We start from the raw sequence: 228,376 nt of genomic DNA on the forward strand, positions 1-228,376 counted from the left end.
TTTGGGCACCGGGGCCTCTTGACCTTAAGTCACCGCTCACACCTATAGCAAGCCCCACACTGCCCACAGTTTATGAAGAAGCAGCACAAAGTGAGGGAGATTTAAACCTCACGGCTACAGTATGCTACCTTGGCTTTGTACTCCAGGGTGCTGTGAAGCTGATATGAAAAATACAACAAGAGGGGCAGTGCAGTGGGAAGACACTGACAGCTCCCTACACAGGGAGGACCCTTCTAGGGGTGGCACAAAGACTCCTTTGTGGCTGCAAAAAAAAAAGAAAAGAAAGGAACCAACGTGAGTGAGACATCACCGGCTGCATCTGCGAGCGCAAACCAAGCTTCCCTCTGCAGAATGCCCAGCCCCATCACACCTACCAGCTCTGACATTAAATAGGGACTTCTGCATTTTTTAAACATTTTCATTATACATAAGTGCATATTCAATAAGATGTTAAAAGTCACTTATCGGGAATGAGGTCACTGTAATCCACCCTGTGCTATTCCTGCTGAATAAGCCTCCCTGTTCTTCTAGAGGATACGATCTGGGAAAACGTTGTCCTCCTAGTGCTGTTATTCTTTTGAGCCAGTATGTGTAAGTCTCTATCTACCTATAAATCAAATCTTTTTTCTTTTTTTTTTTGTACAGTAATTTGCGGCCAGGTTGCAATTTTGCAGATATAGTTCTTGTCACACCACCGCCTTCACACCACGTTTTTTATTTCCGTTTCAGCCTTATTCCTCTTTTTCTGCTGTGACATTGTTTCATTTTGGAAAGGACATTAATAATTTGTCCTTTAAACAGGATGCGTTTGCTCAATGGGTGTAATTGGCCAGGCCCCCCTTGATAGATAACAATCGCAATGGGGCTCTCTCCTGGTTATTAAAGGATAAATAAATACAAATTGTGGGCGTGTATGTAAAATTATGGCTTGTGTATGGAAGAGGGTTTCCCAGAGTTGGGATTTATCAACAATCAATGTGTGCGCGTGTGTGTGTGTGCGTGCATGTGTGTTTGTATGCTTGTGTGTGTCTGTGTGTGTTTTTGTGTGTGTGCATGCACGTGTGACATGACAATCCTTCACAAGTGACAGTTTCCCTGCAAGCATTCCACAATCTGAGCGTGAGAAAATATTCTATGTGTAGTTGATAAATCAGGCTTATCCTTGCAAATTAGTTTAAGCACTTACATTGAATTAGATTGCCTTTTGGCAACAAAAATTAAAAAATTAAAAAGAGCATTTTCTTTCCAGTTACATACAAATACAGTTTTTTTCCCCAAAATTGGTATCTGTGGCTCAGCAGTAGTTTCTATTATAATCCACCTCCCCTACCATTTGAAAATGTGATTTATTTTTTTAAAGCAAGCAGTATGTGAAATAGAAAGGTAATGAAGCTTTCAGCATACCTTTGCTTCACAGAAAGATGAAAGGATGTTGTTTGAGGCATAGTACTTCAGTTCTTATTTCCAAATGTGATAGATCAGTAAAATATATTTAATTTAAATTTCAAAAAATGATGACAAAAAAAAACACAGTGCACTTGTAATTATATTCTGTGAGAATTTCCAGGTAATGCAGGTAAAAGCATTGACTTTAAAGCTTGGCCCTTTTCAGTGAAGCACAGAAAACAATAAGCCAGGGCAAAAGGACAGGGATTTACATGTATTCTTCGCATTTGTGTCAGAGTAAGAGGTGACACGCACATGCTCTGAGGGGATTTGTGGCCAGTAGGCTTGGCCCAAGTGATCCAGTTATGCATGTGGCTCAACTGTCAGCCTCATACCTGTGTCAGCTCAGATGACTAATGTTGAGCTAAGTATCAAGAAAAAAAAAGTTACAGATCAATCAGAATTTATGACAAAAGTCAAAATGCCCTTTCTCTTGTAAACAAATGCTGCGCCAAACTCTGAACTTCCGAAGACAAAAGCTTCAGAATCTTTCCCCCCATCATGTAATAGATAATCAGAGTGCCGGAGATATGAACAACCTAATTTCTCTCCAGGTTCAAAGCTGGATTTTTATCTGATGCCGCATGATGTGACGCGTTTGAGGCAGTGACACCGCTTCGCGCGGGCAGCTAGTATGGAATGGCAGACACAAAGTCAAAGCAGATAAAACCTGTGCATCGGAGGGGAGTGAAAGTGAACAACAAAAACGACTCAGCTCAGTCTGGAAAGTTACTGCCAAACTTAGGGGACAAAAAAGAAAGAGGCTTGGGATGTGGATGGACGATTTAAGGAGAATAGTGACAGGTCTGTCCACCTTAGCATTCCAATGCTTTATTTCAGTGGTGGTTGGGATGTACTGTGCAGAAGGGTGAAAGTTTTTTGTTTTGTTTTTTGCTTTCAACCATCCCTCCTACAGCATATACAAGGGAGTGTTTGCCCTTCATTTTGTTTGTTGGATCAAATTTAGACTGGTCAGAGTCAGGAAAGTAGAACTGGTAGGCCTAATAGTGTAAGCCCTATATATAGCTCTTTGTCCATTTGTTTGTTTGTTTGTTTGTTTGTTCCTTCAGTTCTGTCAGTTGTGTTTGTTAGAATTTAGTTGTTTATTTGTTTTGATACTCAACACGACCCCCCCCCCCCCCCCCACACACACACACACACACACACACACACACACACACACTGTATATAGCCATCACCTTTGCCTGCACGCCTGGGGAAATAATAAAGCACTTCATTCATTTGTCTGGCTCCATTTTTTGGAATTTTGCCTGGCTGCTATGGGAGTCCTGGCACAGAGACAGATTGCATTACAGGTCGTGCAAAACCATACATAAAAAGAGCCACTGTCCCTTACGTGATGCGTAGATGCAGTGACGATATCAACTTTCACGGGAGACGCATTTGAAATGCTGCTCGGCCCTGCCACTGCAAGGAAAAACCAGAGACCGCTGAAGTCCTTGGACAGCCCTGTTCCGTGGGTCTCACTGTGCTTTAGTTCTGACTTACTGAAGGGCTGCACGCATGCAGGGATGACTCACCTGTCCAGAGGGCACCGCCGCTTACAGTGGAAGAGCACAATGCTAAGAGGACCGAGCTTATAACTCAGAGGTAATGTTTGTATCTTCAATAAAATGCTCAATTTCTGAAATTTTTTTTTTTTGGCATATAGATAGTGGTCAAAAAGTTTGAAACAATCATATGGAATCACCACGTGCTGCCAGAACAGCTTGTATCTGCTACGGCGTAGAATCTGCCGGTGTCTGCAGGATGGACGAGACACCATCCATCTATCACCCTGTTGGCTTCTTTAGAACTACACTCCTCTATTTCTGAAAAGCATGGTGAAGCTGTGCATGCAAGGTGCTGTGATTCATATTGACCATATCACATATGACACATTCATGACACAAGCATACGTATGCGTGTATATCACACTCAGTGGCCGCTATATTAAGTGCACCTATCCACACCTATCTAGCACCCCTTTAGTCCCAGACCAGTCTAACCTCTTTGTAGCATGCAAATTGCAGTCATACAATATGAACAAATGATCATTATAAATGTTTTCTTTCAAAACAAAGAAACAGCCCATGTTTAACAATTAATAGCTATTTAAATTCATTAAAGAAAGTCACTCAGAAGCCTTACCAATATACTCAGAAGCCTTCTTCCAATAGACTGAGTAAGATATAAATTTCTCTTTGCCTTTCAAAATAGCCTTGATTTAAATGGTGACGAATAAAGACTTTGAAGGCATACAAAACATTTTTAATCCGGCAAAGCAGTGTATAAAAGGATCATCTGTTCAAAGACAGCCTGAATATTCCAGAAGCTCTAATGCCATTTTAATGAGCTGTTTGTGTTCATTCTTAACCTTTCGCATGTAAAGAGAAGGACACTGTGCTATTCAGCTGTTTCATTGTACAGCTTAGAAAGGAGATATCACTGTGTTTCATGTTTTAATGCATAATTAATTAATCTAGGGGGGAAATGCCTTTTGACAGTTTGGCAGAAGGTGACTTTTTTGTAAAAGCAGCTAGAAGGTTCATGTTGATATAAATGTATTGGTCTTAATAGTAGTAAAAATGCCTGATAATTGAACAATTTAAATCAACATCTTTGCTTTTGTATAATTAAGACTAGTGCTATGGAGCACCTAAAGTGTCATAGTGTTTTTTTCTTTGACTATATTTACAGTTATCCTGTGTCCAAAAGGTATCATTTTGATCTATCCCATATGCATGGAATATTATTTATGAGCTGCACAAGATAACATTACCAGTGACCTGGAGTACCCAGTATTGTTTCTTTTCAATGAAACTAAATGTTCATGATGTGAAGGTTTACAGGTATGAGTAAGGTACAGAGGAATGGAATGGCATTCCTTACTATGGAATGCTATACACCTGTCAATAAAAATATCATCATCCATATCAGCACTCAAATCAAACTTGATAAAAGCACACACTCCCCAAAAATGAATCATTGGATTTACTTAATAAAACTGTTGACACTGGTTGTACGCAGAATTATTACGTAAGTATATGTATATGCGTGAAAGTAGCTGCTAAGCTTCATATTTGTCACTAGAAGTCGCTATATGATGTTAATGTGAAATGCACTTTTGTAAGTCACTTTGACTAAACGTGTCTGGTAAATGACTCAATTGTCAATTGTAAATTGTAATTTGCATGTTTGCACAATGCCATTGTGCTGATTTGCATATACATAAACTTCTTATTAAATTTGCATTGCTCAGGAGATGGAACTGGATGGCATCCAGGCTTATTTAGGCAAACAATTTACAGACAAATGTAAGCAAGAAAGAAGCAATGTGTGCCACTGTGTAATATGTGTGCGCTAGCTAGCTGCCAATGATATTGTTTTTGCTCCTGAGATTTTTAATGAGAAGATGAGTGGATGAAAACTTTCAGCTGTTGCTGCTTTTCTCACTGAGAAAACATATTCTAGGCCCAGCTGTAGCCTATCCCCCCCCCCCCCCCCCACAATGTACAATATGTCTCTCATCAGGAGGAGGGATATGCTGGTAAATGCTGCTTGGGAATAGCTGATCCCTAGGAAGCTCATTCATTCATTTGCTTTGTTAATAATGGCTAAAACCATCTAAAATCGCAATGATTAAAATGCCTCTGACAGTCTGGATAAGTTCGTAAGTTTTCTGCATGTCACTTTTGAGAATCTGTGGGGGATCAGAAAATGCGTTAAACCTAGGAACTAATACCCTGGTTGGCAGCTCTGATCACATACTTTTCCTTGTTAATCGAACAAGTCGGCATGTCAAGGCAATGCTCTAGCCTTTATGCTGAAAGATATTGCACGCAGTCAAGTCCATGTTTCCCTTGCCTCCAGCTTCCATACTTCATTGCAGAGCCTTTGTCTACCATGTCGAAGAGATGTTGACGAGCCGATCATTTAATTATATATTTTTATATGTTGTGGGACCATTGAACAATAGGTTTTCTGCCAGCTTGTTAGACTGATTCTCCTGATGATGTATTGGATAAGCTAAGTATGATATTTCATCTCTGTCATGACACACTTATTGACTGCTCATTAATTTAGATTGCATGAGGGAAACTGAAAATTTCCAGGCTATTCACCTGTTGCCCTAGAGCAACCAGCTTAATACATTGCCATCCAAGTAATGGAATTGCAACAAAAAAGCTTATAAAAGTAATTCAGACCATATCAGGTTTATAGAAAAAGAGGGCATTACAAACAAGCACAAAACATTGCATTGACCTTATCCAATACATAAAAAGAGAAAAATAGCCTTGCTTGTTGAACTTGTTAAGAATATCTCAATGAGCATAAATTGCAATTTTTCAAATTGATCCAGATGAAAATGTGCATTCACACTAATGCTCAGCTTACAGTTTCAAGGATGAGGATTCAATCTTGTGCTTACAACTCACACAGTAAACTGATCTGTGTTAAATTAATAAGAATATTTCTTATTCTATCTGAATGCAATTTATTTCTTTGGGACTCATATAAAATGGCAATAAACAATAAACCTGTTTGAATCAGCATTGGTTGGCATTGCAATAGGAGGAGTGTCAACAAAAACATTTGGTGCATCAGAGTAGTGGCAACGTGTTTTGGTAGCTGCAGGTCTTCTCTGGGCAAACCCTCCATCCTCCTCACTGCAATATCCAGTTTCAGGAGAGCTGCAATGCAGAAAATGTCTTTCCTCTACTCGGTTTTATGTGTTTATACACAGCCAAGTAATTATTAATTTGTGTGTTTTTTTTAATTTTTTATGTTGCATGCATTTGAGCATGTATACTGTGTGTACTGCTAATAAACTTTGAACACATTTGTTGTCCTTTGATTATGTGGATTTCTCGGGTGGCTTTCTTGTATGTGTGCATGGCAACTCCCAGATAAGAATGTCAGACATGAAGAAAATGCCGGTTCACTATCGCCTTGATGGCATTAATGAAAAAGGAAGCTGCTAATGTGATTGGTCATAATGAGGCCAAACCTCCACTATACACACAGCTAATAACTCCTATCAAAACAGCATCCTTCGCAAATGTGCGGCGGGTATGTTACAGTATCTCGTCGCAAAATGACAGAAATGGATATGTCTTAATTCGCCACTGCTGACAATTATGACCAAAATTTGACAGTTGCACCTTGGCTCTGACGATAGGGCCCTGACATGTTCTCGGACAGATTTTGGGGGCATTAAAAATAGTCTGTCCTCAATGGTGCAAAATTTGCTAAATGTGAGATTCCACAAGTCAATCGCTCCTTGACGGCTCCCGCTAACCTATAGAAACCAAGGGCAAATGACAAACTGATAAAACAGCGATGACAAAGAGGGAGGTGAGCTATACCTGATGGCATATGGATCCATTTCATGGAGGAGGAAGTCACTGAGCCATTGCAGGGGCGTGAGTGACAGCGGTGCTGAGTCATGTCAAGAGCATACAATGAAAGCCCAGAACTGGAGAGAAAGTGCAGCTGCTCTTCTGATGCCTGGTAAGGGCACACTGTGATGGCACACAGTAACGACATATGTTTAATGAAAAATATGGTGATTTTTCAATTGTGCATTCGTATGAGGTATAGGTTTTTGGCTCAGCACTCAATGCACATTTCTATTCAAATTAGTTTTCGAAAGCTAACGGTATTTTTCAGTTAAACACGAACATATTCATGATCTTTGTACTGGTCAAAAAAAAACAAAAATGTGTGTGTGTGTGTGTGTGTGTGTGTGCATGTTTGTGTGTAAGAGAGCGTGCGATGTATTTTGAACACACGTCAGAAGCGCTTCAGACTAATCTGATATACCATTCAATGAAAGTAATGCCACTAATGCAATAATGCAAATACATTGCGCTTTTGTACCTTGTTGGAAATATTTTTTCCTGTGTGTGAAGATTTTTATCTGTACACAAGTTTTGCGATTAAAAGACCGTTGTATGTCTAATTAACACTATACGCAAAGTGAGGAGTCTTCGGTTGCTTTGTACGTTGCTGACACTAGATACCTATTTTATATGCATACAGAGTGAAAGCATATATAAAAAGTCAACTTATAATCTTTCTCTTCCATTGCCTTACTCTGGCTGCTGCAGTTAGGTGGTGTGAGAGGATTCACACAGCAGCTGCTGTCATACACAGAACATGAAACATTGTCATATTAACTGTTGTTCACACAATAAAGGGCTATCCAGTACCCTACCGTGGTGATAGCCCTTGGCTCGACTGAAACATGTGGTGGGTTCCACAAAGATTTTTCAAAAGGCAAAGAAATTGAAAACATCCTCTTTTAACCCGATACCTTGAAACCATCCTCTTTTAAAATTGTAATAAAATAACCCTGACTACCTCAGAACTGGATGATACGTACTGATCGCCGCACAAAGCTTTCCCAGTCCCACAGAATACGGTTGTTGTTTGTTTGCCATTGCAAAACTTTATATTTGTTAGAAAATAACTGAACGAGCTGTGGCAAAATGTGACAACGCCTCAGTTTGGTCATTCATTTTTGAAGAACACCTTATGCTCATATTGAATAGACCCTCATAAACACTTATTGAAAGTGAATTTCTGCTTTGGGTGATTCCAGGTCAGCCCACTGGCAGAGAACTCAGAGGAGAGCGTTCACTGAGAAGAATTTCCACTGTCAAAACAAGTCTCACAGTAGACAAGCTTCACACAGGCCAAACAAAGTTTCAAAAGCCTGTCAAGCGCATTGTTATAGAAGTGTCCTTCACTACTGGAAATACAGCTATATTTTACAACACAAAGGCATATAAATGTGTGCCTTAGTGTTTACCTTTAGCAGTGTGTTCTTAAAATGCCCAGATAAACTGTGCCACATAAACTCCTCTGACTACAAGTAGATTAAAGGCGAGAATCAATTCTAAGTCATAAAACCATGTTTTTTCCCCCATGGTTTATAGGTGCGTGTAGCTTGTCCAGCATGTTGCCATTCATGTAAGCACATGCCTGAAAGAACTGCACTTATTAATGTATGTGACCATTTTTTGGATCTATCTGTGCAATGTGTTTAAAATACATGCTATTGTAAGCCTTGCACCCAAAACATATATACTTGGACAGAGTAAACAGACTCCAGGCCAGTAAAGAGATAAAGGACCTAGTTAATTAATAGATTGGGGTCCATCCGCACACTATAACAGCATCTTAATGGATGGACCTCCCAAGAGCTCCCTAATTTACTCTTAACCAAAGGCACTGGTTGCCATGTGTTTTTTAAATTTATTGTATTGATGTTTTGATAAACCTGTTTTATGTTGAGAAATCTAATGAATGATTTATGGATTCAAGTAATAAGAATAAATTAAATTCAGTTTTATTCACTGAATTTGTGCCTGTGCTGTGTTCTTTAAACCACATAGGATGATCAAGTAACCACTCATACTGCATATATAATGGCAGTGTGGAAGACACTATTGCTTATGGTATGTTTATAATGACTCGTTTTTAAACCTCCTAGTGCTAGAGGTGTGTTGGGGACAAATTGGGGGTATTCAAGGCCCGGCTCAGGGGTATTCAAGACCCGGCTTGATACAGTCTTAGATACTATCTAGCTTTTAGGTAAGCTAAGCATTAAGAACAGTTTAGTGGTAGGAATAAACGAGCAGAGTTGGGATGAATGGCCTGTTCTCGTCTTACGTTATGTTATGTTATGTTATGTTATGTTATGTTATGTTATGTTATGTTAAATATAGCCACTGTCTGTCTGCTCTTTGACTAGTTTGACAGGTAGAATTGTTTTTGCGCTTGTGACAAACATGAAAAAGTTCAAAACAACCTTGAGCAGCATTAACAGCTTGCAAACACAGGCAGGTCAGTCAAATCATTTTCATTTTTGTATTTCGCCCTCATTTTTCAAACATTTATTCACAAAGTAAGTGGACGTTGTTACTTCATGTCTTGACTTCATAGAGGGCTGAAATTTTTAATGTATTTTTAAACAGCCAGCTGGTCGCTCGACATGTCCGACTTTATTTTTCAACCTTATACTTTGCCAAGCCTGCCCCCAGCTCTAATGTCATAGCCCCATATCCACACTATGACAGCAAAACCACTGAAAGCTTCTGATACTGAATGCTGACCTCATTTTTAGGAGGTTTTGATACCAGTGTGGTACGTGACTAGACTTGAACATTCCCCGACGCTAGTACTGCATTGAGGATACATTGAAAATACACATTGGTATTGTAATGACTCCAGGTTTAAGGTTTTAAAGTCGCTCACTCTATCATTTGTTGTCTCCTGTCCGTTTATCTCTGTGCAGTACATCTATCTCTAGTTTTTGTAGAGGGCACAGTGCCTTCTTTTATTTTGTTCTAAGGCCTTAGATGTAAATGAAAGCTGTGCTTTAATACATACTTATTGCACCATCAGGACAGGAAAGTGGTTGATTTACCTTCACATCCCAGCAGCCAAAAATGTCACTGAATCTGCAGCCAGTGGGAGAGGTGAACCCTGAAGGATCTCATTTTGCAGCAGTAAATCTCAAAGCCAACTTCAGGGATTTCTGGTGCTTAAATATTTAATCCTAGTATGTGTGATCCCCCCTGTATGTGGGAACCCAATCAGCATCTGTAAATTTTGAGATATACTTTAGCTATACATACAGCATCTGGGAATAACAATGAAAACAATGTCTCAAGTTAATGTGTTTTCAGCTGCTGCTTTTGTAACGTCATGTCTTTGATGACACAAGAATATGCGTGTGCTTCAGTATTGAGGTAATATTAATGTAATCAATAAAAGGGGACTAAAGAACATTTTATTGGGCTGTAGTCCAATCATTTATAAAGAGCATGCACATTCGGTAAGGCCATGGCAGAAGGAACTAAAAATATAGTAACTACAATAAATAAATAAATGTAACTGTCTTCAAAAAATGTGAACTTTCCGTAAGAAAAAAAAAACACATAATGATAATTACAGGCCATTCAGTGCATCTAGGCTTGTTATTTCTCTTCAGAGTATCCACCTCTAGGTGAAGCCTTGACTTAAACACCCCAGTGGTGTCTCACTACACTACGTTATCTGACAAGCTGTTCCATGCCGTATTCTTCTTTCAGAACTGAATTCGCCTGTGACCGTACACCAATCATAACTGCACTGTAGTCATGAAGAGAGGCAGGAGGGAAGGTGGGGAAATTGTTTCAGGAATTGCATCATCATTACCTCTCCCTCTGCTTTTTGGGAGCTGCTGAAATTTACGGCGACCTGATCCAATCCTCTGGAGGTTTTCCAGAAAACACGACTCAATCCGACTTCTTCTCCCCCTTGTGCTTGCTGTCCTTTTATGTGTCTTAGTACAGCTATGATAAAATGAAAAATAGAATTGTTCAGCCACATAAAGCCACGCACAGCAGATCTTACTTTGTCTACTCAATTATTTCTGTGTTTTTGGAGCCAACATTGTGGGCCCTGTGGCACACACACACACACACACACACACACACTCAAAACATTATAAACACAATTTTATCACCTCAGTATATCTATGTGATTGGAAGAACTTCTCGGGTAGAATGTGTAATAACTTAAAACTAGTTTTGGCCTTTTTTACTATCAGATGTCATTTATAAAATGGTCTGTATATTTTAAAAAAGGAGTCCAGCTGGCTCATTCACTGACTTTCTGTTTAATATTAAATGAAAGCACAAACCTGTGTAAATTTTGATAACAAATAATATTACTATCAATCTGAAGTGGGTTAGATCTTTAGTATAGATAGATAGATAGATAGATAGATAGATAGATGATAGATAGATAGATAGATAGATAGATAGATAGATAGATAGATAGATAGATAGATAGATAGATAGATAGATAGATAGATAGATAGATAGATAGATAGATAGATAGATAGATAGATAGATAGATAGATAGATCAAAAAAGGTTATGTGAGGACAAAACAATAGCATGGCTCATTGATCTGGAGTTAGAGGAGAAATCAGGGAAAGGTGTTACCTTTTATCTTCCCTTCCTGCTTACATACACTTCAAAGCCTACTGTCATCTTCTACTGGATCCAAAGACATTTTTCTCAAACAGAAAGGAACAGCAGAGAAGTGACAAGCAAAAGTTTTTTGGTCAACAGGGGATTCATGTTGTGGGCATCAAAGGTGTTCATCAATGAGCACCACTCATTACTTTTCCAAGACACTTGATCCAATATCAGAGATGCCTCCTACTGTCCTCAAAAAGTGACCATGAATTTAAAGGTCAGCACAAGGACAGTGTTTTATTTTTGTTTGTGAGTTTGGATTTTTTTTTTTTTTTCTCATGCAAGCCTGAATATTTTATACTGCATGCAAAAAAGGGATACTTGGAAAGTAAAGTAATTATACCTGTCACCATGAAACATGAATAAAAAAAGAATTTCCTTTGATATAAGACATAATTATTTCAACTACAGCACCGAAAGGCATCACAGACCAGAAAGAAGCTTCCCAACTACTTGAGGCATATGAAATGCAATGTTAATTACAGAGAGCCTTTTCTCTGGTGAGGTTCATTTTTATCTCAGTATTCACACGAGAGCCACGGTCCCTTAAGCACCGAAACCCGTTTCTGAAAAAAAGTCAACATCTGCATTTTCTGGCCAGTCATGCCAGTGGAAAAGAAATGAATATCCTAACAACAGAACGGGGGGGGGGGGGTTACATCAAACCTCATGGTTCTCTTAACCAACATGGGTGGCCCCATAAAACAAATGGCAGAGCTATGATTTATTTATATATTTAGTTAGTTAGTTTGTTCGTTAGTTAGTTAGCCATTTGAAAAAACCAAGGTGGACAGAGCCCTTGAATACATCTCCCACCAGTTCAATAAGTGCATTATTTCAGTGTGCTGTAGTGAGGCTACGCTGAACCATAATATTTAAACACACATTGTCATATATTTTTTGTAACAAAAATCATCTCACGGCTCCTACATTCTCAAAAAAGGCCGGACACAGCTTCATTTTGTAACAAGGAACTACACGTTATTTATGTGAATAGAAAAGGCGGTTTGGCCTCATAAAATGTGTTTAATGTCCCCATGAAAATGATTTACACAATTCTTAACAATTGCTGGTGCCCTGCTTTTGCTGCATCGTGAAATATAAAGTGATTGCAGCATCGTTTTGTGGTAAATGATTAAAGTAATTATTGGTGGATAAATTTTTATTTTCATGTGTGTATTTATACTGTTTCTCACCCACAATGGGGAAACAATACTGTTCTTGCCATGGCCTACTCAACAAATATGTAATGATATCGTGAGACCAAGGCATAAAATCTGGAAAATGAGTGAGCATATACTCATCCAGAGGAAACTGCAGAATAGATCTGGGACTGTTTTATATACAACCACAGTAGAAAAGTAGCGCTGACTGACAAATGAATATTCTGGAATATTCTAAGCTGTAGCTTGTTTTTACATTTTTCTGTTTGGTGAGTTCTGCAAGCACCAAAATGAACTCACTGTTCATTCTGAAGAAATAAATTACTACTTGCATATAAATCAAAGGACAAATTTTAAGAGAATTCAGGCCATTAATGCCAACAATACTCATATAAAATGCTATATTGTTATATTTTTGTGTAATACAGTACTAAGATGGGTATTTTCCACCATAAACAAAGTTGTTGTTTTTTTTTAAGAAAGATTAAGAAATTGTCCTTATGCATGCACATAGCAACAATAATGAATAATATCTTCCCAATTAATATTTACTGGTCCACATAACAATGTGAATTTGAATGATATGCTTTCTGAGTTCCACAAAACTTTATCATTATCACATTTTCAGGACACCGGGAACAGATTTAACACTATATGTAAAATTGGCCCATATCTATAATTTAGCCTACAGTTATTGAGATGTGGTATTAGAGAACTACAGTAAGGGAAATGTGAATCCAAATTGAAAAAGAAAAAAAACATTGGAAATACAATACACAGTGCAATGTAGATGGCAAATTAAAAACAATACACAGTCTGGGATTTTGGCAGTCTGAAATCTGTGCTGTGCTGCTGCCAGTAAATGCATACAGAAAGGGGGGCTAAATTACACAACTCAGATCTGACAAATAGACTTCTGGTCCTGTTTGCTTTCAGGAGACAGGTGGTCAATGCACACACACTGAACTTTTCAGTTGAGCTTGCCACCTGGGGCACTGATCACTCACAAACACAGCGCTGTAGTGGGAAAATAAAGAAAGCGCTGCCTATACGTATTTGACATTTGACAGCTTTCAACATGAAAAATAGCTATTTTGGGGAAACAAATCAATTAAAGCGGTGGAGTGATACATTGGAAATCATTATCATTAAATGATTTTTAATTTTTACTGCTAGATAAAACTAATATGGTATGGGTTTGACCGTGTAAAAGATAAGAGTAAAATTAAGCTCACTGTACTATGTGAAGACTTTGCTGATGGCAAGCGTGCTTTTTGGCTGACATTGGGCAATGTGAGTGAACATTTCCATGTGTTTTATTCGAAGGTAACCCAGGGTGACCTTTTACAGGTACACAGTCAGGTCATTTAAACCTCATTGAACAAAAGTTCAAAAGTCAATCTTTCCATTTTTGGTTGATTTGACGACATCTGTGGTGACTGGTGCTCACAAAAGTTTGTTTTCACACTTCAAATACCTGAGTTCCATTAGAAATGAAGCTGTTACTATTTGCTCATTATGCGCTTATTTTCCTTCAAAGAGAATTCAGTGGCAGCCTATTACTGCCTTGAGACATCCAATAATGTCGTCTGACACATTAATTTTTAGCAGCATATCAAACCTAATTTTGCGTCATCGCATTTGAATACCTGGCGGGATTGTCGCACCCGACATCACCAGTATAAAATAACATACACATTTTATACTGCAAACACTTTGAATCGATATTCCTACAAAAATGGCACCATGTGAAGGTAGGAACTGTCAAAAAGATGACATTACAATCATTTAGCAGGCACTGCAGACACACGCTGTATGTACATTCACCCTATTAAAGTATTTGTACCAGTCTGGACTAACAACATTTCCAGGCTAGCTAGTATAGATACAGCATCACTAAACTAGTAGTGCAGGTTAACTGCACTAACATCGTTCCCCCCTCCCCAAAACAGACGCCAGCTTGAAACAGCTCGGCTGCACAATCACTGTAGCAGAAGCTACTGATCTCTGGCGCTGGCAGACCACAGGCATCTAGCTGACTGATTAATCAAAAATGGTTTATTGATTCTGGTCTGTGAAAGTCGGGGACACATTTCTGAGGCCACATAAAAGATTGCTCTGTTTTCACAGTTCTCATTGATTAATCAGTACTGTTTTCTTTACAAAGAAGTTCAAATTCTTATACTTCCATTAATTGGCAAAGCCATGAGAATGCCCATTTTAAGAGCAATAATTAATATTTGGAACAGGATTGTAGACCATAGACGCTAACCAATTACTCTCAGTGTGTGTATAATATGACATAATAATGATGTTAGACAAAGCAGACCAGTGTTCAAACATAATTTTCCCTTCCAAAAATCTCCCTTTACCTGTACCAGTTTAATACAGGAATGTAAGCTATGCACCACCATAATTTTTAAAGTTGCAGCTTATTCCAGTTTTAAATATAGATAATGTTGAGTGCCAAGAAAAATATTTTGATTAAAATTAGGCCTGGCTGGAAAAAACATTACTCATCTTAAAGTTATTCCGCAGAAAAGTTAAAATAATTTTTTACATGAAAAGAATTTGAACTGTGTATTTGAAGAGACTCTGGTGGAGAAACCTAGGTCCCAATGTCCAAGGTACCTAGAACTTCCCTTAGTCTGTTAAAGGCTTTAATACTTGATGATCTTATGAAGAGTTATGTTTTGTAATACTCAGCAGGCCAAAACAGGTCATACAGTGTTGATTCTGTATCGCTCCGGCTCTCATCGAGAAGATTACAGTTGGAGGAAACGTTTGCTGCTTCTATTCCCGATGGCTGGGAACCCTCTTCCGCACAGGCCACTGCCTCTTAATGGTAGAGCTCAGATGTGAATTACACAGGGAATCAATGTGCTCAGTGTGGGGAACCCCATTTAGCCTGACCTCTGCACCGGTAGAAAATGAAACTCAAATATTTACTGTTGGTCATGCCTCCAGGCAACCAGGCTATGTGTGCTATCCCCTTGATTACGGAATGCCCTGTATAAAATGGGCCATGCAAGCACTTCGGTTCTGTGAACCTGATCTGAAAACTACTGGAGATATAAAATGGCTTCAGTCTTCTAGTTTTACAATGTTGCCATCATTCAAACATAGATTAAAAATATGTAATCAAACAACTGTCTTCATCTATTTATTGACAGCAATATAATCCAGTTAACATGGAATTACAAATTACTCACTGGTTTTTCGTTTTAAGGGGTTTTCCCATTTGCTTTGAAATGTTAAACTATGGAGTTCTCTGTAAATAGTGGTATGTTGGTCATTGTGGTGTGGGGATGGCTGGTTTAAGCAGCCACACCTGCCCTGGGTCAAGCTAATTAGACCTGGCCAATTGGATAATTGGTGAAGAATTAGATAATTGGCCAGGCTAATTGGACCCAGGAACAGGAGTGGCTGCACCTGTGCGTAGTGAGGTAATCACTGCGCACAGGTTAAATCTGCCATCCCCACCCACACCAGGCAGCTTCGGTCATGACTGTTTTAACATCTGCTCATTTGGCTATACCATCTTGCCAAACCCTCGTGGAATAAATGTGGACTGTTTGAACATCTTCTCCCTGTGTCTCTGTGCTGGAGGGCCCCAAAGAAAGCCACTTCGGTGGCCTGTGGCAGGCGTGTTTGCCACAGTCATCATCCGGAGTATTAATGAGTTTTCCAATTAGTCTGCACCTTCCCAATTTTACATCTACATTTCCATTAAAATGTATCAATATATTTATTTGTATACATATAACACAAGCATATACAAATATCACAATTGCATTTACCTGACGCTGATGTTAAAACAGATGGGATTCAAAAATGGAATTGCAGTTTAGTTATATACAACATATTTGACATGTCATTTATCTTGGATGGAGAAGCAAAGAAAAAGAAAAGTAGGCTGTGAAACCCTGACCTTCCATACAGTTTTAAAGGAGATTTTTTTATGTTTCCTTCAAATACTGTTTCAGTTCTCTTTGGAGCATTAATACCAATGAGAAAAAAGACTTTCTCAACTGCAGACGAGATACTGGGTCCAATTACACATCGAGAGAACCCCGCTGTGTCACTGCTTTCATGGTAATTTGAGTCTCTCTTCATCAACAAAGGCTGTCATTTTAATAATCTTTCAGCTCTGCTTGCACTTAAACTTGCCATATCGACCAGATTTCCATTAACACTTAACCTGCGGGCCGACGCGCTAAAAGCCTTTGAACAGCTTTGCAAAACAGAAGGTAATAGCAAGTCATAAAATCTGTTGCTATTTTTTAAAGTTAATTTTTTTAAAAAGGTGATAAACTTTGCCCATTAACGCTCCATAAATTTCAGCTACTTTGATTGCTTTGTTTGTTGTCTTTCAATCACTAGGGGAAAAACACTTCTGATAAAATTGAGCCAAGATAGGCCTTTAAAGCTATTTTTTCCTTTTTTCTTTTCACCATCTCCTGGACTGCTGGTCAGCATTTTGGTGAACAGGTGAGCAAAGGTCGTGAACAAATAGCTCAATTGCTTTATGGGCGAAGCAAATTGGACAAAAACTGTGGAAATGAAAATGAAACAAATGGCTGTAAAGCAGGCAGTCATGTTGTAAAGCTTTGAATATCCTGGAAGTTTCTGTGTAAGGTTTCCATCATTTAATACTGAAAATGCAACTAAAATTCTGAGCTTGGACAGCCACCACTAGTTGGCTAGCAGCATCAGAAATTTCATCTCTAAAATATTAATAAAAATATTAAATAAATAAATACACATTTAATGCACCATGTAAAATAAGAGGTAGGTCACAGAAGATGTTTTTTTTCTCATTGTGTGCTCCATGGGCTCGATTTGGAACAACTGAGCTATACCGTGCCATGACCATACCATGCCTGTGTGGTATACACAATTCAAAATGTATCATCTCCTCTCAGAAAACAATTAACCAGTGCAGCCAATGCAGAATATTACCACCAGTTGGACATTCTACAGCATCTTACTGTAATAAAGGGCTTGTAGAAAAAATATGTTATAAAAGAAAATACATCGCCTCCTGGAACAGTAATTCCCTCAGCTTGCATAATTTTCTACCCTCTCCTTTTTTCATTAGTGCTCTAAGTCTGCTGCAGAATAGCGTTCTTCCATCAGATTTATCGCTACTTAGGCAACCCAGCCCAAACGAAAACAAGTTAAATGCACTTGCTGAGTAGGGAAGAGATGGAAAAATATGGGCTGGGCACTACAGCTTTAGGTCTACTATTTCTCACCATCCTGTCTCTTAGCACTTAGGTGTAACAAACTGACGGGGAGGGTAGAGGGAGAGAGGAGGTGGGTGGGTTGGTGACAAATTGAAATTAAAGACCAGCTACAGGCGGCATGCGCATTTGCATTCCGTAATTATCAAAGTATTGACATGGGCTATCGAACACGTTATTTTATATCCTCAGATCAATCAACATACCTCTTTTATTCTGTTGAGATATTTTATCATGCATGCTGTGCCACCTCCAAATCCCAAGCACGCACATTGTAGAGTACAAATTTTTAGATGTTGTTATGACAGATATTGTATTTTTCATTTAAGGAGTGAAACCCACGTTTGAACAATAAATAAAATTTTAAAAAATCCCCAGCCCACTTAATTCTGGTCCTAAGCAGAGTTTAGAGAATCTATTTATATATCTGTCGTACTGCTGGAGAAGGGAGCTTGTGTAACTCTCGTGTTGGTAAGCAGGTGTCAAGGGAGAAAGCATGTGTTCCTTATTCAGCTAACCTCTGGGCAATGTAAACAATCTGTCGCTCTCCTTCTGCTGAAAGCAGATAGCATATAGAATTGGCTGTTGCTTCAAACAAAGCCTGCATGGGCTGACAAAATGGCATAATGAAGAATGATAAACACAGTTCAAAATAAAGCAATTAAAATATATGAGGATGATGATTATGATTATGAAGATTATTTGGGGGCCAACCACCAATGTGAAGGTACCCGACTGATAATGTAAAGATTTTCTTCCTGTCTACGTGACTACAAAATACATGTAAATTCACCAGTCTTTCCTAGTCTGGTGAGGGCAGTAATTTTGGGAAAAAACAACATGGCTTGGATTCATCCTTATAGTGCCACTGGAGCAGTTCAGTTGTTTTGCCTTTATTAACTTACTTATTTGCTTTTTGATGTATTTATTTATTAGTTCATTAGTTTTCTATTAACAGGCTTACAGCTTCTATAAATCATGCAACAAGCAAAATAATAATTTAGGTGTAAATAATGATGCAGATGACAGGCAACAAATTAAAGGGAAAACCAACATAAACTGTCTTAGTAAGGTGTCCGTAATTTCTGACCCTAGTTACTGGTGCCTTTCTCATAGATCTAAATGCATACATAACTTTAGTCACTTTTCTTATTGAAACACTAGCCAGTTGAGCTGTGACTGAAGCTTCTGCCACCCGTGCCCCAATGATGAATCCTCTTCCAAAGTCACTTAGATCTTTTTCTCTTGCCTTCTTGATCCAAAATTGAGGTCAACTGGGCAGAATTTTTATACATGCCACAGAGGATGTTAATTGCTTAATTGTATTATGCAGAACACCTGTATGGAAGCATCTGCATTCATTATGTCTTTTCCACTCATTTATTCATGTTTTTCCACCAATTTGTCACCTGTCTGTATTTATCTACTCAATTGCAAAAATAATGCTCAGTTACATACTTTTATCATTATGTATGGCACAATTTTTTTTTTTGCCTGCAATATGCTTTTTATAAGCTTAAAACCTGTCGAAAACAAACGAAAACTGCTGTAGAAAGTTAAGCTCGCAGACAAAAGCATCGGCCTTGAAGGACGGTACCACTCAGCCTACGACTGCAAAAGCCATCAGAGGAAATAAGCAGCAGCAAAAAGCTATTTCTAAAAAGGCAGTGAAGCTTTAAAAAAAAAAAAAAACAACTTACTGTTATCAAGGGAGGACAGTCCTCCCCTGCTCGCCACCATCATTTTGGTGCAAGTACGAGCTCCTGTCCTGCAACCGCTGATTAATTTTATGGTCCCCACGCAAAAGTGTTTGTAAGCAAAATACAACAAAACATTAATTATGCCCAAAACAAGCATGCCCACAAATATTTAAGACAGGGATGACATAAGTAATTTGCCAGGGAAAGGAATTAATCCAAATTAACTGCCTAATTCCCATTTTTGGAAATAATTTATGACACACGCGGGCGTCGTTGGGCACAAGATTAAAGCGGCAAAGTGAAAATGATGTGGTCTTGCTGGCACCATCATAACAGCAGAGGAGTTTGATTTACCCGTATTCAACAGAGGGTGATACAGCCAGACGCAGCAGGCTACTTGGATTCAGCGGTGGTGTATGACAATCCTGCACACTTGTCGTAAAGCTGATCATCATGCTCCACGGTGATCATCACAGCAGGAGCACAATCAGCGGCTTGTTTATCCTTAATAATGTGCGCATAAGTACCTGAAACATGGTTAAGCAGTCGGGTATGGGGCTGACTTCTGCTGTGAATTGCTGTCCATTAGCACATTTATGGATATGCTGTTTTTATTGGTTTTATTGGTTAGGTAAAACACTGCTCACATAATGCTTAGATGGTAGCACAATACCAGTACTACCCTGACACAAATAAATAAATAAATAAATAATAATATATATAAATATAATAATATATATATATATGTATATTTATATATATATATATATATATATATATATATAGATATATATATATAAATACAATAGAAATATAATCTAGCTAAAATATAAAATATATAAATGAACTATATTTAATACCTATATTTACCAATTAAACTATTTACATATGCATACTGTACTCTCATGTGGTTAAACTGCACATTCTTGGCTTTTATTTAAACGTATTCACACAATTCTGTTTCACCATGAAGAAAATACAGCACTTTCTAAACATAGCCACCATATTTCAGGGCACCATAACGTTTGGGACACATTAATGTAATGGAAAAGAATGTAGTCATGTTTAGTACAGCGTCGTATATCGTTTGCATGAAATGACTGCTTGAAGTCTATGACACATAGACACCAGGTGCTGAGTATCTTCTCTGGTGATGCTCTGCCATGCCTGTATCTTCAGCACCTGCTTGTTTCAGAGGCTAGTTGCCTTAAGTTTTCTCTTTAGCACTTGAAAGGCATGTTCAGTTGGAATCAGTGCAGGTGAATGACTTACCCAGTATCTTGTATCAGGACACTTCAACCAAAATTTTGTTCAACCAATACTGAGTTGGATCCATGTGAAAAATACACACTAGAGATAGGAAATTGAAATATGCCATGCTTTGTTTAAACATATTCGTACTCAGATCTCTATATGATGTAATCTATGGCAATATTTGAAAATATATTTGTGAATCTGTGCTTGTTGTTCCAAATGGTTCTAATAAATTTATGTTCTATCTTATTTACTTTTGTTCCATAAAACTATTTAAACTTTTCTTGAATACGAGACCCAAAGCTTTGTCCTTGTAGCTTACATACAGTATTCATTGTTGAGCAATGTCAATAATTTCCTCCTTTTCCTCCTCCTTCTTCCCCTATTCAACAAAAGAAACTGAGAACATTTTATGACTCAATGGAGTGTGTCATAGGACATCCTCTCCTCCTATACACCGGAGACATAAACTAGTGTGTGGCATCAGAGCTTCAAAGCTATCACTATAGCTTTGAACGTGGAATGAACTGTATTTTCCCTGTCGGCCTATCAGCACTGGTTGGCCAAACGGATATAGGAGTACAACCCACATGGCTTTGTCATGACAAATTTCAATATGCCCTTCCAGGGTTACGTTTCCGGTCACGTTCCTTGATGCGTAAGTTAGAGTCAACTTGACTACCTTGCTTGGGTTAGTTGGGTTAGGGTTAGGTTTTTTTCTGTAGATATAAGGGAGAATGAGCAGGGATTTTTGCATGTTAAATGTTAAATGTTATGTTAAAACATAAGAGCATGGCAAACTCTTTTTTACCCTGTTGCAATAAATTTCAAAAACCAGTATATTTTGGTTGTTTGTCATTGCCTTTGAAGGCAGATGTCAAAGCAACAGGGAACTCGGGGAATAACAAGCCTTGAAGTATCACTAAACAACGGTCCCTTTGTTTCTGTCATGTTTCGCATCACAATAAACCTTTATGTGTACACCCTCATAAATGGTATTCAACTGAGACTTATCAGAATTCAGAGGTGAAAACAACAAGATCACTTGTCATACACAAGCATTACAGGGCCATTCCACTGTCTTAGAAGAATTCCTACACAAAAAATCATTCATTTATTTCTTTCAGTGTGGCCTCACATTAAAAACTGCAAAAAAAAAATGTAGGTCAGCTACAGTAACAAATTAATCAGTCTATGGGTCCAGTTATATCAGACACTAAGAGCTCCATTTTCCAGCAGGCGCACGGTCCATCACACTGGCAAAGTAGCATTTTCATCATGAATTGAGATGCGCCTGAGCCGTTCGGTCATTTCGTGACTCGTTGTGCACCAACGTGGGAGAACAGCCACTTTTAAGGGTGTGTGAGATCAAGATCAAGATCAAAACACTGAAATGTTGGTGCAGCTCATTGCAATTTTGGTGTGCGATTCGCACCCACGCTGCCCACCTGCTCAGATCAGGTCTATGGTCCAAGTCACAGCCCAGCATATGGTGTATTGCTCATTTTGAGGCTTTCCCATGCAATGCGTGCATGATCATAGCCCATTCAAAAGTAATTCCTGTATTTATTGTTTTTAATTTTTTTTTTTGCTGTACTTACAACACGCTGTCATCCCAGTGAGAATAATGACAGTAAATGCAACCAGAACATGAGCAATATTTTCATTTTAATTATGTGACTGTAGTTAAAATGAATATGTTCGCCATGACATTTATTATGCTGTGCAGTGCTACAGGAGGTCTGCAGGATAATTACGCATGCACCCAGTTGCACAAGTAACAGCAGCCCTTGCCTTTCAGGTCTGGTCTAATGAATACACTGTTATTTCTTCATCTTCCAATCACCAGCTCAGATCTAAGAACAATTTTTAAGAAAATGTTAGAGTTTTGGGTGCCATTGATTTCACGCGTGTGTTGTTGTGTGCTCCTTCTATCCAACCACTCACCTATGTGAACTCTGGTCACAAAAGTACCAACATTCAGTAGCCACACACAGAATGCCCACGTGGCTGTGCCATTGACTGCGCCCATGAACCATATGACATTGATTTTGGAAAATAGACCCCAGACTATGAGTAGTATCTTTTCCTTTTTTTCAACACGAGAAAAAATTTAAATTGCCAGAAGCATCAGTTGAGTCTGTTTCAATACCTTATACACAATAAGTGGCATTGAATTCTACCTAACTTCTAAAAGTTCAAATGGTGCTCTATAAAATGCTTATTCGAAGCTCATTGCGATAGGAGTCAACTCATCTGTTCCATTTTATGAATTCCACAAGCAAAAACAAAAAGGATACTCACACTCCAAGCAAAGAAAAAAATACCAAAACCCAAAAAAAATCAAAGGAAAATGTTTAATAGCAGAAGTGAAAAAAGTGCCAAAAAGAAAAAAAAAAAGTGCAAACGTGTCAGTTATCAAAACATCTTCAGTGGTAAGATTTTTATTTTGCTTTATGAATTCTTCTGCCAGCCAGTGCTCAGAATTCAGAGCATGCCTGTATGCTGAAAATGGCTCTGGCACACGCATTAATTCTTACAAACAAACTCCTAGATTGGCTCCACTTGAAGTTGGCTTCTCAAGGGGCCTCCAGAGCTTCACAGTGAGGAAATCTGTTCCTGGATAGACCCTGCCATGCCACCCACCCACTCTGCTCAGAATGCATGCCTCCTGCCACCTGTGCCACCTGAGAGATCAAATCCCAGCGGAGACGGGCACTGTTCTCACACCAAACACCCCAGCTGAAGCATCAGGCTGGTAGTCTGCCGACAAGGGCTTTTTCCCCGAGCGACCTCATAACAGGCAAAAAGAGCATTTATCACAGAACGGTGACAGAAAAGATATTGAAAAGTTAAAGCCAATCTCATCGAGTAAGCCTTTTGAACAACCTCTCCCCCCACCATCCTCACCCATCCTATACAACCTCCAGCCCCTTTTGGAATAACATCAGACTTTGAGAGTCTGAGACTTCCTTTATGTCTGAGTTACCATCATATAGTAACAACAAAGTGTGTTCAAGATGCACACAGATAATTATTGCTTCCAAGATTTTTGTAAGAAAGAAAAGCATTCTCACAAACTGTTTGATTGTGAGCTTATTCACCCTTCACCCAGAATTGATCCCACAACCAAACATCAATGTGAATAAACTGAAAATATTGCAAAATATTAGTTCTGTCAGGACCACTGTCATCAAAGTAGAATTTTATTGACAATAAAGGCAATACAGTTATGTTTGGCAGTATGGCTCTGTTCTGGAGCTCTCCCGCCAACCACGCAGCCCGTGTGGATAAGGCCGGGAGGCCAGCAGCCAAACCCCCTAGAGGGGTACACACAGAACAGATCCAGCAGCAAAGCAAGTTCTTAACACATAGGGATGGAGCAATGCAATTTCTTAACAAATAGGGATGGAGCAATACAAATTCTTAACACATAGGAATGGAGAAATGCAAATTCTTGACGCATGGGGATGGAGCTGGGGTGGTGGAGGGAATTTACGAAGCAACGTGCAGCGCTTGCATGCAGGAGGAGCAGCCGAATGAGTAGAGGGAGGCTGTTTAAGTAGACCGCCCTGTTAGTGCATGTACTGTGATAGGTGAACATCACTCAGCTGAGCCATCAGCTGATTCAGCCAGAGCGCTTGACTCTCATGGCCTGCCAGAACTACGCGATGCTCCATTTTTTATTATTGCAAAATATTAATTTTTTTCTCCCATATGCATACTGCTTATCTAAGGTATTTTTAGGTGTGAAAAATTCATGGTCTAATATTTTTTCTGAACATGACATTGCTAACTAACAGCTAAGTTTCAATTGAACTGCAATATGTTTTTCCTGAAAGTGTGGTACATTTCTCACATTTATACATTTTTTATTTTACGGGTACTGCAGTTAGTAGGCACAAATACAATTGATTCTACACAATCTTATATGACAAAATACACAAATTGCCCATGTTCCACTTGCAAGAGTGATTACATTTGTTGATGGCATACTAATTGATGTAGCGCAATGATATATGTCAACTGAGTGTGCTATGTGTCAAAAGTTGACAGATTATAATGATGGAATCACTGGAAAAAACTGATCTTTTTCGGATGATCTCATTGCAGTAGACAGTAGTGATGTTAGAAGCCCCTGTGTTCCCCAGGGAAATATGAGGGGTTATGGTGGCATGCTATTCTCCAACCTCCCTCATTCAGCTCATCTCTTAAACTGAGCTGACAAAGGGGACAAACTGCTACCACGCAGCCCGAAAATATAGACCTATTAAGTGTCCTTCTGTAAGACTTTACTCATCTTAGACTGTCCTGAGGAGTAGTAGTTCTGGTAATTGCGAGCCTTCAGCGAGCCTAAGATAGGTGGACCTGTCCTGTGCTATCGGTGCCTCGCTGATTTGAAAGGGTGCCGGCAGGGCAAGCTCTAAACTATTGGAGGTCTCCTTTTGAGTTTGGTCTTACCCAGACACACACCTGGGGTCGGGGGGGCAGGGGTGATATATATGACTGGAGTGTGGGCAGGGGACTGGGGAGATGGGGTCTTCAATAGAGGTCGGGTCCTATGCAATTGCCTATTTTGCCTATACCTATAGCCGGCTCTGGGCACACTGTTATAGAAAGTTATAGAAGACTTTCGACTTCATGTAGTAGCACCTGGTACTAAAGAAATTACAATGAATGCAATTATACTGCAGCTGTCCTTATACAGAAGTTGTTTGTTTATGGTTAATGTAGTTTTTTTGCAATATAATCTAGTTCCCTGTTTTACATGGGAATGGTTGATTTTCTCATTAAATTCAAGCATCCGCTTGTTGTCGCCACTCCACTTTGTGTGCTGGGATACTTCTCCTTTGAGACGTGACCCTGTTTGAAGGAGATATGAAGGATCCTGTTGTGTGGGCTTCAGCCTTTTGGTCGCTTGGGAAGAGAATAAAATAAAATCCACTAAAAAAAATGCATGGAGTAAGACAAGGAATTAAGCCCGGAAAAATAAACAACAGGAAACAAGATGCAAGCAGTATAGCAGTATATTAGTAGAGTATTCAGTATGTGATCATTTATGTCACAAGGAACCTTCCTTTTGTCAGCATTCACATTATTGTCTGCACCTCAGGATTCATGTTTTTATTAAAGCTTGCACACAGAACCTAGCGATACACAGGTATCTAATGACATCTTTGTGAAGTACTGCTCCTCCAGTAACAACCAGATATTTGTTTATTGCAAATTGGTGTGAAATTTCATTGGTGTGCAATTATTTTCACTCAGCTGAAAGAAAGACACTGGGCATGGACAGGTCTGTTAGTAATAAAATACTGAGTTCAAAACTCATTGAAAAATAATTTGGTTTGTACGCCTTGGTTTGGATGGTATGACTAAATAAAAAAGTCATATATAACAGCAATGATTAATGGATCATTGAGAGTGAGTTAGAATTAGAGGATGTCACTATTGTTCTAACACTGAATCAATTATTAATAATAATGCATACAATTGTGTTTTTAATCATTCATAATTGAGAGTGTATATCCTTTGTGAGGGATTACTGCAAGATCAGTTCAGTCAATTGAAAAAAGTAGCAGATACTGCAGATACAGGAATTGTCATCCATTATGAAATCTTCTCTTCAAATCAGCTATGTGGAAAAGTTTTTCTTATTTTTTGTTTATTGTTTAGACTCTGACATTGACGACTCCCACTTTGTGAAAGACCCCCCCCCACCACCACCACCACCACTACCCTTTCAACCTTTAAACACACACACAAACACACCACACACAGTTAAAGATGAAAACATAAGAAGTACATTTGCTTTTAAAAGAATTTCATGCAGATGAATTTTTTGGCGACTGGGAAAAAAAGCTGTATTTTCCCCCCAAAAAAAGCTATTCGCCTCACTCTCCTTAAAGCCGGCACAGCTGCTTTCAAGAGGAATCAGAAGTGCGCACATCTCCGAAACGCATTTCGCACGATGTCACGCTGAACGTGAGGTTGTCTCTTCGGCTGCGAGTTCGAGTCGCCCAGGTGCCTCCGCTTCCCCTTCTCCCCCCCCGCTGCGGAGGCGGCAGCCTTATTTCTACGGTGCGCCGGCTTCTTTGCTCAAACATTCTTCGCTGCCCTTTTGCGATCTATCGCCGGGGGGTCACCGGGGAGGACTTGTCGCTTCGGTTCCAGCAAAGTTCTCACGGCCTTGGCTTCCGTTAGCGGCGCCGCTGCGGCCGGGCTTCTGCGCTCAGACGCGCTGACAGATGGCGCGCCAGGGCGGCGTACGCCCTGGTTTGGCCCGGAGTTGTGTGCTTATTTTTTGTGTGTCGCGCTTGCCAGAAATTAATTACATGAAATGTTAAGGGCTGCTGTTCATCAAGAAGAATTAAAAGCAGGGAAAACTGATGAGGAACAAACAAAGAACTCCAGCTGAGGCAAAGACCTGATTCTTGTTTAAGTGGTACCGTTCCAATGAATCTTCTATTCACAGATAAAATCTTGCAACACTACTACACTAGTAGTCACTCGCTTTGGTTGTGTGTATGAATGTGAGCTAGGCTAGACCCTTTAGTTCCAGTGAACGCAAATTTGAATGCTACTAAATGCTACTACAAATACATTCTAGATGATTCTGTGCTTCCCTAACAATTTGGGGAAGGCCCATTCCTGTTTTAGCATGACAATGCCCCCAGGCACACAGCGAGGTCTGTATATAAATGGTTTTGTCGAGAATGATGTGGAAGAACTTGACTGGCCAGCAAACAGCCCTGACCTAAACCCCATTCAACACCTTTGAGATGAATTGGAAAGCTAACTGCGAGCCAGGTCTAATTGTCCAATCAATGATCCCATGCCTGAATGGAAACAAATCCCAGCAGCAGTGCTCCAATATCTAGCATAAAGTAGAAGCTGTTATATTGGAAGCAAAGGGTGGACTAATAATTTAGTCCACCCTTTGGGTGTGATATTGGATGTCAGGTGCCCACATACTTTGGCCATGTAGTGTATATACATCCTGCCTTGTATCAGTAGTGCAGTTTGGTGTCTGGTAGTGGTGGTGCCATGGCGTATGTGTTCCCATGAATTTTTTCCTAACCACACATTAGGCCTCTTATTACCAGTTGAGCATCTTTTCAATGCCACAGCATACCTAAACATTGTTAGTGACCATGTGCATCCCTTTATGGCCATCGCCTACCCTTTTTGAAATGGGTACTTCCAGCAGAGTAATGTGTCATGTCACAGAGCATGCATCATCTCAAGCTAGTTCTAGCAACATGACAGTGGCTGTCATGTCAGTTTAGTCCAATGGACTGCACAGTCCCCAGATCTCAATGGAGCACCTTTGAGATGCGGTGGAGCAAGAGGTTTGCAACATGAATATGTAGTCATAAAATCCACCGGAAGAGCATGATGCGATTGAGCCAGCACTGACAAAAATGTCTAAAGAATATTGCCAGTAACTTCTTGAATCCATGCCACAAAGAGCTCTGACTGTTCTAAAGGGAAAAGGGGTGCTTACCCAGTAGGTGTACCTAATAAAGTGGTGTAAAGTCATGAATTTTCTGTGTAATCTGTGATATAAATAGCCTAATTTCACAATGTTTCAATAGCTTGCTACTAACAAATAGAGACAATGCAGACAGCCAGAAAGCCAATTAAATGTCTGATGCAGCATTGACCTACTGAATGCAAGAACTAAGTCTGCGTCAATGCTCATGGGCGTCGTTATATAAAACGCTATTTTACAATCCATTAATCATATCTCAGGCTTTTAATTGTGCCATCGATATCAAGCCCCCAACCAACTCAACACAGCTTCACATTGCCATTATTTTCCTGTTACTGTACAAAGCGTTCTTCCCTCCCTAATGAGTTCACAACAGCTTTTTGCGGCACAATTAGCCTAACGTTCATCCCATTCAACACGAACAAAAAGATGTTCAGCACGTGTAATTAAGAAGCCAAAGTTGACACTCTGCCGCTTCTATGGTATTAGTCCCACTTGCAGGCTGAACGTGGATGCAATGAATGCTCTGGCGATGGATCCAGACACATCCTTCACTTCATCATCCTTGACAGTTCCCGAGAAAGGCAGAGTCTTTCACAGAAGGCGCTAGCTCCGGTGCCGAGCGTACTACTCGCCTCCTTTTCGTCAGCGAAGCCAGTGCAGTGAGACTATCACAAAAGGGAACTAAAGGGAACCCGCTGTTCCTCCGCTCAAATGTGATACATGGCCTACAGCACCAGTAGGATTTATGTTACAGGATTAGAGCTGGGAATAAAGCTGCCTCCATGATGATAGCTTTCCAGTGGGGACTGCTGTGAAAAATAAATAAATAAAATAAAAAAATCTATGCCTCTGAAATATCTAGACATTGATTTTATTTGCATCAGGGAATGGTGGCAACTCCAAAAATGAGTTGAGCCTGCTCTTCGTTACTGCAACACTCAAAAAGTCAATACTGTTCACTAGCAGCACACGCACAAGGCATACCAGCTTCTAATGGTAACCAACAAGTTGATATTACTATTCATATTCTCCCATCCACTAAGTTCTTCACAGTGGTTTATCAAATCGAGTAAACAGGGGCACAAACAGATGTATAACTCCAGAGTACCCACATATTTCAAGAATGGTGAGCCTATCTGCCATGAAGGGACAAAAAAACCTTATGGCATACAATGCAACTGCACCTGCGTTTGTGTCAGAAGCATTTTCTAGAAAGGATGGTTTTCTCAACTTCCTGTCATTTGAATGTCCTGTCAAGTGAATGTTCTGTTCATTGTTTTTGTTTTTTTTTCTCATTTCAATGATATTCCATGAAGTACAGTACTTATTCTGTTTGCTCTGTACTACTAAAAAACAGTGTCCTTGGGCATCACTGTATCACTTATGTATGCATTAAAAAGCAAAACAATTTTTTTTTTTGTTTATTTGTATTGCTGTGGGCGCTGCTGTTGTTATTATTTGTTATTGTTATAATTTACCAGATGCCATAATCTAGGGTGACTTGTAAAGCATCGAGCAATTACAATATGATAGCAAACAACACACAGCTTTAAATTATACATTCGGATACATCCAAACTTTACATATCCCAAATACTTTCTGCTAAAAAAATAAAAAATAAAAAAAAAGCAGCAGAAGCACCAAGCCAGTGGAGTGAGCTCAGTTAGCTTGCCTCAGCCAAACATGCCGTTAGCAATTTCCACAGGCAGCGGGTGCAACATAGCCCTCCTATAAATAGGAAGTCAATTTGTGAGCTGCTCACTTACTGGCTGTATTCCAGAACAAAAAGGACAAACCTGTTTTTGTGCTTCTTTGACAGCACGGTTCTTCGGCAGTTCAAAAATTACAATAAAGGGCCAATCTGTGTCATGTTGCCATGTGATCGATAACAAATAAAACACAGAGATGGACCCCCTGCATTCAACCTTTTTTCTTTCTGACAGCATGATGATCACTACATGCCCTCCATGCCCCCACCCCAACCCCCCCCACACACACACAGGACTACCCCTGCAGGGGAACTTAGTGATTAAACTAAATGAGAACAGGGCATGGTGATGCCAGATCATAAATTTGGTCCAGTCGCTGTGCACCTCGCTTTTACCCACAATGGATAGACAAGGCAAACGTAAAATGTATCAAATAAATAAGTTAGATTAGGCAGGGAAAAATGTTATAGATTTGTCATTGAGATACGCTTATTTATTTATCTGTTTATTTGTTTGTTCGTTTCCCTCATCGGGAATTGAGACACGTTGTGCTTGAACCCTCAGCTACATCACAACTGACAAATGTTTCCCATGAGAAGACAGCGATCTGCTGAATATGTGGTAGTAGTTTTGATTATCACAGAGGGTCTGCCATAAATTTTTAATTAACAACTGAAGCTACATAAATCTTTGAAATGTTAGTGTTGTCTCGGAAAATAAATAATTCAGTAGCAGGGGAAAGAAATTGTGATGATCAAAGTAATTGACAGCTTTAAAAGTGTAGAGTTTGCAACAGCTGCAGTAAATAGTAAATCAGGAAGCAGTTCTTTTCATTTTTTGTTACTGTTTCTCCATAAAAATTGATGACTTATAAAACAAGCATTGAGTAGACAAATATGTCAAACATTTATTTGTCACATAATGAGTACTGCAGTGCATTGTTCAACCGTTTAAAGAGCACTGACGACTGAAAATCTTTTCAACCAGCCCATTTTTAACCCAGATTTCTGCCTCTTCCAAACGCATTTGCACGTCCACCTCATTGATACGACGTGCTGTCCCATTTCCCCCAATGAGCCAGCTATCACTTCTTATTCACTGCACGCCACCAGCTGAGGTGTACAATTACTGCATCAGGGAACTATACCGCATGCACAGTCGGTGTAGGCAGACTGAATGAGCTTGATGAGATCAGAAGAGAGTATGATGAAGCAGGGAGAACTTATAGATTGAAACCCTCCCTTTCCTGGGTGATACCACGGCAATTATGTGCCTTCCTTTGGAGCACTTAATAGTGCATAGAAGGGAAACAATTGCCTGCTACATCCAGCCAAACGTTTCCCCTGCGTTTTATTTTCTTATATGGCTATCGCAGGTACCCTTTAGAGACCAGTGGTGTTGAAAGGGACGTTTCGCTGTTTAAATAAGATGTTCAAACAAGACCTAGTGATTTGGGAATCCTGTGGTTTGATGGTGCACTGTCTGCTGTTCAGCAAAGCATTATTGCAGGCCAAGATGAACTCAGGTCAGCTTTGTAGAATTGGTATCAAGCCATCATTTTAAAGGGGCTCCATATACTAATTCTCTATATCGATATCAGTAAGGATAGCCTGATGACTGAAGAATATGGACATAAGGAGGAAATTAATCGTCCATACTTTTATAATAGTGCCATCCTCCTTGATGCCACTTCAGTTGATTGCTTCAGCAGGTGTTCAGAGTTAAACAAACCCAAATTAATACAAGCCTGTGCCCTCAGTTAGATTTCAGTGGATCAGATTCTCCGCTTTTCCAATGGGAGTCTTAGCAACTCATCAGGCCCTGGGCCCATGCGAACCGCAATCCCACGAAAAGAGGATTATTTCACGGGAGCTTACTCGCAGGTACTGTGTCTTCATCGCGGGGTGAAGAAAGGCGCCCCGAGGTTCTGATGAGTGATTCTGTTAGGTGTTAATCCATTCCGATTCCCTCGTTGTTTTCTGAGCAGCTTCCCAGGAATAACATTTAAAAAATGATACACTTCAGAACGCCTGCCCCAAGCCTTATACCTGATACGACCGAAGGCTGGAAAAAAAAAAGAGTAGCTCATAGTTCTTAAGCTCTTCGTGATGAATTAAATTCCTGGGGCAATGACGGGTATGTAATGTATGGGTGAACTTTAGAAGAAGGCATTTTTCATGGTAAGGATCCAAATCTAACCAAAGCCACTTAATTGGTCACTTGAGAAGCATCGGTATGAAGTGCATTGAGGGGGAGAAGACATAGCTTCAACGGACATAACTCATGTGAGGGGACTGAAACAATAACGCAAATGAATCTGCAGAGCTGTCGATGTTTGGCTTCCATTCACTTTTGTTTTTAAGTAAGATTCTTGCACGTTATTGTGTTAATGTATTTTCAGTTTCCCTAGTTCAACAGCAACTTTTCTTTTCTTTTCTTGTCTTTTACTATTTTGGAATGAAAACATCATCATATGACAGTGCATGCACCAAAATGTATTAGAATCCTTTATACTGAGTTCAGACATCAATTTTTCTTGATGCCTATAGCCGCTCTGTAAGAAATCAAGGTAATATAGATAAAGATTTATTAATGTCATTAAGCTGAAGAATTCAATGCATCATATATTAAGATGACTTTATAGCAGCATAATCAATAATTAATTTGAATTAATTATTGGAATAATACAACTTGGTATTCTTGTCATATCCTAAATTTCTCAGATGTTTTTGTAAGTGCTGTGGTTTTTCTATTCTGGCTAACTGAGAAACAAATATAAAAACATATCCCTTTTGATTTATACTTTAAAAGTACTTTGCATTAATTTATCCTTGCACTTGTAGGTACTTCTGAGCCTTGGTGAATTGTGTCATACATCGTTGTCTATGATTCTTATACATCTTAATTTCAAGGTTGTTAATCCTTGATTGTTTCTGGCAAGCCTACTTTGTTCAGGTAGTTTCTTTTTTAAACATTCACTTCTCCTCTGATGACTGCAAACTGCAACTGAATTGCATAAAACATAATAAAATTTGGGCTTCAGAGTCAGACATTAGATATAATTATTCAGAGCATAGAAAGCAGCACAGGAAAGCTAATTTGCGGCACAGAAAGACCAATTTGATACCACTGCTATGCCTTTTTACGGATTTTGTTTGTTTGGAATAGTAACGTAAGGAGGAACCTCTCTGACTTTTTTTGTGTTGCAGCACAATAGAATATTAATTATCCAACACTTCAGGCAGCAGCACCTACAACGGCCAACAGAAACATTAATTCGGCCGGAAAGCCCCTCTGTCAAAAAGCCTCACACTTGACAGAAGACGTTAATCGCTTAGCATAGGGTGGAAGAAATATCCCTAGGTCCACATCTGGCCTGGCTCGGCCGTGGTCAATGGAGCATGTCTCATCCAGTCTGCCCTGCTGGGGGGATTTCATATTAATTCCACCGCAAGTGTTATTTCAGCTCTTATGAAAAAAACAATCTTTTGAAACCATACTGTGAATTTGATTTATGTGGTTGGACATTATGTCAATGCTTATGTATCGGTTACTTGGGGGGTTGGGGGCATTAGTTAATGAAGAATTTGAATAAAAGGTTGAATAAAAAACTTAAGACACTTGAATATAATTTACTTAATCATCTCGCATTGACGGCTGGTATTCTTGGAGCGACTCGTATGAACAGTCTAAAAAATTATAATGAAAACCTTTGGGTTAAAATAACTTAATTAATTATTTTTTTAAGTATAGAAGAACAATTTACAACCCCTGCATTTATTTCCATAAGCATATGTATGCTATGTTAAAAGTTCTATTAAGTTGACCATCACAGTGTTTGATAAATAAAACAGGAAATACTGCAGACTCACACAGGTTCTTATGGGTCATGTACAAATGACTTTTGTATGCTGGCTAGACTTGCTTCTGTCAGGAAAACATGATCTTTTTCACTTTCGGTACAGCAGTGGAAACAAAGCTCCAGGAACAGAGGTGGCTAATCAGAAAAGATGGTAATAATTATGCAAGAAAAGATTGAAGAAAATGTGTAGTACTTGGTGCACAGGACTTATGCAGATTGGATGGATGTGAGTGTGGTTGAGTCTGAATGATGTCTCAGAGCTAATGCTAACACACAGCCTGAGGAATTTGTATTTTGTTGGTTCTGATGCTAAACCTGAATGTGACGTGTCCTTAACCAAACATTTGACAGAGAGTAATAAATAAAGAAAAATAAAGACTTATTGGAAATTTCTTTATACCAGAGTACCATATATACCAGAGACCTCAGGTTGCATACATCATGCATGAAACTCCCACATTAAGGGCTAATTTACACAAACCCAGCACACGCATAATAAGATCTCATGCATATCAGTCAAGCCAACCATGTTAGCTCTTCTGCTACTTTGACTGAAGAATTGGTTGGTTTTTCAGCATTTGTGCATTTTAATGGTGGCCATGGGTTGTAAACCTCCTCCTTGCCCTGCTCAAGATTACCATCACAGCCCACAGCATTATAGCAATGCTGCAACCTGCAGCTACAGGCCTATGTGATGGGTGAAACAGACTATTCGCCGATCTCGAATGAAGTTCACTCACATTTACTGGGGTTGGAGACATTAAGATCCAGTAAATCAGACATGAAATTCCACACAGAAGGGGGATTCGGTCAGGGACTTGGCAACTCCCTGGTTTGAGCCTTAGCTATGTCATTAAATGACTTACTGCCACAGATTCAGTGCACATTGGCCGTGTCCCACCAGGGGTAGGATAAGTTCACGTTGGCCAGGGTTAGCTCTTTGTTATTTCCTCTCAATGACTGGAAATTCTCCCACAGACTAACAGCTGTTGTCACTGTGAGATACACTTCTCTTCTGAACTGAGCTAGCTATCCTGAAATGTGGTGTGATCGGCAGTGTGTGAAATGGTCATTGGTGCATGGGGTTGTGCACCAAAGGAGGCGCACACACTTCAGCTGCAATGCTCCTAGCAAAGGGATGTTCTTTCTTGAACAACAGAATTTGTGAGAAAAAATGTTTAAAAGCAGAACCACATTGAGGTCAGTTGCCTACAAGGCCAGCTTCTGGTAATCTGTGGAAAATTCCTTTATCACTCGGAAAACATGCAAGATTGTTGTAGAATCCAAGGTCACCACAAATGCGCAGTATTGATATTCAGATTCATCCTTTCCTTTTGCTCCGAAAGCTGTTTCACTACTGCCTGTGCCATTGTCAAAGCACACCGTCTGCCCATAATCCTATAGCTGCTGTTTCCATGGGGAAATCATTCAGCAGTCTTCAAAGCCGAGTCAACTATTGAATCTCAGTGGATGCCCCACACACGCTGAAGTTAATAAGTTATAAGTGCTGCTTGTATGTTTTGACAGAACAGACTTGAAGGTTTGTCTTATTGACATTCAGGCATATTTAATTAAATCTGATATGTCTTTTTTTATATATAAAGTTGAAATTTACAAACTGACATCTCTTTTCTTTTGGTTTTCTATCGCAGGCATGGCGATATACATTCTCCGAAAGTGGGCGCTACATTCATTAAATACATGGTCAACAGCTTCTGAAAGGAGACACTGGCAATACATCAAAAAGCCCTCTCCCATTAAACAGCTACCACCACAGACTGAAAAAGCACCTGATAAAAATGCATCTTGACTCAACTAGCCCTGAACTCCGAACATTTACTGTGGGTTGAGTACTCCTAATTATTATACATTTACCACTGTGACCTCACATCAATTTGCTATTTAAAGTTTAATTTCCTGAAATCCCCACTTGCATTTAGTATGCCACTTAATGTTATGTTGAGGGGTTATGTAATGACTCCTACCTTTGGTTGTGGTGCTGATAACTTACTGTCTCTGCAGTTTTCTTAACCCTTGCATGTCGTTTTGAAAATCACTTTGAAGAAATGCAACCCAAAATACTTTTTTTTTCATTTATACCATTTTACTGTTCATTTAGTTCAAATAAATTGTACAAAGTACTCTTTTTAAAATGATATTTTGGCTGTAGAAAATAGCTGCCAGTTCTATACAATCAAGATTATACTGTAACCCTAGTGCCCACCTCATAGCAACTCTTATAAATAACAGTGTGGTGCTGTATGTCCTTATTTTTTTTGTAGTTCCACCACAAATCAATTTCTATTCCAATTCCAAGTTTTATACTACTGCTTTATATTAGTCTCCAACAATAAATTATTACTTCCTGCACATTCATAGCTCTGGAATATCTCATTAACCTCCGGATGCAGACTTCACAGCAAACAAAAGACTGTTTATTAGCTAATCTTTAAGCAGGCTGCTTCAAATGCCCTCACATTGATTGTTTTCACTTTGATAAAAAGAAATTACTGCACGAAGCATATTCTTTCTCTGTAATGAAGGTGACAGCGTGGTCATCGATCTAAATAACAGATGTATTCTATTATCTCCATCGGCATAGGATGCATGTTCCTTTTTTTTCTTCATAAAATAAATACACAGGTCTATATCAATAGTCTATTTGATCCCCCTCTTGATTGTAAAATTCCAGTTTATTTTGTTCCTGCAGTTTGAAGCACACCATGGCCACTGAACAATGACTCAAATGTATTTTTATTTTTATGTTATTTAACCTTCATTTAACCAGGCAAGTCACCTAAGAACAAACCAGTAACAAACAATAATAGCAATAAAGCAATGAGCAGGTAAAGGTAACAGAACAAACAACATAGCAGCAAAGTATATGACAATAGAGAAAAAAAATATTATCTGCAAAAACAAAGGAGAACTTCAGTCAGCCTTAAGAAATGTCATCATTCTCTAACGAATATGCATACTTTTCTCATTAAAAAGAGATCAATAGACCTGCACAGCTTAGCCATTTAATCTAAGGTTTGGCAACTCATCCATATTATTGTTGGTTTATCACACTGAGAACAAACATACATTAGAGCCAGACATTTATAGACATTCATGCATTTAAATGTGTTGACAGAGACATCTTAGGGCCCTTTGCACTTGAGGAAATATTAATTACTGAAATCTGAACGGTAAAAAAATGCTTGTGACCATGAGCCTTTTCAGGATCCGCAGTGTTTTTCTTCTTTACTAAATATTACGGCAAATTTGTTAAGTGTGCGAGGCAGAGTGGGCTACTGCAGGGCGTTTTTGTGGAGCAAATAATAGTGAATCTCTTTGCTGCGAGGAATACTGATAGGTTCTGTCAAACAGGTTTGCCTCACTATAAGATTCTGCCTCTTGAGAATGTAGCACTCTAAATGTGACAGGCTTCTCCTTCGCTGCACTGAGAAAGCATGATTAAATGTGACAATTATAATATGAATCAAAGTGTTTTTCAGATATTTACTTTCATCATTCATGGAGCGTTACTATCAGTAGGCGATAACAAGGATGGAAAACTAAAGGGTGCTGGGTGACAACTGAGCTTCACCTCAGTTTGCATTTGAGTTATATAGGCCTTGTTGCCTGTCTGAATGTTTGCACACACGTGCACACAGACACACACATAATGCATGCATGCAGATATACATGCAAACATGCATGAGCGTATGCAAGTACACACACACACACACACACAGATCCATACAGTACATACCTGTGTACATATATTCAGTACACTTCTTAAGGGTTATATTCTGATTACTTTGTTTCACAGAGAACTGCTGCATATTCTCATCATGTTATATCTCAGATTAATTATATCACATAATTATGCCCTGAAATCAGTTAGTTTAATAAACCAACTGGCCATAATTTGATTAAATTTGATTCCACTGGGGTCTATTGAGTGGATGTGCCCAGAAGGGTCAAATATTATAAGCTACTGTACTTATACACGGAACAAAACACAGATCTGTTATACTGCGTAACCTTTCATTCTGAACCATCAGAGGTTCCCATTGGTGACCTGGGGTCACAACCCTAGATCCAGAATGTTTCAATCTGAGCTCTTTCTCTCCGAAAAAGCACCAGCAAATTCAAAGGACAATTGGGCCAATTCAGGCAGCATTCGAAGTCAAGTAAATAGATTTAAGTGCTTGACTGCAAAAGAAACCCCCCTGTTCTAAAGAATTGAATGCTACAATCCAAGCACAGTTGTGCGAAACTGTACTGCTGTTCGGCTCAGAGAAACTGCATCCACTCATACTGATTCAAAGAAATTTTTTTTTTTTTTAATCTTTTTTTTTTTTCCCCCTGCTCTGTCCCTCGCTCCTGTCCTAAAGGCGGATGTATATGGAAGTATTCCTGCTCGTATGCGGGTACTAAAACACGGGCTGCCAGCCTGATCCAGCCAGCCTGCATTGTCTCTGATTTGGCGTTTGCCGTTCTATCCGCAGCAGGGAGCCGAAGTGTCATGACAACACGACAATGGAGATAATGCCGGGGTTCGAGAGTGTGGCTCTTATTTTTGGTACCGCGCGACAGCAGTGTTTGACTTTGTTGGCCCGGCTGTGACAACATTTGTGTTTCCAACACTCGCGCAGATCAGAAGACAGTGGGTGGGATCGCTGTCTTGGATGTGCGGGCGATGCTGGCGGGGGCAGAGGACTAAAGTTGGCGCTTGTCAGATGTGCAGTCGGAGCAAACTAGGTGTGCAAGCGTGGGGAACGGGTAGGTGGGTTTCGTTGGTAAAGCAGTTACACAAAAACACATAAAATTGCCTACGATCATTAATGAGAGAAATTGCACATTGTAAACCTTGTTTGGTTTATTTCTCCACCAACATCGTCACAGATTTTTTTTTAAACACAGTAATTAAAAAACACTGAATTTCTTTATCAGATCAAGTCTAAAATGTCTATCTAGGGTCCATTTTCATTCAGGAGTCTGCACACGTAGAGGATTGGTGATCCCCTATATCTCCTATATTGTAAAGTATACAACAGTACAGTACAAAATTTAATTATAGAGGCTGACAACTACCCAAGCAGATCAGTTAGCCCACTCCCTGCAGCTGAAGAGACATTAATTGGAATATACTGCATGATTATTTCACCTCTGGAACTTTCATTTACCTATCACCAAAATCAATTCAGCTAAACAGTAAATAATGTAAATCATTCATGCTGAAAAATAAAAGATGGGAGAACACGATAAGAAGGATTAACCAAATTTCCCCAAAACCTTGAGATTACTTTGTTTTGTCAATTATGTTTGATTCTCAATCCCTTCTTGACCACTTTTTATGTTGATAATGTAACATGACATCTACAATTCCACGCAAAATAATTGTCATTCTTTAACTTCTCCTGGAAGATCCAAATCTGAAGGTACTTCTTATTTTAATAACAAACCCATTAAAATCTGCATTTTTAATTCCTCCAATGTTATATTGTACTGCTTCTTTTTTCATGTTGTTAGATGAATAGAAAAAACAAGAATAGGTTGGCACATGATCTAGGCAAAAATGACAGTTAAATGCAATAGCATTGGGTCAGTGACAATTTTTTGTTGTTTTGGCTCTGTACTCCAGCACATTAGATTTGAAATAAAGCAGAGGTTAAAGTGCAGGCTGTCAGCTTTAATTTGAGAGTATATACAAATACATCCAAATTGGGTGATCCATGTAGAAATGACAGTCCTTTTACTGCACAGTCCCCACCATTTTAGGGGAATAAAATAATTGGGCAATTGGCTGCTTAGCTGTGTCTTGCTAACTGTGTGTCTCCGCATCATTAGCGCATGCACAAGAAAGCTAACAAAAGGTCTCGAGTTGATTCTAGGTGTGGAATTTGTATTTGGAGTCTATTGCTGTTATCGCTCATGGGGTGTGTCAAAATCAACTGTTTGATGAATTGTTAGGAAGCAAGAAAGCACTTTTTTTTTGGTCCAGAGCACATGTAACTGAACAGCTAAAATTCATCAAGGCATGGATTCACCAAGGTGCGATAAGCATTCCCATTTTTCTGGAGTCCATGCTGACTCTATAGCATCTTGCATTTTTTTTTATTTGGCCACACATTCACGTTGTGATACTCCTGAGATACCTCATTCCATAGGTTACTCTACTGGATTGAGGTCTGTTGACTGTAGAGGCCATCGGAGTAAACTGAAGTCACTGTCAGGTTCATGGAACCAGATTCATGATGTGTGCTTTGAGACATGGCCTAATGTGTGTCAAGAACACATTCCCCACACCATTACACCACCAACAGCAGCCTTTACTGTTCCCACAAGGCAGGATGGATCCAAGGATTTGTGCTGCTTATGCCTAATTCTGACCCTACCATCTGCATGTTGCAGTAGAAATCCCTCCCAGGTGACATTTTCCTACTCTTTAGTCATTCAGTTTTGGTGACCTACTGTAGCCTGGTCTACCTGTTCTTAGCTGACAGGAGTGGAACCCAGCGTGGTCTTCCACTATAGCCCATCCACTTCAAGGTTTGATGTGTTGGGCGTTCAGAGATTCCCTTGTGCACACCACAGTTGTGAACAGTTGCTATTTGAGCATTTGTGGCCTTTCCGTTAACTTGAATAAGTTTGCAGATTCTCCTCTGACCTCTCTCATAAACAAGATGTTTTTGCTCGCAGAACTGCCAGTCACTGAATGTTTTTTGTTTACTCCACAATTTTCTTTAAAATCTAGAGACTGCCGTGTGTGAAAATCCCATGAGAGTCGATGTTGCTGAAATGCTGGAACCATCACATCTAACACTAACAATCACACCAAGATGAAAGTCGCTTAAATGACATGTTTTGCTATTCAAATGCTTGATCAAACAGGTACTAAAAAATGTGTGTACCATTAACATACTAGAGCAAAAGGACTGTACTCCACTTCTCTCTGAATGTATCACCAAACTCCTAAGCAATTTAAAATATACATTTGTCTTGATATTAACAGCCCAGATTTGAGGTGGGTTACTGGAAATCTCTTGGCCAAAATGTATGATGAGATGATGGTCCATTCAGCTGAATGGGGAATAAATAAAAAACATGCATAAATAGTACAATTATTTATACATCTTTCCTCTTTAAGGCACTCACAAATGGGCTTTAAGGGAAGTTTTATAGGTGCATACAATTTGGGAAGATATTCATTTGCAAAATTATATATTTTGTTCATGTCCTGCAAGATTATTTTCATACACGCCTTACTCCATGCAGGGATAACGGATTTGGTTTTGCATTTTCATCTTCAAAATATGACGAAACAAATGCATGTTGACAGTGGAAGATTTGACAAGGTGCATTTGATGTGTCAAGAAGTGTTTCCAAAATGATTGAGCATTCTACTGGCATGTCAGTCAGCTGACATAAAGAATAAAATATATAAAGATTAAAAATAAGCTGCTTACTCTGTAGATCCTAGACTATGACCTTAGATGTAAGTCTGCATGTACAGCATAGTAAATGTTAAATTATTTTGTACATCCAGAATTTTTTTTACTGAATGACAGTATTTATTATGTGGTTCAGTCAAACAAAATGTGTGTACCCCAAACATTGCCCAGCTTCCCTGGATTGAATAAACAATTTAATATTTGTGATAAAACAGTTCACATATGGTTACAATTCACAGCAGCAGATAAATTCTGCTTGCGTCATCTATAGTCATCTAAATCACATTGTAGTAAACTGTAATATAATGTAATTCCTAATGGTTCTACTCAGATCAACTGTAGCAGTACTGAATATTTAAAAGGTTAAAAGGTTTTTTTTTTTTTTTGCATCAGTGGCCTATACTCAGCTGTATTTGATCAAATATTGGGTGGTACATTACCAACTCATTATTGCTCAATATAGCAGTTGTAACAAGCACCACTAGTCAGAATGTAGTGTTCCATCACAGAAAATCTATTTCTCAATGAGCCAGTGAAGATAGCTATCAATTAGCGGGCTCACAGCACTACTGAAGCCTGAATGGGACTCAGGTTGATGCTCAGATTGATCACTTGCTTGTCATATCCAGAGACAGCTTAGGGTGCCTTAGCCATTTGAGCATTTGAACATTAAGCTTGTTTGAATGTACAGTTCTGAATGAAAATGATTGTTGGAAGGTTTTTGTGCGGTATCATAAATGTGTATACACCTCTGGCTAAAAATAAATAAATAAATAGTTGGCCCTCTTTCAGCCATACATTTCTACATTCACCTGGGCTTCAATTCAGCATGAAAAGGCAAAAAGAGACAAGTTTGCCTTGAGCTGTGACATTCAGAATTGGGCATCTTTTGAACATCCTCTTATTCTATTCCTGTCTACTTCTTTTACTATCATAGCTGACAGCATCTGTCGGTGAAGTCTACCAGTTTTACCTCATTTTGATATTTTTTGGTTTTGTTTTCTTCGTTCTACACATTCTTGACCTGATCAATGAAGCGGGCTATTTTCTTCCAGGTGAAAGGTCTTGTGTATATTTGTCAGTGTGGTGTATGTCAGCATTAATTGCTCGGTCCAGTTTTTTTAAAGAGCATTCCATTTAAGCGATGGTAACTTTGTCATTTGAAAATGTTGTGGAAGAACTGAAAATATGTCAAACTCGCTTTAACTTGTCACATAAAGTTAAATGCAAGTCATATTGGTGCCTGCGTCAGAGCCATCAATGTGTTCTCAGCATGATGGAAAGATTTCGAGATTTCAAGCCTTGAGTATGCAGCGTAAAATGGTACAATACTCTGACAACCTTGACAAGCTGAAGACACGTCTACTTGCTTTGGTTTTAAAGCCTAAACAGCAATAATGGGGTTTTTCGTCTAGAAATGACTATCCCACGGTACCGCATCAATCAAAGCTGTATCTGAGTACAGAGGAGATGCAGCTTGTACACAGTAATGAGAACCTTGTGGTGATATTAATCTACCTTACAGTGTTTGTTTTCTCTTCGGAAATATCCGAGTTCTGGGCACCCCAGTTAACCAATTCATTCAGTAAATCCAATGCGGGTGAAACAAAAATAAATAAATAAAAATGCTGTGGTCTAAAAATGACCTGTGAAGCTGATCCACCAACGAAACATCCAATTATCACGTGCCAGGGGTAAAGTTGCCTGCTATTGATTCAGCAGTCACAGACACTGGTACAGTGTTTCATATTACACCACTGGCAAGTTATCTGGCAGTTGAGCAAATGCAGTGTTTTTCTTCTGTAATCTCACCAGTGTTGCAATGGAAATACAAAACAATGCTAAGACTGCCAAGAAACAACAGGTACAGACGGCAAAATGACTATACAAATAAACAATCGAGTGTCACCCAATTCATTATAAGTTGGCATGTATGGCCTGGGCTGTGGTTTGTGTGTATGGGATTGTTCTCAGAGTTGAATCAAAGCACCAGAAGCACAGTAGTAATTGAAATCAATAAGAAATTTAAAGCTGTACTAATCTACTTCTTTGAGACAATGGCACATCCTTTCTCATTTTGTTAAAGGGCTCATATTCAATTATCTGGGCATAAACGCGGTTCTTTATTTTCTCTGAAAGCAGCTAGAGCTGATGTGGTCCCAGCTGACCCAGGAGCTGCAGTGGGATTTCTTCGTTCATTTCAAGCGTGTCATTCGTCTCAACAGATGGCTTTTCAAATCTGTCAGAAAGAAAAGAGAAGCGCTGTAGACAAGTGTGACAAGCCGAAAGAAAAATGGGTTGGAAAATTACCCTAGCTGATTCCTGAAGTCCAGCATGCATCAGTGTAGCATTATTATTATTATTATCATTATTATAATCATTATTATTATTATTATTATTATTGCTGGCATTGTTTATTTATCTACACTCCATCATCAGGATTCATGTTGTACACTGTACTGTAGCTGTCTCACTCTAGAAATTGCCTTATGCTACGTCACTTCCAGGTCTTTCATCTCACAGCAATGCATGTGCTGCAATCTGCACTTTTTTCCATATTAAATATCTACAGTGAGTATTTCACAGACGGTGTCAGCAGTTATATTGTGGTAAAATTATCACGGTAGTAGGAGGTGGGACGCAATTGCGGACCGAGGGGATCTAAAAGTTAACCCTGAGGGGAAACCACAAAAATCGGCAAGCGATTGAAAGGGACAGGGGAAACACCAAATAATAAAGAGCTCTAAATAATTGCTCCCTCTACTCACTGAATCTTCGGTCAGTGGACTAAGAAAACTAAAAACTAAACACCGCCGTAGCGTAGCTATCTCGAGAGTAAAAACCCAATAGGAAAACAGAGTGGAGTAACCTACTAAAGAAAATGGCACTCGCAGGCCGGCGGGTCGGAAAAGGTAAACTAAAAAGACGAGGGCAAAATGTCCTCCACAGCGCTAAGAGTGAATCAGCTCAGAGAAGAAACTAAATGGTGGTCAAATCTCACAGATAGGATTGATGTGGTAACTTTTGCGGATTCTTACACCCCTACACACCTAGAGCATGACAAACAATGAGTCTGCGCTGAACCCCGGAAACCAGGGGCTAGATATAGGACTCCCACACCTGACCCTCATCAGGGACAATTAACTCAAGGAGCCAATGCGTGTGAGGTGCCACCCCCTCACAATAGGACTCACACACCTGCCCCTCATCAGGGACAATTAACCCACAGAAACCAATGAGTGAAAGGTGCCACTACCTCACAAAAATGCATAAATAGTCTGATAACCCCCCCTTGGACATTGTTTTGCTGACCCGCTATCTGGAAGTCGCTTACAGAACATGTGTCTTCCTCCTAGGTTCTTCACATTTTAGTAAAGGAACTGGATGGATAGAATCATTATCAGTGTAATTTATGCTCTGTTCAATTAGTCACATGGTGGAATTGCTTAATAAGCACTTCGGTAATGAACAGAAGGCAAGCCCAGAAACGATGTAGGAAATTTATTTTAATGCCCTAAGCATAGGAGAATTTAACACGTTTCAGAAAAAATGAGGGATTACACTATTTCATCCTACAATGCTAATGTGGGAGTTAGCATTTAATGCTTATCAATATTCAGAGCTGGATGATTGCAGAGTTATTTTCAGCAGACAGCATTATGGGCGTGTAGAAAAATTCTGAATCATTTTTGTTCCTGTGTTTAGCTGTCATTTTTACCTAGGATCTGAGAGAATTTAGTGTTTCGGATAAATACTTTGAATGAAAATGACGAGTTTCTAAAAGAGGCGGGGCGGTGTCGTTGTTTTCTCCCAAGTAACCTTGATGTCGAGAATGCAGCTTGCCTTCTGGAAACAATGTGCATACAAATAGGATTCTTGCCTGCAGCTCCAGATGACCTAAAAGAGCCTGTAAATCTGATCATTTTGTCACCTCATTTAGATGTCTCTCTGATTGCCATGGATCTCCTAATCTGCGGATATATCCTTTTTACAGTTTCCTTTCAAGTTGCACAATGTCACTGACAGGAACTCGTGCTGCAGACATGAAGCTAGTGAATAAGATGAAGCATTGCAACACCACCGTGAGTGCGGAATTCAGATGGGTCGTCTTACAAACAACATAAATTAATATTCTGCCTTGATTTGTGCTTTTACTAAAATGCCTTGAAGGCACAGTGGCTTATAACATTTGATCTGGCACAGATCACATCTGCTTCACACCAAGTGACTCACAGCTCATTCATATGCTGCCATTAGAAAGACACATGAGTAGAGATGGTGCCCTGCATAGCTGTGTGGTACTACAGCAAAAAAAACAGGACAATTACTAGGCTGGCTGCAGCAGCGTTGTCTTTTACGAGCAGGGGCGATTTGTCGAGCTGTCTGGGGTGTAATGCTCACGGAAAGCACGGAAACGGTCCGCGTTCTGATTGCACAGCTGGAATATGTTTCTCTCTCCGCCGAGCCAAGCTATTCGCGTCTCGGACAGCTGCGGAGAGTGAGCTGGCATCAGCCGCGGGACGGCGGGGGATTGCATTTTACTGCAAGGGCCCCCTGCTCGCCGCGAGACACAGAAGTGCTGAGCTCACATGTTCAGCGCATGGCGCCGTGGAACCCGGCATACTCCATTTGCAATGTTGCTTTTTTATCTTTCCATACATCATCCGCCTTTGATGTTATTGGTTTTTTTTTTTTTACTTCATTAGTTCGGGCCCATTACGTCCTTGCGAGCACGGACTCCGGAATTAATGCAAACGTTAAATCTGCTCTTCATAATTAAAACCTCACTGCCATGAAAGAAAACCTGATAAAAAAAGGTTTTAATCTTTGCTCTTTTTTGGAAAGCCACAATAAAGCGGAATAGCGGGGAAAGCAATTACAGGCATGTGCAAAAGAAGCAACGAGGAGGAGAGCATCCTCAGAGACTGCCGATCAGATTCTCTGGCGTGTTTGCTCGCTTATCTATTATTATTTTCCTGTGTGCTGTACTTATCTGCTAATTCATTGTACCTGAGGCAATCATCCATTTAATATTTATATAATTATTACATTTTGCTTGCACGGATTCTCAGTTATTTTTTTCAATTTGTACCTTTTCTCTCTGGGACAGCATCGCTGCATTTTCCTCTGACAGTTGTGATGCTGCACGTTTTCACAAAGCTTAGCGGCGTTTTCTCAAGCATTGCTTCCTGGTCTGAAATGTATTTCCAGTCCCTCACTGGAGCTGCCTTGTGCTTGGGTTATCTGCAGCTCTCAGCTGTCATGAATATTCAATCTGCCTGATGAACACAAGCCTACAGGTGAAGGCATGCCCCTCCTGAGCTTAGTCAGCATGTCTGGCTAAGTCCATGTCAGACTGGCCTCTCTCCAGAAAGCCCAAGGTACCCACCTGGAGAAATACTGGCGCAAAAAAAAAGAAGTATGTACTGATGAATCCATCATCCAATGCTGCCAATGAAGAGCGAGGTTATAGAATGGGTGTAGCCTACTCCAAGAAACTAGCAACTTTTCGGTTTTTTTTCCCCCTTGAAATGAAGAATAGCCTTGAGATGCCCAAGCAACCGACAACAAGGTGATTGCTGGACCTGCCGGAGCTGGAGCACAGCATGGACCCTGGCTACGGGTTGCCTACGCATCGTAAATGATTAATAGTCACACGGAGAAAAGTTTGCCTGCTAGGAGGGCCTTGACAGCCCAGACACTGTCATCAGCTCTGTTTTCTCCACCTGAATGAGCCTCTCCTGCAGGAGTTATTGATAGGCACTCAGCTCTGCCGTGAGGCCCTGGCAGAAAGGAGAGCCATCAGAGCGAGATTGTTCTATATGCAGAGAGAAGGAGGAATAGAAAGAGTAAGAGGGAGAGATGGGACAGGGTGTTTGCCAATTATTTGCCCTAAAATATATATAGGCCCGAAAGGGAACAGGAGCTCTGACAGTAAATTGACAGAGTAATAATGGGATTTCAGACCCTGCCATGCCCCCCACACACCTCCACCCCCCCCCAATAAACTCAAAGTGGAAAACCCAATACTTTTACACGCCCAACAAGCGACGCACACACAAACGTACGCTATATTTTAGTCCTTGTCAAAGATTTCACTCCTTGAACATGAAAAACGAATGGGAAAAGGTAGGACTGGGTTATATTGGGTCTTAGCTTCTTAGCTTCTTTGAATTATCGAGTTACATTGTCAAGACAATTTTATTTCTTATTTTTTATCATTCGCCGTAAAAGGGAATGATCAAAGTCCTGTGCCTTTTCCAGCCTGAGGAAAAGAGATCCCGTCAATAAGAACACAACTACTAATCCAATTATCCAAATGGAAATATCCACAAGATCTTTTTAAAAATTGCAACTTCAGAGTTTTATCATTTCATGAATGTATAACTGAAACACTAATGAAAAGCAGCAGGATAATTGTTAGCCTTTTCCCCTAAAGAAAGTTGAGCTGCAGCTGCTAATTAGAGTTATGTGTTAGTGTGGAAGAGTTTAAAATTTTCTTCTGCCATCTGTCTTTTTGGTGCTTGCAGATGCCAGCCAACATACAAATGATTTGTAAGCAGTCATTCCTCATTACAAGACACTGGCAAGAAATTGCTGTTGCAGAAAAAGGGCTCAGCCGAAATATACTGAAATGGAATTTTCTTAAGACAATAGGTCTGCATTAATAAAAGCCAGAGCACTGAGCATTCTAAGAACTCTGATAGATGTCTGTGGTTAGGGAAGCCATCAGTGTTTCCAGAACATTGGATTCAATCTCTTTTATGTAATTTTTGTCATTTTCTTTATTTCCTCTGAAAGAATCATGTTCTTGCAGACAAGCTCGGAGCCCTACCCGCCATTACCCTTTGGACGTACACAGCATAAGGAGCAACTGAAATTGCCTAAGATAAGAATGGTTTATTGATTTTTGATCATGCTCACAATGTCATCCCAGATTCAAAAGTGTCAGGGGAAATTCCAGCAGCTATTGATTTGAAAATATCAATTTCTTTTTCTACAAAAGGATAAAATATTCTTTCAGTCATAAAAAATTAATAAATATTTGACTTTTACCTGACAATGAATTATGAATTGCCCATTTTTACTAGGAATGATGGTATAACCAGTATCCTCTGTCATTTAGGACAGACGTTCCCAAACAGGGGCCTGGGAACCCCTAGGGGTCTGCAAAAGAGGCCAAGCAGAAAGAGGTCCTCTGCAGAATGGATAAAAATATGTACATTTTTGGTAATAAATATGGTTTCTTACAAAACGATTCACCCTTTGATTTATGGACATACATCTGATATAGATACTATGTGATGTTCCATTTGAGAGCAAACAAACAGCTACTGCAATGCAGCCTGTGATAGGGGTCAAATATAAACCATTTTTTCTTGAGTTGGATGGGTGGCCGGGGACCTTTAAATAAAAAGTTTGGGAACTGCTGATTTAAAGTCCAGCACCAGGTTGGGTACTCATGGATAACTGAGGGTAACCTGCACAAACACGTACTTGCGGGTAGGTTTAGATCTGTCTGGTTTGGTTCGTGAGCGGGTTGGTTCTGTTTTGATAACTCAATACGTTCCTTAAAATCCCACTGTTTTCCACAATAGTCAATAGCCAATAGTCTCCCCCCTCCCCCCACTTTAACATGACATTCCTTAAGCGAACATCTTTTGGCACAACCAAAATGACAGAAATTAAGAGCATATTGATGAGAAGGCAGTATAAAATCGCTGAAAACAGTTCACAAGTTAAGTCAAGTGCTTGGCAAGACTTCGAAATTATTATTAACAATGACGACAAACGGGTCAATGGATTTGTGGCTAGCAAAAAATGCAGGCAAGTATTTGACTGTGACAGCAGGAAGAAAGTCACGTCCACTTTGCTAAAGCTCACAGGGATTTGCAAAGGTGCAGCAGCTAGGCCACTACATATTTTTACTTCGAGGCAGGAACTCAAGCAGGGAGGATAAAAAAAGACATTACGAAACTGCATTAAGATGGCGAGTGTGGATATGTGGTCATTCCAGACTGCAAAAGGAGACGGATTTGTGGTCTCAGCACAGGGGCTAATAGACATGGGTGCACGGTCAGGTCGTGTCAATACATCAGGCCTCATGGCGGGTCCAGTGAACGTGCTCGGGAGAACAGCCAAACGCGGCAGAGAGATACGGAGCATCATCATCCTCGAGACGTGGGCAAGTACAACATAACGTAAGACATGTGGACCATCAATTTCAGGGAGATAGGCTACCTGGGTCTGACCATTAACTACATCAACAATGAATGGAAGAGTGGCACAGCTCACTGTGTAAAACACCAGATAATCTCAGGTCAGTGATTGTGCAGGGGCTAAGAAAGTTAGATCTGGATGAATACTCTAGTAAACCTGTCTATAGTCATACATACATCATAGGTGTGAGGGGTTACACTGAGCTATTCAGCACATATCTTGAATACTGTTGTTTACAATACAGCGCCATATGCAGGATAGCCGAGGAAGATGAGTTCGGGGTGGACATTGCAGATGTGATCAGTGCAGCCAAGGCACATTTCAAACACAGCAACCTGTAGTGTCATCTTCAGAAGAAAAAAACTGAAAAACGAGATGGAATTCTACTCGCACCATACTGGAGTCAATTAAGACTCAGTATGGAGGCATCCATGTACTGTTGGAAGAGAGAGGAGAAGATCCTTGTCTGCCCGAAACACTGGGGGATCTTGTGGATTTCTTGTACCGCTTCAAAGAGGCCGCACATGCCCTGGAGGCAACCCAGCAGCCGACCATCCACCTGGTTATTGTGCAGTTCCAAAGAATGAAGCCGCAGGTGACCTCTACACTCACAGACAACCCCACGGTCCACTCTATGAAACAGAAAGCCTCCCAGATACTCCAAGGCAAATACGAGATCCACATGCTGCACAAGACTGGCCAATTTTCTTAATTCAAAATTCAAGAGCCTGAAACTTCTCGACAAACAGGAGGTTACTGTTGTCCACTCCAAATTCCGCCATTTTGTCCAGGGGCGTGCTCAGACATGGCCAGCCAATGACACACGAGAGTGTGCACAGGAGACGGCGAGTCTCATTGTGCCTAAGGCAAACAAACACTGGAGTCATAGCTTGTCTGATGTTGAAGACCACATAACAGAGAATAATGAAGTTGGCAGGTACATTGAGTTCAAACTAAACGCGAAAGGCCAGGACTTTGACGGCGGGTCACGATTCTGGTCTCTGATTATTTCATACAGGTCGGAGAGCGGAACTGTTGCCTCACAGCAAGTCTTTGGTTCAAATTCCATGAGTTCAAAAGACCTACCTCAGTTCAAACCACAAATTTTAGGTCATATGCTGTCAGTTTACCATATATTGGCTTATTTATATGGTTTTTTTGGGATCATTGCCTTGCAGAGCATTGCAACTTTGGCCACACACACCTGCACTGGCTTTGTTGTCAGAAGATGAGCACATGTTGAACACAACATCATATCTGTGGTGAAATATGCTGGTGGGTGATATCTAGTGCTTTGATATTATGGAGTTTGCTATGGGGTTGTTTCACATCCACTGGTCCCAGGGCTTTTTTTAAGGTCAAAGGAATGATGAACACCAGCCAAGACCAAGACGTTTTTGCCAAAAACCTACTTTCACTCTCAGGAAGCTCATTGCCTGTGTGTTTATTTTAAACAGCCATTTTGGCTCATCTCCATCAAGAGTCCCAATATTTTTGGAGGTGACTGTAGGTGTGTACATACACACATGCACACACAGTTGATATTCCAGTAGAAACTGAGAGCTCTTTCTTCTTCAGCAACAGAGACCTTACTGTTCTCTAAGGACTGCAACTCAGGGGCAGATTTTGTCAACTTAATTAATGTTGTTCAGTTATCATTAATAAATATGATTTCATTTATAGTTCATATTGTTAAGCCCTTCACAGCATGATTGCCACAAAGCACTTACCAGTGCCTACCACAAGCAGTTATTACAAATAATGAAATGTTGTTAGAATGAATGTGGTTTAGTCATAGTTTAGAGCAGGATGATCAATTGAGAACAGAATGATAACAATGAACTGAACAGGAAGATACAATTTTAAAAAATTGAGTGACAGAATGAAAGCATGAAAAACAGAAAACAGACCGGAGAGAAAGCTAAAAATGAAATCTGAACTGTTTGAACAAACAGAATCAGGGAACAAAAACAACACAGTTTTCCCCATTGTAGCCATTCTAAAAGTAGGTTCAGCATGACTGACATTTTCAAAATGGTTGTTTTTTATTCAGATATAAAACACTTTCCGTGCATTGAAATGCCTTGCCCTTTACATGAATGAATTGCTATAATTTCCCAATTTTTCATGCTTGTCAGCTGTTAGGGGTTCAAGCAAATTAAAATTCTCCATCTTGGCCGTTATCATTGTCAAGAATATGACAACACAATAAACTTTATTGCCATTTCTAATGTCAACCTACAGCAAGGCTGTGTGCCCCTATCTCTCCTCACAGAGAGCCTATCCCTGTGCACTAGCCTACTGGTGGGAGAAGACTCCACTGAACCCAGGGAAAACCATACAATACTGGCGCCAGGTTCTCAATCATACTGCGGGCACACAATATAACAGTGAATATGTGAGCTTTACTCCCTTGATACTGAACTGTTTGTATACAGGCAGCGAGGCATATCCAGGAAGGCATATCCAGGAGAAATCCTTGCTCTTACCATGATGAAAGGGTAAACATTTGTGCACCTGTTCTTTTTTTAGTTTCAAAAACTAGTCTTTATGATGGGATTCACAAAATGGCTGCTTACAATGGGAAGATGTGCCTCACAGATGTGTTCACAGATCGCCTAAAGTTTCTTTTATGGATATAAAAAAAGGTTGCATTTTCAGAACACAGTCTGTTAAATAACACATGAGTGTTAAATACTAACACAGTGTGTGGTCTTTGTTGGGAAAAATGTTTTGCACACCAAAATATGGTTAAGAATACCTGAATATCTTACTATGTCATGTCATTAGTGAGAGTTAGGCTGTCCTTAAATGGCTTTGTCAATTCATATCATTCCCTTTTAATCACAGATAAGGATAACTGCTGCAGTGACCTTATGTTGACACTTTATTGAGTGTCAGTCTTGACTGAAAAAACATGAAACAAATGTGAATATGTGGAAGGAGAGGAATGGAGAAGCAATTTGAAGAAGTTCACTCATTAAACACGTTCTGGCATTTCACCACTTCAAGTCACCCCTTTTTTTCTGGAGAGAGCATTAAATATTGTGGACATGCTAAAACTCAAATTCTACCCTGTCATCCACTGAGTAGAATCAGATCTGCATCCATAATTCAGGAATCTAATTTTCACATTCACCTGACCTGACCTACAAGCTTGTCAGCGATTAAACAAGACATATGGGAGAGGGACTACAATTCTCCTACTTAGTTCTAAATACTAGTGGAAAAAATTACAGTTGATGCGTACATATAGCATTATTGTACCTTTAAGGCATATTTGAGAAATTTGTTCCTTTAAAGAACAAAATTGTATCTCCACTGTATTTTTATTTCTGAGAGTGTATTTTTCTCCAGATGATTGCCTAGAATGGGTGGTATTGTATGACCTACACAAGAGCAGTCTGGACTGGTTGCTGGACACAGGATGCAGTGGAGTTTGGCTGGAAGGAAACAAGCCACTGCAGAAAAAGTGGAAATATTCTGTACTCAGCAGTCTTGGTGAACCACAGCCAGACAACTGACAGATTGGATTTGCCACGCAGGAAAAATAATGACCCGTTTTCACCTAACGGGTAGGGAAATAAAACAGCAAAAAGGCGGACCTTTCATATGTCACCTTTGCCTTTCAATATGAACTAATTGAGGACCATAACACTGATGGATGAGACGGGTCAGGGAACGAAGGCAAGATCAATAAATATTGAAGTTGATGGCTTGTTTTTGTAAGCCCGAGAATGGCTTACTGTATGAAAGACCATCATTCCTCTGATTAAATTTGTTTTCTGCACCACATCAAGAGCACAAAGGCGGAGGTCAATGAATCATGGCTTGCCGAGAGTCCACAGTGGTACAGTGGCACAGAGTGGGAAGAGTGCTCATGCATGCAGTCACAACAGGACCTTCCATTCTCATGCACGGCTTCATTAATACAAACAGGCTATCGTCCCTGAGTCTCTAATCTGCGCACATATGCAGTGACTCAGAAAACCACCGTCCTTTCAGCTAACCGCTGAGTGGTGATTTGGTCATTGTGCAATTTCGGTTCCTTTTGTGGATCTATGTTTGACATTTAATGTTGCTGTGTATTATTAATGACGTACGGCTTGCAAACAATGACGCAGGCTTTTGTTTTGGGAAACTTTCGAAACGTGGGACGTTTCGGCATGAAATTCCAAGAGGTTTCCTGTGTGTCATCTGACTCATTTCGGTATAGGATAAAGAGCGATTACAACGGACTGTAATTACATTACAGTGGGCTGAAACTGTGCATACAAGGACAGCATAAACAAGAGGCTCGTCCTCTTGCATAATTACAGGAAGCACTTGCTGAGCTTCTTAGCCTAATGCATTACACTGTCGACTCCTGTGTTATTATAGACCTACATACTTGGGCACGTCATCAGCCAGCTTGGAAGGATTGCAACAATTCATTGGGAGTTATTTCACTACAAATAAATGATGGGGGGGGGGGGGGGTTCATCCATACAAACTAGAGGCTGACCAGCAATTCCATTGTGTAATGCTCAATGATACACAATAAAATGTAAAATTGTTGCGCTCAGTCAATAAGAGTTGTTGAAGGCGGATTTAAAAGAACCAATGATGGTGATCAGCACTGAAGAAAGCTTGTAGCTGAAACATTTGCTTTAGCTCTGTCTAGCACTCTGCACTTGCAATTCTTCTTTTTTGCATTAGGTAATCTTGTAGTAATAATAAATATATTTGCATTTCTAAATGTATCTGACTGACTGTATATGTATGTGTATACGGCATCTTTTTTCTCCCAATAATACATAAAAATCAATAATAAAAAAATCAAAAATTTTCTCTTCATCGTTTGTCTTGATGTTATATAAGGCTAATGTGTGACAAGGAAAAATATCATATGGCATACTGTAATGCCTCTATTTGTTCAGCCATGAGATTAAGCAAATCTGTATAATCATCCTGCTTCTCTTTTAATGTTTATTATGAATTTAATACATGTTTTATAAACATATTCTTTGCTCATAAGCCTCCCTTTTGTTTACTTGTTTTAGAAAGGGTCATCATGGAATGCTTATGAATCAAATGAAGTGTTCTAGTTCAGTCATGGAACAAAGCCTTTGTTGGTTTTTTAATAGAAAGTTGGTATCCGGGGAATAAAGTGCTAGTCACAAATCTATTTCCTGTGCTTTTATCATAATGCAGTCAGCAGAAAAGAACAGTTGATCATTTAAACTGCCTAGTTTTATTTTTATCAAAACTTTTTTTTTTAAACTCAGTTTGGTTCTGATGAAACGGGAAGTATAAATAAATTAAAGAATTTGTGGAACATTATTCTAAGTGCACACATCTTTCTTCCCTAGTTTAATAATAAATAAGTCTCTCTTTTTTTTCTTTAAAAAAAAAAAGAAAAAAAGGCCAGCAAGGAATGCACAGTTATTATACCACTGAGCATGTGCTGAGCACTGCAAGAGGGCTTTGCATCAGAAGTCCTCTTTTATGTACCTGCTGTAAAGCTGAATGTAAAAAAGGACTCCTACACACAGCATCATATTCTCTGCCACAAAGATTTATCATTATACCGGCCATTCTGCTTCACAATCAAACGCGGTCTCACGTACTCTTTTATGTGTGTGGAAGGGCCCTCGAGTGAAGTCCTGCACCCAGAGGTATTTTGTTCTCTGTTTTTGAGGATTGTGTTGCCTTAATAACAAAGATGTCCACTACGTCCACACGGGGCCTTGCGGTCCGCGGTAACACTCTTTGAATGTAACCACGGCGGCCCGGCGGCTTGTTTCTACGGGCAGGGTGTAGAGGCGCCTCAGATCTGCCACCGCGTGTGATTCTGCCGCCTGCGAGCACCGACCCATCGCAGGGGGCCCGTTGGCATGCCGGCAGAGGCCCGTCAGAGGGCCGCGGGGGTCGGCGTCTGCGTCTGTGTCTGCTTTCCTCCATTATGTCGCACACCTGTGCATCTGGTCCCCTGGGCCAGTGCTTAAGTCCAGCCAAGCGTTTGAATGTCACCCATGTGCTTCCCTAAGCTTTTCTAAGCAGCCTCTCATCTGTCCTTTCCCACTTGATTCCATGAGGGAGGACCGGCGTTGTGTCAAAGTTATATTTCTGTTGGGCCCTGCTTCATATGATGCCACGAAAATGTATGTGTGTGGTTATTGTTGTTTTTGTTGTCGTTCTTGTTTTTGGTAGAATATTGGAAGAGTTGTTATGAAAGGATCAGTGGTGCTCATGCTATATATATATATACATTTTAAAATGCTAAAAATACCAAGGAACATGTTAGATAAAGCTGATCAGTGGAGCATTGAGAGGTTTCACTGTGGCAGCACTTATCCTGAATCACGGCAGCCAGGTTACCGATTTGCTGATGTCGCTGGCCATCGCAGCTTGTGTGTCCAGTTTCGAAACGTTCCACAACCGCCCTGCTGCTTCCTCTCATAAGAGCCTTGTTACCCGAACCACTTGTAAATTAGCCTGGTTGTCACTGAGTAGGGTTGCTTGGTTGCTTAAGCACCATTTATTTTCATCAGCACTATAGGATGTAACCCATGATGCTGAAGTGATACAGGGCACAGATCTGGCCTGGCCGGTGCTATGAAGCTTGCATCACAGTTCTCTTTGTGCAATGGGCCTCCCCTCAGAAAGTCGCATACTTACAGTGGAAGGCCCTAACCCTGGTCCTGGATACTGAAGAATGCGTTGGCTTTCCTTGATGCTTAGTGCACAATCGATCGATTAATGCAGTTCTTTGTACAGTGAACTCACCTTACCTGGATTCCTGAGCCTGAACCCATTTTAAGGCAAAAACAGAAACCGGCACAAATAACAGGCCTCCAAGACCAAGGTTGGGAACCCCTGAATTGAGTATGCAAGGACAAGTGCATGTCTAAATGGGTAATTGTAATTACAGGAGTGGGTGGGTAATTTTCTGTGGTTGTTGCATTGTTTGCTGTTAATCTGTTTAAGTGGGTAAATAATAAAAGTGAAAAATGCAATGTTTATCTCAGCTAATGGATGCATTGTGATCAGCCTAAATATGTCCAGATTAGTTCAGTGAGCATTTTCATTGGAAAAAATTAATTAATTAAAAAGACTATTCCAGTCATGGCCATATCTCAGTGATTGATTGTTATAGCATTCCAGTACAGTAGTGTGTTCATTGACATTTTTAAACCGCAAATTATACATTAAATTGCCCCTCTTTGAAATTTTAATGCTTTAATATTATTTCTGCTCCCCCTTCTCCCCCCCAATTTCCTTGATTGTTAAAAATCCATTTGAGGTTGTTTTACAGCATTTAGACGTTTTAGCCCTAGACGTAATGAATTATATATGTGTGTTTGTTTAACTTCGGGCTTCGGCAATCAGCTGAATTATAATCACTAGCATTGTTATTCACTGAAGCCTCTTGTCTACAGTTGTTTATGAAAAATTGTGCAGCAGAATGTAAAATGCAGTCTGTGCAGTCTATCACTCAGGCAGCCAGTCAATCATATTTTTATGGTACAGTCATTCCTGTCATTACAGAATTTAAATGCACCGAAATATCCAAATAATTAATTTTCATCCTGATCAGAATAGAAAATGAAACAATTATCTGAGTCAAATCAGATAAAATGAATTTGAATATACATACAAAAATGTCCAGTGTGAAAAGTATGTATGAGTCCAATGGGAATCAAGACTTGATATAATAATAATAATAATAATAATAATAATAATAATAATAATAATAATAATAATAATAATAATAATAATTTATTTGTATAGCACCTTGTCATACATGGATTGCAGCACAAAGTGCAAATGGGCAATTGTCAAATAATTTATGATAAGAGCAAAAGGCTGAAAAGAAGAAAAAATGAGAAAATGAACACTTTACTGAACATTTTATGATGTGTATTTGTACGCAGGTCATTTCAGGTCATTCATCCATCTGTGAAAAGCAAGTTATTATGCTATGTCACATTACAATCTGGGTTTGATACTGGCTTTAGAAATATTAGACACCTGGATGGTTGTTTTACTATTATTTTTGGAGTAGATTATGTCTCATCATAAGTGTGCATTAATATTATGTTAGTTTCCTTTTTTTTCCTTTTATGTCTCATCATAAGTGTGCATTAATATTATGTTAGTTTCCTTTTTTTTCTTTTGTGATTTTCTTTTGCGTTGCTCAGAGTTGTGATTTCTGGAGTCACCCGAAGAATACTGTCAACTTGTCAACTTTGTGGATTCTTCAACTCATTCAAGTTGGCTGATGCAACTGACATTTGTGGAAGGTTACTCCAACTTTTCCTGTGTGACAATAGCAACTGCCATGTCGCCAAAGACAACTGACTTCAAAGACATAATTACCATAAACTGATTGATTACTTTCAAATATGATTTAAAAAGATTGCAAAACACATTTATTACCAGATTTATTTACCATTTATATTCCATGTTTCTTGGAAGCACCTTGTTCAAGGTTATGCAATAGTTATGCACCAGTCTGGGACAGAAACCTGCAATCTCCAGGGCTCAGGTTCTGAAACAGGCCACACTACTGACTTAATACATTACACTCCATTCCTCCATTATCTATTTCTTTCAGCTCCCTCCAGGAATTCCCAACAATATTATTATCATAACCCTCTGGGACACTTTCTGGCATGCAGTGGATTATTTTGTGACTGTTATGACAAAGGATAGCTCGACTATTAATAATTTGTCCTAACTGTCTTTCTGTGCCGCCTACAGCAATGTTCACATTGACACTCTTGATATGATTATGTATTTATGTTATCATAATGTGATTTATGGGCAGACCTTTCCCGGAGACATGATTTCTGTCTGTGGAAATGAGACTGTGACAGAGGTTAGTTTGAATCAGGTTCTGGAATTGATTTTCAGATAGAATCATGCTGTGAATACAATGTGAATACAATGTGAATACAATCGACTCAGCAGAATTCCTTAAAATGTATAGAACAGCCTTTGCAAACCTTGTTCAAGACAAATGTTGCACAGAAATTGTGAGAGCAAATTTTTTTTTCTGACTGTGTATCTGCTTATCATGTATTATATGACAATCCACAGCCTATCAGCTAATATAATTAGAAACTAATATGATGAAAGAAGGAATATAAACAGATCTGCAGTGACCAGAAGCTTTACAATCAGTAATTACTGATGGAGGTCCAGAGGGCAAAATGAGCACCTGGAGGAGCACATTCAAAACCGAAAACAGTTCAGTCAAGCAGTTTAAAGCTGCTACATAAATGATGTGCGGCCATGTAGAGTTATTACTTCTTCATATTATTCTTATGAGACCATATCATGTAATTATAATAAGATATGTTATTAAGACACAACTAATCTCATTATTAGGAGAATAGAGCACCTTATTATAAAATAATTTACTAACTTGTTATTATGAAATGACCAATTATTTTGAAATAATGAGGAAAGATACAAGTTAGCCTGAATGACATTGGCCCTGTGCGGGTTGACACAATGGCAAGTGTCCTCCAATTAATCCAGGTTTATTTTATGTTTCTGCTGGTGCTCTTGATTATGCTTTGTGGATAAAATCCATTTTAAATGTGTTGCATCCATGAAGCACCCCAAGTTGTCTGAGTTAATTAAGGTGAAATGAAGATGTCTCAAGGAAGTTTATTGTCTGTGCATTCTAAAACCCTAAAATTGATCAAAATTCTTCTCAATCATGATGTTGCTTAAGGAAACTAATATTTTCTAGTGCTTCAAAATAAGCATACAATAAAACATTGAATTAATTCATGAATAGCTACCATGATGACTGTGCATTGGCACAGTCATTTGGGTAACATGTACAGTATGTATGCGTCAGTTCATTTTAAATGTGAATGTTTCTGATTAATGTGAAACAACACTGTATGATTTTTAAATGACTGGTTTTAAATAACTGAGTTATGATCTTCCCAAAAATAATTACCTCCTGTCAACTTGGTTAATGCAACTGACCAAACACGTTTCTCATGTTGACAAACCTACAGAATGAGTCACAGTAATATAGTACCTCCAATACGTATCGCAGGAAATTACCTGGAGGATAAAAAATGCTATCGAGGTCTTTCTGTTTTCTCCTCCTAGGCCCAAATTAGATTGCCATCATACTGTAACAAGGCATATCGAAGTGTTTCATGCTTATCAGGGATTTTCTTGAGCAAAATGAAATTTCAATTTAGTCTCCACAGTGTCTTTCAAACAAGCCACTAGATCTACTGTGAAAAATCGCTGGCTTTTCACAACCCGAGAAGAAGCCATGGCCATAACTAATGTGAATATATCATTTTAAGGAACACAATACGCTTTGTTTCATTTGCATCTCTTGTGATTTCTCTATCTGTATTGTACACAGTAAAAGAAAAATATCCCAAAAAAGAACTGTGAAAAGACTGGCAGCAATGTTGCCATTAAATGAACGGAGAAATTGTATAAATTGTATAAATCTACATCAATCCTGATATTTAAAGGCCCATGAAACTGAAATCTGTGAATTCTTTGCTCTAGATTTTAACTTTTTTTTCAGGCACAGAAGTCCCTCGCGCAATCATTGAGATACCCAATTTTTCTCCCGAGAAACAAATAATACACCACCGAAACAAATTTTCCCTCTGAGACGCTACAAAGCTTCAAGTCCCAGGTGTTCTTTCGCTATGGGTGTCACCAATAAACAGGTGAGGCAATTCTGAAAAGTTCTGTCAGCCGGATATGAGACACTGTGAACCAACTGTGCCCCTGAACCATAAGACTCTTCAAGGGAAAATACAATTGCTCATTGTACACCAGGAGAGATTGTACAGCAGGTGAATCAAAATCTTTGTAATACCCGGTGGTTAAATAGGTCAACTTCACTAAATAAATGAAGTTGTACTTAAATTTGCCTGTAAGTTCCAGAAATGATAAGGAAAATACAATAATTTTTTTTCATATTCAGCCAGTGTTCACACAACCCATCTGAAAAAAAGTATATAAAACCCAAGTTAAAACTTAGAGCACAAGGAAATGACAATGGAGAAAGAGAGAGAGAGAGAGAGAGAGAGAGAGAGAGAGAAAGAGAGAGAGGCAATGTAATTATCTGTATTTAAGAAGCTAACCTACTTTTCACATGCTTTATTGTCTCACTTCTTAATTCAATTCACACTTTCATTGCATAGAGGCACATGCAATGAGAAGAAAATATGTACATACACACATGTATATCTACCTCCCACAAATTTCTTAGACTGATAGACTGGATCTTAGGGTTCCCCACATCCCAAATACCAGTTTATCTTCTGGGAATACTTGAATGCCATGGTAGATGCTTTGGTAACAATGTTCCTGTTTAATCTCAAATATTATACCCCATTAGAAAGATAAAATGTAATTGATTTTGAATGGGGAACTGATGATTCTAAGCATCTTTGCTGATTAATGACAACAGTCCAACTGCAGTGCTAAAACTGAAAATAATTGCTTCAATCGTATGCAATATAAAAAATTCCCTAAGAGACTAATAACTGCCCATTTGTAAACTCTGGAAATGATCCCCAGTGGGCATACCTGGATGAATATACTTATCAAGAGAAGCACTTTAAAGATGATGCATTTGATGCTGGGCTGATTCTGTAAAGTACATTAAATGAAAATGTAACGCTCAAGAAGTAGCTGAATCATAGTCAACGTCTATTGGTTATTAATATCAGCCCTGGCATTTCTTTATCAAGCACCCCTATATCGTTGTGCTGTCATTTGTAATATCTCACTGTATTTCCCTGAAACCAGTAAGTTGCTAGATCACAACATGAAACATTTAATTACTAACATTAGCTTGGTGCATAATATGTGATGTTCATCTTTTTGTGTGGTGCCCAATGCAAGATAGTGGCCAAATCACTGTCTATTAATGTGCTCTTATCACTATATGCAAGCATGCTCCTCCATATGAACTCTTCAGAAAGAATGAACAGCAAAAAATGTGAAATCCAATATTTGTCATGCAGCCTTTCTAAAATATATCACAACAAAGTTATAGCCTGGGAAGTGACTACTTTGTTGAGTAATTTCTCCTTGAGATTCCCTAACTGCTCTTTTTTTTGGGGTGTGGGGGAGGGGGCAGTTTTGGAGTACCCACTAGCTGTGCTAATGGTAGCCACAGGCTTATCATCACATTCCAGCCTTCCACTCATCTTGAATACACTGTACTGCCAACTGCAATGACAGTTTCTGAAATTGGCTGAATTCATTTTCCCTGGGAGGTCTTGCGGTCTCAAAAGAAAGACAAAGAGGGTAATGTGTACCGTATGTGTGAATAAGATTTCGGAACATTCCCTAAAATAGATTTCTGAGGAGTTCCAGATTGGAATCCGATCGACCAACACAACACTGCCCTTTCCTGTGGCCCCTCCCCTGTGGAACGCACTGGGGATACACACTGCCACATCACTGAGGCCACCCACAGCAGGAGTGGCCTCAATGAAGTTCACCTCCGCAATTCAATCAGAGAGAGTTATTACATATAACTTGACAGCTGAATGCAAGATACATTAATGTAATGTAATTTCTTTGTTCAGGGGCACAATGAGTAAATCATGAACTTCAATTATTAAGGGTAGAAGGAGCCATTCCCCTTTGAGGAATTCTCTCAAAATCATATTTACAGTACAGCACTAGCCAGAGGCAGCAGTGTTGTAATAGCCCTGTTGTACTGGTGTAGTTACTGTGGGGTGAGAAATCATGCTTTTAACATGAAATAAGATTTGAGATTATGTTGATGAAGGTTGCATGAAATTTAATTTCATTCAAGAAGAGAACAGTGGGTATTACCACGTTGTAGGGTACTGCCCCAAATTGTGAATTGTATTATCACTTTTGTCTTGGGCTCATGACACTGTGATGTGTAAGGTGTTTTGGCGCCATCAAGTGGTCACAGAGCATCTGTCCATTGCAACAGATGGTCCATCAGAAAAAAATCTGCATGCAAGTATAAACTTCATTGTGGATAAAAGAGGCAAAGTCATGACTACTTGAGGTGTTGAAATAGTACCCCCCCCCCCCCCCCAAGTCCCCATTAAAAAGTAGCAATGGCAATGGGCTCAGCTGATGACTTGAAGATAGAGAATTGAAGTGCCACTATCCATCTCTGGTCCAATTTGTGTCTTTCAAAATAGCCGCAGAACTGGAGTTTTAGCGTGAAATGCATTGTAATTAGCTCTGTCAGAGCTCTCAAGAAGACAGCTTCTCACAATAGGAGATGTTAGCTATTGAATGGCACCATAAATGCAGTAGTGCCACTCCAAAGCTTTCTTCTCTTTACTCTGAGTAGAAGTACTTTTTACAATGGTTCTGGCCTTGACGAGAAAAGAAAACACTTTGAGAGTGCACCTACTGAAAAGAAATTGAAAGCTGTGGATAGTTACTAAAACTTGCGCTGAACGAGATTTGTGAGTTGTGGTGGAAAATTCATACTAAGCATGAACCATAGGCAGGTATGTCTGTTACACGTATCTTATTGCTAAAAAAGTAGGACTGGACAGAACTCCATAAATCACAGCAAATATTTTATTAATGAGCTGAGTGTAGACCTCAGAGTGTTCATTCTGGAGATTGACTTCAAAATTTACTCCTCACATTACCTGAAAACCTAATCCGAAATAAATTCAGACTGAAAGCTCTCAAACGTAAGTGTGTTGGGTAGTGAAGGACTGACACAGCCTCGGGTTCTGCTGTAATGACACTGAACGCTAAGGGTGCCTCAAAGCAAATAGAAGCATTTTGAGAGCCAAAACAGAAATTCAGCCATGGCGTGCTGTAAACATGTGGCAGCATGTACCGCACTGATGTATTTAGCAAGTGTCGGCAGTAAAATTACGGCAGTTCTAGAAGAATGACTGCATTTGGCTCAATACCTGAAAAGCCTAATACCTTTACTTTCCAGCTATTTGGCATATTCCATGGATTGCATTTCTTTTCAGTTTAATACCAGTCTATACATTCCAAAAGGATTACTATACATTTTTCTGGGGCTTCCCTGCAGTATATACAGCACAGGTTTTCGGTAATTGAACCTGCTATGAAATGTAAAACTTTAGTTTTACCCCTGAAAATGAAAATAAACTGTTATTATTTTGAGAAATATGTTGTATAAGTGAATTCTACAATTTTTTTGCTAAATATTTTATTAATCCACGGACTCTACTATGTAGACAATATAATGTGTAGCGGGCAGTAAGGTCATCATATTCAATTCCATTTCCCTGCAAGTACATTTTGTATACCACAATTCAGGAGTTTTTCTGTGTGTGAGTGGAGTCAGGCAGTCATAAAATATACATTTTGCAAGAAGAATATATCTTTCTATCTTCGTGAGTCCTGTTTTTCAGAAAACAACTTAGCTGCTTTGGTTTTCAGACCATGTCAGTGAGCATGTTCACAGAATTATGATTTAGTTCCAAATATATTCAATAGAATAATTTAGGAATCTATGCGAACACAGTTTTTAATGTATTTTTATTCTCTAAATAAGCAAAAAGGAGTATAACTGTGTACAAACAGTTTGCATTTCTGGTAGACAGGCAAACAGTTTACCTTCAAAGTCACAACCAGCTGTTGGAATTATGTATTTGAATTTATCTTCAGTAAGAATAAAAAAGTCAGGAATAAACATAATACCAAAATGGGTTAGGTAGAGCCTGGACGATTAATACGATCTTACATATTATATCTCTTATTATATTATTATATCTCTTATTATATTACATCCAAAGTGGCACTGCAGTATTATAAAATATTCAGGTATACTTGATATAATCGAAATATAAATCACCTGTGTGTGCGGGTTCGTTTGCTGGCATGTGTGTGCGACTGGATGCGTGTACTGTACGGTTGCGTCAAGATTTGGTTAACCAATTTTTGGGAGTCTGGGGCATGTACATAGACTAGTTGTGAGAGGCTTTAAATCCCAGGCTACTAAAAACAGCACAAAGCAAATAGCTAGTAGCTAGGTTCTGCTGTTTCAGCCACTATGAACAGCCTCTCATCTGTATAAGATGCTGCTTTTCAAGACCTTGAATAACTGCAAGGAGTACCTGGGCAAACAGGCTCATGAATCACTTTAATGATTTGTGTGAAAACTATGACATGGATGGAAACTGAAATCGAATAGTTACAAGGCCTGCAAAATACCCATGCATTAAAATAATCTGGGGCCCCCAGTTGTTATGTTTAACAAAGATCTCAAACAAAAAATTACAATGTATAAATATGCTTAATTTGTGTAGGCGAGTACCTGACCGCAGTGGGAAAGAAGTGGGCGTAAATCAATGTCCGCTCAAAATTGTAAACAACTGTGTTCACCGGATCGTGATCTCAACATAATAAAATGAGCAGCCCCGTCAATCCACATGAAATGGCCTCGTCTGTCTCGCCCTGTTCCGTTTGAGTGTGCAGCTGGGGCTGAAAGCTGGAGCGAGTCGCTGATAGCACACAGCTGGGAGAGGGCTCACCCCTCTACAGAACGCCTTATGCCAGGAGCAGGCCTCCAGAGACTCAGCGCGTGTGCCGTACACTTCCCCTTTCCAGTCTCCTTTTTGCCCAGGGATAGGGTCCCATCTGAGGCTGTACTGTACACTTCCCCTTTCCAGTCTCCTTTTGCCCAGGGATAGGGTCCCATCTCAGGCTGTACTGTACACTTCCCCTTTCCAGTCTCCTTTTGCCCAGGGACAGGGTCCCATCTGAGGCTGTACTGTACACGTCCCCTTCCCAGGCAGATAGACCTCTATATTTTTGATATAATGTCTGAAGCGGTGTGCAAGAATGGGGTGTTTACTTTGAACCTTTCTAAGTTTACGCCGTTGCTGTCTTTTGGCTGAAATAACCACCAACCTCAGTCAGAACTGTTTTCATCTTAAAATCTTACGAACACTCACCTATTCAGCAAACCACATGATGCGTCCCATCTCACAGTGGAACTAAACACAAACACCATTCATAGTTCTGTCTGTAACTATGTTTTTACATTGTTTTCACGCTTCTTATACTGATTGCATTTTCTTATCTATTGCAACCTTTATGTTTATTTTTATTTATTAATTTATTTAGGTTTTTTTTACATTGCCTAACAACTTTTGGAGCTTGTAATGCATCTGTGGAAAAAATCCAGATATCCCCCAAGGGAATGGCTCGTGAGCAGTTTATAAATGAACAGAAAGCCTCTTGCCAGTCTGCATCCCAAATCTCCTTCAGGCCTCTGTCTGCTAAGTGTGTAGAAGGAAAGGATATCTCGCCTCCACTGCTTGAGCACAGTATCTCTGCATCCTCGGGGCAAGCATAAAAGATAGACATTTGTCCACAGATCTCTTTGACCAAATGAAGCAGACGGAAACGTGTGACTGGGAATACATTTTTATTAGTAATTAATATTTGCCAAATATACAGCCATTAATGTCTTTATCTAAATATTATATATAATTCATTTACAAAAGTAGGTAATTTGTCTCTTTGTAATGTTCGGTAATTTGTAATATGATCAAATCAGAGAACAAGAGTAAGAGAGAGAGAGAGAGAGAGAGAGAGAGAGAGAGAGAAAACATAAAACCACTTCCCCCTGTATACATAAGAAACCAAAGGCAGGACTCAGAGCAGAGCAAACAGAAAGGATGGTGAGGTCACACAGAAAGCGTTCAGATAGGGGCATATTCCAGTCTGCATATTCCAGGACAGGGGGACATCTCTGACCTAGCACCAGCCATGGAAGACTGACAACCTTGCAATGGGTGTCCATTAAAACTGACAAGCTGAGGTAAAACTAAACAAATGTTACATCACGCTGCTTAAAATTATGTGACACAAACGGCCCCTCAGGAGATAAACTATTTAATAATCACTCAAATAATTCACAAACTAAAAATCGTTTGTTACCTAGTCAATGCATTTGAACACTGGGAATTTGTGGTTAACTCAACCTAAAAGCCAATAATATCACTACCCAAAATCAGAAGTGACTGCTGAATAATTAAAATATCATTGGTCACTGAGTACAGACAAAATGAAAAAAGTTTGGAGCAGTGCACTACCCTGGTTTAACTTTGTGGGCCATGTCTTCCCCTTCAATGCTGTCGTCTTCACTAGTCACATGTCTAGGTTAGAGATGTCCATTTCTATGCTCTCCTTGCATATTCCAGAACATATTTCAAGCAGGCCCAAATAAATCATAGGCCTTTAAAAAAATAAAATAAAATCACCATTATTATACATGTAGCAGACACCCAGATCCAGTGTCTCACGTCAAATATCGTGCATTTATGCAGCTGGACACATTTGCTGAAACAATTCAGATTGAATGCCATTCTAATAGGTTTGACACCAGTGCCCTACTTTGAATTTAAACCTGCAATTTTCTGATTGCAAATTAAGTTCTCTGACAACTATGGCATGAAATGTCTGGAAAATATCACTGAGTAATAAATAAATGAGTCTCAGACAGAGTTAATATATTAGTTATTTTTGCTCAAGGAGTATGGTTAACTTTCCAGTATAGAGGGTGGGTGGGGGGAAGGGGTGGGTATTGAAGGGATTATTACTGAGCCCTGATTGGCTCAGTTCATTGGACATAATCCAGTCTAGTCCCATACCTCTAAAGTGCCTTAGTGCACTGCTTGCTGCGTTTGTCACTTTCAGTCCGGTTCAGTGAGAAAAAAGAAACAACTTTGTCAGCTGCTGCAACAAATAAAACTGGACCTCAAAGGGAAAAGCCACTGGCTAGTTCACAGCAAAAGGACAGAATTTTAAACTGAGTATTAACTTGCTTCAGTGCATTACACAACAAATAAAAAATTCATAGAGGAACACACGGCAACAATTAATTGCTTCATAAAGGTTATTTTCCTGCACGTGAGTATTCACTACATAAACATATTTTAAGCCAGCAAAATATATATATGGAATGTAAACGAGACTTTCAACTGGATCAACATTTCTACAGAAAGCTGCATTGTGTGAGAGCAGCTACGACAAATGACCTCCTACTTATGTACAGTATTGTTATAGTCTGAGCATGACTGAGCTTCAGCATAGTTTCAAGCATAGACTGAAGTTGTGCAGTACACTAGTAGTACCCTGGCTCTCTTTGCCCATTGATGATGCAACATCCTTTCTGCTAAATTTAACCTACTGATTCACTTTTTAGAAGAATATATATTCCAGTATTTAGAAGAATATATATTCTTACAGTCTGAGTAAGATACATTAACTGTGCTGGTTATGAATTATTATTAATTATTATTTTGGCCTGAACTCACAGCTATGCCTTGAGATACAACATAAAGCAAAATAATAAAACTAGTCTTTCATATTCAAATATTGGATGGGCAAGAAACATTACACACAAAATGAAATCAATGGGTGCACACTACTTGGACACCCACTGAATGAAATATTCTAAAAGAAATTAAATGTAATGAAAATATAAACTTTCTAACTGGGAGCTGCATGCAAAGTTTTTGACAAGCTATTAACATTCCATCCCTCATTTACTTAATGCATGTCATCCAGTTTTTACACTTTGCATGTTATTATTAGTATCATCATTCGTTGCTAGTCTTACATATAACAGATCTCTGAAAGGAAACAGGAAATGTATAAAAAAGTTAATGGAGTAAGCCCAGAAATGACATTAACCAAAAAAGGAAATAAGGCAGTGATTTAGGAGTATGACCACAATCATAGAAATTCTTCCAAATTCAATTTCCTGCATATCAATAACAAAGTCAACAGAAGAATGATAATAGGTCAAATTAAATAATTGAATCTGGATAATATTTGGATAAGCATTAAGCCCTGAATATATAGGTATTTCATTTAATGCCACTTTTTGATTAGACTTCCCCTGGTAATTTCACCAATCATCTAAGGAGCTGCATCATCAGAAATTCATAGCAACACATGTATACATAAAAAAAAATCTTATAGGACTTGTTAGTTCTTGATTATTCTAAGATGTATAATCAAGTGACATGGTAAAACAGGTTTAGATTTCCACATCTTAATTTGATTGCTAGGAGGACTAAAATAGGTGCATTAAGTGACATATAAAACCTTAATGGAAGTTTCTGGGGTCTTTGAATACATGCGCAATGCTGCTCTGCCTTACAGACAAGCTCACCTCACAATTCAGACGACGATGCAAATGTCAGCTCGTCTCACGCATTAAAATCTCTACAATGCCTGAATTTTGACTTGTCGTCGCAGACGACCACAAACGATGCCCAAGAACAAATTCAAAAAGTCACAGTTAAGTCATGCATTTCGACCCGTTCGCAGTGCGTGTCACGTCCGATCGATGTGGAGTACACCTGGGGGGGGGGGGCACTGGGCCGTCCAATGAGGCGTCAGCTCGCCCTCAAATGATGATTACAGGCTGATGGGAAGAGAACCGTAGATCTTAAAACGCCACATTATCTACAAGGCTTCAGTTTCCTTTGGTCACTGAGGCTAACAGAGGCCATTTCCTTCTTACACTATAAGTTATATGACAGAAGAAAGCCTCCGATACTGTAGTATAGTTTGTTTTAGGTTTTGTTCCTACTCTGTACTCAAGTAAAAGCAGCATATTGCATCAGGTGACACTAAAACCACAGCAACACCATATAAATAAGCTAAACTAATAACATCAATTAAAATTAAATAATTTGGATCCCGGTGTTAAAAAGATTGACCAAGGAACAGGCGAAGCAATTTGGCAGCAAATATACCTATATGAAATATTGATCGCTATAATTTTTTCCCTATGCTCGACGATTATTTGGTTGTTCCAAACAGAAATATACATCTAAAAAATATAAATTAGAAAAAAAAAATCAGTAGTTTCATTAGTTTGCCTGGGTTCATTTTCCAAAATGGAGACTGCGTACGGGAAGCACAGCGTCCAGTTGTACTCCAGCGCAGTTTACTGCGACTTGTGGCGCAGGCCTTCGACACGAACGAGGGTGTGAGAAGAACGACATTAGAAAACATCCAGATGTCCAGAATCGAACTGCACCAATTTTCGCTTTTGCAAAGATTAATATGTGAATGTTGATTAATTTACCTGAGTAAGACAGTTATAAACATTTCCTAACGGTACAAAACAAGCACATTTAATACACAAATACCTACAAAGAAGTTACTCGATTGATAGTGCAGATTTCCTTGCATGGGTGATGCTACACTTCCATTACCCTATTAGCCCGAGTTAATAAGAAGTGTGTAAAGAGAACTGACAATGAACCACAGCACGAGGGGACTTATTCACTAAGGATCTGCTGAAGCACCAACAGCAGGTTCTTAAGGCCGTAGATATAGCCTTCGTCCTGGGTGTGGCCGGGGAAGACATGGGCGAAGTCGATCATTCGGACCTCCACGTCGCCAGCCAGGTCCGGCCCCCGACGTCCCTCGCCCTCCTCTTCCTGTTGGGCTCGGATGGCGTTGCCATTGGGCTGCTCCAGGCCGTCCTGGGTAATCAGCTTCCACAGTTCGTCCCGCTGGGCATTGCGGACGTCGTCGGGGGCGTCGCCGTGGCGACCCTGGCCGCACCCTCGCCGGTGCAGGGCGTACATGTCGGACAGGCCGTGCCCCAGGGGCCCCAGCAGGAGCCTGTTGTCCCCGGGGCCTATCATGTGGATGTTGTTGTTGTACTCTACGACTCTGTCATTTGGCACCCGTGCTTTGGGGGGCGGGGTCTCCCCCGGCGGACTGCTGGCGGCCATCTTGGGGCCCCCCTCCTGGGGAGAGCCCTCATACACGAACAGCAGGGAGCTTGCATAAAAATGTAACTGGCTCTGACCTTCGAACCACTGAAGGATCTTCTCCACTTTTTTGATGCTGGCGCTGACTGCATCGTTTCTCAGGCTGTTCCCGTTATAGAAGAACTTGGACACGCCTGCAAGGGAACGAGGGAAAAATGTTCTAACATCAGTTTAGCACAGGAGATGTACATTGCCTGTGGTAAACATTTATTCAGCTTAGCATTAATATTCTATCAACTTTCAGAGCGATATAAAAATGATTTTGATTCTAACAGGACCAGACTTCTTTGCCAGTCTTTAAATATACATAAAGAGCGCCGTTTGACTGACAGCATGTATTACTAGAGGGGCTTGTACCGTACAGGAACTCCTCCACCTTACGCTAGCAGGCCTGAGTACAAAAGGGCTAGCAGAAGCTCACCGTCTTTGATGGTTTCCTTCACCAGGCCTCTTCCATAATGCTGGTCGTGAGTCTCATAGCTGTCCGAGTTCACTTTGTATATCTGGGGTGAGAGAGGTGTCTTAGTTCTCAGAACTTCTACTTTCCCTTCTTGAGACTGGATCATTAACCAAATTCTGCTCAATTGCTATAATAATGTTCTAGTTGCTTTAAAGAGAGGATAAATCAAATACATTGAAAAATGGCTAATTACAAATTTACTACAAAATAGGTTAACATAGCATAACTGTACAGGACAGCTGCAGAGACCATATTTGCTCTCTTGAGAACTGCGTCATCACAATCATCAGTGAATACGCGACATCTGCTTACATATTGAAATCAGACTACATCAAAGAGATGAAAGACGCATTCAGAGCGTTCTTGTTTAAGATTCACAAAGAGAGCCAGCTGAGATACTGAAACTAAGTCAGAGGTCGCCCCCTGGTGGTAGAAGGACACAATGAATCCGTGGAGAAACGCAGGCCAGCTGCTGGAATTGCGAGCCAGGCCATCCCCGTTCACAAAGCGCTCTTGTGCAGCCGTAACAGCTGAAGAGTGCCGCTCCTTTATTACCCAGTGATGGGGGTAACTATAAAACGAAGGCCAGATCACATGGAAGAAGTTAAATTGAGATGAGGGGGGGGGGGGTAAAAGGACATTAGAGCTGTTCCGCAGAAGGCTTCGCTAGCAGGGCCGGGCCTATGCTGCGCTGTCAGGGGAGCATTCCTGCAGTATCAGTGGGATCGGCAGCGTAATTAACTGTAATGGGTCACTTTGCTCAAAAGCCACACGGGGAGGCCGAAGGGGAGGCCAAGCGGAGGAGCGCGAGGCGCTTTTTCCACGCTCCCGGCCAGAGGGCCACAGCCCGCGGGCCCCCGGGGGACCGAAGGGAGGCTCATCCCGGAAACCGCCGATCCGTGCCGGGGCCCCTTGGAGGCCTCTGTTCTCACGCAGGTCGCCCCCGCCGTTCGCCAAAGACCCTCGCCACGGACAACCTCAGGGAATCCATCGGCGGGGGCCAGGAAGGGGGCTGCCATTCTGTCACACGCTCTTTCTAGGTGTCAGAGAGGAAGCTCCGACCCTTCGAGCATCACTCTGTTTCAAGAGGAATCCAGAAGGCTCCGATGTTAATGTAATACATGCATCTTAAACGTAGATGCTTAACGTGAGACTGACCATGTTATCTGATGATTCCTGCCTCACGCACCGTGTATAGAAGCTGTTCTGGGGACGGGCCGCCGCGATGGCTGTCGTGACGGGCGGGGCCCCGGATGAAGCAGATTTGGGAATTGTGGGATAACCGCTTCCTGCCAGAGTGATAACGAGACGTTTCCTCCTCATTTTCCCCGGGCCGCCCCGGGGAGAACGAGAAGAACGCTGCGCTCCGTCGAAATGATACCATCTCCGACGTTTCCAGGGTGTTTACGAGAGACATCGTAAAACTTGCACGGAAAACACCGCGTTCTCCGACAGTCGCTGACGTGACATCCCTGGCGTCTCTTTACGCCGCACGGCGCGTTAATTCGAGCATATCCAGAAGGCCTTGGCCCTACAGCCGCTGTGGAAGAAGCCCATAAACTGCCTGGCAAACCCCGCGCTTCGGAATGGAAAGACAGCTGTATTCAATTACTAAATTAAAAGATGTCACGAGTGCTAAAATCATATTCCGCACAGCAGAAGGGTTAGCGAGAGGAAGAGAGCGACCCTGCTCTTTTTATGTATGCTTAACTCCACAGGCACCAATCAATCAAAATTTTTACATATGTGTAAATAATATGTAAATAGTGAGTTAAATACACAGAGTAATTCAGTCAGGGGACTCTTGTGGATTGGTCTGTAAACTGTGCAGGTTTCTGTTTCAGTGCCTGTATATGTATTCATGGGCCTACAGAGTAGAACATATGCTGTAGCATGAACTCAGTAAAGTATTTAATGAAACATTAAAAAATGGTTATAGCATAACCAACACTGGTCAAATGTTTCCCCAGTTCTGCACAAACGTCACATTTTTAACACTAGCCACACCAGACACTCCAATGATGATGTCTCTAACAAATGTGATTTTATTATTTTTTTGCCATTTTTAAATCTTCAACAATGTAATCTTTCTTATTTGTTAATTGTATGCAGTTAGACAAGTATTATCTATTGTAAAATGTTGTTGATCTGTCATGTTGATATACTCAGTAACTGCACAACAGGGGTACAGACTTCTACTAGTCTAGCACCACATTGACGTAATTAAATCATATTATATTATACCAAATTATGTGTTCAGGGAAGTGGGTGAAATGCAGGCTTCAACTGACAGTTCCCAAATGGTCAAAAGTGCTCCATGAAATAGGCGTAAGATGTTGAATTGGAATAGAACATGAGATTTTTAAAAAAAGGCCAGCTCAAAGTGCACTGCTCAAATAGCACAATGGAAAATGGAGGTATTGCTAGATGATAAAAAGGTTTGCAGAGTGCCCTGAGAGAGCAGCACACAGTGGAATTTGCAGTGGAGACATCCTGACTCAAACAAAGGACTGCACTCATTCAGGGGGTGAGTGACAGGGCCAGCTTTCTACGTTTTCAGTGCATTCAGAAGAAAGAGGAACAAGGCCATGTTCACGTAACTTAACAAATAAAAATGATTACAAAAAAAACAAAAAACAACAAATCTACATGCGCAAATCGGGGCCAGCCGCTTGTTGATGTGCCGGGTCTACCTCGGCGGATAGTGAATTCATTTCAGATACGGTGGGAACTGAATTTGATTGTGTCTCAGGGGTGTGCGCATGAGAACCATATTTTCTCTGTTAGCAGCATAATTCCGGAAAACTAGAAAAACGATAAATACTAGTAATCAGGAAGCAAAGGAAAGGACACATAATGTGTACATTGATTTTCTCAGTATCCTGATGGATTACACACCAAAGGTTCAACATTAATGCAAAAGTGAAAAACACACTCTTAATCTAAGATTCAGGGCTGGCATAGGTCTTAGATCCAATCCAACCACAATATTCTATTCGAACCTTATTCATTGATTGAGTGTTCTGCTGTACCACTGTGTGTGTGTGTGTGTGTGTCTGTGTCTGTGTGCGTATGTATATGCGGGTAATGTTTTTCTGGTTCTCCAAGAATATTTTGCTAATTTATTCTTGTGCACAAAACAGCCGATATCATAATATGGGGCCAGGGGTGAGGGTGCGTCAGGCTCACCAGCGAGGAGGGGAACATGGCTGAAAAGGCTGCTCACTTTCAGCCCAGGGCTGACGCACCTCTTCCCACGCTTTATTTATCGGGCGTCGCGCGGCGCTGCTCCGGACCGCCACAGGCGTATAAAGGCTGATCGAGCTGTTACCGAGGGACGCCAGGCTCCTCCCAGCCCCGGCGCCGGCGGCCGCCATTGGCTGCGTGACGGGCGCGACGTTCGCGCCGCCGGGAGAGCCGCGGCAGCTCGTTGCAGGAGCGTCCGCGGCGGCGGAGGCCCCGTGTCGGGCTCGTGATTTATTTCACCTGGCGAAAGCGCTCCCCGTGCCGCGCGGGGCTTTATGACATTCCCCTCTTCGCGTTATGTAACGTTATTGCATCATAAATCCCATCTCGGGCTCGATGTTCCTGACCGTGTCTCCGTGGGCCTAATTCAGCGGTCCAAACAACGCTGACCTATTCCACCCTCTCCCCTGCCCCCCCCCCCACCCCCCGCCTGTCTGATTGCTGGTGACTGTTAATTAAACAGTGAGGCACTCCCTGGCATTAGCGCGTAGGACTGGAGGGGGAGGGGGGGGTGGCGAAGAGAGATCTCCAAGCGGTTGTTCGCTGATGTGATGTCGTTGCCGTTACAGGACATGGGCCAATCGCAGGCGAACTGTCGAGAAGATGACTGGCCATGGCCGCGGGAGAGCGCCGGCTCCACTGCACTGACAGGCGCGCTCAAGCGGGGGCCGACTCTCCACTGCGAAAATGTCACACAGAGTCCCCTACAAAGAGGGGTGGGAGCGCTCCACTCCCAGAGGGAAGGGGCCACATGACATTCCAAAGGCCGCACCGAAAGCCACACACGGGTGAGAGTGCAAACACAATCGACAGGGTGACAAAAGCCCAGAGATTTTCCACAGCTCTGTTTGCTGTTGGTCTTGTAAGCCATAAATTACTTCAACCACTTCCTGTGCGTGCGGACAGAAAATAAATGACAAGTAGTACTCATCACAGGAACGAACTGGCTTTTTGGTCATGAACAAAAAGCTTCGTCGAACAAGCTTGGGCCGGCAACCCTTTTTTTTTTTTTTTTTTGCTGTCCTAAAGTATTCATTTCATTAAGAAAAATGGTTCTTTCGGTGATTTAAGAGAGGCCGCTGGACTCACCCGCATGCCCAGGACCAGGAACCCCATCTCCTCCATCAGGGGGTACTTCTTAATCTGCTGCTCCCTCTTTTCCTGCGAGGCGAAGGGGTCGTAGCTCCTCTGCCCGATCTTCACGTCCATGATGCAGGGCTTCCGGAACTTTCGAGTCACGTCTTCCAGCTTCAGGTACAGCTCTGTGGGCCCAAAAGCCGAGCAGAAGGTCAGAGAGGAGAGGGGACCACTGCCATGACTCACGCAAACTCATTCAACTCCAGCCATTCAATCACCAGAGTTAAAACCAAGGACTCTTTCAGTCATTCTGTTGGACTTTGCAGTTACTTAAAAAAAAAAAAAAAACAAACATTTAAATTAGTCATTCGCACTTAACGACAAACAGCAATGTGGTTTAACTGAAAAGTGGCCTTGTGTGACTTAGAGAGGTCTTATCTGACTACAGAGGGAAAATTGTGGTTAAGCAGGAAGAAAAATGCAAATCGGCATGAAGATAACATGCCTGCTCACATTATCAGAACTATCAGTCACATTACTAGAGTACTGTTGGACAACTGAGAAATAGCATTTCCCACAACAGAGAAAACGCAAATGCTTAGAAGGATGTACATTACAACATCAAAGGCCTTCATTCTCAAAAGGTGCTCCCCAAATTTTCTTCAGCTGTGCCTGGATAGGCATACAGTAATTTAACCACACATTATTTAGAAAACTCAGCCGGTGCAGTTAAAAATAGAAATACGATCAACAGCATCAGCAGGGACCCTTTTATATAGACAAATAAGATGAGAGACCAGGAGACAAATTAAAATCTCCAACACTCCAGACGACAGGTATGGGGACTGTGCATAACGTGGGCCTGATATCTTTATGTCTGATATTTCTGTATCTTACCTCAAGGGGAAGGAGTAATGTCGTAATTGAACAAAGTGAATTCCTATGGTGAGAATGAGCGTGCACCGAATCCCTGTCCCGGAAAGAAAGCCTATTAAAAACGTCCCTTTGGGCCACCGTGTTGGGGGGTGGGGGTGTGTGCGTGCGGCGCGAGGAGACGGGAGGTGCAGGAGTCGATTTTTTTTGTTATCAATTAATGAAGCAGGCGGAGCAGCCGAGAAATTCCCCCGAGGAATGCGCTGGCGTTCCTCAGAAGTCACTCTGTCGTAAAGTTAAACCGTGAACGTATCCTGTTTCCACGGAAGCCGTGGCCTAATTTTAAAAAGGAAGCACGTTGCGCAAAAAACACGCCGTCTCGCAACTGGCCGGCGGCAGCGTTTCGCAACCGCGTGTCAGAGGACGGGGAACACGTTCCGCGCGCGTTCTGAGCAGCGCTCTTACCGGCGGGCGTGTCAGGTGAGGACCAGGCCCCAAAGTATTTTGGCACGTATTGCTGAAGCTCCAGGAGAACTGGGTCGCTGCAGTCTTCGGCGTAGACCTGTGGAGAATGAACGGGCAAAGGGGGGAAGAAAACACTACTTTGAGTAAATGTACGAGGTCTTGTATCAATTAACTGTGGCGAATTCAGCGACCTCCAAACTGGCAGGAGAGTCAAAACCCCAGGGAAAGAACAAAATCTCAGAACAAACCATTTCACACAGGGGATTCTCTTCACATTCATTTCTTTGCCTCTACCACAGCTTAGTTGAGGCGTACCGTTTAAACAGATCTCCCCCCAACTCCATTCTGTCTCTCCATAATGTATGTGTGATGTACTCAAGTACTGAATAAACTACTTTCATTATTTTCAGAAAGTGATTATCGATGAGTGAACCAAGCATCTCCGGCCGTGGGCGGTCAAGTGCGGACACGGCGGGAACCAGTTGTGGGCGCAGCGAGGTAAACAGCTTCTTAAGTCTTTAAGTAAACAAAAGACCCTCTGTTATTTATCCGCACAAACTGGCTGACCTTGTCCGCTGAGCCGCTAAAGTGCGCCACATTAGCCCACTGAATGCTGCCAATGGAAAAGAAAAAAAGACTCTCCAAGCCACTGGAAGGGCATGGCCTACAGGAAGCCTCGCCATGCGTACCAATTACAAACCAGGCCCCTTGGAATAGCCACCCCCTTAGCGCCTGTTATTACATTCTAGCGCTGTGCAGTTCTGGCATGGAGCAGTATGTCTCCGAACCATTACTGGTCAAAGGGATTTCTATTTATAAACTCATCAGACCGCAAACACTACTCTGGCCATTCTTAACAAACTATTTTAAACATGTCTGAAACTGCTCAGGGCCACAAGCGCGTGTTGGCGGTGATGGATGGAAAGAGCACCGGGTCACTTGCGCACGACCCTACATCAGCTTAACAGATTAGCCACTTGCTTCTGATCGGCAAGTACGGACCCTCGCGTAGTTCAGAAGCAAACTACATTTGCAGGAGAAAAACTGAGAAGGTTATCTGTAGACAGCTGGGAATATTTCTGCAGGTACAAACAATCCACAGCTAGCAGCTACTGGCGTCAAGCTGAAAAATAGCTGTTTTTTTAAGGCTTTCAAGCTACAGGGAAAAATTATAAAGACAGCGAAGGGTATGTGTACTTAACATGACTGGGCGAAAGGCCGTGCAGGAGCCTACAATTGTTTGCATATGTTTTCACACAGTGCACGTGCACAACACGATAATCTGTTGTAAAGACAGTCAGGCAGGATGTGTACATGAACTACAGGAAAGATGAGCCTCTCTCAGCCCAGGTGCGAATAAAACAGAATACATTAATAAGGTTGCAATGGCCACTGTACTAAATGAAGAAGAAAGAAATAAAAAAGAGAGAATGAAGAGAAGACAGAACATCCAAGATGGATCGATATTGTGTTTTAAAGTCTCTCGCATCTTTAATTATATTCACTGCAGAGGACAGTGAGTTTATTGCGGTAAATTCTTCAGTCACAGCAGAACCACAAAAGGCGATGTGTGTCGTAGTTGTGGAGCCATAGCCCTGATCAGATCAGTTCTTAAGGCATTCCAGCCGCTGATCTCCTGAAGATCAGCGACCGCCTCTGCTCGTCTCCAACTCCTTAACCCTCACAGATCTCCCAAATTACTTAGCTGGCCTAAACCAAGAATACTAATGTATTTTTTGCAAAGTAAAAGGCAGTATGACTCGATAAAATAGAACAAACAATTGAGCACAATGATAACAGCACAGGCAAAAATAGTGGTTATTATAGATGTTATAAAAAATATTCTGAGAAAGACCAATACTGTGAGCGTATGCCATTCAGTGATACGTGCAATGGTTACTATGAGAGATAACAGAAAACAGTGCAGTTATTACTTTGGGGTGCAGTTTGTTGGTGAGCTGGAGAAGAAGAAATTCAGCATTTCTTTTTTCTCAGGGACAGACTCGAACATAACACGGGGAAACTATCCTCAAAATGAGTTTCATATTTGACATAAAGTCAGAGGACCAGACTGCTTGTCTTCAGCAAAAGGCATCTGACCGATTTACCAAATGCTCTGGAGGTCAAGTGCATTACTTAGACAATATACAGTATTTAATCTCTGCATTACACAAACTGAATTTGAAATGTACACTGTTACCTTATATGTAGCATATGCGTTCTTAAAATAGAATAAATGGCAAATTAAATTAATACTTGTGTGCTTGCTGTATGTGAATTTTACTAAATCAGAGACCCTATGCAAATTAACCGGACCCAGAAAAAGCTCATTACAGAAACCATGTCCTATAGGTGTAATGTTACCTGGCTGTAGAACTGCATTTCCCTTGGGCCTCGAGGTGGAGGCTGTAGCTGCTTCAGGACCGTGCCATCTGGATGCTGCAGAATACCTGTTGAAGACACACAGGTTAAGGGAGAGAGCACTACCTGTATGCACAGCAAAATGTCAGTCGTTAAACAGGCCTAAATACTAAGTACATTTTTCTGAACACACAGAATTAATTAATTTCTGTTGGTCTCATGCAAACTCTGTTAGAGTTGAATTAACACTGAAAATTGCACTGTGGGGATTTACAAACAAAACCAAGCTATCCTTGGGCAATGGTAAAAAAAATAATAATTGTTCGGAAAACAAATCACATTTCTGTAAAAGCTGAACAAAGTAAAGCAGTTTTGCACATGTGCAGAAGGTGACAAGCAGAACGCCAGTCACACATCTCGCGGAAATAATGCCCCCAGCCCCATTTAATGGGATTCTGTTAAGAGCTGACTCGACAGGGCTGCGCCCACACAAAAAAGTCCTCGCCCTGACTGGGCACCATTCACAGAACTGCAGCACATCAGTGCTGCATTGTCCGAAATCTCCAAAACTGCTGACCCCTTCCGAGTCAACTGTGAAAAAAAAGCTGCCGTGTGGACGCTCTGTCCTCTCTCCTGGATTACTGCCTAGGTCCCACAAGAGGGACAGCCAAAACAACACTTCCAGGGCGGGTAGACTGAGCCAAAGCGGAACAGGTTTACCAGAAAAACAAGCCCAAGAAGCCCACTTTCCACTGCTTCTCCAAGGTGTTTATAAAGGCCAGGAGGGTCAGGTGCTCTGGAAATTTCAACTGTCACACTCAAGCGAAAATAAGTTTTCCTCTAGTTCAGGGGTTCCGACAAGTTTTCTTTATCTCAAAGACAAATCTACGGCAGGGGACCTCACAGTTAAATAACTTAGGCTACATTCGACACCTTTTCGCAATACCTGAAGTATAAATATACAATCATAGTATATGAAACCATGTCTAAAAGCAGAATATCAAACATGTATTTAGTACAACATAAATACATAATAAATTACAATGATCATAACCTTGTATTAGGATGTGCAAATCATGCTTGGTGAAATATGGTACTATAAACAAAATGTTCTTAAAATAAAATATATTTTTCTATTTTGGTGAACACTCCTTGGAATTCCTTCACAGAAACAGTCCTCTAGGATAATTTACATGGCAATCTCGTCTAAGCCTAAACTTGTATCCTCACGAAAATGCCCTGGGCGCTGTTCTGGAGCAACTTTTCTAAAAATGTTCCTTTGGCTACTCATTTACTATGGACATGGAAACACAATGCTTTTTAAAAAATATTTTTTAAAACATTTTTTTAATAAGTGGAAAGGTGCATTCAGCTATTCAGACTAAAGGCACCAATCAAGTTGACTTCTGATAGGTGCTGATGCAGTTGGGAGTAAGTTCTTTCAAACAGAGAGACCACCACCACTGATAAGGAAAAAGTATACATTACTGTAAGTTAGGCTACATCATAGACGTTGGTTAATGCTGAACAGGAGATAGATGAATAGTCACACATTCAAAGCAAATTCACGCCAAGGGAGTGGCTACTACTCAAACCTTTGTTTCCTGTAAACATCAGACGCTCAAGGTTTCTTCAGCATATCACCAATCAGGTGACCAAAGGCTTGAGTATTGACCACACCACTCTTAAAAACACAAGGCAGCAGGGCATAAACAGCAACAAATCAAACAATGGATTCTCCAAGAGACCAAAACAAAGGTGTCAAACTTCAGCTGTGTTCACCTTTCAGGAAACACAGATACCATCCCATTCAAACAAACTTCACTGTTCAGTAGGTTCAGTTGAACATGTTTTTTTTCTTCTTCTTCTTGTCTAAAAAGATTGAGGTTTGTATGTGTGTGATCAGTCGGTAGACGGAACTGTAGTGACAACATATACATTTTTTGTTTTACATGCCATACATTTAACAATATAAATATACTGTATGAGGTAAGAAACCATTATTAGAACTAATAAATGCAGACCACTGATGGAAATACAACCTCATGGGAAATTTAACCACATTGTTATTACATTACGACAAAGTTGTATTCTGGGTTTTAAGTCTACATAATTATTTTTTGGCTACTAAGAATAACACAGGCTGAGCACCTGTTAACATAAACTTCAAAAACGGTCTGAAACCTACTGGATGACGGTGTAAAAGTTCTGAAATATCAAGGCAAATATAAAATTGTTTAATTGCTACAGTATGTATATGGAACACGTGCGTAATTAAGTGCAGTAACCCACGTTATTGCATTGTCTGTACATACTTAACCATCTGGTTTATACTGGGTAAACATTCGTTCTTAAAATCATTTGTCTAAAAGAAGCTTGTGCAACAGTTTATCAGCGAAATGTGCCCTTTAAATTGCGGCAACATTCATTTCGAAAAATAACTGAGATCCTTTCCGGAACAACCTCAAAATCAGTATAAGACATGCAGTTCAAGTTGGCACAGGAAAGTTATTACAAAAATCTCATTGTAATTCAAAACACGAAGCCCTGACATAAAGAATACCGTGGCTCAAAAATGCATCAGGTTACCCTGCATTAGTTCCGAATTTATTGTGCATTTTTAACATGTAGCCTACTTATATGCATTTTGAAATGGACATGGATCAAAAAGATCTAATATCATTGGTATCATTATTTTAACGAAGGCCTACAGTGCCTGTTGTTTCTCTAAGATTTATTAAATAAAACGCCAATCAACAAGCTAGTAAATAATAACAGAAATAAAATAATAATTACAAAATAAATGAAAGACACACATGGACAGCACCATTTTGGATTGTTCACATTGTAAATGTCTACAAATCAGTAGCCAACGAACATCAACATTTCACTAATATACTGACCGACTTTATCCACGCCGTACTTGTGACCAGCCACTTGATGGGACAGTGGCACGCAGCCATTCAGGTGAGTCTGAGGTCCATCCTGTACGGTCTTTCCCTTCTTCGTTACGGAGTGACTTATATCCAGACTTCCAGTACTATTTATTTCCAATTTCCCCAGTGCTAGAGATGAGTCCATTATTTTATGTTGAGTTGACATTTTAACAGTTGACATTAGAGTTAATGGCTCGTTTAAATATTAAAATAATAGCCAGGTAGCTACATAGCTTAATTAAATTTCACATATTGGTTTTATATTGCAAGCCATCGTGGCCCCACGGCGCAATTCCGGTGAAGACTGAAATAACTCGTCATCTTAGTAGTGTATCAGGCTACCATAATATAGGACCACTTCAGTCTATGCGTAGCGAGGTCCGCGAACATTTGTTGAAATGCTTTCACATTTTAAACGGCAACACAAAATACAGGCTCGCCACATCCCACTTCCTCGCCGAGGGACGTCAGTGCTCCTCCTCTGTATTGTGATCACAGCTGAAGCGAGGAACCACATCGGCTACAATTCTACGACTAGTGGAATTTTTCGCGACACTGCTACTGTCGCTTAAAATCTGATGCCTGAATAACATAACCATACATAATAAAAACAGCCTGGTCTGTTGCTTTCATATGCACATCCCAGCAGGCAAGTAAACGTGTCATCACCCCTGACGCATTAGCTAGCTAGCTGCTCTCCTTCCTTCAGTCCGACGTGAGAGCAGAGCAACAGAAAATAAAACTGTGCCGATGCACCGTTGCTGGATTCACGATTTCTCCCGTCCAGAATGCGAGGATGCTGTCTGATTCTCTTCCCAGTTTATTATACCGTCACGCGTTTGTCATCCCGTATGATCCAGTTCCCGTGAACTGGGGTAAGCAGCGACTCTACCCACTGTCGTCTAACACATTTGCGGCATTTCCAGTACTGTCGTAATATCTGACACTCACTGGCGCCAACGACAACTTTACGTTTGCCACTACTGTTGAAATGTTGTATCTGATGAATATCAAAATTACGCCAAGTTACAAGAAACAATATTAGCTGTCTTACCTCACACAGTTTAAACTAGCTGTATTCCAAAGCAATGTTTCCCAATGGTTCCTGAATTGTTTCAGGCAAGTTACCATTATGATTTAAGTTGTTTAAGGAATTTATATATCTTTATTATAGTACAAGTGCATTAGCAAGAAATTAAAAAAAAAAAAAAATGAATCAGCCCCAGGACAATGATGTACTTCAGCTGGAAAACTTTCACTGTAAAATGTCGTGTTAATTAAACTCTAACAGAGTATACATATGGGCCCAATGGGACCTTATGTACTCTGTAAGGGTTTATTTAACTGAGCATTTTACTGTGTGCGGATGCAAACAACATTAAAAAATAAAATAAAATAAAAACACATTCTTTGTCTCCCTTATTTCTTACCAGTGTACTTGTTCCGCTTCAATTTGTTTATAATGTTCACCGTATGGAGGTGCTGTCATGCTTCTTTTCCTTACATCAGTCAAGTCCCATTTCTTAGACACAGTGAAACCATGAAGTAAGAATGGGTTGATTTGATTCTGCAGTGGCACAGTTGATAAAGTTTCTTCAAAGGTGGACGCTTGGTACCACCCCGCTAGGGCTACTGTGGGTTTAAATTGGCCAAAATCCCATAAAATTGGGGCTTTATTGTGTGGACTGAAGTTATTTGTGAATTCTGTCTGTTGAAATGGGGTCAGAGGGTACAGAAATTAATATTTGAAATTAAAGGCTGAGAGTCTTTGGTCATTGTGGCTAGTTCTGCAGGGAACCCTGAAAAGTTCCAAACTCTCTGTGCTGTATAAGTATGGGGTATGCTGCCCGACCAAGCCGAAACTTGGCGGAATGCCAGTTTAGAGAGGATGTAGGCTGGTTGTATCAACATGCTGTCTGATAGTTTGAAAGGTTTAAATTATCAGCAAGGCATATTAGAGCGTTACCTAATTGCATTTAGTTTAAAATTATTTCCTTGTTATTGATAAGTTACTGAGATATCTAATCAAATGTAAAACGCAATTTGCCACAGGCCAGTGATTCCCACTTGGTCCTGGGGGACCCCTGTGTATGCTGGTTTTCGTTCCAAGCACAACTGAAACTCCTGATATGTAACATGCTGTTAATTGTTCCTTAAAGACACATTTAATGTCTGTTGATGGAATGTTTCTCATGTGACCTTACATCTGAAATTATTTTGCCATGAAGAATGATTGACAAGGGAAATATGTGAGATCCAGCTTTGACACCTGGTCTGTGAAATGAAATCAATAAGCCTGACCTACATGCAGGTAAGATAACTGTAAGAAAAGACATTCTAAAATAATTTAAATAAAAGTTTAAAGCCTGACCAACAAAAAAATTGAACTGATCAAGAGATTGTAACAAAACCAGCAAAAACAAAGGGCAAGGCCAAGTTTGGGAAATACTGCTATAGGCCACAGGGGCCAGAACCCTGTCCTGAAGGTTCTAGTTCTGCTGGTTTTTGGTGTGTTTTAAAACCAGTGATTTGTTTAAGGTGATAACTGGCTAAAGAATGGTTCTAAAGGCCTTATTTGGCTGTTGACATATTAACAGTCTGAAAATGCACTTATCAGCATTTGAAAATTAGGAAACCTAAAAAAGAATGCAAAGTAGTAATCAGCTATTTTATTCTTCTTATATTAAGAACCTTTCATTGGCGTGTTGTCTATTGAATAAAACATTCCTGTCTACAGGAAAAGGCATGCAGTGGTGATCTCAATATTAACAAGTGTTAGGATCTCACCAATTGGAAGTTCTTATCATGTTGTTAAATAGGCTTTATCACCATTTCAAATTGTCCATTTATACAGAAACTCCCATGTTTCCATATCTGTTCAGATACAAACGGTTTACTTTGCAATGCATTTGCATAAAATATGCCCACTGCTTATTGAAATAAGAAACCGCACACCTGCTCAGTGCCATCGGTTGAACTTCAGTGAAGGCAATTATAACACAGGTGCAAAAGTATAAACTAAACTACAATGAAAAAAAAAAATGAAAGATGGCAAAATAAAAGCTACGATTAACACGAATAAGCCTGGCAGGGATGTTCATTTTAAGGACTTTGACCAGGTACAAGTGTTTGAAAGACAGGGGCATAGTAAATTAGCAAATGGTTACATTCGCTTAGTAATACATATCATAATTTCTATGTACCAAGTAGAGCACACCAGAAACAATAAAAAATAGCATGATATGAATATGATAAACCCTGAATCACATCCTCAAACTGGCTGTTCAAAGGAAAGTAAGGCAGCACAGTGCCCTCTTCTGGGTGAATATCGTGAATGCATCTCAAAATATTGCAGAAATCGAGGGCCATTCAAATGGATCTGAGGAGCAATGATTTCATTTAGACTGCAGGGAATTCGTTTAAACATTATATCCTGAAAAGCATTTTCCCAAATATCTTTGAGCAAAAGCAGGACATGACTACTGTAATTTAACATTGTCTTTTTGTCACTGTTCACTGGAAAACATAAATACTCACATTTTGTGTGTCAGTTTCAATTTTTAATTATAAAAAACACAAATAAGACTTTTTACATTTAAATGCATATGCTGTCAGTATCGCCAGTTATAATCTCTGCATTTATTATTACATATCAATACACATTTGACAAAATTCAAAAATTCTGTTCCATTAAGATTGGTGAACCACTCAACACAGAAAAAGGATACAACAGCTCTGAGAAAACAAATACTGAAAATTTTCATTATTCTGATTATTGATTATTCTTTTGTTTTTTAATTGACAAATTTTCATTACAGACATCAGCAAGGCATGATTACAGTTCCTCATATTCACCCGAGAAGGCATTTGGTTAACACTCAAGGCCACATATTTTAATTAGGTAACCAAAATAACAATATCCCAAATATTTAATTGTATTTAATAGAAAACATTACTTTCAAAAACTGATCTGAAGTGCTTCATGTGCAATCTTGAGTACAGTACATTCCCTCAACCCAATGAAATTTCAGATTGGGCAGACAAGCAGAACACATCTTGACGAATTCTCACAAAGATACTGCATCATTCGATTCAGAATGAAGTGCACATAAACATTGAAATGGACTTAATACGGACAGAATTAACGGTACAGGGCAAATTAAACTACGTCAATAACCATCTGGTTAACTGCCCATGTAACATGTAGGTCCTCCTCATTAAATATGGGGTTTGTTGTAAAAATATATATTTGGGTTTATTTTTCATAAAAAAGGCTTCTGTTCAGTCTATATCCCCAAAAATGATCACTATCTTGTTACAAACATACAGAATGGCCAGAAACTTTAAAGTATTTAGTGACAGGTCTAACATTTTATATGGGAAGACGAGCAGTGGGACATGGTAATCTGGCATCACTTTCTCTTAATTCAATTTGTGGATTTTCCAGTCAAATAAATGACACATTAGGCTTTACTTTTCATCATCCGAGATAAGTGCCAGCAAATTTCTTTTTTATGGTACCACTCTGATGTTGAAGTCATCTTTACTAGTAAAGTCAGTTCTTTGACAATCTTTTGGTGCAGTGTTGGTGGACACTGATAAAGTCATAAGTGGTTTTGCCGATAGTGGTCATAAAGGTTTTGCTAGTGAAGTACTCGTTATAAAAGCACAGCTGAGTTCAATGACAGTGTCACACACATAGTTTCACAGTTATCTGTTGAAAAGGTATACGGTATACTGTGACTCAACTAACTGTTCATGAGCATCAGGAATAGTGTTTCCAAAAAGTAACACTCTGGCTATAGCCAACTGGGTGACAGCCAACTGGATATCCAAATCTGCCCAAAACCTACACCATACAAGTGTTATGCAACTGCACTGAATTAGTGTTAACATCCACACATGGCATGGACACGAAAGACACAGAAGAACACAAAAATATATTATAAATATGCCATGACATTTCTTTCAAAATACCACGTACATTTGGATGAGCAAAGGAATTGTATGTCTGCAGCAGCAGCAGCAGCTTTTGGAAGGACAGTGAGGACTCTTTAAGCATCCCTTCTCTTTATAATGAGAGGACCCACATTATCACCAGTCTCTTCATTGTGTTTTGCGTGGGCACCATCGCAAAAAGGAAACTGTCAAAAAGCAAAGAAAACACAAATTTTGAAAAAAATTTCAAAAAACCAGAAAACCTACCTGAATGTTCAGATTTAATTTAATCTTTGCAAACTTTGCAATGTATGTTACTGGTGTTGACCACAAAGGACTGATATGGAATTCTTCCATACAATAGATACTCGGGTCTAATCACAAGTACAAAGTGCAAACAAGGCATGATGTAATACAGCTATGTTTTCTTAAATGATGTCATTTTACCTTCTTAGACCTCCAGCATCTGCAGTACACTGCTTTATCTCTCAGGTCCTCAATATCAAAGGCGTGCACTACTTTGGGGTTGTCCTTCTGCAGGTCCAAGTTCACCTTGGACTTGCTGCTCTTGTTCGTGGAGAAAAATGTCTTGTAGACTAGTACACTCACCGCTGCAGCACCAGCAGTCAAAGAAATGGCTGTTACCAATTCAGCTGTATCATGGGGAACAGAAGGATCCGTAGCAACTTGTTAGGTCTGATTCAATACAACCAAAGTCCTCCAGATTAATTAATAAACCAGTAAGAATGTATACAAACCCTGGGCAAACGTTATGGATTTATTCAGGCCTAATACATTTCTACAGATCTGAAAATTTCAATGAAAGCCAAAATATATAACAGAAACAGATAATAATTCATACTCGGTACAAAAAATGATTCTGTGGCTATGTTGCCAGTTATTCAGTCCAACTATATCGTGCATAACCCCTTTATTACTTGACAGTGTTTTAAAATGCAGTGAGAAACTCCGGGTATTTTTGTGAAAATCTTCTGCAAATCATCTAAGTACTTGTGTTTTCCCTTCCAGAATTCATTCTGATGAAGCTTTTCGAAAACACTTGTTACAAATCTGCTATCAATAAAAGGCTGTTAACCTCAAGTAGATCAACAAGCTAGAAATGCGGAAGATTGTAACCACTACATATAAGGCCGTCGTTCCAAGGTGAGAAGATGCGGATATATTATGGAGCAGCAGACTTTCCAAGAATTATAACGTTAGGATTCAGCTGAACCGAAAGTCCCCTTACCTTTCGAGAGGGTATTTGAGCACATGGCTGTTGATAGCTACTGTTCAATTTTGCTAGATCCACTTATTCTTGCAGTAACTTAAGGTCACTCTCTTCTAAAAATATCCGCATCACCGACGTATCACGTGACTTTATATGTGTGTTTCTCGTATGCGTCCTCTTTGATTATTGGTCCTAGCGTGTCACATGCGATGTATAAACAAATCGCTCATTTGCGGCAAGCTTTGTGACATACAAGAACGGAAGTTTTTTTTATATCAGTCCTGATTATGCCAATCAAACATGGCAGGTATTTTTCGTGTAAGCAACAGAAATGCTTATATCATACGATGATTAAAGATTGAATTCAATAGGGAAAACTGAATTTATTCTAACAGAATTATATATAAAATGTTATAGCAAGCTATTCAGTTTCATTACATAATTTATTCAAGCATGAACTGGGTTACATTTGTATTATAAAAATGTGATGCAACGAATTGTAAAATAAGCATACAAATGTATCCCCTTCTCTCACGATGCACTTTGGGGGAAAAAAAACAGGATATGTCAAAGCCCATGATAGTAACAGCTCATTTCTAGTCGCAGTGCTGTCACTTGGGGTTAGGATGCTGCTCGATGCATGCTGCAGCATTCTGCCTCAATCCAGGCACATTTTGCAATATCACTTGTTTCTAAAACACTGCTTGACGTCCTAAGATGCTCTGAACTAATATGTCAGGCATGTTTGGTTTTTTAAAATGGATACTATCGTGTTTTCCTGCCGATCCCTTATTGTTGGCTAAATGTATTTATAAACTAAACTGGCGAGTCCTGTGGACGTAGCGCCGTCTTCTAATATAGACAGGCACCGAAATACTTGCTTGCCTGTGAATGTAAAGGCTCGTTATGGTGTGAAGTGGTATTGGGAAAATCAATGTATTAGTATATATAAGCACATTCTAAAATAAGCTAAGTTATCGGATCAGCACACTTGTTAAAATACAAAGACAACTACCCACTTCGCTTCTTGCAACCTAAACTGGCTCCTGCCTCCCGCCCTTTCACGGTTCACTTCTGCACATACTCGTGCGTTCGCAGACGGGCTGATTTCAGGAAGTATGCACTAGGTCTGCGCAGATTCTGCAGAAAAACTGACCATGTTGCGCTGCTGATTGGTTCAGAGACAGGCCTGTGATCTGGTCTCAACGCAAGTGACGCGGGTGCAGCCATTGTTTACGGAACACAGTTATCCCGTCTTGTCGAGTCAGTAACCAATGAAAACGTGCACATTTACGCAGGTACCAATAGTAACTCTTTCTTGAGGCGGTTCGTAAGAGTTCAACCCAGGACTGGATCATAGTTATGCGCCTTATGGTAGTGTGGGGTAGAGGCGGGGCGGAGTGAAACAACTATCTATAGCAATAAAGTGGCTAGGCAATAAGCCCATGCATGGCTGATCTTTCAAACTAATTGTGACAAAATTATTTTCCACAAGCATGATTCCCTTGAATTTAATTTCTATCGGAGCCAACCTTTTAGCTAAACAAGTCGGTATTTTCTCAAGTTCTTCTTTTGCAAGGTACGTTAACTAGCATAGCGAAAAAAATCCTCGGGTTGCTGGTAGTCGGGCAAATAGCTAACGTAGCTAGCCATATAAGTTTAGATCTGGAGTTTGTCAGTCGTGCATCTGCAAGGTGCATTCATGTTTAGCTACTGCTAGCTAGCGTTACAGTCTTACTAACGAGCTACTCTTTACCGCTAGCTAAGCTTGCTACAGTTATTTCTGATCAGCTACTATAGAAGGCGTAGTGAATGTCATGCGAGTCTCCATTGTCAGTTGTTTTTTTTTTTTGACACCACTAAAAGCTAATTAAGCTACTTAAAATTGCTTGAATCCTACTGTGACCAGTGCTGGCATAAAATTGAAACTGGCTAGCTAAATTCAAAGATGGTCAGACAAAGCAGTCAAATTTATTTGCATGAGTCTAAGGCAAAACTGGAACTACACTGACCAACGACTGGTAACAGGAAATCAATGAGATTAATGAGGTATAATGGCAAAACTGGACTCAGCTAATGGTATTATAGCACTGCGCTTGATGGGTATCCGAAACTGTGATCTCTTGCATGTTTATTTTAGTTATATCAAATGCAAATGTGTGGCTCATAATGTTTATGTTTTGCAGATATATTGAAAACATGTTTGTTTATTGTTAAGGTGCACAGTGGCAGTGTGCAAAAGCTTCAGTACCACTTCGGCCCAGCGCCCCAAAAGGCCCCTTACGAGTTACATGAGATTCGTGAAACAGCAGCGTCCGCTCGTGGTCAGACAAAACCCAGGTGAACACAGAAACTCTGGTAGTTTAATTTTCATTCAGTTCAGTTCTTACACAGTTAGCTAATTGTTTTGCGTAAACTGAGTGCACATGAATTTACTCCAAATTCGTTTATCAAGTGTAGCTTATTTTGTACATTTAAAAGAACAAACATTCAAATCAGCACAAGTTGTTACAGTTTCACACGGATTTTATTCGTTGATTGAGTGTTCTGCTGTACCATTTTGTGTGTGTGCGTGTTTTCTTTCATAGATTTGAAACTCGTGGATATAGTGAAAAGGATTGCCCAGCATTGGAGAGCACTGTCACCAGAACAGAAACGGGTAAGACGTGCACTGGTAATGCTTTTGGCTTGTAAGCATTTTGGTTCCGTTTTGCTTATTTGGAGGTTCTGCAAAGTAAACTCAACATGGATTAACTTCTTTGATATACCAGCATATAAAACGAGTAAATGTTAACTCTCTTAGCTCTTTCAGCATGAGACAACTTGTTCTGAGCATAAAGCAACCTTTTTGGACATCATGTTTATAAATGTTGACATTGCAACTCACTGTTAGCAAGTTGAATTGACTGTATGTTTTGATAATGGCTTCTCTTTAAGCCTTTTACTTGTAATTAAGAGTAAAGCATGGTGTGTATAAGCATTAACTGCTCTGCTGGTAATTATTTATTGATACACCAATTTAGAAATGCACCCACTGGTGTAGCCCCCCACGGAGGAAAAAAGTAGCCTTCATATTTGATTTGAGTGACAGTTGTTTGGCTCCACTGTTGTTCTTTAAGCCTTTTGAGGAAGCCTCGCTGGCTGATCATGCGCAGTACAAAATGGACATAGAGCGGTACAAATCCCAGCTCACTCCAGCTCAGTCTGCAGCACTGAAGGAGGAGAGAAGGCAGAAAATGGCCAAAAGGAGGTCCATCAGGCACAAACGGGTGAGTAAAATACACTGGCCATTATTCCTACATGCACTATTACTGTGCGCTTAACGACAACCACTGCTGCTCTCATCTGTGATTTTGTTATGGAAGCCAGTAGTAGACCACATAGTGGAGGTTCTTCAGTGATAGAATTTATTTGCAGTTTGGCATCATATGCTTTGGGAAAACCTGGCGCTGCAAGTTCACTGTTTCGTTGATTTATTTTGCGGCAGAAATTTGTGTGGTTTTACATTAAGATATGAAAATGAATGTTGCATTAGCATGAATGCATGACGGTACATTCCGAGATTGTTTGAAAACGATTTTTGAAAGACAGTTTGTTGGATCTGGTTCCCTTGAATTTCCAGGAGCTCACGTTGCTGGGTAAGCCCAAACGGCCCAGGTCTGCTTTCAATATTTTCACGGCGGAGCATATTCCTCAAGCCAGAGGAACCACAATGCCGGTGAGACATTCCATCAGTGACAGTTGCATATAAGTGTTGTCACACTATGCTACACTGATAGAGAAAAGGATAAATACGCAAGGCCTCTTTGCATTGGGTGGGTTTCCTCAGGATTGTTCATTTTTTTTTACAGAACGATTTTATCGAGAATTTGACAAATATTCAGTTTTGTATTACATAAATACTGTGTATTATGTGAGATTTTAGTTTCAGCAAGCTGAACAGAAGTAATGTGGGTAATTGAGGCAGCCCAGGATTAAAAAAAAAATAAAGTATCACTTTCTGTCTTGTGTAATATGCAATGATATTTTCAGTTGGTGTTTTCGTTGTGATGTAAAGGTCTCAATACAGCTAGAACAACCACATGCATATGGCATTAGAGCCCCATATTGTAACACAAATTAACAAATTTGTTAAAACAGTTATCCATGCATTTTTATATCTTATTGACCTGCTTCCCCAAATGGCCCCTTTATTTGTGGAATCTGAACCATAAAATGTAGAATTCTTTGGGTTAAGTTTGGCCTTTGACTGTTGTTTAATCTGAAAAATCTTATTTCTTTACCAGGCAAAGTTGATATCAGTGACGGACGACTGGAAGAGACTGCACCTCTCACAGAAACAGGTGAGAGTCTAACTGACACCCTAAAAAACAAATTTGGCTATGAGTGATTGTTAATGCAATATATGCATGTCACAATCTTTCTTTTAAGGTCTACATTCAACTAGCTGAAGATGATCAAATCCGTTACAAAAATGAAATGAAGTCTTGGGAGGAGCACATGATAGAAATTGGACGAGAGGACGTTGTGCGGAGGAAAAATCTTGCACCGAGAAAGACCATCAGCACAAAAGGGGGCAAAAAGAAAACCAAAGTTAAATCTGCTAAAAGTAAAGTTGCGGTGAAGTCAACAAGTACTAAATCATCTGGCAGCATCAAAGAAAAAAAGACTAAAAAAACTGTGAAAAGGGCTGAAGAGTGAGTCTACTGAACTTTTCTGTCACGAAGGCAAGCTACTGACCGTCCTGAATAAAATTTCTCAGTCATGGGAAATTCTTTGAATAATGTACATTTGCTCTGGTGTTTATGTACTGGTTTCTGTCCACATTGTTCATGTGCATGCTCATCCAACTGTGCAGTCATTTTAAGTATTAAAGAAAACAAGTGGTACATGATTTTGATTTCATACAAATCGGATTTCTCAAAGTGCAAATGAAGAAAGTGGTCAGTGTATCCATAAACTCATTTCGATTATTGTACGCTGCCAAATAGTGTCGTCCATAATGTTTGGGACAAATACATTTTTTCTTTATTTGGCTCTGTACTCCACAATTTTAGATTTATCGGACTATTCTCAGGTGCCTGAGCTTTTAGGGTATTTTTATACATTTTGGTTTCACCATGTAGAGATTTCAGCACTTTTTATACATAAGCTCCCCCTCCCCCCTGTCAAAGGCTTGTCAAAGCATCACAAAATATGCTCAACACCTTATGTCTATGGGTCACAGATTTCAGAGTCATTACTGGTAAAGGATATGTGACAACGTATTAAACATGCCTACTTAAATTTACTTAATATTAATATGTCCCAAGCATTACAGTATTATGCTCGGAAATGGGGGACTATGTATAAAAACTGCTGTAATTTCTACATGGTGAAAGTAAAATGTATAAAAAATACTCTTTAATAAAAGCTGAGAATATGCACTTCACATTGGTAACAATTGTTTGATTATAAATCAAAAATTTGGGAGTTAAGGGCCAAAAAAAAAAAATGTCTTTGTCCCAAATGTTATGGCGGGCACTGCATGTAGTCAAATAGCCACGCATTAAACAACTAGGCTACAAAAATATATAGACATTAAAGGCAATCTATGCAGTTTTTTTAGCCTTGCTCTTGTACTGTGTAAGTCTCATCCATCCTCAAAGCTGCCCACTCATCTCTGCTGAGGGAAAGAAACATCTTTGAGCAGAGCAAGTGTCGCTAGCAGGATAGCTAGAGGTAACGTTGCTTACACGTCCAACAGAAATCATGGCAACTCCACATTGCTTTTGTGGAAAAGCAATTCCAAGGTTGACTCTGGTTTTTGAACAAGCCCTGTCAGCTTGTTGTTTTTCTTCGCTGTACTTGTGCTTCTTCACCTCCACCACTTTTAGCTAGCTAGCTGAAATCTGATCCTACTCCACTGGCTTTGTAGCCACTCCCACACCTCCCCACAAAAAAAGTGTGTCACGCACAGAAACGTCCCAAACACATCTAAAGAAATACAGGCAGAGGATCATGGATTCAGCAAATTTGTGCCTGCCATAGATGACTGAGCATGGTTATTTTATAATATTTTCAAGGTCAAAATCCTGCATAGTATGCCTTTAACATGAGTTAAGTATACATTAATAGAATGTTTTGTAGTGATTTTCAAGCTAAAATGAATTCCATGTTTTGTATTGTAGTTTTGTAGTTTTAATAAACATTTACAAACATTTTTTCTATAACAAATCAGCAACATTGTCAAATTTTTTGAAACATACACAAGTACTAGCAAGTCCTTACCCCATGCTGTGTGCTGGAGTTCATGTAACAATACTTACACTTACAAAATTACATAAAAGATGCTATTCACAAAGTATTACGTTCTGCTAAGCAGTGACCTAGTTAAGAATTCCCTGAACGCGTGTTTGGGGGAAGCTTGACTTCCTGCAGAAGTGCTTCGAAGTCTGGAGAGCACACCAGCTTGTGCTTCACATTTCCCAGAACGCTCATATCTCCGGCGAGACCTTCAGATAACCGGACAGATACAAGTTGCTGGAAACATGAACAGACAGTAAGTTACTTCCCATTTGCAGCAAATGATTCATATGCTGTGGCATACATGGTTTCTACTTATGAAACACTAAACCCCCCCCCCCACATACCACACACACACACGGTTTTTCACAAAGAAGCATGACAGTTGAAAAGGGATTAGCACTGTATTGAAGGTCAGAGTGAAATCACAAAAGGAGAGGTGCTTTTTGCACATGCTATACCTGCAGGAAAGAAAACGCAGCTCCTTCTGAAACATCCATTATGATTTCCCCCAAGGCCAGTTGGACTCTTCCAGATTTTCTGATCTGGAGTTTCCCTATCAGTCCCTCTGAGAAATCCGATAGGACGGGAGCGGTTTCTTTAGCCACGGGCTCCTGTGAAAGTATCCCAGCATAAGAATTTGTTATTTCCTCTGATATGTTGAAGGTGGAAAAATGGACTGACATTTGGTTTAACAACATATACAACTTCAATATTCTGGAACACTTTTAACATTACTCTGAAATACCATGAAATATAAAAAAATAAAGAGAATTATAACATAAGGAACTAACTCGTGTTTTAATGAGAGACTGCCGCTTTTCTTCTGGTTTGGTGTCTTTCTTAGGAAGTTTTTCGGCGTTCGATTCCAGCTGGCCAGGGAGGGTGTCTGGCAGCTGGATGAAGAGCAGCTCTTCCTTCTCGGAAATGGTGAGCTGCTGGAAGAGTTCTGCCACAGTTGGCTGTTGAGGGTTCAAAGCCCCTTTCGCGAGCCGAGAGCCCCTCTGTGGCAGCACTATGGGTGCCGCCGAACTTGCACGATCACCCACCGTTTCTTCTTTCACTGCAAAGCAAAGGAGAAATAGCAACTTACGTATTGCATACGAAGTTATAGTTCATCACCAGTATATCCAATTAATTCGGTTCTCTTTATTGGAATGTGATCACTTATTCAGAGGAAATGACAATAGTGCATATATTAGTGTTATGTTCTGTAGCTGGTAGGTGACACATTCTCTTGCATCGTGAATCCTTTTTTTGTTTGGTGTCTGTGACAACCAGCTTGTAACATACCTTGCCTAGGATAACTATATACTGTATGGTGTTCTTAACCTTGTTCATCCGACTTACCATGGATGGCTGTGTCACCTGTGAAAAACTCGCTTGATTGGTAGAGTGGAAGTTGAATTGGTCGGTTTCTTGCATCATTTTTCAAACCTGGGTCATCCAAAAACTAAAAACCAACACAAGTGTCAAATTGGTTTTAAGCTACCACATTATTGCTTATTCTGCCTGTAACCAAACTAATGTCAGCTATGTGGTAACCTCATGATGACCAGAACATGATCATGAAATGCCAAACTGAGTGATTGGCTTTAGTCTGTAGGAGTACACAATAATGATATATAAGTGTTCAGAGGAAGCTTGTCTAATCTGACCAAAGTGTGCCATTGTATTCCTCTACAACTAAATGCATTTTTACAACTGAGCCTTATGGGTGTTATCTTGCTCAAACCTACATCATCCCGTTGAAGCTTCTGAAGAATCTCGTTATCGTCATCTTCGGCGACACGCTTCTCTTTTTTAATACATTTTAAAACCGGTGATTGTCCATACTCGCTCTGTTCTGCACTATCCCAGCTCCCTGAGGAAGGTGAGAGAGTTGTCAGGACACGTACATCACAATGTCAATACTGGACATGTATTCCAAAGCGGGAAACGTGACTGCTGGTAAAGAGATTCTTTACCTGTTTTCTTAATGGTGTCAGCCGGGCCCTGCTCAAATATGGAGTGTGACTGAATGGTCTGGGGCCGCTCTCTCCTCCTTCCTCTGACCTCCCTGTGCTTCTCCTCTTTTTCTTTCTTCTCTCTTTTTGGAACATTGTGAGCTTCATCCTTTAGTCTCCAGATAAAAATAAACATGTCAATAAAATTCACCAAATTATGAAAAGCATATTGGTAAAGAAAGAAATGCAATAAAAATAAAATAAATAAAAAAACATTTTCCCCCCCATGTTAAAGTCATACATGCCAGTTATTAACACAGTTTCTTTATCAGACATTTATCCAGGCATGGGCCCCATTCAATTATTGTATTTATTTTATTATTTTTTTGATGCAGTAGTGAAATATGTAAATTAATGTAATGCTTGATTACAGAGAATACACTTACTCGTCTTTAGACTTCCGAACCGAATGCACATTCGGAATGAAAGTTTTCTGCAAGAAATCGGGGGAAAATTAATAACATATTTTAGAAACCTTGGAGACATACACAGTCATTTTCCAAGACTAAGCACGAAACTTGCCAGATAACTGTCGAGTCCAATACCTCTCATTTGAGACCCTAACATACGAGCTAATGCTTATATCTGCAGGCACAATTACCTGGCCTGAATATTTGTTGAGCTTATTTGCCATATATTTTACAGAGGTGTATGTTTTTTTAAAAAATAATCTTTTGTTCCCCTTTACCCTATATGATTAATGTTCTATGAATACACATGTATTGGCTCTGTGGGCTAGATCTTAAACTGCTGTGCAGCTTTATAGCTTGCATACCTGTGTTCCAGAGGTTTGTATGCTCTATGACTATGGCAAGGCACAAAGAAACACCTCCAGTCATATGAGGGCATTCTCGTTTGTTATTCTAGTTCTGTTAATTTGGGCAGTAGTATGTTTGTCAATCACTGATTATACAAGATTGGAGATTTAGGTTTTATTGCTGTGGTGGTACGTGTTGGTAATCTATCAGGAGAAAGTGAAGGTGATTTAAAATTGTGTCAATATGGGAGTGGAGTACAATTTGTAAAACGTGCACTGGATGTTTTGCCAACATATATGGCAGTAAGTTAGTAGCATATATGCAGTATGCAATAGTTGTTAAAAAAATGTCATTTTGCAACGGAAACTTCTTTCCTCTAACCTATCTGTAATTTTTTTGCGTATACCAAAATCTGGATGAAAATCTCACCTTCTTAAACCCACCCAGTGTAAGGTCTCTGGAGCGCAGAGAGCTCAGTCGTCCCGGAGGGGGCGGAGGATTCAGGGACACTCGTCCCGGCAAACTTCTGCCCAGAGCAAAGCATTGTCTGGAGTCTGACGTCCCCGGAGTGTTTCCTGGGTTATCACACTCGTGCTGGTCAGACATTCTGAAAAGAAAAAAACTGAAACATTAGCAGAATCACATTTCAGGATGTTAACATTTAATTAGTGTATGAAAATATTAGATTATACGACCTACAATTCGCATATGAGAAAATTATTTCAGTTTTAAGACAAAGAGTTTGTGAATCGAAGCTGTATCCCGAGACTCCATAGGCTAAATAAAGCACTTTGGAATCGGTCACAGGGGTTAGAAAAGGGACAATATTTTAAATCGCGCACCTCCAGTCCATATGCAAGAGCCTCCATTTTGTAGAATTGCAAGACGAGTTGCATCCCTAGAACTTGCCGCTAATACAATAGCTCCAGCTTGGTTCGATTATGCATTTATTTGACCTTACACAAACCATGCGTTATACCCGAATGCATGCATTATTGCTATTCACATTATGTCATTTTTTGTTATCTAACACAACAAAGACGCACAACTTCCTGCTGGGTGCTACGTCGGTCTACGTCAAATGGCAATGTCACGTGTTCTAAACTCACACTGCTGGTGATGCATTCTAATCTAGAACCATTCAGCAAGCAATTGCAATTTACCAAATGTCATATTCAGAAGAGGCGATTAATCGACATAGCATATAGTAGCCTATTTATCTAGCTATAATGTTTACGTCCTATGGCTGTAGGTATACATTAGGTCATTGTAACGTTTCTTTATCCGTAGTTAATTTTAATGTGGCCACAAGGTGACGGTGTTTAACAAGCTTGAAACGGTCGAGAATCAGTGCTCTACTAGAGTAGAACTGTATCGGCGAGATATTTTCGTAGAAAATACATTTGTAATATGTTGCCTTTTCATCTTCCATTACAAGCGAATTTGCTGCCATGACCTTTATATTCGAATCAATTTGGATTGGTTCATCCATATGTTTCATTCATGAAAAAACAGGTAGTGCAGCTGTTTTATAAGAGAACAATGGACAAAAAATAAAACAAAATTATGCATACGTGCAGTATTATGAAACGCCCAGAAGTGGCCCAGTCAGCAAGGGGCTAGCCTACACATAACCGGTTCTGGCCAAGGGCTTTGCCAACAATGGCAATTATGACCACTATGACCAAGTTCACAGAGGGGTAATTGATTGGCACCATCTCACCAGGGACAGGGTTTAACCACTGCATTGGCTCCTTGCAGTGATGGGCCAAGTGTCCATATGTTGCCAGTATTTATGGCACATACATCTCAACTCTCGTAAGTTCTAGTTGTTGTGTGCTATTGTGTGGCCAGTGATGTGTAAAATAGTCCTTGTAGGTGGGTGCATTGGGGAACTGTGCACTCTTCAGCTTCACTGCTTCTTTCATGGGTGTGGGTGCTGGTCACTTGAGGCACAATTGCTGATTCTACATTGGGAAGGGAAAAGGGAGGGAAATTATTGCAAAAATAGAAGAAGAAGTTGATCTACAGTAATCCACAATATATGGGAAGTATCACGGTATTACAGTACATCACTACCATCTTCTCCTAGATAATTGTATGAGGGTTGCTTACGAATTGGCTCTTCCTGTTTAATATCCTAGCAGTCTTGCTCACCAACTGCTATGGGCCATGGGTCTCTCTAAATGTCTGTAACTTTATCAAGTAGGGACACTATTCAAACACCCCTACATTGACCTACTCCAGGCCTTGGATTCCGCCTTTTAATCAGAATCAAAATCAGGACTTTACTGGCCAATGTTTTTATGCAGAACCAGGAATTTGACTTGGTAAATCAGTTGCTCTCTGCATAACAGTCAATACAAAGATGAGCCAAAGTGGAAAAATAAAAATGCAGAACCACTTGCCAGCTTGAGTCACTCTCCTGGCTAAAGATTTTGGATCACATATGTTACAATGTCCACAGTCTATTTGTTAGCATATGATTTTAATTGTTTGTTTAAATTATTATTAATAGAATGGTGTATGAAAATGTTCTGCCAGTTCTGACAAGATACATGGTTGAATAGCCAAAAGAATGAGGGGGGAAAAAATAACTAAATCCATTTTAAAAGCCTGTTAAGAAAGAAATCCATAGTCAACTGTTGCACTGATATATTATTTCCCCACAATAGTATATTTAAAGTAGACAAATCTCTGTTTTTTTTTTCTTCCACAGTGACTTTGCAAATGCATGTTGCCCAGCGGTTCACAAGCGTAGGCCTATAAAATAGAAAAGCTTGATTGATCATTCATGATGTTTAAGCGCGTGTCAAAACGCACGTTTGTTAACGGCACTGATTACTTTGTGAGTAGAGATGTAAATAAATGCACCTTGGTGACTGCGCATTGCTCGTGAAATTGGTTGTGCTTCAGCCCACAGCTTGTGAGCAAAACGTCTGCTGATCATTAGCGACAGAAGACAGGGATTTGGGAGGGGTGTGGGGGGAGCAAGTTTGACACATGTGAGAATCCCCGAAGCAGTTGGGATGCGTCCGCATACTTGAATTTTCAGTTGGTTAAACTAGTGGAGTAGGGTTTTAAGGGCGGCGCTTTGCAGATGGAGAAAAGTGTAAACCCTAAAGGAAATTGTGTAAGGCAGTAAAAAACAATGAGCCCCACTCGCTTAGTTCCAGCGACAGGAGTGCGGTATGCGTATGATTAATTTTGAAGTATAGTGAAGTTTAAAGTCAGTGCGAGGCACTGGGGCTACTCTTAGCGGCGTTCTGTAGGCGCAATGGCTGCTCAATGCGACTCTTTGACCGGATACCTGCAACAATCGGACCCGGGCTCAAACAGCGAACGTAGCACTGACTCCCCTTTGCCCGTTTCTGAGGATGACTCCAGTGGACCACCCGCCCCGCCAGACCCGGAGTGGACAGAGGAGAGATTTCGCGTGGATCGCAAGAAACTGGAAGTTATGCTATTAGGTAAATTAAATAAATAAATAAAAACTGTCTTTGATTTCCAAAATGGTCGTGGAAAATTTGACCAGTTTCCATTGTGAGGTCAGAATAAAGTGTTTCACCAACTTATCAAAGTTAAGTTGGCGAACTTTTTGAGACATTGTGTGCTATAGCCTTGGGGGGAAATCGAATAGAATGTTGGTTTACAGACTGTTATCCGATCCGTTAGTTTTAAACAATGCCTGCAGAATCGCAGTTTTTCTAAATGCACTGAGTTACTCCAACTTCAGCGGTGTTGACTTTTTTTTTATTTCCTTGAAGACTTAGCCCGATCGGTTACTGTAGCTTACTTGCTACCCAGCTAGCGCCTGAAGCTTCAGGCAAAAAATGCTGTGCTTACTCTCCAGCGTAAACGTGTAGTCAAATTCTGATCAAAACTGATACATTGGATAGGCCTATTGTGCAGACATGGGTGTCTCCCAGTTTAGGAGATGCTTTGTGTGGATTTCTGGGTTTTATTCTGTTGATTCATTTTAAATTATTGGCAGTTGTCTGATTTTGTGAACTTCGGTTAATGCAGCATGTTCGATACGGATCGCACAGCTTCAGGGGAAGTCTGGCTGTCATACACATATACTCCTTCCGTCGTAAGCTGTAGTAGGGTACTATTGCTGTAACCTTGCTTTTATAACTCATGGAAAAATTGTTGGTCTTTAGTCGACACTGATTTAAAACAAGTAAGTCCAATATTAGCTGCCGACTACTCAGATAGCTTGCAATTGATAGGCAACTTGAATTATTGAATGGATGCAGGCAGCTGATGTTGCTTTCAGATATAACTAAATGCAATGTAGCATCCTTTTACTTTGAAAACAGGCGCTTCATTGTAGCAACATAATATTTGTTAGACTGTCTCCATGGAATAGGAATTTAGGAAAATCAATTTCATGGTCTTTTTTGTCCATTAGCCTACATTTTATGGGCTCCTTCTTGCTTGGTATTATTCTGTTGTCATCTCTTCCTAAAACCTTCTTCCTAAATTGACAGATGTTGTATCAAAAAATGCTTTTAAACCGAATGGATCAAGTTTTCTATTTTAAAAGAATGCCAAACTTATGTTTTTCCTAGCTCAAGGTCTTTGGTTGTACACTTTCATTGAAATGTTTTTAAAATCAAAGGCTACATTTTCAACATGAAAAACATAAGCTATGATGTCAACAGGTGACTGTTGGATACCCATGTCTGCTTGTCTCATCTAGTATTTGTCCTGTCATCTTCATGTCTCATCTAGGCTATATGTGAGAGGTTGGTTCATGCAGACCTGTTTAGGTAATTAGCACTGACTACAGTTGTGCTTTTCACATGTTTTATTTATTTATTTATTTTCTTTTTGCCTTTCCAACTTTGGTAGGTCTGTAAGTTTAAAAGATTGTAGTGCTAATCAGTGACCTTTTGCCCTTCATCTATACTAGACGGAGAGCCTTGTGTGCATTAACTATCAGATTATGTAAAACATACTTAATATGTGACAAATTAATCTAAATCACGACCAATAGAGGTCAGTGTTGAATTTATAGAACACCATTCCCATTTGTCTTCACAAGCAATGGCAGCTTTTGAAGGATAGTCAGGTTGTCTCTGGTAGGTGTGGCAACACAGGGCACAGTAATGTGCCTTGATATTTTGTTTATTGTTTATTTGTTAGGATCCCCATTAGCTGTGCCCAAAAGCACAGCTAGTCTTCCTGGGGTCCACATTTAAAAACATACATTAAACATTACAGTCCACACAAATGGCAAACCTAAGACATTTTAACACCATTTATAATGTGCATGCTCATAACTTGTTTTGTATCTGATAAAAATCACCCCATTAAAAAATGTAGCTTTTGTTTTTGTGGAGCAATGATTAAAAAAAAAAGTTTATGACCAAAAGTTAGGAATATACAGAATAAATATCTGTATCTTTATAAAAATAAATATCTTTATTTCAAAATCTGCAACTGCGAACCTTAAAGCAGCATTTAAGTGTGAAAATTATGCTATCCGTGGATGACTGGATTGCAGAAAAACAAACTGGAGTTTGCCTTGTGGCGCAAATGTCCATTAAAATTGTGTAGATATTTTTGTTAGGAAAACGCAGTTGTTGTTTTTGACAGCCCTTTGGGGAGGCTATGAAAGTTCCCCAGCTTTGACGGGCTCTGTCGTAATCCTTTGGCCGTATCTTTGTGCATTCCTTTGCATGTCTCCATACTGTGGGTGGATCCATGCTGGGAATTAGGAGCTGACCTCAGTTTTGTTTCAGATGCCAATTTGTTTTTAGATGATCTGTTTAAGTGGCTAGCAGTCAGCCTAGGTGTCAGCAGTTCTTTTGTTTTTTATTTGGAACTGACTTCTTTAGCCAGTATTGTGCATCCTGTGTTATGGTGTTGTATTTACAGGATTTAAATGTAATATCAGAGGCTGCATATGCCTTAAAAATGGAATATATTTAGTATGGCTGTGTTGTTGAGATAATTTGCCTGATGGTATAACAACAAATATGTAAAGTAATATTTAAAAATATTTTCACATTAACCTTTTGTAATAGTACCATCTAATAGCTTGGAAAGTATCCAATGTTTTTGACTGTGGAGATGGACAAGCACAGAGGGTCTTGATTTAGAAAATAGTATTTATATGGGGAAATTGGCTTGTCTGGTTGATTAATTCTCAGGCTGAATTTCCTTATAGTAGCCGACGACTGTACATCCAGGGATCTACTCCACTGCTGTGGTTGTGTGAATAATGCTTGTTCATCCCTTAAGGAAAGAGTATTGTTTTTGTGAGGGTTTCTCGCCCTTCTCTGACTCACTGTATTTAGGCTGTGTGGTATTTGCTTGAAGAGGGTTTTTCTCTGCGGGAGGTCAGTTAATCTTCAACTGTTCAGAATTCCATCTCCTTCTGCATCTTCATTCAGGAGAACCTTTGTTTGACATTGGCCTTGGTATATGAGGCAATCCTGGGGGGAAAAAAAAAACAAACCATTCCTCTTCCTCAGACGTAGTTCTAAACACGAGGGGCTGGATCTGCTAAAGACCAAAAACCAAAGTGTCTGATCACTGCACACCAGCTTCTTTTGAATTATTGGCATCATATGTTTTACTACTCCGGAACATAAAGTGAACACTTCTATGGACATTTCTGTTTAGGAGAATCTCTTGCACTATAGGCCATGTTATGCATAATGTAATATGTATTCTATATTATAAATCAGGCAAGTATACCCAACTGTCTCTACACAGCTATTAAGTCACAGTTGCTTACCTCTTTCCCCACTCACTGCCATAATTAAATGCTTTATTTAGGCTGATGCCTGCTTCCTTTTAGACATTTACTAGTGTTTAGTGTTTCATGTGGCTTTGCTCATTTGCTGAATTAAGTGGTATTCAGAAAACACAGTCCGAATAACTTTTTTTCCTTCGAGAAATGGGGAGAGCAGACGTCAGCTTTCAATAATGCCATAGACAAATTCACCCTGCCAGGACAAAAGAGGAGTAGAAAACCAGTGTAGAACCAGATAATATTACTGTAGGCATGACTGCATAAAGTAATGGAATGAACCGATTTTGTCCTGATTTGTCTTTTTATTTATTCCCTGTTAGCTTCACAAAGGGTTTGGTTTTTTTTACAATAAAAAAAAAAACTTTTAATGCTGTTTTTATTGGTCCATAGGTGTCTTTCAGTGTCTGGTACCATCATATATTGGCTCAAGATTTAGTTGGCTCTCTCCCTGGTCTGGACCCTTTGTTCAGATGATTAGGCTTTTTTAACCCAGTGTATCTAAACACATTTTAGCCTACATTTTCTGCTCTTTTCTTTTCAGTACTTTTGGGTGTAACCCTTTTAAATGCACCAAGCCCTAATGTCCAGTTATATTTTAACTGGAAATGTAGCGTACTTTGCTTCATCTGGAAAGAGGGGATAAAGCCTTCCATTTCAGTGTATTCCATTGGTTGCGATATGTGGGTTGCTTACAGGGGTCTTGAGGGCTGTACTGATGCAATCATTGGGGAAGTTATGGCGCTTCATGCGTAGCTGTGTATACACACGTCTGGTGAAGGAGAGCTATTTGTGTTTTAAGAGGTTAATATTGTACTACACTTCAGTGACATGGCGGCTAATACAGCCGAAGCAAGAATAATTGACTACGCAATCAATGAAAGCTGAGAAACTATTTTCTCTATAGAAGCATAAAAAGTCATTAATGTAAGCATAAGCTAATATGTAGTAGTCAGCAATTGAGAGTTGATCATACATTACTGAACAGATTACTGCTATAAACAATGTATGGGATAACTGCATGCAATAAAGCTGTAATTTAGTATCCTTGACAAGTTATTTTATTTTATTTTTTTAATAACACATTTTATTGGGAAGTATTATTCCCAGATATTTTATTGCTCTGGAGATTTTTCTGTTTTTTTATGTATTGGATAGAGTGTGCGTCTGTGCAAATGTGTTTTCTTAGCACTTAGGCTAATTGTAATGATTAATATAATGTTTGTGGAATAATAGAATTATGGGAAGGGATTCAATATTTGAGTTGTCATTCTTAGCAGCCATGGATTGTTCAATGTGACTGTATTCTGTTGTGCTCCTCCCTAATCAGGAGCCCAGCACTCTGCCACGTCCCTCCGTTTGTATGGAGAATTCTTGGTCTGTTCGATACACGGCCTATGGTTTTAAGTAGAACAAGATGACGATGATACACACAGTGTTTGCTGTGGTAACTTGAGCCTGATGAATTGACGTTTTAAGAATGGAATTCAATCAGATGTTTTACGTCTAAAATCCAGTTGGATATTTTAAAAAAGTAAGCCATTCCAGTGACTGAGCGAAATGGAATGCCTCACATTTTGTTTTGAAAACTTTGTCCTCTTGGCTTTGCATGGTGTGCAGTAGCGTTCCTGTCCCTGAGATTCAAAGTGGCATGTGCTTTCAGATAATTATCTTACAGTAAACTTCCACATTACTGCCTCATGCGTAAGCGACCTACCTGATTATCTGACACCTTCATTTAAGTAATTGACAGCCTGGTAAATTGCTAACTTTTTTTTGAGTGGAGTACATTTAGGGTACGTCCGCAGTCTAACTTGCATCCTTGGTCCAAACTAGGACTACTGAACCTCCCCTGCCATTTGTCATTGACTGTCGATGTTCAATGCGGTGTGAAAATTGTGGTGGTGGGGGGGGGGGGGGGGGGGCTGAAAATCTGTTTATTGAATAGATCATTTTTGCATGTTCTCATTTTGAAATTTTGTCAGCTGCCATGCTTATTAAAATTTTTTGTGGTTTATCCAAACTTTTATGTATCCCCTCCCCCTGGTTCAGTTGAGTTTGGTTTTACGGTAGTTCTGTTTTCCTTCTCTCCATTGTACATGTGCTTATTGCCCAAGTGAATGTGATGATAACTGACTTTGTTTTGCGCTCATGCAGCAAATTGATAAGGTCCTTTACCATTATAACCGCGGAGATGATTGTTCCATATGTGGCCTTGTTTGCTTTGGACTCGAAGCACTCTAGATAAGGAAGTGTGTTTTCCAGAAAGTACATAATTCAGAACCCTGCTGAATTAATTGTATGAATTAATGGGGTGGGGATGTTTGTTCTAGATTATATTGTCTGTGAAGTGACCCTAGTCTTCCATTTCAGAAACTGAAGTACAGTAACTTGACTCTCAGCCGTGGCTGTTAACTCGCGGCGTCTCTGTGAGGTTAAGAAAGCGCATCAATGGTAACCAAGAATTTCCTACCTGCGAGTGGTTGTTTATCTCCCCATCTGCAGACTTCACGCTCTGTCTGTGAGTAAAAACAGGAGAAAAGTTGATGTTTTCCACATAGACGTGAAAACTATTACTCCCCCATGTTTGGGCAAACATTGTTTTAAGGAAAAAAAAGTTAATTAAGAAGTTTAATTAAGCTCTGCTGGAAGAATGAACCTTAGAAGTTGGGCTCATTATACAGATCATTTGCGGCCACGATGTTACCAAGCCAAGTCACGTTATTGGCTTTTAAGGCAAGCAGTGCACTAAATGCAGTGCACTAAATGTGTGCACTAGATGGCCAGTCCTTATAACATAATTTTGCAGCACATTCACCTGTTTGACAGTTTCACAATTGGACATTTGTGATGAAATTATTCAGTTGATTAAGTGTTTTTTTATTTTATGTTTTTTTCACCTGCATTTCAGCAGGAAGTAATTTGTTTAACCAGAGGTAAAGGGAATGAAGCAACTCCTATGCACAAATTAGTGTCAGTTAAAATGATTTACACATCCATCATGAGTCTTGTTTTGCAATAGAAAGGTGCTATTTTTAAATTAAATAAATCAAAAATTTGCTGTGACTGCCTCCCCCCCACACTCATTCACACACTCACACACACGCACGCACACACTTAATGCGGTTATGACAGTGGTTATGAGTTTGAAAGGATCGTAAATCGGCAGAGGAACAAGTTGTTTTGAAAGCGTTCCTCTCATTTTCCCTCTTTCTGTGAAACATTACAAATATTTATGGAAGCCAAAAGCATTTTGGGGGGAAAACAAAAAGGAATTAATCGAACAAAGATCTCTGAAACCCTGAGAGGAATTTAATGATGACATTACTGCATGACCAGAAAGTACCCACCCACGTTCTTTCACTATGAATGTAGATTTTTTGTGCTTTCAATTGTATTTTTCACTCCTTGTAAAGTTTGAGAAGCATGCATGATTGTATTTTTCTTATTACCCATATCTAAGTCTTGTATTATTTGTCATTTTCATTGAAAGTTAAGGAATTTAGCCCAGAAAGAATGTAGTTTACAATGGAATAGTTTTTTTTCTTCTTTTTTTCAGTCAAACACTTCTCAGTAAATATGCGCCGCATCACATCAAAGACAGAGTTTTTCTCAAGGACAGTGGGGTAAAGGAGGATTATGTTACTAAAGAAGAACAAGAGAGAGAGTTGCCAATTTATGTTTTATGGCAGCCAGATTTGTGTTTTATTTACATATTCCGTTTGAATTCTTCATGATGACATGGGGAATTGCCATTTCGTGGTCGCAGTCGCTCCAGGGGTGAGTTGAGCTGCCCTCTGGCCCCCATATGGCCCTGTTTGGGCCACCTGTGGTTGGGCAAGGTCTGGGCAGAATGACCTGAGGTCCTGTGCAGACGGTCATGTTTTTTTATTCCCAGCTCCAAGCTCCCTGGAGCTGGCCCTGACCTGGCCCGGGGAGCGTGGGCTTTGTAGTTTCTGAAAGCGGCTAAATAAGATGTCGCTACAAATGTAATAAAAAGAATGAATCAGTTGCGGAGAACAGTTTCCCCCCTCCTCACAGTTTGTGGAAGTGAACTGTTTTTCCCCTTCTCTTTGGTTTCCATGGTAACGTGCCTAAACAGTAGCACATGAGGCAGAGATGACACACATGTTCATTTATCAGGAGTATGACAGGCAGAGCATAAAGTTTTCATTCTTTTGCCCTATCAGGACATGAGGGATTTTGCACATGGATTGATAGGGTGTATGGATATTAATGTGAGGAGGAATATGGAGGGAGCAGGCAGAATGTGGGATGTAGGTAAATTTTAGGCTGTGAATGGAGCGTAATCCATTATAAATTCACTGCCCTATTATGGGCTCTGAACAGCATTTTCACAGTATTCTTCATTAATTTCCAGTAATGACAGTATCTTTTTTATTGCTATAGTTTGTATTAACTTAAATGGTTCACAATCAAATGATGGCTGGGCTTAGCTGCAGTACTTCTGATATCGAACATGCATGTTAAAGTTGATCAAAGAGATATTTTTTATGATTATATTTATGTAGACTTACTGTATGTTTTTGGATACAGGTCATCAACCTTTTTTAGATAATATCTGGGATGATACTTTGCTACTTTGTGTGTAATATAAACTAAATTAATATTATATTTTGTGTTGATTTGTTTAAATGAACTTGTAGTTTTATGACTTCTGCCTAGCTTGGGAATTGAAGACCATTTCACTGTGTGCTTACACACCTGCCTGGCTTACAGCATTAAGATTCAAAGCAGGTAGCATAATGATTGCCATTACTTATTTGCAAATAAAAAGAAAAATTACTGCAGCATATAATTATCATTATAAAATTATTCTGCCCGCATTTCCTTCCACAGGTCATTAACCCAGACAATCATTAGCTCTGTGGCCTTCGTTTAAATTGATTTTTGTACTGTACAATATTTCTTATTGTTGTCCTGATTCAACCATGGAAGCTTGCTGCAGATGGGCCATGCACCCTGTGTTTACAGCAGGAAAACTTTGTTTTTGGGGCCATAGCAGCATTTATAAACTGGATTCAATGCAAGATAAATCTGTTGAGACTAGTAAACATTCATTTTTTTCCCCCCGTCATCAGCATGGAGGTCTTCAGTCTGAGGAACATGACCACAGAAATTTCCTGATAGGCCTGGTGCATGCAGGAGCGAAGCCTTCATCTTTTTTTTTTTTTTTTGTTGTCTGCTGAATAAAAGTAACGGGGGCAGGAAGTGCGAGCCGTGTGGAATGCGCTCAGGGCTGGCTCTCCACTGGAGTGGGGCCTAGGGAAACAACTGGCCTGTTTCAAAAAAAAAAAAGCCAAGCGTGGCTGTGCGCTCCAGCAGCACCGGGCCAATTGAATTAAAACTCCTTCCATATTGTGTCTATCGCTGAATAAACATTTCGTCGGAGATTGCGGATTCGCTTTTTGTGCGGAGGAGGGAAGGTGGATATTTGAACTCCCAGCTGAAATTCTGGGTTCCTTCTCTCCGGAGCCTACGGGCTACGACCCGAAACGCTAAAACCGAATGCTTGTTTGCTTGTGCTTGTGCTCCGGCGTCCCAGTTTTGTTCACAGTCGAGTTGTTCCTTTGCTGGTATCTGAAACGGATTGCGGGCGGGCGGGACGTTCTTGCCTGCCGTGCGGGGCCAGCCCGAAGGGCCTTGAGGGGAACTGGGAGAAGCTTCCCAGTATTCACATGGGTTAATTCACAGCAGCTGTCTGAGCAGCTCTGCATTTGAGAAAAAGAAGAAGAAAAAAAAAGAGGAAGAAAAAAAACACTGGCTTGGACCAGCAAGTTTTGTTATGACAAGAGAAAGAATAGGCCATTACACAACAGCTAGCTTGTGTCCTCAAGAGATGGAGGCCGCAAACAAAACACGGCCAATGTGTTACTGTATTATTTTGATGACAAAGTAAACATCCAAAGCATTTATCTCTTATGTATTTTCATTTATTTTATCTGAGACTGGATATAGCTACTCATTTTGTCGAAGAATCAAGTTGTAGGATGGTGTGTCTGTTTTTCTAAAAAAATATAAAAATAAAAAAATACACAATTTTAATATAAATTAAGAATTTTCTTGAACCTTTGTGTATTTTTTTCCACTGTTTATAGCTTTTGCCTTAATTGCACTGGATCTTGCCAATATGATACATTGTAAATTATTTGTAGTAGAATTCCAGCATGTACATTGCTCTCTTATTAAAAGGTTAATTCTGTCTACTTTATAATTTTGTGAACTGACATATAATTGACTCTATTATCTCAAGCTCCTTTTGATCAGCCACAATGCATAATTTATCCTAATTACCTGGTGAACAGTTGACTCTGCCATGTCCTGTCAAAATATTTGAAAACCGTGTTAATGTCCAGCCAACTGCAACAGAAAAAGGATATAAATTAGCTTTCAGTGGGTCCAAGGAAAATAATGATTGGCACTTACAAGACCTGGATTTAGGGCTGTCTTGCTCACATTTGGCCTCATTCATGAAACATGCGTACGATCACAATTGATCGTAAACTGCATCGATCGATCTGATCTGTATTTGTTCGCGGCTGTTTCCTTATATTAATCACACGTAGGACATTTTGAATGTTTTGGTCGAGAAACCTCTCCAATGTTCTGAATATCAGATGGCATATCATGGAGTGTCATTCTACAGAGACCAGATCTATGCAGTCAAACTGCATTACAGTACAGACAAAACGAATCTGTTATTGTTATCATTTTGCTTATGGCTGCACTTATACAGGTCTCTGGACAAACTTACCCTTTGAGTACCAGACTCTGCTATTCTAGCACGCTACGGAACATGCTGTTACAATTAGACAATTATATAGAACTTGCTTACACGTAAGATTCCTTAATCCGGCACACGATGAAGCTCTCAGAAACATCATATCATCTAGCCCCAGAAGTCTGTGGAAAACCTGCCTTTTATTACTTAAGAAAATAAAAACCGGAAGGAGATTAAACTCGCCCACCTGACTGATTTTGGTTTTCCTGACCCATTTTTGCTGGGCTGGAGGTGTGTGTGTGTGTAGGGAATAACGTGAGTCCGCCTGTTTCTAATATTTCATGTGAAGTTAGTTGCAGTCCTTCCTGAGAACAGATTTGAATTCTGATGTATTAGAGGTAGCTGTCGATTGTTCCTGTGAAATGGTCTGTATATATTGTAATTAGACAATCTACGTGCATAATTGGTATTTTTTGTTTCTTTTCTCTTTTTTTAAATAAATATGACTGAAGAGATGGGAAGTGGCTCAGCTTAGTATTGTTATCTTGGTTGTTATTGAAATGCAAATGCGCTTGTATTTAACAAAATAAACTCAGATTTTGTATGGTCTGAAAAGTGAATCTGACTATGATTTCTTTTTCAAATGGACCCAGAGCAATTTATTTTTTCAGTGAAAGTGGTGGTGTCACTTAGAAGTAGATGACTTGTCAGGGAATGGTGTGTAGTTCTGCAAGCTTTCTGTCACACTCAATCAGCCTGACGCATTATAAGAGTTCTTTCAGAACAGGGTGCAGATTCAGTGTAATAATAACGTGGCCTGTATTCAGCCTTGAGTTACTAAGTACAGAAAGTGTTGGCTTTTCCCCCCACTTTTTTTCCTTTTTTGGTCATATTCAGTGACCCTGTGTACTGTTGTGTAAGTTATGTAAATACAGTAAGGCTTAATGAACCCTCATGCCCATCGTTAAAGAGAAAGCACATAGCAGGTACATGAACATGCATCTATGGTTGGTTAGGGTTTCCGCCGATGGTAGTCACTGCCCCCTGCTGTATCGGAGCAGTGCCTGAGCTGGTCAAGAGGAAAATTATTGTGATTGTGTGTTTCATCTCTTGTTTTTATCATCACATGAAATGAAAAAACATGCAGTCTTCATGCGAGTGTATGTGTGGACAACATCTCGCATTGCGCTGCTACTGGCTTTGCTACTTGCTGCTCATGGGAATAACCCCCCGCTATCCCCCAAACCTGCCTTAAGAACTCACCTCAAGCTTGCTTAATGTACAGTAGGCAAGCAGATACCAGTGGATACTTAATTTAAAAATATTTTTTATTTCTTATTATTGTTCATCTATTTATGTATTGCTGTAAAATGCATTATGCGCAATGCCTTTTGACTGTAAACTCCATGTCCCAGAAGCCCCATCTGATAGTGATGGGAACGCTCTGGGTTCACTGAAAGGATACAGTGGTGTTTATGAACTCTTCCGGTTCTTCACATGCACCACGAGAATACTCTTAAGAAAATAGCTTGTTTTCACTTTTGACCCTAAATTGCTGAACTTTGCAATAACTGTTCACAAACTGTTGAGAACTGTTCACAAACTGCACTGTTATTCCTGCAGTTATTTTGGCTTCTTGGGACTTCTTATTACTTGTAACTGAGCTTGTTCTGAACATTGAATATGTCAGACTATTAACCCTAAGTTTGAAGGAATTGGTGTCAAAAAGGCAAATATAGTTTGGCCTTGCCATGGTTAAGGTCAAATGACAGTATCCCACTGGCAAATGCATGAACTCTGAAATATGATAATGAAATATTATGTACTTTTGAAATATGATAGACTTGCATTGCTGTACTGACCCTTTGGAAGGCCTCTGATGCTTTTGAATATTATGAATAACTTAAATTGTTTTATGACCTTTATACTTTGTGATTGGCCGCAAATTATTTTTACCAAGTAGTTCTTAGAAATTTAAATACTGTTTTTGTAATTTACAGGATATGATGTGATGGCTACATTTAATCAATGATTTTTTATTATTTTTTTGCCAGTTACTGACATTATGGATATGGTGGTAATATTTGCATATAGCTATTGCTTGCTCTTACTGTGCCACTATGAACAAAGTTAAAGAGCTGTTATATATTCTCAAAACTTGTAGTACAAGGCCAACCACAAGGCAAACATATTTTTCAAAACCAAACAGTGAAATCACATTTGTGCAAGAAGTTTGTCCTCTTGCTCTAATCCACTCTATCTAAAGCACTCATGACGTGTTGTGTATTTAACTGCCATTTAAAAACTATTAGGGCATAGTGTGCTGTATTCATTATGTAACATTTCCATTACAGTGTTGCTGAAAATGATGACATTGCCCAGAAATTATAAAGTCAGCGAATATAGTTTTGTTGAAATCCTGGACTGAAAAAGAACATTACTCATCTATGGCGATGTTCTATCGTTGTCGGGGCAACAGTAGACCATCTTCCCTTGGGAGGGCAAAAAGCCAGTGAAATAAGCAACTGGGAATCACATCCTCCTTTCCTCTGGAATTCTGGGAGTTTTCCAGCAGGGGTCACAGGCAAATCTTGCCTCTGTTGGACGTACATCAGTAGCACACGGTAGAGACAAAAAAGCACTGCACTGTTGCTGTATAAGGCTGTCATTCACATGCTCTTTAACATGAATACAACGTTTGACACTTTTAAGTCTGGTGTCACATCACAGCAGTAGATTGTTGTGTTAAAACAGGAGGTTAAGAAAGTGGAGTTTATGCTAGGAACCTAACTGTTCTGCTGCTTGTATGCAACATCATACTATTAACAGTATTTCTGTTTTTGTTTTCATGCATTGCTCTCAAATAACTTTAAACATTAAAAATGTTTTGGATGTTAACAAACTGTCCCCATGTAGTCTAATATAGTGAAACAGAAAGTTTGACATTGATCTTTGGGTTCATTAACTTGATTTATATACCTGGCATGTCAGGGGGGAATAAAATACTGCTGTAGTTTTCCTTGAAGATTCCACTGTGCTACCATTTAGTTTCTGCAAACATAAATTCTCCTCCATCAAAAGTACTGCCTGGATTTATAATTAAATGTCATCTCCAAATTGTGTCCATCTTCATAAGATTATATTGATAAATAGTAATTACCAAACATCCAAGTTACATGATTAGCAAGATGCCAAGCTAGATGTAATCTGTTTGATAATATTTGTAACCTGTGTACAAATTCTCAACAAATCCAGAATCTGTGAGTTCTGCAAAATTGAGACAAGGCCTTATTCTTATAAAGAAAATATTTTGCTCTGATATTTAATCGTGTACACTGTTCAGACAACAATAAATAATTGAAGTAGCAATGCCCTCAAGTGAACAAATTACTATAATAAACTGTTTAAAATATGCCAAAGGGAAGCTTTTTATTTTATTTATTGCATATACACATTAGCATGTTTTTGAACAGGGGCCAGTACAACAGTAATGAAAAACTAAGCTGATGTGGAACTCTATTATATCTTTAACACAATCTTGCTTATTTTTGTTTATTAAAACCCTTGTGTGAACACGCAATGTCAGATTCATCCATTTTCATCTATTGCAGCTAGTTCCCCTGTTTGCCTTAGTAAAATATCCTGTTTCCCTTTCAGTGCTGTATGTAGCCTTCCGTACTAGTGATGGTTCAGAACATTTTTGGTATGTATGGCCATCTGTCTGGAACTCATGCCTTTGAGACGAAGCATTGCAGAATGGAGCACATGCGTGTATACGTGTTCTTGTTTGCTTGTTTATGTATGTGTATGCACATGCTTGTGTATGCAGAATATGTTGTGCTCCTTGTTTGGTTCACAATGATTCTGTGGGCTGTAATGGAACTGGTCTCTGGAGAGGCGGTGGGTTTTTTCCTGCTTGTAGCACCACTAGTTTATCTTGGAGTAAAGTGCACCATTTCCTTTGTCCCAGCAAAAACAACTACTTAAAGAGGAGACAAAATATATAAAAGTGTTAAGTTTTTGAGTGTCCTTAGATGAGGTCATAAGCCCTTATGTAATAAAATAATGTAATAAAATGTAACACAGTAATAGCAGTATTTATGCCTGTTTTGTGGATCAATATATCTGGGCCTGTGAGGACTGTATTACTCTTATTAGACATCCCGCTTTGTCATTTCAAACCATTTCTCCACCAAGGATTTTTCTTTCTTTTTTTTTTCTTTTTCATTTTTGTCAAGGCCTTCTGATTTTTAAGACCCATCTTGTATGGTGCCTGTGGTTTCTTCCCTTTTCTGCCAGTGTGCCCCCAAAAACGTCCCTGTCATAAAAAGAAAAAAAATTCCCTGCCATAAACAAAGGGTTCAGATTCATCTGGGTATTATCGTGGGCTCATAACATAAACCTTGGCACACAACAGCTGGACGTTGCTGTCGCCAGTCAGCGAGTGACAGATCTTGCCAGGCCTGCATGGTTTCATTGTTCGTGCTGACTGTTCTGCGGAGTGTACCTGGGCTTGTGTTGTCGGAGGTACATTCAATTTCGAGTTTCAACAAGGGTTCGTTTGACTGTTGCACCTTAATTTGGTCATTTGTCTTCCTGGTGAATATTTGTCGATGTGCAAAGGAGCCAACCAGAGGCGAGTTTGGCAGAGGAAACCATGCTAGTCACAATGCGTTTTTAATGGCGGTCTAAATTGCAGTGCCGTGTTCTGACTATGAAAGTATGTGAGCTTTGTGTATCCTCTAAACCACCTTGTGAGCAGAATTCTGTGCTCGATGATGATGTGTCCTTTATCCAGGTAGAGCTCCAACCCCCTCCTAACTGTCCTGATACCTCCAGACCTGCTCCTCTGAGGACCCACAGCCCTGTAGCCTCCATGAATCTGATCTAATTTAATGGTGAAAGCCTTGGTGCCGTGGTTACCTGCAGTTTGGTCCTGTGCTAGACAGCCAGACAGGCGAGATTGGCACAGTGGTCTGAGCTATGGGGCACAGCGCCAGCTGCTCGCTGTTTTCTGACTCTCCCGGCTTCTTGTGGTCCTTAATTTTGGCCGTTTAGGATCTTCCGCGATTTGCCGGGGGGGATAGAGGTCCTGTCCTGAGTGCGGTTCTGTTCTTCTCTCCGCCTACTGCCTCCTCCTGACCCTTCCGGTGTTTGTGTGTCCCTCTTTTGTACATTGTGTTTTTTTGTTACAAGTTGTGCACTATGTTAAGCACTGTGGGTTTAGCTTGATAACGTCTGTGGATAAACTCCCTGATACTTGCATAACAATAACATTCTACAGTGTACAGTGCATGCCATTCATTTAGCCAAAAAAGAAAAACAGATGTTTAACAGAACTTTGGCCGAATAATTATTTTATCTGTAACTAGTATGCCTGGAATTTCCCTTTATCAGGCTGGTGGTTTCATTAGGCATGACTCCATCTCAAATTGATTCATCCAGAGCCGTTTTCTAAGATGCTAGTGTGGACTCTGATTACACTTTGCTGAGGTCCGAGAATGTTTAACTACACTGGTAGACATGTGCTAGCTGCCTGCTTTTCACAGGAGCAAGTCACCAGCCTATGTACCTGAGAGCCAAAACAAGTTTGCTAATACGACTTTTGACCTTTCACTCTGCTGTGCTTCATAGGATCCTTCTGACTGTCCATTTTTTAATAATGTAGTTTGGCTGTTTTTAAGGCTACAAGGTTGAATTGTGCATCCATAATGTAATGTTATAAGCATATATGCATTGAGGTTCACTCTTTATTTGAGTTTGGATGCTGGTCTCTGGACTTAAGGTGGTTTAGTGTGGTGGAAAGCAGACTTCAATAGCCCAGAAGAAGTGCATTTTCCCTGATAATGTGTCTTTCGGGCACACACTTCCAGCATGACATGCAAATGAATGCAGTCAGTGTCCGGGATAGATTGCTTTATGTGAATATTGGGCTATTTTCATAAATGCCTTCACTTTATCTTGCGGTATCCACAATGTATAAATGTTTTCCTGGTATGAATTAATCTTTTTTATGGAACCTGTAGGACTCAAAAAGCCCCTTGCAAGCACAAACACCGATTTATACAAATTTGTAGTTTTCAGTTGCCAGCGCAGAGCTCCACAGTTGGTGTTTTTACCTCCAGTTTTTAGGGCTTGCACTGGGTGAATAGTATGGAGCAGGGCATTTTGGAACATGTTGACTGATGCAAAGGCATGGAACAGCAGGTCTGAAAATTCTGCTGGCTGAAACCTGGGCTCAGTTACCTGTCTTAAGAAAAAACTAAAAGATGGACCTAAAAATTCAAATGCGGGAGCGAACCCTGAGAAGATGTAGACTGCTGAAAGCTTGGCGGGGGATGCTGTCCCACAGGAAGGCCTTGAGGACTTATTTAACAGCATGGTGAGGAGGTATGAAGGAGCAAGGCATGGGCAATATATTACACATTGTTTTGGATTTATGGCATCATGTACAGGTCTGAGTGAAGTTTTCCATCACACAGCTGCCTTTTAGGCAATCGTAATCAGTGTTTAGCACTTGCACTTGTTAGTGCGGTACGTGGGCAAACACTGATTAAGATACCTCAACTGTTCAGAAAAGCAATGGCAAATTAACTTGTCCAACTTAAAAGCACTTAAACTGAATATATTAAGTTATAAATATATAAACTGGCCTTTTCAGGAAACTGTAATAATGTGCATTTTTATCCCTGCATTGGGTGGTTTCTCCAACATTGGGGAGAATTCTTTCTTGAAAAATAATGAAAAAGCTTGGTACTGTATGTTGAACTCATAGTTATTATAGGGCTAATAATACTGTTATGTGAATTAAAATGTGTGCAATTCACCAGTTTATTCAATCTATCAAATCTTGTTGATGTTAATGATCCTTTAAGATTTTTATCAGTGTGTAGAGAGCTGTGAGGAGATGCAGTGACTGCCATGGTCCTAATTGTAACAGTCCTATAATTTCTGAAGGTGTTTTGGAAAATACCTTACAAAACAAGGGTAGCCTTATAGGATGCTGTGTTCTGAGGCATTTTCAATTTTATCACATTGCCAGCTCTGTTTATAATTTTTACATTGTTTCAATCTTGCGTATATGGGGTACAATGAACATTATTGTAAGACTGTAATGATGTGTATCTGTTCTAACCCTGTACCCATTCTGAATGTGCAAGGCAGTTACTGGGTAATAACACTAGCAACTGTTATTTGTAATTTAAATAAATCTAAGGTTTTAACTTAGATCTCGGGACTTCTGCTTATTCCAGATACCGTTTGACTTTTTTTCTGTCTCTTTCCCCTTTCTCAAGCTTCATGAGTTTCTCGAGTTTCATGCTTCATTGCCTTGGAAATATTTCCTGAATGGTTTTATGAAATGCATACCATGTTCCGATCTCTCCAGAAACTTTTCAGGAAATCATGTGAGGAAAACTGTTTCTCTGCTCTGGCCTGTGTGGTTGTAGCATTGGAATTGCCCCCCCGTTATTATACCAAGGTCCATGGATATCAAGTAAATGGGCACTTTACTGTCAAGATTAAAACAAAATATATATGAAAGGGTGTAGCCTGCTTGGTGGTGGGCACTGTGACATTTCAAAGACATAGTATTCCAGACACTGGGCGTTACACGTGGATTTACTGCCTTAGCAGAGTCTGTGTGTGGGACTGAGAAATGGCCGAGATGGTGAATGGAAGGTGTTTCCATGGAGTTTCTTTTTTCTGAACGGAGAACTTCCAGTGGATGTTAAACTCTTCTCTGCCTCATTACTAAATCTCCTCCACCTGCTTTTGCTCAAACTGATAACACGAGAGCCACTTTCAGACCCCCTGTGTCGTGGCCGAAGTGCGTTGATAACAGAGAGTGTTTCTCGTCGTTTTTCGGAGTTGAAGCCTTATTTGTGTGCTTGTTTTGCCGCATCCCCTCCTTCAACTGACTTTTTTCCTATGTACCAAATGAGAAACTATTTGTAAATGTGCAAATTTTATTTCGGCTGATCTGGAAGTTACGAGCCACATTTTTCCTAGGTTTCTCACCAGCTGCAGACGTCTATGTGTGGGGGTGTAATTATTAGCATGTGTGCAAGCTATGGTTAAGATAAGTATCACATTCAATGGCATGTATTGAATATGGGTTAATTATGGCAAAAAAAGAGATGTTTTTGTATTTCTAAATCATTATGTGACTATTTGCTGTGCTTCCCCACATGTTGTCTTTAGAAAGTGCTTTTGCTGAAGTCTTAACCAGCTACCACACAAGAGTTTTCACAATGCTGCTGTTATGTTGTGGCAATGTTATTTTACTGTCACTGTACCACAGCTCTAACAGCAAATACTTTTTTCTGAATCCCAGACCTCAGTTTTACTCTGTTGTCTTATTGCAAGCGTATATAAAGGAAATAAGAAAGATGTACACAGCCATTTTCTTTTTCCATGCTGATTTTGGTTGTATAATTAATTGGTATTGAGTGGGTTTGGTGTTTTCTGCTGGTATTGAGATATAACCCACAAAATGATGGCTTTCTCTTTATAAGTATTTAAATGTTTTTATGGTATTGAAAGTGACCTGCTGCCAAGAATGAGGGCTTATTTGTAATGATGTTGTGGCTGAAAAGAGAGCTTACTAACGATATGAACTGAAAAGAGAAGTCATATTTCACTGTTGAAAATTAATTTTCCCAGCAGTCTGCCTGGAGACAGTGGAGTCTCTAATTCTAGGATTTCATATTGGCTGACGTGGTTTAATGAGCTCCATATTTGTTAAATGTCTCAGTAGAATCCCTAATGCTTAAGAGGTCAGTACTCCACAGTGCTGCACTCTGCTTTGTGTCTTGGCCTATGGAAACTGCACACAGTGACTTCAGCTGTAGGGTCTAGCTGTTATGGTTCTTGCTGATAGGTGAGGAGCAGACGACAGTGGAAGAGAAGTTACTGTAGTGTATTTAGATGCAACACTGGACTGAGCCTGGTAGCCTATATAGATTCCTTTCTTCTGACTATTCAAAGTTGGGTTCTTAATTTTCTGTGCTTAATTATACTGCATCTTCTGTCTTATTCAGGATCAAATTGTCCTTTTATTTGCCACTATCAAAGGTGTTTCTTCGCCAACTAATTTTGGTTAGTTCATTGATCACCAAAACTGTAGCCTACTGAAAAAAAAGTTAGCATTTTTTGGCAATCTAAAATAGAGGATATTTGAATGTTTTTTGCTTCTCAGTAGGCTACAAACTCCTTTGGGTGCCTTTCTGCCCACTACTTCGCAAATAGCAAATTGCTTCGAAACAAGTAAATAAATCCAATGAACTAAACCAGAATTAAGTTTCTTTCCTTACAATTTTAGTACTGTTGCACCAGTGTTGTATGTTGCTATTGGTGTTGGCCTGATCCGGCCACTTAGTACGGTACACCTGCGGGATTGGAGAGGTAATGCAAATGAATGTATATTTTTAGATTTTGATCCTTATCTGCTGGAGAGATATTGGCATTTGGAAAATCTCTATTATGCCAAGCCCTCTCCTAAGACTTGATGGTTGTCGGGAGTGATAGAGAGCTCATTTTCATCCAGCGTGAAAAGTGGAAGGCCTAATTGCATTTCAGAAATTAAAAGGATGCGCTTAAGGCAGTCCCAAGCAAGGGAGCTGACTGACTCAATTACACAAGTGAAAAAACAAAACATTTAATTTACCTTCACTTCACAAATTCACAAACTGATTTAATAATCGTTATGCGCCACGGGGTGTTGGTTGTCCAAAAAGAACAATGGACGCTATTGTAGACAAAAAGAGACTGGTGGTTAATGGCTTGTAACTGAACTAATATAGTTCTAATAAAAATATTTTTTGTTCAACGTGATTGTTCTCCGCCGTGGTTTATTTGGATAGGGATATGCTAAGCGTAATTTGTTTATCTCTCCATGGAAAGTGTAATTATGATGCTATTTCCTGCCACCGTCATTCAGGCTCATTCAGAAGTATTTTAGGCCAACCTGTGTAATTTTGGTAATTAGGCCCTGATTTGTTAAGAGTGTTTTTGTTCTCTCTGCAGCTGCCACGGAAGGGAGGATCAATGGAGGGGAGGATTTCTTTCAGAAGGTAAGAGAAAAATAACACATTCTTCTCCTGCAGTCAGGACTGTTTGGGCACCCCTACCTGTGCTAGTACAAAGCAGGCCAATAACTTGAGCCACGATAATGCATTTACATGTCTTTATTGATAAACAAGACACAGGTAAGCTCTCAAATGTTTGAAATTGAGACGTGAAGATGCTGGCTGCATGTAGACATCACCTCAGAGATGTGGAGTTTAGGGTACTAGGGCATAATTTCCTGAGGTTTTTTTTTTCGTTGCTCGTCATTGATCGTTGGGAAGGGGTGATTGCTATCATCAGGAAATGGAGGTGAAGGTAAGTATGATCCAGCAGTGACCTGAGGCTGTCCTGAGTCAAGGATGTGTTACAGCCGTAAAGAAGGTGCTTTCACTATCCCAGCCGACTCCACTGGGCTTCAACCAAACACCTGTGCGGAGGAGCACGAACGCCAGCTCTCCTGTCCTTTCTGAGCGAGCCAAGGAAAGCAAATTTCACTGTGTGTGTTTTTTTTAAGGTTCCTCCCTCTCCGGGGTTTGACAAAGGCTTTTCAGTGAGGCACTTTGCCAGCCTAATTGGCGCAGAGTAGAAAAATATCCCCCAGTGAGCGCGGGCATCCAGGCGGGGCTCAGATACTGAGAGACGGGCCCCGACCGTTGAAGCGGACATCAGATGCCCCCCCCCCCCCCCGCCAGGGAGAAAACGGCCCCTCCTGGAAGGGGCGAGAGGAGAAGTCCTCAAAATAAATACGTTTTCAAAGACCCGGGTGCCACTTATCGCAGGAAAATAAAATTCCTACACATGGCCAAACGTATTGCCGCCTGTGTAAAAATCTGACGTGAGAGAAAATAAACCTCTGTATTGAGAGAGCCTCCTTGCTGCTGTGCCGAGTCCATATCTGAGGTTACGGTCACCCTCTCGATGTTTTAACTGAGCCGGGGCGAGATGGTATTAAAGCACCGGAATGTCAATCCCGGCTTTGAAAATAAATCCTTTCCCAACTTACCCCGTAGAATTATAAATGGTTCCTTAAATTAGTAAATGATGAAAGCGAAGAATGTGCTAAGTAGCGCAGAGAAATGGCACGTTTCGGCCAGTTATGTTTGAAAAGGCCTTGCAATGACTGGTAAAACTGGGTCACCCCCCCACCCCCAGACACGGACATGCATGCATAGTAAAAGAATAGTTTATTTAAATGGGCTCCTTGAGCGCATTAGATGTTTGAAAATGTGGTAACCAGCACCCATTGATAATTTACAATTTACTTGACGTTCCCGGCCATTTGTATGGGCAATACTTACAAGGTAACGGTCCATTACAGATGTGAAAGCGATCGCGCTTTCGATATGAAAATAAATAAATAAAGACTCGAGACTTGATTTTTGTTCTCCTGTGTCTTTTGGCAGCAGCCTGTTTCCAACGAATGGCAAGCGATGAATTAAAAGGCAATCAGTCATCTGGTTCGGTGACCAGTCAAACAGAGACTGAGAGGCACGTGTATGTACATTATTTAATGCACCGAGAAAAAAGATCTAGTTCAAAAATGACGTGCATATTCAATCAAATCAAGATGTGCCAGGTTTTTAAACGTAGGAGTATGTAAGGCGTTCCTATTTTACATCTTGGTCACTTCAGAAAGCTACACAATGGTGTAATTCATCCTTTGTCAAAGATGTCTGTCTTTACACGAAGGTCTGAGATGAAGTCCATATTTGAGGCTGCTCCACAGGAGAGAAACCAAACAGTTTGGTGGATGAAGAAATTCAGGAATGTATATTTGTTCATCTGAAATTGATTATTCCGGCCTATGCACCTGTTTCCTGAGGTGCTGAAACTGTGCTATATTGTACAATGAATTCATTTTTTTATATCTGTCCAGTAAGAATTGAGTACAGTGGGGGGAAAAAAACAGGATTCACAGTTGCGGGAGGTTGAAGTTGAAGGTTGTAGGGGTTTGTGTAGGTGTGAGTGATTGAAGCAAAGCATTATTGTCATTCTATAGCAAATCTAAACATGGGGCTGAATACTATTTGCCCATGGTCATTTTGCAAGACTAACATCTCCCTCTCAATAGCACAACGCTAACGTGCATAGCCAAAACAATGGAGGAGCACTTGGCTGTGGTGTAGGGGATTAACATGGACCCCCTGGGGATGATGGTAAACCTCTGTGTGGTTTCACTTTGGGGCGTCTCATTGTGAGGGTCATTGGTAATGTGGCCGTACGTCCTGGGGTTTGTATACTCCTGTGGTGTTCCCCAGCACCACAGCCTCCTCTAAGGGATGCTGCAGTTTTTCATCATCTTTTCAGTGGTGAAGCTGCTCATGAATGCTACATGGCACGCTAGTATAGTTTATGCTCCCTAATAGCGCTATATTCAACAGCATGTAGCATTATGCGCAGATTTGCTAAAGCGACATAGGCAGAGCTTACGGTCTAAGATTGAGAAGTTTTATAAGCATATACTTGGAAGTCATTCTATTATTTTTATATAGTTGGCAATACATGAGAATTTACTTGTGAGTTTGACTTCTGGCTGTTTCTGCACTTCCTAAGCTGTCCAACAATCTAGAGTTAAGATGTTAATAAATCATGTGCAGCATTTCTTACAAGCTTTTCTAAAACTAACTTAATGAAGCAGCACATAAGCACATTGCACACGTGCACAGACACATACACACACACGCATGCACGCACACAAGAATTTAGATGAGTGGTCAAGTATTTACTAATTTTGTCTTCCAGAGAGACTGTCTGATCTAAACATTAACTGAGCCTGATGAAATCTTAAATCATCTTTGAATTTGTTTCTAGCTCAACCACAGTGCAATTCAGAGCACAACATTTGAACCAGCCATTCGACCAAACATGCTACGTGGTGCTGAACTTACCACAGCTGACAGACCTGAATGCTCTCCCACAGCTCTTTGGTACTAGCACCGTGCATGATTATTGCTCATTAATGGCATTTGTAAACAAAATGATATTTGTAAGGCTCAAACAATTTTTTTTCTTTACAGCAGCCATTAATGAGTACAGCAGAAACAGGAGTGTTGAGAGTGAAACCGGTGTGTTGAGAGTGCCTTCATCAACAGTTGCCATGGGGTGAATGTAGACATAATTCCTAGCACTGCTGTGGGCACAAACAACCAATATCGCAACTTGGACAGAAATGTGAATCTGTTCTCAGTCAGATAAAACAGTAGTTATAAGGACTTTGGATGACGTTGCAGTGCCTACTCGGGGGATGAGTGCCTAGCAGTGCCTACTAGGGGGATGGGTTGTGTTCGATGAGTCGCCATGTGTGTTTCGATGACACTCACTCTTTCCCTCCGAAACCCAGAGCGCTTAGAGGGGCCCAGACTGTTGCGATGATAATGCAACGAAAGACTTCAGGAAAACTTGCCATTGAAATGAGCTGAAACATGACTGGGATTGTTGGCCAGAGAGACAGTGGGGATATTACTTTACAATAGTGAGGAATTATATCATTCATGAACATACTTACTGAAGTTCACAGCACAAGTCCAGATAAAGGTTTATTGTCCATTGCTTTGTTATTTTATGAGGAACTGCTCCAGCTGGCCATTTTGAAAGAATAGATGAATAAAGCTCATAAAACTGACACACAATTAACTCATCAATCATAAAACAGATCATAACCAAAAATAGGTCCTAGTCTCAAATAGAATTGTCAGTGGTATATACACTACAGAATGATATATGAAAGTGCTTTGGTGCTTGGCCTGGGAAGCTTGTATTTCCCGAAATATGTAATTTTGTGTATTGGTTAAGGCCATTTTAACTTCCAGTATGTTAAAGTTGTTTTTCTCCCCTTTCATTGCAGATCTACTGTTAAGACAGGTGGATTTCTTATTAATGTTGTCCTTAATTAAAAAAGGGCAATACTGCTTAACAGGCTGGCTTGGCATGTATATCTTATCAGAACTTGAAAATATTGTTTTTAATTAAACAAGTTCAATGGGTATTAGGAAGTAAACCCGCTTTGAAGACTGTTTACAGTAAGACAGGGTTCGGGGAAACAACTCCATGTTTCAACATTAAAGCTGAAGTAATTTTTGGTCAGTAAGACTAAAATACTTTGAGGAATGCAGATATTTCATTAAGTCATGCTGTACAGAATGTTTATGCTCTTTTGAAAAAATTTTAATAAAATTCCTCAGCTCTTATGTTGAATTCATTAGATTTTTGCCCCCCATGCCAGGCGTTTTGTAAATGATTTTCAGCTAGGTTTAATGCATGCCATATTTTTTTCAAATCCTTTTGTGTCATTGTTTAGATACAATCTTTTTCTTTTATTAATGGGATAATTACACATGTAACTCACAAGTGTGTAATTATTTATATATTCCCTTTTCCTTGAAGTATTCATCATGCAATTTTAAGAAATTTAGAAGTTATTATCGATTGTTTTCACAGAAGGGTTAACAGTAGGAAATTAGGCCTTCTTGTGTTTTGTGGACTGAAATGTTGCTCATAAATAATGTTTGTTGTGCTAAAATATTTCATATATACATACTGATTTTGAGGTTGTAACTGGTGTGGAAAAATCCATGTTTACCTCATTCTGCCTGTCTACCATGGTTGTAAGGTAGATTAATAGAAATGGAAAACATTAAATGGGTGTTAAAATAAGTAGGGTGTTCCTGCCCTTCTTCATTAATTCCCTGTTGATTTAGATAGAGGTTTGATTGCCAGCTAACGTGATACACTGTTGTATAACGCTTTCCTATCATCTCTGCCTGTGTTTAGCATAAATGAAATTGGTAAATTTCCATCTTCGAGACTTATAAGCAGCAAACTATGTATAAGTGTTATACTGGCAGAAACGTTAGCAGAAGCTGAGAAGGAGGGCGGACACTCCTGTTGTGATGTTTGGAAAATGGAAATGCCAAGCTGACAAGGTTCATTCCGCTTTCTCTTCAGATTACTGCTCCCGAGTCAGTTTGCGGGGATGGATTTAAAAAAATATATATTTCTGTGAAGAAGCTTGAAGTCGGCATTCGTGGAAACATATTTGGATCATTTCCTCCACCCACTCCCTCGTTTACCCGCCCACGTACTGGACGCAGCGCGGAGCGCCGAGGTCTCACTGACTCATGGGAAGAACAATGATAGATAGCATGTTTCGTAAGCGTTGCAGACGTGCGTTTGAGCTTCTCTGACTAAAAGTGCATGTTTCGTGAACGTTGCAGACATGCGTTTGAGCTTCTCTGATTAAAAGTGTCATCCTAGTCACCGGAGCGGAGGATGGTATGGGAAGGCTGCTTTTCTCCTCGATAACGTATGCTTGGCAGTGCTTCAGATGACTTCAGTACCCCCTCTCTCTCTCTCTCCCTCTCTTACTCACTGTCTGTTTATCGTCTGTCGAGGGCCGTAATGAACAGCTCTGCGTCGATGCGTCATTTCTTGACCCGTGCACTCGTACGCTGCTGTCTCCAACACAAGAGGAGGGGTTGTTTCCCTCAGGCGCTCCCCGTGGGAATCCTATTTTGACAGTAGCGGTACGTTCCCGTGCCTTTACCGTGCTCGGACGTGTGCAGTGTTTCCCCTCCTTGCTGTCCCAGAATTTCGAACCGAAAGCCCCAGCGAATACTTCTAGCGTTAGGCCACTCCTGTCTCTCCCCCGTCCCCTGGCCCAATCGTGCTGTAAACAATGCCAAGGAGAAATATGATCACTGATGTACTGCGAGTTGAAGCCAGTGCATTCTGCTCCTTTAATTTTGGAGCACAATACGGCGCCTTGTCGTTTGGAAAAGAGAAATGGAAAGCACCTTAAGATCACTTTACGTTTATTTGAGGGGTTTTTAATCGAAAGGGCACGTAACGGCATTAAAATTAATGGATGTGAATTCCTGCCAGATGATCTGTGGAATTAAATGTGATTAACTCAAACTCCTCAGAGCTGTGTTGTTGATAATAAAGGCTAAGGATATGGCGTGGGCTGTAGTGAAGGGCAGCTGGCTGCAGAGAGGCTTGACCAAATAGTGACAGATTGCAAGAGAATAATAGGTTATTTATACCTTTTGAGTTGTTTAATACTAATATAAATTTGTGCACCTTAAGTTTTTTTCTTCTAGGAATCGTATCAAGTTGTCTTTGCATTGTTTTTGCCCTCCTCCCCAAATGTAAATGTCTAGTTGCTTGTTCATACTCTAGTTGACACTGCATGAAAAATATGAGCACTGAACACATCACAGCCGTTTGGTGATGTTGAGTTTGGTTACAAACTGCAAATCGATTCCGCCTGTAGACTACTAGAAGTGATTGAAGGTACTGTGTGTGCCAGGGCTATTCAATTCTAGCTTGTGGTTTCATTCACTTGGATCCCAAATGTGGCTCAGAATTGTGTCCTATCTCCTTTTTACTTTAATGGATTAGGAAGGGATATGTTACCTCTTGTTCATAATCCAGAGCGATTTAAGGCTGTTCAGTACCCACAATGCCCCTGGGCTGCTTTACTGTGAAGTTCTCTTTTTTTTGTTTTTGTTTTAGCTGCTCTTTCCATTCAGGCATTGTTGACTCAACTGATTCTTTTTGAGGTTCTTCTGGTGTCCGTGACTTTGTACAAGAGGTGAGTCATTTAAAAAAGAACTCATTTTCATTTTTTAGGAACAAAGATAAAGGCAGAAAAAAAACATATTATTTTGACCCAGCTTCCTGTGTGGATTTGGTTGGAGCCATTTCCTCCCAAACCACTTGGGCTGGAAATAGAGGTGGTATCAGAAACTGAGAGGCTCTTTTGTATTCTTCGGTCTGCTTAGGATAGCTCCGCCCTCTGTGTCTATGTCATAATGCTGTATGTCCAAAGGGTGCAGCACCAATGTGTGTGTATATAATATAAGCCTTGCGAGTCAGTGTGTTGGCAATGGGTAAAATACCATCTGAACAAATGCGTCGCCTGTCTCTTGATGCTGCAAGCTCAGCAGCCCCCTGCTGGATCAGCAGTTGAAGCCTTGGTGGTTTTGGCAGGGCAGGAAGCAGGCATGAATACAGCTTCTGCATGAATGTTAATTCTTTAATATTCATTAAATAATTCTTTAATATTAATTTGGTAATGTAGCTGTAGAAAACTAGTGCACTATAATGGGTAAGGACCTGGTCTTGTAACTTTAAGGTCACAGGTGCTTAAATACAGGTACTTGCATTGCTTCAGTATATATCCTGCTGTAAAAATGGATGCAATATAAATGCTTTGTAAATCGTGTAAGTCGCTGTAATGTAAATGTGAATCTAAAATGCATTTGGACCAGGATTTTGTTGTTATCTTGTTATGAGGCCTTTTTAAGTGCATTATCTTTTTTTTTATTTTTTATATATATATTTTTTTTTTTCTTACATCCCTTACTATACACACACACATATATATATATATATATATATATATATATATATATATATATATCAATTTGCAGTTAATGGCGTTCAAAGATCAGGGCATTTAATTGTTATTCCTGTGTTGGTGTATAATGTGGTCTAGCTATGTCACTGCTGACCTAGACACTATGTACACAGAGCTGGTTATTCATTTCTGCTCTTTTTTGCTGTCCCATTTTTAAATATTGTTTTTTAATATTGTGCTGCTTGCTTTACCTGATTTTCTGTTGTGTATTTGCATTCTGGGAACTGTAGTTCAGTAGGGGCACTGCATCACATTTTTTATAGGCCAGGAAAGGGATACATTTCGCCAATAAGCAAGCAAAAAAAAATCTCTCCCACCTCATTTTACTTCTCTCTTGACAGAAGTTTAACACTGTGGAAGAGAAAGATACCAAGTCTCACCAAACTCTTGGAAAGAGCTAGAAACCACACAGTGGTAGCTCTTGTTATTATATGGAAAGTTTTCATGGGATATGTTACTTTCTGGAAAAGAAAGGGGAATTCCTTAGAAGATCTATGGTGTGGTCGACACTGAAGACCGGCAAATGCTAGGATTCTTGAAGGATCAGTGTTTCCCCTAAAATGACTAGGCCAGCAGCACCACTGCTGATATTTACAACAATATAATATCTCAAATCATTATTTTTGTGACCACATAAGGGTGCAGTTGTAGGTCCTCAATAAAACATTGATAATGGTGTAACATCCATTGGAATTCAGACCTGGGTCAAATACGTATTTCTTTTGGATTCAGATACTTTTCTGTGCTCTGTTGCTCTGGTGTAATTGAGCCTGCTAAGATGACCAGAAGGCAGGGTTTGCACCTTTTGAGAGTATTTCATTGGTTTCAATACACCAGACAAGATCGGTAATGCGTAGAAAAGTATTTGACTCCAAAACAAATATGTATTTGACCCAGGTCTGTTGGAAATACCTTTTTGATGAATATGATTACTGAAGGAAGAGCTCAGAGGTGCCAGGATAAGTAATTCTACACAAGGTTACTAAATGTACTGCTGCTATTAAAGTATTGGCACCAAACTGAGTTCACTGCAATTCAATAGTTTTTTATAGTATGTTTTAATGTTGAGTTATAGGAAGAGCTAATAGAAGATATAACTAAACATTACTTTAAACTGCAAGAGTATTTTCACATTCATAAAAATAGTTTACTATGGCTTTTATTTTCATAATAAAAAAAAGATTTGTTTGTATTATTACAAAAGCAGTGAGCACTTGGGGGCGTATGTATATGGTGTGAAAATCAGGCCGCCCTATGGACTGCACCACGAGGTCCCCCCTACTGTGGCATTTTAGAAATACCTTTATCACCTGCTTCTTTGTGGTTTAAGGCTAACTGGATATTTTGGCTTTTTCATGAATAAATATGAAAATGTATGCTTGTATCAGGGCTGCGTGCCCACATAGATGACCCTGTAGTCATGAATGCATCACCTCTCAAGACTTTTTGCTACAAATAGAAATTTGAAATTCAATGGGGTCTTGAAAGTGGCAGAATGTCAATTTTCCAGTTAGCATAGACATACAGACTTGAAGAAGAGCAGACTAGAACAGGCAGTGAAGATGGAGCTCAAGTAAGCCTGGAAGAAAAGGCTGTTCTCGGATAATACTGGGTTCTGTTGTGTTCCTTTAGGTTAATGGTGAAGTCCAGCTAATTGCAGTAATTCCCAATTGAGCTAACACATCATTTTGACAGGCAGTCATGCTTCAATGAGAATTCGGTGAGATGGGACATTCAGAAAATGTACTCATGTGAACTAATAATGGCAATCACTGTGTAGGTCTATTATTCAGGCCATTCACGGGACCAAAAACAATTATAAATCTGTAAAAGTGTTTGTAGTTCAAGTGATGAGAATCAGCAGTGTGTTCAGGACAGAATAACCTAATATGTGGCCCATTGTGTGTAACTATTGTAGCCTTTTGATAATTGTTTTCAGATAAAAGAAAAAAAAGACTACTGTTTCCATAAAGATGTGTGTGGTCTTTTTTTAAGCCGTTCACATGGGTGTAGTGCTGCCAAAAATAGCATCAGCTACAGAAGAGACGGACTCTCATAAAGAGTGGGGGGGGGAGGGGGGGGTGTGACACAAAGAAGCGGGAGACTGGCCAAAGTCATCATCAAGTGAAGTTGTAAAACCAAGAGTGGGGTTTTTCACCGATCTAATCGGAGATGAACTTTAAAATCAGGGGAATATTCAGTTGTGTTAGAGCCGATCACGTCATTTAAATTTGTGACTGGCTGCAACCCCCACAATGTTTAGCTTAAAGGTCTGTGGCCGCCCTCCAAAAAATGTTCATCTTCCGAGAAAGCGAGCTGCCGACCGTTGAGCATTTGGGAATAGAGGACGGTTTGCTGAGGCAGCATCGGCTCTTGCTGGTTAAAGAGACAGCAGAAAGCAGCGGGCCGTGCAGATGTTACCTCTGCCGCTAGCCCGCTAGCATCAGGTACGCGTGCAGAGAAAGACCATTAACTCCTGCAGCTGGAGAAACTAGCTCTTGATTATTGTGGTTTTCAGAGCTGCGTTTATAGACCAGCCCAAATCTCAGAATTGGGCAGAATTGTCCGTAATCCCCCATTTCCAGAAAGGAACTGTGTAGTTTGGGATTTTGTAGGCTAAGCGTTTCAAGTTCAATTGTTTTAACTGGACGCCGTTTCTGTAGCAGCTGTGCACGAATAACCGAGTGATTTAGATGTACTGCATAGAAAAGGGCCCCTTTCGTGCATTTTTTACAGATTAAAACATTTGTTTTTGTCAGAAATTGAGGCACAGACAAAAAACAGCAACCTCTATTCGCTCACGAGACTTGCACTTTTGGGAGTAATGAATTCCTTTAAAACTGCACGCAAAATGGTCCCAATAAAGTGCTGAATTTCAGTTCTGGAAAATGTCATTGTACAGCTTGTAGCTTTTTATAAAAGGAGGCATGCCAAAGTTTTCACATGGTTTGAACACACTGCTGCTGCAGAATACATTTGCTCAGGTTGATCAGTGGTAGTGTGTGAGTTTACACAATGTGCATGGGAATTTGAGGTTTGCTTAACCTCATAGACACGTCCAAATTTATGAAAAATCATTCCCAGCACTTGAAACCAGGACAAAATTTCTTTATTGAAAAAGCTGGGTACAGTTCATGAAGTTCATCGTAGGTCATCAAGCTTCTGAAAATGAAAAGGCAAATCAGTGTAAATCTGTTTGTTCAATATTTGCCTTAATATTAGTTAAAGAGCCTGTCATTCATAATGTAAAAGTAAATTATGTGGTGCCTGGTGTATGCAGGGGAACTGAACAACTTTCTTCCTGAAGGCCCAATAGGTATGCTGGCTTTTGTTCCTACCAATTAGTATGGCTTAACTTTTAGAAAACCATTGCATAGGCTAATGCAGGTTTGTATAGACTAATGCTGGTTTGCTCTTACTTCAAGCCAGAGTATAATGTTTGCAGGGTAATGATCATAAATATTGCTTTGAATATGATTGCGCTAATTAAGTCATTAAGATCAGAAGTTTGCCTGAAATGTAGAAACAGTTATGTAGGCCATGTTGTGTACCCCCTGCTTACAACAATATGCCTGACTGAGGGTTTTTAAACTAAACATCCAAAATGTTTATCCTAATGGATGGAAGCAGTTGTAGTGGTGTTCAAAATGTTAATACCCTCACTTGAAATCACCCTGTTTTACCACTTGTACAGTTATATAAGCAACTACACTTTATAAAGTACGCAAAATGCATTTAGTAACATTACATATACAGTATGACTGTGATACATGATTGATTGGCAGTCCACTTTTAATTGTTGATGTCATTTTGGCTTCTAGTTTGAAGATCAGATACCCAAATGTTTTCTTTTCATTATTTTACGTTATTACTTAAGATACAGTGAAGAAGATTGTTCTCCCAGTAATCACAAGATCACAGTACAGATTTTAAGGGATGTCTCATTTGTAAACACCCCCCAGATGACTGCCTTGATATTTTGAGTCATCTGCAATATGATGTTATTGGAAGAAAGCCCTATTTGGAAAGCTTGCAGTTTGAATGAAGATTACAGCTGCAATCTGCTCTACTTAATAAATAAGATTCTTTCCACTGCCTGTATTTGGAGAAATTGTTGAACTACTAAAGCTAATAACTAAACTAAGCATTCAATCCCTGCTCCATCTGTTAACCTAAACCCCCAGCCTGTTTTTCCTACATCTCAGAAAAGCATATATTATTTTTTCAATAATTACTAAAAATATCATTTTCATAATATTTTAAAATTATTTTTTCTGCCCTTTTGTATAATTGCATTTGTATTTTTGCTTGTTTATGTAATTACATGACATTATTATGAACAGATTTTATTCAGTTGTAAATATTTATTAGCTGTTATCATTTGTGGATTCTTTCCTTTCTTTAGAGCTTAAAATATAGTCAATATATATTTTATATATATTATTATTGTTATTTGTTTCTTAATTGTGATCTATTGTGACCACATTATGCATGTCTAAATGATGCATTTCTAATGCTGTACATTATGCTGGCAGATTGAATGAGATGCGTTCAAACTGTTTACATGTCAGGCAGACTGTAGCCCATTTATACAGCTGGATTTCTACTCTTAAGTGGAGTACCTCTCTGAAGGAAAGGTACCACATGTGACTGAAATACTCGACGTTGAGTCGAGCCCCCCCGACCGCATGCTGGCCGACTAGATTTACGTCCTCCAGCGTGCGTGATAGCAAAGCAACCACTGCCACAGGACGTTAATACAAATAAGGAAATGGGGAGGGACGTTCTGACATAGCAGCCTTTATACACGACCAGGCAGTGAACCTCTAAAACGAACCAGATGGCGAGTGTTTGCTTCTCTGGGCTGGGCCTGCCTGATCCCCCTGTCTGCGAACAGGAAGTAGCGTAAGTTGAGACGGCTCCACGACTTTGTCGAGAGTACATGTAGCATTAAAGTGTAACATGCTGTTATTCCTGGGGCCCGGAGTAGCACATTCTCAACTGCGTACACCCCCCCCCCCCCCCCCACACCACCACCCCCACCACATGCTCCTCTTTATGTTCAGTAGCTTCATCAGACTTTTCAGGACTCATTACCTTTGACGTTTCTCATATGTTTCCTAGATGGTAATGGGACCTTTGAATAATTTAACATTCCAGACACGGGGAAGTGTTTGCCTTTCGGTGCAAACCCATAAGCGGGTCGGCTAATGTGCGCCTGATGCTGTGGTGCATTTAATTCGGTGCAGAGTAGCCTCCCCGACCATGAATTTTGACGGACTTGGTTTTCCTGAGCCTGACTGGTTAATAATTCCGGACGCTGACGGAGAAGGGGTGATTGAAAGGGAGCTGTAATGGGACACTAAGCACGTTGGGTTCGATTGTGAGGCATGCATCCTGTCCCTTGGAGAAGGAGGCCTTTATGAAAATTCCCCCTGAAAGGGACTTATTACTATACCAGGTGTACCTTCCAAAGTCAACATGGCACAGGGGGACCTTGAAGACTCTGGAAGGTGCATGTGCACAAAAGTGAAGGAATTTTGTTAAATGCGAAGAAAGTATTGCAGGCAGCTGCGGCAAACATGTTTAAACAGAGTCTGCATTGATTTTGCCTTGATTATATCCCAAAGTAATGCCTGTTGCTGCTTGGGGTCACAGATTTTGCTTGCCTGGTTTCACGGCTTCATAGTTGTAGAAGTCACGTATAATTATGTATAAATTAAGATCTGAAACAGGACACTGGTGATTCAGTTGTGCTGTGTCCTGATTCAGATCTTAATTTAGGCTTCAGATTTGTGTGTGTGTGTATGCGCAGGCATGCATGTGTGTATGTGCATCTTAGTGGATGAAATCAATTATTTTCCTGCAGATCATCTGTATCTTACATTTTGTTTGGCTTTACTTATTCTTGTTTTTCTTGCAGAACTCCTCTACAGTACAAGTACTATATGTATTCCTCAGTTCCATACACATATTAAATATTAAGCCAAAGCACTTTGTGTGTTGTATTTCGTTAACAGTACTTAAATAATAAATTAAGCAAATGTATTTTTTTCATTGTTTGCTCAATATCATAGTGCTACATGACTTTTTCCATTAAAAACCTAACTAGATTGAAATTGTGTCTGAACTGTTGTTCAATTTTCCCATTAAAAATTAGATCCATATTAGCATTTCTAGATGTAGTAAGTACACTTCAGTCTGAACAACTGGCAAGCATAAACAATGGTGGAAACATTATTTTTTATTTCTGACAGTATAATTATTTTCTCCATGGGAATCTGCTGATGAAAACAGTGGGGTGACTAATTATTTGAGTTCTTTAATTATATCATCAGCATTTACTCTTTTTTATCAATGGCTGAAACTTAGCAAAGGGAATGTTTACTATCAACTGAATTGCAATGTCTCCTTTTTTGGCGTGTGTGGGACAGTGGGTGCACTTAAATTCCTCAACAGAGTAGGATTTATGATTTTGCACACATTTCAGCCACACTACGTCCTGAGTCTTTCTCTCTCACAACAGTGGTGATCCAGGATTGTGTGTCCCCAAAATGTCGATCCGGACATGTTTTTGTTTTCTTCTTCCTGCATCTGAAAGCAACGGCTGTTTTTTCCATCTTTCTTTCAGGTCATGGATGAGACCAAAACACAGATCGCGTGGCCATCGAAACTGAAGATAGGCGCCAAATCTAAAAAAGGTACAGTAGGCCTCGTCTGTTTATCTCATCTGGGTTGAGTTGTGTCAGACGTGTGTGCGGCATACTGTATGCGAGCCAGTGCTCACTCCAATGGAGTTCCCCCTGCCTCCTCCCCCCACCTTTCTGTGAAGCTCTGCTAGCTCTCACCTCCGTCTAATGTAATTTAAGGATATTTTCTGTGATTTATCATGCTTTACAGTGTATGAGATCTTACAGAACGCTTGGGGGTCCTTTTCAGAGAGGGAAGCATAATATGAGCAGTACGTCCCTGAAAAGTTAGTGTGCGTTTTGAAAACGGCCCGTGGGGGAAGTGTTGAGCCGACTGTAGCGAGCGTACGACACAAGCTGATTTATCGATCGCGTCCGACCAAGCGCTTTCTGTGTTTCTTTGTGTCGTAGAGCTGCCGACGGTGTCCTGTAAATGCGCAAATGTTTGTGGTTTGTGGCTGGACATGGCTTGGACTTTTTTTGAGAAGAATGTGCTAATGTCATACATGACAACACCTTGCAGATTTTTTTATTTTTTTATTTCATTTTTTCATCAAACACATTCATGCATATATCAATAATATGCTATTTTAATATTTTTTGTAAAGCACTTTGAGGAAAGTGAACAGTGCTTTAAGGAAAGTTCTGGTTCCTATACTTAATTCTGCATTTTGTAAATGTAAAACATTCTTTCCAAAATTTCACAGGCATATAAATAATTCATATGCCCAATTATAACTTTATTTCGCTGTCTGCAGGGCTGTGTTTACTTGGCTTGCGTAAGAATATGAATATAAATATCATCCAAAAAGTGGTCTGTAGACCGTGGAGCTTTAATATAACATTAATTTAAAAAACTCAATTACCTGCTGTGTTTTAGAAGTCCAGAAGATTATCTCCAATGAAGAGAGAAAAGGTTTAACATTGCTGCAATTAAATGGTTAGGATTTAACAAGAGGCAATTGTACCAGTGTTTCCTCCGCATTAATTTAATGTAAAATATACAAAAATCACATTTGGTAAATGTTGAAGGGAGTGATATTATATTTCATTAAATGGCACTCCACCATAAAATCACAATTTGATATAGAGAAGAGAAACTGTATTGTCCTTTAGTGGAAAAAGGTTATTGGCTTTACCGTGTCAATACAGCATTGCAAATTAATAAGTTTTCATGAGAATGTTGATCATTTTTGGAAGAATTGCATACAGATTTGCCACACACTTTCACAGCCTGCTACCTTTTCACTTCAGTCCGCATCGGTTGTTTCTCTGATTCATTCGTTCTTTTTTCAGTAATTTAGTACAGACATTATGAGAATGTCACGGTCAATTTGGTTGCTTTAACTCTGAAGGGAAATCAAAAGAAGTGGTTGCTCGTTTGAAGCAGATAACTTTAAACATGTTTTATGCTCATTTAGCTGCTTTGTACTTTGATCAGAAGTGTAAGGCCCTGGTCCCTTGTTTATATATGTGTCAGGGATGTTGCAGGCATACATTTATCTTGTTATGGAAGGCATGTTTATTTGCCGCCAAAGGCTTTCAATTCTGTGATATAATCTAGGATTTTAATACAGCCCACTAAAAGGCTAAACCCTATACGCATTAAAAATATTCTACTAACTTCCCTGAAGTCCTCAGGAAGAAGTTTGTCTGCTTGACTGCAAATCAAATTAAAATCACCTTTATGACTGTTTTGACCAATATTTTGCTGTGAATTCCTGGTGTGGCTAAAAATCATTTTTAGCATTTCAAACATTGTATTTTCCTTATTGAAACTCTGGAGCCCTGTTTTAAATAAATGTTCTGAACTCCAGGGATGGACTTTCATGGTTGCTAGAGGGAAACCCTGAGGGGTAGGCGTTAAGCTTGTCTTCAAACGTTAGCCTGACCCGAGCTTGCAAGTTCATGATCGTCACAAATACTGCGCGTGTTAGGTTGTCATTGGTGAAGGTCAAAGGTTATTTAAATTCCGGCACGCTATTGTGTGCATTGGCAGGCAGCCCTCCACATTACTTAAACCGAGAAAAATGTTACGTAACGGGTCGCAGTTATCTTGTGACCGCATGCACCAAACATCTCCGCGAATTAAAGATGGAAAACACATGCATTGCTCAGTGGCATGTGGACCCTACTACATACTGTGTAGCTGTTGTAAACCGGGGGGAATTTCTATTTCCTGGTTGGCTGGCTAGCTGGCTGCACAACCTCTGCTCAGTGTTACTAGATGCCTTTGTCAGCTTGACTCCAGGGCTGTTACCACCTAGTTTAAATTAACCTTCGACTACAATTGAATTTATTTACATACCAGCTTGATTAATTCAGACAGATACTGTATGTCACAGAGGTATTACCACTAATAAATGGTTGTACCTCTGAAAAATCATAGGACTGGATTTAATCAACATTTCTCCTTAACATTGACTGTCAATAAAACACATTTGGGTTTTTTTGGGGGGTCTTTTTTTTTTACTTACCCAACCATGAATAAAAGAAATGACACTTTCTTTTGGTTTAAAATGACATTAACCAGTGTTGATTGAATCCAGACCATAATTTCCCATGCTTGGCCTTATATGTTGTATGGTGTGGCTTTTTTGAAAATGTATATCTAAGGAAATTTGCATTTAAAGGAGAACCCTAGTTTGATATTTCTATTTGATTGTGTGGAGGGTTTAAAACCCTTGCCTTTCCATTTGCAACTCCAGTTTTGACATAGAGAGGACCAACAATGGTGTTGTTGGTCCTCTATATTAATGATCAGCTAATGCCAAATATAGCAATTCAAATGACTTTCACTCAAATCTGGCTGATTGAGATTTCTCTTTCTTGTTATTTGTGTTAGACTGCATCAGAAATTCTTTGCTCTGCCCTCTCGTCAGTGCAGAGTGAATCATTTTTATCCCTGTCTGAGTGACAGGAGAATTTTCAGTTTTTTTTCCATTAATGGGCCCCAGTCAAAGAAGTCTTCTAAACGCTTGCCATTAACTGATAACCGTGCCGGTCTGATAAGAGTCGCTCCTTCTCTTTGATTGGGGGGGCATTGATGCAGTGCAGCCGGTGATTCTGGGTGAGCTGTCTGAAAGTTCAAGCCAGCCGGAATATATATCCCGTCACCTACCGCTTTTTAATGTCTCTTAGACAGATTAGCCTGGAGCCTCACATGGCATCAGATACCTCAGGAGAGGTCTTCTTGTCAAAATGTTAGAAGAAGAAGAAGCTAAATTTGAATTTCCCGTTTAGAACAGCGGGCTACAGCGGAGCACCTCAGTTCAGTGACCCGCACTGTGGTCAAACTGTGGGCGGGAGCTCCTCTGTGCAATGCATTATGGGCCGTGGTGTCATCCCGGGAGACTTCCCTGCCACATGGGCCCAATGCAAAATGGCTGCCCAGCTCAGGTGATGGACGGTTGAGAGAAAATAAGCGAGGGGTACCCTGTGTCAGTCCGTGCTTTCATGAATTAAGAGCCAGCATTGCTCTGGTGGGATGCACAGGCTGAGAAAATTGGGCATTCCAAACTGATAGGTAAGTACAGAAGGGGATGAACGGTTCTTTGATAAATGGAAAAGGGTAAACATTGACTTGTTCTGTATTTTATGCATTCGTTCATTGTGATCCCAGTGAAATTATTTGCCCTCGTCTGGGGCTCAGAATCTCCCAGAATGCATTCCATTCTCTAGCACTGTCCAAGGTGTTGCGGCATAGCTGTGGGAGTTCTTGTCTTTTCCTGCTGTCCGATCTGTGTATCTGTTTAATTCATTTGACTTTGAGCCCAATCTCATCGGATCTGTACAGATCTCCAGCTGTCCTGGCAAGCAATAACAAACCTTTTCAGAGCTTCCCTCCAGCGAATGCATTGATTTACCGGCATTCAGATGAATGGGTGCAAAATGGCCCAAGACGGCCTTAAAGAGAGGCTATTGTGCTCTGTGCACACTCTGTCAATACTGTCGTCTTCGACAATGAAGATAACCTCAGTGAAGAGAACCTCTATGTTTTTGTTTTCTGTTTATTGTATTTATGTATAAATATCCAATCACACTATTGGGGGGTATTGTCAAAGATTAATTTTATTGTGTTCATTAATGAGGGAGCCAACCTGTATTTTCCCAAAGTTATAGGAAACTGATTTGCAATTTAAGTCTTATAAATCTTTGTTAGTCTGGATGAGGTAACCATAAACAGCGTTGTGTTTGAATTTTTTTGTTCATTATACGACAGCTGTCCTTTTCGTCAGTGGCTTTGTCGAAGTTCAAAGATGGCGTGTGAAGTTTGCAGCAGCGCTGATGCTTTGTAATGCTTTGTTAATGGTTGCTGTTCAGACCGATCAATCGCTTTACTAGAAGCCAGCTATCCCTTGCAGATATTCTTGGCTGTGAAATAAATTGCGTGGATTTCCCAGCATGAAATCGCAAAACAGCTAATAAAATGTTTTGGCAGGGGTGAAATTTAAAATGTTTGGATGTTTTTTTTCTCTTAATGAACATTGACAGTATACAAAAGAATGGAGTTCTCCCTGCAGAAAAAATGTCAATACTGCCTCACTGACAGAATGTATTTCCTGTTGCCTATTGCAAGTGTGTGGCTTTCTCATTATGTATTTGAACTGTCAAAGATCCCATCCTCCTGTAGGAAATGCGTGCCATTTTAAGTCTGCCATCAATAGAACTTCCTGAAAATTCACAAATTTTGATTTGGCACTTTATGTTGCAATGGTCCACCACTATTTCTGCTGAAATTTAAATGCAAGCTCTGTTGTAGATTTAGTTAAGTATAAAATGTACAAATGAATGCAAACCATTTTGACAGAATCTTAATGATCTGAAAGCTTAATTCAAAATTTTACAGTGTGACCTAATATATATAATACTTTTTATTTGGTGCTTTTAGTAAACGTGAGGATGTCTTCAGTATACTCACACTGAAACTGATGTCACCTGAAGCTACAGTCTGCAGCTTTGCTCGTTAAGAACTACATGCACGAACGCAGTGGGCTGATCACATTTCACTTCATTGGCTTCAATTTGGCTTTGTTTTGGAAAAGTGTAGCTCATACCGTGCGCTCGCTGTGATGTTGATAATGGGGAAATAGGCAGAAGATGAAAGGCAACGTGCTCTTTTGTGAAATTATGCTGTTATCAATGATTTTTATATCAATTGCAAATGCACTAACTTAAAGCCTAAAATAGACACTGAAAAAGGAAACCGATGAAAAATACTAATTCAGCTGTGTTTCATAGTGGATAATGAGTGTCATGTTATTTTTCAATATGATTGCTTACTTTTTGTCTGTGCTGTTGCTGTTATGACACAAAGGTCACATGACACAAAGAGAATCTGTCTCTTATAAATTGCTATGTTCACTGACCAGGTCCATCACCATGGCAATTCTGGTCATTTTTACAATGCCACACTTTGCATCTGCTCTTTTTTCCATTGTCGTTTCATTGTCATGGCAGCGAAAACATTTGAATTCAAGTCAAATCTGAGGTCATCCCTTTCGGACTGAGTCATGTATGTATAATACTCATAGGAAAAGCCTTGCAGGGGATTTGAGTCATACAGTGGTGGTATACATTGTGTGACCTTTTCTATGATTCAGTTTTGAAGTTTCAGCCAGGTAGCATAACATAATGCAGTGCTTTTCATGCTGGAGTTTGTGCATCAGATGTGTGTCAGGTGCTGCAGGGGTAGAGATGAGGACAGAGAGCTCGACTACTCCTGGTGTAATTTGTTTTAGCACTGAAATTTCTGGATCGGAATTGAACTTAATTGTCAGAAATATAGATGACAGTATGAATCAGTAATGTGATGGCTTTAACTGAAAGCAGTATTAGTAGGATTTTGAGAAGGTAGTGTCTTAAAATTAGATGTATAGCAAGGCTGCACATAGCTTTATAGCATAACTCAAAGGTTGTGGGATCGAATCCCAGCCGGTGTGCTGCCATTGTGCCCATGGGGAAGGTACTTAATCTGAATCGCTTAAAATAATTTCTAGCTGTAAAAATGTATCAAATGTTCTAAAAGGAAATGCATTGGAGTTGCTCCGGGTAAAAGTGTCTGCTAAATGCCTGTAATGTAGTTCTTCTGACCAACACCAGTGAAGTACTGTGTTTACTGGCATGCAGTTTCCACTTCATCCCCTAAAATGGCAGTACATTTGACTTTTAACCCCGGTACAGGCCTTTTTCAATATAAACCGGCTGACATTTTGTCCCCATTAATTCCCCAGCGCTCCTCGCCAGCCCAATTTGGGGCCGTCGGTAAATCTTTCCCCCCTCGCCCCCCCGCTGCGTAATTTACGGGCAGACGAGCGCGGAGGCTCTCGCTGGTGTCTTCGCTCCCGGCGAAGCGAGCGCTGGCGACGGCAGCTGTGGAAACACGGGCCGCACAGCACCGCGGCGGCGGCCTCGTCTCCCGCCCCCTCCCCGACGCGGCAGCTGTGTGTGCCCGCGTCGCCATGGAGACCTGCTAGGCAGCTGTACCGCGCTGGCCGGTATGCGCTCCAGTCAGAGCCCACCCGTCCCCCCCACCCCCCAAGAAGGGGAATTTAAGGTCCCTTTCTTTTGTTGCAGCTCTTGCGTTCTGTCAGCGCACAAATATATATTTTATTTTTCCCGCACGGTGGCCTCGGACTCCGGTTCCCAAGGGCATAAATTTGCTTCGCGCTGCGTCGCCGCGCGCAACGCCGGCTCCTGGCCGTGTCGCGGGGAAAAAAAACGAGCCCGTCTCCATGGCAACAGACGTGCTGCTACTCGGATTGTGCAAACTGCAACAGCTGCAAGCGCCGCTCGAGACCCCCAGGATGAAGAGATGGAAAGTGTCTCAATATCCTGCACAAGCACCCATTAACCTCCCCCCCCCCAGAAATTCAACAGCCCTCTAATGATCATTTGAATATTTTACTCTAACATCCATTTCTTCCCATTGAAGCACAATCAGAGTGTGTCTCTGGTGGTGACCAAAATGGCAATAGCAATAGTCTTGTTATGCAAATGCAATGTGGGCTTTAGTAGGATTAAAATTAAATGAATGCATCCGATTGCTCATTCGGACAGACGGACCTGCGGGGCATTTTGGGAAATCCAGCTCATTCAGAACTTCCTGAAGCCTCCTGATTGGGAGTTCTGCCTTGGCACTCCGTGTCAACTATGAGATGGGCTGCTCTTGAACAGAGCCATTAAGAAACGCCCGACCCCTCAGCCACGTGAAATAGCCATGACCCAGTACTGGAATATCAACATGTGATGCTGGCCACGGACGGCAATGGTTCAGTACACCTATCTTGAGAAGGTGATTGAGTGGGCTTAATGGATGAGTGAGCATTGTTTTACTCTTGGCTTCACAGGGAGGAATAGTACCATACATAAATCCATACACCCCCTTAGCCACACATAAATCCATACACCCTGTTAGCCAGAAGTGCTTGAATAACAACATGGCAAATCTTTCTTTTTTTCCAAGGAAAATTACCGTCGTGTCTGCTTCCAAACATTCCTTGAAGATGCCTTTGTTTTGACCATCCCGTAATCTTGAATTTGTATGCTACCTGTGTTATTGTGCTGGGAAAGACAACGCATATAAAAGTTCCGTACAACTCAATGAAGGCAGAATTCTATGTAATGACATGTAATTAAAGAGATCATTTAGTTTCACTTTTCCTTAAACGTGAAACAAAACGGTTTTAATTTGTGCGAGTTAGCCTGGCGTCGGAGCTTTATTTGTGTGGCTCAGGCTGTGGCATTTACGGGAACGCGACGGCTATAAACATTGCGGGGCTCCCTGGAGGAATCCTGTTTATATAGACAGCCACGGGAAGCCTGTCTGTTCTCTTTTAAAGATACATGCCGCGTGTTAATCAATCTCACTTTAACGTCAGCGAGAGAAGATGGTATCTGCCTGCAGATTCTGCATCACCACCCCCCAAAGACCCGTGTTTGTCCCCAAACTTTATGAAGAACTTCAGCATCGTATGTCTGTTCATGACTGTGCAACGATTTGAAGTATGCAGTGGGAAAACAGATTAGTTTCCTGCTTTGTGTAGCACGCAGCCAGAATGTGGCCTGAAGTTGCAAAGCAACGGGATTAATTGAGGGTGAAATTAAGCGTAGTTTCGCCCGATAGCCACGTTTCTTTTCTGTTTCTTTGCTTTTCTGAGGTCCAGTGTTTGCTCAAGATGTGCTGTACCGTGTGAGCAGAGAACGCTTTCCAGTGTTCGTGACACCACAGTGTTTTTGAAGGCTGTTGTACATCTGTAGAGTTATGAGCAGTAGTTCAAGCCAAAGCTGTGTGTTGTGGGTCTTTGGGCCTCTAATGCATTCTCAGTCCAGGCACATTGATCATTTGAAATAATGAGTCAAATCAAGTCACGGAATTTTGTGCAGAGATTTGGGTTGCCAATTTTCAGACAAGTTTCAAACGGTGCATTGAATGCATTTTTTTCCCATTTCAAATGCTGTAAAATTTTGTTTGCCATACTCTTTATTGATTGTGTAGTGGAACCTGATATGCAGAAGTGTGCAGGCTCATCAAAATTTGTGGGAACATTCTTTGCAATCACACTTTGGATCCAGGCACTTCCAAAGTAATTTTGTTGAGTTTTAAAGGGAGTTAAGTTTCTGAAACCAAGTTTTGGTAGATAACTTTTGCCATACTGGAACAAAAGAAGTGAGGTGCAGCGCCCTCTACTGGTAAGTGCTTCACCACAGGAAGTGAGCGGGCCCCCCTCGACAGCTGTGTTTGGAAAGTTTCCCAAAACTCCGCAGCCACGGTCTCCTGATGCTGCAGTGTTTTCTTTGTTTTCTCGAAAAAAACAAAAGAAAAAGCCTCGGATCCCGCCGCGCCGTGATGCAATTCGGCGTGGATTCAGCGTGTTTACGTCTTCCCCCCGAGGCTGTTTTCCACATTCGGGGACAGAGGGGCCGTGGTGTGGCCGGGCCGGTCTGGTCCCGCGTCACATGACCTAATCCACAGTGGGGCCCCTCCATAAAACACACGGCCATTAGCGGCCGTGGAGCTGGAAAACACTTCCAGGCGACCGCATTCCGCTCAACACAGAGCAGCCCTCTGTAGAGACGGCTAGCGCTCCTCAACCTAACTGAACCCCTCGGAGTACGGGGTGCATAAATCAGCTTCACGGTCCGTGTTTGGTCAGATGTGGCCTTTTCATGTACTTTCTCCTCACATCCAACAGCAGATGTCCAGGCTTTCAGGAACTGGCTAAACCTTGATTAGCTTGATTGTGTACATGTTTTTGTATTTATTTGTGTCTCTTTCTGAACGTTCAATTTGTAATTAAAACAATTTTCTTTGTTTCCTCTTGTAAATAGATTTGAAGTTTGCATGTGAAGGGTCTGCGTGCTTTATGAAGACACGTTTTTCTCGGTTGTTTTGTGTTTTCTTTTTTCCGCACAATCACGGTTGGAAATTTAAACACAGCTGTAAGCGAGCGCTACTTCCACCAGGTACTTTCAGAAGGCCTGGGGAATGGCTATTTTTAAACCCCCTGGCTTATTGGTGTAAATTAAAGTTTGTGAGGGCCGGGAGGGGGCCCCCTGGGTGGTACGTTACTGCGCGCCTGCAGTCCAGCTGTGTCAGAACACAGTCAGCGCACTGCTGCTCTCCCAGGCACTGTCTACAGGAAGCAGCAGTGCTGTTTCGTAGGGGGATGTTTTTGGGGTTTGTAGTCTTTTAAAGACTGCAAGACTGCTTATACATCTGGAGCCATGCTTTGTTATTCCCTGTCACAATCTGTGCAACCGTCACAATTTGGAGCTATCTGAAGCTGCTAATTGTGCTTCATCTAGAAGTGTTCAGTTCCTCATATTCTGGAATTGCCCAGAATGCTTTGCTGAAATGCAGGGAAATCGGAGCCAATGACGTCCGTTTTTCAGATGCCCATTGTGATGGATGGGCCGGGTTTAATAGCCTTAGTCTGCGTGACATTAGTTGTTTATCCTTCGCTCCCCAGAATAAACCAAGAAACCTTCAGCACACTGTCCACGCAGAAGCCACAGAGAATGGGCAGGATACACCCGTATTAAATACTTGCCGTTGTTTTTGTAGCGGTTATCATTACGGTCTGTAAGTCAGCGAGTTCCTCATTGAAATCCCTCCCTGGTGCTGTCGTTTCATTGGAACGGATCAGAGATCTGTCGTCGTGATCGAGCAGTTTGGCAGACACTCAGTCCCTCGCCGTTCTGCCTAGTCCATCACAATCTCCCATTGTAACGCTAACGGTAGCCATTTCGCTGAGTCAGCCAAGTCGTGTATTAGCAAGGGCTTCCTGTCCTGGTCTCTTTATCGCTCAATTCGCCATTATTCTCCAGTATTGGTGGCTTTGTGCCACCTTTGCCTGTGGTTTTGGATGGTGCTATAGAATAACACACCAAGATTTATATCGGCGATCACAGAGTGGGTGTTGGCATTTTAACACTGTGTCTTATACAATATCGAGTTGAGCCCGCAGCTCAAGGTTTGAGAATACAAAGCCCCATGCACGTTGGAGAATGCTTGGGTAATGGATTTGCACGGGTGGATTTTTTTGTGAGTTCAGCGGGACAAAGAGACCGTGTTACAGTTTGAAGTTGATTGGCAGGATGAGCTGTTCGGGATGACAAGAAGTATGTGGGTTGCATCTGCCTGTTCAGTTTCTGGAACATTCCTTAAAGATTTTGGCTACTTTCATTATTTTTTTTTTCCTGTTTGTTTCATTCACAATTAAATTAAATGGCAAACTGACATTTTAAAAAATATATATTTTTTTGTTATTCAGATTTAATGGTAATGTCATGTGATATAAATCAATTTTTTAGTGTTTATAATACCGCTGGCATTAAGAACTTTTGTATTTAAGTGTATGTGTGTTCTTGTTCAGGGGTGTCAGACAAGTTCATAGTGCAGTAAAAGCCATTTCTCCTGCATATTTTGGATGCTTTGGATATTTGGATGTTTTAGAAATACAGCATTGGGAGAGGGTGAGCTTGTGCGGTGCATTATGGGAAATGTCTGTCTTAAATTGTTGCTGCCCATTTTCTTTACAGATCCTCACATCAAAGTGAGTGGGAAGAAGGACAATGTCAAGGAGGCGAAGGAGAAAATCATGTCCGTCCTTGATACGAAAGTGAGTGAAAATGCACATTTGTTGTCACACCCAAAAATCCCCACATCGTAGGATACTGTGGAAGGGAAGGCAAGTTCTCTTTCGTAAGGTGCTCTAACTGGGTTGAAAATTACTTGCTTCCTGTGAAATGAAGATGGCGCTGTGGTGTGGGTCGGGTGGGTGGGTGTGGGGGGGGGGGGGCTGGGGGGACAGGACATTCCTACTCTGCAGACGTCCTGAAATAATGGCGGGGTCTCTCGCTCGCTGACCCGTCAGATTGCTGTCCCGCAGAGCCAGGTGTGTAAAACGAACGACTTGGTGAATGGCGAGCTTCGATGTTCTCGTCCCGGTTACATAATTCCCTCTGGAGGCGGGGTGGGAAGGGCCACAACCTGGCTCCCATCTGTGTCCTCTCTTTCCCTGCTGGACATGTTGCAGCGCTGTGTGTGTGTGTGTGTGTGTGTGTGTGCGTGTGTGCGCGTCTGTGTGTGTTTGCGCCCCCACACACCTCCTGACAGACTTGTGTCCACCCGTTCATAACCATTGCGCAATAACACAGCTGAGGATGATTTACCGGTACTCCTGTAAAACCCTCAACTACTGAGAAAGAATATCTAAGATATATTTATAGTTATCTTGTAAGTCTCATTTTTATTTATTTATATATATTTTAAAACTTCCTTTTCTTCCCATGCACAGACACTGCATGCATTGTGTTCTGAGGTGGAGCTGTGTAGTATTATTTATGCACAGGCTTCCATAAGGGCTGTTCGTTTACTGGAGTGGAAGAGATATGGTCTCTTCAGGTTTATTTACCTCACGGCTCACTTAGAACACACCTCCAGGATTGTGTATTCTTTCTGCATTTACCCGTGTTTGAGTGGTTTTGACGGGCCGTTGATGTTTAGATCTGCAGCGAGACTCTGGTGGACTGAACGAGTGCTGGGGGGGGGTCTCATCGGTGTCCCCGTCCTTCCTCTCTCCATCTCTTCCTTTCTCCATCTCTTTCTCTCTCTCTTTCCCGTGCAGAGCAACCGCGTGACTCTCAAGATGGACGTGTCGCACACGGAACACTCCCACGTCATCGGGAAAGGGGGAAATAACATCAAGAAGGTCATGGAGGACACCGGCTGTCACATCCACTTCCCCGACTCCAACCGAAACAACCAGGCTGAAAAGAGCAACCAGGTTTGTTCCACAAAATTGCATTTCCTTTTTTAAAATGAGTTTTTTTTATTTATATATTTTTTTAATACTGTGACTCAACTTACTGTGGAAGTGGTTTTGGCTGGGATGAACTGTTAGAGCACTTTTTTTTTTTGCTTCATACAAATACTTAATTGCATAATTGGACCAAATATTGGATTAAAGTAGTCCAGGCGAATGTGTGCCCAAGATACTTTGCATTTCACCATTCAGGTCTGCATGATTGTGATGCTCCACATTGTACAGCCCTGACTTTTTAAATATGACATTTGGAAATTAAACTGATAGCATGCTATCCGTCACACTTTCACAAGGCCGAAGGTTAAGTAAAGTGCAGGGATATTTAATCATCGAGAGTGTGGTTTTGGTGTCATGGCGACCCGTCTGAGCGTGGCAGGTCTGACGCGTTCGTCCGCACTCCTACGCTGTGGAGATCGCGGGGCGAGGGAAGCGAGAACATCCGTGCGTGCGGGTTGTGAAAGGGCAGAAGGAAGCTGCTGTAATTGGATCGGAGATACGTCTCCGCACTCGATGAAGTGGAGAATGTTAGCGTTGAGGAATGCCAGGAGCTCCGCTCCGTCCGAGCCCACGGCGGCCCCGGATGCCGCGTCCAGGGTTCCGCTGGTACTGACTGACAGGGGAACTGGCCCGCACCGGAGGGAATAGAGAAATGCCCGGTACCAGCTAGACCCCGAGACACTACTTGTGTCGAAACTTGTTTTTTTTTTTATTGCAAGTTGTGCAAAGCGTTTGATAAAACTTGGCCCAAATCATCGCTCACGGTGCCAGAGTATAGTTTTCGTGATAATGGGAAGCTGATGAAAAGTGAACAAATTGAAAAAGAGGAAGTGTCTGACAGACTCGATAAAGTTCTGTGAATCTGTGGGCATGATATCATCGAGATGATCTTTCCATGAATTTTGGTGTTTTCGTCGTATCACAAACTGTTCCTTCGCAGCCAAGGCCTTGAGTAACAGCTTTTAATGGCTTATCTAACCGCAAATATTCGTAGTCGTCAGTCATTAAAAACAATCCAATGTGCTCCCAGACATAGCGCCTTCGTTAATGATGTTTAATAAATGATTTCACCAACTTTTGATTATTGCTAATCAATTTTTCTCGCCTGTTGAAAAATGTGTTTTCCTCTGTATTCTGCAGAATTGACTTATGTGTCATTTTTACATTAATATATTAGGCTCATGAGTGACAGTTGGATAAGATGGTGACCATGGCTGGTGCGTCTAGTTTACAGTGGTGGGAGCTGGGTAGGGAGTGTAGTTTCACCCGCGTTCCTCGTGATTCTGCCGTATTGAGTCCATCAAACCAAACCATGCAACAGGCTGGAAGTTGTCGTCAATGAGAAAAATCCCTCACCTCTTATCAGCAGGACCGCTCTCTCGTAGAAGACTATAGGGCCTGTAGAGTGTAACATGGATTACAGAGAAGTACACTGAAGGAGTTCGCTCTCTTTAGCTGTTCTGTTTTTGGGGATGTGGGGTGGAACAACTGTAACCCTAGAGTCAGAGTTTGCATTTCCAGCTTGGTAAGAAAACAGTATTAGAATGACCATTGTTTCTGTTAAAAATGTGGAATGCGTTTTAATCTACTGGATACATTTTTTCTTTTATCTTTATTATGGTTATTTTAAATGCAATCCTCAGAATTTGTCAAGGAAGCAACTCAATTTTTGAAAATATATACTGCCCCCCCCTTTGGTTCCTCTAGTTACCATATTCATGCATTCCTGTCTGTGTGTGCTCCCAAACTAAGGGCTGGAACATTGCAGGAATGTATCAGGAAAACTGGCCAATCCAGGAAAAAGTAAAATTTAAACCAAGTAAAAGTAAAAACTTTTAGATAAAAGGAAAATTATTTTATAATGGATGCCATTGCTTCTTCAACTGTCAAAAAAAACTGCAGTTTGATATTTGGCTAACGTCTGAATTTACTGTAATGTGCCTCATTAGGGCTGGTCTAATGTTATTGCTGCATAATTGGAGCTAACTGCTTTGTTATGGTTATGTGTTCTAACTAGAGTGGCTGAAGAGTCACGTTGTGCATCTATACTGAATTATAGGCTTCAAAACCAGGTTGCCAAAAATGCAAAAATGCATGGCCCTGCTTATAGGCAGTAATAACAGGGAGCCGTGTCTGGTTTGGATCTAATCCTGACTTCTGCGGTATGAGTACACCCCCCTGGACAGGACGGCCTTCTGTCACGGGGCTATTACCCACAATCCACTGCATTTTGTGCTATACCAAGCAGCGAAGCCCTGGCTAAGCCTTTGGTGTGACCACATGGGATTTGAACCCCTGCTGCACACACCAACTGCAAGGCCACTGTAGCTTCACAATCAATACTACAAGCTGGGGAATGGGCTTTTTGTGAAAAAGTGCAGAAGCCACAGTTTTTCTGATGTGGTCCCAGCCAACCTGCAATCAAAGGCATTACAGTGTGTGCGGGAGAATAATAGGCCCTCTGGGTTAATCAGTGATTTATTCAAGCTGTAAGACGTGGGAAAGAAAGGAGGTCGAAAAACCAGACAAATGAACATTAAAAAGCGAGCGACCGTGTGAGGTCAAGGTAAGCATCACACAGCTGGGAGCACTGCGGTCAAAGCAGTGGAGTGGGTGTTGAAAAACATTGACCACCGTGTCTCTTTGTCTCTCTGTCTCCCTGTCTCCCTCCCTCCACCTCTCCCTCTCCCAGGTGTCCATTGCAGGCCAGCCAGCAGGAGTGGAAGCAGCCAGAGCCAGAATCCGGGTAATTAAGTAACAGTAAAAACACACGCCCTTAAGTCCTCTGGTGTGGAGCCCTACCCCGCCCCGCAGTCAGGGTCCCACCTCAGCCTTCTCAGACGGCCCAGGGGCCAGCATGGGAACAGAGCGGTTCTGTGACTCAGAGGTGGGCAGCGCGCTTTTCCTTTTATACCAGCGCTCCCCCTGCGGCGCTCCCGAGACGCCACGGTCTGGCCTCCCGCGTCTCTGTCGCCACGGCAACGCGGGCTGCAGCCGGGCCTGCTCGCTGGCGCTGAGTTTCCGCAGTCCGCGGCAGTGCAAGTGCCATGTCAGCCCTTTAGCGCTGTGTAGCACTGTGTAGCGCTGTGTAGCGATGTGTGGGGCTGTGTAGCGATGTGTGGGGCTGTGTAGCACTGTGTAGCGCTGTGTATCGCTGTGTAGCGCTGTGTAGCACTGTGTAGAGCTGTCTAGAGCTGTGTAGCGCTGTGTAGCGCTGTGCTGCTCGAGTGCCGTGGATCCCAAAAACATCGCCACCTGCTGTCACCATGCCCAATGGATTCTTTAGACCGGGGACCGCAATAGAAAGTAGATTTGTTATTTTATTTTAAAAAACGTTTTAATGGAACCAAAAGGGTTTTTCCCCGTCCAAGTATGTATGTCAGTGGTAATGTCTGCTTGTTTATACGGTCTCTCCTTTGAATGTGATCGCCCAAAGATAACACAGTTTTCAGATTTAAAAGTTTTCCATTTTGTGGAAGCGGCCGCCTGAATCGCGAGCCAGTCTGGCACTGTGAACGCCACCGGTGGAAACCGGGGCCCGGGAATCCGAGGCCAGCGGCTTGATGCAGAACACATGGCGGCGATCGGAGGGAGCCGTTTCGAACGACGTACGCCGGAGGCCTGCGGCGGCGTCCGGGCCTTGGACGGGCGTCGCTGTTCCGCTCGCGCAACCCGGGTCCCGTCCAGACTCTCCTCGCGTTTCCTCGGCACCAGGAGTCCCGACGCGCGCTTCCTCCTCCGCAAGGGAACCAAGGAAAACAAGCCGGAGCGCGCCGCGTCGTTTCGCCATTTCGCGCGGGCAGCAGACGCCAATTAAAACCCTCGCCCTTTTTTTTTTTTAGCCGAACAGGAACGGCGGAAAAGCCTCAAGGCCGCGGTATTGTTTTCGGAGCGATTTGTACAATGGGCTCCCATATAAACCGGGCAATTTGGTTTTTTTCACTCCAAAGTATATAAAACCGTAATTGAGTGGTGCGGATCAAAGCGCCCTTCCTTTCCGACTCCACGCCCGCCCTTGCCCTCCATCTTAACCCAGAGGCACCAAACACCTTGAGGCAACGAACGTGATGTTCTTCCCCGCCCGAGACCACTTCAGAGGTCCCCGCTGCGGTTTCCAACCCTGAACGCTTGGTCTTCTTTATTTTTGTATTTTTAACGCTGACACCTAGTGGCAGGAGGGGGGAAGGTCTGGGCAGAGACTGATGCCAAATTTGGATGTTCATGACACAGGTTGCCCAAGGGAAGAAAGTGCTCCCTCAAATCTTTGTTAAATTGTACAGTTTAAAGAGCTTGCCAAATTTTACGCACTGCAGGCAGATTTACATTGGGATGTGTAAGTAGACCCTAACACATTAACTGATTTTTTCAACTGCATGCAGTATCAACTATAGTGCCAACGTTTAGTAGAACATGTTTTTTGTCTGTGTTAGCATACCATAGGTATATATCCATGATATGACTAGGCATTTGTTTTTGTGCACCATACTGGTTACTGGACTGGGTCGGGGAATGTGTTTGTTAGATTTATCAGTAATAAAATGCTGGTTTGGGAAGCTTTGGGTAGAACCTTATAGTTCAGTAGATAAAGCAGGAAGAACATTGAATAATTGGTTATGTAAATCATTGCCTAGTCAAATAACTCTGAAACAGTCTAGTTGCTGTGTGCTAATCGTGGCGTGCCTAAATCTAAAAAGTAATTCCCACTGAGTCATTTGCATCTGCAAAGTGAACCACTGATGATTCGCTCCCACAGAAAAGTATGTATGATTGCAATTATTTCTCCTGTCCAACTCAAGAAAAAAGCTTTTTTGTATCTGTTGTGTTTGTATGTGTGTGTGTGTGTGTGCGCGCGCGTGTGCAGGAAGTAATGTATATTGACACTGCATCTCACACTTGATTCTTTGTCAGATTATGGGTTTAAAAATTAGCTACACATTCTTTTCACAGAACAGTTCATTCTTGTGGCATGAGTCAGGAGTACCATGCAAGCCCTGTTAATGTGTTGTCTAAGTCAATGTTTTTTGTAAAATAAATTTTACTAAGTATGTTGAGAAAAGAAGAAGAAAAGAATAATACAGCTTTTTTAGCTTTAAAATCTTCAAAGATCTGGCATCTAGTCTCAACACTTGTATAATGATGGAGATCTGAGTCTCTGTCATATTTTGACAAAACAAAAGTAAATCCTGGAAATTGCTGGAAAAATCAGGCCCTGCCAGTCTTAGTGCGACTATTTCAAAACAACTTGATTTCATTAAAAACCTATCCCATTTGGCTTGCTCAGAGCTTCATGAATAAAATTGTCACGGTGCACAAGCTGAAGAGTCCTAACATTCAGCAGCTTTGCTCAGGAATATATCCTGACTTTTATACACTGAGATGAGGTTCTATGTGATTCCTTAAATGGCTGCCAGCACTTCTATTCATTTTCGAAGAACAATGCTGGTGTTCGCCACTTCTAAGTCGACTTTAAATGTCTTTCATTTTTTCCACTGTCACAATATAAACACGAATGCAGGCTCAAGAGCATATGGAAGTGATCATGGTTGCAGTTTTTGGTTACACGCATTTGTGCTGTTTACCAATTTTATTTTATTTTTTGGCAGTGACATTTTGGAAACTAACTGGGTGGAATAATGGCAACCCGCCCACTGTTTGTCTCGGCAGTGTGTTTTTGAGACAATGTTCTCAGCTTCTTTTATCATGTCAGTGACCGCTGTGTTTTCAGTAACAGACTTGTGAGGTCTTTGATTGTCATCGATATCCCTGCAATACTGCGATATGATATTTTGCGACGAAGGAGATGGTGACACGGTATCACATATGGATCAAATATGCATTCGAAATGCTTGAACCCTTTATATACCCTACAACTACTGCAGATTCGAAAATTCTTTGTTCAGATTATTTTTAATTTGGGTAAATTGCCTCTTCTCAGGCATCTGCTGGACTTTTAAAATATTACAAGTCTTGTATGTAATGGGTTTCTTTTTATATGATTTCTGTTTTTTAGTGGCCCAGACAGTGTGTGATGAAGGATATTTTGCGTATTTAGACGTTTCTGATGACCTGCGGTGTAGGGGTTTTTGGAAGCTTGTGGTCAAAAGCAAAAAAAGTGCACTTAAATTAAGTCCAAAAAAGCTTGTACTGGAATGCTGCATTTCCGGAGTCTGAGCATTTTTAAAGCATTTATTCACCTATAAACATAAAAATATGTTTTTATATCTTTTTCAGGAACCATGGGAAATATTTCCAAACCAAAAAAGATTAAACATAATTATTTGAAGAATAATCAGATAATATACACACATATAGCTTGGGGGCATTATGTTGCTGCACGACCTGCTGAGCAGTTAATTGAAGTGTATTATCTTGCTTTGGAATTGCCTGTTTTCTTGATTGTAATGTCATTCATGAGGCCTGTTGTGATTGAAATGAATTTTAAAGGTCAGTGCTACCCCCCCCACCCCCAGGAGCTGCTCCCCCTGGTCCTGATGTTTGAGCTGCCCGTGATGGTTCAGATGAACCCTGACCCCAGCTCCCCCGCCATCCAGCACATCTCCCAGACCTACAACATCTCCGTGTCCTTCAAGCAGCGCACCAGGCTCTACGGGGCCACGGGCGTGGTCAGGGGATCGCAGAACAACGCCGCCGCCGTCAAGGTAGCGGGTCGCCTTAAACCGAGAGCCCGGCTCGTGGTCATTCAAGATCCTGTAGGGCTGTATGAACATCCTGTCACTTTGAAAAACCGGTGGTTATAACCACAGTCCGCTGTCAAAATGAATAAATAAAAATAATACTTTCAAGTGCCACATTGGTGAAAACATCACGTTGCTGCCATTCAACAGACGCTCTTCCCCAAGCGACTGACACGCCTGTTGCATCTTTCCGTGGTAACTGGATATAACTGAAGCAAATTCAGGTTCAAATTCATCTTTTTTTGTGATTAATTATTTGTATTAATTAATGATGAGACAGGGGTACAGGAACACAGAGGTACAAGAGAAGAACATAAGATATCAATAAAACTAATAAAAAATAATTGATTAAAAAGTATCCCTAGTAAGTACCCATACGTGGCAATACTTCCCTCCTGTCCCTCACCACAGAGGAATTACAAATGTAAATTTACAAACTTATATAAATTAATATATTTATTGGGTGCCGTGGATCCGAGCTGTGGACTGCTCCATATTACTAATGTCAAGAAACGTGCAAATCCAGTGAATCTTAGAGAGAGAATGTGATGGCTTCCACCGTACAGTACGAACCAAGGTTGGGTATCTTGCTTCAGGATATCCTACCTGAGACTCTAACCTGCAACCTTTAGGTAACATACCCAGTTCCTTACCCATGATGCTACGCTGCCACATGTAAGACATCGACCTGATGACCGGGGGAAAAGGAAAACGCTGTCGGCGCAGCTAATTCGGTCCCTCCAGTAAACCCCACGTCCTCTGCGGAACGTGCTGGCATCCAGAGGGTTTGCGTTTGAGGCCGAGTTTTGGGCCCGGCGCCCGCTCCCATTTCTGTAAACGAGCCGACCTGGAGCCTCCCTCCGCTTCCTCTGGCCTTGGCCCGTCTGCCTCCGACAGCGGCGGAGGGGGCCCAACCGGCCGCGGTTTCTGGAGCATGTGCGGTATGCAGCGAGAGCCGAGGAGGAACTGCCAAACACTGCCCCGGACGGCCAGAGCCCGGAGGCCCCCGCTTGGAACCCTGGTTTCTGAGGCTGGAGCGAGAGCAGACGCGAGTGAGTGAGCGACAGAGAGAGAGAGAGAGAGAGAGGAGAGAAAAACAGCAGTGAACTAGGTCAATCCGCAGGCCCTGTGGTTCTCTGTGACTTGGAGACTTTGAGTTTATCAACCCTGTCCATCTAAAAGAGCTGTGTCTGTCAGAAAGTGGTTTAAGTCTCCACGGTTTTCATGTTCGTACATATTCAAAGGAAAACACACAGGGATCGGCCAGGGGCCTCATTCTCCCCAGCCGTTGGAGGATCGTACACTCTGACGCACATGTGAGTGTGTGTTAGTGGGGCAATGCACACATGTTTTTGTGTGAAGAGTTTGTGTGATGTGTTCATGTGCATATCTGACATACCTGCGTGTTTGTGTGTACCGTGCCTATTTGTGTGTGTGTGTGTTGTGCGTGAGTGTGCCTGTGTGTTTATATTGTCTGTGTTTGCCTGTACAGCTTGTTTGTGTGTTCATATTGTCTGTGTGTCGCCTGTATGGCTTCTTTGTTTGTTTGCATTGTCAGTGTTTACCTGTACTGCTTGTTTGTGTGTTTATATTGTCTGTGTTTGCCTGTATGGTTTGTTTGCCTTGTCTGTGTTTGCCTGTACAGCTTGTTTGTGTGTTTATATTGTCTGTGTTTGCCTGTACGGCTTGTTTGTGTGTTTATATTGTCTGTTTTTGCCTGAATGACTTGTTTTTGTGTGACTCTGCTCCTGTGTGTTTCGCAGAGGGGTACTGCCGTTCTGTTGGAGCACCTGGCCGGCAGCCTGTCCAGCGCCATCTCGGTGAGCACCCAGCTGGACATCGCGCCCCAGCACCACCTCTTCATGATGGGCCGCAACGGCAGCAACATCAAGCACATCATGCAGCGGACCGGGGCCCAGATCCACTTCCCCGACCCCAACAACCCCCAGAAGAAGTCCACCGTCTACCTCCAGGGCACCATCGACTCCGTCTGCTTGGCGCGGCAGTACCTCATGGTAAAACCCGGCTCTCCTCCCCCCACACACCCCCCCCCCCCACACCCCCCTGGATCCATGACACAGGCTGGTGGGGCGGAGCCTGGCGTTCTTCGAAAACCGACGGTTTCTCGGGCCAGAGTCGCTGGAAAGCGGTTGAAAAGTGGAAAAGGAAACTCTGTGTAAACACAGGATTCCAGTCTGGAACACACAAGTCGCAGGCGTTCTGGGTGCCGTATGAAAACACAGTAATTGCCGTGTGGAGGTTGCTCTCCTCTCCGCGGTTATTTAGCCCGGCTCCCCGAGGGCCATCGCCGCTGCCTCCCCAGGGGCAACACTGAGAGCCGCGGTCCGGCGGCTACGAGCTCGCCGTCCTGCCGCGAGCGTACATTCAAGAGTAATCAGAACCATTTTTGGCGCCGCTCCTTACGGTACGGCCGTGATTGGGAAATGACGGGCAGCCGGGAGCTGGGAGGGTGATTAGATATGATTGCTCCTCTGTCGAATAATGGTGTTTGATGGCCGCGTCTTTTTTGCGGCGGCTTTCTCAAACAAGGTTGTAATCACACGTATTTAGGCCCATTAGGAAGATGAGAAAGCGTCCGCACTGTTTCTGCGGCTCTCGGGGGAAAATAAGGGTCACGGCCAGTGAACACAATTTCCTTTCTAGTTTCCTCACCTGCTGTATTTTTCACACCGTAGTGGTGGATCGGTTTGTGGAGCCGCCCCTAGGGGTTTTGAGGCATCAGGACCGCGGTCAGACCGGTCACTGGCTGATGACACTGGTCATCGGGAATAATTGGCTGCTTTGAAAATTTGTGGGGATAAATGTGGATGAGATTGGTGGGGTGAGATGAATCTCTCTCTCCCTTTCTCTCTCTCTCCCTCCCTCTCTTTCTCACTCTATCTTCCTCCCTTTCTCACTCTCCCTCTCACTGTCTCTCTTTCCCTCCCTCTCCCCCCTCTCTGTTTCTGTATTGCCCTCCCTCCCTCTCTCTCTCCCTCCTTCTGTCTCTCCCTCTTTCTCTCTCTTTCACTCTCTCTCTCTCTCTCAGGGCTGTCTTCCCCTGGTGCTGATGTTTGACATAAAGGAGGACGTGGAGGTGGAACCACAGTGTGTCACGTCTCTGATGGAGCAGCTGGACGTGTTCATCAGCATCAAGCCAAAGCCTAGGCAACCCAGCAAGGTGCTTACAGCAGGCTGACCCCGCCCTGTTCCTGACCACGCCCACCCTGTGCCTGTCCCCTCCCCTCCTCCTGTGCCCTCCCCTTTTATACAGTGGCTCCTCCCCCTTCTCCTCCATCCAACATCCTATTGTACGCATTGGATTTGCAATGAACTGTAGGGGCTTCAGCCAAGGGGAGCACTAAAATGGCTGCGCACACTTGATTTCACGAATATTAAAAACTGTGAAAAAAATTTTCACTGTGTGCCAATTATACTTCAGTTAACCGTTGTAATCTTACTCATTTTGTTTATAGATACATTTTATTTTCACATTTATTATGTTCCGCTCTCAGTTGTCAGTTATTCTTGTTTTTTTTTTGGTATTGAAACCTGTATATTTTCATTTTTTCTGTATATTTTCATTTTTCCTCACATCCCTGCAGATCTGACATTTATAGCAGGTAATTGTGGCAGGCTCGTGAACCACTCAGCTTACCGGTTGCTGCGGCAACCTGCTTGTTTTCTCACCATGCGCCCGGGGGGAGGAGGGGGGGGGGGGGGTTCGGTCATGTCCGCCCGGCGGCCGGCGGACGCGAGCGGAAGAGCCTTCTCTTTACGCGCCGTCAGCCTCGGCCCTCACGACTTTCCAAATTTAGCCAGAGGAAGACGGGTTTTGTCTTCGCCGTTCGCTCTCTCCCAGCTGTTGCGTAATGTCCGGTGCGCAGCTCCCCTGGCCGGGCGGGGCCGCGGGTGAACCGCTGGAGCCCCTGGCGCGCCGTACCCCCCCTCTCCTTCTCTCCCTGCCCACGAACTGCCCGACTGCAGCGAGACAGCAGCCGGTTCTCGACCTGCCTCTGGAGATGGCCAGTCGCCTGCTGTTTCCTCGCTCCGCCATGAAAACAGTTGGCGGGTTTGTCGACGGCGGGCGCGCAGTCTCGGATCGTGGGCGCGGTGGAATCGCTGTGGTTTTTTTTCGTGCTACTTTGCTTTTCCATAATCGTCCCCCACAAAATCAATATTCGCCCATTATCAGCCTTGTAATCCACGGATGGGTGATGCCCCCACCGCCCGCACTGTTTTCCCAAAATTGTTTTTTCTTTCTCAGCAAGACTCAGTGCTCGACTGTAATCAGTTGTGATGTGCGGCTTAAGTAGGAACCGGTGCAGCAGTTTGAGTTTCTACGTTGCTTCATTGCAGAGTCTCCACCCTTAACAGTGGGGCCCTAACACACTTGTTACATTACAGGCATTAGCAGACGCTCTTATCCAGAGCGACTTACACTTTTTTTTTTTGCATTTACGTAGCATCCATTTATACAGCTGGATATATACTGAAGCAATGCAGGTTAAGTACCTTGCTTAATGGTACAACAGCAGTGTTCTACCTGGGAATCGAACCTCTAGACCAGCTCCTTACTCATAATACTACACTGACGCCTGACGCTTGCTTGTGTCGCTCTCCCATGATCCCCCAGTCCGTGATCGTGAAGAGCGTGGAGCGGAACGCCCTGAACATGTACGAGGCCCGGAGGTTTCTCCTGGGCCTGGAGAGCAGCGGGGTGTCGGCCCCCCCCTGCAGCAGCCCCCCCGCGGTCATCTGCCCCGTGGGGCTGGACATCCTGGCCTCCGCCGGGCTGGGCCTCACCAGCCTGGGTAAGGAACGCTGCTCTCTCTCCATACACACAGCTTAGGTACTGAAAGCAGCAGGTTTCTATGACTTCAACTTGACTAATCTAACAGAACCGTTCACCTCTCAACCAACCAACCAACCACCTACTTGGTTTCTGACCGTATTAGTGTATTACCCTGGGGCTAGCAATGCCCTCTTTAAACACATAGCAGCGGTGTCCTGTCTGACCTTGGAAACCAACCTCCCTCTGGGGCAGGCATAGGCTGCCTCTGCACTCTCTCCTGCTAAATGCTGTAGACTCTTCCAGATTACTGCTTACCGTGCCAAAGCCGCATGTATTTTTAGAATTAAATGAGCATTCTCTGCCCGTAATTGAGAATGGAACTATTTTTATTATGCCTGGACAAATATACATGGCTGTAAATTTGCTTCTGGACGGATTTGCTGTTGTTTTGTGGAGTTAAAATGACCTTTTTCCGCTTTTTGCGCCTGGTTTGTGTTTCCGTCAGGCCTCCTGCCCCCCTCGGCCGCCTCCATGAGCGGCTCGTCGGTCTCCAGCTCCCTGCTCAACGCGCTGAACAGCGCCTCCGCCCCCAACTCGCTCCTCAACGCCCTCAACAGCTCCATCAGCCCCCTGCAGGGCCCCGGCTCCAGCGCCCCCAGCCCCACGCTGTGGTCCAGCTCGCTGGCCAGCCCCACCGGCTCCCCGGGTGAGAGCGCCGCAGCAGGACGGGCACGCGCCCGACCGAGGTTGAGAGCCACACGCACATGCACACACACGTGTACATGCGCACGCGCGGGCACGTGTACACGCACATGCGCCATGGACACGCAGTGTCCAGACAAAAAGACACATACTCACATGCACGCACACACAGACAGAAACACACACACAACCGACCGAGAATACACCATGCGCTGCTCAGTCTGCGACGAGCCCACGCCACTCCATCCAGCAGACAGCACAACCCATGCGCACACACACAACAAGAGAAAAGCACATGCACGCACAGTCACAGAACATGCACACACCCACGCACGCACACACGCAGCATCAACACACACAGGGTACACAAAGCAGCACGCTCAGCCACGAACGTCACACTCCACGTGCAGCCACACACACGCTGTCACGCAGCCCAGATACTCGCAAACTGTACAAAAGCAGACACATTTTATTCGGAAAGACCCAGATACACAAACATAAAAACACTTAATGTGCTTCAAGCTGCTCTGGATGAAAGCGCGAAGCTAAATTATCGCAGTGTACAAATATAACTGCAGAGAAAACACAGAATCCCGAGGCTCTAACACATCTGCCGATATTAATAGCTTCAAAGCGCTGCTGGTAACTGTGGTGATGTCTCTCTTCTCAGGATTCTCCTCACCCCTGATGATACATCCTGCCACTCAGGCTACCCTGACCAGCATCCTGCTGTCAGGAGTTCAGGGGTTCACCCCTTCCCCTCCCCCAGGACTGGCCCCCATAGATACCCATGTCAATGGGGTCCCCGACTGTGGCAAAACTTCCTCGCCTCTCAACGGCCATGTCAAGGTACACGTTTCAGTGCATCTTTAGTCAAGCAGCTAGGATCAAATGAGGATCAAATCTTTAACCCTCACGAGAAAATGGTTTTCAGTACAAGCTATTTCACCTGTGGTACGGAGCACCCTCTATCCACCACCAGGGACCTGTCATCGCCCTCCAGGGGGCGACATCAAAATCTTTATTAGATCCAGTGTGTAATGAGGAGGCTTCTGTTGATTCTTAAAAATATTTCCATCCTGGATAGTCTTGGAAAAGTCCTAGAAAGTGCTGGAAGATCCCATGATGCTTGAACTGATAACTCACCAGCTTGATGTCACATAGTGTCAAGTCTTGAAAAATCTGTGTATGATAATGGTGCGGTAACTAATTGAACAATGCACTGCTTTAAGTGAAGCTTTTATTTCACTGCAAACAGTCATTGGTCATCTGGACAGCGAAGTAATTTGCTTAAAAATATTCCACTTCAAAAAAACTCCAAAAATAACCTTCAGTGTATTGCCCAAAAAATATATTTATGATGAAAGCATACATATCCCTTAAGCCATGTACGGTGTGCAAGTGTGTGTGTGTGTAATTGTGTCAGCCTTTGATTAACTGCAGTTCAGCAGTTTTCTGTTTTTGTTTACAGTAATCTAGTTTGTTTTTGTGGAGGCGGTAATTATGCAAATCTAGCGGAACGGGGCGCACCTGGACTGTGGCAACTCGAAACGGCAAGGTTCAGCCGGCTTCTAAACCGCCGCTTGCGTGTTTGCAGCATCCCGGCTCGGTTTACGGCAGGATGTCCGCCGCGTCGCTGGCCGACAACGTCCTGAACCCCGGCCACGGCGACCCCGTGCAGGAGGCCAGCGGACGCTGCCCCTCTGAGCCCCTGTCCAGCAAGTCCAACCCCGACGAAGGTACGGGCAAGAATCGGGGAAAACATCGGCTGCCTAGCAACAGGTGCTAGGGAACATGACTGTACATACGGTCTGTCATACTCCAAGCTCATCAAAGTAATTTCCTGCCTCACCACCGTTAGCAGGCTATTCTTGAATTAATGCAGCGGGTTCGGAACGGTGGTGCTAATTAATTGTGCTATTTCCAGAGTGCGGCTATGGTAATTAAGGCGGCTGACATCAAATTCCTCGACGCTGAGCGAGGTTTGAACAGAGCGAAGCCCGGGCCTGGGTTTATTATTTCTCCGGAAAAAGAAAACAGGTCCGCACATGTGTTTTCAGGGTCCAATGACGCGTTTGTGGAGGTGGGCATGCCAAGAAGCCCCTCTCACTCGGCGAACAGCAACGAGCTGAAGCAGATGCTGGCCTCGTGCAAGACGTCGGCGGGGAAACGGCAGGCCGTGGAGCTGCTGCAGGGCACCAAGAACTCGCACCTCCAGTACGTACCCCAGGGGTCCGCCCTCGCCCTCCCCAAAAAGAGATGAGAGTCTCGATCTTTCTCTGTCCTTTCATTTCGGTTGGACCATTTTTCCAAATAAAATCCACCGTGTAAACTAATTGGGTGTAAAAACAGTGAGATATATGGAAAACCTGCAGTTAACTGCCCGCGTTGTTCCAAGAAAAGGACATTTGCGGAATGTCGGCATTTCGATGCGATTCTTGGACACTCCGGCGTACCGAGAGCCTTGTCAACCGTTTCCCCAGTCCTCGGGTAACCTGTCCAGAAAATCCCTTTCATTGTGAGCCGGACAGTAAAATTCGGGCCGGGAACAGGACAAGGCGGTGGGCGTGGGGCTGTCAAACAGCATGGCACCTCCCGGTCAGTCCGGAGCTCTGGCCCCCAGGGCAAGAGCCTTTTCCCCCTTCTTTAATTGTCTTCAGTGACAGCTGTAAAGGTCAGCTTGTGAAGAATAATTGCTTGTTACCAAACGGCTCCCGGTGTGGAGGTATAAAGTGCCCTGGCGGCTGAGTTTCGCCTTTTGTTTTGGCGTGAAAGGAACCCCCGGGCCGCCCGCGGCGTTCGTTAACGCGGAGCACGGCTAGATTCTGGCGAAAGAAATATGTGAACGTACCTTGAAAGGACGACTGAAAGTTCAGAACGTTTCCTGTCCTCATTATTGAAATCTAAATGAAGGCGACTTGGCGGCTATGATGCCTGGAGGGTGAGCGTAGCACCCTGACCCCCCGTCGATCACTGTCGGGGCTCATCTGGAGCTCAGTAAGGGCGCAGATTTTTGGGCAGCATAGCCACATCCTGTGTTGTTTGTGGCTACAGCTGGACACTGCCTGTGTTGTTGAAAGAGCTCTCCCCCCGTCCTGTCCCCTCTCACCCCCCCCCTCCCCTCCTGCAGTTCCGAATGCCTGCTGTCCGACTCCGATTCGAGCGCCTCAGAGAGCCCCGTGGCGGACAAGAGGGCCCCGGGCAGCGAGCGGGCGGCGGAGAGGGCGGCCCAGCAGAATTCGGAGAGGATCCGCCTGGCCCCGCAGTCGTCCTTCGCCAGCATGCAGGTGCGCCGTTCGCGGCCCCTCCGCGGCCCGTCGGGGCGGGTCATTCGGGGTCGGACGTCCTGCCCTCTCGTCCCGACCCCTCCTGGCGATCGCGTGCTTTGCCCCTTTTCCTTAAGACTTCACTCCCACGTTTGTGAGAAACGCGAGCTGTTTGATGTAACGTTCTCAATGTTGCCGAGGGACGTTCAGTACAGAGAATGCGTTCAGTTTTCACTTTGTAGTGAGCGGATGTTCAGCTCGTCTCTGCACTGTGTCCCGCTCCATGCTGGGAGGGGAATTCTGGGAAAGCATTCTTAAGCCTTGTCCTCCACAGTATAAACAACTCTGGCCTTTGGTGTCCTTGCAGGCATTTGACTATGAACAGAAAAAGCTGCTGGCAACCAAAGGTAAGCGACCATTTCCCTACACTGCATCTAAATTGAAAGTGTTGCACACTGCATTTTTAATAAAGATGTGAATGTTAGAAAATAAATCTGCGAATTATCCTTTTTAATATGACCATGAGAAGCTCGGTCATTACCAGATTACAGTACATGATATGTTTATCCTACGTTGTCAGCAAAGAATGGAGCAATGCAACTGTGTCTCCATAAAAATGAGAGAAAATGCCGTCTGGTTTCTCTCGCTGTGTCATTATCTCTCTATTTCTGATTTACAGTAAACATTAAACCCTGTAATAAAATCAGTCCAAACTACTCTCTTGTTGTGGGCTGCAAATTCTCACAGCCTGACAGTAGCCAACAATCTTGCTGATCAAGACCTGTTATTATTCTGCCAGGATCACAGTTGCAGTTTCCCTGCTTTTAAAAAAAAAAAACAATTCCCAGGCCTGAGTCTACTATTTTTCCTGAATTTCTTTATTGCTTTCTGTGCCCTCTCCAATCTGTGGTTTAATTTGTTCTGCCGCGGCGGTGATGTTGAAGCCATGTTGAAGAAACCGGTGGTGACGGAGGTGAGGACGCCCACCAACACGTGGAGCGGCCTGGGCTTCTCCAAGTCCATGCCCGCCGAGACCATCAAGGAGCTTCGCCGGGCCAACCACGTGCCCTACAAGCCGACCATGTCCACCACTTACGAGGTAAACAGGAAGACCTACCGTTCAGCACTGTTAATGGCTTGGGCGATAGCCAGCTCCGTCCGAGCCAGGAGAGCTGGCAGAGACTCATTCCGGCTAAGCGCTTAACCACCTAATTACCCTAATTGTGGTCTTGATTTAACAAATTTATCTCCCTTACTCAGCTCCGAGAGAGTTGTGGTCGCAGTAGAGTTTGATTACCTTGCAACTCTCAGGGGCCAAAATTTATTTGTTTTTGCTTATACGTTCAGCTGGAGAGTGAGTAGACTCAAATGTCTTTGTGTTTCTCTACATTGGACCTAAGGTTGTTGAGAAGTGTTTTTTTCTCCTGTGTGATCTGTTGGTCTCCCATTTGAGTTTTTGGTGGTGTCGTTTGCTCCTTTAGGGGTCCCCCCTGTCCCTGTCCCGCTCCAACAGCCGAGAGGTTGTGGGGAGCGGCAGCGACTCAGACAACTGGAGGGAGAGGAATGGGGGCGGCCTCCCTGGGCACTCCGAATACCCCGCCCCCATCAGTCCCAAGAGGAAGCAGAACAAATCAGGTGATTGGGGGAGGGGGGGGTTGGGGGAGAGTGAGTAGATTTTGGTGGGGTTAGGTGGGAGTGTGCTTGCTTTTGTCATTTCTCAAACTTTTCCTTACCAAGCTATAAACCCCAGCTCAACCTTATTTTATAAATATAATTGGAATTTTTTATTAACCAGAACCAAAGCAATCAGTAGCTTGGACCAAAATGGGGCTTATTCAATTATTTATAATTGCTTGTTTATTTATTTATTTATTTATTTTCCAAGAAATATATTTTCAACTATAGCACTCCTCTGCAATGCTAATAAAAATGTTTCTCTTTCTTAGAAATTACCGTCTTGTAAACACTCAGCAATGTATAAGTGCATAATGTTCTTTAATTAAAGTAAATACTGCGGGCTGGATAATTAATGCGGTTGTTGGACGCTGCTACATTGGCAGTGAGCTAACTCTGTAGCTCCAGTGGAGTGAAGTGATTAATCCTGTACCATATTCTGGCAGAACCTGCTTGAAATGCTACCATGCTATGCTAAATGCTAAACGGACCCTTGTGCTAATGGCTTCTACCTGCAGTTGAGCACTACCTGAGCAGCAGCAACTACATGGACTGCATTTCGTCAGTGACGGGCAGCAACGGGTGCAGCCTCAACGCGAACTTCAAGGGGTCCGACCTGCCCGAGCTCTTCAGCAAGTTGGGCCTGGGGAAGTACACGGACGTCTTTCAGCAGCAGGAGGTGCGGCTCCTCGTCCCCGCCGCCGCCACCCACACCGTCCCAGGGGGAAACGCCCATATCAAAGCGGCATCTTTGCCATTTGAAAGGACCTTCGGAAATGCCCTTGCAGTTTAGCTCTGCTTGGCATCAAGTATTCAGATGGGGTTTGGATAAATGTCAGCCATTTTATACCCCTGACCTGTAGAGTGAAGAGCAGTGCAGGAGAAGCGATCTCTCCCTCATCATCATTTGATGATTTCCAAAAGCTGCACACAAAACTTGAGCAGTTATTTGAATTAAATTTCATAGAATTCCTAGATGGTATGTTTAGCCCTGTTTACATGCTTTCTGTATGTCTGTAAGTGTGGCACTGTACTGTAATTACCAGATAAAACACTCTTGTACCCTTATGCAGGATACTTTTCTTTCAGTGTATATCCAGCTGTATAAATTTATGTACAAAAAAATAATGCAGAAACTTGTGTAAGTCACTATGCTAAATGTCTGTAATTTAATATCTGCTTATAGAGTAGCATAGAAATGGTTTCCTGTGCCGAAAGTTTAATTTTTGATAGGTTTGTTAGTTTTTTTGTATGAGTTTTAAGGCATTATGAACTATGAACTAAGAACTCCTCTGTCCCTCAGATCGATCTCCAGACGTTCCTCACGTTGACGGACCAGGATCTGAAGGAGCTTGGCATTACCACGTTCGGTGCCCGGAGGAAGATGCTGCTGGCCATCTCAGGTGTGTCTCCTGTGAGAGGTGGCTTTTCCAGACCAGGCACACACACGGTGGCTTCGACTGTCTTCATAGGCAGGCTGTCGAGTGTGGCAGGAGTCTGGGGTTACTGTGAAATTGGCTCGGTGCAGTCATAATTTTCTAGATGTGCAGCATGCTTGAGTATGAATGTGTTTGACAGCTAGGTCGATGAAGCATGTCAAGGCCTTCCTCCATTGAAGAGTCTCAAGGTTTTCAGCACTGTTTCCACAGTTTCAAACCCAAGAAAGTTCACTGAAAATGATTATGTAGGTTACCTCACAGTTCTCATTTAGCATTCAGCATATAAATGGCTAAAAGTCATGAATTTTCATGAATTCAGGACTTTTCAGGTTTCATGACAGCCCAATGTTTGTCCAAATCAGATGGTATCCAAGGGCTTCGTGTTTATAGCTCCTGTCTTCATCAGTGTTCCATATATTTTTTATCACATACAGATAAGCACCAGTTTTTAATAAAACTGTGGTGAAGAATAAGGCCCACACCCTTATGCTGACTCCAGTAACAGAAATCCCCCACCCACGGAAAGGAATAAAGGCTCCTCTGTTAAGCTCCATACGGAATGGCTTAAACGCGACCTGCACATTGTTTCCAATCGGCATGGTAGGCTTTTAAAAAAAATAATACTCGTGGGTGGAGGTGGATTCCATTGTTTGCACCCACTTTTCTAATTGCAATTAAAAGTAATATTTTTAGTTTTAATTGTAAGAATCGTCAAGCATCGTTTGTAGAAGCGCCTGCGGTTGATTGGCAGTCGCCTACGAACCGGAAATGGCCGATGGCGAGCGTTTATTCCGCTAAGGCTCGTCGGCCCATCGCGCATCCTCTGTGATCTCCGCTGATCCGGAGGTCTGGAACCGGGCCGTAGGAATACCGTCCCGTGCTCTGCCTTCGTAAAATGAAAACACCACGAGAACTGTGGCGCTGTCAGCCCCACCTAATTCAGATCCACTTTCTGTACTCCTGCCAGAAACAGCATAATAAACACAGGACTGCCTTTCTCGAATGAAAACCCTTTTTTTTTTTTTTTTTTAAGGAATCGCATTTCGTGTTTTTGCTGGCACGGAACGCGGTTAATTCAAGAGGTGCGCCAGCGTAGTGATATAGCCATCTTGCGCGATTGGAAGCACATTGTCTCGGGGAATTTTTTCCCCTCCTCCCTCCCGGCATCATTGCGCTCGAGGTGCACGGACGGAAAGGAGCGTTCCGTGGCGCTGTGTCCGAGCCGCTTCCCCGCTGACAGTTTGTTGACGGATTGTTCTATAAGCTGCACTGAGGGGAATGCCTTGGAAGTCTCACGCACGCTGGCTGGTATTCTGTGGTCTGACCGCTGTAGAGGTCTTCGTCGGTTTCTGAACCGTTCCAGCGCACCAGCAGACGCAACCAAAGTTCCTTCCCACGCGAAACACTAGCCATGTGGGTGTGAGACTGACATTACTGTATTTTATGGAGTCCATTACCGTACTGTACGGAGTCCAGCCCTTCTTAGGAGGGGAAAAAGAAAACAGCATAAAAAAACTGTTTGTGCTAACGAACCGTGCGCCTTGTGTTTTTTTCAGAGCTGAATAAGAACCGGAGGAAGCTCTTTGAGCCTCCCAACATCCGATCCTCCTTCCTGGAAGGGGGCGCCAGCGGGCGGCTGCCTCGCCAGTTCCACTCGGACATCGCCAGCGTGAGTGGCCGGTGGTAGGCCTCGCCGAGGCCACGGTGGGCCAGGGACCCTCCCAAACCCCCACCCCCAAACCTGCCCCACCCACGCATAGCAGCAGGTACTCCAGGCCAGGATGAAGGGGACCAAAGCTTGCCTTCTGTTAAAAGTGCCAAAAACAAAGAAGAAGAAGAAAAAGAAGACAAGCTGTCAAGCCTCACATCAGTACATGCCAGACATGGTACTCCTTTTTGTATTTTTCGTCAATGAAGGACCTACGGATGAGGGAAGTTTCTGTTCTGGTGAAGGACCCGTATAACTCATGCACTGACATGTGTTTGAAGAAATAGACCGAATGCTTAGTAAAAAATAAAAAAAATCTTTTGATACTATTTATACGCAATACTAGTTTGTTGTATCAATCCTGTGCACTTTAAGAATAGACACTAGATGCCTGTGGATTCATATTACCCTGGTTTGCATACTTATACAATGTCCATTTATGATATGATAGCACTTACTTGGGTACCAAGCCAAATGTAAGCACATTGTGTAGTTACAGATAGTGATGATAATTAAAGCAAAGTCCCAGCATATCAACTGAGCATGGATGTGAGTAAGATGATTTTTTACATTTTTTTTATTCTTATGTTTCAATCAGTTGACCCTAAGACTGGTCAGTATTACTCACACCCCAGCATGGTGCAGTACGTATAAGTCTGACCTATATATATTTTTATATCATTATTTTATATTCTGTTTTTTTATTTAAAGTTTTTTTTTAATCCCTATTTTTTATCAGTTTAAAGACATATGATTTGTTTAAATGTAATCTTTGTTTGATTCATTTTTTTTAATTTCTGTTTTTTTTATTTTTATGATTGAGTTGGTATTTTTGAAGTATTTCGGTAGTCAGTCAGCTCGGTTGGACGGAGGCCTGGGGTAAAAAGCAGGCAGCCAGAAACCTGGATCACCCCCCCCCCCCTACTGCCCTCTGCCCTGTGGGCCCAAATGGCATTTCTTCCACCCTCTTTCCCCCTGGGGGCCTGTAAGATCCCCACACCTGGAGCACAGCCCTTTATGCTGGTTTACGCAGCAGGACTGGAAATCTGTAAACTATGCTGGGCTGATGTTTGTTCTGAAAGGTTAGACAGTGTCTTTGTGTCACGATTGTGTCCAATTGTAAGTTTTGTTTTTTTTTTGCTTTTTTTTGTCCCGACTCTTCTTTTCCTCCCGTCCTCTATCTCTCGATTGTCATGTTCAGTTTCACATGCTTTAATGGCTTGGAATATTTGAACGTATTGCTAAAGCTTTACCTTAACCGACGTCGACATTTTGTTTTTGAATTTTGTTATCTTACTCGCTTTCTCAATCTGGACACGGAGGCCGTTCAGTACTGTCATTCGGTACTTTTCCTACATCGCCCTACATTGGTGCTAACAGATCCTGAAGCAGCTTTTTCTGCCCTGTGTTCATTAGAAGTGTAGCATACAGCAAATGCCTTCTCAGAGGGATATGTATTCCAAGCAAAGGGAAAGACCAAGTTGTTGCCCCTCAATTTGCGGACAATGTTATCGTAAACTGTGAAAAAGTTTGCCAGTTTTTTTTTCTTGGTTTATGAAGGGATGTTTTCCAACTGAAGACCGCCAAGTGCCTAAATATTTTCTCTATATTAGTTCTGCAAGTATATTTTGGATAGTCTTCTCAAAGGAAGAAGTTTGAATGGAATGTACTGTGTTATTCCAAAGGTACAACTTTTAATTTGGATGTAAACCACTCAAGAATTAACTTTGCTTAGCTTTTGCAATATCCTGAAAATTGTAGTATAATCATGCTTGTTTGTTATTGAAATGTTGAAAATGTCCATTTTTGTGTAAATGGTAGTTTCAAAAAATTGCACAAAAGAACTGATTGACATCTTTAGCATACTAAGTTACTGTTCTTTGCCGATGCATTGTTAGTGAGTTTGATAGGACATTAATTTTTTGTCTGCAGTAAATAGTCCTGTCTTTCTCATAGAAATGTTATTTACATTACTGGTACTGCAGTTTATCTGCTTTATACTGTAGTTGTAATGATGGGTACTGAAGTACAATCAGAAATTAACCTCTCTACACCGTGTAGGGACAAAGTTGCTATTTCAAAATCATTTGAGTGCTGTAGACTATGCAAGTGATTGTCAGGTTCCATGTGATTTCATGAACAGAAATCTGCCACAAAAACATGTTTGTGGGGATTTTAAGGATCAGCCTAAGCCCCCCTTCTTATTTTTCCAGCAAACAAAGTTTTAGTTTTTAGGTGGTAACCTCATTAATTCGGCTGAACCTTTTTCATGCATTCAAACCCATCCCTTAGTTTCCAAAGCTGGTGTATTTTTGTTGATGAAAATCTGTGATTCTCTTACAAAAACAATGCGCATGCCCCCTCTGGAAAGTAGAGGGCTTGGGGGGGGGGGGGGGGGAGTCTTCAATTTTGGACATGGCCTTCTGATGCAGCAAAGCATTGTGGGAAGATTAGAGTACACCAGAGAGAAGGACTTCTTGTTAACAAAGGGGCAAATACAGAGTTGGAGCTGCACAAAAGGGAACACTGGAAAAGACACATTTTCTTATGTTAGATAAAGGGAATATTGCCAATGCCGTTGTTAAGTATTGGCTTTGAAAATTGTATTATGCACAATACAGTACGTATGAATCGGTAGTACAAGCAAAGGGTAGCCGGCCAGTGCCTTACGTTTGATCTTCTTCTTTATCTGTAAATGTAATGCAGATAAAGATGTATTTTGTTGTGTTTATTGAACTTGTGTATCAAGGTGTCACTTTGTGTAGCAAACGAAAGTCTGTATTAAAAATAAAAAAAATCAAACATTGTATACCAATCGGAGGCCTTGTTACAAGATAATAATAAACGTATGCAAAAAAATATCGCCTTTGCCTTTGTGTGTGTCTGTCGTCTTTCACAGTGCATGTGTGTTGTTGTTTTTTTTACAGTGACTGGCTGTGAATGTATTTGAACCCTTCCCATGATGCACCAGCTGCAGAAATATTTTTTCCCATTAGTTCATTACAGAGCCTTGTGCTTCTCAAAACATAAAACACTGGCCTTTACAAGCCTCAAGGAGCAAACCCCAAGTCCCCTTTCTGCCAACGAGCCTCCCTAACACTTTAAAGATTTAGTGTGCCGGCTTTCCTCTGTTCGAAGGCATCTGGAAGTGGCCCACAGATGGCCAGAGCAATGGGAGGGAAAAAAAGCCAGACAAACGAAAGTATGACTAATGAGGTCTTAATGTGACTGCGCCTAGAACTGCAGACGGGCTCGGTGGCTACGGCTTGTCCCGTTCAGTATGTGAGTTAAGTCACACGGCTGCGTCACTTGTGTCACATCGCACCTGCGCAAAATGGCACCCCGGTGCCTGAAAGGGAGCCTGCGTGCATCACACTGAACTGCTCCCACCCCCCGCCGCCGATGTGCACTGTGGTTCCAGATGGCAGGGAGGGTCTGGAGGAGACCTTGTGGCTGCTGTAATGCAAATGGTGATTCCAAAACTTCACGAGATGCGCAAAACTGCCGATTAAAAAATGCAGTGACACTCGAGTTACAGCCAAGACTGTTATTTGAAATGATTAAACTGTTATGGCTCATCAGAAATCTGCTGTACATTGGATTTCAGATGTGTTTTTTGTATTGGCTAATGGCAAAATGCAGAGAGATATGCTGATTATTCATTATACCACATTTAAATCATTGCAAGTGACAGTATATCTCCTTTTAATGAATGATGGCACACTTTTTTTGGAAATTATTTCATGAAGTGGTATGAAAAGCTAATTGTTCAAACAGATTGAGTCACAAAAGGGCATATATTTGCCTACACAGAAAGATTTGTACTGAGTAAAATTCTGTCATTTTAATTATGCTAATCCTGCCAGGCCGATGCCATGTTAATAAAGATGATAGTATCTCAGTATGAAGGGACCCCAAAATAAGCCCTCCACTTGAAATGTCACCTTGGTGCCAAAGCAAACGTGCCCTCTAAAGTAGACTGCTGGATTTCCCTAATCCTGTGGAGGGTACCTATCAGGACAACTAGGAATGCGTGCTTCTGTCGCTATATTTCACCAAAGCTACAAACACCTGCAGCTCCTCTGAATGTGACGGCCTTATGTTCATCTTCCCTGGCAATGCCATCACAGTAGAGCATCTTAAATCTTGGTGCCAGGGTGGTACTGGGCCTCAGGTTCCACTAGGGTAGTGACTCACTGAAATACGGATCTTTGTGAACTTGGCACAACATAGTGCTGTGACAATGTATCAGTACAGGCATATGATCTGCATACATTTGCTTGGGCATGAAAAAAGCAATTCTTGGAGAATTCTTGGTTTATAGCTTATCATTATAAGGATAGTAGTCAAAACCTTTTAAGTATTATTAACCTTTATTTAACCAGGTTAGTCTCATTGAGATTAAAATCTCTTTTCCAAAGAAGAGCAGCAATAGATATTACATAAAAGCTAAATTGCTATGCAATAAAAGTGCAAAGGAGAAATACGATCAAATTGATAACTGTAAATATTTTTAAATCATTAAACGCCTCAAATACCATCCTTTACAATTGCTTTAAATTCATACTTACTGATGAAAATAGATTGCATTTCATAAAGTAAACAAACATGAACAAGCTTGCCTTGTAGGTGTGTGTCCGTAAGTGTGTGTTTGTGTGTATGTGTGCGTTTGTGTGTGTGTGTGTGTAAGTATGTGTCTTTGGTACACAGCTGAGGTGAGGCCAAGATTCATCTTTACATTCCTGGGACAGGCAAAGCAGTCTGAAATACAGTCCTATTACTGGACAGGCCTCCATTGTATAGATTCAAAATGAGGTCTGTAGATCAGCCCTGTGGCTTGTGGGAACGGCTACAAAAATGCAACAATTCACATATTTCCTTGGTTTATTTTTTTCCCTCACGAGCTCACATTTCTTTCCTTGGAGTTTATGCAATGCCATCGGATTGTTTAACCCTGAAAGAACATAGCAGGGAAAACCCACTGGAGGAGGTGAAGGGTGGCCTTCACAGAGTCCTCACCACAAAACAAGGATCTCATCCACATCCTTTTAGAGGACTGTTGTGTCTGCTAATTGTGGGGAATCGTTTAATGATTCGTGTTCTGAATATGTCAGTTTTGGGGGTTTTCTGGGCACTTTTGTATGAGGTATGTAATTACGGATCTGTTTCGCATTACGAATAGAATTAAGAATTAGAGTGTTTAAGTTACTTAAGGGTGCTTACTTCGGTGCTCTTGGCTGCATTTTTCATTTCAGAGGAAGAGAGTGCATCTAAGAGAGAGAGAGAGAGAAGAATGCTTTTGCATTGCCAGCGACCATTTTATTGTTTAGCTTCCCCTCCTTTTAACAGTTGCATTCAATTTTAATAGCCAGTGAGATGGTTTCCTAAATTAAAGCAACATTTCAGTGGTCAGAACAAAATAAGTAAATAAATAAATAAATTGGTCCCCATAACCAGTTGCCTTAAAATATTGTGCTTTGTGGTATTGTTGGTCTGACAAGACCTTGTGATTTTATTTCAATGACAGTTGACTGGTCACATGAAATTCAGGTCATTTAGCCTTGACTTTGACATGTGGAAAAATAGGTCATGGCAGCCTTGCTGCACACAATATCAATCATTCATTGTAAGGGTAATTTTTTGGAGCAACACCATTTAAAACTACTGAAAAAAATATGCCACAATTTATGCTGACAACATCAAATATATACACTTGATGCTTCACTCGTGAATGTTATTGATCCTTATGTATCCGATCTGCAAAAAAACACAGTCCAAGACATGACCACAGCTCTGTCACTGATGCCTGCCATGACGTTTCACACCGTGCGCTCCAACGACCTTCCCTCCGATCAACATAAGCGAACAGAAGACAGTGCTGGCAGTCGTCTTTTATATTACCTTCATGTTATCGCAGCCATCATCAGCATAATCTAACGGCAAATCATTGCTTCGGTTGGAGAATAATTTCCAATGTAAAGAAGGTGCGTGTGCCGAGAGGTCTTTCGTGAGATTTCGTAATGATCGGTGATCGGCTCGCTCTTCCATTAACACAGGGGCTGGCTAACTCGCAAAGTGCCGCTAACAGAATCCTTCACGATTCTTCACCTCAGTAGAGTAGGAGAGGGCTCCGATACCTACCCTGTCCCCCCTGGGGAGGACCTAGGGCGTCTCCAAGGACAAAGGATCACGTTGTCCTCCTCAGAAAGTATTGGAGACGCGCGAGGATGCTGGGAGGTGCTCTGCATTTAACAACCCTGATCGATATTAGCTTAATTATGAGCGCATCCTCCACAGCTCCTCTCAGTGTCGTGTGCCCGCAGGTGGGATGTTTGCAATGCCATTACGCGGAGAAATTAGGCTGATAAGGTTCAGTCACGTTTCATTACCGGCAATGAGAGAGCTTTGTGCGGCTGTAGCTCAGCTGATAGGAAATCAGTCGCATTTACATCAGGCTGCATAAATCTGCATTAACGGCTTGTATTTTGTATGAATCTATATTGCACTAAAATGCCGGCCTTGACTTTCACCCTTGAAAAAATAATGAGTCACATGTAATGCATGGGTGCAGGTGGATCGCTATTAGAGCGTCTGGTAGTCCTGGATGCCTTTTAAGCAACTGGACCAGGGAGTAACTGTGGCGCTCATCCAATCAAAGACTTCAATTAAGCAATTAAGACCTGGGGATGGAATGGAAATTCGTGCCTCTCAGGGGATGCTGTTTGATTAGTGCAAATCAACGGCACTGATTTGAATTACCAGTATTTGCAGTAAGATGTTGCAATTTTTTGCTGTTATTTCATTGTCACTAGGGGGCAGTGATGTACAAAACAGAACATTGCAATTCCTACAGGCTCAAACATTCCTGGTTATCCTCTGTGTAGGCACCTAAATTATTCAGTATTCAGGTTTATTAATAGAATGATTTTAAAGAGCTTTCAGGGGAGGAATCAGATCAGGATACTTTCAATCTCCTGCCAGAAGAATGTGTATCTCTCTCTCTCTCTCTCTCTCTCTCTCTCTCTCTCTCTCTCTCTCTCTCTCTCTCTCTCTCTCTCTCTGTCTCTCTGTCTCTCTCTCTCTCTCTCTCTCTCTCTCACTATAATGAAGTGCTGTGTGTTCGATGGAAATCTTCTGGGCTAAAATGGTGCTCAGATCTCAGGAATGAATGAGCAACCTTTTAATACAAATACGCATTGTGTTTCTTTTAACATTTTTTCTTTTCATTTTTTCTTTCATTTCTTTCTTTTGGAGCCATGTCTTTAAAAATGTCAGTCCAGGCAAAAGTGATTCGGTCTGTAATGATCCGAACTCAGAAAGACTTCAAGAGATTCTTCAAAACAGTCGGTCATGGATTTTTTTGACCTTATGCTCAGGAATAGATCATTTTTCCACCTTTCACACAACCCTCTGTCCACTGACAAAAAAGTGGCAGACTTGTCTCCCTATGCTTTTGAAGTGTAGCTGGTCTCCAGTACCTGAAGAATCAGATTCTGAAAGCATTCTTGAATTGTGCATAGATTATAGAGTCCAGGCACTAGAATTTAATTTGACATGGTTATTTTATTCAGACTGAGGCAGGTGTTCACATGGTTTAATTATCTCTGATGTTTTCAAATGCTAGTAAATCTCTTACATTTTCTAATGCAAGTAAATCTCATGCTATGTGAATCATCAGCACAGTGTCACAAATAGATTTATTGAGCATATGATTGAGCTGCAAGCTTGACTGACGTTGTGAATAGTCTAGACACTGCGTGGAAGGGTGAGACCGACTGTTTACACTGTTATATTTGTTTATATTCACATACCTCTTCTCATTTCAGAGCATGCCAGCTATTTTATTCAGAGAGAAATCTGAAAAAATTTATGGAGCTAAATATATGAGATATATGAACAGGAAACTGACATTTTTGTATAGCTTTCTGCAGACACCTATTTCTTGCTACCAATTGAATAAATGGAATATCAGTATAACACTGAAGAAATGGCATCAGATGAGTTTAATTCAATGGTTAGCTCTGAAAGGGCAAAGGAGACACTTGGATCACCCTGTATTTGGGAAGCCAAAGACGAGTCTAAGTAAATCTGAATTCAAGAGAAGCGAATGAGACAGAGTAAAAGAACCAGCGGACTGACGTGCATCACTAGTGACAGGCATACTGTGGCTGCACAGGGACCCGGTGTGGAGGGCCTTTAATTAAGATTCAATCATGCCTTCAGCCTCGCGGGTCTAGTGATTTAGGAAGACGGAGCTGGCGGGACCCGCCGCGGAGGAAGGACAGCATTTGCGCACTTATCAGTTCTTGACTAATCAAAGCAGCGACGCAGCGCCAGCCCGAACATCATCCTTTAGCGCCAAGCGGTTGATTACGAGCAACTTTGCGCACGGCTTATGTAACCCTTGCCCTTTTAAGGAGATAATCTGATGCTTCTATGAGAATGCGAGATGAAGGCTTCTCCTCCGGAGGAGCGAACGCTGTGAAATTGTTTTTCGGTTACGTAACGGCTGACTCCGGCCGAGCCTGACGGCGTAGCTAGCTCAGTCACTGCATCGAATGGTTTTGCCAACTCCAGACTCAGAGAAACGTGCAAGCCTGTGGGTTTAACACTTTATGTACCTTGGCGTTTTTAAAAAGGGATTGCCGTGGAGCTGTGTTTGGTACATGCGTCCGATTCAGTTTCTTACTGATGCACTGCAAGTGGATCTTTCCATCGAATAAAGTAATGAAGACAGCGTTCGAATAGCTTAAGGCAAAAAAGGGGGAATGGGTTCTCGGTGAATGAGCCCAGCTGAGCAGAAAATCAATCAAACATCGCTGGCGATGCAATGCTCACTTCAGTGGCCAGCTCGATTTTCACTCCTCATTTTGCAGCTCTGTGACTCATCTGGCTAGCGCTGCGGGCAGTGGCCCAAGCTACTGTGCTCTGGGTCCGCTTGTGTTTCCGTCACAGGCTCACATCTCTGTGCTAGCAGAGCCCACTCTACACAGGGAGCCCCAGAACCGGGGCGCTAGCCTGCAAACAAAATGGCAGCCAGCCGCAGCGGCGGCCCTCCAGCTTCAGCGCTGCATGAATGGCGCTGGCTGCACTCCCCCCATCCCAGCTGCCCACGATAGCAGATTAGCACCGGGCGTGTAATCAGCCTCCTAAATGAGACGGGGAGGGGAGGGGAGGGGCCTGCAGGCTGACACACACGCACGCACGCACACACACACACACACACACACACAGAGCCAGCGCAGCTCCATGCATCGCTCTGCATTGCGATTCATCAGAGCACAACCCGCAAAGGCCCTGGACCCCCCGCTTGTAATTTCTCCTTCAGGCTCGGAGGAGAATCTACTCGCACTGAGTTGTCCCTTAACAGGACATTTTTTTCCCGCAGTAAAGCCCTTATAAATGATTTGTTATTTTAATTTAAATTTTCCCCACAAAGCTCTCTCCATCTGCCAGTTCTGTATCACAGGGGGGCTCAGTGGTCATTGTGGTGGTGGGGGGGCACGTGTAAGAAAATGAACATGGGAACACATGCGTGTTTGCACTGAATTAAAGCTGCGAAGAGACAGAAAGAGAGATGCGCAAACTCTCTCACACACACACACACACACACACACACACTTGTAAAGTGCAATTGTGTCCTCCAGGTCGTTAATCAGATGATTCAGATGAGTCCTGCATCCCTCTCCCCGGTTGCTAACAGTAAGTGTGTTCTGCAGGTTGACTGATCACCAGCGAAGCATCATCACTGGGCACACTGGACCTCTGCTCAGCACAAACTGGGGAGAAAACTGTCACTGTGCTGGCACATGAATACACCCTATAAATCTTTCATCAGTTGCACGTTTATCATTATATCATTCGACAATTGTATGTAATATGAGACTTATGTAAGTGGCATGGGTACGAAATTTTAATGGAGGCTAACAAATGTGTGTACTCTTATGAAAATGGAATATGTGATACTCATATGCCTGCTAATTTTTCCTAAATTGTGTGATTTTTTTTCTAAATTGTGTCTTTCCAAAAAAAACTTTCTTTCCTGTATTTTGATATGCATCCTTTACGTAGGGTGTCTAGCACTCTTGTTCAAGGAAACATCTAGCGGGGACACTGTGAATCTGCTTGGAATGCCTCCATATGGCTTTAGCTATAGTACAGATGAATTATGCAGCGGTGAAGGGAAGTAAAGCCTATCCCCCAGGGGCTCCATAGGAAAATGAAAAGGGAAAGGATCCCATGCAGGAATACCATTACCTTTCACCTTGAATGGCACTCTTATTTTCACTCCCTCAAATCACCACATCAAAGGGTACTGACTCTCAGACTGCTGGACCTCAGTGGCACCATAAATAATTAATGGGAGTCATAACATTGAAATAATTGTAGACCTACATTCAACACGAGAATGTCAGAAGGGGACCTGGCAATCACTGCTGCCTCGGCACATTTTTGGCGTCTATTGCGATACATTGCGCTATGGATTAAGGGTAAGATGGCGCACATGTCATTAAGCAAATACAGATACTAAACAATGCAGCGATGACATGCTTCCAGAGACTTCTTTTTGTCACTGCCATGGCCAGTTCTAAATTCATTGGCCAGCCTCTAGGCAGATAGCTCATGGCCACGTCACTTTGGGTGAATACATTATGCATGGGCATTATTTGTACCCCCACTTTATAGGGCCTGTAGGATAACAGTTAACCAAAGATATGTAAACGGACACATAATGAGTCCAGGCAACCAAAAGCATCAAATCAGATAATAATGACAGGACCCATAATTCATTGCGACAAGATTTCAGTTGGGGAAGCTGTCTTTTTTATCAATATGCCGCCTTTAGATGAGTGGAGTTCATTTAAAATCAGCCTCTTGTCCAATTCTGTAGCTGTAGCACTAGTATTGCCAACCGTTTTCAGTACAAGTCCAGAGAGACAGCTAAGCATCATTTATTTCACTGACAGTCCAACAAATATGAGGCAAATCCCACCATCTATAAAGACTGCATCAAGTGAATTGTCAAATGTTTTATCTTTTTGTCCTGTCATCCTGTTGGCTTGTTTCTGTCAATTTTAAATGATGTAGCCATGCTCTGTACCATTTGAAAGCCATAGTTAATTTAAGGAATAGTTTGCTTAATATCAATTGCATGTTTTTAAAATAGCAACATTTTAAAGACGTGGCATTCTATCGCAGAGCAGCAACATATGGTGGATTCTGAGAATTCAGTCCTCTGTACCTTATATGACAGTATAATAGAGATAGCTAATGAAGCTTAACTTATGCATATGAGTCAGCCAATGATGTTAAGATGAAAGTCACAGTCATTTTTAGAACTGCTTAAGTGTTGAGGAAGTAGCTTGCAAATTCCACAAAAAATATAGCGAATTGTATTTTTTATAGCTTCAATGTTTCAGTAGTTTGACCAATGTGTGACAACATCATCCTGCTCCCTGAGAAAAAGATGTATGGTCACATAAAATATCTGGTCAGAATTTTTAGCTTTGAGTCAAACTCACAGTTCAGAGGTACTAGATTCTTGGCTAGATCTACACAAATGACGAAGTCAATGAACAAAAATGATCATCAGCAAAAACTGATCAGCAAAAACGAAAAATAACATTGTTGTGATAATTGCATTTTGCAAAACACCGGCTGTCATCCCAGAATGATTTGTCCAGCTGAAACAATCACTCCAATGATGCTAACAGAGTAAGAGCTGAGCAGGTTGCAGTGTGGTGCAGTTGCCAGGGAACAGGGCTTGTAAACAGGTCAAAGGTTAGGACCCAATGTGAACCATTGATTTTTCACTCCTGACCAAAGTGAATAATATGTTAAACTATGAGCTGTGTTAGTTGCCTTGGAAAAACCTGCCTGTCAATCATAAAAGCTGCTGATACCAGAGAATACTCTATCAATACTCAATCTGAGAATAGCAGTTTTATGACCTTTACCACATCTTAATAAAGCAGGCATTCTGACAAAACATTAATTAGATTCTATAAAACCATAATTTAGCAATATTGCTGATACCTGTTGCTTACAATCTGAATTAAAAATCCTAATCTGGAAGTAGGCTTCATTTTTTTAAGTCCACTAGCAGACAACAGAACCCACTGTTCTCTATTCTCTCCTGTTTGGATTACACAGTGCTTCATCTGGGTTGCAAATCTCCTGTCCAATCATGCTGAAATGTTGCGTCTGGACCTTGCACTTTCAATTTTCTCTGACCTTGGAGGACACTGCTGGGAACCGTCTTGGACAGAATGACGGTGCACAAAGAGCTCTGGTCCCTCTAGAGTGATACAGACGCATGTTCCTCTGAACTGTAATGGGGATTTATTTCACTCTGAGGAGCTCAGCTTGGAAACGATGCTATAGACAAAGGCCTGTTCCAGCGACCCTATTGTGCTATGCATCTCTGTCCCTGTCGTGGGAATGAGACTTAAATTTTCTGTAATGCTGACATGGCTACCTTGGCTGTGAGCTGTATCAATGTCCTAAGTTCATGCGAGGAGAGTGTGGGAAAGCGACACCATGTTTCATCTCCCTGTACAGCAGAATAATTCAAATAATTCAAAGAGCTGGGGTTTAATCGACTAGTCTGTGGATGCTTTGGCTTTATTTGACTTGTTAGATTGCATCGATTTGATTGGCTTTTCCGCATGCACACATAAGTGCAGTCGCACGCATGTTACGAAAGTGCCTGCACATTTTGAGTGCCGCAGAATACCAGTAAATTCACGGTAGCCCACTGGTAATCACTTGATGGAAGGGACGGGGGCATGGAAGCACTAAGCCTGATGGAGCGAAGCTGAAATTAAATTCAGCCCTTCACTTTAAACATACTGTACTTTTGATCCGTAAAACAGCCGCTAAAAAAAACCTTCACTTTAAAATATTTTCTGTTTACCATAGCAGTCAAGTAAATTTTCCAGTGGACGGGACTTGATTTAATCTATTCTGTTAATATGTCCTTAAAAACTAATATTTGTATGCCAAAGTATAATCACAATTTATTTATTTATTTATTTATTGTTTTTGCATGCTTACATGGTAGAACAACCCTCAAAAATTAAATAAACAGTCCTGAAAAGAAAAAAATATTGCAGGCATTGTATTGAAATTTAAATTTTGTAAAGAAAATGCATTAACCTTCACAATACATTGCCTTATTTGCATTGTTTTTTTTCTACCACATATTTTCTCATTTGTTCTTATCTGTGTATTCCATGTTACAAGGCTGTGCAAAAAGCTTACACAGATGCGAATGCACCACATTAAGTATTGTGATGAGCGCTCTTTGTTGGAGATACAAATGTTGTGCAATAGCGACGATAGCTCTCATGTGGGAGAAGAACTATACCTTTCAGCCTGGCTTTCTATTATTGAACAAATGAATGGCATTTGTACAGCGGCCACACCGATGAGCTCATCAACATGACTCAGGTGCACCAGAGCGCAGTCGCAGGCAGGGCTGAGCGGCCTCAGCCCGCTCAGAGCCCGATTCTCTCAGCTAATACCTCCAGAGAGTGATGTCACAGCCGTGGAACAGTTCCACAGTCACTGCGGTATGTTTACGGGAATGTAAAAGTAGAATGTGCGTGACATCAGTGCTCCAATTAAAATTTTTCCTGCAATAAAAACTCTTGAGAGCCCTCATTCAAATTTTCATGCAAAGTTGACATTTGTGTAGGTAAAAAGCGATTTAGTTCAAATGTGTTAATTATGTTAAGTTACAAATGTGTCACATTTATTTATTTATTTATTTATTTATTTAGTTATTTATTTAATATTTCAAAATGCTTTTCCTACTTTCTATGAGGGCAGAATTGTATAGGATTATCTGTGTCTGAAGACTTACATTTAGATCTTTGCATTTAGCTGTTTAGTTCTTTTCCAGACACTCGAACAGGTTACAGTTTTGCACACAATCCATTTCTACAGTGGTATATTTACTGAAACAGTTCAGGTTAAGCACCTTGCTGAAGGGTGCAATGGCGGCACCGCAGATGGGGAGAGAACCTGTAAACCGTGGGTTATAAAATCTCTTCCCAAACTGCCATACTGCAGTATATCACATTGACTTATCCTGGCAACTTCAACAGCAGGGGTACAGTATGCACTTTCAAATATCAGAGTTTAAGAAAGTAACCTAATTTAGAGATATTATTGAAAAATGCCTTGCCTTTGATAATATTAATTTATTTGAAATAAACAGTGATATTTCTTTGCAGCCAAACATTTGCATTCTCATAACAAAGCTCAAGAGATTTGAAGTGATACATTTTAACCGCAAACTGTTATCTCTGTACACCAGGCTATGAATGAAAGCAGTATTTATTTTAGTTATATCAGTACATTACATTTTGGAAGACAGGAAAATGTGTAAAAGATTACGAATGTTCAGAATCACAATCCTTCCCTCAGTGCTTAGTTGTGAATTATTATTATTAGTTATTATCCATTAGTGACCTCAGGCATATTCCTTGCAGAGACCATTATTTATTCCAGTTACTCTGCCAAATATGCCATTTCTTCAAAATACAGGCTTAGGGTTTCTACTTTCTTCAAATCTTAACCCATGATTGCTCAAACAAGCTATTCCTTTCTTTAAAACTCTCAGGCTGAAAGAATTAGTGTTCATCGTTTCATTCGATGTGTGTATGCTTGTGTGTGTGTGTGTATGTGTGTGTGTGTGTGCACGTGCCCAGGTATGATGTTCTGCCAGTGCATATCATTCTCTTCATTCTTGTCTTCAGTTTCACAATAGAATTTTTTCATCCACCTCGTCACACATGTACTTTCGTTTTATAGACATAGCTATGGTATGTTTTCCATAGGTTTTCCCATTCTAAGGCACATTAATAAAGGCATTTAGCAGACACTCGTATCCAGAGCGACTTACACCACATTTAACATAGCATTTACATTGTGCAATAGTATGTCCAATGGCAGTGTCCAAACTGGGAATCGAACCTGTGACCTTCAGGTCAAGACCAGTTCCCTACCCATTATACCACATTGCCACAGATGGGTCTCTTGATCAGGGTCTGTTACAAACAGAGCTGTGTTTCCAGGAAAATAACTAAAGAAATGACTCTAGACTGAATCTCCTGTTTCATCACTGTGTGTTACCATGCTTCTTACTGCAGCAGGTTTCCTGTACAGGGAGTTGTGAACTTCCTGCATCCAGCCTTTGAATAAGAATGAGAATCATCTGAGCTATTTATTCTGAATCCTATTCCAAATATATTATTAAGCATTCAAGGTATCTTGGAATACGACTCCGAATATATGGCACCCATTCCCAGTCGTGGTACTGTATCCTTTTTTCTACTGATTCTAAATTTGCAAATAAAACAAAGAGAGGAAACTCAACATGACACACTGCCTAGTGATATGTAGCCCTTATTTTAGGTTAAATACTGTAGGCAGAAATAACGTTGAGTCTCTTAAAGATAACATTAGATAAACGTCATTCAAGAAAGAGAGCACAGCATGCAAATATTAATATTTGGCCGTTTTGCAAGAGGTCCGGCTACAGTTTTGAATTAACCTCATTGTAAATGCAACGAGAGAATGGGCGCGGAAAATGTTTGCTATTGATTATTATAATCAATTTAATCAACACATTTGAAAGAGCGCACTCTTCGTGAATTCTTAACCAATCATGTGCACCTGTATCTCAGCTGCCAGGCATAATGACATCATGGTTATCTGCATTCACAATCAAGTATGAACCACTGACGTTCTTGGAAGGCATTTGTAGGTTATGATTATATCAAAAGAGTGGGATATTTTAAATAGAAATGTTAGTGGTTTCAATGGAGGCTTATGGTGGAGGCAGCCTAAGCTTGTTACATAAGAAGTCGTTTAATTCACTATTCATTCCCCGCTAATCCGTTATCCATGTTCCCCTCTCTCGCGGCAGTATAAACACTTGTGGCTTTGCCTGAAATTCAGGGAGCTCATGAATTTATAAACACACAATGAGAAGAAAAGCATGTGTGTTTTATGGTTCTTCAACTTAAAAAAAAATGATACGGGTTCTCTACATTTTCACTCTTCCTCTCTCGTCGCAGCGACAAATCAGCATTGTGCCGTGCGTTCGTGACGATTCTCTGACGCCGCCTCGGCCACACCAGTAAGAGAAACCCCGTAAAAGCGATGAAAAACCTATAGACTGGACTCTCTATTCAAGGTGAAGGCTAATCCTGCAGCACGGCGATCTAAATTTCACAAAAATAGGGAGACATCAACGCAAGGTTAGAAAATGGAGGTTCCTCGACTGGGACACGGCATTAGTAGCCCCGTAAGCCCGTGTGAGGACATGATCAAGAATTTGAGTTTGGAGGCGATTCAGCTATGTGAGAGGGAAGGTAAGATCGGGACCACCGAGTAGCAGTCTCACCAGCTATGCCAGTTCTTTTTACTTGCCTGTATTTTTCGCCCATATTCTCTCTTTGGCTAATTGTCTGCGAGATCAGCTCTTTGTATAGCAATACGTCTAAAAACATTATCTTAGCCAACAATGAGATTGCTTTTTAGCACGAGAGTATGATGCAAATGCACGATGATGTATGTATTTTCTGAGTGTTTATGGAAAAATGACTCCCTTATTTTGTGTATAGAGTACACATGTGGGCAAGACTAGGGTTTGTTCAGCCGGCTGGTTATGCAGGCACTGGAAATTCGATGCCGGTGGATCCATCAGTCGAAACAATGTTTTCGTCTCTGTATTTTAGCAATGTAACGACCTTGTATTGTGCCAATAATGTATGGAGCACAGAGAGATATGCGAATTCTATATTCTTTCAAATGTTGCCGGATGCGCGGATGAACGACATTCACTGTTTCAGCACCATGGACACAGACCAAAGCTTCCCGGTGGGAAAATTTGCAAATGTTTCTGCTGTAAACTGTTTCAACACCAAAATAAGAACTGGTTCAGTTTTTCGAATTTTGTAGTCTTAAAAGGAATAGTAAACGAGGAGACACAATATTAAAAAAGGCTGAGGCTTCATCTCTTTGGGAGAGAAAAAGGTAAAAACAGAGAAAAGAAAACAAAAAATGTGAGCATGACATTGAAGATCTTCAGCGGTTTAGCAGTAGGCTATAGAGACAGGTTTGCTGCCAAATCGTTGTGCTTTTTCAGTTTGTTTAAATGGATGGTTGCATTTTATAAAGTTGATTTTTGTTTTTGTTTTTTGTTTAAGTGAACGTAACCGTAGTCACCGAGTTATGGTCTTTAACGGTCTTTAGAGCTTTGTTTTAAAAGGACTACCTTAATTTGATACCTTTTGTAATTTCGCAATACTTTTAATAAAACGTGCATGTAACAGACTGGCATATTTCATGCTAAATATTGGTTGGCAGCATTGGGTCAACGACGAAATAAAACGATAGCTCAGAAAGATACAAATATGTCTGACTGCTTAAATATCGAAGCACTTAACCAGTGCACGTCTCAGAAAATTTCTTTCGTTAAATTCTGTGTAGATTATATGGCATTAAGCATGTATGTACAGAAAGGCTCATTCTAAAGATGGCTGCACCCATAGCCGGGAAATGTGCTCATAGGCTCCACACCCTATCATGCAATAAGTAATGGGATTTTTTCACTTGTGTTATGGCGGAACAGCTGCAAAAAGAACAAAGAGTTCCGGCCTTCTACTCAATACTTACTGTACACTCAAAAGTTCCTTGAATCTATTTTGTCAACGCTGCATGCACTTGACATTGCAAAGTCGTTGAAGCTGAAATTGCGATATCACATTCATTTCTGAAAATTGCATCATCTGTGACTAAACCGTGAATAGACTTCATGGACCTCTGTCCGATGTCATAAATATAATTTTTAAAAGGGTGAGGTATGTTTCAATAAGGTCTCGTACCAACGCCTTTTCTGAGTAGAATTAAATGCTGTGTCTACATGGTTCAAACGCCTACAGGAGCTTGCACTCACATGGAAATTGGCAACAGTCCAAGCCATGTAATACTGGACAAGAAGGGAAAACCACACAACTCTGGAAAAAAACACTATATTTGGTGTATTTTTCGGAGGGATTTGCAAAATATAAATGAAAATGCCTTTGTTAATATTTCTTTTACGTTTACCAGTGTGGAATATATTTTCTCAGGTCTTATATTTTCATTATCAACATTCTGTGCTGTCTCATAGATGCTAGACTTGTTTCAGATGTATTTAGCAGTGTTTAGCAGTGGTTTGCACAGAATGGTGCTAAGCCTATACTTCTTGCCATGCACCATATAAGGTAAGGTGTACACCATAGCAACCCCTCCCACTGTGTATGTCCCTGTGCCCTTCCGGTATTCTGTTGCTCTCTGTTTACAGAACAACAGTTAGAGGATTAAGATAACCTTGGATCACAATGACTTTCAGCTGCTTGCTTTACTTTTTTGACTGGTTCCCAAAGCAATCAGAATCAGTGCACCAGTTATTTGGCAAGTGTGACGAATGGTCGATTTTAAGCAAGTCTTTCAAAATGGCATCTTTCAATTGAATTTAAACCACTGAGGATGAAAAAGCTGCTTCATCATAATAGCTTTGTGTGTGTGTGGGGGTGTTTGTGGGTATGTATGTATGTACTATACGTATGTATGTAGGCCTATGTAATCTCGTTGTTAGCAGTATCATTCTTGTTGCCTTATTCATTTGGCAGTTCTGAAGGGCAGGTGCTTTGTCTGGAAGCTGTACAAAATTTGCTGGAGTACCCTGCTTTATATTCCTTCCAACAACTCTCTGAAGGAACCTGGGGTTTCTTCAATTATGCTGTCTCTGGAGGGAGCAACTGGGATGAAAGCAGGGGGTTGAAACAAGAGGAGTGTGTTCAATTTAGCAGCCTGGACTGGTAAAACAGGTCTCCATTCCAGGCCGAGGCATTAGAGAAAGTCTCCTTTGGTCATCAGGTCTGCCTCACTCTTTTGACATTGCACAGTTCTTTGAATCACTTCCTGTTTTTGTAACTTATGCTCAATAAGACCCCTCTACATGGCCTTGACTCTTTGATACCCAACTGGTTTGCTAGCCAGTGTAATTAATAATTTGCTTGACATATGTAACAGCGTCAACAAGCAAGTTCTGCCTGAAGTCTCAAATTTACATATTTCTTATGTTGACTTGGTAGAAATTTGGCTGTCCAGACACCAGTCCCCAAGCTGTTAACGAACAAAGTACCCAGGACATCAGTTCATTATTCAAACAGGAGAGTACTGGGATTATTCGGAGCTGTTACACTGAACAGCCAGAGAGAAAAACCTTTTGTACCAACAGTAGATGGTTCTACTTTACAACAAGCACAGATCACTCAATCCAGTTTTATTGGTTGAATAGTAAAGTCACTTAAGCCATGCTTTTTAATATCAACAATGGACGGATTTACATAACACCCACTCGCTTGTCAAATCAAAAAATAAAGTAGCCTTCTGATTCAGTGGCTGTCAACCACTTGATCTCCGGAAATTGACATGGTCCACAGAAAAAAACAATTTTGTTTTGTGCCGTTATTTTTAGCATCAAAAAATACGTATTATATTAGAATCTTACAGAATTTGAAATGTAATTGCTTAGCATCTTCATAATAGGTGAAGGAAGACCACTCCTGTTTTGTGTCTGTCTGAGAAGGGGGGAAGGGGGGTGGGGGGGTGGGGGGGGGGGGGTGATGAGGGAGTGGTTAAGGCAGGCAGTGAAGGCCTGCCTCTCTCTCCTTTGTGAGTGCGGACCCTGGCAGGCCCATGAGCTACTGCAGGGATGAATGTTCTGTGTGGAGCCCCAGGTCCAGCTGTGTGGAGACAAGGCAAGGCACAGGGGCAGCCATCTGCCTGGGTGTTTCCACAACGGCTGCACCAGTTAATGAAAGGACCGATTTAACACACGCTATCAATTAACAAATTGTATATGCTGAGCGTGCATAGGGAGACAGAAGAAAACAAAAACAACGACAAACAAAACTGAAATGATAAGGGTTGGATTCATTAGTATTGCTCACAGAAATGTATTTCATTCGGCACCACGCGTATTTGGTGCGGGTTGATGTCCCGCCGCGAGAGGGTCTTTTTGGCCAGCTGGATCACCCGTGTTAATTATGCCCCTGTCATCGCAGACCTGATGTCCCGGGACACAAGCTCTCCCCTGTGGGCTGGCTGGCTGTTTCTCATTCATGAGGGCTCTGGACAAAGGGCAGCCATATTTGTATGCTGAGCAGTAAAGTCTAGATAGTAATAGAAGTATGCATCCACACAAACATCCATGTAATTAGTCCTTAATATGAATTAGACCCCAAAAAAATTGTTCTTGCCTAATTGAACTGTTCAGGACGTGACATGATGATGAAAGCAGGGCCTACACACTTTGCATTGCTGACATGTCTAAGTGACCTCACAAGGTATATTTGAAATGGGGAAAAATAATAACTGATAAGTGTTGAATCTTTGCTACCTTCTGGACTTATTCACACCGCTCTTGCTGTGTTTTCCAGCTTTGTTCTTTGAAGGCGTTAACAGCTTAAGTTTCTTTGAAAGCAATTAAATTAGAACACTGCTTCCATTTTACTGGCAAAAACAAGGACTGCTCCGTCGGGCAAATTGCTCTTTTTCTGAAAAGGATTAGTCATTGTTCTCAGCAGGTTCTACAGATCTGCTATCTCGCTTGAGAAGCGTACTGAGCCGCAGTAGCTGCGATTGTCTCGCCATCCACTAGGTAAATCCCCCCTGTCTGCCCGTTTAATTTAAAGGCAGATTTCGCCTTTTGATCAGACCTGATTAATAGACAGCACGAGGGATTGTGTCTGTCTGAGGTTCGGGGCATCTCCAGTGAGACGTCGGCGTTGGCAGCATCATTTCACACTCAGCGTGCGCTTGTCACGCCTTCCTAATCAAACAAAGCAGCGATTCAAAATGCCCGGACCCCACTGGCTTTTTTATTGTGTGTGAATGAGCCCGGCCCCTCGGTGGTCCTGTCGAGACGCGTGCGCAATCCCGCCATTTTCTCCGGCCAGAGTTTGCCGCTCACTTCCCCGCAGCTTCGCAAAGCCCTCAAGCTTGAATTTACATAACGTGTAAGTGTCAGTTTGGAGAAAACGCTTGATTTACATGAAATGTAAATGCTGCCAAAGGCAGAGGAGTCGTTGCGATAGCCTTATCAGGAGTGTCTCCTTTGTTCACTTCCATGTGCACAAAACACACCGTAAATTTTTAGGGAGGTTTTTGTAGTTGTGTTTTGACTGTGAAAAAGACTGCGTGCAATAGGCTTCTGCCTTTGCCTTGCAAATGCCTTTTTTTGTACAGCATGACTGTCCTGGCAACGGAACGACGTGAAAACATTTTGTATTGTGCAGCCCTTGCAAATGGAGCTAAGTCACGGTTTCGGCGAAATGTTGAGTTAACAGCCTGCACTTGTGAGCTGGCGTTTCGTCTGCTGTTCACATAATCCCTTCTGTTTCTCCGCAAGGAGAAAGATTTGAAATGAATTTTTTTCTTGAGAAATTTTATCACCTGTAACTCTCAACAAATCTGAGACTCAAAACTATGGGAGTACTGTATTTCATTTTTTTTTATCACTGATTCACAAGCAATTCCCTTGAACTGTTAACATGAATAAAAAATTTTTTATACATTGTACCTACAAATGTAAAGTAATAATGCAAGCCGGCTTGTGCAGGGTCTCCATTGTAGCTGTTCTATGGGAGGCAATGACATCTGACCTGCAATACATGCCATGCAACTTGAACAGAGTCCAGGCATTCACCCATAAGGAGTCCTTCTAGGAACCTTGCATGGCCGCCACGCAAATCAATTCAAGCAGCTGCTCTCCTGAATTTACTGAAGCAAACAATAACCGAGGAGATAAATAATAGAAAAGCTTTTCATTACGGGCGAATGTTATGTAATTCTCAGCGTGCGTTTGATTAAAAAGAGATATCGGGGTGGTTTATGGAACCCGGAATGTCACCCCTGATGGATTAGCAGCAGGAGGGCTGTCCCGCGGTACGGAGGCTGTGTCAGCACTGAGGGGGCCATGAGCCCCCCTTCCTCTAACCCCCGCCCCCCCACCCCCCGCCTCCCCCACACACACACCCCACACGATGAGCTCCATCAGGACCCCACACCTCCTGACTTCCTCCCCCAGCTGTTCCTGTGTCATTTGTTCCTGAATCACTGAAGTGGCACTGTGACACGCCTACTGCCTCTCGGCAGAAGAGATGAACATTATATTTGTGTATTTATAAAATGGAGAGGAGGAGGAGGAAAATAAAATAAGAATCCAATCATGCATATATGTATGTATATATATATGTGTGTGTGTGTGTGTGTGTGTGTGCGCGCCTAGGAAATAGCACTTATTATCCCAAAATAGTTTGCTTTTATCGGTCCAAGAAATATAATAGCAGTAGGTATAATTTTATCATTTTCTCAGTAATATTACCAAAAATAGCAATGTAGTAATCAGCACTGTGGTCAGAAAAGGTGAAAATTTTTTGTTACACGGATTTTGTGAAGGGATATGTTTTTTTCAACGTAACACCTAGAAATGACCCCGAATAGGCAACATGCGTTCGATAGATAGATGCTTTGACATGATGATCAGGCATCCGAACCACTGGCACACATTACTAAAAAATATTTCAAAGAGAGTATTTAGAAAAGTGACAAATGTTGAACTCATTTTGCATATCTGCTGTTGAAGTGTATGAAAAATGAAGGTAATGGAAGTACTGCCTGAAGCCATGCACAACTCAGGGCCTTCCTCTAGAGAGATAACAACTAAAAATATTAATCTTTCCTTAAACGCATGTCTACAAAAATAGTCTTTTTTTAGGCTGTAGGTGTTATTGTGATTATATTTGAAAGCACTTTGAACTAAATCAGTGTGTCAGCTGTTTTTTTTTTTCTTTTTTGGTAACATGAAGGGACTTTCACACATGGGATCGGTGGAGCGGCAATCAAAAATTCAATCATAATCACGGTCATTACATGAATTCGTTAAAGAGTTTCAGGTAATTACAGCTGTTCAAAACCACTGGAGACCAGGAGATGCTTAGAAAGCCTTTGACAAGTACAGTGTATTTCAAGGCAACCGAAAAGATTGTCAGTGTACCTTTTTATTTGCCCTTCCGGATGGCAGAAATGCATTGTTTCTCTACTCTATGGCATGCCTTTGGTTGGCAAAGTTCCATCCAGTAGGTATCAGTGCATTGTGTCAGTGCCAACGTGGAATTATGAAATAGCAACACTTCCCCCCCACAACGGATGCTTTAGATCCTCTTCACAGAAACTGCCAATATATTTTAAATTCATATGCATTTACAGCTGGTTGTTACCCTTTCATACTACACATTTTAATAAAAACACCCACTCTTATGTTTATTTCAGAATTCAAAATGATGTGAGTCATTCTCATATAACGTTTTTTTTTTTTTTTTTTGGTAAAGGATTATCTTTGCTACACTGTGACAACTGAATATTAGTCAATGACACTTATGTGTGTTTAAAAAAAAAAAAGAATATGTGATCTTGCATATCAGAGAAAAATATATTTCTGTTGGCTTTTCTGTATTACAAGTCCATATATCTTACAAGACAAGAAGACACGGTCAGTTTAATTAGTTTAATTACATTCACTTGGTCAGTAAAAACACTTGCTATAAGGACTGTGTCCTGTAGCCTGGACAGGTTCCAGAACGGGCTATGCAGCAAACCATAGTGCAGGACTCCTGGCAGTGGTGCAAAAACATAGTCTTTATGCCACCAGTGTTAGGCTAGGTTTTCCACAGGCTAGGCTTCCACTGCACCTCAAAGCGATGGTCCAGGTATCTGCAGGTTACCAGTTGGCGTCTGTGAGAGATTCACCTCAGAGCAGCTCCTCCTTTCCTGTAAAACCGTTTTGCTTTTAGTGTGAAAGCCAATTATCTACAAGCGAGTGCATCAGAGGAACACACAGACTTTAACTACAGGGCCTCTTATGTGGGTGCAGGTGGCAGTGAAATGACTCCAGAGGCACAAATAGCAATTAAAAACAGAGATAAAATGGACACTGGAGTGTGAGGGTAGTTATGGCTCTTACATCATATATTCCTTTACTGTAGCTCATTTTGACATGTGATTAACAGAACTTCAATTCATTTCATTCATTTAAGCATTCTGCATGGATACATTTTTCAGGATGTGCTGTTTTACTTAACTCAGCCAGAGTATTTGAGACACGCAACTTTCTTGCAGCTATCCACCTAAAATGTTTTGGAAATGCTGTAATGTTCATTGCACAGAATAAATGAATGAAATATTTTTCATTCTTTGATGCTCCTCTGTCCTTATGAACCCTAAGCTGACACTATTACTAATAATCATTAGTGTTATATAATCATCATCACCACCACCACCATCATCATCATCATTGTAATGATTATCATTAAAATGATTGCCATAATTATCGGAACAAAGATTTGTGGTTTTAGTTGCAATCCTCTTTAGAATATTCTTTTGGAACAGTACTGACTTTATTTCTTGCTACCCCTTTTGATTTACAAAGAATTCTTTGTAGTCTGAGACTTGTGTGTAATTCAAGTTAATTCTTGTCAGTGCTTGAAATTGCTCTGAGTTCACATTTGTTGAAGTAGCAGAATTCTGTGCAATAACGGACTACTAATTATTCGCCTGGGCAACGCAGTTGAGTTGTGAGCGGAGTTCGGAAACCATTTTAGTACATCTAGTACAGTAGATATATGTGACCTGACATATCAGGATTCTTCTGGCTTGCAGCTATAGTTTATGCTGTTGGATGTTTCTGCTGCTGCTGTCTGAAGCTGGAATAAGCCCACAGGACTAAAGTTACGAGCACCGACTTTGCTGCTGCAACATCTTTTCCTATTGATTTATCGCATTATAATATGAAGCATTGTGGCTATTTTTGGGTATGTGATTCAAAGTCATGAAATTTTAATGCCTTCCCTGAGGCTGAAAGTAGCACTGTAGCCCCATATGCTGGTTCCCACTAATAGAGGGTTCAGTAGAAGAAGAAAAAAACATATTTGTGATTTATGAACCACTGGTAATTATACACATACCATGGTGAAAATATGGCAGGAGATGTGTACTGAAGCATATGGCTTAGCATTTCTCAAAATGGGGTGCATGTTTTATTAAACCCATAATTATTCTTAGATTATAATATTTGAATGTCTTAATATTGCTTAATATTATAGTATTTATAGACATGTTGCTTGGATACTAACCCAAACTCCTCTGTATGGGTCAGGTTAATAATTTGTTACACTTGATCAAGAGCTGTCATATCAAAACCAGAAAGTAATGGTTTTGACTGAGTCTACCACTTGTAACCTTCCATTACCAGTAATTGGTCCATTATTTGAAATGGAGGAAAATTTTGTTTTATTAAAGCAGCTGACTTTTTTGTGTAACAACAATGTTGCTTCATCACACTTCGCTGTAAGCAGAGTATACCAGAGATCTAAATTCGAGCACTGGCATTTGGAATCTTGTTGATACAGGGTGCACCATAGCAGCGCTGTTTGTGCAACATTGACATGCCTAATTATAAAATACCACTGTTTCTGTATTGACTAAAATAGCCATATTCAGAATTCATTTAAAGTTTAAAAGTTCAAGGGATTCATTTGGGGGGAGGTGATGAAACATGGTGAAGTCAGAAAATAATTAATATTTGATATATCTGCAAACCCAAAGGTGTTAGAAATAGTGCAATAGTGTCGTACATAATGGATAATGGTGCACCATAAATGGTATTTTGTTGGCTGGTCTTCATTAATTACCCTTTTATTTTTAATCACTCAGACTTTGATCTCCCCACTATTCACCTCAACGTAATTTGCTTTTGATTGCAGTTGGCCAAGTTGAATTAATTAGAAAAGCCCCATGGGTAAAGGGTATGCATGGAGCATGCACAATACAACAGTAAATGTAAGTAACAATCAGTTCAGCATTCGGCCATGTTTGCCAGATGGTTGCTGTTTCTTGGCATTAGTCTGTGGATTTTATTAAGTCTAAAAATGATTATTTTAGATCTATCTCATGGATCTAAAATCATTCAATCCAATGCTTCTGGTCAGCAACTATCAGCAGAAATTTAATTAAAAAAAATAACTGTCATACAATTTACCTCCTTTAGACAGAGTCTCTACTGACATTTGTACATGTTAATATAAACTGAACAATAAAAAGTAATTTAATTTTTTTTAAAGGTGTCTATTTTGGAGAATAAAGAGAAAAAAAGCTGTGTGGCGAGAATCTTGTCTTAACCCTTTGAAGAGTAATTTTTCTGGAATGGTTTCTCAAAATGCTAGTGAGTTAGTGAACTGCATTCACTTATCGGTAGAAATTGCTACACCATAATTAGAATTTTCAGTTAAGAACACTCTAATCACATACGTATTTGTGATGTTGCACCTTAAAGGGTTAAAATCTTAGGGGCTGTGGGTAAAAAAATGATGTCCTCAGAGTTGTGCCGGGTCTCTGTTCCCAAAGTTAGTAACATACCACATTCCTTTCGCATCGCATTTGATGTTAATTTTACTCCAAAATGAATTGCACAAGCCACGCTCCTTTGTTCCTTGTCACTGTGCGACGGATATTTCATTGGAGGGCATTGAGTTCCTCAGTTAGGTTTTTAAATGGATTCCTTGTCATGCTCTTTCAGTCTGTGGTATAAGGATGGCCTTTGTCAGTGCCCTGATTTGGTCTGTAAGTTCATGCAGTTCAGTTCCATCGCTTGTGGATAGTTGATGTTGAGGGTAATGTATCCATGCACTTTTCAGGTTATTCTCTTGCTTATGGTGCTGTCAGCTTTGAAGGGAGTTTAAGCATTAATATTTCATAGGGTTTAAGTCATTTTTATGGGCTCTTAATATAAACTGGCACTATTAAATGTAGATGTAGATGTAAATGTAGTTTTATGCAGTTGGTTGGATGACCTGCTATATTAATGCTAATCTTGTAGCCTATGAATGTGCCCGGATTGACCATGTTCATATAATTTTTACTGTGCCATCATAGAAAGCAGTTGATATTGCGAGCAGCTTGGGAAATGTATTTTTATATTCTTAATGATTTTTTAAAATGTCATAATCAGACTTCCTGCATATATTCTTTCCTATTTTACACTATGAAATAGTCTGGCAACCATCCACATTGTTTATTTCAAAATGGCTCCAAATTTCTTGATAATAACAATAATTATGGTGTTTAAAATATTAATTATGATGCTTTCAGTTCAAACACATGTTTGCGCTGGAACGCCCGCCTTTGTTCATAATTGTCTGAATACCTTACCCTGCTTTGGAGGGCTCAGATGAAATTAGATTAGTCATGTCCTTTCTCTTTTTTTGAGACTGGGTGGCAGTGTCACATGCATATGCTGATGCTCTCTTGGGGAGGGATTCGTTATGAAAGGATTCCCTTTCCTGTTCTCAGGAGCTGATTTGGATTTTTGCGAAGCGACGGATAATCTTAGCGGGAAGCGTGTTGTTTCCCCTCCCCGCTGTAAACTGTGACTGCGCCTGGGCCAGTGTGACTGGAGCCGGCATTAGCTGATGACATAATCTGTGCCCTCCCCGCTGAGCGTGCATTGGTCTTGTTGAACAAACACTAAACCCCTGTAAGCCAATAGCCTGTGGGTGTGTGGCTCCGAGCTACAGGCCAGCACCTCGGTCCGCCGCCAGCATATCTGAATACGTGGGGTCAACAAACACAGGGATCCTGATGAACGTGCCCGCTTCGCACCTTCACGCCGTCCGGATGTGAACGAGCTAAACAGAAAGGAAGCCTCGGTTTGGCCTCAGCCTCCATGATAAACGGGCTTCCCTCCGACGGTAGGCAGACTCACTTTCTCTTGCGCTCTTAATTTGTAATCTTCTATGTTTTAAGCTTCTTGAGTCGCCTTTGCGTTTGCGGCGAAGATTAACAGGCGGGAGAGATGTAGGCAAGGAGAGAGGTGGCGCGAGAAATGTTTTTTTTTTTTTGGTGGTCGTGACGACGTGGGGTCTGCCTGGGCGGGGCCATCCTCGGGCCCGACGGGGCTGCTACTGCTGCTGCTGCCCTGCGGGGAGGCTGCCCTGTAGAGCGCTGAGTCAAACGCAGGGAGAGCCCCTCGCTGAATGAGTTATGGCCGGCCCTCCCCTCCAGCGGCTGGCCTGTTTCTCCCAGGCCCGGGGGGAGGAAGATATAGGGTGAAGCATTAGCCTCTTCCTGACAGCTTAAAAGGAGGTATTCCTCCTCACAGGGCCATCTGCGATATTGCCATAAGCGCGATGCAGAAATCCTGTACCGTGCTCCCATCCATTGTATAATCACGTGCCACCGTAGTGTGGAGAAGCCTTGTGAAAAATGGGAAATCAGACTAATTCGACAGGCAAAATGGCTTTTTTGCTTTGATGAAGACGATACCATTGGCAGACAGGGAAATATGAGATGTTTGACATTTTTGACAATGATATAAAAGAAACAAGTGAGTTTTCTGTAATGTTGTTTTCCTTTGAACTGTAAATAGTTTGATAATTGATATTCATGAGTCAGTTTGAAGGCAAGTATCTGTTGCTCAGCATAACTGAAGGGTGCTGTGATCTGTGTCTTGAAAATATTAGCCAAACAATTTAAAACTTCAAATAGTAATACATGTCCTGCAATAATTAATCCAGCAAAGTATTGAATGAATGATGTCATAGATCTGTTTTTGTCAATGGCAAGTACACTGTAGATGATTACATTTTTTTTCTTCTCCCAAGATCATGCAATATGACAGGCAATATCCACAGTATGCAATCCCCCACTAATGGACAGCTTCATAATCTGCAAAACACATTTAGCCTTCAAAAAATGCTAAATTACAGTTGTATAGTTTTGAGTCATATGCTTGAGCAGTTTGGAACTCTGAAATGGTTTGATTTGAAATGAGTGCCAGAAATAAGGTACCAATGGAAAAAGAGAAATAAATAGTAAAATCCACAAATCCCTTGTTGCTGTGTAATTAAACTTCCTATGTTCTGGATGTTGTAAAGAGCCATGTTTAGCTTCACGTTGCTGTTTCTCTCACATGCCAAAGGTAGATTAGTGAGTAGTCCATTATCTTTGCAGCAAATGAGGCTAAACCTGACTAATGACAAACTAATGTCTGATTAATGATGACCATAATTGGATAGGAAAGTGCCACGTCTCATGGTTTAACTGACTAGGTTGATTATTTGACCATTCGGCTCTATTCAATAATAGATGGAAGCCGCCAGTATGTCCTTGTACCGGCCAGTTTATTTATCAAGTCATTTTACAGAACATTATGAACAGTCAACACTGTTTTCATCTGTGCTGTAGATCGGGTTTAAACACGTTTTAAAGATCTGAAACAGATTTAAGGGGTCATCTGTCCTTGGGCGTGTATGACCGTGTGTTGTATTTTTATACATGGCATGTTTATGGTTTGTGGGTGTTTGAAACACAATAATTTATCTGTACTTTAAGCTTTTTTGCTGCTCAATTACAAGAATTGCATAAACAAGCTGAATAATTAAAAATATTGATTTTTTTACTACAAGAACAAACTTATCTAGATCATATTCTAATAAAAAAGTTAAAACTAGTTCAATATAATATTTGTATTATTGATTATGAAATGCTTTTTTATGTTTTGTCATAAAATAAATACTTTATTATGATGTATTGTAATGGATATATTATACAGTCCATATGTTTACCCCATTAAAATCCATTTAGCATTAGCTTAATGCTTGAAATAACTACAGACTGTGAAGGTAAAGCATTTACATAAATTGAACCGAAGTGAACTTACCTTGTGTTGCTAAAAAACCATTAAAAAGCAAACAGAATATATGTAGTCCTTTAGAAATCTATGGGCAAATGACAATATATCATGCACTACCAAGAGATTTTAAAATGTTGTGGCATTTGTTTACTTGCAGAAACTGCGAGTAAGTTGATTTAAAAAGTTCAGATTATGTAAATGTAAAATAATATATGAAAATTTGCGGCAAACGTAAAAAGTCATTTTAATCCAGTATTCATTTAAAATGCACATACTATACTATAACTCTTCAGTTTCAGTCATGATGTACTGTATCTTTTCTTGAGCCGGATTTATTAGCTATTGTGCATTGTGTTTATCTTTAATGACTTTCATTAGATTACCCGTGACTGTCACATAGTTATGCGGTCATTTAGCAAACCCACGCTGTTAAACCTCTTCAGACTCACCAGTGGCACCCCATGTTCATCTAGCACCACAGAACATCTACATTCAGGCTCCTCCCCACTCTGTGACATGCTTTGGGCATAGTCAGATTGGAATGAAAGAATTCAGATTTTTGTTTACTGTAGACTATAATGCAATAAATGTGTAATTAGCAGGTTACTGTAAGTATGGAGACCAACCATAACCTCAAGTCTGATATACATCTTCCTACATCACCAATATGGAATAAAGATCTCTTCAAAGAAGTTAACTTCAGAAAGGTGTTGTTGCTGGCCTTGTCTATATTGCCATGGAAACAGTTAAATCTGGCACTTCCAAGGTTCTCTTCACAATATAGTCTTGAAAGAGCAGTTCTTGCCCACTCAGTGGTGAAGGCAAGGGAGGGCTAAGATGAAAACTGAAATGGGAGTGGGAAGACATTTTCCTTCCACGGCTTTGTTAAAATTCACTGCACTTGAAGTGCATTGACAGCATGAAATTAGAGGCTGTGAGAGGCTTGAGTTGCATAATTACCAAAGACATGGTTTTATGCGTCCTAACTGCAATTCCATGTGAGCCTGTGGTAGAAATGCTATAAGAACACTTTCTAAATCAGAGTCAGGGTGTAGTGTAAAGGTCAGGCTGTCAGCGCAAGGATTCTCATTGGTTTAAAGATTGGACGAATGCATCAACAGTGACGCGGAGAGCACAATTAGAAAAATAAGCGCCCTTATTTATTTCCAGTTCCTTTGTACCTTGAGAGCAGAAAATATCGCCCTCACTTACATCAGCATTGGACATTGCTGCAAAAGGCTGATTGAGGTTCATAAACTGCTTCTGATGAAGTCCAGCTGCACTGGATGAATAATTTGAAACCAAATCCATACTCCAGGGTGTACTGAGCTGCAAAGGCTGGATGAGCCCATGTGGACCTGAATGCCTTTTGCACAAAATCCTCACCACCTCAGCCAAGTTCCAGACCACTGTGGTGACCGTGTGGAGGGTGCACAAGAGTATGCATCACAGTTTTAAAAAAAGAAAAAGAAAAACTCTAGTCCCTGCATGCAAAAGCTTGAACCTGACCCTTTGGGAAATTTTGGAGATAAAACACTCAAATAAAGGTATATGAATGATGCCTGCGAGAATTAAATGATTGTTCTATAAGAATCGCAATATGGAAAGGGAAAATTCCTGATAAAATGCATTTTTTCCATAGTTAACTAAATATGTTGACTGGCCAATGGTGTTAAATGAATATATGTCATTTTAATATCTATTTGTGCCACCCAACCAGTACATTATCAGCCATGCTGCCATTTTTAAAAATATTTTTAAAATCTACATCTTAGATCATTTTTTCTTTTTTCATTCTTGTACATTTCTTTATATTGCTGTATAATATGTTTAACAAAAAGCAATATAACAGTTATATAATTCAGTATATAAGATTGTACTCTATGTAGTTGGCAGGCAAAGGTTTTGTTCCTTGCCAACATGTCCTAAATGAAAATATTGCATGTTGAACTCAGATCTATGTGCTATTTTCACAAACAGTCAAAAATGAATCAGAAATGCAAAAAAATTAACATAACCATGCTATATAAAGCATACTATGCAAATTGTCAACTCATGACTATGCGCATAGCACTGATATTATTACATGTGGTCTTAAGCAATTTTCTCAAGTATATTTGCTTTTACTGATTTCATGTACACTATTAAAACATGTTTACTCCATTTGTCAGTGCTGATGATGCAATGTCCTTGAACGGTATTAGGTTAAGCCACGGAAACAGGGATGGAAGTAGTCTCTTTTGCATATGTAATATGCCTCAATTAATAAACAGCCATTTGCCAAAATAAGGCCACAGCCTCATTTACAGACAGAAATTATATAAGGTTCACCTTATTTGTTTGGCCTTGTGTACCTATTTATAAGATTTTTTTTAAATATATGGGTGCTGTATCTTTTGATTGGCATTCTATAAATAATGTGTCACTACTGTGCTCTTTACCAGTATAAATACGTTATAAATAATTATGGCATGTATTGGTATTGATATTGACTGAAATAGATGAATGGAAATGGAAAAAAGGTCAATCGATTACTTTCAGTCAAGCCAATCTTCCCTTGGACTACTTTGTAATGTTAGATTCCCATGCAGTGGGAGTGAGGCACACTTCCTTAGCATTCACAAGTTTCCCCCTAAGAAAATGATTCTACGTGGCATGGCAGTATCTTTGCCGGAGGCAATGACTTGGGTTGCCTCATGAGGACAGCAGTCTGACCAGCACTGGAGCCCTATTTATTTAGCAGGCTGTCTCGCTGTTTTAACAGCCCGGCAAAATCCAAAGAGACATGACTGACATGCTGAAATATCTTAGAAATGTGCATCAAATTACAGGTGCCATGAGTCAGCTGCAGTGACGTTAGCATTCATTTTACAAACGCTGATACTTGAGGATCCAGCCCGTTGTTGTGGCGATCCAACAAAACGGAGCAATAACTATACTCCACACGCTCTCCAGGAAATTCCTTCCATGATCCATTTTGTACAATTTTGCTGTTGTCGTTGGTTTATTATGAAAGAAAATGTTCATTTAAAAATTAGTGCAGTAATAATTTGGTCAGAAGACAGTCTCTGCAATTATCAAGTCATTCAAAATGGATGCTTCTAACACTGAGGGTCATATCTGTTTCACACACAGACCTGGGCTCGTTATCATGACTCTTTGTTTCAGTATAGCCCGCAGCCTCCAGCAAGAGAGAGCGAGAGATAGCAAGAAGTGCAGTGCAGTGCAGTTGAGCAAAAGTAATACAGATATAAAAGTTTTATTTGATTCCACAGTATGGTTCAGGCGGTTCCTGTTCCTATCTTTTATTTTACACTCCAGCAGAACAGTTTTAGTGACAGGTTTGCCAGGTTTGTGTCAAATGGTGTAGTGGACAGATTCCTTCATCTTGTTATCTTATTTTGTACTGGGTGAACTTCCTAAAGTTGCCTGGTACCTATGAATGTGGACCTGAGATCTTGTTTGAACACTACCCTGTTGACTGGTGTCTGGTAATGATTTCCAAGCAGTACCTTTTAAAATATTTGTCTGTTGCCTCCTGTTACCAAATCTCCTTTTTCACTTTGGAAATAAGAGGGAATAAGACAGCAGGAATGGAAGAGTGTGACTTCCCTAAACCCCAAACTTCCCCATAATTGGTAGGGCTATCACTCAACCGTCAATCATGACCTGCATGAACCAAACAAAAAACCCTGCTCTTTGTAGCAAAATTCTGATTGGTTTACATCATTGTCACATAATAGGGGTTTATGAAGTTTCACTTCCATATCAAGATTTGGTTGTAGAACAAGGATAAAGACAGTACAATAATTGATCCCAATTTGTATGAGCTTTTCAGCATCGTGACGAGAGAACTGCTCTGGAAACATTTACTGGCTGTTTGTATGTACCCTCAAAACTATGAAGACATGTTTTCCTGACCATCTCAGAGAGTTTTAATAATTAGTACATGTGGACGGATGTGGACCTCACACTGCACATCCATTGCTTCCTGAGCATAATCTACTGTCACTAATTTCACACCCCCTGCGATTTCACAAGGACAAAACACTAATTTAAATGGTCAAACTGCCAGGGGAAAGCTTGGGGAAGATTGCTGTCTTTACAAATCTCCCAGCTCTGCACCACTTGCTATATTATAATGAGATACGGTGTGAGAACGCATGGTACTGTTCTTGGAAAACAACAGTATGTAACCTATATCTCTATGATGCTTAGATAAACTAGTGTGATGTATCCATAATGACCGAGATTACTCATTTAATTCTTTACAGAATCTTGACCCTTTATTTAACATCCCTTCTGACAAGACTCCAGGATCAACCAACTTTCCACTACTGGTGTTATTGTGGAGTTTTGGTTTTTTGTGTTTTATAGGTGCTATAAATTACAGGAAAAGATCTGTGACTTGGTTAATGATGAAGTCATCATTAACTGTCTGAAGAGTTACAGTACAGTAAGCTTTTGAGATATTCAGTGTAACCAGTGGACACAGAAATGTTGCTATGGTACCAGTTATGTATTCAAATGGTAAACTTTTTGAAATCCCAATGATAGTGGTGACTGGTACCATTGAATGGGTCCAGTTCAATGATTCTTAAAGATCTCTCAAAGAAACCTTCATCATTTAATTGACTTGATTTGATCTGTAACTGTCATCTTCAGCGCAATTGCAAAATTATTCTTTTGCCCTTTTAATGCAAGTTAGAACGTTCTTTTTCTGTCTTTTCCTAATTAACACAAACTGCCTGATTCTTCCACAGGAAATAAATCCCAGGACAGTGGGATTGCAGAGATGGAAGAACTTCCAGTTCCACAGAATATTAAAATTAACAACATCACATGCGACTCTTTCAAGATCTCCTGGGACATGGACTCTAAAGCTAAAGAGCGAATTACCCACTACTTCATCGATCTCAACAAGAAAGAGAACAAGAACTCAAACAAGTTTAAACACAAGGTAGATTTTGAAGGCTAAAGGCTGCACTTTAAAATGTAGTTTAAAAATTGTATTATTATTGTTGTTGTTGTTGTTGTTGTTGGAATTCCTGTTTATTATCTCCACAAGGTAGACATCGGACTAGATCACGACGTCATCTAGAAAATTAATTATTTTTTGCTAAGTTTTTTGCTGTCATTCCATGAATTATCTTTACTTATGGTTAAAAAGAGGAGGTAGAATCTGTCATGCTGAAGTAAATGGCTTTATCTCTGGAAACCATTACTCTTTGGTTGATGCGCGTCCTAAATTTTATTTCATTCCATTTTCTTGTTTTAATATGCCTCGGTCATTTCAAACGAGCCTGCCTAAGTCCTTTAACCTTGCAGCTCGCCCTGCGATAATGAAATGGAATAAATCGGTTGTCTAATCTCCAATTCGATCACAACAGCACTCCATCAGTTGCCCAGCTGGCATTTAGCACGACTTCTGTGCCTGGAAATAGCGTTATTTCCTGAAACGACCTCGGTAGATTCCATACCCATTTTTCCTTGCGGAGATGATGCTACAATAGCATCCGTGTTACTACAGATGCTGATACACTTTCTCCATGGGGAAGGTAGCAGTGTGTATGAATACTGCATACACCCATCAATAGTCTCCAAAAGCAGGACTCCTGTGTGCTATACTTGAGTCTTGAAAGGCCATAAGCAAAGTGGGTTCTGAAAACAGATGACTGCACTGAGGTCGCTTTCCTCCAGTTACTGCTTCATAATAACACTAACGGGGGAACATTTCACAGCTATGGGGGGTTGGGGGGCGGGAGGGAGGGCAGTGAAACAGAGTCTTTTCACCGTCCGCTGCCTTCCAGGATGTTCCGACGAAGCTGGTTGCCAAGGCGGTCCCCCTGCCCATGACGGTGAGGGGGCACTGGTTCCTGAGCCCGCGCACGGAGTACACGGTCGCCGTGCAGACGGCCTCCAAGCAGAGCGACGGCGACTACGCCGTGTCGGAGTGGAGCGAGATCATCGAGTTCTGCACCGCGGGTGAGCGCCTGGCGACGCGGCGAGAAAGACCCACTTCACAAACACGCGCACCGCCGTTAATGCGTAGTCCTCGCGACTTTGAGCGATCGCTCCGCGTTCCTCCCTGGCAGTGAAAAATGGCCACGGTGTCCTCCTACTTAGTAGCGCTTTGAGCTATCGCAGAAATATAAGTTTCCCCGTCTGTTTGTTTCCAGACTATTCCACTGTGCATCTAACGCAGCTGCTGGAGAAAGCCGAGGTGATTGCGGGCAGGATGCTGAAATTTTCTGTGTTCTATCGCAACCAGCACAAAGAGTATTTCGACCATGCCAGGTAGGCCTACAGTATGTGTTCTTGTGTGTTTACCCGCTCTAACCATGTGCATTAATTATTGATATTGGACTAAGGGAAAAAACATTCTGTTGCAGTAATGAGCTCTGGGGCTAATTTGTGGTTGTAATAGAGAAGTCAACCATTGCTACAAATGAGCGAGACATATAAAGTCATTCATTATTCACAGTATTATTACATTGCACTGAAGCACTCGCTCTTACTTTCCCAAGTCTTTCTTCCTGCATTTGAGGATATGCTGTATCCTCGGGAAGCTGGCAGTGTCCTGAACAATATATTTAAAAGTGCTTGCACTGTCATGCATTCAAAGTCATGTAAAAACCCTCAACCAAACCTAATTTTACTGTGAAATGGGCTGTGGAGAGAATGGGGAGAGAGGTGAGAGAATATTATAATAAATCCTGGTAGAATGGTGGTCTGCTGTTTTATGACTTAAACCAGCAAACGCCTGAGACAAGCACAAGACTGGGACCAGCACAATCCTGAGGCCAGCAAAACACAAGATGAAGACTGACACAAGGCCTTATTTTGCAGCCCTGGCTGTTAGAAGCAGGAATGAAGCAGGATCACGTCCTTTGGCGTGATCAGTACACACAGCTGTTTTTGGCCATATACTGATCCGGCAGTGCAGTCAAAAACTGAACGATATCACAAGTTCAAATAGTGCAGGGTGCTCACTAGCAACCATTCTCTTCATCGGCTGCCAGTAATATAATATGTGAGCTTGTTCTTAAAAGCTGCATTTTAGGATGTCATATCTCAGTCTGTGTAGCAAAAAGCATTAGTCACCATTTGCTTGCATTCTATTACTTGAATATTATCATCCAGGTTTTAACCTTGCTGTCCAGTGCCAGAGGCTGTGCGTAAGCATTCATCTCTCTCTTGACTTCCTCTTCCATTAGAAGAACCAGAGAAAATGGTGACATCAATCTGCGCGGCTCTGCTTGTGTTTGTAGTGCCGTTTTGCTAAGCAGACTTTTAGTAATGAATGATCCTGTTAAAGAGAGCATCTTGCTGAGGTCTGTGCTGATGTTGAAGATGCACTTTATCCTCTCACTGACACAGCCGTTAGCAATTGACTTCCCCGGGAGACATTAGGCATTCCACTGTGGAGCTCAATACACTTCACAAAAAAGACTGCTCTCAGTGCTTGGGTTGAACGTCTCAGCAAAACAAATGGCTATGAAACAAGATGCTCGAAGCACCATGAAATGTCAATTAACTCGATTTCAGTTACTACCAACCCTCTTCTTCATGCTAATATATTAACCTAGAGAGGCCAAGGTATGTAGAGAGGCTGTAGGAGATTGTTTCCATGAGATGGAGGCTCTGACCTGGGAACATTGACGGAAGGCTGTCACTGTGCTTCTTCCATCTGAACTTCAGAGAGCTTTACCTATTACTCTAAATCCATATTCCTTCCCTAAATAAGATTGTGCTACGCTGTCTCCTAAGCCTGACTGAATGGTTACTTTTCTTTCCTTTCGAAAAAGACACATGAGTGCCATCTCATGGATAAGAAGTGTACCCAGGGATGTACTGTGAAGAATAGCATTACATCCCATTGATAGTATGCAGTAGGGCTTTCCATACCAAGTGCAATGGTCCCTCAACTGTCAGATCTATAAATGCATGGAACAGTATTTAAAATCCAACTTTTTCAACGTTTTCAAATGGCTCATAGAACCATTCTGCCTTTCAGTGCAAATTCGGCATTCCACAACCATGTGTAATTCAGATTCATGTTTTCTTCTAAGCTCTGTTCAGTTTGTGACAATGTAAGTACCATTCAGTATCACAAGACACACCTGCTCTGTTCATTCCAGGGAGGCCCAGGAAAACAAAATGTTGCCCTCGGTGAAGGACAACAGCGGCAGCCACGGCTCCCCCATCAGCGGCAAGCTGGAGGGCGTCTTCTTCAGCTGCAACACCGAGTTCAACACGGGCAAGCCCCCGCAGGACTCCCCGTACGGCCGCTACCGCTTCCAGATCGACGCCGAGGCCCTGTTCAACCCAAAGACCAACCTGTACTTCGGGGACTTCTACTGCATGTACACGGCCTACCACTACGTCATCCTGGTGCTGGCCCCCGAGGGCTCGCCCGGCGACGACTTCTGCAAGCAGCGGCTGCCCGCGCTGGACATCACCGACAACCGCTTCCTGACCTGCACCCGGGAGGAGGACGGCCGGCTGGCCTTCCACCACGCGCAGGACGTCATCCTGGAGGTCATCTACACCGACCCCGTGGACCTGGCCCTGGGGACCGTGGCCGAGATCAGCGGTCACCAGCTAATGAGCCTGTCCACGGTCAACGCAAAGAAGGACCCCAGCTGCAAGACCTGCAACATCAGCGTGGGCCGCTAACCCCGCCCCCCCGAGGAACGCCCAAACAGACTGTTTGACCCCTTTAATGTTACATCCGCCATCGTTCCCACTCTTCCGCGGCATGCTTCACACGGCTTTTTTGCCGAACGGCGGTCTCTCCTTCGGCCCGTTTTTCATCTTTTTCTCAAATCTATTCTCGCTAGATTTGTTGTGTTCCTGTTTTTTTTTCGTTTTCTAATCATTTTTCGGGAGGTATCTGTGAAGTCCCTGCCAAGACATACGATAACATTGCTTTATTTACCCACGCCCCTAGCCCCGCCCCCTTTCACCCTCCTCCTGGCTGTGTTGCTTGTAACAGACATTTCTCCAACCTTAGAGCTGCAATGTAATATTTTGCCAAAGGTAACAAAATGATCAAACTGCTGTAGATCATTGATAACAGCTTCTCAAAGGTATTATAAATGAATATTAACGCTATCTTGTAATTAAATCAAATTACTGGATAATTCATAAGAGCATGATGGGTTGTACCTGCAGCATGAATTTAATATTGAAATCCTTGAAATGTCAGCACCTACACCTTGTTGTTCTGCAGTGTAACATGGTATTTATTCAGAATAACGAAAACATAGACTGTGTTTGAGCATAATAAATGTGATAGAAAAATATTTATTTTTACCATTGTATAGAAAATGAACAAATCAAAAGTGCACAATATCAAGAATTCAGATCATAGCAACGAGTCGATTTTTTGGGGAAAAACACCTTCCAAGCAAAAACAAAAGAGAAAAAAAACGAATACAGACTTTGCCAGAATTACGTGCACTAACAAGCTAACATACACAAGCTCTCTTTAAGACAAAATAATTTAACAAAGGATGTGTTAAGACCATAGAGAATCTAATTTGGGCCATAGGGAACAGAACATTCTCAACCACATTGATTGTAGCACAACAATTTAACAGCTTAATAGTTCATCGGCATGCAGACACTCAATGGGATTTTACCGTTTTTTAACGTTACTTGCCGTTATAGGTTATAGATACATTTCCATTGTAATAATTTAGATTGTGGGTCTTTTGAATGACAAGTTTCTCAAGCAGAATTGCACTTAACAGAAAGCATCACGTGAGCACAGCTTCTGTACTCCCTTTAGTGGTTCTCATATTTCACAGTACAAAGTAATATATTTAATAAAATGCTGCTCACGAAAATCATGACCATATTACAGCTACATTCCAGATATTAAAAAAAAAAAAAACTATAAAAATGTCCAGACTGTGATGTAAAGGATTATAAAATTGTACTGTATGGACTTGTACGGCCTATTTGGAATGAGTGCACAAAGGATGCTGTTAAAAGGCATGGCTTACGCCTTTTCATTAACAAACAGCAGTTTATTGTTAGCCTAATTGATTTTCAGGTTGTATATCTTTATACGACTCATTATTTGGTCTTCGTTCCAAATGACATATTTATTTTCTTGAGGCCATTACTAGTCGATAAGGAGAATTCAATACCGGCACCAATTGATGTTATGGAAAGTGCTTATTTTCTGGAAAGACTTAATTGGTGTGCTAAGAGCTTATAAATTTGAATAGCATTGGGGAAGAAAACAATTTTCTATGGTAGAGTTGCAAATCTGAGCATTTGCATATTGTCTTTTCAATATTATCAATTTAAAGTCAGTACTACTTAATGATACTAGAATTAGACACCTTTTGAATTACGACCAGATCTGATAAAGCTGCATGTTATTTTGGTTTTGATTTAAAAAATATATATATAGTAACAATAAAGTGCCATATTTTAGCATAGAAGTGTATACATTTTTTCACACAAACATCAGCTCTTTCTCTGGACTTTCAAATAGAGTAGCACTTAACAATGGTTGCTACATAGTGCAGTGCGTTGCATTTGTGTCACAAAGGGCAAGGGGCATTTTGGGGTTGTATAGCAACAGCTGAATAGCTTGCCATCTCATTACTGTGTAGACCAAGATGATGGTTATTAAAGTGCATAAAAGTGTCAGTATGGCACAACAATGTCCAATATGAAACACTCCAGTTCATGTCCTAGCAGTTCCTTTGAAAAATAAAAAATAAATAAATAAATAAATAGATACAAACGGAAAGGGTTTTCTCTCAGATAGCCTTGGAGGTTTCTTGTTTACTGAGAAGGACTTCCAGTAATCTGAGCTTAGCTTTTAGATTCTTGTACTCGTGGTACTCCTCGGCCATGGGAATGCGGTCGTCTTTTTGTGCAGTCCTTCCGTAGAGGAGAAGAGTAACGCATTAAGCAGGGTCGTCCCTTTCCATGCACACCGCTATAAACCCCCCTGTGTTGCCTTATTAAACTAGTTTTGTACATCAGTGGGAAAAAAAATGTATTTTATTTTAATCAATGCATTTACGAAAAATATTATATGTACAGAACAGCTGTGCCCCCCCCCCCCCAGTCTGTCATTTTGTTGTAGTGCTCAGTGGGTGTGTGCATTACGCTGTTGTATCATTTCTGCTGACTACTTTTGTGGATGTTATTTAATTTTTTCTTCTATTTTTTTTTCTAAGCGATGTTGAAAACATAACCATTCATTAAAACGCAAAAAGCAAAAAAAAAAATTAAAATCTGAAATGTCGTCTTTTTTTTTTAAGGAGTCTTACTCCTTACCTCCCCATCTGTTTGAAGAACTGCTCCTCGAACTCTCGGAGGGCTTTGCGTCGGCGTCTCTTCTCCACCCTGGTTTCTCTGAGACACTCCAACAGCTCCGGCCTGGGATGGGGTGCACAGCACAAACACCGCAACAATTCCCTCATGCTCTACAAATCCACTTCAGCTTCTCGTCTTTGGCTAACTGCGGCTAATACATCAAATAAGACATTTTCAATCATGTGGATTAACTAGACGTGCTCATTTTCCGACTCGGATGTACGCTCTGAGACATATTCTATTATCAGGTTCGCTTCTGTGTGAATCTGTTGTTTATATTGCCTGAAAAAAGGCTTGTCTTGATCCAACCTAAATATAATTGCGGGCATATCTCTTGCGAGCCACTGTTGGAACTGAAGACAGATTCAATAATTAATCACTTAAGGCAAACAGACTGGTGAGATGACTGTTCGCTCCTTTGTCATCGCTGGCAGATTAAATTTTGCTTTCGCAGAGGGAATGTGATGAAACTGAAGCAGTTAGATTAATGTGAGCCATACAGCATTCATGGCTGTCCTACTATATGGCTTAAACAGGCATTAAAAATTAAAGTCATTAAAAAGTTCCAATGTTCTGAAGCACAGTCAATACACATTCTTATTTCTTATCTAATTACTACAAAGTAAAAAACAACAATTGTGCATACACATATATGCATGTACATACACAACACAACAGTTTCCCAAAATGGCTAACATATTATTTTCTATCCCTAATGCTACTTATGAAGACCAACTCTAACAATAACTAACTTCAAAGAGAGGCAAACTTGTTAGAACCATTGCGAGCTGCAACCGAAGCTTGAATTAGGTGGCTTAAGGTTAAGACGGGGCTTAAACGTGCTGAGCCGCAACTGTCCGAGCACAGGTTCGCGACCTCAGACCTCGCGCGGGGGGAAGGGGAGGGCGGCGCTCTACCTGGACGCCTCGTGCAGGTTGGACATGGTGATGGCGGGCTGGCGGACCGCTTTGACCTCGTCCAGCGGCGACACGAAGGCCGTGTCGCTGTCCTCCTCCTGTGGACACGGGGGCTCGTCCGGGGCCACCGGGGACGTCGCCAGGCAGGACAGGGCCAGGCGGCGCTGCGCGCAGTCTTCGTCGGAGTCGTCCTCTTCCTCCTGCATCAGGCAAGTCAACGCTGAGTCAGCCCATCTGCCGGGGCCTCCTGTCAGAGCTCCCACGCACGGGACACTGCAGCTGAAACACATGCCCTCCTCTGATGCCCGTGCCCGTTGAGTCAGTGCGTCTGCAGGCCAGCATGCCGTTCCATTAGCAGCAGTGAACGTAGCAGACCCCGGCCAAGTTAAACCCACACTAGCCCTGGCGGGGTGATACCAAGCGTCCACCTTTGAAGAAACTTTATCAACTGCGCCACTGGAGAAACAATTCAACCCATTCTTACTTTATCTCTGTAATGTGGTTTCACTGTGTCTCAGAAATGGGGCTTGATTAAGGTAAGGAACAGGAGCACTGCCGCACCTCCAAACATTCTAAACAAATCGAGTGGAACTAGTGGAAAATCTATTATTCACACAACAAAAAAAATAAGCTAGCTACTGGTGTGCAATCTTATTTAATACACCATTTTTTGTAAACACCCCAAAATCTGACTTGGATTAGAAGACACAGCTCTCTGTCAACCTTGTTTGAAAAAAACTCACCACACCGTCAATCTCAATCCCACTGAAAACACATTCTGTTTGATAATGGATGAAAAGCAAATGGTGGCACTAACTACACAAATGCACAGAAGCCACTGCACTCAGTTAGCGTCCTATCATATGGGAAGGACCAGAGAGCTGTGAGTGATCAGGGCAAGAGATCAGAGGAATTAAAGTGACATGCACTAGATTAGAGAATAAACACAAACTCACTATTGTGGTGATGGAGGGGGAGGCACACAGCAGCTGTTTGATCATTTGGTATCTGTCATACAAGGGCTTTACCAGGTTCCTCTCCTGTTTTGTGCCCTGAAAACAGACATATTTTTATAACAATTTAATATTTGAATTTAGTTGCTTTCATCATTGCCTAGCCATCAGCATAACAGATAATAAAGCTCTTACTGGGCGACCATGCAGGCTCTCAAAGTACAACAGACACTTCTGCAGAGTAATTTTCTCCAGGACCATCTGGTTTTGAGTCATTTCCTGAATTAAAAAAATGAAACAGAGCAAAGAAAATATCAGTTCACAGTTAACGTTTTAGACACATCGTTCAAAAAAGCAATGTAACCTGCCAATTACCCGTGCACGCAAGAGGCGTACAGCGCAGCGCTCTGACATGGACCTAATGGCTCTAAATTTACCTTCATGTTGTCTGGGAGACCGAGTGCCTGTCGCTTTTCCCGCAATCTCTTCAGCAGGGCGTCGACTGTCTCCTCCAAGCAGGGTTTATGCTGTGGCTCTGTCGCTCCCTGCTGGTCATTGTTGTATCTGCATATTTCAGTGAGTGCGATCCTTCGGTCATCCCGAAGCTCGTCTACAGACTGTTTCAGCTTCAGATCTGGAGTATTAATCCAAACGTTTAAAATTATAATCATGGACATTGCGAAATTTAAGAAAGAACAACATGCAGGTATTTATGCAAGTAAATGTACCGTAAGGGCAGCAGTGGACACGTTATTATTCTGTTTCTGTTTGTGCCCTTGGTTATCACTTCCTTATGTGTTATGTATTCGCTTCCTATGTGTTGGTGCTTGGGGACAGTTTTACGACGTGCGAGGCTTGTAATTATGACATCACCAGCCACCTGCGAGACCTAGAATCTACGAGCTGTGCATTGATTCCTGGAGGTGGTTTCAACATTCTTAACGACATTATGTTCTAATACCTCGGGGGACTTACTGCCTGCAGTCTCAACTGGTCTGATATCCCCTTTTAAATTATTTTTGTCTGTGGTTATCCGTTGATCACAGACAAAACAATCGATTATCAGGACTGAGGGAACAGTCTACAGTCCTTGCATAATTACTCCCGCATTTATCAACACATGACGGACGATCAATGTCATACCTTTAAGCTGCTTCCGAGACTTGGCCAGCTCATTCATTAGTCTGAACATCTCTGGATTTGCCGTCTTGTCATTATGAGAGGGCTAAGGGACAGAGAATAAAGCACGCTGAAAAAAACCTTTGAGCAGACAGTGATTTAAGACGCTCAATTTTTCTGCAGTAAACAGGCTAGCCTTCAGAGGGCGCCCAATCCTGAGATTTTGGTCTGTTTTTTTGGAATGACTTTGTGGACCGTTTCAGTTTTTGCCGAGCTTGCCCTTTAGTGAGGAAAGTATGATAGGCCTACGCCTATATTTAAAAAGATATCAGGTCTGAGCAAGCTTGAACCAGTTTGGCCCAGAAAAACAAGCATGGTGACAGTGCAGTAAGACAAGAGGAAACCCCCCTCCCGCCTTAGTCACAGGAAAAAAAAAATCCCGCACACGCTAACAGCTTTTCCTGCAGGCGTCGTAGTGCTTGGCTAAAACAAAAAATCTGTACCCACATCAGCAATTTTCGGATAAGATTGAATACCCTAATGATCATCAAACCTAATGTTATTGTGTTTCACTTATAAACATACACAGAAATGAAAACACATTTCTTAAAATCATATTACATTACATTTATTCGCCAGACACTTTTATCCAAAGCGACGTACAATTGCATTACCGAAGGTCATCTATTCTAAATGTCCTGTAATAGTAGTGGGACATCCGCAACTTTTTGGAAAATAAATATTTAAAAAGTTGTACATACCCTGTATTTCCTCTCCTGCTCAAATCTCTCCTCAAATTTTCGGATTTTTCTCTTCACGGTCTGTATGTGTTTGGTGAGAAGGGGGATTGACAGTGTGTCTTTGGCGCCCCCTGCAGGCTCTGTTCTCACAATGCCTCTAGCCCTAAGGAAGACAAATGCCCACCAGTATATCATGAATTTTATCTGCCTATAGTCACATAGCAACATTCAATGTGGACAACGTACACATAATGCCACTCCATCTTACAAAAAGACACAAAAATGCACTCAAATTCTCAGTCAGCCCATATGCACACATGCACACATCCACAATCACACTATTCAAAGAGCAGGAATTTTCAAAGAATAGATTCATAAGCAGAAAAGTATTTTGTCAACTCATTTTCTGATTTGCTTTTATGGATATATAACATCTTTTGAGTAATCAACAAACATTTAACTAAAGCTGTTGCTCAGTACATCTCATTGACAGAAGTGACGTCTGAATATTCCCTTGTCTTCTTCTATTAGCTTTTAAAATAATTTCCTCATCTTTCCTCAAGTTTTTCCTCCATGAACTCCTCCTGTAGATTGACACCCTGATAAAAAGCAACTTTCGCAGTCATTGGATACATCTCTTAACCAGCAGGTGAACCGTGAACCCGTGGGCGGATAGCACCGCAGTCAAACTGATACTGGGCACACCTCTGATCTGTGCTGTGATAAGCAGGATAATGTGGCCCTTCCATGTGTGAGAGCGGAGGGAGGCTGTGAGATTCTGGTGTATATGAACCATCACGCACTAGCCGTTCTCAGCACCGCCCTGGTGAAGGCCCACGGCTGCGAACGCTTTCAATAATAAACATTTCCCGCTTCAGGTTCTCTCCTGGAGTGGCCGCGATCCCAGTTCCTGGCAGAGGAGGGCCGTGCTGTGGGACCTGACTGACGGAGAGGGGTCAGAGAGAGAGAGCCGCGGGGGGGGGTCTTACATGATGAACTGCTGGGAGCAGGGGGGCGATGGCGCCGCCTCCGTGTCGCTGTTGAAGCGCTGGCTCTGGCTGAAGCTGGCGCAGCGCGGGGAGGGCAGGGGGCTGTCCCCGTCCGTGATGTGGTGCAGGAGCCGGCTGGGCCCTGGAGACTGCGGGCCGTCCGTCCCCCCACCCTCCTGGGCCGGGGAGCGCTGGACAGGCCTGTTTTCTGCTGTGGGTGGGGGGTTGGGGTGGGGGAGGTTATATAACAGAAATATGAGTCAGACAGACAGACAGGCAGGCAGACAGACATGCTGAAGGCAGGAGTTCACCATCTAGGGTATCCATCTGATGACTGTGCACTGTGCTCTCCAGACAGCAAAACAATAATGTTCTGATGGGAAATGAAACTTGTAACCCGACACCAAAAGTCACAGGGAGATCATGATTAAATGCATATTGGCAAGTCATATGCTTGCACAAAGTCAACTTTCTAAAAGGCCAAGTGCTATAAGATGTCCTGAATTTTCCCCCCCTTTTCCACACAGTTTGGAATGTTAAACATATGTGTAGTGACCGCCTTAGTGACCTCCTTTTTTTTGGATTTGGCTTTGTACTACTCACTTTTAGATTTGTAATCAAATGATTCACACGTGGTTAAAGTGGACATTCTCAGCTATTATTTAAGGGTATTTTATACATTTTGGTTTCACCATATTAGGGCACATTATGTTTTGGTATTAATGGTATGTAAATTAAAGTAATCATGTTTATTCATGTTAGTTGCTTATCCTTTTCATGCAATGACTGCTTGAAGTCTGCGACCCATAGACATCACCAGGTGCTGAGTATCTTCTCTGCCAGGCCTGTATTGCAGCAATCTTCAGCTCCTGCTTGTTTTGGGGGCTAGTTGCCATAAGTTTTCTTTTCAGCATTTGAAATGCACGACTTGGCTAGTCAAGAATATTTCTGTTTTTGGCTCTAGAAAACTCTTTTGTTGCTTTTAGCTGTTTGTTTCATTGCCTTGCTGTACGACGGCAAATAAGATGCTTCTGCGCTCTTCAGAAGTTATTCTGCTGCTGCTATCAGCAGTTGCATCATCAGTAAAGACAAGTGAGCCAGTACCTGTGGCAGCCATACATGCCCAAACCATAACACCCCCACCTCCATGTTACACAGATGAGGGGGATGGGGTGCTTTGGATCTTTGTCAGTTCAGTCTCCATACTTTGCGCTTGCCATCATTCTGATATAAGTGAATCTTGGTCTGACCTGTCCACAGGCACACTGTAACATGGACATAATGTTTTTACAGTTAACTAGTGGTTTTCATCTTGCCATCTACCCGCTGTAGTTCTTTTTGTGAAGTCTTCTACGGACAGTAGTCACTGACACATCCACACCTGCCTCCTGAAGAGTTTCTGATCTGTCAGATAGGTGCTTGGGGGTTTTTTTCATTATGGTGAGAGTTTTTGAGTCATCGACCAAAGAGGTCTTCCTTGGCTTACCTGGCACGCTGAAATTACTGTGCTCACCAGTGCTCTCTTTCTTCTTAACAATGTTCCCAACAGCAGATTTTGGTAAGCCTAATGCTTGGCATATGTCTCTGACTGTATTTTTTCCTTACTTTCAGAAACACCTGTAAACCCACTTGTACTGTACCAAAAATTATGGTGCCCTGAAATGGAGGTGGGGGGGGAGTACTTTGTATAAAAGGTGTTGTAATTTCGACTAGATGAACCCGAAGTGTCCAGAATGCCCTTTAATTAAACTGTTCATTGCTGCTATCGATTTGGAAGAGCACTAAGTAGTATGTGCTCTGTGCTTTCCTGTGACACGTCATGTTGTCAGACTTGCACAGACATGAATTGAAGGAAGACTCCTCATTTGCAGCTTTACAAGTAGACTTTCGGGTGCCCATTCTAACAGTGGGGGTCACTGGCACGTGATAAGATGCTGTAATCTCGGCTGACAGAAACCTTCCCTTCCTTGGGTGACACAAGAGCCAACTGCCATTGGGGAGGGGTGGTGCTAGTTACAGTCAGCACTGGCACAGTCTGGATTCGTTCTGCACTACGGAAGTGCCTTTAACATGATGAGCCACCCAACAGCCTCCAAAATTGCTACAATTTCACAGTGACATAATGAATGCTTTCAACATAATTGGCGCAATCAATGCAAGGACCTCGGTCCTCGTTCAGCAAACCTCCACAGAATACTTCCCTGACCGACACTCGCAAGGTGCTCTCCTCACAGTGCACTTATCAAGAGCAGCCATTAGCCATTAGCTGCTCCTGCTAATTAGAAGGACCTCCCTGACCTTTAGCGAAGAGGTCCACCCAAACATGGCTCAAAACTGAAGCCATTTCATTTTCCAGAGAATAACTCTCTGCACACTCCACAAATACACATCAGTTTCTTGACAGAAAGCAAAACAAAAACCCCAGCAATGTTCAATTAAGTGGTGGAGTGACATCAGAGAGGGCAAAAAAAGGTGTGCTTCTGTTATTAATAACAGCATGATATTAGTCATGATACCGATGATGGTAATGACTAAGTTATACTCTATATGAAAAAAATAAAACCTCCCTCAATCAATATCACTACAGCTGAGTGTGGCCTCCTCAGGCACGACTGTTTACATAAGTACGTCACACCAGCGTGTGCATCACGACTTGAGAATCGGGGACATGCCTTCGCGGATGGGGGCGGTTGGGGAAGCGAAAATGAGTGTATATTTTATGAAAGCAACAAGAAAGGTCAAAGCCAAGAGTCCAGTCAGCCAGCCAGCCAGCCAGCCAGTGCATTGTCAAAATAGAGCTGGGGTGGGAGGGCAGAAGGGGGGCGGCGGCGCAGATGACGGGCTGAATCTGGGGCTGACGAGGCACATGGTACGGTGACAGGGAAGGCGGGCCAGCCCGCGCGGGGCACAGGCGCTTGGTGCTACGCGGCCTCGCTCCGAAAAGCGCTGGGTTATTAATAGACGCCGGGCTCTAATAAGCTCCCAGCCGCCGCGCTGCTAGCCTCGCGCTGTAAACAACAGGCGGAATGAGAGAAGCAACACTGCCGTCCGCTGCCAGAACGATCGCTCGCGCCCAGACGCCAGCCTCGACTCTGGCAGCCCCCTAGCCCATGTAGCGGAGTAGCTTCCAAATCAGGGAGCAAATTGGGGCAAACAGCGGGCAGGGCTGAAGTGAACAATGCCAGTGAACAATCGTCAATTGAAACTGTCATTAAAACACCACCGCGGATAGCTTAGCCGACACCTGCGAACGCACAATAAGAAATCCCCGTTGAAAACACACGCCTTAAAAAAGCACAAAAGCCCAGAAGCGTGACCCACTGGGCTGATGTCTGCTCTAACACATGACCTACATTGCACATGTCGCTCTATAAGCCGGAGTGGGTATGGCACAAGCAACGGTGTGGAGCTGAGAAGGGAGAAAAAGAGAGGGAAAGGGAAAGAGAGAGGGAGAAGGGGGCAGGGAGGTGGGGAGAGGTGCGGGGAGGCGGGTCCGTCTCCTACCTGCGGGGCTGTCCTCGTCTCCGCTGAGAGAGGGGGGCGGGCAGGGCTCCGGGGCGCCCGGCGGCGGGACGGCGTCCTCCGGCGGGGGTCCCAGCGGGGAGCACATGTCCACCTCCAGCGCCTGCAGCTTCAGGAGCGAGCTCTGGAAGCAGAAGCAGAACATGCCGCCTTTCGTAGCCGGCGAAAAGGAGGCAGCGCTGGAGAAGGAGGAGGAGGAGGAGGAGGAGAGGGTCTGTGCCGAGCGGCGGCGAGCTCCGGGGATGCGCGGTACTCCGGCGGTGCGGCGCTGGCTCAGCGGCGGCGGCGGCTGCTGCTCTCTTCCTCCATGAGCGCTCGGCGTCTGCTCCGTGTGTGTCAGCACGCGCGTCTCCACTGCTGCACGAGCCCTCCTTCCTACGGGCTATTCAAGCCAGCCTCGGTAGTGGGGGGAACTGGGAGAGGAGGGGAGGGAGGAGGGAGGGGGGCTTTTTCGTCAGCAGCCTTGTGGTAATTTCCTCAGCCGGGCTTATCTGATGCAGGATGGGAGAGGGGGTGCAGGTAGGTGTAGGGAGGAGCCAGGAAGGTGGGGGTTTGGGGAGTGCGGGGGTGGTGGTGGTGGGGGGGGGGTGTGTTGACGATTGTGGCGATGAGTAGGGAGGGGCGGGGGTGCTGTTGTGCGAACCGTTACAGTAAAAACGGCTTCTCCTGCGTCGGCGGGGGTGTGTTTCATTGATGCCTGTTGACATCATGATCTGGTGAGGGTATAGCTCCTCCCAGCTGTTCTCATTCATTCATAAAAACAGCAGCACGGTAGAGGAGTGGCGTGCAGCCCCCCCGTCCCCACACACACCCCCCGCACACCCCCCCCACTCCGGTACCTACTCACGAGCACAGAGCGCGCTCGTATGGCAGGGGCAGGGTGGATGCTGCAGAGGAAGCACAAATAACACGACCATCAGTTGCAGATCCCGCCACTACCTACCCCAGCACCTACGCCATCGCCATCTCCGGGGCTTGCGCCGGCGGTGTCTAGAAGAGCGGGGTGGAGGGGGGGGGTGGCTGAGGAGGCTGCGGCGATGCTCCCCTCACCGTGCGGAGTGAGTCACAGCCACCCACCCCTCCCTCCCTCCCTCCCCTCCCCTCCTGCTTTTCTCTCCTCCGCCCCACCCCCCTCCTCCCCTACCTTCGACAACAGACTGTGTTAGAGCTACGCTCGCTAATGCACGTTGCAGCCTCTGGCACAGAAAGCTCACACCCACCGCGAATCACGGACGCGCACACGCACACAATGCCTGTCATGAATGGCTGGACGGACAATAGGGCTTTCGCCTGTGCGACTCGCCTGAGAACATCATTACATGTAAAATGAAAAAAAAAAAGACATGGCTACCATGCTTATTAAAATTTCAGTTCAATTGGTCCTCATGAATTTATCATTATCATTTATCATTAATCAAGAGGACGGGATATCATCATGTGCACTGATGTTATCTCTGAATATGTCACCCCTGCATCAGAAATAATTCCTGCTTGTGCTCATCCCTCAAATAAAAATCATTTTATTTGGGTGACAACCAGTGACCTGAAAACTACTATTACTGTTATTTAACCCTATGTTTACACAAATCCTTTCTCCTTTCTGATCCTTTATACGTTATATCTTTATACGTGAGCAAAGCAAGATGCTGGACGGAATTCACGGTGTAAGAAAACTGAGCGACTTCGCAGTTCACAGATTCTCCCAGGAAGCACTCGTGTTAATTATGAATGCCTTCATTCATCGCTGCAGGAAGGGGATGACGAGACGTCACCGGTGACCTGCGTTCTCTGACGCTCCGTGCGTCACGTGTCCCGCCATGACCGCGCTCCGTACGGCGGTCTCCGGGAAGGTCGTGTCCTGCGAACGTGTGCGGATTTCGAAACGCCGTACGCTTCACCGTGATTCACCTCCCCTTCCGCTCGGCTGTAAAGTACGATATCATATGCCAAGTCGGCCCTTGCTCCCCGCACTGCTGCGTGTCGGGAAAATCCAGCAGTGGGATGTCAATAAGATGAAAGTAGCTGAACCAGTTTAAATAACCTCTGTACTGTAAACAGCCGTCCTGCAGCACAGTCAGTATTAAAATAGCTGTGGCAAACATCTTTGAGACGTGCGAGAGATGAATGTATGAAATTCCATGTTGCTGTACAAAGGCAGGGGCCATTAAAAGACAGAGCTGGGTTCATGGTGCCCTGCAGGTTGGCCTTCCCCAGCTTCAGTGTAAATGTCATGCAGCTAATGAAGGGGGGACATGACAGGGAGAGATGCTCAGTGCAGATCTACTCTGTGTAATTTTCAACATGCATGTTATTGTACCCAATTTATTGCACCTGACTTAGCTGTTTTGTCCCTTTGCAAGTTTTAACAATCCCCCACAAAATTTGAATACACCAATATACTGCCAATATGCTGAAATAAAATCGATTATCAAGATCAGAAAAAGATATTGTAACACTTCACAAGGATAAATATTAGCGCAACCTTCAGATACTGCAAATATTATTTTAATTACATTGCTTTGAAATATACGTATCATTTTTTCCACATAAATTTCAGTATGTTCATTGCTGGTGATACACCAAAAACCTGTATGTCCATTTCTTGATGCTGGTGTTATTACATTTTTCTCATCTAACTATGTTTGCTCAAAATGTCTCATAACTCGGAAACTAAGGAGGTTGACTCAGAACCCTGTGTTGTTTTAGGAAATGTGTGTGTTCCTGGGAAAAGCATCTTCTGGCTGTTTTTGTTGTTCAAACATGAGGAATTGGCAGCCATACAGGGTCTTAATTGCCCTCTTGGCTGAAATTTTCCATGGAGAGATTGTTCCTATCTACAGTGTTAACCAGACCTTTCTTTCCTTCATACTTTTTCAATATACCCTAACCCTAACTATCACAATACAGTGTACTCTGTCAGTGTTGATTCAACCCTGAGCATGTGGCAGTCCAGCCTGCAGTGCCCTGCAGCCCAGAGGGTGCAGGCTCCTCTGCTTCTGCTGAGGAGTTGCTGGAGCCCGCAGTGTGTGCCCTGACCGGATTATCATCTGTGTCCTGGAACAGCAAACACCTGGAAGCCTTTACTTTCCTCAAAACAAGGAGCTGCACCTGCCATTGTTTTCTTTGTTGCCATGAGAGTAGGGACAACAGGCCACAATAAAGTGGCAATCTGGTGGAAAGCCAAAAAAAAGTTTAACTGCTGTTTCCAAGTGATTTAGCACAGGGGTTAGCCTTACCCAGACATTATAAAGGAGAAACCGGAACGTTCTTGCATTCAGACTGATTCAATTTCTACAGCATTGTTGTACAGAATACTGCCATATAGTACAGCTACTAAAAGAATTCTGTAGTTTTCCATGTTGATTTCCACACAAGCCGACAAAACCTGAACACAGAGCTGAAAAAATCAACAGTAATCAACAGTACTGCCAGACAGAGAGCTCAGGAGGTCTCAGGAAACATTGCAAATAATTCAGTACAGCATCCACCATGCTATTTGGGGTTTAAACAAGAACAAAAACTAACAAAATATTTGCTGGTCCTACCTAACACAATATCTGTATTTTGCTATCTGTTAAAAGCCCTGGATACCTGTTAAAATATCTCTGTTTCTCTATATTGTGTGTTGCTGTGAATATCAATACTTTGCTACCAGGCAATCCACTGAGACAAGGGAAATTCTACATCTAAACACTGGCGTAGAGAATGTGACTAAAGTGAAGGGGGTTTGCTGAATGTTGCATTACTGAACAAATTCCCTGAAGCTGGTGAATATGATCTTTCCTGTTCTTATAGCCAATGGCTAAAAACTGCAGGCCTCTGTTCCATAATAGTTTGCTTCCAGTTAAAAAAAATGCTGTCATGGCTAATCGCACCCCAGCTTCAGAAGTTGCCTTTTGCCAACATCAGCACAAGCTGTACAGACAATCAACAAGATGTGAATCGTGGTAGAAACTGCGCTGAAACCAACAGCCATTCCTCAGTCAGCTGATTTCCGCAAATCTGTGGGCTCACCAGAGTGGACGGGGGGCATCAGGATGCAAGCCCCAATTCAGCTTGTGTCAATCAACACAGGAAGAGAAAAAGCCCTTGTGTCACTCATTCCACGTTCTTGGTAAATAATTTACTGAAGAGATATCAGAGCAAAAACTGCTGGAATTCCAGGAGGAAATAACATCCTGAATTAGACATCCAGATTTACTCGACTGCGGTCTTCTCGGCCAATGAGGCGTCTAGCGCTCGGGTTTGGTTCCATGGCTGGAGTCGTCCTTAACTGGGGACATGGGACGGTCAGCTGTATTTCTTCAGAAAAAGCGGCCTGCCCTCCCTCTCCTGAAAGCGTGTGGCAGACCCTCCATTTTCATGGCTGGTATGCACCTGACAAAACAAGGGAAATGGGGGAACACAGCCTTCATGGAAAAGTAGACTGAGTAGACGCGTACTGGCCGCTAACTCATCCACGCCTTCCTGCAGAGCGTGGGGCTGATCACGCAATGGGCTGTGACAGAACTGGTGCAGCTGGGCTCGCCTTTCATCTGGCTGGCCTACATTCTCCCAGCAGACCCAAAGAACGCCTGTCAGAGATCAGCCATATCTCACTGGGTCTCTTCCTGGCCTGGTGATAGATTCATACCTTCCTGAAACCTGTTAGAGAATAATGACATTGTCTACATATTAGAAATACTTCCCAAAAATTAGGTGGTGCATTTATGCTTTGATCACTTGTGAATTGCCACAACCTTCTGTACCCATTCTTTGAGTACTTATTTTTGGCTGCAGAAAGCGCAGAGGGTCAACTTCACCTGCACTGACAACACTGGTCACAATGTCTGCAGGAATCAATTCTGGTTCAGTCAGGAGATGACCGCAGTCATTGAATCAACTGATGTCTACGCAACAAAGCATCACAGCACTTTGTTGTAGGTCGAAGGCTGGGCTGAGAACTAGTACTGCATTACAAGCAATGACATCGAAGACAGTGGTTGTCTGTAGAGTACTGTCTCTCAAGTTTACAGTGCAGTTTGCACTTTCTGACTTGCTGCCAGAAGAATCCATTTTCTCTCATCTGCTTGGTTTATATATAGCTATTGACTAAACTGTAAGTTTAACAGTATTAACCACTCATCCTCATGAGAGGAATTAATCATACAATCTGCTCGGAGACAGGCAGAGAGCCAGCCAGCGATCTGACCGGATGAATTACGGTTCAGCTGTTCTGAAGGTATTCTCTCTCCCACCTGGTGCTTGTTCGCCAAGCATGCATTCACCACGCATGAGGCAGCTGAGCAATAATGCGATGCTCATGAGAACGTCAGGTAATACATCACAGCTGTACGTTAGCAGCAGTTTTTCATGGAGGCAATAATTTCAGCTCTTAAATCCGTTGCAATACTTCTGCCTTTAGTCAGGTGTGAAGAAGTACTGACCTTACCTCAGGCCTGAAGCCCTAAGGACCCGGTGACAGATTGAGTATCTATTTTTAGCACGGTGTCATAACATGACACATACTGACTGAAACTTCAGTTTAGTCGAAGCAAGCAAATTAACGAGAAACAATAACAAAAACACATTCCTTTCTATGTCTAATAAGCACATGGGGAGCTGCAATGTCAATGTACAAAAGAGCTACTATACTTTCACTGGTGAATTGCTGTACAAGTATGATTTCAGTAAACATTAATGCCGATACGCACAAATGTAAACCCACAAAATGATCACTAGTCACTAGACTATCACCTTCACTGGGATCTGAAGCAAAACAGAATTATACATTTTTTTTCTCTATTGCATGTACATGGTACAAAGTCAGCATTTTGTTTATCTCTTTAATAAATGTAACCGTCTGATCCATGCTGAGGCAGTGCTCCTGTTCACAAGCGCAGCGCTTGACATAACATGCTATTTCGGTCAGGGCCGGTCGGCCTACTGGTCAGGAATTATAAAAGGGGACCATGGTCATTTGTGTAGAGGAAACGAAAGAACAAAGGGCATGCTCCGGAGACACTGTCCTGCAGGCCCTGGGCCAAACTGAGCCCAGCGTACTTTCATATGAAAAGCGGTGTGAGCAGGGTCATCAAAAGGGTGCCATCACAGCAGGAGGAGAAGCACTTCACAGAGGTCACACTTGGTTTTCCGGTTTACCGAATCCTTTCAATATTACATATCCAGAATGCTTCACATTGTGAGATACAGGAGGAAATATCCAGGGAGTATTTCACAGGGAATCAGGATATAAGAGTGTTCCCTGAAAAAAATAGCAGAAGACCTTAGACTCATCATTCAGTATGCGCAGGAGATGGAATGTAAATATTACTTGAAAATCAATACTGTGTGTTCAGTGTTTTAAAATGAACCCTGGAGAAAATGGCTATGGTTGGCATACTAAGCATGAACAGAGTTATTTACTATGTAGATGAACTTACTTGACAGTAAAGTAAGACAGGCATGCATTCATCCTATAAAAGAACAAACCTTAACAATGGATAAGAAAAGAGTTATATGAATAGAACAATATGAATGGAAATGCATTTGGCATTCACTTTCAACAGTGCATAAATGCACCTGCGCTGTGTGCATCCTCATATAGAAAACGAGCCAATTAAACATCCAAGCAACGGGAAACATCACCTTTTTAATACATTAAAATTTAATACAATCAATGAAAGAACAAGAGAGAGAAGAATGATATGCAAAATAATTATATGTGAAAAAGTAAAACCATGGTATGTACGGTATACATTTAATGTGCATGAACAATGAGAAAATGGTGTGAAAATGCAATAATCTACATCTGGGGGTTGGTGGCAAGAGGGGTGAGCATAAATTATCACACAGGCAAGACCTGCATTTGTATGTTTCCAAGGTTGGATCAACAAGGTTGTAACCACCATTAAACTACAAACAAAGTTTTCAGTTCACAGAGAAAGTTCTGAAATGCATACAGACGTGACACATTAGCAGGCGTGAGGCTGAACTAAAGATGAAAACTGCCACTTTATAACAACATTCACATCTCAAGCAATTCCCATGTGAGAAAAGTCTTCAATTTCAGACAAAATCAAACCAATCTCTACTTCTTCATTTTCATAATGCCCTTATTATAATTACTTCTCAAAGTGTTCTAGATACTGTAGTAGGTAGTAAGTAGTAAGGTTTTTTAATGCCATCATATTCGTGCCATTAAAATCAAAATGTGTGTCACTATAGCTGACAATTGCATTCAAATCTTATATTATAATCATATTCAAATAATAAAAACAGAAATACTGTAGTTAATTTGCAGAAAGTGTATGTGCTCACACCCGAAAGCCAGCCACATGCCACTGGCAGACTGACAAGCTGGTTATATCACCTTGTCGTTGCCAGTGAAAGAAAAATTTGAGAATCAAATTTTGGCAGTGTTTCTCAGAATCGCTTCCAGTACAGATTAATGACTTAGTACAAAAGCAATGCAATGTTTATTACTGAGCCTTTTCTCTCTGTCATGACCCTGACCTTATTTTATTTTGCCAAGCTCTGGCAATGCCTCCCACGTAGACAGGGTACTCACATATGCATAGCTTGCCATGACAATAAAGCGTTTTGCACAGTAACCCAAATCATATGGTCCAGGCATGTGTTTACAGTTTTTTCATGCATACAAGAGGATCCCTAGTCCTGCATCAGTTCAGTAGGACTGAACATTGACTGAGCTTCTGATCTTTCATTTCCAGTTAATGAGCCATTAAGAAGATCAAATGGTCTTTGGTCTTAAATTTGCATGTAGAAGCTACCTGCAAACCAGCACCATGAAGTCAAGTGAACCATCAAGTCCTTTGTGCATTCCCTATTCCAGAGCGTTTGTGTACCGAGTCCTTTTTCCTGACATTTTACAGTTGATCTTTCTCATCCTTTGATGCTGTGGGAGCAGAGCGGTGGCCTAATTTGGGCCTGCCAAACACAGACGTCACCAGTGCAGTAAATGAATCCATGCTGGCCGGGTTGTAAAGCATGAATAATAGAGGGCTGGGGGGGGGGGGGGGGGGGGAGAGAAGGCAGCTCTACTCTGTCCCAGGAAGAGGCTGCTCTTCACCACAGTCGCCGGAGGACAGAACGGAGCGAGTGGAAGAGGGTGCCGCACTTCAAACGGCTCAAATGGAGAAAGAGAAGCAGCCGGCTGAGAGCACCCTTTGTTCCATACAGTGCGCCTCTCATTAAAGATAGCCTATGGGCTAATGACATCATTGCTAACATCTCTCTCTCTCTCTCTCTCTCTCTCTCTCTCTATCTATCTCAGTCTCTTTCTCTCCCGCTCTCTCTCATTCTCTCTCTGTCAGTCTCTATCTCCCTGGCTGTCTCTCTCTCTCTTTCTATCTATCTATCTATCTATCTTTCTCCCTCGGTCTCTCTCTCTCTGTGACTTGCTCTGATTTGCTATCTCTCTTCATCTCCCTCTATCTCTCTCTCTCTCTCTCTTCTTTTTCTCAATGTCTGTCTCTGCTATAAAAATAATTAATTGAAAAGACAACATACTCAGGTTTTAGACATAGATATTGAAAGATATTGAATGTACTGCAGGAGGGATCCTGTCCAAAGAAAATGTTTATCCAATGACACTAACATAGTCCTTCTCTTGTCTTTATGTAAGCCTGTGGCATAGTCTCAGGCACAGTAGATGCACCATAGTCTTGTTGACACATCTTTAGGCCAGTGGTGCAAAGATTCATAATTAAAAATTATGTAGGGGTACCACCTACGAGTGTGAGGATTACCATGCATCAGCTGATATGAATCTTTACTGAAAGTTTTCCAGAGTGTGCCATATTATTATTATGACAGAGTATCGTATATACAGTACTTTGCAGGATGGCATACCATCTCAATTCAGTTAATTGCCTGTGTTTCCTTTGTGGCTTTACAGACTTATCGATAGGCTATTGTCTGTAATGTAAAATTGCAAATCATTATTGTGTCAGTTCAGCTATATTTCATAACTACTGCACATGGGAACAATCATGGCTTGGCACAATTTACAGCATACCACTTGTTAGCTTAATTGAGTGGCCAGTGATTAATTGGACATGAGAATCATCTCCAGGGTTTTCATGCGATTAAAACAATTACACAGTGTCTGGGGTCCAGGATAGATCATTTATCTACATTTAATATAAACCTGGTTATGCCATACTATATTATAAAGTTGTTATGCAAAAATATAAAATAATAATAATGATAATAATAATAATAATAATAATAATAATAATAATAAATATTAAATTTAGAATAATATATTATTAAGACCATATTTAATTCAAAGAAATAATTGTTTCATTTTGATCTTCCAACGAAATCAATTAGAATTAATTTTCAGCATTCCTTTTGAATGTGTCACAATTGTGTCTCCTGTGCACAAGAATGGCAAGGGAGAAGCTGACTAATTCTGCGCTACACTAATGCTGCACTACGCTAATGCTGTGCTACGCTAATGCTGCGCTACACAAAGGAACAATGTGAATGATAACTTTATACTGCCTTTATCATGACAGGCTAATGGCCTGTTCTCTGTACTGCTGTCATGACATTCATTTCACCCTGCCCAGCCCTGATAAGGCCTCCACACATCTGCCAATCACTTCACTGCAGTAAAGTGAGATTGTTGTCGGTCCTAGGCAACCAAAGTCTACATATGTGCGATGTCCCAGCATGCCCCTCTCTAAGAACAGGGATCTCCTGATTCTGAGGGGAAGTTTGCACCAGTGAATAAACCACAAAGTCCATAAAGCAGCACTTTTCCAGGAAAAAGGGGGAAACTCCATTTACAATGGACATTGCCTCTCATTAAAAACTGGTTTGGATTGGCGTAAATAATCATTACTGTTATGACATTTTACCTCACTCTATAATTCCAAATGATCATTGTGTAAAGCCACCATAAGAATTAACACACCAGAGGTAATTAATATGAGAAGACAAAGCTTAAAAGAAGACGGCAACTGTATCATCCATATATTGAAATATTCCTACAGGATACAGTATCAGGGAGAGGGGGTCCTTATTGTATAATCACACTATCTCACTGTAAACAATTATGACAGGAGGGATAGGAGAGAATGGAAAAAGATCTCTCTCTCTCTCTCTCTCTCTCTCTCTCTCTCTCTCTCTTTTTTTTCTCTCTGATGCCAACATATGAGTTAAACTGAAAATATTTCCTCCAATACCATTTTGTAATAAGGAGTCTATGTTTTGACTCCATGGCTTCCTGCCTTTGTTTTTCCATCTTTTTTATAACAAAAGGCTTCTACTAGTCCTCCCGCGATCATTGTGCATAGTCATTGTTTCTTCCTCTTTTATTTGCATAACTGCTGAAACAGGTAGGTCAATACAGTTACGCCTTCTGAATGCTTACTATTTTCCTTTCATAACACTTGAGTTTATCATAGAAGGCAAACCTAGGTACGGGAAAGTTGACAATATGACCTGCAACCAAGTAGCGATTACCTTCGAGTACTTCTGCAGCAATCAGTGAGATGACAGACAGCAAACAAAACTCTGACACCATATGTCACACTGAAAGGGAAATGTGAGAGAAAAAAGGCACTGAAGGAAAAACAAGTGTCAGCTATTATCCAGTATGACAGCATTGTATATTTTGAGTCCTTTGTAAAGTGCATTTGAGGATGAAATAATTGAGTCTTCCACAATACACACTGGAGTGATTTAATTCGGTGTGCTGACACACTGAAGTTATTTCTAATGGGCTTCAGTCATTGAGAAGATATTAGCTTTTGTGATTTTGCCCCAGGCAAAACAGCTCTCAAATCATTAATGGATAGATTTATCCAACAGTTTTTTCAGGTAAAAGTACAGTTCAGGTATTGCAGGTTATACTGTAAGTAACATCCGGTATATAGGTCAACTATCATTCCCAAGCCAGCCCAAATCAAGATATACTTCATAATCCAAAGACTAGAGTGACAAACAAGCTATAAATCCAGCATATAAAAGTATCATAAAATGAACAAGTGCACTCGATTACCTCTGAATGATCACCATCTATCAAAGGAAAAATAAAGCAACTGTTTCATTTTTATTGATACAGTAGATTAAACATGGAATCTTTTTAAAGGTAATGCAGTCTTCATAACTATTTACAGTGAGCTTTGTAACGTTTGGGACATATTTGGGACATATTATTTCTTGATTTGGCTCTGTACTCCACCATCTTAGAAGCATAATCAAGTAATTCACATGTGGTGAAAGTGCACACTCCCTGTTTACATTTATGGGTATTTTTTAAATACATTTTGGCTTCTCCATGTAGAAATTACAAAACTTTTTTTTCTAAATAGATCATCCCTCCTTATTTCAGGGCATCATGATGTTCGTCTTTGTCCCAAATGTCATGGAGTTCACTGTAAATGCATCAGATCTGTGAAAAAAAATGAACCTGATAAACTCAGTCCACTATTTATTGCAGTCTGTAGTGGCATAGCTTTAAAAATTATTCTGTTTCACAACTGCATCAAACGTTCACATAATCCGTCAGTGCCAACAAAGGGATTAAAATGCATGCTGTGCTGTAGTTGACACCGTCTTTTAGATGGGAATTCCCTTCACTTACCAAAGTTCCAGGGGCAGTTTGCATAAGGTATAAGGGGTTCCCTGGGGTCTTGGGATAATTCCAAACTGACTCTTAA

The 228,376-nt window shown here is 41.4% G+C and overlaps 7 protein-coding genes and 2 long non-coding RNA genes across 14 annotated transcripts; 4 read left to right on the top strand and 5 right to left on the bottom strand.

Moving 5' to 3' along the window:
• Positions 1-65,979: 65,979 nt before the first annotated feature.
• Positions 65,980-82,724, bottom strand: ipmkb (inositol polyphosphate multikinase b). Of its 2 annotated transcripts, none has more exons than XM_064319977.1 (6): positions 81,760-82,724; positions 78,860-78,945; positions 76,496-76,592; positions 75,170-75,342; positions 70,796-70,877; positions 65,980-70,508 (listed from the first exon to the last, which is right to left on the bottom strand). In XM_064319977.1, exons 1-6 carry the CDS (start codon positions 81,971-81,973, stop codon positions 69,874-69,876), a joined length of 1,287 nt encoding a protein of 428 aa, XP_064176047.1. In that variant the 5' UTR covers positions 81,974-82,724; the 3' UTR covers positions 65,980-69,873. The 2 variants fall into 2 exon arrangements, with proteins under 2 accessions (XP_064176047.1, XP_064176049.1); XM_064319979.1 differs by lacking the exon at positions 81,760-82,724 and adding an exon at positions 80,452-80,873.
• Positions 82,725-85,330: 2,606 nt separating this feature from the next.
• LOC135246628 (CDGSH iron-sulfur domain-containing protein 1-like) lies at positions 85,331-88,139 on the bottom strand. The gene is made up of 3 exons (XM_064319995.1): positions 87,980-88,139; positions 87,178-87,383; positions 85,331-86,936 (listed from the first exon to the last, which is right to left on the bottom strand). The coding sequence occupies exons 1-3, from the start codon at positions 88,002-88,004 to the stop codon at positions 86,847-86,849; spliced, it is 321 nt and encodes a 106-aa protein (XP_064176065.1). The 5' UTR covers positions 88,005-88,139; the 3' UTR covers positions 85,331-86,846.
• A 1,128-nt stretch (positions 88,140-89,267) lies between these two features.
• tfam (transcription factor A, mitochondrial) lies at positions 89,268-92,850 on the top strand. Of its 2 annotated transcripts, none has more exons than XM_064319990.1 (7): positions 89,268-89,540; positions 90,180-90,301; positions 90,550-90,620; positions 91,081-91,230; positions 91,584-91,679; positions 92,248-92,304; positions 92,393-92,850. In XM_064319990.1, the coding sequence occupies exons 1-7, from the start codon at positions 89,458-89,460 to the stop codon at positions 92,660-92,662; spliced, it is 849 nt and encodes a 282-aa protein (XP_064176060.1). In that variant the 5' UTR covers positions 89,268-89,457; the 3' UTR covers positions 92,663-92,850. The 2 variants fall into 2 exon arrangements, with proteins under 2 accessions (XP_064176060.1, XP_064176063.1); XM_064319993.1 differs by lacking the exon at positions 89,268-89,540 and adding an exon at positions 89,659-90,010.
• A 937-nt stretch (positions 92,851-93,787) lies between these two features.
• On the bottom strand, positions 93,788-98,101 carry zgc:171971 (uncharacterized protein LOC569690 homolog). 2 transcript variants are annotated; one of them, XM_064319985.1, is made up of 9 exons: positions 97,853-98,101; positions 97,440-97,617; positions 96,639-96,685; positions 96,214-96,368; positions 95,986-96,110; positions 95,597-95,699; positions 95,041-95,309; positions 94,708-94,860; positions 93,788-94,483 (listed from the first exon to the last, which is right to left on the bottom strand). In XM_064319985.1, the coding sequence occupies exons 1-9, from the start codon at positions 97,861-97,863 to the stop codon at positions 94,334-94,336; spliced, it is 1,191 nt and encodes a 396-aa protein (XP_064176055.1). In that variant the 5' UTR covers positions 97,864-98,101; the 3' UTR covers positions 93,788-94,333. The 2 variants fall into 2 exon arrangements, with proteins under 2 accessions (XP_064176055.1, XP_064176056.1); XM_064319986.1 differs by lacking the exon at positions 97,853-98,101 and adding an exon at positions 97,710-97,849.
• A 1,829-nt stretch (positions 98,102-99,930) lies between these two features.
• LOC135246642 (protein bicaudal C homolog 1-like) lies at positions 99,931-170,161 on the top strand. Its single transcript, XM_064320000.1, has 21 exons — positions 99,931-100,480; positions 120,545-120,591; positions 134,638-134,707; positions 145,739-145,818; positions 146,827-146,985; positions 149,714-149,767; positions 153,492-153,680; positions 155,480-155,731; positions 156,766-156,897; positions 158,353-158,530; positions 159,017-159,217; positions 159,884-160,062; positions 160,811-160,952; positions 161,274-161,430; positions 162,344-162,500; positions 162,847-162,886; positions 163,424-163,578; positions 163,961-164,114; positions 164,672-164,832; positions 165,457-165,556; positions 167,149-170,161. The coding sequence occupies exons 1-21, from the start codon at positions 100,288-100,290 to the stop codon at positions 167,277-167,279; spliced, it is 2,931 nt and encodes a 976-aa protein (XP_064176070.1). The 5' UTR covers positions 99,931-100,287; the 3' UTR covers positions 167,280-170,161.
• Positions 169,520-173,876, bottom strand: LOC135246653 (uncharacterized). Of its 2 annotated transcripts, XR_010327838.1 has the most exons (3): positions 173,202-173,876; positions 172,524-172,570; positions 169,520-170,756 (listed from the first exon to the last, which is right to left on the bottom strand). It is a non-coding gene; the product is annotated as an uncharacterized LOC135246653 (long non-coding RNA). The 2 variants fall into 2 exon arrangements; XR_010327836.1 differs by lacking the exon at positions 169,520-170,756 and having other exon boundaries at positions 172,012-172,570.
• A 9,343-nt stretch (positions 173,877-183,219) lies between these two features.
• On the top strand, positions 183,220-208,379 carry phyhiplb (phytanoyl-CoA 2-hydroxylase interacting protein-like b). Of its 2 annotated transcripts, none has more exons than XM_064320019.1 (5): positions 183,220-183,685; positions 201,876-202,072; positions 202,923-203,097; positions 203,292-203,409; positions 205,254-208,379. In XM_064320019.1, exons 1-5 carry the CDS (start codon positions 183,580-183,582, stop codon positions 205,789-205,791), a joined length of 1,134 nt encoding a protein of 377 aa, XP_064176089.1. In that variant the 5' UTR covers positions 183,220-183,579; the 3' UTR covers positions 205,792-208,379. The 2 variants fall into 2 exon arrangements, with proteins under 2 accessions (XP_064176089.1, XP_064176090.1); XM_064320020.1 differs by lacking the exon at positions 183,220-183,685 and adding an exon at positions 194,747-195,169.
• Positions 207,169-217,201, bottom strand: fam13c (family with sequence similarity 13 member C). The gene is made up of 10 exons (XM_064320013.1): positions 216,684-217,201; positions 213,180-213,390; positions 212,212-212,353; positions 211,475-211,556; positions 210,769-210,965; positions 210,527-210,610; positions 210,335-210,430; positions 209,379-209,578; positions 208,423-208,524; positions 207,169-208,020 (listed from the first exon to the last, which is right to left on the bottom strand). The coding sequence occupies exons 1-10, from the start codon at positions 216,844-216,846 to the stop codon at positions 207,897-207,899; spliced, it is 1,401 nt and encodes a 466-aa protein (XP_064176083.1). The 5' UTR covers positions 216,847-217,201; the 3' UTR covers positions 207,169-207,896.
• On the top strand, positions 210,906-213,933 carry LOC135246692 (uncharacterized). Its single transcript, XR_010327864.1, has 2 exons — positions 210,906-211,037; positions 213,069-213,933. It is a non-coding gene; the product is annotated as an uncharacterized LOC135246692 (long non-coding RNA).
• Positions 217,202-228,376: the final 11,175 nt, after the last annotated feature.

The sequence above is a fragment of the Anguilla rostrata genome, chromosome 2 (genome assembly GCF_018555375.3).
Source record: "Anguilla rostrata isolate EN2019 chromosome 2, ASM1855537v3, whole genome shotgun sequence".
In the NCBI taxonomy this organism is placed as follows: domain Eukaryota; kingdom Metazoa; phylum Chordata; class Actinopteri; order Anguilliformes; family Anguillidae; genus Anguilla; species Anguilla rostrata.

Bases quoted from the DNA above. Each gene is read 5' to 3' on its own strand.
- ipmkb (XM_064319977.1), bottom strand. From the start codon at position 81,973: ATGTCAACTGTTAAAATGTCAACTCAACATAAAATAATGGACTCATCT. The intron at 75,343-76,495 runs GTAAGAGCGCTG...TTGGGCCCACAG, and splicing joins CTCACCTGACACGCCCGCCG to AGCTGTACCTGAAGCTGGAA. The intron at 70,509-70,795 runs GTGAGCTTCTGC...GTTCCCTTGCAG, and splicing joins GAAGGAAACCATCAAAGACG to GCGTGTCCAAGTTCTTCTAT.
- LOC135246628 (XM_064319995.1), bottom strand. From the start codon at position 88,004: ATGTGCTCAAATACCCTCTCGAAAG. The intron at 87,384-87,979 runs GTAAGGGGACTT...CCCATGATACAG, and splicing joins CTCAAATACCCTCTCGAAAG to CTGAATTGGTAACAGCCATT. The intron at 86,937-87,177 runs GTAAAATGACAT...GCTTTTTGACAG, and splicing joins GATGCTGGAGGTCTAAGAAG to TTTCCTTTTTGCGATGGTGC.
- tfam (XM_064319990.1), top strand. From the start codon at position 89,458: ATGATTCCCTTGAATTTAATTTCTATCGGAGCCAACCTTTTAGCTAAA. The intron at 90,621-91,080 runs GTAAGACGTGCA...TTGTTCTTTAAG, and splicing joins TGTCACCAGAACAGAAACGG to CCTTTTGAGGAAGCCTCGCT. The intron at 92,305-92,392 runs GTGAGAGTCTAA...CTTTCTTTTAAG, and splicing joins TGCACCTCTCACAGAAACAG to GTCTACATTCAACTAGCTGA.
- zgc:171971 (XM_064319985.1), bottom strand. The intron at 96,111-96,213 runs GTAAAGAATCTC...CACCTTCCTCAG, and splicing joins TGACACCATTAAGAAAACAG to GGAGCTGGGATAGTGCAGAA. The intron at 94,861-95,040 runs GTTAGTTCCTTA...ATACTTTCACAG, and splicing joins AGTCTCTCATTAAAACACGA to GAGCCCGTGGCTAAAGAAAC.
- LOC135246642 (XM_064320000.1), top strand. From the start codon at position 100,288: ATGGCTGCTCAATGCGACTCTTTGACCGGATACCTGCAACAATCGGAC. The intron at 120,592-134,637 runs GTAAGAGAAAAA...TCTTTCTTTCAG, and splicing joins GGGAGGATTTCTTTCAGAAG to GTCATGGATGAGACCAAAAC. The intron at 134,708-145,738 runs GTACAGTAGGCC...TTTTCTTTACAG, and splicing joins AGGCGCCAAATCTAAAAAAG to ATCCTCACATCAAAGTGAGT.
- phyhiplb (XM_064320019.1), top strand. From the start codon at position 183,580: ATGGAGGTTCCTCGACTGGGACACGGCATTAGTAGCCCCGTAAGCCCG. The intron at 183,686-201,875 runs GTAAGATCGGGA...ATTCTTCCACAG, and splicing joins TCAGCTATGTGAGAGGGAAG to GAAATAAATCCCAGGACAGT. The intron at 203,098-203,291 runs GTGAGCGCCTGG...GTTTGTTTCCAG, and splicing joins CATCGAGTTCTGCACCGCGG to ACTATTCCACTGTGCATCTA.
- fam13c (XM_064320013.1), bottom strand. From the start codon at position 216,846: ATGTTCTGCTTCTGCTTCCAGAGCTCGCTCCTGAAGCTGCAGGCGCTG. The intron at 211,557-212,211 runs GTATGTACAACT...TCTGTCCCTTAG, and splicing joins AGCAGGAGAGGAAATACAGG to CCCTCTCATAATGACAAGAC. The intron at 209,579-210,334 runs GTGAGTTTGTGT...TGCCTGATGCAG, and splicing joins CCCCCTCCATCACCACAATA to GAGGAAGAGGACGACTCCGA.